General features: G+C 34.7%; 2 protein-coding genes and 1 non-coding gene across 3 annotated transcripts; 1 reads left to right on the top strand and 2 right to left on the bottom strand.

Annotated features, from left to right (window-relative positions):
- The first annotated feature begins 87,398 nt into the window (after window positions 1–87,398).
- LOC129228696 (solute carrier organic anion transporter family member 4A1-like) lies at window positions 87,399–122,547 on the top strand. The gene is given in 11 exon segments (XM_054863380.1): window positions 87,399–88,035; window positions 90,654–90,753; window positions 96,948–97,069; window positions 98,866–99,036; window positions 102,179–102,268; window positions 103,838–103,866; window positions 103,868–104,034; window positions 107,778–107,928; window positions 110,746–110,939; window positions 118,561–118,625; window positions 121,932–122,547. Coding segments are annotated over 11 exon segments (2,115 nt in total). The 3' UTR covers window positions 122,321–122,547.
- A 12,753-nt stretch (window positions 122,548–135,300) lies between these two features.
- LOC129227805 (uncharacterized) lies at window positions 135,301–171,985 on the bottom strand. The gene is made up of 5 exons (XM_054862416.1): window positions 171,832–171,985; window positions 146,812–146,968; window positions 144,701–144,843; window positions 141,694–141,808; window positions 135,301–135,688 (listed from the first exon to the last, which is right to left on the bottom strand). The coding sequence occupies exons 1-5, from the start codon at window positions 171,905–171,907 to the stop codon at window positions 135,385–135,387; spliced, it is 795 nt and encodes a 264-aa protein (XP_054718391.1). The 5' UTR covers window positions 171,908–171,985; the 3' UTR covers window positions 135,301–135,384.
- Window positions 171,986–240,280: 68,295 nt separating this feature from the next.
- LOC129228849 (U4atac minor spliceosomal RNA) lies at window positions 240,281–240,409 on the bottom strand. The gene has a single exon (XR_008581027.1). It is a non-coding gene; the product is annotated as a U4atac minor spliceosomal RNA (small nuclear RNA).
- Window positions 240,410–280,770: the final 40,361 nt, after the last annotated feature.

The following is a 280,770-nucleotide window of genomic DNA, read 5'->3' as shown; positions in this document are numbered from 1 at the left end:
TACGAAATTTCCTTCCCCCTGTTTTTCAGTTTTGATATATTTATGGAGGGAAGAAATTTAAAATGTCGGCGCAAAACTGGGGTTAAACCATTATAATATTTTACGTGACAAATTATGTGAAACTGTACGCATATGAATACGGCACATATAACTTTTTAATTGAAAGTGAAAACTAGCACTTTTTTATTGATTTGCTTATTTTCTAAATTAATGGATTTTTCACAAACAACGCATAATGAATTGAAAATATGTGAAATACGTGTGTGGATATCCGTGCTTTGCAGTAATTTGTTAGCTGAAAAAAATTTTGAAATTAATTTAAGCAAGACTTTTAATGAGCTTAGTCCGCGCGCAATATGCGCATTCGCTATGGCAAATTTTGGATATCCACGATTTGACATCGAGTAAAGTTGTATAGATCTTCTGACACATTCAAATTTAAAATATTTAATGGCTTAGTTTTTTTTTTTTGCTTGGTGATAACATGCGTTATTTCGTTTTTTAAATGAACTTTTAAAGAAAACTAGGTATTAAACAAGACAAAGACTTCTATCAAGAAAAAGATAAATCACCAAACAATTAAAATTATCCCATAAAACGTAAAGTAATCCACGATTTAAGAAAAATTGTAATTAAACAAAAAGTGAAAAGCTAGATTAAAATAGCCCTCAAGCTGTAAAACATTTTAAAAAACCTTCATGAAAATGTTGAATAATCTGTCAAATAAAGAAACTGTAATAGAATTTATTGCGAAGTTGTAAAATACTCGAAAACAATATAATTTGAAATATAGTATTTTATTATCCAAGAAGTTTTCTTTGCAACAGAGAGGATAAAAGAATTGCAATAAAATTTAAACCACCCAATTCTCGCAAAATGAACATAGAATCTTATTAGTCAGAAAATAACTTGACGTAAAATTAGGCTAGCCATTATTGTTCCTTAAAAACACAAAACAGCGTTGTTTCAATTGAAAATTTTCTGACTTGAAGTTCTCAATTCTAAAAATACTGACAAAGTAATAATATCAATGCAAAAAGATTTGATATCTCATCAGAAACAACCCTGTTGTAAAAATTTCCCCACCAAGAAAACCTTTAACTTTTCCGCACAAAAAAGAAAACCTGCACCCAAAAACCCTCAACCATAAAAAGTTATGATATCTAGTTTGCCCGCCAAGTATCTGCCAAACTATCATCCTCCCTCTTCTCCTTTTTCATCACAGCTACTTCCATTAGAACCTCCTCCCACCTTCAACTCCTCAGAAATATGGATAGATCTTTTAAATTGTTTATCTTGTTTGGCCGGAAGCTTTTTGCTCACCAAGCCACCACTTCACTTTGAAAAGCTTACCCCCAAACAAGATAAACAATTTAAAGGATCTATCCATATTTCTGAGGAGTTGAAGGTAGGAGGAGGTTCTAATGGAAGTAGCTGTGATGAAAAAGGAGAAGAGGGAGGATGATAGTTTAGCAGATACTTGGCGGGCAAACTAGATATCATAACTTTTTATGGCTGAGGGTTTTTGGGTTTAGGATGCAGGTTTTCTTTTTTGTGCGGAAAAGTTAAAGGTTTTCTTGGCGGGGAAATTTTTACAACAGGGTTGTTTTTGATGAGATTAATAAAAATATTTCCGGGAACATGAATTGTTTTGCTGATGATGTCAAAGTTATGGGGAGTGTAGAAAATGAAGAACAAGCAAATCAGCTGCAAGAGGATCTAGATCATATTACGGGGTATGGCTGTTAATGTTGGGAAATGTCAAGTGCTACATTTAGGGCATGGAAATAAGTGTACAAAGTATTATTTGCAAGGTTCAGTCATTAGTCAGGCAGGCAAAGTTACTGATCTGGGGGTCTTAATAAGTCAGGATTTAAAGTTCAGTCAACAAGGCAGCATAGCTAGTAACAAAGCCAATAAGATTCTTGGGTTTATCAATAGATCTATTTCAAACAAATCTAAAGAAGTTCTTCTGCCTTTATATAGAAGTTTCGTAAGACCTCATTTGGAGTGTGCTGTTCAGTTTTGGTCTCCTTATCTTAAGAAAAATATTAATGTATTGGAAAGGGTTCAAAGGTGGGCTACAAGGCTAATAAATGGACTTTCTCACTTAGACTATGATTCCAGGCTTAGAAGGCTTAAAATGTACAGTCTTGAGCAAAGAAGAGACCGAGGGGACATGATTCAGTTGTTTAAATTTATTAAAATGAAAGATGTTACGGGGCTGAAGTTTAGCACTGAAAGCAGGACAAGGGGTCATTCTTTTAAGCTATTTAAATCTCAGGCTAACATGGATATTAGGAAAAATTATTATTATAGCAGGGTAGTGGAACCTTGGAACAGCTTACCGGAGGAGGTGGTAAATGAGCAAGAAAGTAGATAGTTTTAAGAAAGCCATTGATCTTCACTGGGGATTGTAAATTGACTAGGACCAGTCTAGCTGGGCCCAGAGCCTGTTGCTGGTTGTCACTTTTGTATTTGTATATTAAAAGGGCACACATCCAAATTTGAATTTTCTACTTCTAGTTCAAAAGTAGTTTACAAATAAGAAAGCGGAGAGAGGCACTGCCTGAGCATTTCTAATCAAGCATGATACCCGTCCGTATTAAGAGATAGCAGCACCTTACGGATATCTGACACAAAACACATCATTACTTTCTACACAGTTAGGTTACTAGTCAACTCGAAAAAATGAAACGTAACTGTGAGAAGCTACAGTTTCATTTCTCGATAAGCAGGGGTGTTCCCATAGGGCATACTCCAAATACGCCTTATTACTCTCAAACATTCTTTAGACTTATACCGTATATCCTCAATCTTCAAAAAGTTTCATCTAATTCAGATTCTATCATCACATTTTTAAATTTAATTAAAGCAATGAAATGATTTAGCTACCGGTTACAATTTTTACCAAGGGACCCTTATAAATTAAAGTTAATTTTTGAAACATAAGGAGAATTATTGCATAATTATAGAATAATATTAATATAATATAATATTAATAGAATTATTTTAATAAGAAACTTTAATTTTATCAGATTTTTTCTTCTCCAAGGATAACCCGAAACTCTATCACCCATATGTTATACCCTCAAGAATTTCTGGACTTAGGTTCACATTCACATATTGTGTATAATGGATTACTGGGAGTAGACCCTCAGAAAAATTGATGGGAACATCACTTTCGATAAGTACCACTTAAGATAAAAATGAGCTGATTTACTAACTGAGTGACGAATTCGAAAATGTGCCGACAGCTCAAATTTACGATTTTAAGCAGAGATAAAAAGCTTTCGACATTTTAAATGTGGATAAGGTCAGGGTTTCGCAAACTTTTTCGAGTCATGGCACCCTTTGACCAATTAGAATTTTCTCGCGGCCCCCTAGTCCGTCTCTATACTATAAGGTAAGTGCGCGAAATAAGGCCACACTAAAGTTCATAACCAAATATCTTGCTCATTTATGACTGAATTGGCACCAGATTTTGCATGTGCATCAGAAAAAATAAGTAAAACCAAATAAAATTTTGAATTTCACTTATGATTTTCAGCAGTTTTTACAAAAAAAAAAAGGCAAATTGGTCTCTTCAAGCAGGAGCTGAAGCTAAAAAAACGCCAAAACCGGGGTACTGTCGCAGGGGTGCCCTTCTAAGACCAAGGGCGCACCCCCTCCAAATAACGCGAAGCCCCCCCCCCCCCCAAAAAAAACGCAAGAGCTAAAAAGAGAAAAATTTCCCTTCAAAACACCCTCCCCCCTAAAGATTTGAATGGCGCGGTCTGTGCCACCCCCCCCCCCCTTGGTGAGCACCCTTGACTATCAAACTGGAAATTATTAAAAAAATTCTTTATTATCAAAAAACATATTCAACCCACATATTATAACTTCAAATACATTACCAAAAATTCTATGTTTACTTTTATGGAAAGGTGAACCATGGCCTTATAGACTGGCCCGCTATTTAAGCGATCAGAGGGTGTCAATTGCTCTCCCCCCCCCCCCCCACCCGTAAAATGAAATTTGGCATTTTTATACGTGCTTTCTTGTTTTTCCCGTACAAATTGTACTGAACACAAACGATTGCCCCCCCCCCCCACGGAAAATTTTGAAAGGACGGATTGCTTATCGGGCTACCATCTACGCTTCTGGATTATAAAATCACGGAAAAAAAAATGGCGGTACACAACGGCATTCTTCGTTTTGAATTCGTCAGCTATAGGCTTTACGAGGTACTCCTATGCTTGTAAGCTACAGTGAGTGAACCACGTAGAAACAAAACTACCGTAAAATAAGATCAGATAGCTTTGACACCTCTCTTTTGCAATAAATTGCTACACAGTTGACTGGTAATTAAAATCTGCTTGTTCAAAAAGGCTTAATCATCATTTCAGGCGTTTTAATAACAATAAAGTCATGATATAGCGAATCTTTACTATGCTACATCAAGAAATAGAATTACTTCATTGGTCTACATGGTCTTATTTGGTACACCCACCAAACATATATATATGGATACCACGGACACTTCGCGCCCCCCTTGCATCTTCCTATGGCACCCAGGGTGCCGCGGCACCCAGTTTGAGACCCCCTGGGATAAACTAGATAGTCGTAGCGATCTTACTCTACTTTCTCAATAGCAAAATCAAACCTGCTTTTTAAAACAAGCTATTTTACAATTTTGTTTTGAGATTTGTATTAAATTTGATGGAGACACCAAACTATTTACTTTTACATCTACTAAAAAATCGATATTTTTTAATATTTCTACAGAATGAAGGCATGTACCCATGTACGCGGGTAGACGCAATACTTCTTACATGAATAGTTTTTTAGATATTTCCTTAAACATATAAAAGTACAGTACACACAGAGAATTGGGTACTTTTTTGCTATAGGTACGTCACTTGGCTAGTTTTGAATATTTTTCATTTCGTTTATTGCTGTCATGTTTGGTCAAAATTGTATTGAAGTTACTTGTTTGGGGATGTTATACGTAATTTTGCTTTTTTTTTTTTTTTTCTATTTTTTAAATGAACTTTCAGGCATAACAAGCCTTTAGAAAGGACTAAAAGTTCTCTTAAAATGAGGATGAAAAAATGCACCAAATAATGAAAGAAACCAATTAAAATGTAGAATAAGCCGCCAAGTAAAAAAAAGGGATTAAATAACGTGAAAAGTTCAATATAATTATACCACAAACTGAATATTAAAAAAAAAAGAAAGAAATAAAAGTAAAATAGAAAACCTACTGTAAATATATCGTCGCCGTAGTGCAACAGTAAGATATCTTAGTACTATTTCTGGGATCAGATATTTTACTGTTGCTTTGATTCGATAACGTACATGGAGACTTTAATTAACATTAAAAGACCTATTGAAATGTTAAATCCGGAAAAAGAGGAGCAAACAACGCGACGATGTAATCGTTATTTTTCCATTTTCGCTAAGGCATAGAAAGTTAAAAGAAAGTCCCATAGTGAAGTGACGACAGTGTAATAGTCCTGGATCTGACAGCACTTCTGTAGGAAAGTTTGAGTAGGGAGAATTTTTTTTCAAAAATTCTTTGTATGTGTCCTAGAAAGTATTTTGAACTCGGGTGGACATCCGCCACCTGGTCACTTCTCCTGCTATGACGTCATCAAAGATGGGCCGCTCGATCACACAAAAGCTCATATTTATTTTAATACTTCACTTTTTTGCATGATTCTTGCACATTTTTATACTAATTTATATTAACTAGTTTACTTTTAAGTTACAGTGTTAAAGTTTTCCCGAAAAAGTAGTTTGAAAACAATTTATTTTATTGTTTTTTATTTATTTTCCTTTTTTAAATTCATTCTTTAAAATTATTTTTTCAACTGTCAGTAGTTGAATAACCGCATAAAATTATACTCAAAAACTATTTACGTAAAAAAATGTTTATTTGCCATTTTTACCTGGTGTGACTAATCAATCAGAATGTTTATTAGTCGCTCCACTTAGGTTTGCCGCTATAGGCGGCGCAGACGTAACATTCGAGCGCGTTGTTATTCTTCGATGCAGTTAGTTGGCAGCCATTGAATTATATAATGTGTTATGAGTGCAACAGAAGGTGGTTTTTGAAATGATGAAACGCTGTTAATCTGAATGATTCTTTTGTTCGTGATTTATCAAAATAAAATTGAGATATGGATATTATTAAATTGTCGAGAGTGTCAAAAGACAGCATAAGAGACCTTAAACCAGTTGAAAAGACTTGCATTATAGGTAATAAAAACGACAATAGTGTGATAAATACAGAAAATGGTCTTAAAAAATACAGGGCCGCTGCAAAATTGCGAAATGACTTAGTTACTAAGCGTTTGAACGCGTTAAGTGAGGAAGAGTTGTTGTACTGCCATATGAATAATGCTTATAAGCAATAGTGTCATAAGAAACCTCTTTTACAGCTTCAAAATGAGAAGGAAATATCAAAAGATGAAGATGACGGCATCATTACTGTTCAGTCGAATGTGCAGGAAAGTTTAAAGAAAGCTGGAAGGAAGCGTGCACGTCATCACAGTCCTCAAGCAGGAGGTATTCCTCATCAATTACAATTGTGTATCATCTGTAACCATGTACCACATTATCGCATTTGCGAGAAGACCAGAATAAGTGAGTATCGAGAGCTTAGGAGTTTTTAAAAGCCACATTATACTTGCAAGATGATGTTTTCACCCGCACTTGTAATTTGGAGAATGTATCAAGTGTTTTTGGCGCCGATCTTTTGTGCCATGACAATTGTATTTCTAGATATTTATTAAAGTACAAACAAAAACTTGAAGCAGATGACAAGAGTACACCTCCAGTTTCAGAAAAGGTGGCAGCCTTTTCGCTTATAGCTCATGACATCGAATCTGGACTGCATGAAGACTACAGATACACACTCAGTTAAATTCGAGACAAGTTTAATATGCGAAATGAGGGCATCAAAATCAGCAACAAGGAGCTTAAACTAATGCTGTGTGATTACTTTCAAAATGACATTACTTTCGCCAAACCTAAAGAGGCAAACAAACCGATTATGTTTTTTTCTGCGAATCTTCACACAGAAGAAGTAGCAGATGTCCTTAGAAGCTGCAATCCTGTAACAGAATGTACCATTCTACTAAGAGACGCATTGCAGGGGCTAGATTTTCGAGCTCAACGATAAATTTGGTGATGCGCAAGACCGTAAAAGCTCTTGGACTAAAAGTAAAATACCTGATGTTTTAATAAACTTTTTCAGTACATTATTTGACATAGATCCAAACTCCATGAAATAACTAGACAATGAACAAGAAGAGGAAGAAAGGAGGAAGTATTCTCAGAAGTGATATCTGAAGGCAAAAGCGTTATTACAAATAATGTACTATAACATGCATCGTGGAACTAAAAAAACTCCTTTACATATGATGATGGGCGAAGCAATACATCAGAAATGCAAAAATAAAACATTGATAACAAGCTTGAATCATCTCGGCTTCAGTGTCAGCTACAGTGAGGTCATTCGTCACCACCATAATCTTGCACAATATGCTCTTAAATAGTCTCCTACTGCAGTGCCAATGCTCAGTCATTTTAAGACTGATTTATATACGGTTGGCGCTTTCGATAACTTTGACCACGAAGAAACTACTTTATCCGGTATAGGAGGCTCTCATGACACTGTGTGCGTATTATTCTAAGATAAACAGCACGACATCAGTTAAACCATGCTTATCGGAAACTGGTATCACACGAGGTTTGAAAGCAATTCAAGAACTACTTCCATGCCAGAAGATACAATTGTATTTCAAACCGGCAAAACGTCCTGATCTTCCAAGAGATTATGAAGTTTCCTCAGATTTGTTTTGAATGGGTGAGAATGAAAAGAAGAAATACGAAAATTCAGACAAGTTATGGCAGTTTTTAAGAATTACACAACCTCTTTTACACAGCTCTGATGTTATTGCTGATTACGAGCATTGTAATCAAGAAGAAAACCTTGAACAGCTTGTCCCATCCTGGAGCGCTTTTAATGCACTTTGTACATACGAAAATATGCAGCAACAACAAGTCGGATTTCTACCAGTGATTCCAAACCGAGTAAATCAGCATGCTACAGTTAACACTGCTCTTTTGAATTTCAATAGTGTTCTTGACCAGTTAGATCAAAATTATTTACCAGTAACCTGTGACGAAGGTGTATACGCTATTACACGCGAAGTGCAACTTAGCAATCCAGATAAATTTTCAGATATTGTACTGGTGATGGGTGCATTCCATATGGCTAAAATTGTGCTATGTTGTTTAGGTAAATATCTTCGAGGAAGTGGAATATCCGATGTGTTTATTGAATGTTCAGTGTTTGGAGTAAATGTGTTACAATTGGTTTTACATGGAAAGAATTATGTGAGAGGTGTCAAGGGGATGTTCATGTTGGGAAAAACCATGTTCAAATTGCAGGTGAAATTTTTTTTGGAAGAACGTTCCATTGAGTCCTACGCTACAGAGTTTGAAAACTTACAGAACATTCAGCAGAATATTTCTCTGGCATGGGAAAAAAATCAGATCATATAGATGTAGATGGTAATGTGGAAAAACTCTTCTTGGACTTGAGGGGTTGTCAGCCGAGGAAGGAAAATGTCAGAGTAATTTTCGTACTGGGACAATTTTTGAAACTCGTCCAACTTCTCAGAAATTTGAATCGTTCAGATAGACAAGGTTCAAGTCTGACGATAAAACCTGTTTTATAGTCGACGTCATGAACTCTGTACGAAAGGTTATGACAAATGAAAGTAAAACCTTTGGTGGAGCTGTTTCAGCTTTTTCGTCATACATCGGGAGCATCACGAAGAAATGTGGAAGAATAGATTACATTTTTGACAGTTATCGCAAATTTTCTCCTAAAAAGTCTGAAAGGGTGCAAAGACAAGGTAGCAGCATCGTTATAGATGTGGTCAAAATCTCAGAAGATATTCCATTGCCTGTCCAACTCAGCAGCTTTTGGGGATCTTCAAAGAAACAAACTGATGTTGCAAATACTGATACAGTGACAGCTTCTTTGACTCAAACACCACATAATACCAACCACACTTTTAGTGCCTTTCATGGTGATGAAGAGGATGATTTAATATTTACCTGTACATCTTTGCAATGTGGAAAACAGATAAATCACCCAGAATTAAACTGTCTGACAGTAGAGGAAGCTGACTTCAGAATGTTGATTCATTCAATACATGCATCCCTGTGTGGGTTCACTAAAATCGTTCTTGTTAGCGCCGACACTGATATAATGGTGTTAGCTTTGTTTCACTATCTTACTCTTCAACGATTTGGTGTTCGGGAACTTAGGGTGCGTACTGGAGTTGGTGATTCTAGGCGATTCTTATCTGTTAATGATATTCACCGAAAAATAGGTGAAATCTTATGTTCGTTGCTTCCTGCCACCCACGCACTATCTGGATCAGATTATACAAGTAAATTTGGTACCAAAAAATCTGCTCTTCATTGTGCATCTGTAGAGTATTTAGAGAGTTTTGGCGTATCATCTGACTGGATTTATGTAGAGCAAAGCCTTAAATCTGCAGAAGAATATTTAGTGCAAGTACTGCAAAAAGGGTCATTCTGTAAATCTTTAGATGAACTTAGGTTATGGCTGTATCATCATGCGAAAAATATTAACACTGATAACTTGCCGCCTACTAGCAGAAGTGCTAAGGGCCACTTATTAAGATCATATTTTTACACATACCTACAACGCCATTATATTGACGATGTTACAGTTGACTTCGATCCTTGTGAATTTGTTTTTGCATGATTGATGATTTGATGCCAGAAAAGAACTTACAGAGATTTCCAGCTGATTTTATTAGAGCATGTAATTGCTTGAAATGTGTCAAATCTTCCTGTACTTGTAGAGCAAATAAAATAACCTGTTGCTCTTTCTGTAAGTGTACGGGTTTGCAACCAAATTGTAACAACCCCTTTCAAGTATAATTTTATTAACTGCAACGAAAAAATAAAAAAAATAGTTATTAAGTTACAGCAGTAGTAAAAATACATTGCTATCTGCCTTAAAAACACTAATTGTAAATTACTGGCCAAATTTTAATTTTTGTTTGTTAAGTATTAACATAAATTTGGGTTTATATGGAGACGAAAGCGCGCGCCTGCCATCTTTGATGACATCATAGCTAAAAAATTCACGAAATGGCAGATGTCCACATAAGCTCTAAATACTTTTTAGAATACTTTTTAAACATTTCTGAAGAAAAATTCTCCGTACTCAATGTTCCTATCGCAGTACTAAGCATTTATGAGAACGAGGGGCCGCCATCTTTGATGACGTCATAGCAGGAGAAATGACCAGGTGCCGGATGTCCACCCGGGGGGGAGTCCAAAATACTTTCTAGGACACCTACTAAACATTTTTGAAAAGAAACTCTCCCTACTCGAACTTTCCTACAGAAGTGCTGTCAGATCCTGGACTATAATGGAAAAGTCAAGAGCTACTATCTGAAAGCTACGAATAAAAAATATCTAGAGCTACGAAATGATGAACTTGTTATTTTCAAAGGTTAAAAAGAGAGATATTTATATTAGCGTCTGTTACTTAAAATTGGACTTTTTGGAACTTGTATATAAAGAACGGAAATACGATATGATAGTTCTTTAGAAGGAGCACACACAAAAAAAAAGTGCTTTAACTAATTACACCCTAATTTGTCGTGAACCGATGCAAAAGGGTACAGAGAAAAAATATCCACACTTTAAACATGACTCAATGGATAGCTTGCTAAATATCGACCCTTTCAATTTTTATTTTATTTAATTAAACCGCACCAAACACCACGGTACCAACCCTGGTGCAGGGGTGCCCACCTAGGGGAGGGAGATCATAGTGCAGATTGCGTCATTAAAATTTTTAGGGGGGGGGGGGGGTCGTGGGGTATTTTTGTCTTTTTTAGGGGTGGGTCTTGCTTGGGGGAGTGCGCCCTTGCTCCAGCGGGGGGGGGGGGGGGGCACCCCGGCCCTGGTGAGAGTTTAACCGAATGTAGTGATTGGTTAGAACAGAACAAACAGTTCACTAACGACCAAGCACTCGCTGGAACACTTTTGATTTATATAGAAACACATACAAAAGCATAAAACATTAAAATATACGAACTATACAAGTGAAAAAGAAGTAAAATGAGACAGGGATGGCTGGTAAATACAATATAAACAGGAATAAAAGTTCCTTGAATATCGAACCTTTAAGAGATACTTTAGTACTTTTGTAGGATAAATATCTTGATACAGAAGACATCGCTTAATCCGATACCAAAACTCTGAAGAATAGCCCTGATCACAGGAAAAATTGTTTTGAAAATTCTTTTTACTTCCTTGTACGAAGTACAGGACGCAAGGTCCTCTAGAAATTTGTTTCACTAAGTGGGGCCGCATGGTGAACAATTGAAGACATTTTTTTAAACCACCGTGAAGTAAAAAGTTTATAATTAATTTGAATTCAGAAATTTTGAATTCAAATTATGTTTTTCGCAATCACGAGTTGCGACAGGACCCTACTTATTGGTTACTACCTCACTCGCTTGTTTCTAGAAACGGTTCCTGTCCCTCATCTTGGGCGGTTACGTGTGTACAATTGTGTAGTGGTGTTTCTATAGGGTATATATACTCCATATACGCCATATACTCTCAAACTTTTTTTAAACACATAGCGTATAACCCTCAAGCGCCAAAAATTTTCATATTATGACATTTCATGTATATGATCGCGTACACATATTGTACGTAATGGACTACTGGGAGTATACCCTCAGAAAAATTGATGGGAACATCACTGCAGTTGTGTATGTGTAGGCTTGTTTGTGTGCGTAGACCTGTGTGTATGCACGTTGGCGTGTGCGTGTATGTGTGTGAGTGTGTATGTGTATGAGCATGTATGGCTGTAGGACATGGACGCCACCGACCAGGAAAAGCGGCTACCGGGAGGAGCCGCGCCTGCAGAGGACGGTGGTGTTGAAAAAGGAACCAAACATCAAGGACGGTCAAGTGAAAACAATTAGCAATCGTGATTGCTCAAAAAAAAAAAAAAAAATGTATATATATATATATATATATATATATATATATATATATATATATATATATATATATAAACTAACTTGAATTCTGAAATTTTGAATTCAAATTATGTTTTTTGCAATCACGAGTTGCGACAGGACCCTGCTCATTGGGGGCTATTGTTCCTAGAAACTGCTCCTGTCCCCCCAAGTATGCCCCCCTCCTGGGCGGTCACGTGTGTGTGTGTGTGTGTGCAGGCGTTTGTGCAGGCGTTTGTGTAGGCGCACGTGCGTCCACGTGTAGGCTTGTGTGTATGTGCGTAGACCTGTGTGTAAGCACGTAGGCTTGTGTGTGTGTGTGTGCGTAAAGGCATGTGTATGAGCGTGTGTGTGTGTGTGTGTGTGTTTGTATGAGTGTGCGTTTGTGTAGGACATGGACGCCACCGACCAGGAGAAACTGATTCCAGGAGGCAGTGCTCGGAACCGCACCTGCAGAGGACGTGGGCGGTGGTGCTGCAGAGTCTCATAGTCCAAGCTGAAAAAGGCACGAACATCAAAAACGGTCAAATGAGAACAATAAGCAATCGTGATTGCTCAAAAAAAAAAATCTCCGAAATGTCCATAACACATAATTGAAAGAAGAAAAAAACTCAATCGTGTAAGCATTTTTTCTCGGAGAAATTCATATTTTTAAAAAAACTAAGAAATGAAAAAAAGAAAAAAAAATCGCATGGGACCCCTTGTCCATTACTAGCAGACTAAGTGACCATAAGGAAGTCTATCATACTATAAAAAGCATCAGTATTGATGCTTTAAATTCAACGTCTATTACTATTTTCAAATTCTCTGCACATACGAATACATAATTTAGGATCATTTCTTGACTCGAAACTACAAAAGGTATACTGTTTGTTCTTCTTACTCGTGATGAACTTGCCATAATTTCAAAGATAACCGAAATAAAAACTTTTGTACACTAGACTCTTGCAACCGTGCCAAAGGGAAAAAAAATGGAAATATTTACTTTTAAACAAACCATAAAGGCTTGGAGTCAAGCGCCAGAAACTTATAGTGATATTTCACAAAATTTCATGCCTCATTTTATTCCCTCTAAATATTCATTGCGTTAGGTCACTGCATAGCGAGAAAGTTTTAGCAAGGAGAGAGGTTCACTTGTACGTAACAAATACACAAATATGCTAAAACGCACGGTCCGATAAAAACTAAAATCTTAGTCACCAGGAGAAAAATTTAGGTGCCAGCCAAATTAAAAACTGAAGCATAAAAAAAGTAAAACCTATATTATTAATAGCAATAATAATAATAATAATAATAATAATAGCAATAATCCTCATATATATATATAATAGCGAATGATCGAGTAACGCTCCTAATGCCCTCAACAAGGAAACTTGCCCCACGGTATGATAATTTGATAACATTTGGGGGGGGGGGCAATGTTTGACGTACAGGGAAATGCATTATTTTGACAAGGCGGAACTGGATCCGGTAACTTAACTATTTTTCTGGTAAGTCTGTCATTTTAGGAGAGTGAAGAATCGAAAAAGTGGTCAACTATTAACGGTATGTACTGAAGTTTTGGGTTCATCCACTGGAGTTAGGGTTAAAATTTTAACTATCAAAATATCACCAAACAGGCAATTGCTTGGTTAAAATGTAAAAGAGTAGAAGCAATTCTCACCCGTCATTCCTTGACGGGCGACTTTCTAGTAATAATAATGATAATGATAATAATAATAAAATAATAATAATAAAAAAAATAATAATAAAATAATAATAATACTGATGATAATAATACAATAATAATAGTAATGAAAATAATGATAATTATAATTTAAAATTGCAATAATAATTGTTATGATAATCCGTTGTTCAGTTTAGAATTCTTTAAAAGAGGCGTACACCATACTACAACTGCAATACTGCATAAATGTAGGCCTAATGCTGTTTTTTTGTAAATCGAAAACTTTCTGAACTTAATATCTGAATTACTAAATTCTTCAATTTTGAAATAAAATTCACTTATAATTTATTTATTTTTAAGACGCTTTTATTAGCTTCACCTGTATGTATGTATATATGTATGTATCTTGTAACGGAATCTTGCAGCTCAAATTTCGCCCACTTCCTGCGATCGGATTATTTTGAAATTTGGCACGTGACCTCAGACCCGATGACAATGCAATATTCTACAATCAAATTAATTAATTAACTCTTTAAATTGTTAGTTTCCTCCAATTTTAATCAATATTTTGGCATAAATCCAACAATGTGAAAAAGGAAAAATTAAAAAAAAAAAATGCATTAAAAAATACTCACAAAAATTAGTTAAAAATATCTAGAAAAACCTTTAATTTTTCTGCATCAGACAAAATTTGTTCCAATGTTCCAAGGTAATTAGAACATGAAATATAATTGTTTTTAACTAATTTCATGCCAAAATTTAGGTGTGCCTTCAATTGGAAATTCATTGTTGATCAGACCGTTATTGAACAAAACTTTTATTCAAATGCATCTCAAATTTTCAAAGTAATATAAATATGATTTCCGCAAACATACGTCGATGACTCACAGTAACTTCCCATCGGGGTGCCCTTGTCTTAACTTTAAGATATTACCTAGCACTCGTTTTATAAATAATTTCGTCGCCTGATAATTCTCCAACATAAGACTAAAAAACAGAAAAATAAAACAATAGTTTAAAAAACTAAAAAAACACGCTTTCGTAGCAAAATAAGCTAAAAAGTGAAAAATAATCTTTGGATGATAATAGTTGACCAATCACTTAATTTTAATGTAATCCAAAAAATCGTGGGGGGTTTCTTTTCAGTTATCTTGAATTTCTTTCATTTGTTGTCCAAGCAAAAATGTAAATAGACAGCACCCCACGGTTTTTTGTATTACATTAAAATTAAGTGATTGGTCAATTACTATCATCCAAAGATTATTTTTCACTTTTTAGTTCATTTTGCTACGAAAGCGTGTTTTTTTAGTTTTTTAAACTATTATTTTATTTTACACCAATTCATATTTGTCGATAAAATAATACGCTCTTCAGAAAAAAAAAAAAAAAAAAATGGAAAATGTTGATAATGGAAAAATCAAATTTTTTGTAAGTGACAATACTACTTTACTTGTAAACTATAACTGAACTTGGAATTTTTAAGACATTAGAAAGAGTGATAATTCGCTAGATTAAAAATTGAATTTGTGTTGGATTTTTTTTCTTGGTCTGAACAAACTAGTCGGCAAAGCATTTTTTAGTCTCCCGGAAAGAGATGGCAAATGCCTCTTATTTTCTATTCCATACTGGTGAGTCCATCACAAGGAAGAAACTGCAGTCTCTGGATGGGATAACCAGGCTGTTGGTGTATTACATGTAGAGCTGTATTAGCCCTGGCTTAAGGGCTGTAACTAACAGTTTAATGCCCAAGCTTTGCCTTCAATTGACGAGTTGAACCGTACCATTCCTGCGAACTCTCGCTGGTATGCTAAATCATGGCCCACTAAATTTCCGCTTTTTCTTATAGGCCTCTACAATCGCTGAAACTAATGGCCACAAAGAGGGCGCTACAGGTAACCACTGTTTCCATACGTTGCCGTTGATTGGTGGATGCAGGGGTTCCGCTCAGCGTCTCTTGCGGTCAAAATGGGTGACGTCCAATCAAAAATAAACAAACTTTGAAATGTTGACATTGATTGGTGGGAGCATGAGCGGATCAGAGTTGCATCGGTTTAACACAGAAAAGTCATAAATTGCCAAGCCCCGTTAAGCGTCAGCGCCATCTAGTGGGGCCATGGCTAAATTAATTTCAACTACCGATTTGATAGCAGTCTTAGCTTCAGTGAGATACCTCGATTTTTGTCTATTCCAGACTGATGAGTCCACAAGGACGAAACTGCAGTCTCAGGATGGCACAACCGTGGTGTCGGTATATTGCAAGTCTCCTCTGTGAGACATTAGCAAAAAAAATTAAATCAGAAACTCTACCAAAGAATATAGATAAAGGAGAAGAACTTCCACTTCGAGACCAGTTTGTAAGCTCCGCAGAGAAAATAAAATACTAACGAAAACATGTTTTGGGACAAAAGCCGACATTTAGGAACAAATTCGTCGCCAACGGTGAACTGTCTTGGCGGAGGGTTGCCATTTCCTCGCATGGTCGGGGAGACACACCCCCCATGGAGATTCTAAAGCCTTTTGTATCTGAAGATTTGAAGAGTTCCAGATGTTCAATCGTTCTTCTCTTTTAACTAATGTACTCATTTGCTACTGTTGAAAAACCGCAACTGATACCGCGATTTTTCTCTTTGAGTGGGCCTGGAAGAAGTGTCATCGCGCCGTTCGACCCCTGAGCATTGTGCGAACTGATGCATCTACTAATCAAAATGAATTCGCCCTAAATTTCCCCGAAGAAACATTATTATTTATTTCCACTTTTAATGATTTATATCATTGAGGTTGTAAAAACAAAATAACCTTTTTGGTCTGCTACGGGAGTTGTTTTAGGGGAGTATTCTTCTTTTTTTTAATTTAAAGAAATGGTTTAAACGAAGAAATAAATTTAAAAGTAGTTAATATTTTTTTTGCTTAATTTTACACCTTTGACAGGAACACCAAGTGTCCCAACATCTACTTTACAGCACAAAAAAAAATGTTGTATTTTCAGTGCCCAGAGTTTGAGGACTGATTTTAGATAAATTTGGGGCTCTGAATCAAAATATGAAATTAGTTTTTCTCTAGCAGCTCTAGTTTTCAGATAATTTCAGCTGCTTTACCCAAATTATGCAATTTTAACTCCATTTCATGCATTTCTAAATCAAAGTGTAGGCTTCTGAAACAAGGACTGCCTCCAGCATATTTGCTCTGCTATAATCAGTTTGCAGTCTAGTTACATTCAGAAAAACTCACTACATGGAGTGAATATCTAGCAAGTTTAGTAACAAGGCTTCAACGAATTACGGTCAACTTGTAAGTTCTTGCAATGCATATATTCGCTTTGCGTGATGTGTGACGAATTGGATCTTTGTATGTAATATTTTCAGGGTCCGACTAATGTAGACCATAAACAAACTTATTTGGGGGTCTTCTACAGTCAAACCTTATAAACAAAAGCATTAATAAAGAATCAGGGGTGGTAGTTTCAGGGGTGTTCAGGTGTTAAATCACTTATTCAAAGCAACCCACATTTGTACACATGAAAAACTGTAGATAAATTCAGGAGAGTACTTTAATTTTCTTAAATAGAAACTACAGCAATTTTAGTATTTTTGGGGCTCTTAAAAATTGGGGACACATGGCCAACAGTCTAATTGGTCTGGTTGGTAATTGAGCTCTGATTCTTTTGTATAATACACTATGAATAAAACTTCGAATCAAGATATTTTAGTATTTTAACCATGGAATATTTTCTTGTTCATTTCTGCTGTTTTTTTTCATTTTGCAATTCCATTGTCGTAGAATGAAACAATATGGTTGACTGCCCCACGGACTATCTGTTTTAGGAATTGCGCAGAAAGTGTTAGATATCGTAAAAGTAGCCTAAACCATAAATTGAACAAACAATATGAATCAAATTTTATTTTGGCGTCTAGGTCCTTAGTATCTGCAAATATACCTTAACCGTGCAACCTCTAAGAGCAGCCACCCCTTCGTTCCGCAAAATTTCGGCCGTTCAAAATGGGTGGCCGCTTTAAAGGGTTTTTGTTACAGTTGCAATGTTATTCTATATTACGCAATATAAGTTAGTCTAATACATAGAATGAAATTTGAGACTGTTCTAAAATGGAAATAGTATATTATTTAATTATAGCTTACATTTTTTCGAAGAAAGGATACAATTTAGGACTTGAGTTTTCAATCTTCTCCTACAATTGTTCACAAAATCGAATTCAAAATGTTGCTTGTTGCAATTCAAATGTCTTTCAGTTCAAAATGACAAAAAAAAAAAATGCTCTAACCAATTTATTTGTCATTGCATCTGAGCAGATTTCTAGTGAAATATAGTGTGTAATTAATTTGTTGACCTGACAACAATAAGAAATGTAATGATATGGAAGCAAACTAATGAACTAATCATGTAAATATTCTTTTTTTTATGTAATCAAGTGTTTCAGTGTATTATGAATTTTATTGACTCAAATTTTTAATGCAATCTTTATTTTTGATGCAAACAATACAATTGGGAAAATGAGCATACATACCAAACTGATTGAAGTCAAGATAAATTTAATATAAAAGGAAATAACTAATGAAATTGCCTATTGATCATTAGAATATTAGCTCTATATAGGCTGTAGTACGTAGCATAAAAAACATTGTATTATGAAAAACATTCAATGATTTCAACAGAAATGAATTGAATTTGTGGGATCAAAGCTATTTTTTAAATTAGACATCTTTCATTACTTTTCATCATTGAAAGACTATCACTCATTATCATGTTACCAACCTTTGTTAATTTTTTTTTTTTTTTTTTTTTTTTTTTTTTTGCACAATCTAAAACATTTTCACTTTTATTAGAACCTGTTGAATTTGTCAAAGTGAAGTTTCAGTAAGAGTTCTCTCGAGTACATTTCTGGACGAAAATAGTTTTAAACATGAGTTCTTAATTGTTTCCATCCAGGTATAACTATTTTGAATAGTTTCATACGGCGAAATGGATCAAGCTTATTCTCTTCCTACTTAATCATGGAAAATTATCGAACTTTATCGAATATCGGAATAACTTGCACGCTTAATAATGGGACCCACTAATGATTTTTGGAAAAATGCTGAATTATCCTAGCCGCTGATACTTTTTAGGAAACTCTGTAAAGATACATTTACCGCTGGCTTCCCGCCTTCCCCATCTCTCTTCTTATTAGTTCTCTCTTCTCTTCCTTTCCTCCGAAAACACCAAGCACTACCCCATCACCCCCAGAGGCACGGAAGAAAAAGCTATGTCCGTAAGGTTAGTCCCCCCCCCCCCCCCGGAGATCATCAGTGAAATTGTTAATGAGGTCTAAGGATATCAATGGTGCAATACTATAATAAGGTTTAAGGCGAGCTGAACGATGGTTTTTCTTGATCGTTGGCGGTCTGTGATGAATTTCCCCTACTGAATGGAAAACTGGTACTCGGACCCGCTTAAACGAATACCGTGAGTTCCAAGAAATATTATTCGATTAAGCGGGGAAATTTTATTTATTTTTCCTGATTGACAACGTTTGTCTTAAAACGTTATCATAAATCAATTTCTAAGTAATAGAAGAAACATGTTTTTTATTAAAAAGCGTTTTAAATAAGCTAAGTAAATAAAAGTACGTATGAAAATTATATGTCACTTACAACTGTGGGTAGTGAATCTTTGTTTCGACACCTTTTTTCAGTTAATATTTTTTGGAGACACTCCATAATAGTGAATTCCTTGCTCAAGGTATTTTGAGAACACCTTTCTAACTTCAATTACCGTGTTTTACGCAATTAATATCTATCAATTTCTTATCTTCTGCTGCAATGTTTATATTTCGTTGTGTTTTTTAATTTAATTATCAACTGTCTGTTGGTAATGGCAACGATAAAAGAAAATAAATAGAATAGTGGATATGCTTTGATAGATTATGAATGTTTTTTCCCCGCCGGTTGTTTGCCGAAAAATACAATTTTTAATTTTTGCGTCAGTAATTGCTCTTAATTAATTTTTAATGTATTCAAAAATTTTCTCAGCTAAAACATATGCGAAAGCTGATCACTATTATTCGATTAACCGGGGAAATTGTTCGATTTAGCGGAATCCCTAACATTCCGAAATATCTAACATTGGGAAATATTCGGTTCCTGGAGATTTTATTCGTATAAGCGGGGTTTTCGTTACAAGATTGAGCGGGGCTGACAACATTGTGTTTCCATTGCAAACCAAGTGCGCAGAACAAAAATTGACTTATTTTGTAAACAAACATAACAGAATTTTTTTAAAAATACCAAGAACTTTTCATAATGAACTCAAAAGTACAAAATAATTTTTCTGAGTCACAAAGGACAATTTAAGAATTCCTGTAGTTTTCGAAAATGATATCACAAACGGAGAAAAGTGCGACTCACGTCATGAAGAGGATTTATTATTATCTAGCTTTCAATCATAACTTTGAGTTTTGAAACATGCATATTTTTCTTATTGGGAAAGTTTGGTTTGAAATGACTAGAACCGCACTTTTCTTCGTTTGTGGTGTCATTTTCTTAGAATTTTCGAAAAAATACAAGAATTCTTAAATTGCCCTTTCTGATCTAGAAAAGTTATTTTGTCCTTTTGAGTGCATTATGAAAAGTGCTTGGTATTTTTAAAAACATTCTGTTCTTTTATTCTTTTTAGTGTAAATATATTTCAGAAATAGAATAATTTTACCCTCACGTTTTTAATATAAATGCTCCCCACTAAAAGGGAAGAAAACCTATGTACGTGTATAAAACTTTAAGCAGTAGGCACTAAAATTTAATCCTTGTTCCTCTGTAGGATTTACGTTTGCTAATTTCATGCTTGCTTCAGAGGAGCCTTGATTAAAAATTTTCACTATGATTGCTTTAACATTAGTGTTGAAAGGCAACGAAATTTGTAACAATGGGTTTTATATTTAAACATTTAATGGGGAAATTACATGAAACTTTTTCATCTTAACTGAAATAATTATTTTATTTTAGAATTTTATTTTTTCAGTGCTAAGTTGTACCTTAAGATTAAGCAAATCATTTAGTGAAATCCTGAAGTCTCTAAGTGATCTAATAGAAGAGATATAAGCAAAACCAGGGCTCAGATTTCTCCGAGACAATCAGGCCAAGTATAATAAAAGCGCTTAAATAACATAATTTTGTTTTTTTAAATACTAAGCACTTTTCATAACGCACTCAAAAGGACAAAATAACCTTTCTGTTTCAGAAAGGACAATTTAAGCATTCCTATAGTTTTCGAAAATTCCAAGAAAATGACACCACAAACGAAGAAAAGTGCGGCTCAAATCATGAAGAGAATTTCTTATCATTATCTAGCTTTCAATCATAACTTTGAGTGTTCAAACATGCATATTTTTCTTATTGGGGAAACGCTTTTTGTGTTCTCAAGAAGCATTATAATATTGAATGCAAAATAAACCTAATATTTACTCTTTGTTAAGCTTTAGTAGTTCAAAAAAAAAACCTCTTAAATACAGAACGTCATGTAACACTTTTATCTCTGTACTTTTTTGAAAAACCTTCATATCATATAAAAACGCTGTCCAAAAAGGTGATTTTCAGGAAAAAGTTATAAAGGTCACTATATATGTGTAGTGAAAAGGTCTGCGGACTGATTTCTAGTTGATAAGGATACAATGCGAACATTTATCGCTTGAAATCTGAAGACTTTTATTGTCCTAAAAGTTAAAATTGCGGAATAAAACGCAAATGCGTAAGGAACGATAAAATTAAAAATTTTAAAAAACCCCGATTGAGTCAGAACTGCAGAATCAAGAGGGAAAATTGAAAATCCTTTTAAAAGTCTTATATTAATTAAAATCAAAGTCAAGTATTTTTTTTTACTATTAAATAGAAACTGGCAACAGATAAAAACTTTGAATCACTGCTTTTAATTTCCTTGTTGGCCAACAATGAATGGGGTCGTTTCCAAAATTTTAAAAGTATTTTTTTCTGAAAGAGCATGCTTAAAAACACAGGATCTGACCATTTTTTTTAAATAATTTGTTTAAGTTTAATATTTTTAAAAAAATGCTAAAATCTGCGCGCTTTCATTGTTTACATTTCTTGCCTATGACATCACAAATGATGAAATGCTATTCACAGAGCAAAATATTTAATTCGCATCTTTACTCACGTGTATTGGCAACGATATGGTTAATAGCAAGCGCAGAGCGCAATTTTAATTCGCTTCCTCGATTATCATAACGTGGAAACGCGGTACAAAGATGCGTCAAAGAGCATCATTTGTGACGTCACCAAGATCACGCCTTGTTTGAAAAATCGGACATATTAAAAAATTAATTAAAAAATAACTGTTGGGAAAATGAAAGAATTTTCTGGGTTATGTTATTTATTTATTTATTTTATTTTATTTTATTTTATTTTATTTTGCTTATTCTATCAATTTTATTGACTAAAAGTACTACTTTTGACTGAAGGAAACAACCCCATTCGGGTTTTCAATCGCGTGAATAAAGGCTTAGTCGTTATTAAAATCTGCTTTAAAAAACGTCATAATTCGAATTTTATGAAAGATAGAAGCTCCAAACACATTTTATCAGACGCGGAAAAAAATTCTTCAAATTTTGGTATTAAATTTTGAAATTTTTAACTTTCTCACTGCAAAAATCGTGAAAAACATTTTAGAGGTTTTTAATTAATATCTTCGTTAATTAATGTCATCCAAAGACGCAACCTAGCTAAAAACACTCTCGATCAACTCTCCTTTCGAAATTTTTTTTTAAAATAAAGCTGTCCATCCATTTTGGTGCTAGAGAGCGACAGACAGATACACACACATACACATAACGGGAGCTCAGATTTTAAGAAAATGCATATGTACTTGAATAATTGCAAATTGCCTATCTCTACTATATCAGTGATATAATTGATTCACGTGCTTTAAGAATTACTGCGGAACTTAGAATTGGATAGGGAGAATGTCCATCCGTCTCAATTTTTCAGGCTGGCCAAATTGATTTGGGAAGGTAATTCAATAAATGAATTTTTTTTTTCGAAGATCTTCTAACAATTGTTTTACAACAACATAAGGGGTATTTAGCACGTTTGGGAACAAATAACAGACGTGTTTAGCGTTTATCAAAAGTCTAGAACATTGTGACTGCAAAAATCTACAGTGAAAAAACACACGAACACAATGAAAAAGTATGCTTTGGTTTTTCCAGTAACTAAAATAAAATATTTAGATTTCGGATGTTTAATTCTGATGTAAATTAGTATGCTAATCAATTAATATGTTGAAGTTTGCTGATCGTTTATTTAGTACTTTTGATATAAAGTTATCTTACCAACCCACTAGTACTCTCTTTTTAGAATTAAGAGAGGGGGGGAGGGATATGTAAGAGGTAAAAATGTCGCGTAAAAATTAAGTGAAAGGGGGGGGGGGGTTCACAAGCGGTTTCTTTATAATATCTGGTACCAGGGTCCACCGACTGATGACAGGCCCTGGTGTTCAGCAAATTGTGATTTAAGAAAAGGACAAAAGAAAAAAAAAATTGGAAGTGAAAAACAACGCATGTTTTTGTCCTGCAAAATTAATTTATTTTAAGGATTCAAAATTTTTACTCGTTTCATACTTTTGCGCCATTCTAATTTCGCCCCATTTCTTTTAAATCACGTGTAGCTAACTTACGCTTGACGATTCTACAATGACTTTTTTACTACCCTTTAGCAATGAACCACCGTACAAATGAGGCTTAATTACCTCCCTTTCATTGCTTTCGAAGAGGGGAGAGAATAGAGAAAATATCTTCACCTCCGGATTCGCATTGCAAATGCAGCGACATCAGCATTGGCGATTTAGTGCCTTTTCGATCATTCAAGCACGCCTTTTCCCAAACTTGTCTCGCCAACCTGTTCCTGAATGTCGGCTTTTTGGTCGAACCACTTTTTCGTCAGGGGTCGAAAGGAAGGTTACATACGTTTCTACCGGAGTGGGACATCTTTGCGTGAAATATCTTTGCCTCTGCTCCCTAGGGTCTACCTATGGACCAATTTTTATTTGATTCGCCCCCCCCCCCGTTACTTTTTCGGATATAAGAACAGTCCAAACGTGACAAAGGAAACGTTCGATTCCTCCACCACCCTTGATGGAATTAAAGATAAAGACTAATGTACATATGGGTACTGAATTTCGCTGAATTTCATGCAGTATTTTTGAGTCAAAGCGACCACAAAGAACCAGTCACGCACATACAGACACACAGATAGACAAACATTTTCCAAAAATGGTCAAGATAGATTTAGTCATTCAGCACTCCCAAAAAAGTGCTAATACGTTGAAATCTGAAAATTTTCACGAATTCAATACTTTTTTTACATGTTAGTTACTGAAGAAAGTATCGAGCTGATGTGTGCATCACATGACTTCCTTTTACTCCAATTTAATGTCATTTCCTCATTATTGGCAATTTTAATGTGATTCAATTGTTTACTCTCTAAATATCACCAACAGTGGCCATATTGAAACCAAATTTTTAAAAAAACATCGCAAAATGTGTCGCCAAGTTGGCGACAAAACTTGGCGACCAAAAAATCTGGCGATGTATCGCCAAGTGTCCGACAAATTATAACACCACTTGAGTTTACATCGAAATTAATAATGATTTCCCCCAAAAAAGGGGCAAAAGATCCCCTTAGGTACATCTGAGTGCAACCAAAACTGAAGGTGCACAACTAGGCCCCACTAGGAGTCTACGTACCAAATTTCAACTTTCTAGGGCATACCGTTTTTGAGTTATGCGAGATACATACGCACATACACACATACGCACATACGCACGTACATACGTACATACAGACGTCACGAGAAAATTCGTTGTAATTAACTCGGGATTCGTCAAAATGGATATTTCGGATGTCTGTAGGTTCCTTGGCATATATCCACGTGTGGTTGGATCGAAAAAAAACCTCAACATTCATTCGGAGGTGAGAAAAATGGAAATTAAGGCCGATTTTTGAGTGAAATTTTTTTCGCGAATACAATACTTCCTTTTTTCTAAAAGGAAGTAAAAATAACGTCATTTCGTTTTCACATTGTTAATCAATTGAAGACACAAAACTACTCAACCTAACTGATGTGACATCCATTAAATTTTTGAAATAGAACCGAAAACGCTGCAACGAAAAGCACATTCCTTTAATAATTGGAATGCTTGATTTTATTAATGAACTTCAGTTTTACGCGGTAAATCCATCGGCCAAGAGGAAATGATTCGATTTATGTCAAACACAGCTGTCCTTAATCTTTCCTCCTTTGTTTATGAATCGGGAATGAGGCAAGGAATGAAGTTGTCAGTAGAACGTGCCGCTGCGAACCGGTTTCGCTTTTTAATCGCTCCAAAACCAGCTGATACTATAAACGAGCTTCGGGACACATTCTCCCCGATTCGTGAAATATATATTATCACAAAAACAAAACAATCGTCTGCGATTTCGCGGTTGAAATAACGAGAGGTACTAATACAGTGTCTGTTTGTAAAACGTAATGACTTCTTGCTTCTTGCTGCCAATATAAATGTAACAAATTATTCCGATAAAGAACAAAAAGTGTTCAAATTGTATTATACACTAGAGGTACTCGCACGGGCTTTGCCCGTAATAGAACAATTAAAACGGTTTTTGGTTCGCCTGTATATTTACAAATAATGTTGGTGAATTTTCTCGCCAATTTGCTTGTACCCATGTTACGGTTCCACGATATGATAATTTCGTAATTTACTCGTCCATCTTATGATATTTTTTTCTTGAAATTGGAATAGAAAAAGAACCACATCGAATTTTCGAAAAATCGCTTCGAGGTGCACACCCCCATGCTACAAACTAACTTTGTGCCAAATTTCATGAAAATCGGTCGAACGGTCTAGGCGCTATGCGCGTCACAGAGATCCAGACATCCTACAGACATCCAGACATCCTCCGGACAAAGAGACTTTCAGCTTTATTATTAGTAAAGAAGAATTAAAAGTAGGACTGCGGAGATGTGAAGTCGGATCTGGAACAATTTTGAGGTTAAGGAGTCGTAGAGGCCTTACCATCCGACTTTGAAAAATTTCCTAAGGGGAACCCGTAAACACGCTTTCTCCTTCTTGTATCTTCTAAGAGGGCCCAAACTTGTGTTATGAAGATTCCAACTTCAGATTTTTTTTTTTTTTTTTTTTTTTTTTTTTTCTAGAAAGCGAACCCACTTCTCTCTAACATCAGTAAAAATATGTTAAAATGTGTTTTTAAACCTCCAATTAAGAAACCAATTCGGAAGTTGTCCTCCGCATTTTCCTTGGAAGTCACCGAAGGAAGTCTAAAATTAATGTTTTAAGGCTTTATCAGTTCCAAAAGATTTACCGGGGAGCGTTTTTAAAACGAAACTCTGCGAAATTTTCGCGAGAGAACCCCTGAACACCGACCTTGCCCTAAGTTTGCTTCAGACACCAGTTGAGGGATTATTTTCGGGAAGTTACCTTTACATCACCATCGTTTCTTTTAATACTTCAGCATCGATATTTTTTTGGAGAAAAGCTTCCGAAGCCTCATCCCCTTAAATCACCCAAAGATAGCCAAAAGTAAAGTCTTCAGCTTCGAAAAATTTCTTACCCCCACACTTATAATAACCAATCGCCGCTTATGCTTGCGAGGCTTCGAAGTCAGAATCGGAGTTTTAGGCTGTCGCAGAATAATTCCATTCTAAGGATTACGCGGTCTTTCCAGTTATTTAGAGAAATGACTTTTTTTTTTTCGGCTGTTGTATTTTCTACAAAATTAAAGAAAAAAAAACCAGTTCTTCCCAAAAAAGTATGTAAGCATTTTAGTTTTCTCTCTCTCTCTATTTCGCATTTTTTTCCCCTATACTTAATATCTGTTTAAGCATAAAACATCTTGGGAGAAACTTAACCCCCTGGTTCTCTTTATTTCGAAACGCTTGAATGTACACATTACACTGTGTTAGCAATTTAGTAATTTGGTATTAGCCCGAGGAAGGGGGTTCACAAAAGATAGAAAAAATCAGTTAGGGGTCCACAGAATTAAAACGTTTGGGAACCTCAGCACTAAAACTTGCAAAACAGACTCCAAAAATCCACCCCCCACGCTAACCCCCCCCCACCAAAAAAAAACGCATTAAAACGCACTCTAAACATAAAGGAATAAAATTTTGAAAACCAAAAAAGCCCACAGAAAATTATGAAAGTACACTCACAAAATTAAAAATAGCGCATAGATTTTTTTTTTTTTTTTTTTTTTTTTGAATTTTGAATAAGAAAATTTTTTTGCTTGGACAGGTAAAAATTTGAGAACTGGTCAAATTGTTCCTCGGACCAGTGGTTGCGTGTCGTTACTCTGATCTATTCTATCAGTATGTTACATCATCACCAGCAATAAATCAAAAAAGAAAAAAAAAATATCCCCGAATTTGGCAATTTGTTTGGCGATTGTAGTGCTTCTTGGCGACGCATTGAATAGAGCAAACTGGAAACGATTCTTATTTTTATTCTTGTCACAGTCTCCCTTCCGTTAGCTTCAGGAAAAGCGTGAGCTGACTTTCCTTTTCCGAAGCTTGGAATAAAAATTACTTTCTCGCTTATAATTAATTCCGCTATTTCGAAAGTTGTTCTCTCTCGTGCTTGTGTCATCATTTCGCCGCAGCTGAAATGTGTCTGTTTTGAGGAAAATGTGTACTTAAGACAAGCTCTGTTTGAATAGAAAAAGTTCTTTCAGGTAAGTTTTTTTTTTTTTTTGTTAAATTTTAACTCCGAACTTAGTTCTCAAAGTACGGTTAGAAGATTTGAAAACATTTTCAAATTGGTGTTGCTGATAATGTCAAGGGCGCCCATTTAGGGGGGGGGGGGGCTAGAGCCCCCTCTTAGAAGTTAGAACTACCTTGCTTTTGGTACATTTTTCTTTGCAAAAGTGTAAAAAAACATTTCTTCACCAGCCATTAATGAATAAGTGATTAAAAATGTCAAATTTTAATGACTGTACTCTGTCCTGAAATCTGCTTCCATGAGGAAAATATCCTGCTAAACCATGGTTAAATATCTGAGCCTCCCCCCCCCCTTAGAATTTTGCACGAGGGCGCCCGTGGATAATGTAGATTTAATTAGAAGATGTTGTTATAACAACGGATGAGAAAATTGTAATATCAATGTTGTACACAATTTTTTACAGTTCAACAAATTTTTAAAATATGAATACTAAGCAACAGCCACGAAACATCTCGTGATAAATACTAGTGCTCACTGAATTTAGGAGGAAGCAAACCCATACATACGACAGCAAGCATGTATGTATGAATAGGGGGCTCCGCCCCCTGCTCGTTTCTGCTCAACAGCCTCTGAAGATTGCTTCGCAATATTATTTGGTTCCCGAAGATTTTTTTTTTGTTTTGTTTACTAGTAAAAACCAGAATAAAGTACGCGTTACGATAAGAGCAAAATACAAATTCCGCTCCCCCTCTTGTAGAAAAAAAAAGTTAAACAACTTTCTATACTTAAAACAGTATGCAAATCCCGCTCCCACCCAAAGAAAGAATTCAAGCAAAATGCTCATAACAAAATATTTAAAGAAAAGACAGAACCTTAACCCCTCCTCCGAGGCACAAACTAATTTTGTACCAAATTTTTAGGTGTAAGTGCTATGGAGTCTCCTAGTCGTGGGACACATACAGACACAATTTCTTTGACGTTGACCTTTTCTTTAATAGAGAAACCAAGAGCGGGGGGGGGGGGGGGCAATCAAAATCATATTTTTTTCGAAATTGTATTTTGTTTTGATGAGTGAGGAAGAGCCAAACAAAGTTAATACTATTTCAATGTTTAAAGATTTTTTATTTTTTTCTCCGATTGTTATTTTTAATTGGTTTTGATGCTGACTCAAGGCCCTGTTTTCCCGCACGGGCAAGCGCGGCACGTGCCCAGCCTCTCTCCAGTTGGGGGAAGGGGGGGGGGGCAAATCAAGGTATATAAATTATAATTTTTATGCAGTGTTAGTTCACTATTCTACAGTTCGGTTTAAATTTGTTTTCAAATATGAATATAAACTGCAACATCTCATGTTGCTACTTCTGGATGAAGTTCCAAGGAAAAAAATTATACATTAAAGGTTTACTCATATTAAAACGCTGTCACTCCTCCACCTCCTTAAGAGAATTGGTGCCAAATCCTTTTGGGCACAGTTTCACGTGGGGTTACATCCAGGGCTGTGGAGTCGGACTGATTTTGGGGTCAAGGAGTCGGAGTCGTTCGAAAACATGCCGACTCCAGGTTTCTTTTTTTTCCTTACATTTCACTGACTCTCCTTGCAATTTTTAAAAAACTGACTACTAATTAATTTGATTACATGTATAAAGGCCTACTAATAAGAAAATAACTCATTGTGGTAACCAGCTGGTTTGATTGTTTATCGAACTTTCTGTAACAGCTACTTACGCCAGTCTCCTAGTTTGCTTATTTTCTAACTTTATTCAATTAAGGCGATACAGGGGTTTCAATTTTTTTTAAAGTAATTTTCAATGAATTTCTTTGAAATTTTCAGCATATTTACATGATGCTAACACTAACTCAAATATAAAATCTCATTGAATTATTTTAAAATTTAATTTTTTTTAAATTTAAATTTAGATTTTCTAACGCTTTTGTTATATTACTCCTTGCAAACGAAAATTCATCAAATTTATAAAATACTAGCAAAAATACCCGGCGTTGCCTGGGTTAGCAATAATTATGAGAAACAATCGTTACTTGCCTTTGTTTTGTGTTTTAAGTGAAAGAACTTAAAACACACCTTTTTGACGTGATTTAAAATCTAGCTTCTTCCTTACTCATAAAACTAAAGTAGCAGTACGTAAAAAGAGCAAAATAGTATTCATTTAGAAACGAAAACACGAAATTTAAGCGTCTACAAATTTGAAGAATTTCCGAAATATGAAATTAAACTTCACATGTTTAAAAAGATTTATCAGTTAATACTTATTTTTTTTTTTTTTTTTTTACATTGAGTCTTACCTTCTCTGTATGTCCATTGAAGAACGAACTGTTTAAAAAAATGTAGCCGCGCGCCCGTGATCCCCTTAAACTTGCTTTAGTCATTTTGGAAAATTTCAATTATTGTGGGTTCTTGATGCGATTTAAAATATTTAAAAATTTGCGGAAATCGTTTTGGGATACCTTGGATAATGCTCCCCCTCCTTACTTTGTAAAACGGTATGTTATTAATTTTTGTTAAAGTGATATTGTCGCCATATGCTAAAATACTTTTGGTCACCATAAAATGGCGCTAAACAATTTCATCCGTAATGTTTCCAAAATAAGTAGTAAAATTCGGCGTTGGTTTGAATTTGTGCACAAAGTCACATTAATGGAAGTTTTTGTGCTGTTTATGGATTTGTCTAATTTAGTTGCTGGATTATTTTACAGTAAAAAAAGTTTTTAAAGATTCTTTGATTGGCGATATTTTGTTTACATTCTGAAAGCTGACAAACATTATTACATAGTCTTTGGCTTCAAAAACCGCGACAGTTGAAAAAACTGCCAAATGCATCCGCTATTGAAATCTTTCTACATAAATTTTGGCGAGGTTTCTGCTGTTAGATTGGATAATGATTAAGTGTCCAATCAGCACAAATAATTATAAAAAAACCCAGTAATTACAATTGAAGTTCCGTTTAAATGGAAAACAATCAGCCAAATCTAGTTATTACTAGCCAATCTTGGGGGAAAAAACGTTACTTTAAGATTTGACTTGAGAAAAGCCTCAAACAGTCAGACGAAACACAAAAATATTCAACAATTCTAGCTTTGAACTGAGAGTTGAGATGATACACTAAAAAATGAATTGTATTGAGGAAAGCCTTCGAACATGTAACAAAAAAAGCCCATAACTCGTTTTTCATACAACTTAGAACTTTCTAACAGATGCCATCTTCAGCAGAAAAATAAGCGCTTTCGATGGACACATAATTTTAATATGTGCACGTATTTTTTAATCGTCATATTGGGGCATTTATGCGAAAATTTGGACAAATTAGAATAAAAAAGGAAGTATCAATCGGATTTTTATCGAACTGGTCTACAAACCTCCCTAGTACCAAAAAGAACAAACGGTGAAAGTTTCAGCCAAATCTGCCGGGTAGTTTCTGAGATCTTAGGGAACAAATTTACCAAAGTCCATTTTTATATATATAGACTAGCAAAATATGATACGTAAAACAACCGAAATTAGGACGTTGGAATTACTTTTTCAAAATTTTGTGGTAAAGATAAATAATGAGAAAAAAAGCCGAAAACTAGACGTTTTCTAAAAAATATGTTCATATTTCAATAAAATATAGCAAATATACTCCACAAAACTAATCAAACAGAAAAATCTTTCACAACAAAATGTTAACAAACCACTTAAATACTTGGCATAAAATTTTCAGCAAATTTAAATAATAATTCGTTTGCAAGGAGCAGTTTGAATTTTGAAATTATGTCGAAAATAAGGTTTTGAGGAAATCAACATTTTCCGTTTTATTGCCAATTTCATTATTGAATAAACAAATTAGTTTTAAATACAAATTCACCACAAATAAGGTCTTATGATTCATTTGAAATGGTATTAGTATTAAAAATTTAAATATTATATCCTTTTTTTTTTACTCATGCATTTTATATGCATTTTTATATGCATTTTTTAGTAAAAAAAAGGGGACGTGGCTCCTACAAAAAGTGTCATAACTTCCCCAGTTTTCCACCGATTCAGTTCTTTTTATTTTTAAACGGTTCAGCTAAAGGTCTAGTTTTTAGAAATATAATGAATGAAAAAACGTTTGTTTGACCAAATTTTACTCATCTGAAAGCCTTTTATCGCCTTAATAGCAATTCTTAGCAAACAGTTTTGTTGCCTAACATTTTCCAAGTAATCACTTTTGTATAATAATAATATATTTTTTCCTCGATCTCACTTATAAAATAGTAAAAGGAATAATCGCTTGAGCAAGTCGGGAAACTTCCGACGGTGCTTGGTAAATTCAAATAAGTGTTGGCACGAAAGAAATGGCAACTCCAAAAGATACGATAAAATATAAATGTTTTTTTTTCATCTAAAGAACTTATCGAAAAAAGTTTGGTTGTCACTAAAAAGTACAAAATAAAATCAGTACATTATTTATTGGTTACAACATTCAATAATTGTAATAGTTAATCCTAAAATCTTCATATTAAGATTAATTCTAAATCTGCCAATAAAATTAAAATTGAGCCAAGAAATGTAGGTATAGTAAAAGCTATTCGTACAAAGCTGTATACCGCCGCATTTTGTGTACAATTTGCTCCAGACGTACATGTACCCGACCTCTTCCGGGTGCAATGTTTTCGTTGAAATTTTTAAGAGGAAATTAAGGATTTATTAATGGAGAATTTTTTTCAGAATTCAAGAATTTCAATTTTTATAGACTCTAAAATTAAGTTGAGGTGTTACCCACCAGATGGGCGTCACCCAAGAGGGGGGGGGGACCGCCCGCTCTCAAGAAAAGTTTTTGACTTCGCAAAAAAATTTTCCTCTGAAGTTACAGCTTTGAAGAATTGAAAGCACAGGTTTTTTATCAACATCTATTTGTTAAACATTAAAGGGGAGCAAATTAATCCTTTACCTTTTTTTAAAAATGGGATTTTTAAGTAATCTCACTTTAGAAATCGCAACTATTGGATAATTTGCGCTGCCAAAGCATGTTTGTCACTCGAGCAGTGAGGATGTTTTGTGCAGTAAACAGCGAGGGCTTAAAAAAACGTTTAACGGAACATACTGTTATGTCAATTTTAAACCAGCACAGCTTTACGAACATAACTGCGTTGAAACTCTTGAGTAAGTTTTTGAATACTTCAAAGAAACCTCGATGCTGTGGAGATATTTTTTCTTAATCACGTAATATTTTAGAAGCTAATAAATCCAAGGCTTTTTTTTTGCAAGGAGAGTGGCAGGGGGGAGTGTATTATAACACTCCTCCGTAAAAAATATAAATAAACTTAAAAAAGCTCAACATGTGACGATGGGCAGAGATTTATAAACCATAATAATTAAATAATAAAGGGAAGATATGCAAATAGAAGAAGCATTTGAAATATTACAAAAAACAATGAACGAAACAAAACAAACGTCGATTGAACAAATAACAGATTGTCTGATAATCTGGTTCTTACCTTGGACCAAGTTCCTAATTAATACCGCTCATTATTAGCATTTGAGTGAAATTATATAGCGTTTTTTGTTTAGTTGACTTAAAAATGCAAAAAAAAAGATGATTTGCTCCTACTTTCGAAAGTTAATTTTTGCTTTGCATAGTATTTCTGTGGTTTAACTTGATAAATAGACTTGAAGGAGCCGTAAAAACATTTAAAAACTACCTCATGAACAATTGTATAAGAGAGGGAAGTGTCCTCTTTTTACTCTCGAGTTCGCCCTACAAAACCATTGTACTTTCCCATTTTCGTATGTTTTGTACAGATCTTCGGAAAATTTAGTACATAACCATGACTTGTTATTTCTTACGTTAGCCTGTTTTGAAGTTATTCTTGTTTGTGTGAATGAGTAGGCTAGGTATTAACTTAGATGTCTTTGCATGTGTTGTGTTACTTTGCTGAAAGAATTAAAACTCTAAAGTTGTTTTGTGGAAATGTTTAAGGCTTATTTTCTAGAAATTTTTATGTTCATGAATGTTCAGTTTAACCATTCGATTTAAGCATGCATTCCCCCAAAACATCTATCCAGTTTGTTAATTTTTACAATTGCACATTGCTTGAATATGTGTTTGCATTATAAAGATGAAAAACTTCACCATAAATGTTTGATTTGGTTTTTAATTTAGTGCTTTTTGCATCTGATGAAGGGATTTTCTTTTACTTTTGAGATAAATCCCCCCCCCCCCTTATTTTAAAGAAGCCATGTATCTGATGCGTGAATGTTTTTTTAATGGCAACTTTTGTGGTTTTGTTTGATTACGTATATGTTTTGCACATTATTTGCTTTTTGCATTGGAATTTCGACAATAAGCAGTGATTACTAAATTTATAAATTCAGACCTGATGGTGGTGAAGATTTTGAAATGCTTTCTCTGCTCTGATACTGGTGATAATTTCCATTTACGTTCTTAAACTATAAAGCTTTGTGGGCAAAATGTATCGTTTATACTCCGAAAGATTTTGGAATTGGACTTTCCTGTAATTAGCTGCTACATTCACAATAGCAGCATGAAAAGGCACAATAAACGCAATTGCATCGGCGTATAAAGCACCATATGCATTCAATGTGAAAGCCAAAAATGCCTTTTTTAGGGCTTGATTAAAGTATGGTCCTGTGGGTTCCGGGAAAAAATAGGAGTAATTTTATATTGTGTGCCTCAAGGACTAATTTCTTTAGTGGTACCTCCCAAAAGGTTTCACACATTGCCTAATTGCGTAAAACATTATATTCCTTGAAGAAACACAACTTACCCTGAAGGGAGGGACAATTTTTTAAAAAATGAAGGGAAAAAAAAGTCACCGTTAAGGGGATTGACGCCAAGAGATCATATTGTTTAAACAGGAATGGGAAATCCGAATGAATTTAGGAAAATCCCGGTGACTGAACTGAAGGGAAAATTTCAATGACTGAACTGAAGGGAAAATTTCAATGACTGAACTGAAGGGAAAATTTCAATGACTGAACTGAAGGGAAAATTTCAATGACTGAACTGAAGTTAAAATTGGAATTGCTGTGGGAAAATCCCGATAACTGACCAGATGGAAAAAAATATGAATAAGTAAGAAAATAGGTGACATTTTTCGAAATAGGTGACTTTTTTTAATGCTGTGGCACTGTTGTCATGTCATGTGGATTGCATGCGTCTTCTTTTTTTGTAAGCTGAGGGTCCTCCAGAATTCTTTTGTGAAGCTAAAAGTAAAATAAAATGCAGCAATAAAGAAAAAAAAGTTCCCTAAAGACCTAAAAGTCACTGCTGATTGCTATAATAAAATGCGGCTACATTTTCTAAACGGTTCATTAACTAGAGAATGGAGTTCGCAGTTTGAAAAAACAAAATATTAATCACCAGCCCGCAAAAAAAAAAAAAAAAAAAAAAAAAAAAAAAAAATGCACTAATGCATTTGTAAAATAGAGGTTACATTAAGATAAAATTGCAGAAGAATAAAATTCTGTATTAATTTCAATAGAAATTAAAGCTTACACAGAAGCATGATATAATTTTAATAGGAATACAATGGATCTGGTCTAGATACTGTATCCGACCGAATTGTTGTCAGCATAAGGATGGCAGCTATCAAATACGGTTGAAGCTTTTAATTATATTCTGACTAGCCGCGTTGCCCGGCGTTGCGCGGTCTACCTCGAAATCCTGGAAGGTAAAAAATGTATTAGGATGAGCTGTTTTTTATTTGTTTTACAAAGAATGAGTAGTGTAAAATATAATAAAAGAATCGCACTATGTATGGCATGTTTTATTTTTAATTGGTATCGCATCATATGCAAAAACATGTCGAAAAAACATTCAGTTTAGATTCCAGTGTACGAAAATATCGTGCTGATATTTTCAATAAGCACAAACTAAGGTCTTCAAAATAGTAAATGCAACCTCAAATCACTTTATTTTTTACATCATTATTACAATATGTAGACTTTTCATTTTACATTTTTATCAATTTTAATGTAGTTAATTTAGCATTAGCTGTTTTACTCGTTTTTCTTCTGTTAGTTACTTGTACACAGTTGTATAATTCAGAAATATAAAATATGCATTAGTTGGTGCACAGTCATAAGGCATTTTTTTCCTGACCAATATCAGGAAAATTTAATATTCAATTAGGCACTTTTAATATGAATTCAAGTTATTACACCGTTAACAATTTTATGAACATAAAATAAAAATGAATATTATATTAGTTACATTAATGATGCATTAATACGTCATAAAAATATAATACATAACTCTGGTTGTTTTTAATAATAAATTAACAAAATTACTATGAGTAATTTTTAGTTTTATATTGATACTAGTGGTACCTGCACGGCTTTGCCCGTAATAGAAAATTAAAAGGTCTTTTGGTTCGCCTGTATATTTACAAATAATGTATGGTGAATTTTCTCGCCAATTGGCTTGTGCCCATGTTACGGTTCCACGTTATGATAATTTCGTAATTGACTCGTCCATCTTATGGTACTTTTGTTCTTAAAATTGGATTGGAAAAAGAACCGCATCGAATTTTCAAAAAATCGCTTCGAGGTGCACACACTGTTAAAACTACAGGTTGCATTCGGCACCTTTCAGGGGTGAAACGCTTGTTCACCAGCGGCACCTAATACGGAGCCGAAATTGCACCTCTAACTAGGGCGAAAAACAGGCACCTTTTAAAAAATAGGCAGCCGGGGTGAAAAGAATGAACCTTCGGAGAGAGAAATGGCACCCTTACTGTAGATCCTCCCCCCCCTCCCCCGTATTGTGTGCGTTTTTGAATACAGTTGTGTATTTTTCTTTTTTTAATAGTTTTGTTTTGATTCATGATAGTCTACGTTTTGCACACTTTTCACATTGCATGAATTCAGTACTGGAAATGATTAAAACTTGTAATTACAGCATTTGACCATATTTCAGAGTTTTCAACATAGTTAAGAAGTGCTCATTGCTTTAATTCATCTGATCGTTCTCTACATTAGTGTTTCTCAACCTCTTTTGACCCTCGGGTCGGTAAAAACAAATGAAAAACATCGCGGACCTGTGAAATTTTTATCCTTTTCTTAAAAATAAATAAAATAAATAGTAATAATTATAATAACTTTCGGGGTGGTAAAAAACTTGTGAAAAAATTCTGCGTACTGATGAGTTTTTTTTTTTACAAAGTAATATTAAAAATGAATAAAACAATAAATATCTACAGACTTTATTTGGTATCAAAGAGTTGTCACAAATATATTTAAAGTTAAAGACGAGTAATTTTTTGAATAATCATAGTTAAGTTAATGATCATTTGTGAGAAATAACCGCACCGAAAGTAAAGTGTAGATGTACTTGTAGATGTAAGTGTAGCCAAAAATATTCTGGGATATTAAAGTTACGGAAAAACAAAATCGTTTCTCAAACGTTCAAAATTTCAATCAAAATAACAATAAAATAAAATGCGCATAAAATTTTTCGACAGTTAAAAATTTAAAGAAATTCCTAACACTATCGAATAACCGCTAACAGGAAATGATTCAAACACTTGAACGAAAAAGCAAAAGAAAAAGATAGACGGAGAGATATTTCTTTTTTATTTTTTGCGCTCGCTACACGAAGCACAAGAATCATTTTTATTTAGGTTCTCACTTGTTGATTATTGAAAATATCATTGCGGTTACTATTTCGGTGATTAAATGTTGCTTATCGAGTACTCAAGAAAATAATGATAGATATATTTAGTAGCGTTTTGTGTGAATGATGGAATTTTCACGACAGTAACGGTAACCTGAAAATAAACAACTAACGGTACTACGGTATCGTAACGGACTAACGGTAACTGAAAAGCATTAAACGTACTTTTAACTATGTTTGAAAGCCCTAAAAGCTACAAAGTGATCAAAAGCTGTACTTACTTGTTATTTTAAAGAATTATCCTACAAAGTTGAGATTTAATCCAATAGTGTACTTCATTCAATGTGAAAGACGTAGAAGCCACGCGTAGTGCAACCTATCATTCGTCCGCCATATTGAAGTGGTTGAACGGTGAATGTATGCCGGAAGCGCATGCGCCAGCAAGTCATTTAGCGATTGCTTGCTGTTTTGGCACCCCTGTCTACGATTGTCTGCTACTTTCGCACCTCTGCTTTACTTCCTGGCCAGTATGGCACCCTTGGTCACCATGCTTTCACCTTAGGGGGAATATATTCACTCGTCTGGAACCTCTGGTTATAACAGTGCACCCCCATGCTACAAAATAACTTTGTGCCAAATTTCATGAAAATCGATCGAACGGTCTAGGCGCTATGCGCGTCACAGAGATCCTGACAGAGTTACATTCAGCTTTATTATTAGTAAAAATAAAGAGTATCTTAGTTGAAAAGATAAATATCGAAAATATCATGATATTTTCAAAATAAATATCGGATATGTATCGTGATATATATCATGATATATATCGACAGATATATATCGGCGAACCCTACTAGATTCTAAATTTTTAGTAAATATTTCTTTACACAAACTTTAATTTAATAAGGAATCTTACATAAAAAATAGAGGGAGAAGGGTTGAAAAATTGCTAAAATCATCCTTACATAATTAATGAATGGCCCCTTACAATGGGTAACACGTCTCAAAAATTTGAAGAAACATGTTAATTATTGATTAAACATCTAAATTTCATGTCCTTTCTTGCCACAACAGAATCAGCAGTGACAATTTAAATGTCATAATTTAGAACTGAAATATACGCTCATAATTTAGACTACAGAATAAATGTTTTGTACGCATTGTTACATTTGAGTGATGTACTCGGTATACGGACAACACAACTAATTTCGTCCTTTGTTAATCAGTTTCCCAGTGGCATTGAAAAAAATGTTTCGTTTTCATAAGAAATAAACTCATGGCCAGGTAATTCGTTTTTCATACAATTTAGCAGAAAAAATCTCTTATCGTTTTCCGCATCGCGTGCGCTTAAGTACAACTTTTTGCACGCAATGCGTGAATGAGCCCTATTTCCCATCTTCATAATTTTAAATTTGATGAACTGCCAAATGTCCTTCATTTTAGAACGATTTCATTTTTCCTCAATCTTTTCTCACCTTAAAAATAAAAAAAAAATTTAATAGAATAAATTCAGTGTAATTTTGTGATTGCTGCCAAGCCCCCTCTTTTGACAAAAATTGAAATGCAGCTCTAAAACTTTAAAATCATTAATTTTCATTGCAATTGCAAATATAAGCTGCCAGAAAACTATCATGTGGGTTATTAGCAGGTTTCGTGATTTTTTTTAAGAGTAAAAAAATTGGATTTTTAAAATTTTAATCAGATTTTTGATTTTTTTTATATTCTTCAAAAATTTGTAGTTATTAATTACTTTACATTTATAAACGTAATATATTCACACAGTAGATGAATTCATTCAACTTACTTTTAAAACTAAGATACATTGTCTAACTATTAAATACATTAAGATTTATAAATACGTTTTAATAAGTAATAAGAAGCGATTTTTTTTTTTTTGCTTAAAAATAAGGTTTCCATCGTGGTTTACGTTTCAGTGTTAAAGAATATGCTGAGCAGTTCCTTTCTTAACTATATTAGTGATGGTACAGAAGAAAAGATGCAAATTTTTGTTTGCTTCTGTACTGAATTGAACTGCAATTTTGGAGTAAAATCTATACTTCGAGGGTGAAAATCTGTTTCACACAACGAAAGAGGAATCAGTGTAGTTTTGTCTGTTCAAGTTGAGATTGCATAATGCAGTGTAGTTAAATTTAGAGCAACACTTACTAAAAATGCAAAATTAATTTTAAAAATAAAATAAATTGATTTTAATTACTGATTTTGTTAAAAAAAGCACTTGATTCAAATCAATTGATTTTTTTTTAATCACTTGATTTAAATCATGATTTTGATCAAGCTGATTTAAATCAACGAACCCTGGTTATTAAATTATCGTTTGAGCAGACGAATGAACAATAATTTTATTTTATTATTTATGTAAGTGCATTTATTCATTTTATGTATATACTATATAAGCACTTATTTTGTGAGCCGAAATTATTGCGTAATTGAAGATACCGGCGATTTCGCGAATTTCGTTTGAGCTGAACCGAAAATTGAAAAATGCACCACGAAAAAATATTTCGCAAGATTTGAATTTTCGCGATTACGACGGATTTGCACAAATTGCGAAAATAAGTACTTTTACAGCCATTATCGCCGAAAGCCAAGGCGAGCCCCTTTTGCTCAGTTTGGTCGTCCCACTATAAAGGTTATGAAATTTAAATTGCTCCAATTGAAAAGCGAGCCCGTTGTTTCTGTCTTGACATGTCCTCTCGTCGGTCCTATTTATGGTGTTTAATTTCTCGTGTGCTGCGTTTCAAAAATAGGATTATTGCTTGATTTACTGTTTAACAATATATCTGTTGGGTTTTAGTACGTTCATTGAACTGTTTTGCGAAAGTTGAATCAATTTAAGCACAATCTTATAAGTATTCTTTAAAAAAAAAAAAAAAGCGTCCAGATGTAGAATTCTTGAACTTCATCCTCAAATTCAGGAGATAATTTACAATAGGGGGAAGAAAAGGATATTAAAGTTTCTTTCAATTGTAACATAGTGGATTTGAGGAAGAGGTACTATTTTGTAGAAGAGGAAAAATGGTTTTCCATGTCAAACCAACAAGGCATTCATCCTGACTCTCAGATTTTCATGAATCTTTCAGAAATGTTATTCTTTGACATCTTAAAGTTATGTATAATTGAAAAAAAAAATCCATTCATACTTGATGAGTACAGTGGCGCAGCGAAGGAGGGGGGGGGGGGGGAGTAAAACCAGGACTGGTTGATTTAAATCAGCTTGATTTAAATCAATTGATTTTTTAAAAAAAAATCATTGAATTAAATCAATTAATTTGAATCGAGTGATTTTTTATTAAAATCCTTAATTAAAAATCAGTACATTTTATTTTTATAAATTAATTTTGCATCTTTAGACTGTGTTGCTCTAAAAATAACTACACTGCATTATATACTCTTAACTTCAACAGAAAAAACTACATAGATCCATCTTGATGTGTGTGAAACAGATTTTCCTTCTTGCAATATTGCTTTTACTCCAAAATTACAGTTCAATTCAGTATAGAACTATATAAAAATTTTCAGTTTTTCTCATACACCGTCACTGATATAATTAGGAAAAGTAATTGCTCAACATATTCTTTTACGAAGTAACTAAAACGTACATGATGGTGGAAACCATATTTTCAAACAAAGCATAAAACAAAATAGCTTCTTATCGAAGTATTATAACGTATTTATAAATCTTAAAAATGTATTGAATAGTTAGAGAACTTATCTTAGTTTGAAAAGTAAGCTGAATAAATTCATCTACTGTGTGAAATACATTAATATCTTTCTTAAGATAAGGAGACCAAAGCTGAACAGCATACTCCAAATGAGGTCTTACCGAACTTCTATGAAGGGCAGAACTTCTTTTTTGAAATAGATCTATTGATAAACCCAAGCATGGGCTAGAACTTTTCTCTTCAAAATGTGCAGAAGATCTTTATTTTTAGATTTAAAGCCTTATTAAATTCAAATGAACGTGAAGCACCATCTGACCTCGTGATGGCTGTTCATAACCTTCCACCACTGCCTTGTAAATACTTCCAACTGGCTCATAAAAAAAATCATTCTGATAACGATAGATGCCTGCACCGTATTCATGGGCTACAGCAACACCAGTTTTAAAAGGCTAAATCCAAACTTATGACTGTCTGTTACTGGTGACTAGGGATTGCAATACCGGACTAGTTTTAAAATGGTTGTCAGCGTTGTGCATAGGCGTCGGAGCCGGGGGAGCTGGGGAGCTTGAGCTCCCCCTGGAATATTTCAGACCGGCTCAGCTCCCCCGGAAAAATTTTCGCACAGCAGCTTTCTGTCGTACATTGTTTACCTCAAACCTGATTTCAAAAATGTGATCTGCCTTTTCTAAGAATTTCCACCTAATAAGCAACAAAAACAGGGGACAGAGGGAAAGGTCAGTGCACTTGAGTTCACCTTCACCCTTTTTCTCACTGTTTACACATTTCTTGATTCCTGGAAGAAGATTAAAAGAATTTTAGACAAGTTATCCTACCGGCTGCGGAAAAGTGGGCTTTGCCCCGCGGCCTGCAAAAATCAGTACCAGTACCGATAGGGGTTTGCTCCCCACCTTGAGCTCGTGTTTCGGGAGCGGCATCGCAGTTTAGTTCACATTTTTATTAGTTTTGCCTCGCATGCCGTTTTTATGTCACGTTATCACAAAAAGGATAGTGAGTCAGTTTGGCATTTAAATATGAATAATATAGAAGGTGCTACCGACATAACTATAAAAAAAGGTTACTAAGGTAAGCAACTTGTTCAAATCAAATGCTTTCAACTTTCCAGAAACTTACCTTATTTTAAGATATCTGACTTCTTAAGGCACAATGTAAAGAATTTCCAGCGGAGTCCTTTGAAACTGGTTGATTAAAATAAACTTGCAAAATATAACGTGAAAATTAAATTAAAGGACCAAGTGGTCGTGTTCTTTATTCATTGCAATTACCTACATAAAAAAAACTCGGGGAGGGGGGATCCCCATTTACAAACAAATTAATTTATTTATTTTTTTCAATTCCGTCGTTTATTTCATTCTTTTATCATTTTTTACTCCTTTATAAAAAGTTAAGCCCCAAACAAAGAAAAATCTTTAAAGACTTCCCAAAAGTCTATGTACTTACAAAACAAGAAACAGTCCTAAACTAATTCTCGAGGGATCATGAACGTACATATATTTCGGGTTTAAATTCTATGTTTCGATCAAAAGGTACCATCAGATCGCAAAAATGCCATTGTTCGATGATCTATCGAAACCGAAAGTAATTTGTTGCCAGATAGAGACCCTGTAGCGCCCGAAATAGATATTATTCAAACAATTTTTTTATTTATTTTTAATTGGAAATATTATCAAAAGAAACAACATAAATCGGTGGCGTACTCAAAAATTACTTTTGTAGGCGCAAATCATTGCTGTGATTTAAAAAAAAACGCAATTTTTAGAACTATCTCACTGTAAAATATTTAAAAAAAAAAAAAAAAAAATGTGCCCGTTATTTTGTTTCATTTTAAACCGTCAGGGATAGATTTTTTTCATAAAGTTATAAAACTGAAAAGATAAATATCATTCAAAGAATACTAAAGGTACAGGAACATTATAGGAACAAAAATTCACATAAATCAAAATCGGTGAAATCTTCACTATTATAATATTCCTAAAATCTTTCAATGATTATAACAACAGTTACTACGTAAAAATCAGTTTTTAAAAATGCGAGTTCATTGAAATGAAGAATTTTGAACATAAAAATACTTTACGAAGTTAGATTTATTCAAATTTTTTGCTATCCTAATTTACGATTTTTTTGTCACATACAGATATATTTTCATGCCAAAATTGTAACTTTTCGTTTATTAAAAAAACTCCTACTATGTTTTATAGTTTCTCTCAAAGACTTTTACTAAAATTTATCTGAACAATAAAATATATAACGAACACTTCATTTTAACACATTTCCAACGTTTTGTTTCTCCACCCTCCTGTTTCATCGTTTTCCCTTTTTCTAGTTCTCAGAAAATAAGAGAGTCTTCTAAATGCTACGCTGCCGAAGTCCTCCCTTTCCTTCAAAATTATTACAGACGATCGCCTAAAATTTTGTTTTCAGGACTAGGTTCCCTGAAAATTTCCGATAGAGAGTCCCCGAATACCTTGTTCTCCAACAACATGGGAAATTAAATAATATTCCCTTTTGGGGAATTCAATTTCAAAAAATTGCCCGGCGCCTAATCAGGGCCTGATTACGTCACAGGCCAATTAGACCTCGGCCTAATTGGCCTGGCCTAAGGGGCCCCAAATTACTGAAATAGTTATGCATAACATTACAACTATACGAAGAAATTCCATGTATTTTTAAAAGTAATAATAAAAAAAATGACATTTTATTTAGAAAAAAACTTCCTTAAAGGAGAATTTTTATTAATTCTGCCACTAGTGAATTTACCTTGCCACAATTTCGAGTGCTCCGAAGAGGATTCGTGAATGCACATGACAAATAATTTACATAATTCTGGACCCCGAAAATGCATTCCGACAGGGCTAATAGTCTTCAGGGAGCCCTGAAGTTATTGCAGGCCTAGGGCCTCACATTTTGTTATTCGGGACCTGCCTCTAACGCTGACAAATATCATTCGCAGTCGCTTTTTTAGAGATTATAATTTCGAAAAAAATAAGGAGAAGGAACCTCTGAACCTTTTCTGATAACATCAATAACATCATTGAAGAACGCTCCCTAGGGCAATTTTGAAAAATTGCCAGAGTAGAACCATAGTACAGCCTTTTCCCCTGACATAATTGAAGATTGTCTACAATAGCGATTTTGGATCTTCAAATTCGAAATATTGAGAGGGAAATGTAAATCGATTTGAAAATTCGATCGAGGACAATCCCTCGAGTCATATTACTAGTTTCACTAACGACAACAAATATGGTATATAATCCGTTTTTAAGACATTAATTTCGAAAAATTTTCAGGGAAGTTTATTCGAACCTTTTTTCCTCTTAACATTCCAAAAATCGCTTAAAAACTCGTTTTTAGAACAAGAATTTTGAAATTTTCCCTTATATGCGCTCATCTTCGAGTACTGATTCGAGTACTGATACTTCGAGCGCCTTTTTTATCTGTATGCAAATTATATTCCCTTTCAAAACCAGAGTTTTATCACCTCATTATCTCCATATACAATGTATTTATTAAATATGATTGAAAATTTTGCTGGGAAAGAGAGAGAGAGAGATGGAGAGAGAAAAGTTTTGAGAAGCTAATATTTTATGGGGGAAAAATTTAAGTGCCCCCCCTCCCTTAAATTACTTTCTGGTTATGGAATAATGTGTCTCAGCTCCCCCTACTTCCACCAAGTTCCTACGCCTCTGGCGTTGTGGCATCTTTTGTCTGACGAAGTGTGCTACTTGGAAAAACTTAATGAAAGTTTCATTCATTATCGAGAATCATCCATTTGTTAAACCGGAACTTGTTAACATTGGGAACAAATGAAATTTTTTAAAAAGCCACAAACAGTTCTCGTTTGAAAAAAAAAAAAAAAAACTTGGGAAAAAAAATTAATTTGAATTTTGACATCTTGAATTCAAATTGTTTTTCGCAATTACGTTTTTTTTTTTGTTTGCGTGTGTGCAGACTTGTGTGTGTAGGTTTGTGTTTGTGTGCAGGTGTGTGTGTGTGCAGACATGTGTCTGTGTGTGTGCAGGTTTGTGTTTGTGTGCAGGCATGTGTGTGTAGGCGTGTGTCTGTGGTCAGGCATGAGTGTGTAGGTTTGTGTGTGTGGGTATGTGTATGCAGGCATGCGTGTGTGTATGTATGCGTGTAGGATATGGACGCAACCTGAAGACGGTTTTCGCTAGAGGAGCAGCATCGTAAGGCCGGTCGACGGTGGTGCTGGTGGGAAAATAAAATCATAGCACGCCAAAAACAGTCAAGTGAGAATAATGAGCAATCGTGATTGCTCAAAAAAAAAAAAAAAAAAAAAAAAATGTTCGCAGAAAGATGTTATTACGGGAGAGTTGGGAGGAATGAGACAGCGCTGCATTTATGCCGATACAAAATATGAAAAATTATTCCTAAATTATGAAGCAACAAGAGTAAAACTGTTAAGTCTTTCAGACAAGCTAGAAAAAAATGTGCACATTTTAATTCGTCATAAGTGCAGCGTTTATTCCATTCCTCCCGACCTCTCCTCTATTTCTCTCAAATTTGGAAAATTATATTTGAAAATGTTAAAACCGGTTTCTACCGGTACAATTTCCACCCTACTCTCCCCTATGTTTCTAAATTTTCTAAAAAGACAGACTCGAGTAACTTTGAATATATGTTTTCTTAAATTTTTCATGAAACTAAAACATGTAAAAATACTTGAATTTCAAACCGGTTCCAACCGGTACCCAAATATCGCCAAGGGGAATCAAGATAACACTTCTGTTTCATCGATCAACACGTTTGGCTACCGCAAGAGCATTTTCGACGAGAAAGTAATAATTCTAATGGCAGCTGACATTTCTGCTTTTTAATCTGGGCTCGTACTTGCGATTTTCCCCAATCAATACCTCATTGTTGCCGATTATGTGTCATTGCCGAATTTCTTCCTGCTTTCAGGCTACGTTCTATTATCTAGTCGGCCGAAAATTTATCTTTTTATGTATTATGTAATTGCGAGAATTTTCTTGATTTGTTCCATTCCTTTATTCATCATTTCCCAATGGTTCGCGAGCTGTACAAAGGGGGGCTCGCGAAAATAAATTGTAATGGCGGAAATTCACGTGTTAGTTTGAGATCAAGTGCTTTTTGTTCATCATTTATTCAGTTGTCTCTTGCACATTTCGATACTTTTTGGATACAAATGTAAAACACTTGCTGACATTGTAAATATAAAGAATTAAGTCTGATATTATACAGTGCTAGCCAAATTATTAGACTAAGACTCTTTTAAAAGCAAATTCTTTATTGATTACATAACTATAGACACATTAAACGAACAGTGAAATAATTACCTAATAGTTAGTATGCCTTCCCTTGTTTTTGATGACAATTTTAAGTCTTTTTTGGCATACCTTCCATTCCACTTACCCCATTTTCTTAACTTTTTAAAAAAAGGAGGTACAAAATTGTTTATACTCACTATTATATATACTCACTAATTACCTAAAACTAACTTTAAAAATAACAGAACAACTAATAAAAAGAACTAGTGAACTATTTAAGCTGATTGAGGTTATGTTCCTGGTAAGTAGATAAGCAAATAAGATAAACAAAGCAGATAGTGCTGCCACCTGCAAATATTAAATTATGCTAAAATAACGTAATAATCAGTGTACAGTATGTACTGTACTTTAACAGTAAAATAAATAGTATTTTAATACAAATAGTGTACAAAAAACAAAAATAAACAAATAAATCAAAATTAATTTGAATTTTGACATCTGGGGAATTCCAATTATGTTTTTCGCAATCACGTGTGTGTGTAGGTGTGTGTATGTGTGCGTGTAGATGTGTGTATGTGTGCGTGTAGATGTTGTGTGTAGTTGTAGGGGTGTGTGTGTAGGATATAGACGCAACCTGGAGATTGTTTTCGCAAGAGGAGCAGCATCGTGAGGCGAGTCGACGGTGGTGCTACAGACAGGGTTGGCTTTCTGCCGGCAGAAACTAGTTTTTGCCGTGCCAGTGGCAGAAACTGGTTATAACCGGCAGAAACTGGCAAAAACTTAAAAACATCTTTAATAACTCAAGTAATTACTGAAAGATATTTGTTTAAGTAAACTAAAGAATTGAACTTCATTTCATCATTTAAACTAGTATATTGTGGCCATCACGAAACTTTCTTCTATATTTTTCCTTTTTCTGATCCCTCCCCATGCTTGACGAGGAAGCAATATTCCCAACAAAAACAAAATGACACATGCAAAAACTTGACGACTATCCCAATGTCTGAATTATTGCAAAAGCAAAGCAAAGAGCGAAAATTGAAAGTTATTTTAAAAGCCTTGCTTGAATGAATTACAAATATTTTATTTGTTAACAAACATAAGATGGCAACAGTTAAAAATTTTAAATCATTGAGATAATATTTCCTATCATTTCCATACAATTAAAATCACGAGAAATACGCAGACGACAATCTATTACGATTTATCTTTCTTATTGTTGCATTAATAAAAATATTTTTATTCGCAAAAAAAAAAAATCAACACCTCTTGGAGCGATCGGCGTCAAAATAGAACCAAAGCCTGTTTACATATGGATTCACATATATTCCAAATTTCAACCAGAACGTAGCATTACTTCTTGAGATAGGGCACTCAAAATGGAAAAAATCATATGGCTGCTTAGGAAAGAGGAGTGTAATACTGAATTAAACAGGCATTACTGATTGTAATTTGCTCGCTTATATATTTCATCTAAATTGCTTTGTGATTGAAATTATCATGAGCTTCAAGAAAAAAGTGCCAAAATTTTACTTGCTCATATTAACGTAGGTTTTGTACCTAGTGTCAAAACTTTGCAGAACAAATTGGCCCTATTTCTCCAAACTTATTTTTCCAGTACAATTAGATGAAAGTTTCACGAACATTGCTTGTTCCTTGATGCATTGCCTGCTTGCTCTTCTGTTACAAGAATATGCTAAAGTTTCTCATTTGCGCATATTAAATTGAGAAAGTGTTAAGATTTTAGAAACCATCTTTTCTAAGAGGCAAATGCAGGGGCCAAACAATGTAATATTTGATTTTGAATTGTGTTAATATTGTAATTAAATTGTGCTTTGATTACAAATTCATTATCTTTTCCATGCATTTTCTATTGAATGTCAATTACTAATTTTTTTTTTTTTTTTTTTTTTTTTTTTTTTTTTTTTTTTTTTTGCATTTTGTGAGTTTTTGCCAGTTTCTGCCGCAAATATGGCAGAAAGTGGTTTTTGCCATGCCGGATTTAACCGGTTTCTACCAGTGGTTTTAACCGCCTCGGCAGAAACTTGCCAACCCTGGCTGCAGAGGAAGGCGGGGGGAAAATAAAATCATAGGAATTCAAAACAGTCAAGTGAGAACAATAAGCAATGTGATTTCTCAAAAAAAAAAACTCTTAGTCTAATAATTTGGCCAGCACTGTAAGGCACGGGAAAGGTTTTTAGTCTTCCTTTGAGCATGATAGAATTAAGCCCGTGCCGAAACAGTTACTTTTGAACTCAATGTATTTAAAAGAAAGCATGTCAATGCTTCAGCTTTCTCCGTTTGATTGGAAAATTCGATTGAACTTGATTAGTGATGTAAAATACCCGGGTATTTATTTTTAGGGGTAAATACCCAGGGTATATACCCGGGTAAATACCCGGGTATTTATTTCAAAAATTTATATTCATCTAAAATACTTTTCTGCATGTATTCCATTATGTATATATACAACCAACCATACACAAAACAATAAATTTTTGCCCAAAAATTGTATTTTGATCACATATTTAAAGAATTATGTGAAACAGCTTAGCAATCTAATATGATATTCACATTAAATGTGTTGGATATGCTTAATCAATGTTGATAGCCAAATTTCAGATATAAAAAGCCATTCTACAAAAAGAAAAAAGCTTAACTGGTTATAAAAAAAAGCAAACATCAATTTTTTAAGGTCCTAGTCTTTTATAACCCAGTAATATGTAACTGCATGACATCAAAATGTAACGAAATGTCGCTCAATTTATTATTACAATTTATTTACCTATATCTTATGCAGAAATTTCCTCCAAACTTAGTTCAATTGTTCAGGTGTATTCTGTATCACACACATATATACACACACACACACACACATAATATACATAAACATTTAAAATTCATTTAAAATTTTTAATCTTTTATTTTAGGGTTTATGTTTAAAAAAGATAATAGTCACCTTTTAATACTACCTAAAAATTTTTTGCAAAATGCGCAATTACTAGGGGATTTACCCTGCCTTCGGATAAATACCCAAAAAATATTTACCTTCCCACCCTACAGGGGAGCAAATGCAAATGAGCAAGGCAACAGAAAAGAAAATTTTGCTTTTTTTTTTTTTTTTTTTGTTTATTAATGTGAAAACTGTTTCTATATTTTCCATGATATCACTTAAATATCAATAAAATAAATAACACAATAACACCATAGTTTCTTAATAACTTCTCAGTTTATTCTTCCAAACATCCCCCATGCTTCTTTTTTTTTTTCATTTTGGATATGACTAACCTAGATTGTGATTTTGAAATCCTGAAGTTCATAATGAATTGCTTATACTTCACCAATTATGACATTGGAAAGAAAGGCTCTTTGGTTCACGATATGTTTCTTTCATGATTTCATCAAGTCTTCCAATAAAAAATATTATAAACTGTGTAATACATATGTATATATCAGTTTTACCAATTATTTCATATTTAGATTTTTAAAAAAAATTATCATTCGCTTTTTTGCATTTTTTTATTAAATACCCAGTTTTTGGGTATTTACCCAGGCCTTGGGTAAATACCCGGGTAAATACCCAAAAAATATTTACCTACCCGCTGGGTATTTACCCGATCCACATCACTAAACTTGATGGAAACGTTATATGGAGCATTGATAGCGTTTGAAACATCTTTACTTCATTTTCTATATTTAGTTCCTTTTGTATTTGAGTGCGATGAAGAGCTATCGCACATCTCTTGCGCTTCCAAAATTTTAAGTTATTTTTTTTTTCTGAAAGAGCATGCTTAAAAACATAGGATCTGACCGTTTAAATTTGTTTAAGCTTAATATTAAAAAAAAAATTACTTAAATCGGAACGCTTTCATTGTTTATTCTTCTGCCGATGACATCACAAATGATGAAATGCCATTCAGTGCTGCCATTCACAGTGCAAAATATTTAATTCGCATCTTTACTCACGTGTGTTGGCAACGATATGGTTGATAGCAAGCGTAGAGCGCAATTTTAATTCGCTTCTTGATTATCATAACGTGGAAACTCTGTAGAAAGATGCGCCAAAGAGCATCATTTGTGACGTCATCGAGACAACGCGTTTGAAAAATCGGACATTTTAAAAAATTAATTAAAAAAAAAAACTGTTGGGAAAATGAAAGTATTTTCTGGATCCATGTTATTATTATTTTTTTTTGCTTATTCTATAAATTTCAGTGACAAAAAGTACTACTTTTGACTGAAGGAAACAACCCCATTAGAGTAAGTTGCAGACGCGTCTATTATTTTTAAAAAATAAAATAAAAAACAAAAAATAACTACGCATTTTTTATTCCGCATTTTAGCATAAGGAAGAGAAAATTCTTCAACACCTAAACAATCAATGTACACAGTGTATCCTTATCAAGCATCTAGATTTTACGGGAAGAAAAAAAGATCATATAGTTAATCTGAGACATTTTCTCTAAAAGATGTTTTTAAAGATTATTTCTTAATTGGTTGATTTAGCGTTACGAATACATATACTGTTAGGATAGGAAAAAAAAATTAAATTCTATTACCCCTTTTGGACAAAATTCCCGTGGAAAAATTAATTTCAGGACATAAATGCAGAAAGAAAGCAAATGCTGATCATAATGTAAGACTGAAAATGTCAGTCAAGACATTTGAGCCAAATTTTTAAATTCTTTGTTCCACAACCATTGCATTAAGAATTTGCAGGGTTCGTACGCTCCTTCAAAACTCCTCAAATACTCCTTCATTTATAAAAAAATTTTGAAGGGCCCTTCAAACTCCTTCATTTTGGTTTGAACTCCTTCAAAACTCCTTTTTTAGAGAGTTCAAGACTACATACTCTTCCTCTATAACAGAAACTTAAAGTACTTCGATTGACAACTAAGTTCGTCACAAAGGCAATTTTAATGTTGTAATTTCGTGCATTTATTCTTTTCGGTTTACAAATTGATCATAGTTAATTCATAAAAGTTGAAGGTGAAAATTTTATTAGAAGACTAAGACATTTCACAAGTGAAGTAAAACTTGCTTAAATGGTGCTTGGCTATTCTTTCAAGTTTTATGATTATTGTTTATTCCTTCACCACATTCTCAGTAGCAAAAGTCAAGTTGTCTAATTATTATTTAAATTTTTAAAACTACATAAGTAAATGTACTACATTAAGTGATTGCTTTAAAAAAAAACAATTGTTTAGTTAATTGCAGTTATTATATTGTAAAAAAGCTCATCCAAAAGTGATGTCATGCTTTGAGGAGGAGATAGGCTCATGAAATTGTGACAAGGGGAAGAGAGAGGGTGACAAAAAGTGACATCACACTGTTATTGTAACAATATGTTTGTAAAAAATATGACGTGGCAAGAGGAGAAGTTTGGGGTGAAGTGTGACACTTTGTGATAAAGGGTGCTGATGGTCAAATATATTGAAAAAAAGTGTGACATCATTTAATGACACTCCATTAGTACTCCTTCAAAATCTCATTTTACTCCTTCAAAACTCCTTCATTTTATTACTGAAATTGAGTACGAACCCTGATTTAAATATGTCAAATCAATGTGTTCAATGAGATTCATTTTCATCCTCAATTTCAATTATAAATTAATACAAATTTAAACAAGAATGTTTCAATCCTGTAGAACGTCGAATCTTTTGACTTTTAGATCTTGGTCTTATCGTCATGCAGTTGTCAGCCATTGTATGTAAATATGGCATTGCATGACAAATGAAAATCGTGTAACGCGAAAAAATGATTCAATAACTTCTGAGTATTAAAATGAGGAAAAGAGACCACCATTATTGTCTTTAAGTGCACGAAGGGAAATGAGACGTTTGCGTCGATTAAAGAAAGTTATCTTCTCGAATTAATATCAATTTGCAAAATAGACAAATCGTATTATTTCACGTTAGCATGAAAGCTTAGATTCTTACGTATGCATTAATAGACTAGGGGTTATGACGGAGATTCTACTTCTAATAAAATGAAAATGTATGCGAAATAAATCATTCATTGTGACTCTTGGTTTACGTTAAAATAACCAAAACCTTCACCATTATTTTGAACGTCCTTCCAAATATTCAGCAAACGTCAAATGGAATGGTAAGGGACAATGAAGCCAGAACATAAGGATAAAGTTGAATTATTAGTATAAAATTGAAGGAGACGTTTCGGTCAGCAGAAACAATAGTGGCACATCATCGCAAAAGGAAAAGGGAGTCAAAGGTTTGCGTAATACTGCTTTTTACTGACTTATTTTCAAATACGGAAAAAAAAGAGATTGGTTTTGAGGTGGTTGGGGCAAGCACGGACAATAGTCGGACATCTTTGATGGCGTTAGGGAAAGAAATAGGGTTCGGAACTCTCTCCTGAAAATTTTTCGAAATTGAAATTTCAAAAGGGCAACTGTCTTTGCTGACGTTCAAAGGCCTTCCCCCCCGTCATTTTTCAAAACTTAAATCGTAAAGACCCAATAGTAGACAAGATTAGTTGATGTTTAGTGAGAATGGTGGTTCAGGGATTTTTTTTCTGTGTTTTGCGAGACTGAAGTCCCAAAAGCACAATTGTAGATGACTTTCGATGATGTTTGGAAGAAAGAGAGATTTCGAAACATTCCCTCCTGAGTTTTTCACTTTTCAAACCCCCTTTCATGGAGTAGATGTCGTGGTAGACGGATTTTTGGTAGGCTAATGAAAGTTATTTAGCAGTAAGTTACCGCCCCTAAGCCAGAGCTAAAGCAGTACTAAATGCAATAACCCCAGGACGGTACTGTCCGACCATCACGAGAAAAGCCACCGCCAAAATGTCTGCGCCTGTCTACTGCTATAGCAACGAGGCACGGCTCATTTTTCCAAGGGAAGCTTAATGTTGGAAAAACCCGTACGACTGCTCAAAGGCGAGCAGACGAGTGGCGAAATGGCGCCAAAAAGCCTTCCTGCTAACCCTTGCAGAAAATGAACGAGGTCCGTTTCTATGCCAGTAGACGGGCTCAGACTTAACGGCGGGAGCTTTTCTCGTGAAAGTCAGACAGTAACTTGCTGCTAATTACCCAAGCTTTGCCTTCAATTCACGAGTCGAACCGCACCGTGCTGCGGACACTCGCTGTTGAGATAAATCCACTTTATCTGCCAATTCGTTAGCACTCTGAGCTTCAATGGGATGGCATCTGCTCCCAGTTCAGTTATTCACTATTCCTGACTGAGGAGCCCTAACAAGAATGAAACTGTAGTCTCAGGATGTGATTATTGGACTGCCTGGTATATTGCATTCAATAAAGGTGCTTTGGTCACTCGTCTGGTCTGCTAACTCTATATTAGCTACCAGTTTGTTTGGCACTTTTGGCTTCCTCAAGAGGTTTTCCACCTCCAGCTCAGTCATTTTCTAAGCCGGGCTGATGAGCGCTAATAAGCACGAAACTGCAATCCTCGGCTGGAATAACTGAGCTGGCGGTGTATTTCTTGTATTTCTGGCCTAAGCCCTGGATATAGGCGGTAGCTTACTGAAAATAAAAGTTAGTTTAGATTATTTGTCTACTTTTTAACTTAAAGCTAGCTTTTTTTTTTTTTTTTTCAAAGTGTGGTTTAAACCATTTTACAGTAAATTTAAACTTGCACCGTTTTTGCAATAACAAACCAGCTACTTCAGAGAACTGCTTAACTTGGCCGGTTTTTCAGAGGTTCATGCAATATTTCCATTGAAAACTTCTATATCTAATAAACAACTGTTGAACTAACGTTGCGTGTAACTTCATCTCTGTATTTGCATCACAAAGACGGAAGTCAAAATCTATGTTCTCGTATTTTATACCATGATCAGTAAAAACATAAATAATGCATTTTTTTCTTTTGCTCCGTGTTCATATGGATATATTTTCAAATTGATTGATAGTACGTTAAAGTTGAATAAATACTTGACCTTTTTCATGGGAAAATGAAAATTTTCTACTTTCTAAATGTGCTATGTCATATTAATTAAATATCTTTTCAATAGAGATATAACTACGTGAGCAATTACTAATGCATGTTTTAATATTCAAGTATCGTATGACTTTCGTCGCCTTCATTATTTTCACCATTATATTTTCACAAAATGAATTTTCATTTGTAAAGGTTTGCAAATTGGACAGTTTCTTGTTGCGGTAAACGCTTGACGGAAATTTGCTCCGAAACCATTATAGCAGGAATAAAATGTTTTAAAAGTTTTATTTGTTGGCAGAAAAATTGGGTAATTGTTACTATAGGATGATTTAAATTTCATGTTTTAAGAATGTGTAAAATTAAAATGTATATTTTGATGAAAAAATCCTTAGCGTTAATTCTTAGTTGAAGACCTTTATCAAGCATAAAACTGGAAGTCTGTTATGTCTCGATGTCTGTTACACGCATAGCGCCTGGACCGTTCGGCCGATTTACATGAAATTTGGCACAAAATTAGTTTGTAGGATAGGGGTGAGCACCTCGAAGCGATTTTTTGAAAATTCGATTTTGTTCTTTTTCTATCCCAATTTTAAGAAATTTCATCGATCAAATTAGTAATTTGATCGAGTAAATTATCATAACGTGGTCTAGTAAATTATCATAACGTGTGCGAGCAAATTACCATAACATGGGCAATGAAAATAGAAAATTTGGCGAGAAATTAATCATCCATTATTTGTAAATATACAGGCGAACCAAATGACCTTTTAATTTTCCTCGGGCAAAGCCGTGCTGATACCGCTAGTATTTAATATGTTAGATTTCGCTTCGTTAAAACCAATTCCAGTGATATTTTAATAAAATTTATTGCCACCTGTGTTCATTGTGCAATTAATTGTTATGTATTGTAGCTGTTCCGTTCTTTCTCTAAAAACATAAAATATTCGAAATAAATTATTTGCAGTAAGCGCGGTCATCAAAGCAAGACCTTTTCAATGTGCTCACTAACGGGAACTACAGGTGCTAGTTTTTAATTAAAATTTGTTTCGTATTGTAAACAGATTCTTCACGAGAGAACTCATTTCGCCAATGCTTTATAATAGCAACCCTATCCTCTCTTGTTTTCGACCAATTTTGAAGTAGACTCGTCCATGAACAGTACCCGCCACTAATAAAATCACTGGATTATAAAATCAGCCGCTTTTTAAAATCAAATCTGGAAGAACAGAATCATTGCAATAACAAAACATGTTAAAACCATCCTTTAATAAAATCACTATCGCCGTTTTATATAATCGAAATTTTGGACATTCGAAAAAAATTGCTAGAGAAGCACCAAGAAGTGAAGGAATTGGTCTCGGAAGATGAGAAAATCTCAGTGCGAAATTTGCCTCTTCAATGGATGTCAGAAAAGCGCTTGATGATACCGATGTACTTCAGAGCAAGGAAGAAAATATAATGTTGAACGATACAAAACATTTAGTAAACTCTTAAACGATATTGAATCTTTACTCTAAGATTCGGTTAACCAAAGTACAATACGCCAGTATTTTAAGACCCTTGTGTCAAAAAAAAAAATCTCATGTTTAGTTAAAATGAGAACTGTATTTTGAAATACTTAAAACAAAAATAAATGGCTTAATTCATTTCATTTTTTGAAGTACTTAAACTTCAAAAACTTTTCACTTTTTAAAGGTAGGTATGCCGGCTTATAAAATCAGCCGCTTTATAAAATCAAATGTCCTGAGAACGAATGTGATTTTAATAAGCGGCGGTCACTGTACTAATACCAACAACCCTGAGCCAGGGTTCGTACGTTCCTTCAAAACTCCTCCAATACTCCTTCAAATAGGAAAATTTTTTGAAGGGCCCTTCAAACTCCTTCATTTTTGTTTTAACTTCTTCAAAACTCCTTTTAGTTCAAGACTACATAATCTTCCTCTGTGAAAGTAATTTAAAATACTTCGATCGATAACTTAATTTCGTCACAAGGGCAATGTTATAAGGGAGATTTTAATGCAATAGTAATTTTGTACATTTATTTTTTCATAAAGATATGATTTACAAATTGATTATGAAAGTCATAAAAGTTGAAGGTGAAAATATTACGTGGCTGAGACATTTGAAGTGAAGTAAATGTAGTTTTATGATTATTGCTTTTCCTTCCACCACTCTCAGTAGCAAAAGTCAGTTTATCTAATAATTTTTTTAATATTTAAAAATACATAAATAGATGTGATAGTGTTAAAAGAATTGTTTAGTAAATTGCAGTTTTGACAATGTAAAAAGAGTCATCCACAAGTGATATCATGCCTTGAGGGGGAGACGGGTTTATGAAATTGTGACAAGGGGAAGTGAGAAGGTGATAAAAAGTGACATCATGCAGTTATTATGACAATATATTTATGAAAAATTTGACGTGTGACAAGGGGAGGACAAGGTGAAATATGACTCTTTGTGGCAAAGGACGAAGTCGATCGAATATGTTGAAAAAAAGTGTGACATTTAAGGACAGCCCAAAAGTACTCCTTCAAAATCTCATTTTACTCTTTCAAAACTCCTTAATTTTATTTCTGGAATCGAGGACGAACCCTGTGAGCATAGGCGTCACCGTGATGTAATTTTTGGAGGGGGAAACCTTCATTAATTTTTTGTACAGTATAAAATTCTACGGGCTAGAAAAATTTTATATCGATTTTTTTTAATATATAATTGTAATTAGATTTATTGAAGAAAACTTTTTCGGTTTCATCTCATTCCACCTACTTTTATCGTTGTGAAAATACTACTTCGATCGTTCTGAGGGGCATTATGTATTTTTAAGTTGATTATGCAATAAATACGCAAAGTCTGGATTACTGAGCGAAACTCAGATGCGATGCTATAGGTGACAGTTATGACACTTTAGGGGATTTTACAGTCTATATTTTACATTAAATAGATGAATTACTGTAAAAGCCCTTTGTGAGCCGTAATTTTCGCGAAAATGAACGATTTTCTGGGGATTTTTGAGGTTGAAAATGTCTGAAATATTCTGATAGCTGAAAATTTCGCGAATTTATATGAACAGTATAAAAGTTGATATAAATAAAGTTGAAATTTGGAACTCCAGAGCTCGAATGCGCTACCTTGCGGTGATTAACAATACTAAAGAAAAATTTAAAACATTCCATTGCACGTGTTTTCTTTGGGGTCAATTACAGGCTTCTGACAGGTTGTGGTGTAATGTAATTTCGTAAGAATAGAAAAGAAAGCTTCCCACAAACACGATGAAAAATAACTCATTCACTAAGCGTCAAAGCAAGTCATAAGTTACGGCATTTGTTTTACCTTTTTCATCCGCCATTAGACCGTGGCTGCAGAGACCCCTTTAGATTATTGGAGTTGCGAATATTTCACAAGGCTTAAATTTTCGTGATTACGATGAACTCGCAAAAATTAAAAGCCTTGCCAAACGAAGTACTTTAGCAATAATTCACAAAAATATAAATAGGATGCTTGGAATACTCTTAAGATTTTTTTCCAAAAAATAAAAAACCATGAAATAAAATGTGTGAAATAAACAGCGCATTTGTGTCAAAAAATGTATTTTGAGAATCGATTTCCAAAAGTCTTTCTCATTAAGAGCATGCACACGAAATTCAATGGCCGAACTGGCTTTTGAGCGATCACTTTTCATTGTTGCGTTTAAATCGCCTGAGACCAATTTCCGGAAAAGTTTCTGACAGGTTGTAGACCTCACTCTACCTATGCACCACCTACTATTGATTTGACCCAGCGTACAGTTATTGATAAATTGCCAAAAAACCGCTTTCTTTTTCCTAAGTGGGACGCAAATGACTTGGACAACGTGTTTCGCCGGTGGGCTAGTTTTATACCATAAAAATAGCGCTATTTAAAAACATTTTTAAAACCTTTTTCGCAAGAGCACTTGGAATATACCGGTTAACTTCGTTCCAACTGAATTTTTTTAGTATACTCTAAGAGAAAAAAAAAGGCACAGTGCTGCACTCTGCTGGCAAGATTATGAAATAAGTTTTCTACTCTTTGTTCTACAAAAAATTTTTCTAAATATATTGTACACAGCTTATTGCATCAGTCAATAATTCTGAAGTCGCTCTTTGGGAGGTGTTTTTGAAATTCTTGAAAGTGCTATTCCTACTTTTAATATTCTAAGCCATGGGGTTCCCAAAGTGGGCGTCGCGATACCCTGTGATGCGCAAAAGGATGTCAGGGGGGGGGGGGCGGAATGTACACAGTACCAATTATTTTATATACGTACGTAGACATAATTGAGATAGACCGGGATGCCGTGAGAAAATGATGTACCTTCAAAAAAGGGTACGTTTGGAACTGTTCCGCGGTATGCGGTACCGCGAATTGGAACGGTTCTAAGCAATACAGTGAACTCTATCTGAACAGAAGACTCCCCCAATGCAAGCACTTCGATAAACATAATTTGAAGGTCCAGGCAAATATATATGCATTACCCAGTCTCCTGAGCGAACACCCCCATAATCTGAACACTTTTATTCGGCCCCATCAGTGTTTAGAAAAGAGGGATTTACTGTATAATAAACCATAGAAATATTGTGAGGTTGTGAGGCACAAAATAATTGTTTTTAAACATTTAGAAATTTTATTTTACTGTATTAAAGTTGCACTACTTTCGTTAAATTTATTTTACATCCCGAAATCGAATAGTTAAAATCGTTAAATCTTTAAAAATCGAGTAGTTTTTTCTGCGTCTGATAGACTGTGTTTGGAACTTCCATGTTGTATAGAATTTGAATTACAACGTTTTTCAAAGCAGATTTTAAGTACGGCTAAGCCTTTATTCATGCGATCGGTAACCGAATTCATTGTTGGCGCCTAGAAAATTAAACGCAATGATTTGAAAATTTGCATCTTCTGCCAGTTTCTATTTGTCAACAGATAATACTTCAAATTGATTTTTAATGGTGCATGGCTTTTAAAAGGATTTAAAACTTTTCCCTCTTGATTCTACATTTTCGATCCAGTCGGGGTTATTTTTAACTTTAGTAAGTTTTATGGATATATCTCGTATTACCTATTTTAGAAAATCACCTGTCATATTATGACGGGTGCCATCTTCTTGGCCAATTCCATTCTATTAGTGAAACGAGAAACTAAACATTTGCATTCAAGACGTCAAAATTCTAATGAATGCTGGATGTTTTTCATTTTATTTTTATAGTAATTTATTTACTAAAAAGTCGCCCGCCAAGTTATGACGGGTGAAAATTGCTTCAACTCTTCTACATTTGAACGAAGCCATTGCTAGTTTGGTGATAGTTTGATAGTTGAAATTGATGACCCCTAAACTCAAGTAGGTAGCTTTCATTGTTGATCCCTTTTTTGTTGATTTTTTTTTCTGAAATGATTTTCTTACCAGTAAAACGGTTAAGATACCGGATCCAGTTCAGCCTCGTCACAATCAAGCCTTTCCCTGCATGTCAAACATTCCCCCAAAAATATTATCAAATTATGTCGTGGCGCGAGTGTCATTGTTGATGTCAGCGTTACTCGATCATTCGCTATTATATATATATCTATACATATAATAAAACAAGATGTTTGTGTGTGTGTGTGTGTGTGTGTTTGTGGCGCGCATCCCGGGAAAACGGTAAGGCCTAGAAAGATGAAATTTGGTACACAGGTGCAGTTTTTGCTGAAAATTTGCACCTCGGGCTTCGATTTTTGATATTTTAATTAGAAAAAAAGTTATTTAATGTTTTATGTGATTTTTAGCACTTTTTAGTACTTTTAACCTCACAGACCCCGAACCAATCGCGCCAGACAATTATTTTTTGCACTATAGTGTCCGAAATTTAATTTTAAATATGATGAACAAAAAAATTTTGAAGATAGTGCAATTTTTGTATTTTTTATGAATTTTTGAAAAAACCTTTATTTTGCATTTTTTTCTGGGTTTAATTTTTTTCTAAACGCATCCCGTGAAAAATATAATAACCGCTTTCCTACAATTTTACTATGTAGTAGCCAGAACATTTCGCCCTCTACAGAAAAAAAAAGTTTTCAAAAATATTCAAAAGTTTTTTTTTTACAATTTTTTAAAGGCAGAACGAAGATATGAGCTATCCTTCACCGAAATCTGCTGTCCGCTGACTGCTGCGAATATGACGTACCGCAACCACGTGATCTAACTGAAGTGCTTAACTTGCTTTTTTCTTTTCTTCCTTTCGAAGGATTCATTTGCTTTTTTTTTCTTTCCATGTATTTCATTTGTTTCTCTCTCCCCCCCCCCCCCCCCCCGATGTTTTGCTAAACATTCGATTTCGGTTAATCAGACGGACCACATCGGATCGTTTTGGTCCCAGTCACTTTTTTTTTTTTGAATTTCAATAAAAACAATGATTTTTATACTTTGGCAAACTCTGGGTACCACAAAGACATAAATTTTTTGTGCATTTTAATAAATAAGTAAGCGCGCTTTTTTTGCATGATTTTCTTTTTGTTAGGGAATAAGATTGGAGGTTAGATCAAAATAAATATAGATGAGAAAATTTAGAGATGGATCGAATAGGTAGATAGATATACATTGAGTGTACAAAAAATGTTTTTTTTTTTTTTTTAATTTTGTTCTCGAATTAATATTTTTTTTCTTTGAAAAAAGATTCAAAGATTGTTAATTACTATCAGAGGTAAATTTCCATGGATCTAGAGAAAGATAAATCTACAGGTCGATGTACAGTGAGAGATAGACAGACCCCGTTATTTAAAGAACAACAACGGGGGTTGGGGGGGGGCGCCGCTGCGATTTGAAAACATTGTTAATTACTGTCGGAGGTAGCTACGCATCGATCGTATAGATAGATAGATAGATAGACGAATGCAGAGGTCGATATAGTAGATGAAGAGCACGAAAGAGACATGCCCGTTATTTAAGGAACTTCAACGGGGTGTCAATGCCCCCCCCCCCACACACACACCATGATTTTGAAAAAACAATGCTTTCAAGTAAAAGTGGAAGTGTTTTTCTTTATTTTTTGACAGAATTTGCATGAAGTGCAAGTAGTTTGTGTCTCCCCTCCCCCTCCTTTAAAAATATTCCAAACGACGGAACTGGAGATAGATCTAGAAAATATTTTATTTAAATTAATAATGATATAGATATAGATCGATTGATGCCGCCACGAAACTTATTTAAGCAGCCGCCGAAGACGGCAACATTGGCGTAAAAAGGCAGATGATAATATTGATATATAGAGAAAAACATTGATTAATACTGTCGCTAAATTGTCTATGCAGCCGCCGAAGGCGGCAACCCTGGCGTAAAAAGGCGGACCAGCTGGTCGCCGAAGGCGGCTAGTATATATATATATATACATATAATAAAATAAGATGTTTGTGTGTGTGTGTGTGTGTGTGTGTGGCGCGCTTCCCGGGAAAACGGTAAGGACTAGGAAGATCAAATTTGGTATACAGGTGCTGCTTTTGCCGAAGATGTGCACCTCGGGCTTCGATTTTTGATATTTTAATTAGAAAAAAAGTTATTTAATGTTTTATGTGTTTTTGCACTTTTTACCTCAGACCCCGAACCAATTGCACCACACGAATATTTTTTGTATTATAGTGTAGGAAATTTAATTTCAAATATGATGAATGAAAAAATTTTGAAGATAGAGCAATTTTTGTATTTTTTATGAATTTTTGAAAAAACCTTCAATTTGCATTTTTTTCTGGGTTTTATATTTTTCTAATATCATCCTGCGAGAAGTATCAAAGCCTCATTTCTAAAATTTAAGTTGGTAATAGTAAGAACATTGCGCCCTCTTCAGAAGAAAAAAGTTCTTAAAAATACGCAATAGTTTTTTTTTTTACAATTTTTTTAATGCTGAACACATCATATATTTCTACGCATCGGTCGAAAAAAGCATTCTTCAATCTTCTATGCCTCTGACGTCACTACTTCGATTTCGATTCGATATTTACGATGGAATCTTAATCGCAAACAATGTTATTTTACTATATAGCTTACTTCTACATATTATGACGTGATGACCACGTTTTGTTTCCGGCAGCGCTTGCTTTTTTTCTTTCCTTTTTTTTTTTGTTTAATTTAGGGAATGCATTTATTTCATTTTCTATCTCCCCTCCCTCTCCCCCCCCCCCCCAAGCTGGACGTTTTGCTGTTTCGATATTACGTTACATTTCATAGTTGTGCGCATTTAATTCAATAAAAACAGCGAGATTTTTTTTTTCTTTGTCAAACGCCACTTATTGCACACTATGGGGAATTTGAGCTTTTTTTTTTGCTCTACTTAAATAAAAAAAAGTGGTTTTTTGAGTGATCTTCGTTTTCATTAGGAAATGGACGGGGAGGTTAAAATAAATAGAGATGCATAAGAAAAGTTAGAGATAGATCGTAAAGGTAGATGGCGTAAAAATGTGAATGGCACAAAAAAAGATAGAGATGGATTGATTAATACTGCAGCCAAATTTGTTTAAACAGCCGCCGAAGGCGGCAAACTTGAAGTAATAAAAAAATTTTGAAAAAAAAATAGAACCGACTTCAAAATTGCTCTAAAAAGTGAAAAATAATTTTATTCTTTAAACACCATCGATAATACTTTTAAACATAATTTTTGAAGTTGGCGCAAAAACGATCGATAAAATCATTCACAGCCATAACTCAACTACAAGTATAAATTTAACCACGTCCAGTTTCTTCACCACATGCATTACGCATTGATGACAGCATATTTGAGTAACGATATAAATGCTCCGTTCCTAAGTTTGGATGATTTTTTGATAAAAATATGAACGAAGCATGGTTACAATGGATTTTACTTTTTGTTTTTGCGCCAACTTCAAAAATTATGTTTAAAAGTATTATCGATGGTGTTTAAAGAATAAAATTATTTTTCACTTTTTAGAGCAATTTTGAAGTCGGTTCTATTTTTTTTTCAAAATTTTTATTTCATTCTTTTTAGTGTAAATGTAGATATTTCAGTAAAAGTAAGAAGTTACCTAGTAAGAAGTGCGACTCTGTATCACTGTATTGCTTTAGAAAAGCCTTTATTCAAAATTATCATTACAATTACTATTAATGTTACAGTTATATGGCACCAAACTTTTATAACAATGAGTTTCATATTGTCGCGTAGATGAAGATAGCGAAGACAATGTGAAAGCCAAATGAAGCGAATACTCGTTAGTCTCAACCCGAGATCTTTATTCAGAACCACGAATGAACGTTACAGCTCCTTATATACAACTTGAAAAAGTGCTAGAACTTTCCAGACTTGAAAAGATACAGAAATTAATAGAACATTCGAGAAAATACGGGAAACAAAAGAAACGAAATTTTTGTAAAATTCACTTTGTCCTTGTCGGGATTTGAACCCGGGTCGCTCGTGTGGGAGACGAGAATTCTACCACCGAGCCACCGTTGTCCACGGATGAAAAGTGCGAACTTCGCTACAATATCATTTTAATCATTTAATAGGGAAATTTACTGTTTTTTGCCCATAACTTTTTTCTAAAGAACAAATATGGTCAAACGAAGTAATGGGACCTAAGTTGAGCCATCCTCTATCCATTAAAAAAAGAATCATCAAAATCGGTTCACTAGGTGGGACGCTATGAGTGGACAAACAAAAAAAAAAAACATACATACGGTATGAACTGATAACCGCCTCCTTTTTGAAGTCGGTTAAAAAGGTAAATGACAAGTTAGCCAAACAGCCGCCGTAGGTGGCTGCTTGCACAGAAAGGCGACTGGCGTAAGAAGGCGAACCAGCTGGTCGCCGCAGGCGGCTAGTATATATATATATATAATATATGTGTGTGTGTGTGAGGATTATTAGCAATCAGATTTTATTACGTAAATATTTTCTGAAAACGTCTGCAATTGAAATGGTCTCCCTTCATATATTTTGGAAACACTTCATAATTAATTGACAGTTCGAACGTTTTTAATTGTTCTTTATCGTTATCAAAAGAAAAAGCAAAAATGGCACAAGTGAAGAAAATGTCGGTCGTCGCCGAATTAAACTGGGTCAAGCGTTCACATTTTTAAGAACATTTTATATTCGGCTTGTCATCGAATAGAATTCGAATTTGACAGAAAGAGCATTATCCCGAATTCAATTTTTGAACTAAATAAACGACAGCCGGGATTTAATCGACACTGAATGGTTTTCGCGTTTTTCGAGTTTGAAGCACTTCCAAGCTGTCCCAGTAGACACTTTAACAAACCTACATTTCAACGTTCCCTGTAACCTTCTTTTCGTTGGAATTGACAGAATCGCTCTAAAAAAGAACATCAAAGGTTACTTGGTTACCAGTTCGAAGAGCTGGGATGGTCTGTGAAATGTAGTCAGGCAGAAAAAATAATTGCTGAAAAAATCAGTCACCCCGCTAAAATGTCCTTGGCTTGCTTGAATCCAATATTGCGATGCCAGTCGCAAAAATGACTTCTCAGCTATCGTGTCGGCGCAAAACCACTCATGGAGATTGGCGCACATGGAGTGGAGGAAAATTTCACGTGAGTGACTAAGAATTCATTATTAGTTGTATTTTCAGCGTTTATAGATTTCAGAAAGTTTAAAAATGGGGTTGTTTCCTTCAGTCAAAAGAAGGACTTTCTGTCACTGAAATTGATAGAATAAGCAAAAAAAAATAACATGGACTCGGAAAATATTTTTATTTTCCCAACAGTTATTTTTTAATTAATTTTTTTAAATGTCCGATTCTTCAAACAAGGCGTGGTCTTAATGACGTCACAAATGATGCACTATGGTGCATCTTTCTACCGCATTTTTACGTTATTATAATCAAGAAGCGAATTAAAATTGCGCTCTACGCTTGCTATCAACCCTATCGTTGCCAATACACGTGAGTAAAGATGCGAATTAAATATTTTGGACCGTGAATGGCAACACTGAATGGCATTTCATCATTTATGATGTCATCAGTAGAAGAATTAAAGGATGAAAGAGCACCGATATAAGTAATTTTTTAAAAATATTAAACTTAAAGAAATTATTTTAAAAATGGTCAGATTATATGTTTTATAATATGCTCTTTCAGAAAAAAAATACTTTTAAAATTTTGGAAACGACCCCATTGATTATTGCACGATGCTCTGGAGGTAAAAGAAGTTTCAAAGCAAAATATAATTTTTATTTCGAAAAAATAAAATTCGTAGAACCTTTTGTGACTTTATGAACGAGAAATACATTCAAAAAAAAAAAATCCTATTTAGGTGAAGTTTGTCCCCGCGTGTGAAAATATATTTATACAATAGATACGCGTTTTGCGCGGGGGTTACGTTCCACGGAAATGCCGCGTAAGTCGAAACCGCGTAAATTAAGACCTAATACTAGTGTTAAAATAGGGATTTGGTTCCGTAGATATAAAAAAAAAACCTACTTCATTCTAGTGATGACTAATTGTATAAGTTTAATGTGTACTTATATCGATTTTTATGCATAAAGAAAATGTCAACTAATTTCGTGTTCTGTTTATAAAGAGGAGCTGGCTATGATAGACTTTTTCGCAGTCATCAAGAATTTTTCTCAGTAGTTATTTGCAGAGAAAATACGCGTCATCGTAGTTATTTGCAGAGCATTGACACATCCATGATCACTTGCGTCCTTTCCATGATAGAATCTTGCTTCACTAACAAATCAGAAAGCTCATTTCTTTTGTCTAGGAATGGCTCAAAATTTTCAATGTGAACGTTTTTGGTTGTGCGTCACCGACGTCCGTATCCTCGTTGGTTTTGGCCTCCTTTGTCACTCCTAAAAGCTCTTCTTCCACTGAGTTCTGAACTGTGTGAGTTTAATAACTTTACTTCTGGAAAGGGCTCTGGAACCAATCGCATAAAATGTCTCCAGTGGCCCAAGCTTGATTATTAGCAAGCCCAAATGCAGTTGATTAAGCGTAATCTACAATCTTTAGGAGTTTGGATTTTGAAAGAGAGGAAAATTTTATCGTGTTTTCATTGCCGCATCCGCGTAAAACCGAAACTCATCCAAATAAAATAAAGGTGTCAATTCTTAAACCGCGTATAATCGAAACCGCGTAAAACGAGGGTCTACTGTACTAGAAAATCGCTCGTCAAGGTATGACAGATAAAAAAAATTGCTTCTACATTTGAACGAAGCAATTGCCTGTTTGGTGATAATTTTGATTGTTGAAATTTTAACCTTAACTCCAGCGGATTGACCCTAAACTCCAGTTGATAGCGTTCATTGTTGACCGCTTTTTAGTTTCTTCATTCTCCTAAAATGAGTCTTACCAGTAAAACAGATAAGTTACCGGATACAGTTTTGCCTTGTCAAAATAAACCATTTCCCCGCATCTCAAACATTGGCAGGAAATACATATTATCAAATTATCATGCTATGGCGCGAGTTTCGTTGTTGGTAACGTCAGCGTTACTCGATCAGTGAATTGGCTATTTTATATGAAGAATCCTCATCATTGAGGATTGCTTTAAAAGATGGAGATAAAGATAATGCTAATCTCTAAACGTTAATACACATTTTAACAAAAAAAAAAAAAATTGTTTAATGACCCTGGTCAACAAATTTTCAATTGAAGACTTACTCACATTTTAGCATGAAATTAGTTTAAAACAATTATAATTCATGTTCTATTGACCTTGGAACATTGGAACCAATTTCATCTGACCCAGAAAATCGGCGCTTTCTATGGACATTAATTCTAATTTTTGCGAGCATTTTTTCGCCCTCACATTTGAGGATTTGTGCAGAAATGTTAATTAAAATTGGAATCAATTAATAATTAATCCGATTGTAGAATATTGCGTTGTCATCGGGTCTGAAGTCACATTCCGAATTTCAAAAGAATCCGATCTCTGGAAGTGGGGTGAAAATTGAGTTGAAAGATTTGAACAAGTTATAAATATACGGAATTGTGAGCTTATACAGTGGACGCCGGTTAATTGAATCAGTGGCTAATTGCATCAGCCGCTTTAATGAATCAACTCGTCAAAAACAGAACAAAATCTAGATTTATTGAATACTAGTGGTACCCGCACGGCTTTGCCCGTAATAAAAAAATTAAAAGGTCTTTTGGTTCGCCTGTATATTTACAAATAATGTATGGTGAATTTTCTCGCCAATTGGTTTGTACCTATGTTACGGTTCCACGTTATGATAATTTCGTATCTCGCCAATTGGCTTGTGCCCATGTTACGGTTCCACGTTGTGATAATTTCGTAATTTACTCGTCCATCTTATGATAGTTTTGTTCTTAGGAAAGAACAAAATCGAATTTTCAAAAAATCGCTTCGAGGTGCACACCGCCATGCTACAAACTTTGTGCTAAATTTCATGAAAATCGGCCGAACGGTCTAGGCGCTATGCGCGTAACAGAGATCCAGACATCCTCCTGATATCCAGACAGAGAGACTTTCAGCTTTATTATTAGTAACGAAGCCGATTTATGGAATCAAAAGTGCTTAAAACAAACGTAATTCATATAAGCGGCGGCTACTGTAGTTAGAATTGATAAAGGAAATGAAAATATGCGACTGAAAGAAGTAAGTTTTTCTTTTTAACAACGTTAATTTATCGTCAAATTGCCTAGCACAGTGGTGCTCGACCTACGGCTCACTTTCCAAACGTAGGCCCCCGAAGCTGATCCATATGACCCGTTTGTTCAATATTTCGAATCGAAAAGCATATTCTGGAAACTTTTAAAACAACTGAAAATATTCATTGGTGCCCCCCTCCCCTGAGCTTATTTCATATAGAGAAGCAATAAAATATCTTGATACTTGCGAATTAACATATCTATATATATAAAATGGAGTTTGGTAAATTTGTTCCCTAAGATCTCAGAAACTACCCGGCAGATTTGGCTGAAACTTTCACCGTTTGTTCAGTTTGGCACTGGGAAGGTTTATAGACCAGTTCTAAAAAAATCCGATTGATAGTTCCCATTTTATTCCAATTTTTGTCCCAATTTTCGCATAAATGCCCCCAATATGGGGGTGGAAAAAACGTGCACATACTAACATTATATGTCCATCGAAAGCGCCAATTTTTCTGCTGAAGATAGCATCTGTTCGAAGTTTCTAATTTGTATAAAAAACGAGTTATGAGCTTTTTTGTTCCCTGTTCGAAGGCTTTCATCAACCCAAGTCATTATTTAGTGTGTCATCTCCCAAGAATTGTTGTATTGTTGAATATTTTTGCGTTTCGTATGACTTTTTGAGACTTTTCTCAAGTCAAATCTTAAAGTAACGTTTTTCCACAAGATTGGCTAAAAATAAATGGATTTGGCTGATCATTTTACTTTTAAACGGAAATCATGTAATTAATGGTTTATTATTATTATTTATGCTGATTGGACACTTGCTCACTATATCCAACCAACCAGCAGAAATATCGCCAGAATTTTTTCAAAAAGATTTTAGTAGCTGATGCATTTGGCAGTTTTTTCCACTGTCGCTGTTTTTGAGCCCAAAGACTACGTAATAATGTTTCTCAGCTTTCACCATATAAACAAAATATCGCCAATCAAAGATACTTTAAAAAATATATACTGTGTAAAATAATTCAACAACTAAATTAGGCAAACCCATCAACCGCACAAAAACTTCCATTAATTTTTCTTTTTGCACGATTTCAAACAATCGCCAAATTTTACTATTTATTTTGGAAACATTTCGGATGAAACCGTTTAGCGCCATTTTATTTTGACCAAAAGTATCTCAGCATCTGGCAACAATATTTCTATAATAAAAATTAGTAAGGAGGGGGAGTATTATCGAAAGTGTCCCAAAATGATTCTCGCAAATTTGGTAATATTTTAAACCAAGTGCCCACAAAAATTGAAATTTCTCAAAATAACTAAAGCAAGTGTAAGGGGAACACGGGCAGCTACATTTTTTAAAACAGTTCGTACATCAAAGGCCATACAGAGAAGGTTTTAGATTTAAAAAAAAAGTACTAACAGATAAATCTTTGTTAAACATGTAAAGTTTAATTTCATATTTCGATATTCTTCAAATTTGTATATGCTTAAATGTCGTGCTTTCGTTTCTAATTGAATACTATTTTGTTCTTTATACTTATTGCTATTTTAGTTTAATGAGTAAGGAAGAAGCTCGATTTTTAATCACGTCAAAAAGGTTTGTTTTAAATTCTTTCGCTTAAAACAGAAAACAAGGGCAAGTAACGATTGTTTCTCATAATTATTACTGACCCAGGCAACGCCGGGTATTTTTGCTAGTCTGTACTAAATTTGGCGATACCTCATTTTTTAAACTAAATGCATGAAAAAATAAAATCACGAGAAATACGCAGACGATAATCTATTACGATTTATCTTTCTTATTCGCAACTCCAGCGCTCGAATATGCTACCTTGCGGAGATTTCCAAAATTGCCGGAAAAACTAAAACATTGCGTTCCATGTGTTCATTTTGGGCAAAACAAATAGTTTGTGTATTTTTTTTATTTGCGTAATTCATCATTTGGAGTCGTCATCCGCAACAGCGTAACATCAAAAATATCTGATATAAACTGTGAGTACACATTTTATTTATCTTGTTCTGAGTGAATTTGAATAAATATCAGTTTTTCAATTCGATGGAAAAAAAACGAACTTAACAACATTGACTGGACACTTTTCCTTAAACTAATTCCACATAAATGATTTAAATAACCTTTGTTACTACAGTATCCTACTGAAATAGACAGTATGCAAATAAATTTTCTTGAAAATATTTATCGCAGAACAGATTGAAAAATCCAGAAAGAACGTTAAGAATTTGAACAAAAAAAAAATAAAAGTTCGCCAAAAATCTGTTTATAGGGTTATGGTTTTAAAATTGTGCGAAAGAATAATGTATCTTGACAAGATTTCGCATATCAGTTAAATCATTTCCATGACGAATGAATTAAATGCATGATGATTTCTTTTGATATCCAATCATATAGTCATAGAAATAAATTATCTAGTGTTAAACGTTACTCTTGACAGTCTGTCACGTATGTGCACTGTGACAAAAATGTCAACAAATGCCGGAAATGTCACGAAACTGAACTTAATATGTACTAATGTATAGAAAACACGGTACAAAATGAAAATGCCGTTCGAAGCGAACCAAAAATTTATGAATTCCGAATTCAACATCGTGAAATGGCTGCTTCAGAACAACTTACTGTGTGTTCTGCATAATTTTTTACTTTCGTAATACTTTTTGATTTCTAATCTCTTTCTATATGGTTCAGAATAACCAAAAGACTTTGAAAAATCTTTTCAAATGAATAAAGAACAAAAATTCATACATGCGAGCAAAAATATCTATCATTTCCAAAGTTTAGAAGCAATTATTTATACGTTAAAGCGTGCGTTTGTTTTAGTTTTTTCATCGGCCATTAGACAGTGGCTGCAGCGCCCCCTATAGTTTGTTGGAGTTGCCAATTGTTGCATTAATAAAGCTATTTTTATTCGCAAAAAAAAAAAAAAAAAAAAAAAAAATCAACATCTCTTGGAGCGATTGGCGTCAAAATTGAACCAAAGCCTGTTTACATTTGGATTCACATATATTCCAAATTTCAACCAGAACGTAGCATTACTTCTTGAGATAGGGCACTCACAATGGAAAAAAAAACGGGCGGTTACGCTACCCCCTTTTTACTTTCTTCTATATCTAATATATAGAAGAAAGTATTGGATTCGTGCAAATTTTCGAATTTCGAATTTTGACGGATTCGAACGTTTTGAGGTGTGCTGAGTCCATTTCGACCATTTTTGGAAAATGTCTGTCTGTCTGTGTGTGTGTATGTATGTGTGTCACGTCTGTGTGTGACCAGTTTTTTGTGGCCGCTCTACAACAAAAACTACCGCATGAAATCGAACGAAATTTAGTACACATATGTGCCCCTATGTGAACTTGTGCCCATTAGTTTTTGGCGCGAATTCCTCCAAGGGGGGTGGAGCAATGGGACGTTTTTCGAGTTACGCGTGCTTGCTATTCCTCAGGAAGTTACTGGCGGAATCAAACAAAATTTGGTCCATATGTTGGTATTAACAGGAACAGGTGCTGATTCAATTTTGGTGTCAATAACTCAAACGGGGGTTGAGCTATAGAACGTTTTTTGTCGTCAATTGTGACTGCTGTATCTCAAGAAATAATGAACGGAATGAAAGAAAAATTTATCGGCAAGTAGCCCTTAGTGGGTATAAGAACTGATTTTATTTTTGTGTGAACAGCTAAAAAAGAGGTAGCGCAATCACCCGTTCTTTTTTTCCATTTTGAGTGCCCTATCTCAAGAAGTAATGCTACGTTCTGGTTGAAATTTGGAATATATGTGAATCCATATGTACACAGGCTTTGGTTCTATTTTGACGCCGATCGCTCCAAGAGGTGTTGATTTTTTTTTTTTTTTTTTGCGAATAAAAATATTTTTATTAATGCAACAATAAGAAAGATAAATCGTAATAGATTGTCGTCTGCGTATTTCTCGTGATTTTAATTGAATGGAAATGATCGGAAATATTATCTCAATGATTTAAAATTTTTAACTGTTGCCATCTTATGTTTGTTAACAAATAAAATATTTGTAATTCATTCAAGCAAGGCTTTTAAAATAACATTCAATTTTCGCTCTTTGCTTTGCTTTTGCAATAATTCAGACATTGGGATAGTCGTCAAGTTTTTGCATGTGTCATTTTGTTTTTGTTGGGAATATTGCTTCCTCGTCAAGCATGGGGAGGGATCAGAAAAAAAAAAAAGAAAAATATAGAAGAAAGTTTCGTGATGGCCACAACATACTAGTTAGCTGTTGACACCAAAATAAAATCAGCTCTTATACCTACTAAGGGCTACTTGCCGATAAATTTTTCTTTTATTCCGTTCATTATTTCTTGAGATACAGCAGTCACAATTGACGACAAAAAACGTTCTATAGCTCAACCCCCATTTGAGTTATTGACACCAAAATTGAATCAGCACCTGTTCCTGTTAATGGCAACATATGGACTAAATTTTGTTTGATTCCGCCAGTTACTTCCTAAAGAATAGCAAACACGCGTAACTCAAAAACCTTCCCATTGCTCAACCCCCCTTGTAGGAATTCGCGCCAAAAACCAATGGGCACAAGTTCACAGAGGGGCGCATATGTGTACCAAATTTCGTTCGATTTCATGCGGTAGTTTTTGCTGTAGAGCGGCCACAAAAAACTGGTCACACAGACGTGACACACACACACAGACAGAGAAACATTTTCCAAAAATAGTCGAAATGGACTCAGCACACCTCAAAACGTTCGAATCCGTCGAAATTCGAAAATGTGCACGAATCCAATACTTTCTTCTATATATTAGATATAGAAGAAAGTAAAAATTGAAGTGACATAATATTACGATAACTAAACATAATATAAGATGTCGTCAAACTTTGCCCGTTGCAGTAAGCCATAACCCATAAATATCAAAATTATCTATGGTATAACTTTTAATTGTGTTGTAAGAATGGAACGAAAGAACTTGGTGTGGTTTTTGGGATTTGCGAAGGAAATTAAATTTTTAGTGATTTTTTTTTTCTAAATTTAATATTAACATCTTGATACAGTGCGATATGGAATGAGTCCAAAATCAAAATTTTACCTACAGATTTGGTGCTCCCAAATGTTGGTGCCCTGGGCCCGTGACCCATGTGCGTATGCATTAATCTGGCCCTGTTGAAGAGTGCTGCAAATGCAGCAGGTTTAATCCCATCACGCTTATTGACCACGATTAAAGACAATGTGTGTAACCATATACCTAGGTGTTTCCTTCACAAAGAAAATAAACAGAGACGCCCTTGGGATCAAGTTCCGGTGTGATCCTGAGTACTTGTGAACCGAAGCATAAGCATTATGTATTCCACCTTCAACAGAAATCGAGAAATCACGAACCCGCAGAGCTAGTGTCTGAATAACTGGCTTATTACAGCATCATCGTCTGAAGAAGATTCTGTTGATGGCCTCTTTTCTTTTTCAGATAATTGCCCTGCAGGTAAAAGGAACTTCCTCCCACAGATTTTTAACTCCAAATGCAGCATTGTTTCCTTGAACGCAAACCTGTGGTTTTCCGGCATGTTGACACATTTATGGCGGCGCTGCGGGTTGTTTGTTCTGTTGTGGGATTTTAGCTTTATGAAAGAACCGTGCGCGTTTGTTGTTGTTTCGCTTGTAGTTGGTTTTGTTGTTATTATTAGTTCTGTTTTATGATCAGTTTCGCTTTATGTTTATGTTATGTTTGGGGTTCGAATGTGCGAAAACTTGCGCGTGAAGGAGAAAATCTTCCCAGCAATTCTCCTTTTGGAAGAGTAGAATTGTAAAATGAGCAAGTAGGATCTGCAAAATTGGAATGTGTTTCGTTTACTAAATTAAGAATAGGAAATAACCGCTATTGATTTTTCATGCAAGAAATTACTATTAATGTTTGATAAAGCATTTTTGAGAACTTGGTGAGTTTGTTATGATGAATAAGGAATTAAAGATCTGTCAAGAAGATTGGTGGATCTGAGGAATATAGTGTGGATTAATGACACTTGGCAACGGTAAGTTTGAAATTAGCCTATTAGAAAAGAAGATGACTGAATCTTTATTCACGAACAAACATGACATCATGCCCATATCTGTAAAGCTTTGGCCCACTATACAACGTCTTAGACCATAAAGATCTTAATAGTCGAAGCAAAAAATTAGTAATGGCCAGGGCAAGGACGGATCCAAAAATTTTTCAAGGGAGGGCCGAATGATTTTTATTACTAACTTTTTACTATGTATACTAATTAAAAATATTGATCACAAAGGTTTTAGACTTTAATTCCGAAGCAATTCCGAGATAGGGTCCCAAATTCAAACCTCCCTTCATCCAACATCAATGAAACTCATCTAAATTTGCCTTTTTTAAACTTCGTTTTCGAAAAATTACCGGTGGAGAGTCCCTCCACCGGTAATTGGGGCGATCATCCCTCCCTTGTATCCGTCCCTGGGCCGGTGCTGTGGAATCTGAATAATTTTTTGGGGTAAAAGAGTCGGAGTCAAAGGCTCTAAAATTCCCGGAGTCGGAATCGATGCCGGAGTCTTATTTTTTCTCAGACTACACAGCCCTGGTAATGGCCCCAAACTCCTGAGGGAAAGTCAAAAAAACAATTTTTTGAAACTAATATTTTATAGACTTATGCATTCATATTTATCAATCTACTAGAACAGCGTTTCTTTAATTGTGTTTCGCGGTACCCCAGGAGTCCACGAAGATCACCCGCGGGTTCCGCGTTCTTTTTTTCTAAATAAAAATGCTCACCTAAAAATTTGATTAAAATCAGTTCTGAGTGAAGCATTAAACCAGTATCTTTCAAATAAGCAGCAGAGAAAACATCACAATGAATTTTACATTGCAAACTCAATTGCACTGTCGATGCGATTGTCGTGTCCTGTGACTATGTTAGTACAAGTGCAAAAAAACTTTTTATCAAAATGACATTTAATAAAAAAGAATTTTAATGTATTAGGGGCATTCCAAGGTATTTTTGACATTTATGTAGAGTCCGTAACGTGACGTTTTTTGCCATAACTTTTTAATTTACTGTTTGATTAGCATATTATTTTCTTTTTATCTTTTCCTACCAACACACCAGCTCAAATTAAAATAATTTGCAAATCAAACAGTAAATTAAAAAGTTATGGCAAAAAAGGTCACGTTACGGACTCTACATAAATGTCAAAAACACCGTGGAATGCCCCATTATTAAAATGTTACAATAAGAATTATTTGTAATATTTTTCGTTCTTACTGCAAGTAAGCCGTTCTTTAATGTTGCATTCAAACTAGTGTGCTACTGAAGATATACTAGAGGGTTACACAAAAAAAAAAAAAAAAAAAAAAAATTAAAGGGTTCCACAGATCAATGAAATTGAGAAACGCTGTACCAGAAAATCACCCGTCAAGGAATGACGGATGAAAATTACTTCTACATTTGATCGACGCAATTGCCTGTTTGGGGATGTTTTGATCGTTGAAATTTTAACCCCTTAACTCCAGAGGATGAACCCTAAACTGCAGTAAATAACGTTCATTGTAGGGTCATCTTTTCTTTACTAATAATAAAGCTGAAAGTCTCTCTGTCCGGAGGATGTCTGGTAGGGTATCTGTGACGCGCATAGCGCCTAGACCGTTCGGCCGATTTTCATGAAATTTGGCACAAAGTTAGTTTGTAACATGGGGGTGTGCACCTCAAAGCGATTTTTCGAAAATTCGATGTGGTTCTTTTTCTATTCCAATTTTAGGAACAAAAATATCATAAGATGGACAAGTAAATTACGAAATTATCATAACGTGGAACCGTAACATGGACACAAGCAAATTGGCGAGATACGAAATTATCATAACGTGGAACCGTAACAAGGGTACAAGCCAATAGGGAAGTATCAACCTATCAAATATTCCAATTTTAACTATTGCACAATGTTGACAGGCTCACAAAACACAAAAATTCACCATGGCCGGATTTTTAAAACCAACGATTGATTTTTTATGATTTTTTTAAAGAGCGATGCGCAAAAAAGAGGTGTGGCCTGAAACGTCAGCAGCTGACGTCATTTCCCTGTTCCGATCAGAGCTCCATTTCCATGCCGTGTTGCGCCTACCAAGAGGTGAGCACTGTCTTTTTCAGCCTTTTTAAAGCCTTTAACCAGCATTTTTTCCATCATGGAGCTAGGATTCACGAAAGGTCAATCCAATAACCTTCCTCAAGTAAAGTCATTCATTGTGTTTGACTTTTTTCGAAAGGACGAGAGATTTAATGTCCTAGAAGTACGGGGAGTGAAACAACAAAGTTTCACCATTGTTATTCTTTAAAATTGTACGTACATATCCGTCCCGTCTATGTTTGCAGTTCATATTATTCGCATTAGTTTCCCTTATCAAGATTTATCATTTCTATTTGTGTGTCGATGGTTTTTTTATCTGAATATATAAATTACAATGTAAGAGCGCTATTCCAGTTCTTACTTGGCGGCTTTTAATGAGGCGCGCATTTTGTAACAACCCTACTGCAAGTGATTCCAGTACTAAGTTTTAGAGCAGTTTTTGCATGAAAATTTTTCGCTTTGTTGGCAATAAAAGTTGATCTGCTTTTTTTTGTGGAAAATTGTTTTAAATCCGTTAATACATGTTAATTATCCTTGAGTTTTTGTGCAACTTAGCAAAAAAAGGAAAAATATATTTTCTTGCTCTTTATTGATAAAAATAATAAATTTGAAAATGGTGTTCATTTCATAAAATAAGTACCTTTTTGCAGGTGAGAAAGGTCTTGTATATATAGAAACGCTTCTGGTGATAAACTGAAAATGTATTTTTAAATCATCAATTTGTAATAGTTAAAATTTGAAGATAGTTTGAATGTTAAAAAGAAAGTATTAATAGTTTTTGCATTGTTATTAAAATGGAAATAGTAATGCATCTATTACTTTCTATTTAAGTTCATTGTGCAGGGTTTAAATTCCTTTGTTTACTTGCATTTTTTCAAAAATATCTCATATGCTTATTAAACATTTATTTATGAACAGTTGTGAACATATATTTCAAACTGTATTTCTCACTTGACATAGTTTTTAATTAAAATAAAGTGCAAATTTTCATTTTCAAATTTTAATTAATAAACACACTTGAAAACACTTCTTTCGAAGATCCTGCTGGGACGGAACAATAACAAATCGCTTGTGAGGAGTTTTTTTAGATGTAGATACGCATCCAGGAACGAAGCAATACTTGTAATTGATTCTACTAGCCATGACAAAGAAAATCAAATTAAAAACAATCGCAGAATGCATTAAACCCTACAGACAGCAAAGGATTTTCACTAGCCTTTTATGCGCGTTGCTGTTAGAAGGCTCTTGTTTTCCCGCGCCTTCTCCCAAATATCGCCAGCACTTCTTTGTTCTAGCCAATATCGCCGCCTCGCAGCGCGGCAGTGACGCCAGTCAAAGGACTTACAAGCAAATGACGTCACTCGCGCGTGAACTTTAAAAAATTATTTAAAAAAAAGTATTAGTAGTATCGTAGAAATTTTTTCGCAGATGATGTTCATGTATGTTACTCTATCATATAAAAATAAAATTAGAAAATCGAATACTCCCCTATTGGCGAGAAAATTCATCATACATTATTTGTAAATATACAGGCGAACCAAAAGACCTTTTAATTGTTCTATTACGGGCAAAGCCGTGCGGGAACCACTAGTTCAATATAAAATCAAACAAATTTTCAGAAAATTTTTGCCGCACCATTTTCGATTTTGATGAAATTTGGTAAGTAATATGTATCAATATTCTGTATTCCCAAACTGTTTCATTTTTTTCTTGGAAAAATTTTATTCCTGAGATACAGCTGTTTTTTTGCTCCGCGGATGAGTAAAATTGGGCTTTTTTTATCCTTTTTAAAAAAGCTCTAGGATTTTATTTAAATTAGTAAGGAGATCAAACACGTCTTATGTTAAAGGTGAAAAAATGAACTTTTTATTTGTGCATAAAAAGAAAAGATTTAAGTTTAGCCTAATTAGAAATTTTTTGTTGTCAAATCATGGTTGAAAAAGTGCCGTTTTCGTCATTTTTTAGCCTAAAAAAGTCGAGGGACTTTTAGTAGGAAGCTAATTTTTTTTTCCTGTAGTAGTTAGTTGTGCATACTAGAAGCACAGGAAAAAAAAAAGGTCGATACTTGCAGTCCTTCATGACGAAAAGATTGCTTAAACTTACGAAAAAGTGGTTTTTTCACTCCCCAAAGCCCGGATGTTTGTTAGGTGATAAAAATTTGAAAATTCTCGAGTAAGAAGTCGTTACATTGTCCTTTAAAAGGAAAAAAACTGTCTTTTTTAAGTTTAGAAGAGATATAAACCTTTAAATAAAACATTTGTTTCTGTTAAAAAATTGTTTTGTAAATATAGTTAATAAAAATTGAAAGCTATTTGTTGTTTAGAATTATATTTTGCAAATATATTTCAATGAAACATGGTTATATGGTATTTTTTAAGTTATTAATCCAGTCTACTTGGCCTCTTAAGCAGGGTTGGGTTTTTGACTGTCCAAAACTGGTTTAAAACAGGACAGGTGGTTTTTACCGTCCAAAACTGTGCAAAAGTGTCCGAAACTGTCTTAAACTGTCCAAAACTAAGCTAAAGGGGTGTAATCTAATCAATTTGTATTTACTACAATATTTGTAATGCATAAATATTAATGAGGTTTAATTATATATATAATGAGTATCTGATAATACTTTTCTCCAAAAAGTTCATTTAAAAATACTTTAAAATAAAATGCCAATAACTATCTTATAAAAACTTCCTTTTGTAGCAGTTGGTAGAGTCATGAAAGGAAATTCACATTGCTACCAAGACAACTAATTTCAGTTACATTATAACTCAAAGGAATGCTATTAAATGTACAATATTTTTTAAAAAGCTTCATTTTTTTAAAATGGTTTTTGCAAATAAATTTTGCGTGATGTTTTAATGAAAATTATTTTTTAAATCATAGAATAAAGAACAAGATAATGATTAAACACAACTTATATTTTAAAACTTAATTAATTTTTTTAATATAATACATTCTGCATTTACAAAAAATTGTCATTTATTTCATTTAAGTCAATTATTGGACTATATTTTGAACACTTTCTTTCGACACATGCATTAATGTCGAAAAATTTGGGTTATGGAAGCAAAAAAGAGAAACTCGTGCATGCAAATTGAAACATTTAATGAAGAATTTAATTTCTACCTAACTAGATTAAAATCTGCTGTATATATAAACTATATATATATTATGCTTGAATGTTCACATTAAATAAATATATTAAATAGTCAAAAAGAAAGCATAATTTTGACACATTTTGTTCTGTTTTTGATGTTTTCTCACAGAATATGGTTTTTCAAAAAATAGTTTGGGACACTTTTGGACACAAGGGTTTTGAACCGGATGGTAAAAACCTTGCCAACCCTGCTTTCATTTGCACACATGCACAAGCATAAGTAAATTTGGTTACCATTATCAAATAATAATAATAATAATAATAAATAAAATAAACTCATGCCTACAAATTTTAATTTAAATCAAGAATTCCAACTTCTGTAACTAGACTAAAATCAGCGGCATATACAAGTTGTATGTTCACATTGAAGAAATGTTCAATATAAAACTTTACTTTGATGCATTTTATTCTGTTTTAGATTTTTCTCACAAAATACAATTTCTCTAAAAATATAGTTTTGGACACTTTCGGACAGTTTTGGACAGGACGGTAAAAACCAGGGTTTTTACCGTGGTTTTTACCATAGTGTCCAAAACCTCGCCAACCCTGCTCTTAAGTAATGTGCAAAATTTATTATTGTATTACTTAAGACTTCTATCTCTTCTACGCCCTAGAAAAAAAGTTTTTGTTTTGTTTTAAAGAGCAATGTAACGGCTTCTTACCTTAGCATTTTCAAATTTTTATCTTATCACTTACCATACAAGCCGCTTTTGGGGAGTGAAAAAACCCATTTTTTTTTCAGTTTTTCTTCAGTTAAAGCAATTTTTTGTAAGGACTGCCAGTATCGACTTATTTTTTTCTGTACTTCTAGTATGCATAGTACCTCTGTACTTCAAGTCATATCAACTGCAATTGGAAAAAAAAAAGTTTCCTACAGTAAGTCCATTATTTTTTTTTTTTTTGAATTTTTCAAACAATTTTTAAAAAAATATTTTTATAAAGAAACAGCCATAAATTGTCAGTATATAGCGTAATTTGAGTCGAAAAGCTTTTTTTGTTTATTGCTTTTGCGTATGATCTATCGTTTGCTCATCGCTTTAAATTGGGCTAAGATCACCTGAAATTTGAAACTCAATTTAAGGCCTATACACGAAAAAAATGTTATGTAAAAGCTATAAAATATTTTTTAGTTGCAAACTTCGCTATAGTAAGCTGACAATTTATGGCTGTTGCGTTGTGGAAAAACTTTTTACATAACTTTTTATATATTTTTTAAAACTTTCAGCCTCATGCGCGAATTGAAGATATCAACTAAGATTTCTTTTTTCTTCCGAATTGCGAGGATACCAACTACAACGTTTGAGTAACGCGATTTTGAATTTAAAAAATCGATTTTGTCGAACTACCCTATATAGTGAACAGTGCTGCTAGTGGAGAACTAGCACCAGCGGAGCAGCACCTGCACGGGCCGGTCTACAGTACACAGTAGTGCTCGCGGATGCCCAGTTCCAAAAATCAAAGGACTACATTCTCAACGGTCAAATTTTCGTAATTGCTATTTAAAAACTAGCTGTGTGCATCAGATGACTTTCTTTTGCACCAACTAAAAGTTATTTCCCCATTATTAGCAATTTTAATTTGATTCAACAGTTAATTCTCTAAATATCACCAACAGTGGCCAAATTGAAATCAGATTTTAAAAAAAAAATATTTTTTCTTTTTTAAATCGTCAAATGTGTCGCCAAGTTGGCAACAAAACTTAGCGATATATCGCCAGTCTTTTGGTCGCCAAGTATCCGCTAAATTATAACACCATTTCAGTTTGCATCGAAATTAACAATGATTTCCCCCCAAAAAGGGGCAAAACCTCCCTGTAGAAACACCCGATTGCAACCAAAAGGGGAGCTGCATAACTAGATCTCACTAGGAGTCGACGTACCAAATTTCAACTTTCTAAGACATACCGTTCTCGAGTTATGCTACATACGTACGTACGGACGTCATGATAAAACTCGTAATTAACTCGAGGATTGTCAAAATGGGTATTTCGGGGTTCTATACGTTCTTAGGCGCTTATCCACGCGTGGTCGGGTTGGAAAAAAAAAAAAAAAACCATTCATTCAGGGGAGAGCAAAATGGAAATTAACGGCTTTGAGTGAAATTTTTTCGCGAATGCAATACTTCCTTTTTTGTAAAAGGAAGTAAAAAACGAAGGAACATAGTTTCGAGGGCGCACAGGCGGGAAGGTCGATGGGCCGGCGGGCCAGTCCATCCCTGAATTAGGCCCTGGTAATAATAATAGTAAAATTTAAACTAAAAGGACAGAATCGAAACTTAAAAACTAAGTTCACTGTCCCTGCAGCCGCGTATGAAATAAAATTACGCAAGTATCATCTTAAAACAACGTCTAAAAAAACAGATATATGTTGCTATTCCCCCCCCCCCCCCCGCAATTGCTCCAAATTCGATTTCATTGCCTATGGGTGCGTTCGACGAACCTCACCGGTTAACCAGTAAGTAACCGGTTACTTACCGCAGCGTTCTATGATCAACCGGTTACCTCACTGGTTGCCATTCTAAGCAGTTGATTGGTTGATTGGAGCACGTGATCATTAGTTGTCACGTGATTAACTAACCGGTCGCTCTCGGTCGTGCTCATCGAACGCAACCTAAGCCATTGTACCACAACAATGCCAAATAAGATTTAGGAAACAACTCAACTCATGAGTGTTCGATTTGCAATTGTAATTTAATCGCCGGAGGCCAGACAGCAGATGTTAAAAGGTTGATGCGCGGGAATGTTGAAGATGTATATTATTGTTGGTGTGCGAACATCTCGCAATAAAGTAATTTTATGTCCTATGAATGCTAACTCAGGCAAGTCATATTGTATCAATTATTGTTATAGAAGTGTTTGCTTTTGTTGGTAGATATCTCTTTGTGTCTTTGTCTGCACGCAAGGGTAATTTAAATTATTTTTATTTTCACATTTAGCTCTTTCATTTATTGTTAAATAAGTAAAAGACTTTATTTCGAGGCATTTCGTCGTATTTGTTTTTGTTTAATTTTTATATTTCAACGAAAATTCTTAATGAAATTTACAGTATGGATAAAATTACATCATGGCTTTGAAAATGGACTGAGACCGATAAAAATAAGTTTAAGTGGTGTTTTTATTTACTTAGTTATTTTATCCATTTTTATTACGTGTGTTTCATATGAATATGCAATTGTTTTTTATCCTATCCTATCCTTATATTATTTTGAAGTGCAGCATTTTAACTAGAGATTGCAATACCGTATCAAAAACGCAATACCGGTATTCGGTATTTTTTGAAACACGATACCGGTATCCCGGTATTCAAAAATTATCAAAAACATTATTTTGTTGTCATTATTCATATTTTGTTAATAAAGTGCTTTAATTGTGAAAATGTATTGTGAACAAATGTTTGAATAGAAAAACAAGAACAGTAAGAAACATAAAGCATCTGTTGAATTGTCACTAAGACTGCAACTCATTTTAGCGCACAAACTTCCTAAAGTTAAAAATACTCTTTCTGAGTTCATGCTAGTCAGTGGTACTGTTAATAATGTGTGATACACCTCTAATTGCGTAGTAGTTCTTCATCTTCAAATATAATTTGATCTCTTTCATGCTGGTCTAGGATTCATCTTTTTTTACTTTCTTCTATATCTAATATATAGAAGAAAGTATTGGATTCGTGCAAATTTTCGAATTTCGAATTTTGACGGATTCGAAAGTTTTGAGGTGTGCCGAGTCCATTTCGACCATTTTTACTTTCTTCTATATCTAATATATAGAAGAAAGTATTGGATTCGTGCAAATTTTCGAATTTCGAATTTTGACGGATTCGAACGTTTTGAGGTGTGCTAAGTCCATTTTGACCATTTTTGGAAAATGTCCTTTTTAACTGTTGCCATCTTATGTTTGTTAACAAATAAAATATTTGTAATTCATTCAAGCAAGGCTTTTAAAATAACTTTCAATTTTCGCTCTTTGCTTTGCTTTCGCAATAATTCAGACATTGGGATAGTCGTCAAGTTTTTGCATGTGTCATTTTGTTTTTGTTGGGAATATTGCTTCCTCGTCAAGCATGGGGAGGGATCAGAAAAAAAAAAGAAAAATATAGAAGAAAGTTTCGTGATGGCCACAACATACTAGTTTCAACATAGGTCGAGTTAGATCTGGAGTTAAAAAGGTCGCTTTTTCCAATGCTGTCAAAAAGAAAACTGTGGGACAATTCCTTTACTTTTTACTTTCTTCTATATCTAACATATAGAAGAAAGTACTGGATTCGTGCAAATTTTCGAATTTCGAATTTTGACGGATTCGAACGTTTTGAGGTGTGCTGAGTCCATTTCGACCATTTTTGGAAAATGTCTGTCTGTCTCTGTGTGTGTGTGTGTATGTGTGTGTGTGTGTGTATGTGTGTGTGTGTGTGTGCGTATGTGTGTATGTATGTATGTGTGTGTGTATGTATTTGTGTCACGTCTGTGTGTGACCAGTTTTTTGTGGCCGCTCTACAACAAAAACTACCGCATGAAATCGAACGAAATTTAGTACACATATGTGCCCCTATGTGAACTTGTGCCCATTAGTTTTTGGCGCGAATTCCTCCAAGGGGGGTTGAGCAATCGGACGTTTTTCGAGTTACGCGTGCTTGCTATTCCTCAGGAAGTAACTGGCGGAATCAAACAAAATTTAATCCATATGTTGGTATTAACAGGAACAGGTGCTGATTCAATTTTGGTGTCAATAACTCAAACGGGGGTTGAGCTATAGAACGTTTTTTGTCGTCAATTGTGACTGCTGTATCTCAAGAAATAATGAACGGAATGAAAGAAAAATTTATCGGCAAGTAGCCTTTAGTGGGTATAAGAACTGATTTTATTTTTGTGTCAACAGCTAAAAAGGGGGTAGCGCAATCACCCGTTCTTTTTTTCCATTTTGAGTGCCTTATCTCAAGAAGTAATGCTACGTTCTGGTTGAAATTTGGAATATATGTGAATCCATATGTAAACAGGCTTTGGTTCAATTTTGACGCCGATCGCTCCAAGAGGTGTTGATTTTTTTTTTTTTTGCGAATAAAAATATTTTTATTAATGCAACAATAAGAAAGATAAATCGTAATAGATTGTCGTCTGCGTATTTCTCGTGATTTTAATTGTATGAAAATGATAGGAAATATTATCTCAATGATTTAAAATTTTTAACTGTTGCCATCTTATGTTTGTTAACAAATAAAATATTTGTAATTAATTCAAGCAAGGCTTTTAAAATAACTTTCAATTTTCGCTCTTTGCTTTGCTTTTGCAATAATTCAGACATTGGGATAGTCGTCAAGTTTTTGCATGTGTAATTTTGTTTTTGTTGGGAATATTGCTTCCTCATCAAGCATGGGGAGGGATCGGAAAAAAAAAAAGAAGAAAAATATAGAAGAAAGTTTCATGATGGCCACAACATACTAGTTTTTCTTTGTATATGTTTCTTTTGTATTGAGTACGGTATTTTTAAAAAAAAGTGTGGCTAATTGTAATTTCTCCTCGAGAGGCGACTCTTTTCCTATATTAACGGCTTCAACAATATCCTCCTGATTAAGACAGGTTTGTGTTTATTTTTGTATAAAGCCTTTAGCTTGAAATTTGCAATGAACTTAACTAAATTTAACCTTTTAAGTTTATTTCATTCGTATTTGATTTCTTTTGATAATTCCTTATAATTATGTAAAGATTTGAAAACATTTTCTAGTTCACTATGCTTTACCACTGCACAAATTTTTAAGGCGCTCTATGTAGATGCTATCTCACCAAACGTACACCTAAACAGCAAGACAGTACAGTACACCAATATCCTGGTGATTACAAATTACCATTTCGTACATTATAAAGATTGATTTAGATTTTTTTTTTGCTAGTATAACAAGTGGTAATTGACCCTTTAAAGTTGACTACACTTGACAAGTATTTTTTTAAAAATAGTTAAGTAACTGCTACAATTGAAGGTTGGAACAAGTTATTCATAGCGCTAACACATTTGCAAATACAAAAGTGATAACCAGCAACAGACTCTGGGCCCAGCTAGGCTGGTCCTAGTCAATTTACAATCTCCATTAAAGATCAATGGCCCTCTTAAAACTATCTACTCCCTTGCTCATTACCACCTCTTCCGGTGAGCTATTCCAAGTTTCCACTACCCTGCTAAACAAAATTTAGTCCATATGTTTTCCCTAACAAGTACAGGTGCCGATTCAGTTTTGGCATCAATAGCTCCAATGGGGGTTAAGCTATGAAAGGTTTTTTGTTGTGAATTGAGACTGCTATATCTCAAGAAATAATGAACAGAATCCAACCAAAATTTATCAACAAGCAGCCCTTAGAGGGTGTAAGAGCTCATTCTATTTTGGCGACAACAGCTGAAAAGGGGGTGGCGCAATTACACATCCTTCCCCCTCCCCCCATTGTGAGCTCCATATCTCTAGAAGTAATGCGACATTCTAAATGAAATTTGGAATAAACGAATCCATATGGTAAACAGGCGTTAGTTCAAATTTTTTGACGCCAATCGCTCCATGAGGGGCTGATTTTTTTTTTGAATAATAATAGCTTTATAATTGCAACGATAAAGATAAATCGTAATAGACTGTCGTCTGCGTATTTCTCGTGATTTTAATTGTTGGAAAGTGACCAGAAAATCGCGATGATTTAAACTTTTTAACTGTTGCTATTTTGTATTTGTTAACAAATAAATATTAGCAATATATTTTAAGCAAGGCTTTTAAAATTTTCATTCTTTGCTTTTGAGATAGACGGGAATTATGATGGTCGTTAAGTTTTGTTTTGGCGTGTGTAATTTTCTTTTTGTTGGGAATATTGCCAAGCATGGGGAAGGATCAGAATTATAAAGATACAGAAAGTTTCGTGATAGTCACAACACAATAGTTTATTTTCTTCTATATCTATTGCTTTCTTCTATATTTTGACATTTTTTTTCTACTACTACTATCTATATTTTGATATTTGAATTTCTTTTTAATTCTATTAATTTTGAATATTAAATTTGTAATTTGTTTCTTAGATTCTAAATATTTTCTCTCCGACTATATGATTCGTCAGACTCGCCAGAATCCTGCACATGAAACTAATTAACATACTTTTTGTTTTTACGTACCTTAGCAAAATGATTTCTTTTTCTATAATTTTAATTAATAACTTTATTGAATGCCGGACACTTATCTCTACTAAATTCATGTCTCTTTGCACAATATTTACATTTATTTTCCGATTTTGATCTATACTCATTTCTAGTAAATCCTGTCTTTTCTTTTTAAAATTTATTCCTTTCAATTTTGTTTGCATCTTCCATTTCTACAGCTTTACCACCTAAACTATCTACATGCTTATTTGCACTTTCGTTACTTTAGTAAACAACTGTCGCTTTTTGAGTTAATTGAGGATCACTATTGACTAATCTTGAAGTCCTGATTTATTAAGATACCCAGATCAATAACATTTTCTGCCTGACAAAGGACTGAACCCTGTAAGCTGTAACTCGTACGCTTATTTCCGTGACTTAAGTGTAGCACTTGACATTTCCCTACATTAACTGCCATACCCCACTTATCCGCCCACTCAGTAATATTACCTAAATCCTCTTGAAGCTGTTTTACTTGTTCTTCATTTTATACGATCCCCATAACTTTTACATAACCAGAACAATTCATGCTTCCAGAAATATTTTCATTGATGTCATTCATAAAAATAATAAACAAGAGGCCCTAAAACTGGTCCCTGAGGAACCCTGCTTAAAACATCGCTGTTTAGAATGATTTCCCCTCACAACTACTCTTTGTTTCCTTCCAGTCAGCCAATTTCTAACCCAAAGTAAAGTTTTCCTCCTATTCTTATATCGGCTAGTTTGAAAATGCAGTACCTTGTCAAAGACTTTTTGAAAATCAATCTAAATAACATCCGCGCACTTTTTGTTATCTAAAGCTGAGGTAACCTTGTTGTAGAAATGTAATAAATTAGTAGCACATAAGTCATTAGTACCTTTTCTGAACCATATACTGCAAGCTAGTCAACAGACTATTAGTCTTTTAATTCAATAATCTTTTGATCAAAGTTTCGAAAATCTTACAAACCACTGAAGTCGCATCTTACAGGTCTATAATTCCCAGCATTACCTTTAGACCTTTCAAACCATTAAAAAAATAAGAGATAAGTGGAAATTCGAGTTAAGTGATGTCAAGATATTGAGAATCTACTGTCTATAGAAAAAATGAGTGTTCTATTTTTTAAATTGTTTATATAACTTGATTGTAAAATATAATCTTGTTATCTTGAATCTTTTTCACTTCTTGTTTCTTAGCCTTTTCTTATAATTTGTACTTCTATTGTACCCTTTACATACATGAATGTATGTTTGGTGTTTAATGTTATGCATGCTTACATTTCTGTTCTTGATTTCAGGTTTTCATTACAAAAATGACCAAGATTGCAGTCTTTTGTAAAATTTAAGAAAATCTTGCAGAATGTCTGGGATTGATAATCTAGCAGTTCCAGTGGACAACCACGTTTCAAGTCATTTGTCAGTGTCATGCAGCAAAAGTCACTTGATACCAAGCAGAGGTGAAAGCCCCTGTATGGAGCAACCCATGTCCAAAGTTAAAGGATCCATCACATCCGTAAGCGAGATGTCAGACAGTTTTACTCAAAGTGACAAACTTTGTGGATGGGGCACTTTCCGTCCATTTTGCTTACAGAACTTTCGTACCCCACAGTGGGTTCTTTTCTGGTTGTGCTGGGCCGGAGCTTTACAAGGGCTCATCGTGAATGGGTTCATTAACGTGGTCATAACCACCATCGAGAGAAGGTATGAATTGAAAAGCACCGAAACTGGACTCGTTGCGGGAAGTTACGACATTGCGTCGTTTCTTTGTCTGATTCCTATAAGTTATCTTGGTGGCTCTCGTAGCAAGCCATTTTTTATAGGAAGTGGACTTGTAATTTTAGCCTTTGGATCTCTAGTATTTTCATTACCTTATTTCCTTGCTGGCCCATATACATTCAGCCAGGAACAAGACTTTCTGTGCCATCCAGGACTTTATACTTTGAACTATTCAGTCACATGTTCACCCAAAGACTCTGCGCTTTCAAATTATAAATATATATTTTTTCTTGGTCAGTTACTTCATGGAGCTGGGGCTGTGCCATTATATACTCTGGGATGTACCTTTATTGATGATAATGTTTCTACTAAAATGTCGTCGGTTTATTTAGGTGAGTAATACTAATATTAATCTTTTTATGGTTAATTTATTTTATTTTCCAATTTAGGAAACAAAACTTAAAATTATAAAAACAGCAGAAATGTCAAAATTTTCAAAGCATTTATTTGTTTTACTTTGTATATCTGTTTACGAAACATTATTTAGCACAAGCAGTAACTTTTAGTTTATGTATATTATAGTATTCATTGTTTAGATGTTTGTTAATTGTTTTACTTGAACAAGCAATAATTTTTTAACCCGGCAGAACTTGCAGTAGCTTTTTTTTCACACGAAAGCTTGTGGGGGAGGCTCCGTAGGCTCGGAGTGCTAATTTCATTAAATTGAGTTTGCAAAATAGAAAAAAAATGGTTTTCAACACTGAATTATAAATAGATAAACAGCCTCTAAAATATGTTTTTGAAAGTAAGGTTTAAGAAAGTTTTATGGTACATGAATCTAAATCTTCTAAGCATGACTGATGATCGTTGTACTGTTCTGTGTCAACTTCATCTTCATTAGGGAGTCCTCATCAGTTGAAACCTCCACTAACAAGGTCTGCAACCTCTTCATTTCATCTGTGTAGCTTAAATAGCGATGCATTTCACAACCTCTTGCTTTACATTCACAATCTGAAATGAAAAGTGCGAGCGCTCGCTCCGGGCCTTTAAGGCCCGAACCAGAATTTTCTGGGGAAAAGGGGGAATGTACATTCCTGAAAAGCATGTGGTCAGTATGTAGGTCACCTTGAACGCAGCTACTGTGGACCTCATTCATTTCCGTTGAAGGGGTGATTTTTGGCAGCTTAGTTTTGTAATGACCAGGCTTGAGAGACCCGATGCGAGTTCTCCCGGGTTAAAATGGAATTATTACCTAGTGTTTGGGGCATCTCAAAAATGTCAAAATACTTTGAGGTAAATAATGTAAGTCTAATTCATGTCTAAGTGTTTCTTCGGGGAAAGTTATTGTGTACATAACTTACGAAAAACGAGAGTTAAGTTGTTATATTTACATGAATTTTCACTTTTCTGCTCTCAAAACCAGCCTAAACAAAATTTATGTTTTTTTTCCTGCCACTAAAAGTCCCATGGCTTTTAGTTGTCATTCTTTATTTATTTATTTTTTTTTTGCTCCCCCATTTTAAAGCCTCAATCGCTTCCACTGCCTGTTAAATACACCCAAAATGTGATAAATCCCAAACGCTTGTGTCTTTTGTCTAAGATTTGCTGAAACGGGCAGAGGATTAATGTTAAGAGGAAAGGAAACTGAAGAAAAACTTTTTGCTAAGGTTGGACGGTATGCTGCTCTTGCTAAGTGCGTTAAATTAAGTGCTCCTGTTTCATCAAAGGCTTGATTTGGCATGACAGAGCAGGGGTGATTATGTTTTGGTTAAATTCCAGCATTCCAATATTTTTTGTGCTTTAATGCACCGCTAATTTGGTGTTGTCTTTTATGTCCCCAACCTGATTTTCTTTTCCCCGTTACTCTAAATTGACAGCAATATTGTTGTAATACTGCCGTATTACCCCACATTAGCCAGCTTGTCCCTAAAATTTAGGGGTCGCCAGTTTTCAATAACATGTAATGGCCTAGTCCTTTCCGGCAGGCTGGAAAAGGAGAGGTTTTGAAAATATTTTAATGTAATATAATAATTTAATATAGTCATCATATATCTAACTATATATGAAGTTATTGATATTAATGAAACTTTGACTTAATCTTGTTAAAATATTTATTAACAATACAATTTTTGTGATTCTCGTCCTGCAAAAGAAATCTAGTTGATTAGAAATGTTTTTTAAATATTGAATAAAAAAGAAGCAAACATTTATAATCCTAAAGTTAAAAAATTTTGTAATTACTTACAGAATTGAATATACCTACTCGATGCATGAAAAAAATTAATCTGTCTAAAATTAACTTAGCAAATTGTAAACAAATCACAATCATTATGAATGCTTCTGAGTCATTCATTTTATTGTCATATTGCTAAAGATATAGGAAATTACCTCATTAATAGCAAACACTTATTAATTTTATCTTGCTTCTTTTTTAAATATTTTGATTCTTGACTGAAAACTTTTTGTCTCAAAAAAAAAAAAATAAATAAATAAATAAATAAATTCTCTGGCTTAAGTTTATTTGTTTCAATTATGTCAATAGTAAGTTTTCAATAGGTTTATTATATTAGACCTTTAAAACATACTTCTAGCATAATTTTACTTCTAACCTATTTTATAGGTATGCTGTTTTTATGCTTTTATTTCCTGCATTTTGAAAATTGCGATCTGTTTGCATACTCTATGAGAATTTGATTTCTTTTGCAATTTTAATGTTTTTACTATGTTTTATTTAGAAGCAAACAAACAATTTATGGACCATAGATTTTGTATGTTGGTGTCTAGTTCAGTGAAATGTGAAATATCCTTTTACAACAAACTTAGAGAAACCAAAATTAGTTCATTATAACAGCAATTCGGTTGTGATAAAATTCAAGCAATGTAATGGCATTTATTTTGTTAAAATGAATATTTCATTGCATTAGTATGCATTGTATTGAGATTTTATTGGAAAAAAATATATATGCATGTATTTGTACACTGTTTTGATTTAACCTTTTATTCTTGAAAGGTATCTTTTATACTATGGCTATTATTGGACCTGCCCTTGGTTATCTTATGGGTGGACAGCTGTTAAAGCTTTATGTTGATTATGGAGTAGATGCCAATGAGTAAGTTTTTCTTCTCTCAATATTTTTGTTGCTCATGTAAAGAGTTTCAGGGTCGGGTTTTTGACATTAAAAAAAAAAACTTTTTACGTGACATGCCGAAAACCCAAAACTGTCGAATACCGACATTATTGTCAAATAGTTATTGATATTTTTTATTAACACAAAAGCTTTCCTCATGCTTAAAAAATATTTAACTGTAACTTACACATTTCAGTCGAGTTAATTAAAATTAAATTCGTAAATTTAATTAGAAAGTTCAGAAATTTTTGTTTTAATTAGGTAGTTTTGCTGTAAAAAATGATTTTGGATTTTGAAACTAAAATGCTTATAGATTTTAAATCTAGTTTTCAAAGTAGTTCTGTTTAAATTATTAAATAACTAAAACTATTAGTCACAAGTATTTTAATCTTTATATCAAGATTTTTTTGAGCTAAAGCAAAACTAAGTTGATCATCACTCAATGACTAATTGTAAATCTTCTACATACAGTCAATTCACGATAACTCAAATCTAAAGGGAACAACAAAAAAACTTCGAATTATCGGAAGTTTGACTTACCGCTAGTTTCGGTTTTAGACATTTTAATATTAAAAACCATCAAATATTTTAATATGTACATATAGCAGACAAAATTACAGAACTTAAGTTTTTTCGCACAATATGTAGTTTCTCCGTGAAGAGTTCTAAAGACAATATTGTGTCGGGTCTTGAACTTCTCCAGGCATCCAGCAGTGGCGTGGAAATTTTCTATGTTCAGTAATATAGCAAAATTCATTGCTTTCTCACGTAGCAAAGATCCACTTATAGGGATGGCATATGGTCTTCATTTCAATACTGCTGGAACCACTTGAATGGAGCTAATTCTACTTCAGGAAAGGTGCACATCTTCATTTGCTTCAAATTTGGATTCATCGATTCGTATCGCTTTTGAAGAATCTTTAATTTTGATTGTTGGATTCCTTTCAATGTCATAAATAAGATTTACTTTACTTTCTAAATCTAAGGTTTTTGGCTTTTGCTTAGACACCTTTAATAGCAAAGACAAATCTCTCTCTCTCCGGGGAACTTATCAGCAAATGATTTAACTAAAGAATAAAGGGGAAAGCGTCAACCTTTGAATCAAGGTACGATCAGTTGAGTTGACAACTTGACTGCTTAAAAGCAGATTCGTTATCCAGTAGCATGTCTAAGTATAAACAGTACGGTACAACAAAAAAAAAGCTATACTCATTTCCGCACATGCAACTCCTTTATCATACATTGGCTCAACAGATGTTCTCCTTGCTTTAGAGGTCTAATGTGCAGGAATTACAGATAAAGGTGAATAAATTTTTCTTTCATAGTCACTTTTTTCTTTCACTTTTATTCCATTCTTCCGAAATGAATTTAGAGTCATCTGTGAAAAAACTTCGAGTTAAAGGATGTTAACTTCAAGATATTGATAAAAAAAAAACATAAAATTAAAGACAAAGGGATCAGGACTTGATAAAAACTTCGAGTTATAGTATTACTCGAGTTATTGGACTTTGAGTTAACCCGAATTGATTATTTTTGACACTAATTTTTTATTGTTTTAAATTTTAACATCTGTTATTAACTTTTCTGTTGACTAATACAATTGTTCTCAGTTCCTAAATTAGCTAATATTTGCATGAAGCGGCCAAATTCATTTAAGTTTTCAATAGCTTTTGAAGTTGAATCTGGACCATGTCCTAGAAGTTACGTCTCGGTTCAAGGTGTCTCAGCAAATGTATGGTGGATAAACCAATCTTTCAGCGTCAATTGAGTAGATATTCTCCAGTTTGATTGATCCTTGCCGAACAATAAAATGAACTTGTTGTATAAAAAGTATCAAAACTGGTATTTAGTTACTGCCAGGGCTGTGGAGTCGGAGTCGAAGAGTCGGAGTCGGACTGATTTTGGCGTAAAGGAGTTGGAGTCGGAGTCGGTAGAAAATATGCCGACTCCGACTCCGGTCTACTTTTTTTTCTTTAATTTTCGCTGACTCTCCTGGCATTTTTTGAAAAACTGACTACCAGTTGATTCGATTACATGTATAAAAGCCTACTAATAAGAAAACAACTGTCATTAATAACCAGCTGGCTTGACTGTTTATCGAATTTTCTGTAATAGCCACCTACGCTGTTCCCTAGTTTGCTTGTTTTTCAACATTCTTGAAATAATAGCAACTGTGAGCACTGTTTTCTTACCTAACATTTTATATTTTTTTAATCACTTTAAAACAACAATAATAAAATTTTTTAAAATCACTTTAAAACAACAATAATAACATTTTTCTTACTTCGACCTCAGTTATAAAATTGTAAAAGGAATGTACCCCTTGAGCAAGTTGGAGCCCGTAATTCGAGAGGTATCTTACGGTGTTCTGTAATTAAACTTAGTGTTGGCGTGCAAAGGCGCAAATCTAAAAGACATGATAAAATATATCTGTCTTTTCAATCTAAGGACAACAACTACAAGTTTGATTCTCAACAAAAGTATGAAATAGAACAAATATCTTGGTTACAACACTCAAATAATTGCAGTTAATCTTAAAATCTTCATTTCAAGATTAATTCTAAAGCAGCCAGTAAAATTAAAATTAAAAATTGAGGGAATAATTATAGGAAAAAGAAAAGCTATTTGTACAAAACTGTATATTGCCGCATTTTCTGTAAAATTTTCTCCAAGCGTACATGTACCCCAATTTTCCCTCAATACAAGTATAGTGCCCTATTTTCGTTGAAATTTTATAGATGAAATATAATTTCAAATTTATTGGGGATTTTTTTTTTTCAGAATTAAAGTATGTGTATTGTTTTTATAAACTCTGAAATATACTTGAGGTGTCACCCACCAGATGGATCTCGGCCGGAGCGGACCGCCCTCGCTCAATAAAGGTTTTTTGACTTAGCAAAAAAAACGTTTTTTAAAATCACACGATTTGATCAACATCTATTCGTTAAACATTAATGAGGAGCAAGTTAAACCTTTTCAATTTTTTTTAACAATAGGATGATTATGTGATTTCAATTTTAAAATCGTAATTATTGGAACAATTTGATTTTCAAATTCAATTTCTGACGTTGTATGCTTCTTAATTTTACAAAAAAAAAATACAGCGCTGAAATTTCATAAGAAACAAATTAATATTTCAATCTCTGTATAGAGGTTTTCCTCCCTTCTCATGAGGGGATAGGGTTGAATTGAAAAATAAATAAATAAAAAAGCCGGAGTCGGAGTTGGAGTCGGGTGTTTCGAAACCAAGGAGTCGGGGTCGGAGTCGGCTATTTTCCTTCCGACTCCGCAGCCCTGGTTACTGCATGCCTTGGTGAATAAAGATTTAGAATGGAACTAAATATAATGTGTACAAGTTAACCAGGGTTTGTACGCTTTTTCAAAACTCCTCCAATACTCCTTCATTTTAGAATTTTTTTTGAAGGGCCCTTCAAACTCCTTCATTTTGGTTTTAACTCCTTCAAAACTCCTTGTTTAGTTCAAGACTATATAATCTTCCTCTGTGACAGTCATTTGAAATACTTCCATCTCTAACTGTAAACTTCGTCACAAGGGGGAAGGGAGGGAAGCAACTACTCACAGTCACAGTTGAGAAAGAAAAACACATTGAATGCTGAGAAACACACTATAATATTCAAATAAATTCATTCTTGAACTCATGTTGGCCGAAAGTGTACTTTGTCCCATTTTAATGCCCCCAAAAGTGTCCTCAGCTTGCCAGGCTGTTCTCTTCTCTGTTTTGTATGAAACTGTAATCTATAGGCTTATTTTTTCACGTTTTATTGCTTTTCCCCCACCACACTCTCAGCAGCAAAAATCAGTTTGTCTGGATATTATTTAAATATTTTAAAATACATAAAATAAATGTACTATATTAGGTGATAGTCAAAAAAAAAAAAAAAAAACTTATTTAGTAAATAGCAGTTTTGACTTGGTAAAAAGGATCATTCACAAGTGATGTCATGCCTTGAGAGGAAGACCGGCTCATGAAATTGTTACAATGAGAAGAGAGAGGGTATCAAAAGTGACATCACAGTTATTATAAAAATGTGTATGACATGCAACAAGGAGAGGTGTAAGGCGTAGGGTAACTGACAAAGGGGGAAGAGTTTCAGATATGTTGAAAAAAGTGATATTTATGGACAGCTCAAAGGTACTCCTTCAAAATCTTTTTACTCTTTCAAAACTCCTCCGAAACTCCTTCATTTCATTTCTGGAATTGAGTACAAACCCTGTTAACTGAAGTTGTTTATTTGTTTTTTTAGATATATTACAATTTAGAATACTTCTCATTCTGCAATAACAGCCTTTTTACTGTATAGACTTTATCTCTTTTACTCTATAGACAAGCAACTTGTTGAATTTTTTTTTTTTTAATTATAGATGTTTTAAATCTTAATGTCAAAAAATTTCTTTTTTGTGTATGAAATTTATAAAATTAAATATCACTTGTAAAGGTAATTTTGTTGCCAATGACACTTATCAGAAACCATGTCAAATAGGGGTATTTAACATGACAGTAAAAATCTTGGTTAAAACCGCCTACTGTGGATAATTTACCAATCATGATTATTTTTGTTCTTTAAATTTTAAGTCTGGTACGATTGTTTATTAGCATTCATTATATTTTGGCATTGATGGGTAGGTAAAGCTTTTTAATTGTTAACAAAAACAATAAAATGAATAGTAGTAATGAACTTTTTTTGAATAGAGTTAACAAGTTAATTTAAAGGCTGGTCCTAAGGGAACATAGATTTGTGGATTTTTTGCTTTTGAAACTTTTCAAATCATACAGGTTTTTGTGACTTTTTTTTCACTATATAGTTGTGTTTAATTATTTTAACATGTTTAAGATATCCCCCTCCCCATCTAGAGATTTTAACTAAGATTTATTGTATGCTTTCTATTTAAGTAGTTGTGAGCAGAAATGTTTCTACCATATGGCAGTTATGACTTTCATTTAAACTGTCTCCTTAGTTTTAAGATTGCGAAAAAAAAAAATAAAATAAAATAAAATAAAATAAAAAAAATAAAATAAAATAATGGCTTCTTGTGATTGGGAAATGATAAATGGGTATTCATTTTGTTCACATAATAGTTTCTTTAAGATTAAAGATTTTTGCGTTTTACAACTGGGAGAAATAAAGTTCAGTTATAAGTAGTGAAAAATGCATTTAGAACTTTCAATAAAGCTAGGTAGAGAACCTTAATTTTATATTAAGTGTTTGGTACTGCAGTATCAAGTGTCCCTGAAGTGATATCAAAATTTTTAGATATTTATGCTAATAAGCTTGAAAAGATTAATTTGTTTTTCATTTTGGAATTTAAAATGTTTTTCTCCCCATTTTTTATACAACATTATTTAATACATTTTTAATCTTGTTGAATAGTAGGTTTAAGCATGTACCGTATTACCCCGCTCTATCTGGCATGCCGGAAAAAAGAGAGGTTGAGCAGCATGCTGGGAAATTCGAATTTTCCGGCATGCCGGATAATTTGAAGTTTATTTTGCTGTAATACAAAAGCTACTTTCTTCATTCAGTTCCAACTGTGCATTGAATATAATGTGCGCTTGTTATTTATGGTAGGTCATTATTAATAGGTTTAACTATATGCCAATAAAGTAATCAATTCAGACTGTGACTCATTCATAATTTTTTTTAATAATTTTTTTTTACTTTCCTTTTAAAGAGGCGAGTTTAATTTTTATTTATTGACTAACTACAGTAAATTCTTTAGCATAGGCTCAGGGGCAGTAACTTACTGCTTAAATGTTTGTGTGGTTTTAATTTAATTTTTATAAATTATTCATTAATATTTTTCTTGTTAAAATAACAAATGACGTTGTTAGTTTATAGTTTTACAAATTTAAACTTTATTAATACTAACCGGATATGTATAGAACATATACATATCTGATAAGTATTATGTTTATTATATGTATATATTTTACAGTAATTTTTTTCCTAACCTCGATTCTCTCTCCCCCGGAAAGGACCAGGTAAGTGTTATTGAAAATCTGTTGATCCCCAAATTTTGTGGCATGCTAGATAATGCGGGGTAATATGGTAATTATTTAAATAAAATCTGTATATAAATAGATATAATTAAATAAAAAATCTGCTTATTTTTAAATAACTATTTCATGTACCTTCATTATTTACCAAACTTTTCAGGCTTGGCTTGTCTCCGTCCAGTACTGTTTGGGTTGGTGCTTGGTGGATTGGTTTTGTATTTGCTGCAATTCTTGGGTTGTTAATTGCTATACCTATGCTTGCATTTCCTAAGACCTTGCCTTGTAAGTGGTTTAGTTTTTTCTGATAATTTTCTTTTAAATACAGTAGGAGACCGTTATAATGCACATCTTGGGACCAGAGCTTTTGCGTTATACAGGTTTTTGTATTATATAGATCATTTCACAAATTTTGAAACTAATATTCAGAACATATCTATATGTTAGCACTTCAGAATGAGCTTTATCTGCAATAAGTATTAAAGCGACAATATTAGAATTAGATAAAAATGAAACAACGTTTAAAAGCACAGAAAAGATAAAAAGTTTATAAAAAAAAAACGCAGACAAGTTTAGGAGGCAATAGCCTCCTTCCTCGGTGCGAAATGTATAAAATATCTTTTCTGTGCTTTTAAACGTTGTTTCATTTTTATCCAATTTACCTGCACAGAGCTATCGCTTTTCAATATTAGAATTAGTTATTCACAAATAAATGTTTCACAATCAAAAGAAAGTGCATTATTCTGCACTTCTGCTAGCTTCATGGTTTGCATAACAGCTGCATTTTCAAGAGCCATCTGGTATTTTCTGTTTACAAGGTACTAATTTTCATTTAAAAGCTTTGAATTAAGATGGAAAGATGAAAAACTGTTTCTAAATTTAATTTGTCTAACCATTTTTATGTCTGCAAAGCAAAACAGAGCGATTTTTTAAACTTTAAACCTATTGTTTACTTCTGAAAAGTTGTGCGGTTTATTGAGAATTGCATTAAATGGGTCGGCATTATAACGGTCTTCTACTGTATATCTTTTAGCAACAATTCAGGACTTTTTTTTTTTGTAAATTAATGTACCTAAGAAGTAAATTAATGTGCCCCAGGATTGTTATTAATTTCTGTCATCCTAAGTGAGGTGTGTATTGAAACTATGGATTGAATGCTATACCTATTATTCAAGCTGTTTGAGTAAACCACATGAAAAAATTAACCTTATAAAGTGAACACCTTAAAATAATAAATTGTGACCAAAATAATAAATTGTGTACAAAAATTGCTCAACATATATTTTCTTGCAAAGTTGACTAAAACATTGCAAGTGAATTTGCAAACTCTTTCTCCAGAGTTTCAAATCATGGGGATGCTTAAATTTTTGATTGGGGGGAAACAAACTTGACACTAATGGTTCCATGAACTACTAAAATTGATATTCTGTTGCTGATGGATGCTTTTGTGGTCCTGAACTATCGGACCACTGATTTTGAATCTCTCTCAGACTGGATAATTACTGCATGGTTATTATACTTGCTCATTTAAGTAAAAATGTCAAACAATTTTTTTCTCCCAAAATATTTTGTCATCCAGTGAAATAAAATTTAAAGTTTATTTAGTCATTAAAAATGTTAGTGTACTAAAACTTTGTCTTTGAGAATACTACACAGTTTTTGAAAATAGTTCAGTTTTTCTACAGTTAAAATTTCAATTGGAATGCAAGCACTATTAACCTTTAGGAAGCTTATTTTTATTTAGTGTACTACAGCTTTGTATCTTTGACTATACTACACAGTTTTTGAAAAGAATTCAGTTTTTCTATAATTAAAATTTTAATTAGAATGCAAGCACTATTAACCTTCAGGAAGCTTGTTTTATTTTCTTTTATTAGTCATGGGTGCAAAAGTATTCTTCTTTCATGAAATTTCTTCACATCTACTTGAATTTTTGTCGGAAATGACTTTCACGTGATATATACTTAAGAGTTTATTAAGATGTGTGCTCAAACATTTATTTGTCAGAGTATAAAAGTATAAATCTAAGCTTTTCAAGTGTGCTCATAGATATTATTTTCATTGATTTGTGACTTTTTTAGGTACAGAAAAAGTGAAAGCTGGAAAAGTGAGTGAAATGCACCAAAAACTAGGTGAAAGCAAAGCAGCCAAAGTTGATTTTGGATCTAGTATTTCAGACTTACCTGCATCATTTAAACTTCTGATAACAAACCCAACATTCGTTTTTTTGAGCTTAGCTGGAGCTAGTGAAGGTATTTTTACTTATATCTATTGTCATATTTCTCTATAAAACAGTGACAGCTGTCTTTATGATCTTTTATATGGATTTCAGTACGGTTTCAGGAAAGGTAAATCTTGTGCAACTAATTTATTACATTTCTATGACAAAGTTACCATGGCTTTGGACAATAAGAAGCCTGTAGATGTTGTTTACATTGATTTTCAAAAAGCTTTCGATAAGGTACCGCATGTTGCTCTACTTAGCAAATTAGCTGATATAGGAATAGGAGGGAAAACTTTCATTTGGGTAAAAAATTGGCTGACTGGAAGGAAACAAAGAGTAGTTGTAAAGGGAAATTATTCTAATTGGAGTGAGGTCTTAAGCGGGGTTCCTCAAGGATCAGTGTTAGGGCCAGTTTTGTTCATTGTCTTTATGAACGATACTCACAAAAATATTTCTGGGAACATGAATTGTTTTGCTGATGATGTCAAAGTTATGGGGACTGTAGAAAATGAAGAACAAGCAAATCAGCTGCAAGAGGATCTAGATCATATTACGGAGTGGGCTGATAAATGGGGTATGGCTGTTAATGTTGGGAAATGTGAAGTGCTACATTTAGGGCATGGAAATAAGTGTACAAGTTATTTTTTGCAAGGTTCAGTCATTAGTCAGGCAGACAAAGTTACTGATCTGGGGGTCCTAATAAGTCAGGATTTAAAGTTTAGCCAACAGTGCAGCATTGCTAGCAACAAAGCCAATAAGATACTTGGGTTTATCAATAGATCTATTTCAAATAAATCTAAAGAAGTTCTTCTGCCCTTATATAGAAGTTTGGTGAGACCCCATTTGGAATATGCTGTTCAGTTTTGGTCTCCTTATCTTAAGAAAGACATTAATGTATTGGAAAGGGTTCAAAGGCAGGCTACAAGGCTAATAAGTAGACTTTCCCACTTAAACTATGATTCCAGGCTTAGAAGGCTAAAAATGTACAGTCTTGAGCAAAGAAGAGACCGAGGGGACATGATTCAGCTGTTTAAATTTATTAAAACGAAAGATGTTACGGGGCTAAAGTTTAGCACTGAAAACAGGACAAGGGGTCATTGTTTTAAGCTATTTAAATCTCAGGCTAACATGGATATTAGGAAAAATTATTATTTTAGCAGGGTAGTGGAACCTTGGAACAGCTTACCGGAAGAGGTGGTAATGAGCAAAGGAGTAGACAGTTTTAAGAGGGCCATTGATCTTCACTGGGGATTGTAAATTGACTAGGACCAGTCTAGCTGGGCCTAGAGCCTGTTACTGGTCGTCACTTTTGTATTTGTATGTTTGTATTTTTTTTTTTCTTCAAAGAGTAAGGAACATGTAAAAGACATTTAAGTTATCTTTTAAACATGAACTATTCAGAAAATTCTCCTGCCTGTATTCATTCAGAATGACCAAATAACTTGGAAATCAAGGCATAACCAGGGATTTCTAATATTATGACCTTGATATAAAAGGCCACCTGTGCCTAAGGTCATCCCCCTTATAATGTCACTTTTCTGAATTTTCGGCACAACGAATATGAATTCTATGTTATGGAGTATCAGTATGTGGGGTTTGGTCTTAAATGCATTAATCACATATAAGGTCACTGTTGCCCATCTTTTTCTTCTCGGGGAAATCAGGGCCACACAGATTTGATTTCAAGAATTTGTCTGTTGTACCTGAAAGTGAGTATCTAATCAAATGTTTGGGGAGAGGGGGGGAGCAAAAAAAATCTAACGGCACTAAAAATATTTTTTATACAAAAAATGGAGAGAATTGTGAAGATTCTAAATATATTAATTTTTGACTTCAAGAAATAGAAAAGAAAGGTTAAAATGAAAAAAAAAAAAAAAAAATCTCATAGACTTAACATTGCTTAAAATTTGAGATTTATTAACTGAATTGAAATGAATTCAAAGCATGAAAAATCTGCAAACAATTTCATTTTTGGAATAATGGATTCTATCAATTTGTGTAATCACATTACATTTAAAATTCTAGTTATTGTTATTTGTTTCTGCCAACAATGAATATTTCTAATATTCCGTAGGTCAACAATTAAAAGTGAAATAGGGAAAAATAGTTTGATTTTACTATTACCTTATTAAAATTAGGTTCCGGTTGCAAATATGGTAAAGATTAGTGTTTTTTGTTTTATTGTGTTATTACTTTTTTTTTTATATTACCGACTGAAATTTAATTTTGACAATTTTTTTTTTGTGATTATTCGAATATATCTAGTCTGTTTCTTCCAATTTCTGCCCATGGAAAATGAATGCTTTACTTTTAAACATTTTGTTTAAAAAAATTTTAGTTGAAGTTTATGAGTGACTGAAACATAACTATAAGTTTGAGGAAATTAATTTGAATGAAATTAAAATTCTACATAAAAATAGGTAACTGGGGCTGTCCATGAAGGATGTCGCTTTTTTTCTCCATTTTTTTTTTAAATCCTTTTGGTCTTGTTAAAAAGTATTTTTTTAGTGAATTATTTGTTTTGAAATATTTATGGGAAGGCTGTGGGAAAATAAGCCTTTTTTCTACCAATATGTAATATAATTATGAAATTATTTTCACCAGCTCGATTCATTTTGTTAAGTTTCATTATTTTTAGTGTATACTTGTCGAAAATCTGTACCTAAATAATTAGCATTTTCTTTGAATTAATTCTGTTACGAATAATATACAATAGTTATATTTCAACTAAATCCTCAAAGCATTTTATTAATAAGTATTGTAATTTGAAAAGTCATCTGGCCAAAAATTGAAAAATGCAGACTTTTAGAATTTATTATAGATTTTGTGTAAAATACAGACCATTATTTAGGGAGTATCAGGGGACAACCTGATTTTAAAAAATTAATGTTTTTTGCATATAAGAGCCATAGTAATTGTTTTCTGAAAGAATTTGCATTGAATTTACCCCTTTGAACCGTCCCCCCCCCACCCCCAAACAAAATATTCAAAATGATGAGCCTGGTAAAGAACATGAATTTTCATTTGTCTTTAAACTTTTGAAATCAAATTTTGCTTTAAGATGTAGTTCTATGTTCACTTTTATTGCATATTTGTTCTTACGATAAATTTTGTACTTTTCACACCTTGAGTATTTTAAAAGTTGGTATAACATGTGTTCTTTTTTCCAGGTATTTTAGTTGCTGGGTTAGCAACATTTCTTCCGAAGCTTATAGAATCTCAGTTTAGCTACCAAGCTAGCTTTGCTGCCTTCATTGTTGGTAAGAATTCTTTTTACAGTAAAACCCCTCCTAATGGACACCCCTCAAAGGCAGATACTCCTCTTATGCGGACAATTTTTAATTCCCCAGTCTCAATGCAAATAACATTATTAAACCCGTCCTGCGGACACCTCTATTGTGGACAAAAAAAAGTTGTCCCGTTAGTGTCCGCATTAGAGATTTTACTGTACATGCATAAATTTTTTGCGTAAATCAAGCATTTAACTAAGATTTGTATGCAGATATTATTTTTGTTCATACTTTAACATACACATCAAAAAACTTAACATGTAATCATAATCGGACCAACATAGACAAAGCACAAAATACACAACAGCACAGCTATAAACCATGGCTAGAAATGACCGGCTCCGACTCAAACTGCAGGAATTTTAGAGCCTTCTACTTGGAAAAAATCAGTTGGACTCACCAGCCCAGCTATAACTAGATCTTTTTAAAACTATGAAAAAAATCACTCATGATGATATTAAAATTTAAATGCAGCTTTGATATTTCTTACAATGACCCTAAGGCAAAATTTTTTGCAACACAATAATGACTGATTCTACAGCTGTTAGGCTACTCATAGTTGTACTATCATTAAAAAGACGCAATCTTGAAATGATCGATATGAATGCTACATTTTTCATATTTATTGTATAAAATAGAAGTTGCTTTAATTTTCAGTGTTTTGATGGATTGTTTTTTACCCGCGTGCGTGACGCAAAGGGGGGGTAATGTGTTTATCAGTCTATATATGTATGTCCGTTTCTATGTGTCGTTCTACAGGCGAAACGCCTTGGCCAATTTTGGTAATTCTTACGTCAATCGATTTGTCTTAACCTTGGGAGTGTCACTAAACATATGACAGAAAACAAAAGTACCATTTCAAAAACTGGTTGCCATTTTGTCAGTTCGTGATCGGCGCACGTTGGGTGTTGCACACTGTGTCTCACGCTACCTGCATGTGACAAATGCAGGTAGTTTTCGCTGCCTGAATTTTTTTTACAAATTATACAGCTTGAAAAATGTGGTGGTATACTAGGATTTTAAAACTTATTGATTGCATTCATAGATTTGTAAACTAGTGCAATTAACAATAATCCCGTTCTTTTTTGTTTATCCTTGCAATGCCAGCGTCTCACCTTCCCAAGAGTTGATCTCTGTTATGTGTTTTGGGGTTGCCATTTTGTGAAAAGGGGAGGTGGGACATTGTCTTGTATTTTCGTGAAACAAAATTTTCCTGAAAAATGCCATAATATCACATTATAAAGAGCCTTTTTAGCTATCACAATTCTATCTGAAACATTTCTATCTAACCCCTTCTTGTTTCTTATAAGTCCTAAAAGCTATGAATGCACCATTTTTACAACTGAAATTTTGTGAAGGGATGAAAGAATTGTGTGAACATCTTTAAATATAGCTTTGCTTTATTATTTTAATAATCTGAACTTTTTTCTAATATATTTAATTTCAGATGATTGATTTGTTTGTGATAAGCATTAATTCCAATCACTTGAATCAAATTTGGATGCTTTCCCCCCATTAAAATGTTATTTTCTTTTACAGGAACTGTCACTATACCTGGTGCTGGAGGCGGGTAATCTAATTGGTGGATATATTGTAAAGAGATTTAAAATGAAATGCGGCAATATTATTCGTATCTGCATAGTCTTTTCTGTGATATGTCTCGCATTTTCATTTATTTTTATTCTTCACTGTCCAGATGCTAAATTTGCTGGTGTCAATGAGCAATTCTTAAACAAGTATGTACTAACTTTTAACTTGTAAAAATGCACAAGAACTTAATTTATTAGGAGGTTTTCTCCTTTGTATTTTTCAATAGTAAATAACTTTTAATTGAAAAAGGGATAAAAAGCAGCTTTATAAAAAGTAAAATATCTCAAAACTTCAACTGCTTATAAATTTTATTAAATTTTATGCTTATGAATGTTATTATTTTTACTTCAAAACTAAAAATTAGCATGCACAAATTTGAAAGGGGGGGGGAGGGATTATCCATTCTTCATTAAAAAATATATATATAAAGTTCAAAGCATCATAACACTTTCTTAAATGTAGTAATAACTAGCTGTACCCGACGCGCGTTGCTACACCAACAAAAAAATACATCATTATACTGATTTTCATGACAATCGGTTGAACGGGGCAGAAGTTGCTACTCTGCAGTGCCACCTGGTGGCGAGTGGCTTCAATGAGCATATTATGCACCTTCTCCGTGGAAAAATACATATATATGTATATATATATATATAGCAATTTTCATAATCGGTCCAGGTATTAAGTGAAGCCGTGACTATACTCAAATTTTGTACTCGCGCAGTTTGCAAGATCAATCAATCACTAAAAATATCAAATAGAAAAAGTTTTGAATCCCCCCTGTTGCATGGAAAGCCATAAAACAATAAGGAAAGAATTTCTTTGTTCAAACTCAAGAAAAATGGCAACAGCTAACTTCTTATCAATAAGATCTTTCACGCGAAATAATTTCTGCGGCCGATAATTTTATTTGTATTTATCCAATGGATTGTGACTTAAATTGGAATAAAAAAGGAACTATCGATCTGATTTTTTTCGAACTGGTCTATAAACATTCCCAGTACCAAAAATAACAAACGGTGAAAGTTTCAGCGAAATCTGCCGGGTAGTTTTTGAGTTCATGGATACATACAGACAGACATTCATTTTTCAGTAGAGCGCCGATTATCCGAACACGTCGGGACCGACCCTAGTTCGGATAAGCAAAAGTTCGGATAATTGGACAGACAATTTAAAGGATATCCCTATCTATACAAAAAAAATCACACTTTATCCAGGCTTAGGACTGGCAACACTGTTAGTGCTGGCGTGTTTAAAAATGTTTTTTTTTTTGTCTTTTTTCATTTTTTAAACTTTTTTTTGTCTTTTTTTCATTTTTTAAACTTTTTTTTGTCTTTTTTTTAAAAAGATTATAATTTAAGTAAAAAAGCTTTTGATTTTTTCTTGCTTCAAAGAAGACATTCTTTTCAATGCTGCCATATCTCTAATGCTTCTTAAATGCATTGCTTGAATAGGATCAGCGTCTTTCTGCCTTTCGAGCCATTTCATAGCTTTTTCCAAGCATTCAAAGGCTTCGCTATGTGATGGACCTGGGTCATTTTCAGAGCATTCATTTTCAATTTCATTTTTATTTTCTTCATTTTCGCCTTCAATCTCAGCCACAATCTCATTGTCATTTAAAATCTGATATCCAGGGTCTTGCATGTCACAATTTAGCCACTCATTAATTTCTTTTTCCTCATAATTTAGGATTCTTCCCATCTCTTTTATAGTTTTACACTTCTCATTTTCCTTATCAGATGCTTCTGCTCCAGTATCAATTTTTTCCCTGTTTAAAATTTTATTCCAGGCATTTTTTAACGTTGATGATTTTACAAGCTTCCAGGAATCGGCAGCCATAATGCAACAATCTTTTAAATTAATGTTTTTGGCATTCTGGGAATCAGGCTCTTCAGTGTCTTCTGATAGAAGCATCTTTCTCAACATTTGCTTTCTATAAAAGCGCTTAAATGTCTCTATTACACTCTGATCCATGGGTTGCATCAGTGATGTAACATTAGGTGGCAAAAACTTTACTCGGAACTTCCCATTTTCCCGTTCAAGGGTATCTGCACACGGATGTGAAGGTGCATTATCAAGAAGTAGGAGTACTCTGCCCTTTTTCTTCATATCTTCTTGATGTGTCTTAACTTTAGGAATGAACGTGTGATCATACCAATCAATGAAACCTTCTGATGTCATCCAAGCCTTCCTTTGAGAAGTGTAAATTACTGGCAGATTTTTCCAATTATTAAAACATCGAGGCTTCTTTGAATGTCCTATCACGAACAATGGTATTCGATGGTTACCGGTTGCATTTGCGCAATTAAGAACTGTGATTCTTTCTTTGTTTAATTTAGTTCCAGAAGCACTTTTTTCGAACCAAGATGCTAATGTTTTTCGGGGTAAAGATCTCCAAAACAGGCCGGTCTCATCTGCATTGTAAATAAATTCTTCTTCGTATTTTTCTGATTTTACAAATTCAATAAATTCTTTTACGAATTTCGTAGCAGACTCTGTAGATGCAGATAATTTTTCACCATGCAATCCGATTTCGCGTATACCATGCCGTAGCTTAAAATTTCTAAGCCACCCAGAGCTTGCTTGAAATGCATTAGTATTTTCTCCATTCAACTTTTCGTTGAAAAATAGTGCCTTCTCACATAATAAGGGTCCAGAAATGGGACGACCAGATGAGCGTTTCTGCAAAAACCACATGTGCAAAGCTTTATCCACTTTATCATCAAAGGATTTTTTCATTGATTTTCTATCTAAGCTTCCTTGCTCACTTTCAAGTCCCGTTAAATACTTCATAATTGATTCTTCATTCTTTTTTATATCTGATATTGTAGACTTTCCTACACCAAACTCCGCTGCTAATTTTGAAGCGGCTTCATTATTTTTCAGCCTCTTCAATATCTTTCCTTTGTCTCCTAGCGAAAGAACAACTCTTTTTCGCTTTCCAGACATCTTTTCACCTTCGTTGCAGAAAAAGAAATGAGCTAGATCGCTGGTGCAATCAACAACCGCTATCAAGAAACCTTTAGTAACAACCACTAACAACTCTATTAACAACAAGAATTAACAGCGGCTAGCAACCGATATCGACGATAACAAACTCTAAAAAAAGCAGAGCACATGATTCTGAGCAACTCACTTTGTCAACGTAGATACGTCACACAAACCAGTTTTTCCCCACGTGTCCACAGCGAGGGTGGAGAAGAATGCAAACAGGAATTTTGTGCTTTGACCTTGGTTTCTCAACCCCTTTCTTCAAACCTTTTGTGTTCTCTCTTCCCACTAACAAAACTCCCCAAAAATACCTTGCAGTTTCCGGATTAAAATTTGTATGCCAAGAAAGAAAAGAAAAAAGATAGATAACAGGGTGAAAAAAAGAGTACGTACGTAATTGAAAGCTTGGTTGGAAGGGACAGAAAAAAAAATTAGGTTTTGGATGAAAAATATGCCGTTCGCATAAAGTTCGGAAAAAAATTTTAAAAGGCGAAAAACACGGTTGGGATAATTGGAAGTTCGGTTAAAAAATTTTAAAAGGCGAAAAACACGGTTCGGATAATTGGAAGTTCGGTTAATTGGAGTTCGGATAATCGGCGCTCTACTGTATATAGATTGGGGTGAAGTAATAAATAAAAAGAATTGAATATCTTCAGTTTCAAATAGAATTTTATGTTTTAGCAAATTTAGGAGATAAGTAGCTTGCAGTATTTCCCCCCCTCCCCTCCCTCATTTATAAACATGTGCCCTTGATAACTGCTCTTCTTATAACTTCTTGTTGTTTTTATATGTTGTAAAATTAATTACTCATGGTTTTTCGAGCACTTGAACTTTGAATTTTGTTGCATTTCACTTCTGAATTTTAATCTGGAGATAATGATTCTTTTGCTTGTTTCAGAACGGATGGTTCTAGGTTTGTTTCAAGTTGCAGTGCTGATTGTCTTTGTTCAGATCAAAACTATGATCCTATTTGTGGTGTGGACAATACCATATACTATTCTCCTTGTTTTGCTGGATGTCACCATATGTATCAAGATAATGAAAGAAAGGTGATTGCTAAATAGACTTATTTAGGATATTGTTTAATATTTATTCTTGTAATCAATATATTAAGATTTAGGTGCCAATCAAAATTAATGAAAGATTTAACTAGTAAATCCTTGAACTGTTCCTCAAAGTCATCAAGCTATGTTGTAAATGGTATGACACTAAATATGGACGACATGGTATTTTTTATTTTAAGATGCTGTTTGAGTAAGACAGCAAGCAGACTATTCCTGCAATTTGAAAATTCGACATACATCAATTTATACTCTCTGCAAATTGAGTCAATGGTATTTTTCTTGGAATTTTTAATTGATTTTCAGCTAGCTCTATTCATGGAGGTAGGGGTACTAAAAAGAACACTGCTTATCTCCCAGCAACATCACACTTGAAATAGGTATTAGGGGGTGACATCCATTTTGGTTACTTCTTGAAAGGAATTGAAGGGTGTGGGAAACATTTTTCTTTGCTTTACTCTTGTTGCTTGAATTGATTATATGACTGTTTATTTTCTTGCTAAGAAATTAAAAAATACAACTCAAAACAATTTTGTTGTATTTAAAGTTTTAGATTGCCTAAAGAATAACAAAAATTCCTTTGATTCAGCTTGTAATGGTAAATCATTATACCGCATGAATTTTTTTTAAATAGTTGCACTTAATTGAGGTATTCAAAATCATTTCACTGAGATCTCTTCTCAAAAATCTAAGGAAAATGATTTTGAGAAGAATTTAAAAAATAAGACTTTTCTGAAAATTTCTCAACTTACTTGATGAGTTATATTACTGAAAGAATCATTTAGGACCTTTAGAAACTGTATATTGTTAAAAATAGCAGTAAATTGTTGCAAGTTCCAGTCTGTAAAAAGATTTCAGTAGCAGGAATATTTTCAGAATTGAAAACTAAAAACTCATCGCAGTTAATCTCAGACATTAAAAAGGAAGGAAAGAAAAATTTCATATCTTCTGTTTTTTTTTTTTAATATTTTTTCCAAATTGCAGGGGCTTTCCAATTTTTTAGAAGTCATGTTTTTGATAAGGTAACAGGACAATGATTCATATTTTAAAAGTGACTTTAAAATTTAAAAAAAAAAAGGTCAGTTTTTTTCTCTCTTGAAATTTCTAAAGGTTTTTAGGTAGCTAAAAATTTAATTGTTGACTAAAATGTGTGGTGAAAATCGATTTTGAGAAAAATTCCACGCTTTTCCTCTAGTTACATTAAGACTTGGTTGCACTGTTGAAAAATGATTCTAATGTAGCAGTCACTATTGGGTCTTTCTCTGTTTTGCGGTTGAGATTTAAAAATTAAGTCTCTTTTCTTCGTTTAAAGGGCTATCTATAAGGGGCATTCAAATGAAACGTGGTCACCAGCCTAAGGTAACAGTTACGATTTTATTAATTCAAATAGTCACCATAACTGTTGGCACATTTATCCCATTGCAACACTAGGAGGTCAATTCCATCTTGCAAGAAGCTAATAGGTTGCTATTGGATCCAGGACTGAACCCAATAGCAACCTAATTAAGCTTCTTGCAAGATCCAGGACTGAACCCCCTCGCCTCCCGATCCCTCTTCAAAACGCCAAGTGACATCTTGGGAGCAAGATGGGAATTCAAGATTGAAATCAGTAAAGGCCGGCTAAGTGGGGACTCGGAGAAAAAGAGGTGTCTACTGGTTGACAAGATTTTCATCCTCCTAGTAATCTGAAACATAAAATTAAAGTTGATTCTTATTAAACCAAGATGTAGAATTATCTGTACGTAGCAGATTTGAAATAAATATTCATAAAATGGTGCCTTTTGGGAAAAAAGGTCATTTTTGGCTCCTTTTTTCAACTTTGATAATTTTTTAAAAATAGTAAAAAAAATTGCAGAAACCTCTAGGTGGAAATAATTTTGTTTTTAGAAAATCTGTACCAAATTTCAAATAAATTGGTGCATTAGAACTTGAGCTATCTTGTAAACCCTATTGAAAAAAGTAGTTTCGAGAAAAACGCGTTTAAAGTTTGCAGTAGCATTTCAGGTAGTCTGAGTGGTTTAATGGTATGCTATACTTAATTTTTTTTTTTGAACAGTTATCCCTGCCTTATACATTGTTCCTTCCCATACCTCAAAAGCTAAATTTTTGGCAGATCTTTCAGCCATAAGAGCAGTTCTGCCTTTTTTTGAAGCTTTGGAAGCTCGTACCTCGAAGCATTTGTTAAGCTGTTGATCTCATTTGCTGGCTTTTTCTTTGTCTATCTAGATACAAATTACTTCCTCTTTGACTTTCTTTTATCCGTTTTATATTTAAAATTTGAATTTAACACTGAAAAAATCACAGTACAAGGCACTGTACATGTACATGGCTTGATGGTTGTTTGTCAGGTATATATCGGGTAAAAAGAATTTATAAGTCTGAAAAAATTTCAAATTTCCATAAATCCTCTTAGAGGCTTATTCTTGGAGATCTAAACTTTGAAAATATGAAAAAAAAAATCTATTTTTTTAAATTTTAGTATTTAGACTAGAATACCCCCTTTCAGACGCAACTGCACCCTTGGAAAAGGTTTTTAAAACCTTACAATTAAATTTTTGCTTTAGTATCAATATCTTTTTTTTTCTTCAATATTTGTTACATTAACTGATTTCTCATAATGTTTTGCACCATAAGTCAGATATCTATAGCTAATTCAAAGAATTAAATTCAAACCTTAAAAGTTTTGGCCAGTTGGAATAGATAATTCTATAACTATGGATACAACTTTATATTTTTTCCCCCGTAACATATGCATAAGGTGTATCTATGAAAATATTGCTGAAATTGTTACTTGTATTTTTACAGGGTTATGGTTCATGCAAATGTATAGAAAGTGAAGGCATCAATATGACTTTTGGAGGTGAAAATTATACCATCCAAGCAACCCGTGAAAAATGTGATAACATGTGCTTACACGGTCCTCTATTTTTGGCTGTAATCTTCTTCTGCATGTTCTTCACATTTTTGGTTAGCATGCCATCCTTATCAGCTACTTTAAGGTAATCTAGCAGTTTTTACTTCCTTTTGAACTTGAAAAATATATATATATATATAATCAGGGTTCGTACACTCTGGGAAAACCTGGAGTTTTCAGGGAAAATGAATCAAAAGTATCGGGTCATTTTCCAATTTTGCTCCCAAAATTTTTTTCCCAATGGACCTTATTCATGGTTTTGCAACGGTCTCGTTAGCTGTCCGTCTGCGGGTATTTTGACCAGCTACGCAGTGTTAGTAGTGCTAAAGAAACTCGTTTTATTTAGGGTTTATACAGACTTGTGACTGCGTGAGAAATGCCGCGAAAAGAGAGAAGTAGAACGAGAATTCAAGTTTTCACCATGTTTCTGATGAGGAACCAAAGAGGCTTAAACCTATGAAAATACGATAATAAAGAGAGTATTTCATATTAAATGAATCATTCATCATTCTTTTACAACGTTTGTTAGTAAAAAAGTTACAAAACCTCTCATTTTTAAATATAAAGAGTTTATAAGCCGAATAATTACAAGTGTTATTATACGCTGTAGTACCGGATTTTCATCTGCTACTGTTCCCACAATGCACTGCAGTACCGGTTTTGACCCGCAGTGACGTCACATGAATACTGTCCATTATTTTCCAAGAAATTTTGCACTATGAGATCTAATTTTATTTATTTATTTATTGATTTTTTTTTGTTTCCTGGAAAAAATTAAATTTTTAGGCAAAACAGTGCTGGCAATAAACTTCAATCGAGGTTTCACATCGAAAAAAAGCACAAAAAGAGGGAAGATCTTCTAACACTACAAGTGGGAATCATAAGTATAAAATGGTAGACCTGCCAACTCTCCCGTTTTTCGAGTTTTTCACCCAGTTTTACGTTTTAGTTTCAATTTCTCCCGTTTTTCTTTAGATTTCTATTTTGTTGCATTTGTTTCAAAATCAATAGAGATTTTTGTGTGTAAAAAGAAAATAGTTCGGAGCCTCAATAGATGGAGATGGAGATGGCGTTTCCATAGCATGTGGACCTTTCCAATACCTAACGGCACAACCGATCTATTGCCTGCATATGGAAATTAGGCTTATGCAATTTTAGCACATGGCGTGCAATTGGGCAGCAATCTGTTAGCATCTACTTTGAATTTGATCTTTTTCCAATAACTTCCTGAATTGTTACACTGTGAAAAGCCGATAGATCTGAAATAAAACTGTATTTTTCGCATCCCTTGCTTCTTAACCCCACCCCCCTTTTCCCTTTCCGAAAAAATGTGTGTGAAATAGAAGCTTTATTGTTAATTTTCTGCTGTAGAATATTCCTGGATGTAATTGGCCCTTATTTTTAAAATTGCTTAATTTTTATCGCATTAACCTAATTAAAACTGTAGTTAAAATGACTATCTTTTCTTAGTGCTAATGACACTAATATAAATTGTATTGGTAGTTTTTTTTTAATGTTAAGCAGATAATATAATGCCACTTGCATGCTGTTTTAAAAGATTTTTGAGAAATCTGAGAAGATACTAAATTTATGTATTCAATTCGCGTATTTTAAGCTTGAAGTATTTCATGTTTTTCCAGAAATTAGGTCGTTTTAAATTGTCCTTTTTTATTCCCTTGAAAATTTGACTCAATCTCCAGTTTTTTTTTTTACTAAGGTTGGCAGGTCTGATATGGGTTGCCTAGTGATGTAAAATACCTGGGTATTTATTTTCAGGGGTAAATACCCAAAATGGGTATTTATTTCAAACATTTATATTCAACTTAAATACTTTTCTGTATGTATTCCACTATGTGTATATATATAACCAATCACATACAAAACAATAAATTTTTGCCCAAAAATTCTTTTTGATCACATATTTAAAGATTTATTGTGTGAAACAACTTAACAATCTAATATGATATTCACATTAAATGTGTTGGATATGCCTAATTGTTGAAAGGTTGTGTAAAGCAGAGATTCAGACAGCTGAACATAAACAAATACGTTTAATACAAAACATGGGGACACACATACAGCAAGACATGTAGAAAAGTAGTGAAGCCCTGATAAACAGACTGCGGCTCTTTAAATAGAATAGAGGGCAGATTTTCAGTATCCAATGATGTTTCTCAAATAGCAATAAGCTTTCTCCTAAGTCCGATGGTGGATTAAAGAAGAGATTTTGCGAACTCCGTGGAAAGCTGCAAATGTCTCTTCCAATAAGAACAGCTCTTTCTTTTAAACCAATGGAGAAAGCGATTACATTCAACACTAATCAATGTTGATAGCCAAATTTCAGATATCAAAAGCCATTCTACAAAAAGTAAAAAGCTTAACTGGTTATGAAAAAAAAGCAAACATCAATTTTTTAAGTCCTAGTATTTTATAACCCAGTAATATGTCTCTACATGACATCAAAATGTAAGGAAATATCGCTCAACGTATCAGTCCTTAGTTCGCTTATTTAATTTCAATATTTTGACTTTCTCTTTTTATTGTATTTCAAGCATTTGTATTGAGTGTGAGAAAAGAGAGGTTACAGCTGTTTTGCAACGTTTTAATTTAAAAAACAAAACAATTTAATACTAAAAATAAATGCAGTACCACATAAATGTTAGCATAAAAATACTTGACCAATCTTTTTCAGTAAAATGTGTTTGAAGATGTTTAAAAATTTTTTTAATTAATTCTAAAGGAAAGAAACTGCTGAGATTTGTTTCAAAATGATAAAGAACTGATAATGGGAAAGAAAAATTAAAGGTAGCTGCACTTGCAGCAGTAAGGAATTTTGATACTGTCTCAAAAATCCTGCGTTACTGATGGAATGATTCTTAAAATAAAATTCCAAAATGGTATTTTAAAAAGAAGAGAATTTGAGTCTAAAATAGTTCATTCTAAATTCTGACAGTTTTTTTGATAAGATTTCATTAAGCCTTTAATTAAAAAAATTATAATGTATAAATTTTTATATTTTTAATCTTTCATTTTACGGTTTATCTTTTAAAAAGAAAATCATCTTTTGATATCACCGATATTTTTTTTTTTGCAAATTGCGCAATCACTAGGGGATTTACCCTGTCTTCGGATAAATACCTAAAAATATATTTACCTTCCACCCTACATCACTAATTGCGTGTATTAAAAATAGTTTGAATAAATTTTCATCATGAAGTACGGTGAGCAAATGCAAATAAGCAAGACAACAGAAAACAATATTTTTTTCCTTTCTTTTTTTCTTTTGCTTATTAATGTGAAAACTGTTTCTATATTTGCCACGTTATCACTTAAACAGCAGTAAAATAAATAGCATCATAGTCTTAATAACTTCTCAGTTTATTCTTCCAAACATCCCTCGTGCTTCCATTTTTTTTTTCATTTTGGATATGACTAACCTAGACTGTGATTTTGAAATCCTGAAGTTCATTGAATTGCTTAAACTTCTCCAATTATGACATTGAAAAAAAAATTCACGATATGTTTCTTTCAAAATTTCATCAAGTCTTTCAGTAAAAAATATTACAAACTGTGTAATACATATGTATCAGTTTTACCAATTACAGTAGTACCTCCTGTAAGGGACACCTCTATTTAAGGGACATTTTTTCTGGTCCCAGTCCCTTTGAATTGGAACCTCCATGTGTTTACCTCTGAATAAGGGACACTCTATTTAAGGGACAGTTACAGAGAAAACTTACAACAATAAATGTACAAATGCATCATACAAAGTGTTGAATTTCCTGGAATTAAGTTAGAGATTAACGTTTACAAATATGATGCACTTGAACTTCTTGCTTAAATGTGCATGCATGTTTTCCCCTCTTAGTATTTTTTTCAAGTAAGCTAACAGCCGAAGGATAATAAACGACCCACGAATAGCTTCGTGTAAAAAAACTTGAATTGTCAACGCTAGTTGAAATTTATATCATATTAAATTTGAAATTGCATGAAATCAAACAAGTAATTCATGTATCAAAATAATTCATGTATGTAACAGAACTATACCATTGGCAATTTTTTTTTATTAAATTTTAATTATTTAAAGAATAACATTTGAAAATTAATTACTTTTGAATTGCATTCAGTATAAATCATTTTCAGCATTTTATCTTAAATAAAATGCTGAAAATGATTTATACTAATAGTTTGTTTGGTACGAAGTTATACTGAGTCAATATACTGCATGCATGATTTCATGTACCTCTGAAGAAGGGACACCTCTATTTAAGGGACAAAATTTTCGGTCCCCTTAGTGTCCCTTATTGAGAGGTTCTACTGTATTTCATATTTAGATTAAACAAAAAAAAAAAATTCACTTTTCCTTTTTTTTTTAAAAATACCCAGTTTTTGGGTATTTACCCAGGTTTTGGGTAAATACCCAAAAAATATTTACCTACCCGCTGGGTATTTACCTGATCCACTTCACTAGGGTTGGCACAACATTTTATACCTTGGTAAGCTTTCACCAAATAGCAAGTGTTTAAAGACGTTCTGTTGGCTTGAGTCTAAGCCTGAAGGGGCCCTGAGATTTTTAGAACGAGGAGTGAAATATATATAAGAGAAGTAGGAATAAACAATATGGAGGGGGCCTGTTAAAGTAATTTGTGACTGGCCCCAAAATTTCTGAATGTCCCTGGTTGACTTTTGTGAATATGCATATGGTATGCGGATCGATACAATAAACAAATCATAATTATACTAAAAAGCAGTTTTGTATTTTGCTTAACATGTTTTTTATATGTAAGAAGAAAATAAAGAGAAGTGTTGTAAACTAAAAGAGGATGCTAAAAGATTGCTGCTGGATTACAGCAAATGCCAATATTACGCATGACAGGTGGCATTGAAGAAACGGTTAAAATAATTTGAATTGTTTTCAACTAGTCATAAATGAATGTTAAAAATTGTAACATTCATTTAAAACATAGAAAAAACTTAACGTTTTGAGAAAGAGGGGAAAAAAAAAGCAAATTCCAAGATTTAAAAAAATAACAATTTAAAGGGAAAAGTTTCAGGTCTTCCCCTTTACTATTTTAGACAATTTTTCTGAAAAACGACCTGGAAAAGTTGGGAAATTTTTTTAACGACAAGTGTATGAACCCTGCATAAGAAATACAAAGCATTAATCATAGGTAGTGGTTAGAATGAGAGCAGATAAGTCATTCTAACATAGGTTTGCTTAATTGGAGTTTTTGCAAACATTTGAGAAATTCGGTGTTGCATAAATTTTAATTTCAAGAAAAGTATTTGTATCTAAAAAGGTAACTTTTTTTGGTCATGCATCACCTTTTATGAAAAGTTTGACTTGTTTAAAGTAATTTTATGACTTACACCCCTGTCATTTTAAAACTTACGATGGTTGTACTTGTACTGAGATGTAGTCATACATGTATTGTAAAGACCGTTATGAGCAGGGGCGGATACAGATTACCCTTTTTAGGGGAGGGGTCATGCTAAGGAATGACACCCCCCCTCCTCTGTAGCAAACAAACCAATGGTTTTGGGTGCGAAAAATGTGTGAAACTACTTGGAAGTCAATAAAAAGCTTCAAATTGACCAAGAATAATACACCTAATTGGACAAAAGCATTGCTAATTAAATTCATAAACAATAAAAAGAATTAATATTTCAAATGTTTACTTCAAATTTCTTTTGAGGAATTAAAAAGATTATTGCAATTGTTAAGATTTTATCAGCAAACAGGACCTGTGTAGCTTGATTGAACATGCTATACACAAAACATTTAAGTGCCGTTATGATTATTATGAGCCCCACATATATGGTGAGAATAAAGGTAAATTGCTATTTAGAAAATTTTTCACTTCAAATTAAATCTATGTAGCGAAAAATCTTTTTACACTCGTTCAACAAAGTGTTCAAATCAACACGGTATTAGTTACTTTTGTACTGTGTATGGCGAGCATGCAAAGGAGAAAAAATGTTGTTTACGAATATTTTTCAGTTAAACTATATTAAAATAAGGCGAAGAATCTTTTTACACTTTTTCAACAATGTGTTACATTCCTTTCAGTCAGTATGATTGAATTCAACAACCAAATGAAAGAATAAGTGCTAAAAAGTCATAACCAGCTATTAAAAATTTCATTGAAATGAAAATTACAAAAAAAAAAAAAAAAATTATATTTTTGAAAGTGTTAACTAACAGAAGAAATTTGGAATCCCATTGACTTTTTTTAGTCTGCTGGAGCAGTGCCGCCATGCAATGGGAGTTTCATTGTTCTTGTTGATATCGATGGGTGTTAATTGAAAGTTACAAGGAACCACTATTGATTTTTATTGCACTAACTATCAAATTGGTTGACCTACTTAAAACAAGCTTCAAGCGGGCAATTTCTGTATTTTTTCCAATTTGTTCTCGTGTTTTTGTTCCAGTTAAGCAAATTTTTGGTCCTTGTAAGTGAGGCTTGTGATATTAGGCTTGTGTAATGGGATCTATTTTGATTCTTTAAGGTTAGGACCGAATTAATGGCTGGTCTGATTAACTGGTGATCCAATTAAGAAAATTCCACTGTACATTCAAAATTCTTTAAGTCCCGGGTTCATGTGAGATGACTAATCAATTCCTTTACTTTTCCCAAAGTATGTTCCGTGGAACCCTTGGGCCAAAGGAAGGTAGGGGTTCTACCATGAATTGGATATTACATAAAATCAAATATTTGTTCATATGAACAGCGATTACTCTAAACCAGTGGAACTTTTTTTAACAATTGGCACTACATGATATTAATGTTGTTTAGAAACGCATGTCACCCAGAGATTGCAACATTTCTTAGTGATAGTCCTAACATTCGGATTCCTTTTAATGCTTTTAAAAGCTCTTGCTCGCAGCTTAAGCTGCCTTTCTAAAAATTCAGCAATGGTCATCAGTGCGGTTTTAGAGTATGGCACAAAAATAAGTTTTCTGTACTATTAATCCATCATTCAAGTTATATTAAAAACTAGGGCCAAAAAGGGTTTTTATATGCGTTATGCAAAATAGATCATCTAGTGAGCAAATACATTTATTTTTCCCCCGAACAGCTTCTTAGTAATTGAATTTATGAAAAAAAACCTTGCCAGACGTGCTGCTTTTGCACTGTAAGGCATACTAAGAGCAAGAAACATTTTTTTTTCTTGCAATTTAATTGAAATCTTGATAGGTTTTCTACAGAAGTTGTTAACCGCAGACACATACCTAAAAACACGTCAAATCGTAAAAATTCGAAAACATGAATCCAACACTTTTTTCAAATTATTTTTTATATTAAATATGTAAAAATTAAAAATGACAGCATACAATTACAATTTTTTGTCTTTATCAGCGACTTCCAGGTAGTTAACATTTTGTCTTGTTATGAACAATACTGGGGTTCCATGAAGTAAAGGTAAATCGCTAAAGGTTCTGCAGCCTAAAAAGTTTGAGAATCGCCGATCTAGAATCTTCGAAAATTTTGAAATAAATGCTAGCTTTTCATAAACTACAAGATTTTTGAAAAATTCTTTTGAAAAAAAATAAAATAAATATTCACTTAGTTTGTTATGCTTTTTGAACTGTTCAAAAAATACCCTAAAAATAATGATTGATGCGTGATAATGCTTCAAATTTGTGATAAGTCTTTATGTTTTGATTTTATTTGTAAGATCTAACCTTTCGATTACATTTGCAGATGTGTTGCTGAATCTCAGAAATCATTTGCCTTGGGAATTCAATGGATGACTGTCAGATTACTTGGTATGTAAAGTAGTTTTTGAAATTGTTTGTCAATTTAATTTCTTGGGTGAAGAATCATTTAGGTAAACAATGGGGATGCATACACCAGGCCAGCGGGCTTACAGTCCTACTGCATGCAAGCAGCTGGCTACAGTTTTTCGGGATATTCTCTTACCAGTAGCAGCAGGAAGCTGCTTTGCTGCCCCAGTTGCTGTGCTCCGGAGGTTCATTTTTGTCAATAGCGCTGTGTACCTATCTACTGCAGGCGTCATACTGCATACACAGAGACGGATATGAAAATAATTTTTGGATGGACCCAAAAGTTTGAAAAGCCCCCCTCCCCCTTTTCCCTCTTAATTTCAATTTTTCTTAGCAAAATTTTTCGTTACTTTTTTTTTACAAATGTGTTCGCCCCCCCCCCTTTTTCAGGACCCCTTAAGGTCAATGAATATAATTTTAAATGTATAAATACTATGAACTTTTCTACTTTGAATGTGGAAGTAAATTATCTTGAGCACTTCAAGCCAATCAAATACTAAATGCTATGTAATTTCACAGAGATGCTGTAAAATGAGGGGTTTTCATTAGGAACATTTTCATAATGGTTGTAACACAAGGACAAGGTTATTAAATGAACCCATACCTCATTCCAGTTTTTAAATAAATTTGTATTCTAACTACAAAATATTAAGTAAATTAGAAAATTATAGCTTTAATATATTCGTTTCGTTGAAGAATTCAGAAGCTACTTCTTTGCGAAGCTATATCAAAGCAGTTACTGAATTGTTCTTAAAAATGTAAACACTACATGCAGTTTCAATTAATATGATTTTGCCTAGAGATTCGTATGATTTACTTCATTTTGCATTTTTTATAAGCTACTTTTTTTAAAGTTATTTTGCAAATATCTTCTTGGATTGAAATGACTTCTTTAGGCACTTCTTTAGGCTTCTTAAAACATTTTGAAAAAAAAAAAAAAAAATCAATTACTGATTCCATCAAAGAAGAATTAAAAAACGAATGACGGTATTATGTGCCTTTGAATTCGAAATTTTAATTTTAAATCTTTAAAAACTTGTACATATTAATTGCTTTACATTTATAAACATAATATACTTGATACTTATGAGAATCCATTCACCTTTCTCTTAAAATTAAGATAAGTTCTCTAAATATGCAATAATGTTTACATAAGATGTGATTCTATTTTATGCTTTGCTTTAGGGTGAGGTTTCTTCCAACATTATGTACGTTTCTAGTGTAAAATAATATGTTGAACAATGTGTTTCCTTAACTATATTATTCATAGTGTATAAGTAAAACTGTAAATTTCTATTTTGTTCTGAAATGTAATTTTGAAATAAAAGCAATATTGCAAGAGTCTGAATCTGTTACACATACAGAATGTGGGATCTATGTAGGATCTTTGGTAAGTTGTAATTAAGATTGTATAATTCAGTGTTAAGTTTAGAGTAACACATTCTAAAAATGCAAAGTTCATTTTTAAAAATAAATCAACTGATTTGAATCAATGATTTTGTTAAAAAAAATCACTCTACTCATATCAATTGATTTAAATTTGATCAATTGATTTAAAAAAAATCACTTGATTTAAATCAACAAACCCTGATTATTTACTATCAAACTCTGCATTTGAACAACGGTGGTCTTTAAAAGTCGAATCCTTTTTCACTTATTAGCGTCAAACAACGTCTGCAATCCAAAAGTTTCACACTTATGCACATTTCTTTGCCTTCCATTTTGTGGTTGCTATCACTGTTATGGCCATTTGTCCTTAGTAATTGTCTACCGGTGTATAAGATGACAAATCAAAAACTATTTTGCTGATATTATAGTTGGCATGTTTTTGTCTAATGTGAGAAAATCCACAAAAGAAAAGTCCTGAAGAGATTTTTACTGTTGCAATTTAGAAAGAATTGGCAGTCTAAGAAAGAATTAGTAGTCTAATTTGGCAAGACTTACAGTTACAGAAAATAAAACTGAATGTTTTTATCAGCTGAATTTAATGCAAAATATATTTAGTTTTGGTAGAACTAGGTTGAAACATTTAGTCTTACTTTGACTGTTTCAATTTTTGATACAAAAAAAAATCATCCAAATTATGTTTGTCGCATGACATCAAAGAAATGTGTGATGAGGAGGTCAGGTGCCATGCAAATGCAAACAATTCCGCTTTAAAAACGTGCGGGAAAACACAAAAATGTATTTAATGTTGGGCTTTACACTAACAGAAAGTTGTTAATATTGTTCAATTTTTACCTAATGTTAATATTATACATTGGGTTTTAATGCTTTGGTTTTTCTTCAAAACTCGTGCTAATCTTTCGTCTTTTACATCATGTTTTGATTAATATGCTACATATTTAATTTTTTAATGTCAAATATTGGATATGTTCTTTTTCCTGAACAATTTGTTTTCTTAATTTATGGAGTAAACCCCCAAAAACATATAACAAAATAATATACAGCCTGGTAGATTCAATTTCAAATCTAATCTGTTGCAATAGCTGCAAATAACACTAGCTGGTGAGGTTAAATACTCTACAAAACATAGGCTTTTTTACTTGCAATGCAGAGTTGTTGCATAACTTAAAGTTTTGTAATACTGTCAAACCTTGATGTCTCGAACCTCCTTATCTCGCAACCCTTTATCTTTGGGGGGGGGGGGGGATTCCCCTGCATTTTGCTTAAAACTCTTATGTATTTTCTATAGTTATCTCGAAATTTATTTTTTGAAACCCTCGCTGTGTCAAAATTTTTGCCCCAGAAGCAAGGTTTAATTGATGCTTTTTCCCTTGGAAAATGTTTGTAGCAGAATCAGTTTTGGAGACATCTGCATGTAGCCCTTCACCTTTTTTTCCTGGAAGTATGAGGATAGAGGATTGGGGTAAGAGAATAGGGGAGCGTTATAAAAAATTTTGATTGTACTGCAGAGACTTGATCAGTGTTTAATTGAATCAGCTGCTTTAATGAATCGAATTTATAAAAACAGAACAAAATCTAGCTTTATTGAATGAGCCGTTTTATTGAATCAGCCGCTTTATCGAGTCAAAATTGTTAAGAAATGTGATTCATATAAGCTGTGGCCACTGTAGCAAATTTATACAATCTGGAGTCATTTGCATTTTATTTTTTACCTCATGGCAACAGTCGATTTTTAACACTTATTGCATTTGAATTATAAATTTTTCTTTGAATAATTTATTCGATTTAGCTAAATACTTTGTCATTATATTTGCATAGAATGGTAACTTGCTATTATTAAGAAAATGCTTCTGTTCTATAGTATTTCTTATTTTCATTTAGGAACAATTCCGGCTCCGGTCCTTTTCGGCTGGTTAATTGATCAAAGCTGTATGCTCTGGCAAGACTCTTGTGATTCTAAGCAAGGATCTTGCCTATTTTATAACAATGAAGTCATGAGTAAGAATATTCTGACAATAGTTGTCTTGGTAAAATTTTTGTCTTGTGTCTTTTTCTCCATCGCATATTGTTCTTACCGCCCACCTGACGATACTACGCCAACTTATGTCAGAAACCAATCTGTAACTGAACCTCCTACGGTAAATTCGTCAATATCAAAAAATGGCGGCAACTGTCCTGGAGATAATGTCCAGTGTCTAGGAATCAAATTCGTGTCCAGTCAAGGAGATTCCTGGGAAACATGTAATGCAAATACAAGTAGTGTCCTCTAAAGTTTGTCCAGAAGTAACATAAAACTACTGAGCATTGTAGGGATGCTTTTTAATGGCCAAAATTATTTACTTAATATGTTTGAAGAATATTTTATTTATTTGTACAGTTTTATGGTTATATGTAAAAAATTTATTGTGATATATAGTACAAGCCATGTCTAGAATGTTTGATTTAATGTTCGTGTTAAATTTTGTATTTATCATTGTTGCAGGAACTATAAAATGTATGTACGGAAGATTTAATAATGTTGGAGTTGAGTTTTTAAAATGCTATCTTCTAGTATCACATCCCTTGTCTAGTACTCCAACAAAAATTGAAATATATCACTTGCAGTTGGTATTTATAAAACTGTTAAAAAGTTGAAATTCAAAATTTTGCCTTTTCTTTTTAGCATATTGATTTCTGTCAACTTTTTTCCACCAGTGGAATCATTAAAATTCGAAATGACACCATTTAAATGTACCCATAGTATATAAAAATGAGCAGAAAAGTTAAAAAAAAAAAATTGTCCTAGACCTAACAGGTTTAACTTTTTTTATTTTGTAACACTTATTTTGCAATTATAAACCTTACTGTTTTGTCAGATGTAAATGTCTTTATTAATGTTGGCTTTATATGTATTGTCAGCCTCGCTTTAAGGAGTATTGTCCTTTCCAACAAATAATACGCAATTTGAGTGTGATATTTCCCTATGCGAGGAAATATTCTTTTGCTTAGCGAACTAATAAAAAGTGTCTAAATCTTAATAAAAGCAGTAGCTATTTAAAGGAGATAAGGATTTTCAGTTGTAAAAAGTTTTTGAAATGAACTCTATAAACAAAATATTATTGTAATTAATTATTCATATTATATTTATGCACAGAAATTTAACAAATGTAAATAGTTAAATTACAAAATCTGTTTTTAGCACCCCTTTTCCTGCCCTATTTGAAAATGTCCATAATAGGAGATTGTTTGCTGTAAGTACTTTGGGAACACTTTTGTGTCTCTTTACAAATTAAGAACAAAACAAGCCGCTATTGGATTTTCAAAATGCCTATTACTCTTTGAACAAGGGGCTATATTTTGACTTGTGCTTGCTGGGTAAAGTATCACCTTCAAATTTCAGGCTTCCTCTGCTTAGGGCTTCCAACATTGCCCACTAAAAAAACTTAGTTTTGTTTTTCATGTTATTAAACTTTTCCTTAATTTATTCAAAATTTTCCTTAGCAAAATATTTGCAAAAACAGGTTAGTTATATTGGATTGTACATGGAAATTATTCCAGGAATACTTAACATTAGGTTCATGGGAAAATATTCGGTTACGGTAGGTTTTAAGTAGGTTATTTGTTGTTACTGACTGTATGTATGTATGTGTACAGTAGTATACACAATTCTTTTTTTTTTTTTTTTGTATTTTCAGTAGTTTAAACTAACAACAGCTTTTATTAAAATGTGTACTTGACAACTATTCATCTAACTTTATTAGCTAGTCTCTTTTAAGCATCAATGCTATGAAACACTAATAAACAAAATATGACTAAAAACCATGTACCAAAGAATAGATCAAAATACTGATTATTGATGGTGCATCAATGTTTCGTTTCTAAATTAGTAAAAACAGAACAAAACATGTTACAATTCATAAAGTGAGCATTTTTATTCAAGGTATTGCAGTTTCAAAATGCAATTTTCTCTTTCAAAAATACATCTTAATGGAAACTAAACCTTCACTTGTATTTTCAATGGAACTGGTAAACGTTTCAGCGTACCAGGGAATGTAAAGAGCATCGTCATTGAGACTACATTTTATGTATGCTGAGTATAATTAGTTTAGTTTTGATAAATTTTGACATTCCAATATAGATTGTAGTGTTTTGTAGATGTAAAATTTAATTTTACATTTATCGCCAGAGAAATCTTTGTGATGTGATACTGTTTTTTTTTTTTTTTTTATAGAATTAGAATGTTAATGCTATTAAAATAAAATATATCTGAACTTTTGTGATGACTGTTTAAATTTGAAATATTTTGAGATTACCATTGGAAATATCTTGCCCGCAGAGTAATTATTTGTGAGAAAAATGAAACTGTTTCTGTTTAACTGTATATGTCATCAAACTATGCATATCAAAATGACGAACTTTGAAATTAAAATTGAATTTCAAATTTAGTCATATTGTTCACTTTATGCCATATATATTTAAAGTAGTTAATAACTGCATCAAAGTATATATAGAAATTTATCACTGTTACTGTAAATTATAAATATTTAGATTTGTAAGTTGTGTATGTGACTACCACTTATGTGCCTGAAGTACTGTTAGCATTTCTTGTGTGAAAGAATTTTTCTCTCATTTTTTGGGTGACCATATATCTATCTTGTAAGATAACCTTGATGTATAAAATCTGAGATGATAAACATTATTAGAAGCTTTATGCATTTTTGTATCCGTCCAAATTAACTTCTTTATGTGCTTTGCTTATTTAATTGCAACTTTCTCTGATATTTTATGGGGGGGGGGGGGGGGGGGGATCTAAATTCTACAACTTTTGTACAACACAACCTCATTTTGTACTGTAGTGTACTCCTTTTATGATTCTATTATTATGATAATGGTATAACCAAGAAATAATTTTAGTTCATACTAAATGTTGAACATTTTCTTTTTTCTAATTTTCTAAATTCTACAACTTTTGTACAACACAACCTCATTTTGTACTGTAGTGTACTCCTTTTATGATTCTATTATTATGATAATGGTATAACCAAGAAATAATTTTAGTTCATACTAAATGTTGAACATTTTCTTTTACTTCCTGAACAATATTTACATTAAAAAGCCATTATAAGTAATAAATTCAGCTCTTACTAAGGTATGTGCATCACAAGTTAAGCAAATAGAAGCATTTAGATTACACATTTATAGTTTTAGTGTATGAAAAAGTTGTCACCATACTTTAGGATCTAGTCTAGAACATTTTTACTCGGAAATCCTTTTAAAAAAGTTTTAAGAAGATAGTTTGAATTTCTAAACTGCACAGTTATGTTTCTCAAATTACATCAAATTTTATTACTAAATGTAGCTGGTCATCCTTTTCTTTGTTTAATCCTTTTCATCATTAGTTTAGTGTGTGTTTCAATTAAAAATTTATTTCATTTGTAAATAGTTTGCTTTTAGATGTGTAACTTTCTGTTTTTCAATTGTAAAGCATTTTTTGCACTTCATTTTGTTTCATTGTTGCCAAAGGTTGTGATATAATTTAATTATTGCATTTAATTTTATATATAGTTACTTTTCTGAACATGGAGATTTAATTGTTTTGTAGATGCAAAATGTTGCTTATTTTATCCCATGTTTTATTTATGTTCTGTGGTGCAGAAAGATTTTATAAATAAAATCTATTTATTTTTTAATAGTAGCTCGTTTCCTTTTCTTGTGTTTTCATTCTATTTTTAAAAATGTTTATTTCTAATTTTTCAGTTGACTCCAGGCTTGTGGAACATTTAGCCTTTAAAATTTTTAAACCTAAATGCACTGACATTTTTAAAAATATTTTATTAGAAAAGTTCCGTGCTACTCCAATGACATACACACTAGGGGTGCGACGTCGATGTTGATGTTTTGGGTTCGATGCTGATGATTTTTGTAAATTAATTGAAAATGACACTAAAATTTCTTAGAAGCGACATCAATTTTTAAAAATATCAATGTTTCAAAATATAGATTGAAAAAAATAAAATGATGGTATCTATATAAATTGACCCAAAAACATTGAACTCTCAGAAACATAGACATCACCTTTATTTGGAAAGTGCAGGAGCTGAGCTTCTGCTAACAACCATGCAAAATATGCTTAAACAGGCTTACTAGCTGCTCCACAAAAATTGCGAAACTCCTGAGCTGCACAAAAAAAGTTATTTTGCTCTACATTTCCCGGCCGAGCGTTTTCAGGCATGACATGGAGTTTAAAGCTGCCTTTTTATTTTCATGCCAGTGCTTAAAACGATTATCAGAGCTTAGAAAATTTTTTAGACAAATGGTTCTCATTTTTAATTGAATTTTATGCAAAATACTGAGCTGCTCCACAAAATTTCAAAATGCTTCTTAAAATTACCACAGATGCTCCTTAAATCGTTTCTCCAAGGTTGAAAGTTCAGAGATATACTGAATCTTCATTGCTTGGAAAATAATATAGAAATAACGGATGAATTTACCACTTCACTGGTGAAGTTGAAAATATTTAACGATAGACAGTAATTGTGACAAAAAAAAAAGATGACGTATATGCATGGGAATTATTCCTTCGCTTGGCCTCGGCTTATTTCTCCATTGTCGAGTATAACAGCTAAAAGACGAATTTATCTTGAAAGTAAAGACTCGTAAAAAGAAAATAAAGTTTATGCTAGTCCTGTAGAGAAAATTTGATTTGATCCGTCAAGAATAACGTATTAAGCTGATTTTTGGAAAAAGTGACGTAAAATCTTACAATATTTTATGTAGCAATTTCCATGGATGAACACTGAACAGAATGACTTCAGAAGGAAATGACGTGTAAAACGGGCAATTTAAAATCGGGGTTACTCTGCATTATTATTGTTGTCACTTTCTCTTGCTGGTAAATTAGTGCATAGTGTTTGAAAGGGTATATGTTTGAAATTTACTTTCTGAATGTTTGGTACCTTGTGTTTCTGTTTCGTGTTATCGATTAAGGCCATTTTGCATAGGCGTGCCAGATTACTCTAATGTTCAACTAAGACACCAGAATCCCCCCCCCCCCCGGCTTCGTAGGGCCTGATTAACCCACGGTCCGTCGTGTCCGCGGACCTGGGCACCAAAATAGGCTAGCATAAATTCACTTAAGCTTTTTTCGCTTTTTCTCAATTTTAAGGGAGAGGGGGCTCAGCTTTTTTTTTAAAAATCGGCTCAAAACCTTATAAAGTTAAAAACATTTCGCGTAAAGTAAAGAAGTTGTTGTCCCTTAACTCTGGAATTTCAAAAAAAAAAAAAAAAAACTCGGATGACATAGATGAACATTTTCCCGAAGAATTAACATACTTTAAAATTTTTGCAAAAGATAACCCCTTCTGTTGGAGAATGTTTTAAAAGTATAAGATCACTAAACATTACACGTACATTTCCGAATGTGGATTCACCCCTGCAGCTTCTTCTTACCTTGCCTATCAGCAACTGTTCCAGTGAACGTTCCTTTTCATTTTTGAAAAGAATCAAAAATCATTTGAGAAGCTGAGTTTCTCTGGATAATTTACAGGCGTTTTCCTTATTGACCATTGAAAATTCTGTGACATCAAACATAGATTTCGATTATTTGATCGACACATTTGCCTCTGTTAAAGACAGAAAGACGCCTTTTTAAAGCTTCTTTCATTTCACTTTTGATGTCAGAATTAGAAAGGTTTTTTTTTTTTTTTTAGTTTTAAATTGTTTTTTAACTTTTTTTCATCTTAAGGTAAGGCAATTTTAAACTGCGATTAGTATGGTGACTATCAAGTCTTTGTCATTCAAATCCCAGGTTTCCTTTCAAATGTAGTAATGTTCCTTCAAAATGTAGTTTATAGTATATTAGGTTTCTAATACTGAAACATTGACTTTAAAATTGTGCGGATTTTCTCATGGGATGAGGGGGGGGGGGGGCGGCACCAACATCTACTCAGGACCTGGGCACCAGTTTGGCTTGATCGGGCCCTGGTCGTGAGTATTCAAAAGGGTACACACCCCTGGCTGGCTTTTTAAGTATTTTACAGGGTGGTTCATTCTCAATGCTATGAGTAAATGGTCATTAATGGGGTTGTTTTCCTTTAGTCAAGAGTACTACTATTAGTCACTGAAATTTATAGAATAAGTAAAAAAAAAAAATAACATGGATCGACTCGAATATTCCTTTACTTCGAAGTTTTCATTCAGTTCCAAAATAATTTGCTGTTTACAATACAAAGTTGTCTCTGTTTCGATTGTACTCAGGGGCGTGCACAGAAATTTTGTGGCCCGTCACAAATGACTTCCACCACCCCTCCATATTGTTTATCTCCACGTCCCTACACATATTTCACCCCCATTTTTAAATCGGGCTTGGGCCCGGGTCAACAGGTCCCCCTGCCCCCCGTGCAAACCCCTGAATACTCCTTTTAAGTCGAAGTTTTTTTCGTTTCCATTTTATGAAATTGAAAATTATCTATAAAGATATTTTTACGTGGTATTAATAATTCATTTTATCCAAACTAAGTGTTATAGTCTATCCATTATGCAGTAAAAAAAATATTCCTGAGAAAATTTGGAAAGGAACTTCCGATAACTCAAACCTATTACTCGAAGGTTTTAGCCGCTTCCTTGGGACTTTGAGTTATTGAAAGTTGACTGTATAGTAGAGGAATTCATAAATGAAAAACTGAATATCACCGAGGAATTCATAAGTGAAAAACTGAATGAAGTGGAGGAATTCATAAGCAAAAGCTGAATATCGCGGAGGAATTGTTTAGTGAAACGCGAAGTGTAGTAGACTAATTTCAAGTGAAAAACTCAGTATAGTAGAAGTATTCCTGCGTAAAAAGCTGAATATCACGGAGGAATTTATTAATGAAAAGTTGAACTTAGTTGAGGAATTCATACATAAAAAGTTAATATCGCGGAGGAACCCAAGAGTGAAAAGTTGAATAAACCCTGATTCTAAGTTTACTCAAGGAAGTTAGGAAGTTAAACTAAAGGAAAGAAAATAGTTTGAAGATGTATGGCCAGGGAAGTATCGATCCTCTTACATCCGGGGGGAGGGGGGTGCAGAATTCTCAAATTGCCGACTTTAATGATAAAACTTGCCAAATTCACCCACGCACATACATAATTATATATATACATACATACAGTGGCGGATTTAGTCAACAGGCCCTTAAGCTATTTTAGGTATGGGCGGGCCCCTTTTTGTAGTCCAGACAACTTGTTATGTCGGTGGACAGGCTACTTTTTAAATTTCATCTCTCACTATGTGTGTCTTTTCCCTGTGATACATCAAGATATGTGGATTAATTTTATTATTTTCTTTCTTTTTAGTTCTCCCGCTGTCTTTTTTTTTTTTTTTTTCGATTGATTTTGAAAGAGTAAGAGCAACAGGAGAGTGATGCAGAGACCTTCTTTAAGGGGGCTACAGAATATCCGGAATTTTAGGGGGTTCGGGGGTTTCTCCCCCGGAGAAAAATATATATGTATAATTCTGCATTTTAAGGACATATAAGGGGTGTTTGGAATTATAAAAATATCAAGGGAAAAATGGGAAAGTTAATTTTTTTTAATGTCATACACTATTTAACAACTTAAGATGGTTCAAAAAAATTTGTTTTTGGTTCGACAAATCGTTGACACTAACTGACGGAGAGGAAGACCAAGAGAAAAGAAAAGATCACGCATTGTCACTTGCTCACATCTGCTTTCGGTATAGTTTAATTTTTGATCCATCCCTTCGAACCACCGATAAGCACAGCACCGAATTAAACATAAAACGATTAATAGTACAATATGCTTTAAAAGGAATGATATACACATTTAGAAAACATGTTTTTATAAAGTAGAATCTTGCCAATTCGGACAACTCATATTTTATGCGCTTGATAAGAAATGAAATTGAAGCACTTTCAAGAAATTTCAAAGAAAGAGAAGAAAGATTTTAATTATTTTCAAGGAGTAGAGAACAATTAAAATTATTCAAAACACTTCATTTGCTCTTTCCAGTCTCTGACAGTTTAATACTCGATTGTATAGTTTTAAGGAATTATTCGAACTTCGTTAGAAACAACTATTTTAAGTTTTATATGTACCACATATTTCTCTTAGCATTTTTTTTCCCAAGTAGAAGTAGAGCAGAGAATGAAAAAGAATAGAGCTAAAGTAAATTTTTTTTACTCGTACTAAACAGATCGACAGCATGCATCAGAAGTAAGATAAAAGCAAGCAACAGAAGAATTTCCTAAATAGTGAATTCTGGTTTAAATCAATAGCTAGATATGGAAACATGTGAGTCACAAATATGAGACAGAAAAATGAGAACCATGATTTTTACATTTTTGCTGAATGCAGCAGAGCTGAATATGGCATATTTTGGCATCCCCCCTCCCATTTGTTAGAAATTTTAAAATAAAGGGTCTTTCAATTAGGGCGGGTAGATGTTGGAGGCATACGTGGCGGCTACGTTGTGTTGGTGACGTCTGTCTTATCTGCTGTTTATTATTCAGTCACTGATTCCAAATCACCAACTCTGTTCTTAGCCCGGATGTTTCCCGTGGGCCGTAGGTAAGAGATTTCATTCGTTTTAGACAATGATTGAACGGCTCCTCCCCCCCCCCCCCCCCAAGGCACTTTTTTGTTTCTCAGTAAGAGTAGATAAGACAGTAGTTGGTCCAGTGTTGCCCCATTTTTACTGTCTCTTTAAATTCTGTTGCTCTGCCTACTTTACACAAATGCCGACCTTGAGCAAAATCGTACTTTATGCCGAGTGATATATTTCAGGACTGCAGTCAGTTTGATTTTGCTGTAAAGGTATTGGGAGCCGAAGGACTTTCAAGAATCGGATTCGGTCATTTTCCCTCTAAGTCTGCCAGTGCCTGCGAAGTCGAAGTCGGACTGATTTTGGCATAAAGGCAGGGTTCGTACGCTCCTTCAAAACTCCTCCAGCCAGGGTTTCCGCTACGGTCGCATTTTTCGCATAATGCGAAAACACTATCTGAATTGCGAAAATAAAGCAATGCATTTTTGCTTTTTTGCTCAAATAAAAAATAAATTAATTAAAAAAAAAAAAAAGAAGAAATCTATGATCCTAGAAAGGAAGCATGTATGGCGATAATCAACTTAATCTTTTTTAAATCTTAGCTAAGATGTTTAAACTACAATTAAGTTCAATAACTATTAGTCTTATCCGGCATTATGTCCGCCCCAAAAACTGCTTTATTAGGAGGAGGAGACTGCAACGTTCTAAACACCAATCGTGTTTTCTTTCTTTATTTTATGTTTTAAAAAAATAGCTGTTGTACTTATTTCTTCAAAGATGTCACAGATGAAATATGAATTTTATTTTCAACTGGAGATGAAACACACTGAGGCATATATAAATATATGAGAATGTGTAACATTTTAGCATTTTGCTAACATTTTCCCCTCAATTTTAGCTTTTATGCTAAAGAACTTTTGAACGCAACTTAAACCCTGCCTCCAGTACTCCTTCATTTTGGAATTTTTTTTTTTTGAAAGGCCCTTCAAGCTCCTTCATTTTGGTTTTAACTCCTTCAAAACTCCTTCTTTTTTAGTTCAAGACTACATAATCTTCCTCTGTAACAGTAACTTAAAATACTTTTGTTGACAACTTTACTTGGTCACTAGGACGATTGTATGAGTGTGATTTTAATGTAGTAATTTCGTATATTTATTTTTTTTTTCATAAAGATGTAATTTACAAATTGATAATAGAAGCATTAAAGTTGAAGGTAAAAATATTATTAGATGACCAAGACATTTATCAAGTGAAGTAAAACGTGTTTAAATGATGCTCGGCTATTTGTTTCAAGTTTTATGATTATTGTTCTCTCCTCCACCACACTCTCAGCAGCAAAAGTCAGATTGTCTGATTATTATTTAAATATTTAAAAATACATAAGTAGATGTACTACTTTATGTGATTGTGTTAAAAAAACAATTTTTTAGTAAAATGCAGTTATGATATTGTAAAAAGGGTCATTCACAAGTGATGGAGTAGGAGACGAGTTCATGAAATTGGGACAAGGGGAAGAGAGAGGGTGACCAAATGTGACGTTACACAGTTATTGTGACAATATGTTTATAAAAAATATGACATGTGACAAGAGGAGGAGTTAGGTGAAGTGTGACAAAGATGGAAGGATGTCGAATTTGTTGAAAAAAGGTGTGACATCATTTAATGACAGCCCATTAGTACTCCTTCAAAATTTCATTTTACTCCTTCAAAACTCCTCCAAAAGTCCTTCATTTTATTTCTGAAATTCAGTACGAACCTTGAAAGGAGTCGGAGTCGAAGACTCTAAAACTCCTAGAGTCGGTCATTTTTCCTCCGACTCCTCAGCCCTGGTATATTTTATGTTCATTTTATGACTCTGCATTTTTTTTCTCCAAAAGTCGATTACAGAATAAAATATACCATTCATATACTTTTGCCGACTGATCTGTTGAAAATGCCGACTGACGAAAAAATCTGGGGGGGGGTCACACCTCATACACCCCCCTCTTGCCATGTCCCTGGGCGCTTCGCAAAAACGTTCAATTACCACTAAATTTAATACGTTGAAAATTCCAACAAAGTTAGTGAGAAAAGCTAATGAAAGCTATCAAAATGTTAGAAAAGTCGAGATTGTCAGAGCAGTTCCTCGGGCTATTGCAAGGGAACTTTTTTTATTGGTGGATTTTTCCAATGAAATGTAATCGATATTTTACCAGTGGAAAACAAGTTGAGATGTCGATTGAGAGATGTATCAACAAAATGTTTTACGTGCATCATAGTTTCAATATATATGACAGACTTCATTGCCGGTACGAGATATTTGATAAATTCGATGGGTGATGACCTTAAAGGGATTGTGCTATTTTGATTTTTGTGCTCGTTGGCTATCACCTTGAGAGTCATAATGCATTTGAAAGCGAAAGTCATTGCGAATTTAATTATAAAGTTACCGTTGCTAATTCAATGGAACTTTAAAAAAGACGCTATCAAATCATTTGCTATATTTTTGTGGATTTATTCAATTCAGGTTTGCAACTTAGGAGCTGCAGTCGGATTTTGCATTGAACAGCATTCATCTGGATTTGAAGAACAAGATGGCAATGGATTCATAATGACTTTTATACTCAAAGTTTACGTTCCTCTTGTTTTGAGAAAATTTGAGGATCTTTTTATTTCTGTAAATAGTATTCTGCTACTTAATTCGTCTTTGTCTTGTACTGCTCAATATATGTTCTGTTTCAAAAGCTGTTCCAACAGCATCTGTTGCATTTATCCCGAAAATGTAAATTCCAAAGAAAGATGTTTCTAATTCAACAGTACGAAAAGCTAACGCGGTTATTCCAAGAAGCTGAAGATATATTGTGCTTGACGATATTTGTCGCAATACATCGATTTGAGCAATGTTCCTTTCATCATACCGCTTGCTTTTTTACGATCCATTAAAGTCAGGTGTCATCACTTATGCGCTCAATTCAGTTTTGCTTGTTAGCCACAGTTCTCTCATTCTCATGCCTACTTGATCGACTACCAACGCCACCGAAACAGCGCAAAGATGCAAATAAAACATTCTTAACTTACCTAAAGAACTACTTGATCATTTTATTGAGTTAAATGTAATGTTGGGTAATGTGAAAGAGGTAAATTAAACTTTTTGGAAGATGTACATCATTGATAGAACTCTTATTTTTAGAATTTATGGAACACTTTTAACTTATGGTATGTAAGTAGCAACTTATGAGAAAGCATAAACTTATAGCCTTTTCTTAGGGTACGAAGCGGACATTTTAGAATGAACTTGCTATCAAATTCTTATTAATATCAGTAAAAATATTTGCTACAGTATAAACGGGAAAAAAGTGCATACATGTGTTTCGAGTTTGCAAGATATTCCCTTATAAAGATGAAATAGTGAGTGTTTTGTTGAGCAATCACGATTGCTTATTGTTCTCATTTGACCATTTTTGGTGTCCGTGCCTTTTTCAACTTGGACCACAAGCCTATGAAGCACCACCGCCCACCGTCCTCTGCTGGTGGCGCGGCGCGGCTGCTCCGGTTTTGAGCTGCCCGCTTCTCCTGGTCGGAGGCGTCCATGTCCTACACGCACGCACGTTCACACACACGACTTCACACATACACTCCCACACGCCTACGTGCATACACACAGGTCTACGCACACACACAAATATGCACACGTAACCGCCCAGGAGGAGAGGCAGACTTGGTGGGGGACAGGAGCCGTTTCTAGAAACAATAACTCCAATGAGTAGGGTCCTGTGTCAGTTCGTGATTGCCAAAAACATAATTTGAATTCAAAATTTCAGAATTCAAATTATTTATTTATTTATTTATTTATTTTTTTTTTTTTTGAGCAATTACGATTGCTTATTGTTCTCATTTGACCGTCTTTGATGTCTGTGCCTTTTTCAATCCCCACGGTCACCTGCACGCGCGACTCCGTCATCCGGTAGCCGCTCCTGCTCGGTGGCGTTCATGTCCTACACATATGCATGCTCATACACATACACACTCACACACATACACACACGCGCCAACGTGCATACAGGCAGGTCTACGCACACACAAAATCCTACACATACACAACTAATACACACGTCTCCGTTCAAGAGGAGAGGTAGGCTTGGAGGGAAAGGAGCCGTGTCTAGAAAGAAGTGAGTAGAGTAGTAACCAATGAGTAGGGACCTGTCGCAACTCGTGATTGCGAAAAACATAATTTGAATTCAAAATTTCAGAATTAAAATTAATTTTTCCTTTTTTTTGCAAGTTATCTGAGCGAACACGTTGAACAGCCTGCAGGTGCAAACGAATGACAGTAGCAGACAGATGTGTTAGCCTCCGAATACCGCACTAAAAAGAGTCGCACTAAAATGAACGAAACACTAGCATCACACTTTCCCTTTTCCCCTCATTCAGATACAATCATCTGAACTGGCTGCTTGCCAGTTCCATGGCAAACGTGGTCAAAGCAAGCATTGAGAAGGCATAAAAGAAGGAGAGAGTGAAGCCTTCAATTCCTGAAGAAGGAATCCCAAGTCATGCGACATATTTGAAAGTAAAGCATTGGAAGAAATTAGGTTTCTTCCACCCGTTTCACGTAAAACGTGTCTCCTATTCGTCGAAGTTGAACCACGTGACTTGAGATCTTTGCCTCAGCATTTCTTAAGCCAATGTTTGGACTTGCTCCTGCCAGTTACTTATTCCTGCTCTAAAGGTCAAAGTATTGAAAAGGAGCACATTTTAAACATTTTATTAAAACCAACAACTTTTTACACATTGAAAACACTTTTTGGCTCATGCACATGGATTTCAAACGAATCAAAATCCGAAAAAGGATCTAATGGCGCTCCAGGCGTATCTAAAGGGTTCCAAGACATAGTCATACCAAGCCCATGGCTGCGGCTGTTCCTGTTGTTTGGGCGGATCGGTCACTAAGACATCTTCCCATCTTATCTCTGGTGGATCCGTGCTCTCGGTTGGCTCGCTATCCCAGAAATCTTCTCCATTCTCAGGGGCGTCCACGCCCATTAATATTCTTACGATGGCGTTCAAATCAGTTCTAGCCAAATCGCTGCAACCATTGTTTTTCTGGTTGGTACATCGAATGGAGTTTTCAATCTCTCTGCAAGAGAAGCAAGCATTGAAACTAGTCATTTCTTCAAACATTTTCAAATTTATAAGCCTGGTTAATAAAAGCCTTTTAATGTCCATTACAAGTAACTAAAATTAAAAATTTAAAAAAAAACCCGACTGGGTCGCAAATTTAGAATCAAGAGGGAAAATAGAAAATCCTTTTAAAAGACTTACATTATTAAAATTGCAAGTATTATATTTGTTAACAAATAAAAACTGGCAACAGATAAAAATTTTAAATCATTGCTTTTAATTTCCTTGTCGGCCAACAATGAATTCGGTTACTAATCGCTGAATAAAAGCTAAGCCGTATTTAAAATCTGCTAAGGGGACGTGGTACCAAACATCAAAAAAATTTTTATATTCATTTTAACTCAAAACTTTTTATGATTTTATGTTTATGATTTAATACAATAAAAATATTTAGCAAAAAAAAGTCGTGTTAATTTATTATTTAATATAAAATTTAAATTTTTGAAATTTTTTTTAAAAAGCTATTTTTTTTCTACAATTTTTGTCGTATCGAATCCAACCTTTTTTTAAAACACTATTCAAACACTTTTACATAAAACTAGGTATTTTTTAAGATAGCAGAGCTATAGAAAAATATTTATGATTTTTTTATACAGTATGTCTAAAAAAATTGTAAAAATCTCTTATTTTAATGTTTGATTTAAAAAAAAAAAAAAAAACTGTTTCACTTAAAGTTTCAAAAATACGCAATTATGTGGGGCGATTACTTATAAACATGTGCAAAAAATTTCAAATTGCTATCTTAAATACAAAAAAAAAAAAGCCTTTGCACTTTAAATACACCAAAACATGTAAAAATTAGAAAGTGAGAAAAACGCATTTAAAGTTTTCAATGGATGTGAACTACCCGAGGAAATTTAAAGGGATCCCAGCAGACATGACGTTACGAAATCGGTTATAACTTTTTTCCCATTTAATATTTCAGAATAAGATTTAGAACATACAAAGAAAACAGTTGAAGGATCATTTTAAGACTAAAATTTAAAAATCGACAATTTAAAGAAAATTTCACATTTTTTCGGTACTGCATCCCCTTAGAAAGCGTTATAATTCGAATTCTATACAACATTGAAGTTCCAAACACATTCTATCAGACCCAGAAAAAAACCCTCTTAACCAAAGAGTATTTTTGGTACTAAATTTTAAAATTTGTACACATATTTTCACTGCAAAAACCACGAAAAACCTTTTAGAGGTTTTAAATTAATATCTTCGTTTATTAATGTCATCTGAAGACGCAACCTAGATAAGAACAATCTCGATCAACTCTCCTTTCGAACTTTTTTTTTTTTTTTCGAAATCCGTCCATCCGTTTAGGCGCTAGAGTGACACGACAGATACGCAGACACGTCACCTTCCTTTGTGTGTCGGAGGTTCAAAATAAAACTTATTATTTTTAATTTGAATTCCCTATTTTTAAATTAATATCTTCGTTAATTAATGTCATCCGAAGACGCAGCCTAGATAAGAACACTCTCGATCAACTCTCCTTTCGTACGATTTTTTTTTTCGAAATCCGTCCATTTGCAACTCCAGAGCTCGAATACGCTACCTTGCGGTGATTAACAATACTAAAGAAGAAGGTAAAACATTCCATGCCGCGTGTTTTCTTTGGGGTAAATTACAGGCTTCAGACAGTTTGTGGTGTAATGTTATTTAAGAAGAATAGAAAAGAAAGTTTCCCACAAACACGATGAAAAATTACTGTCGTTCACTGAGCGTCAAAGCAAGTTATAAGTTACGGCATGCGTTTGTTTTACCTTTTTCGTCCGCCATTAGACAGTGGCTGTAGCTCCCCCTATAGTTTACTGGAGTTGCGAATTCGTCCAAAGTGACACAGACAGATACGCAGACACGTCAAACTTATTACCCCCTTCCTTTGTGTATCGAGGGTTAAAAATAAAACTTCTTATTTTTAATTTAAATTACCTATTTTTAATGAAAATTTTACAGATGAATTTTAATTAATATAGCATATTCTAATTCATCTTAAGTGTTTCTGTGCGTGTAGTTAGTGACATACAAAAAGGGTAGGGTCTGGTGGGGGAAAGTGGTCTATGGGGTAAAGTGGTCATTCGTCAAATAAATGGCTATAGCTTGGAAATGAATGTTGGAATGAATGTGAAAATTTTATTATATAGTAGGGCAGTTAGAAACTACATTTTGAGTACAAAATTTTACGATTGGTAAAATTTTATTTGGTAAAAAAAAATATTTTGTGTGAATGTGAAAAGTTTTTAAATCTAAACAACTCTTTTAACTTCCTTGGGAAATTTTGTTTGTCAGAATTATGAACAGATTGACTGCATAGGAAGCTTCCTACATGTCTCAAGAACTCTTACTCATTATCAGTTAGCTGAATCTATTTTAGATAATTTTTTAGAACAATTTAAGTAAGATGGGGTAAAGTGGTCATAGTATTAGGCTTAATGAATACCGTTCTTCTAATGTCACTTAATCGTTAAGTATAAGGCAGATATAAATTAAATATTAATTTCACTTAATATGTATTGTTTTTACAGTAAATGGGGTTAAATATACGAGTATATGCGTATGCATACGCAAATACTCATGTAGGCACGTATATAGACGTTGTGGAAAACGCCCAAGAACTGAACTGAACTGAGTAGTTAAGTTTCGATAAATTAGCCGGACTCGCGCACCTCGTTGTAGTTCTTATCGCAGTTGTTATCAGTTCTTCACATTTCGCGCGAGTTCGTCACAGATGTCTTCATTATGTTGTGTTTATTAATTAACAAGTTTTTATTTGCAACTAACATTGTAGTTTATTGTGCTATAATTAAATTTTTCTAAGTTAAAAAGTCCAAGTTGCTTGTGTCACAATTTCTACACGAAGGAATATCTGAAGACTACAGTACAAATGATTTCATTGCCCCGCGACTTTTGGAAGCGTTGAAGAGGTTAAAAATATGGTAAGAGTTTTTGAATTTAGAAACTTACTTTGACGCGCAACAGACGTATTCACATAAATGCACCAATAAATACATATATGGGTATCTGCAAATATTTTTAATCTATACAGATATACATTCCGACTATACACGTATATACTCGCTTGTACTCGTATATATATATATATAAACACTTATATGCTCAGGTGGACACGTATATACGCGTACGTACTCGAGTAAACGCTTACATACAAATATACATGGATGATATGATATACAAGTATACAGGGTGAGTTTAAATTTTTGGGCAAATTATTATAAGGTGTAAGAGGGGAGGATAAGAAGTAAGAATCAGAAAAGGAACATATGGTCACAAACACAATACTGACGCGCTACATGCACGCAAAGTCGGAAACTGAGGGATGCAAAACAGGTCACAAATTTATTATACATAGACAATTTTACACAACATTTTAGGTCTCAAGAAAATTTTAAAGCGATTGATGAAATTTGTGGCTTGCAGCTGTGACACAAGTGCATCGCAATCACAAAGCACGCTCTGTTGCAATAACGAGACATTTGAAAAACTTTCATCAGCCGCTGCGCCTTTGTTGCGATGCTTGCATTAGAGCTACTACAAGCCGTAACTTTTAACAACTGCTCTAAATATTTCTTAAAAACTAAAATGTTGGGTAAAAACATGTTTGTGTAACAAATTTATGATTTGTTTTGCATCCATCAGTTTCTGGCTTTGTGTGCATGTAACGCGTCAGCGAACGTAAGTTCCTTATAATTCTTTGCTTCTTATCCTCCCCTCTCACACCCCTTAGATTTTTGCCCAAGTGCTTAGATTCACTCTGTAGGCACACATGTATATAAGCTTATATACTCGTGTATACATACATGTACTGGTGTATACACGTAAATGTACGTATATACGTCTGTACAGGTATATAATCGTGTTTGCACGTATACATACGTATACTCGTGCATCACAATGTGAGTAGACACGTACAAACACGCACTGGATGTATCCACGAATTAACTCATGTATATCCGTATATGTGTGTATGTACACTTTTATATGCGTGTGTACGTCTAATGTACACGTATATACTCATTTATGCACGGATATACTCGAAATACAAGTGCATACACTCAAATGATGTTCGTTTACACGCGTATATACCCGTACATACACGTGACACTTATATACTCGTATAGACAGGTATACATTCCTGTAGGTAATCACGTATACATGCTTATATACTCGTGTATACACGTATATACTTGAGTAGGTACGTGCATGCATGTATCTGATGCATACATGTATCTACTCATATATGAACGTGTTTACTAATGTTTACACGACACGTATGTACTCGTGTATATACGCATATGCTTGTGCATATACTTGTAACTATAAAAATAACCGAAATAAACAAATATTAGAGTTGTTTAAAATGGTTTTGCAACTATTTTTAACTATGACCACTTTACCCCATGCTATAACCACTTTCCCCTACCCCATGGGGTAAAGTGGTCATAAATACAAAGAGAAAATAAAGTGTTATAAAACTAATTAAATCAATATTTATTTTCCTAAAACTCAGTGTACCGTGTTCTTTAATAATGCAATGTAAAATAAAAACAGAAACAGTTTAAGTTTTTAAAGGATTTATTGTATTTATTATTCACTTAAGTTGAAAACCTACGATTTTATGACCACTTTACCCCACCAAACCCTACTTTGTTTGGACTCGGTTGAGAACTCGTGCTCTGAACGAATGGTTAAGTATTTCAATTTGGGCTGCGGACTAGAAATTTAATTTGAACATCGGATGCATGCTGATTTCATCTGATGGCGGCTAAATGTTTGCCTTAAAGTTTCAGAGTCCTCTTTATTGGTTCAAACGTTTTCAAACAGTTTCACCTCTAAGCAATTTCAAATCGTAAAAACTTTAAATTAAAATATTTTTTTTAGCTCTAAATATTATTTCTATAAGCTTGGTTCACGTTGAAAAGAATGATACAAAATAAGTAGATATGATTTCTTAATTAAACGCTGAAAAAAAGGGTAGTTGATTTTAATACCTTTAGTTTAATTCTAAAGCAGTCCATAAAATTTAAATTGAATATTCAGAGAGAAAGAAATATAGGCGGGATATTAGAAGCTATGCATACAAAACTGAAAAGTACACCGCCTATTTCTTCTCTTATATTTTTAAGAAATTTTATTGGCTGCTTTAGAATTAATTTAAATATAAATATATTAAGATCACCTGCCTATTTTTGAATGTTGTTACGAAGAAATCCTATACTTATTTTATTTAATTCTTTTTAGTGCGAACCAAGCTTATAGAAATAGCCTTTGGAATTAAAATATATATTTTATATTTTATTTTTAAAAATAAAATCGCACATCAGTTAGGTAACGTAAAACTAAACACTTCGTAGAGTCTTTGGAGGTTTTCTTTTCTTTTTCTTTCTTTTTTTTTTTTTGCTGCCCTACCTTCGGCATTCCGACTCTGATGAATCAATTATGTTTGAATGTGTCTTTGAACTAAAGCACTCTGAACAAGTTCCGAAGGACAAAGCAGGGGCCGACTAACTAAATTTGAGGCCCAAGGCCCACAATGCTTTGGAGCCCCCCCCCTATTCTATTACTTTAAGTCAATGCAAAATAATGTTTAACATTATTTAAAAGATGTAAGTTTGAATTAATAAATCATTAATTTTCATTATTTTCACAAAAATGTATGTTTTTTTAATGCTATGCATAAGTTTTTAAAAAATCAGGGCCCCTGAAGAAGAAGGGGCCCCAGACCCAGGCGGCCTGTGTGGTAATCAGGCCCTGGGACAAGGCATTTTCAATACAGTCCTTAGATATAATAAAAAATATTTTTGGTGTCTTTACTTTGGCACATCGACTCTGAGGAATTAATTGTATTTGAACGTGTCAGCTGTCATACACTCCAAATAGGTTTGAAAGGACAAAACATTTTCTTAACAGTTCTAAGATATTGGAAAAATATTTCTTGTAACTTACTTTCCGAATTCCAACTCTGAGGAATTATATTTGAATGCACCTTTAAAACACTCCGAATAAGTTTCAATGGACAAGACATTTTCAACACAATTCAGATCTCTGATTCTACTTCTACCTGCAAATTATTATAAGTGGAATCAGATTTTAAATGGAAATAGCTGATTTTAATAAATTCTCTGTATTAAAAATGTTAAAAGTAATATTTGGTTTTGAATTTCATTCGGCAAAATGAAATTTCTTGTGCGATTTCGCAACAAAGAGAGCTCAGGTGCCTCCATTTGGTGAAAACTGGGTCACGTTGGGACGACCTGGACCCCACGACCTGGGAAATTGAGTCATGTGTAGAGATGAAAACAGTTAGAAAAAAACCGGAAAATTTCCGAAAATAACGAAAAAAAAAAAAAACTTTTTTCCCGAAAGGATTAATTTCCACTCCGGAAAAATTGAAAAAATGGATTTTTTCAACTTTTCAGGAAGTTTTAATTGAAATTTTCAGCAAAAAGTGATTAGAATTTTCTCACACTCAAATTCTGATGCAATTTCTTTCTCATCCCCTCCCCCCGTTGTATGTGAAAATACTCTCTAACTTAAATGCAAGTTGTTGTATGATAATATAATTTGCATATGGATCAAAAAACGTTTAATAATAATTTTTGAAAAAAAAAAGCTTAAACCAATATCCTTAGTGAAGAATGCATTTTCCTTCTTTATAAAACAAACAAGCATAACTTTAGTCACAAAACTATGTCTCTGTTGACTGTGCGAACCAAATGTACAGAATGCGGGTGCGGCAAAAAAAAAAAAAAAAAACCGGGCAAGCAATTTTCCATGAAACTTTATTAAAAATAAATAAACTAACACAAAAATGAAAAATATGAGAAGATCTTTAGGAATCAATAAATTTAATTGGTTTCAAACTGGCAGCCTTTTGCAGTAATACAGAGATGTAACTGCTTATCTAAATTTTCATTCAAGGGCCGCAAGTTCTTTAATCAATTATATTCCCTATATAAAGCAATAGGTTTAGAGAGTTCAAACTTAATGTGTAGCTTAGGGTAGACCTTTGACTCTAAAATAGGCCATACCATTGAGAAGGAATAGATGGAGAGAGTGCAACCCTACTATCCCGATACGGCAACAGTACCATGTGACTTGGGGAGCAATTTCGAGTTGGCCACACCAGGAGGTCCAGTAACTTTTCTCTAGCATGTACGAATGTTTTTTACTTACTTTTACTGCTGCTTATGACTACTTTTACTGCTGTGCTTAGCACGGCCGTTATGAATAAACTGAAACTTCAGTTTAAGTTTTGGTTCAGCTTAAGAAAAACCGGTTTAGTTTTGATTTGGACTTAGACTAGATTGGAAAAAACCAAAACTCAGCTTCCATTTTCAGGCAGTAAAGTTACACTGTATTATTTTTCTTTCAAAAAAAAAAAAAAAAAAATCAATCATGTTTGAAAGTCGAAAATTTCAATTAATATTTCAAGTTTCGAAGGCATTCTGAAATAGAAAATGTAATTGTTATGATTAGACACACATTACCCAATATTATTGGTTGAATGAACGACTTGACTTATTTCTGGTGTTTGACCATGAACGCTCTCAGTGAAAAACAAAAAGGTTTTTTTTTTTTTTTGTTTCTAATTAATCTTATCGTTATGTGTATTTCTGACAAGCAGAAAAAGTTGTGTGGATAGCATACCTTTTTTAATGCTTAACCTTTTATATATTCCAAGAAACACAGAACTATTAAGAAACTCTAATTTTATTCATAAAGAAATCAAATTTTCCATTTTTTCCAATTTTTCCCGAAAACCCCCCATAAAAAACCGGTTTTTTTTCCACCACTTCAAAATTTCCGGAAATTTTACATCTCTAGTCATGTGACTTGGGGTCTTTGGATCAGTTTATGCTAAGCCAATGATTGGACTTGCTCCCTCCATTTTAATTCCTGCTCTAAGGTGCTCTAAAGAGACAGTGCGCACGTGCGTGAAAACATAAATTTCGCTTTCCTGAAAAATCAACTCAATAATAGCGCACCTTGATTAGACTATTTGTTTTCAAATAAAAGCACAAATAATGAAATGCTGTATGAGTGAATACGCACATTTAATTGATGAATATCATGATGCTACCGTTGCGTCAAAAAATGTTTAAATCTCCGGTTTCAAAAGAAAATACTCCGAACGTTGCACAACAATAGCCTGTTGCGTCAAATTTGAATGCATTTTGTTCAAATTCACGTAATTACTGTTGGAATGCCTTTGGCTATGCTGATGAAGAAATAAAATGGTCGAAAGATTTCATAATATGGTGTTATCGGATAATTAATTTTGCCTACAAAAAATAAATGACAGTTAATGCGATATAATATACAGTTGCGCGTTTCTGGTTCGATTTCGGAATTTTTTTAAAAAAAGACAATGGCTTTTGAGAGATTAATTTTTATTCTAGGAAAAGATCGGCTACTTGCTACAATTGAAAATAAATGTATTTGTTATACTACATTTGCGTTGAGTAACTTTATTTTGAATTAAGAAATGTTTCTGTGTATATATTCAAAAAATCTAAGCGGTGTACGTATGCCAATAAATATGACAAAAGCTGCTAATATTAGGGAATAGACATATCAGTTAGGGTTAAATTTCAGCTCAGTGTTCTGTGTTTTAATTTTCATTTTATGACACTAAAACCATGCGATGAAAAGTTACTGATGAGCGTTGGGGTCCTATTCTAGAAAAAATTGGTAGCATTCCATTTCGGATTGACGTCATTAACTTCCCCTTAAACCGTCTAAGTTTACGGGACTTCTGTTCGGCGACGGTTTAAATGAGGAGTAATGACGTCAATCCGAAGAGGAATGATTTCATGCGATATTGGAATAAGGGTCCTGGGTGTCTTTAGGAATACATTGACGAATTATATTGCGTAAGTTGGTACAAGATTTACGTCACAAGTTATATAAGCAAGTAAATTACTTAACAGTTATGAACTCATGATCTTACCGTTATGAATGTATTCCAGATACATATCTGCATAATCTTTTATTTGCTGGATGACTTTTTCCATAATAATGATGAAGCCATCATAGTATGGTCTGCACTTTTTGTCGGATTTTCGAATACAATCTTTGGAGTGATCCAAAATCCTTCAAAAGAAATACATAAATAAAACTCAGATTGTTAAATTTACAAGACGTACTCATTTGAAAGAACTATTTTAGGGAGAGTTTTGGAAAACAGAAAGTGGTGTTTGCAGCACAAGTACTGTGTTTCACATTCGAATTTTACAATGTGTTGAAAGTAAACTTTTAATTGCGGAAGCTCAAGAGCATGACCTTTCTAAAATGACCGAATTTGTTTTGTAGAAGTTTTAAAGAAATCCGTGTTTAATGTTAAAAGAACTCGAAATAACGGATTTTAACCTTACGAAAATTTCAAAATCACAGGAAATTTTCAGAAATTGAAGTCTTAAAAACGCGATTGTTGGCCATCTTTGATTACATTAGCCAAAGAAATGGAGTACAAGAAATCGCTAGAATTGTAATCTCAAAATCCTACTCTCAGACGATCTTAGGTAATGTCAGGAGCAAGAGAAGTTCAGGGTCTGTTCCCCTGAAACTATTCGAAATTGAATGCTAAACATGCGATTGTATAGGCCATCTTGCTGACGAAAAGAAAGGGATGGGGTACAAGGAATTTTCTTCGGCTATTTTTCGAAATTGCAGCTTTAAAACACAGTTTTAGACAACCTGTCTACGTTGGTTTTCTCCAGTTTATCTTTGGTAATGTTAGGACAAGCGAAGATTCAGAATTCTTCCGGATTTTTTTTAATGAATAAACTTCTGCCTTCTCGTCAGCTCTGATTGTTGAAACAATTATACTTTTGCCTTCTGAAAAGCATCCCTATAACTCTACACGTTTAGGTATTTTAGGTCAAAAACACCGAACATCGTAAATGGGAATGGGGTAGGAAACAAATCTGAAGCCTTAGAAGTCATCAATTTTCAAAAAAAAAAAAGAGGCAATGAATTTTCGCTGAGTACTTGCGCAGTCTGGTAAGTAACTTGTCATAACTTAAAAATTACGACCTACTTTGGCCTGGCGTAAAAACTTGGAAAAAATCCGTGAAAGATATTTGAAAAAGAAAAGCCAAAATTATAACTCTAAATAAGAAAAACCCAAGAAAAAAGTTGGGAGCTCTCATCATCGGATAAAGAGAGTGATTACAGCCTCAATTCGTCAGGCCACACTGACATGGTTTTTACTACGGAAGATAAAGAGGAACTGAAAGTTGTAATAGGACGTCCAGAAGAAGTCGAAAAGATTGAAACATATTTCTTACTAATTCTGTTAAATTGGCTTGAAAGTTTTGGGAATTTATTGTAGAACGGAATGGGTTCAGGTTTTCAGGGATTGCTGTTGATGTAAGAGAAGAAGGAGCTGTTGTTGAGTGCATCGAACACAGCAGCACGTTTTGGAAGTGGCCGACAATTAAGCATCCTTTGTTATACAAATGATGTTCTGCAAATAAAATTAGTCAACTTTAAAAACTAATGAAAAGATGAGAGCTCTCCGTCGAAAGTTTGGAAGACAATAACTTGGCCTACCCACACATTTGTAAATTTTTAAAAAATTTCTTTAAAACAAATATGTCTGTATGTCTGACTCAAATTTCATGCAAAATATATTTTTCTTTCAAATAAATAGATTTTCGTAGGAACAGAAGTCTTTATTTGGTTCTAGCTAGTGATATATTGATTTTAAATAGGGAAAACCACCTTGGGCCAAAGTAACCCAAACACGTGGGTGACATTGCCCCCCCCCCCAAAAAAAAAAAAAATAATAATAATAATAAAATTGAAAATTGTTATTCAACTTTTTTTTCAAAGTGAAATTAAAATTTCACTTTGAAAAAAAAAAAAGATAACTATTCAAATATTAAATTAAGAGCATTCTAAATGCGTAGAAAAGGTATGTATTTGTTATCTATTATTCACTCAATAATAACAGCTTAGTTTCAAAAATCACTACAAGTATGGTAATGGAATTTTTTTTTCCATTTACCCCAAAAGACTCTACATCCGGAATGAGTTTTTTTTAAACATTTTTTTTACCTGTCGACAATACTTTCGAGGTCGCGTCCTCCATCATTAGCTTTTCTATCGATGAAGCATTCGTGGAAATCATATGACCATTGTTTGGACTCCTGATTGCTGCAAGCAAAAATCTCTTCTACGAACAAGGACGAAAGTGCAACTTTTTGGGCCCAATCTAAAGAAAAAAAAGCAGAAAAGAGCATAGTAAAGAATCCACAATGTTTAGCATTTTAAGGGGTTACAGTATCTCAAAAATGATGAAACGATCAAAAAAAAAAATTTTTTTTATTGCTTATTTCAAAACTAAAAACTGAACACAGAGAAAAAGTTTCATTGCTGTAGTTCAAATATTTAAAAAGTTATGAGTGGTTTTAGGCCATGCTCCCTATGTGTTCCTATGCAAAAGAAAAACTTTAAACTGCTTTTTCTCGATGATGGTATTTTTGTGTTTTCATGTCATTAGAATCCCTAAGGATTTTTTTTTTATTAAAGATACAGCTTTAAAGTAATGCTTTTTGCAATTGGGATAACATATTTGACAATACTGTGCATTCGATAAGCATCTTATAAATTACTCAAATGTTTAGAGCATGATAAACCTTTAAAAACCATTTAAAAAAAAAAAAAAACTTTGACTTTTTACATAATTAATCACAGAAAATTTTCTAATAAACTCATAAGCAAATGAATGCACAAATTTTTAGAGATGATTATAGTGATCGTTTAGCACAAAAAAAAAATAATAATAATTAGTGCAAAAGTAAAAAAGCCTTAGGGATTTCAAAAAATTGAATTTTCCTTAATTTTTTTGAATTTTTAAAGAAAGTAGGCAATATTTTTAAATTTTGAAAATAAATTGTTGATTAAGAAATAAGTATACATTTTATGGTTTCAAAAAAATATAAAATTTACTTAAATTTAAAAAAATTGCTTAAAAGGTATTTTGACCCCTTAAGCTATATATCAGAGATTTTCAACCTATCACGCTCTGCTCCCCTCCCCTTTGAACATTGATGTAAAGTCACGCCCCTCCTGAAAGTCACGCCTGATGTAAAGCTCCAACACTAAAACAATTTTAGAACATATACAGTAACAAGTCCTACGCCAACTGTGATTAGCATCGCCTCAGAGCAACGGTCAGACGTCTAATCCAAGGAATAACAGTCAGATACAGCTAGTTATCAAAATATTGGAAACACCTGTGAATAAAAGTGACATTTTTGAATGTACTTATCTTTACTAATAATAAAGCTGAAAGTCTCTCTGTCCGGAGGATGTCTGGATGTCTGAATCTCTGTGACGCGCATAGTGCCTAGACCGTTCGGCCGATTTTCATGAAATTTGGCATAAAGTTAGTTTGTAGCATGGAAGTGTGCACCTAGACGCGAATTTTCGAAAATTCAATGTGGTTCTTTTTCTATTCCAATTTCAAGAACAAAAACATCATAAGATGGACGAGTAAGTTGTGAAATTATCATAACGTGGAATCGTAGCATGGGCACAAGCCAATTGGCGAGATACGAAATTATCATAACGTGGAACCGTATTATGGGTACAAGCCAATTGGCGAGAAGATTCATCATACATTATTTGTAAATATACAGGCGAACCAAAAGACCTTTTAATTTTCCTATTACGGGCAAAGCCGTGCGGGAACCTCTAGTGAAGTAATAAAGATTAAAACTATATATCTGTTTTTTTTTTTTTTAATATAGATAGCAACGTACATATTCCGGTAGTATAGGGTGGCTTAATTGAAGTTCTGGTAGTCTGGGATTTTTTTCAAGCGCGTGAAATGTTGGACCTCTCAAATTTTAAAAGAGGACAAATTGCTGGAGCGCGTCTAGATGGAGCAAGTGTAACTGAAACATTTCAACTTTTTTAGCGTTTCTAGAGGTACAGTATCAAAAGTCATGACAGCACACACACCGCGCGGTAAGACAAGCTCGCCAAAGAAAAATAGTGGAATGAAAGCGAAACTTGGTGAAAGAAACCGATGGGTATTGAAGCGGATTGTAATGTCTAAAAATCGAACAATAGCAGCAAAAGTGACCACAGAATTCAATCACCATCTGGATTCACCAGTGTGAGTGATTCCAGTCAGAAGGCACCTTTATTAACAGAACATTTACGGCAGAGTGGAGATTCTCAACACACTTTGTCACAAAATGTTTCCATTATTTTGATAACTATCTGTACAAGCAATATACAAGACAGTCCGGTTATCCCATCCTGAGACTTCAGCTTCGTTCTTATTAGAAGTCCTCAGTCAGGAATAATGAATAACCGAGCTGGAGCCAGATGTCGTCTGATTGAAGCTGAGAGTTCCAACAAACTGGTAGATAAAGTGAAGTTATCTCATCAGCGAGTGTCCGCAGCGTGGTGCGGTTCGACTCCTGACAGTGCTTCTGACACTTGCTGGTGAGATAAATTCACTTTATCTACCAGTTTGTTGTCACTCTCAGCTTCAATAGGGCCGTTTCCATGGACTTTTTCGACCCCGGAAAAAACCTGCTTTTCACCGCATTCCAGTTATTAGCGGGTTTTATGTGGAATCTTTCTCCTCCTGCTAGCTTCTGGAGTGAAAGCGGTGTTTTTACCCGGAATGCCTTACGCGAAACAAGTTCGTCTACTAGCCGCTAAGAATGCTGGGTAAAAACCGCTTTCTCTGGTACAATGGGAGAACCTCCTTAAAGATGGAAACGGGGAATTTTTCAATCGGTTTTTTTGCGGAGCCAAATCGTGGATTTTATGGGTCGAAAAGTAAGTTGTGAACGCGGCTAATGAGATGACATCTGCCTCAAGTTCGGTTATTCACACTTCCTGACTGAGGAGTTCTAACGAAACTGCAGCCTCAGGATTCGATAACCGAGCTGTCTCGTATATTGCATGTATACTCGTAGTAATGCCTTTGCCCAGGCTTAGCGGCGGTAACTTACTACAGATATTCTGCTGTTGATTTGAGGCGACGATATGTGATCAATATAAGTAGTATACAATCGGAGTTTGAAACTGATGCTGATTAGGATATAAAAGCTGGTGATTTGATTAAAATATGAATAGTTTCGTACATAAAATTTAATATTACTACTCGACTTTATTTTGTTCATACCATTATTAGAGCACATCAAAGAACTAGGAACGAAGCACAAATTTGATTCAGTTAAGTATTGTTCGTTTTTCACCAGAAGGCACTTGACTCCTCTCTCGTCACGTGGTATCCGATGATTCTATTTTGCTGTTTTCGGCAGAAGGTATATTCGGACCATAGCATTTTGTTGCAAAAGCAGCGGTTTTAAAAATGTAAGAATAACTAAAATGACCACAGACAAGTGAAGCAAGCGATGTAAAGGACACTAAGACATTTTTTGCACGTAAAAATGCACGCCCAAGTTAAGGCTGTCTGGTTGTCTCCTTTAGAAGCGCGTGGATTGCGTAAAGATCACCCCCGCGTAAAATAGAACTCTGCGTTCAAGGGGGCGTGGCGAAGTGCCTTCTCGTGAAAAACGGACAATAATGGGTGAAGTTGGCATGTAATACCAGCTACTTTCACAAAATGAGTGCGAGGGCTGCCAATGTTTACTTCCCAAGTTTTTGAGGAAAAAAGAAGTGATTATGACAAAGCACAACTCAAGACACTAAGTATATCTTGCTCTATGTTTTAACTTTAGTATGCTTTTCTGGAAAATTCAGATTTAGAGATATGTAGATGAGAAACACTCTACCCCCCCCCCAAATGGCAATAATATGGGAAACATTTGCATATTATTAAACATTGAGTAAATCAGTAAATTACAGTGTTATGGCTTCACTTTATTTTATAGGTTCACGCCCCTTCCCCTTAAAATTCTCCAACACACCCTTAAGGAGGCACGCCCCTGAGGTTGAGAACCACTACTATTTTCCAGACATTTGACATTTTAAAACCCTTTTAGACGAAATTTTGAAATAGTTAACCAAACGTGTTTTTATTTGTTAGATAGTGTACTATGCTAAAGAGTATCTTACAGACAAAATTTCAAGTTTAAAGGTGAGAAATTAAAAGAGTTATGACACGTCCAATAATCCGGAAATATACTATTGAAATACATATTTCAGATAATAAAACGATGAAACATCAAACAAACTTCTTTGTAAAATATTCTCTAAACAATAATAAAACATAATATAAGCATTTGAATTGATTAATATAAGATTATGTATTAAAAAAAAAAAAAACACAGAAAAAAAAAACTTGCTTTTGCGACGAGAATCCGTGGTTGGGAAAATGAGCCAGTCGCATTCTCCCAACCCCTATTTCTTTATGTTGTCAATCCCAAAATGAAAAATTGCTGTACAGATATCAATAAGCAGACTGTAAAGAGTCAACTACAAAAAACGAGCTGATGTGTGCATCACATGACTTCCTTTTACTCCAATTTAATGTCATTTCCCCATTATTGGCAATTTTAATGTCATTCAATTGTTTACTCTCTAAATATCACTAACAGAGTGGCCAAACTAAAACCAAATTTAAAAAAAAACAAAAAAAAAAAAAAAAACCGCCAAATTTGTCGCCAAGTTGGCGACAAAACTTGGCGACCAAAAGACTGGCGATATATTGCCAAGCGTCCGACAAATTATAATACCACTTGAGTTTACATCGAAATTAACGATGATTTCCTCCAAAAAGGGGCATAAGACCACTTAGAAACATCCGAATGCAACCAAAAGGGGGAGGTGCACAACTAGACCCCCACTAGGAGTCTACGTACCAAATTTCAACTTTCTAAGACATACCGTTTTTGAGTTATGCAAGATACATACACACATACGTACATACATACGTACATACGGACGTCACAAGAAAATTCGTTGTAATCAACTCGGAGGGCGTCAAAATGGATATTTCGGGTGTCTGTAGGTTCCTAGGCGTAGGTCCCTCCACGTGTGGTCGGGTCGAAAAAAAACTCAACATTCATTCGGGGGTGAGAAAAATGGAAATTAAGGCTGATTTTTGAGTGAAATTTTTTTGCGAATACAATACTTCCTTTTTTGTAAAAGGAAGTAAAAAACGAGTAATGTATTCAATTAATAAATGATTAGCAGCTGTTTAAAGTTTATGTCCGGTATACAGGACGCCACGTCTGAAAGGATTAAGATAGGCGTTGTGGTCGCCCTAGAAAACTTTTTTGATCATAAATTTACAATGAAACTTACTCGTTGCTTAGTCTTTAGTAGTGATGGTACTGGTGGTGTCCTGGATATCTGAGGAATATCCAAAAGAACCTTTTCCATTTTGTTGAACTTTATTGCGTATTTGAAATTCTAAATGTAAGTAGTAATGAATTGCTATTAATTTCTATTCAAATTAGTTTTTATTTCTTACAGAAACTATAAGGTGTTTATTAAACTAGCTTTATAATGACATCAAAACTTAAAAATTTCGTGATATTCTAAATAAAATAATCATTCCAATTAAAGTAAAACTGTTAAATGTTGACATTATATAAAACAATTTTTCCCAAGAACTAAAAACAAGAATTGTGCTCCGAAATTAAAATTAGTGTTAAATGTTCAAAAAGAGCTGAGAAATTGTTTGTTGACTTGGAATGCTTGTTGCAGGTGACGATAAATGGGACCCTCAGTCAGAGCTAAAGTGTTTTTTTTTTTTTTTTTTCATTTTGAAAGCGGCTAAAGTTTTTTTTATATGGAAAAAAGTCTATTAGCTGCTTTGTTTAGAAGGTACTGCAATTTTATTTGTTCGTTTTTTTTTATTTCTTTCATTTTTTTTACGCATCTAATTCTTTAGATAAGTAAAGCATTTTTATTCCTGGAAATCAGCTAAAAATAGTAAAACATTATTTTTGAAATAATTATCGATTCTATCTATTTTTGAGAATATTGATCAGATACTAGAAAGAAGATATTGGTGCACGGGAAAGTAAGCTCGTTTAGTTTTGGACGGAACTTCTTGTTACTTATTTTCCGATGTCAAGTACGTTAACTATATCGAATGTTTATGGTTTATTTTCAATAAAATCGTACATGAGGCACATATTCCCGTGACTTAGTTACTTAGCTCAACAAAGTAAACTAATGCCTAAGCATAAATAATTAACAATATTTCTAAAGTATTGAGAACGAAAGAAAATTGTTTAGTTATTTTGAGCGTTTACATTGAAAACTAGTTAAATATCCGATGCATTCTTCAAAAAGGGGCAGACTAACATTATTTATTTCCCATACATAGACAACCATTTTAGGGAAAGGGGTCATTCTTCGGCGTGAGCCCCCCCCCCCCCCCTCCCTCCATGACAATTCTGGGTAAGACAAATTTCTGACGAGGTTCGTGTGTCAATAAAAAGCACCAAATCGGCCAGGAGTAAGGCAGCTTAGAGAGCATATACATTACTTAATTTCATAAGCAATGAAAAAGAGTAGTACTTGAAATATTTGCTTTCAAAAAAAAAATTAATGAATTGAAAATACTAGGGAAATTGCTTATATTTTATTCACAAAGTGTTTGAACACAATGTGGACGTATACTATTGTGAACAGTTTAGTGGGAGGGGCGGGGGTCATGACCACCATGCCCCTCCCCCCTGTATCCGCCCCTGTCTTCATCATTAGTTTTTATCCTATAGTTATTATTGGCATTAAAAAGGTAAAGCTTGGGAACTGATTTGATTTAATAGGGTCGTTTCCAATATTTTAAAAGTATTTTTTCTGTAAGAACATGCTTAAAAACATAGGATCTAACCATTTTTTAAATAATTTGTTTAAGTTTAATATTTTTAAAAAATTACTTAAATCTGTGATCTTTCATTGTTTACATTTCTTACCGATGACATCACAAATAATGAAATGCCATTCTGTGTTGCCATTCACAGAGCAAAATATTTAATTCGCCTCTTTACTCACTTGTATTGGCAACGATATGGTTGATAGTAAGCGTAGAATGCAATTTTAATTCGCTTCTTGATTATCATGGCGTGGAAACACGGTAAAAAGATTCGCCAAAAAGCATCATTTGTGACGTCATCTAGACCACGCCTTGTTTGAAAGATCGGACATTTTAAAAAATTAATTTAAAAATAACTTGATAAAATGAAAGAATTTTCTGGGTCCATGTTATTTTTATTATTATTATTTTTTGCTTATTCTATCAATTTCAGTGACTAAAAGTGCTACTTTTGACTGAAGGAAACAACCCCATTATGATCAGTGAGAACAGGAAAGGAATACAAAAAGTCAAATGCGCTGCTTCAGTTAATAAAAGGGAAGATGGCAACCCTATATATTCAAGGATACAACCTAAAAGGTAGGTGCAGGTGTGGCATACAATGATTTTAATTAAAAGGTACTCCTTTTCGTATTGCGCGCGTGGTCAACTAATCATTTTACAAAAATGCGTTTTCTTTCACCATTTTTTCCATCATTTTAGCATTAATGTCTGCTTTTAGTTTCAGACCTTGATGGTTTCAGTTGCGGGAATTTTTTTTTTCCGAAAGAAAACCGCTTTTTTTAAAATAAAAATTATAATTTTTTTATTAAACATAATTCGGAAATTAATTTTTGGAAAATAAGCAGCATACAGAGTTTATGTTATCTCATGAAAGTAAATTACGTGCGTTATTAAAACTAAAAGGAAATGATCTTTTGTCTATTCGCAACTCCAGAGCTCGAATACGCTACCTTGCGGTGATTAACAGTACTAAAGAAAAGGGTAAAACATTCCATTCCACGTGTTTTCTTTCAGGTAAATTACAGGCTTCAAACAGTTTGTGGTGTTATGTAATTTCAGAAGACTAGAAAAGAAAGCTTCCCACAAACACGATGAAAAATGACTGTCATTCAGTAAGCGTCAAAACAATTTATAATTTACGGCATTTGTTTGCTTTATCTTTTTCATCCGCCATTAGACAGTGGCTGCAGCGCCCCCTATAGTTTATTGGAGTTGCGAATTGGATTATAGAGCAATCACGATTGCTTATTGTTTTCAGTTGACTGTAGTTCATGTTCATTTGATTTTATTTTTCTTTGGCTTTTAACAGAAATTCCTCTAGTCCATGGGCCTCCACTAGTATGCTAGTATGTCCCTCTTTTTGGGCGGAAATATCAATGTCCTCTTGCCCACGGGACTCTGCGAGCATGTCCCTCCTCCTGGTCGGCGGCGTCCATATCCATTGGAATGGACTTTATTTATAACCAATCCTCTCGACTTTGCTTAATCTTCCAAGAGAAACAGCATCCTAGGGTCGCGGTAGCCCGATCGGTAGTGTGTCGGATTCGGGGCTGGAGGGTCCTGAGTTCGAACCTCGATGGTCGAAGATCCACCGTCGTCATTAAAGGGGACTGGGCGACGTTAAATATGCTCGTGGTCTCAATGTCCTCCAAGTGAAACGATACCTCTGGGGGTGCTAGCACCAGGTAGCTATCAGCTCCTGGACTAGTTCTAAATGCTCATTAACTGTTCGATCCGGTGATGGTGCTGCCATCTATCGGTATATAAAATTATGGAGGCAAGGCACTTAGTATGCAGTCCTCGACATAAATACAGTTGTAGTCAGTTGTGACTCGGAATCAGAAAATCGAACACAGCATCCAGCACACAACATCCAGTTCCCCCCAGGCTCTGGCATCCATTTGAATTTTGATGATTTGAACTCAAATGTTTTTCGCACTCACGAGCTGCGATAGGAGCCATTTCATTTGTACCAACACTAACCCGCAACGAGTAGGTTAATGTCACAATTCATGATGGCGAAAAACGTAGTTTGGTTTCAAAACTTGAAAATTCAAATAATTTTTTATTTTCTCAAATTGTTGCATATCTTTCCTAGACTGATTTCACGTGTCAAACTGAAACATTTCTTTTGCTCTTTCAATAGCAATGACACAGATAAACATATAGGGGAAAAGAGGGCACATGTGAACATGGTATGTTTCACTAGGATAACGTCAAGCAAGAAATCTCAAAAAATTCTCAAGCAATAGCAGTACCAGCTCTACTTTTTAAACAAACTTTTAGAGCAAGGAGCCAGCTTATGTTCCATGTGGTGAAAGCTTCTTTGTTTTAGCGGATGCTTATGTACTTTTATCATTGTCTTCTTCGTGTAAAAATATATTTTAAACTTACTAATAAGCTGAATTTAATTATTGCAAACCATTGTATGACTTGACTTGATTCTCTTAACGCCTAGTGGCGCATGAGACCGCTAGCGTTTCATTCCATCCGATTTTCATGAAATTTGGCACGAAGTTAGTATGTAGCATGGGGGTGTGCACCTCGAAGCGATTTTTCGAAAATTCGATGTGGTTCCTTTTTTATTCCAATTTTAAGAAAAAAACTATCATAAATTACGAAGTTACCATAACGTGGAACCGTAACATGGGCACAAGTCAATTGGCGAGATACGAAATTATCATAACGTGGAACTGTAACGTCGGTACAAGCCAATTGGCGAGAAAATTCACCATACATTATTTGTAAATATACAGGCAAAACAAAAGACCTTTAATTTTTCTATTACGGGCGAAGCCGTACGGGTGCCACTAGTAGATAAATAAAATTGTCGACTTCATCTATTTCCTTTCCATTTATGCAAATTTTTTCATTAAAAGAGGAGGGTTGAGCGATGGGCTAAACACACATCCACGTAAAAAAACCCGTGTTTACAGAAACCGCTAGCATTGTATGAACATTCACGTAAATTTATGCCAATGTTTAAATTTTGTAATTAAATTAAAAATTCTTTGTTTTTGAAAATTAATTGTAAGGTAGATGCTGGGGCACTTGTGAGCGCAACATGTAGGGGCACATGTGAACAACTCTCATATACTCTCCGCAAATATAAATATTAGTGTAGGCCAGTGGCGCACACAAGGGAGGGGTCCAGGGGGTCCGGACCCCCTCCTATAGGTATTGCTTTTTTTCCCGATTGATTACAATTCTATGTATTTAGTACGTAGATTAATTTCAAACAAAGGTAACAATGATTTCAGTTCTAATAAGTGAAAAAGTAAAATCCTCATGTTAAAAGATATTTAAAAGAGTTGTGCACTTTTCCTATAAGAAGCAGGATTATAAATGAATACACTGTAATAATCATGTTTTTGGTTTTGTAATTACAGATTAAAATGAGATTTTCTGAACTTGAATCCATTTTTTAATTATGAGAAAAGTAAAACCTTAAATTATTTTGCTTTCTGGTTTTTTTATTTGAGTATAATACATTAAATAATGCTAATTTTTTTAATCAATAGTTTATTTTCTACTGTTTTTCGTTCTCGAGAATCGATATAATCAAGTCAGTATGTTTGAAATTGACGGAGTATTGGGGTATGATATGAAAATGAGGCTTTCGACCTTGGACCCTCCCCTTGAAAAATTCCTGTGTGCGCCACTGGTGTAGGCTTATTATAACTGTTAAAAGAGATGCAGAGATTTATAATTATTATTTTTCTGCACTCAGTTTGCAAATTTATTGTTAATTATTATTACATAATTGCTAATTATTTTATTACTGAGCAATCACGATTGCTTATTGTTTTCATTTGACTGTTTTGATGTGCTATCATTTTATTTTCCCGCCAGCACCCTCTGCAGCATCACCGTCGACCGGCTGCTCACGATGCTGCTGCTATAGCGAAAACCGTCTCCAGGTTGCATCCATATGCTACACACACGCGCATACATACACAATTATACACACACACACACGCGCGCGCACACACAAATACATGCACCTACACACACATACACAAACACATGCACACACTCAAACACATACATACACACACACGCATTTATACAGACACCTACACATACATACAGACACCTACACATACACACACACACACCTACACACAACTACCCACCCACTCATCACACTCATGCCTGCACACAGACACAAACACATATGCCTACACACCCATACACATTTTTCACTACACACAAACACTCATACACACAACTACCCACACACTCATGCCTGCACACACACAAACACACATGCCTACACACACATACACATAGCCCCTACACACAAACACACATACCCCCCCCCCACACACATAAACACACATGTCTACATACATACACACACTCGTGATTGCGAAAAACATAATTTGAATTCAAGAGGTCAAAATTCAAACTAGTTTTTTTAACTTTTTAAAATTTTTTTTTAATTCGTTGGTTTCTAAATAGTTGTCTAAAAACTTTGGGGTACATAATACTGTATTTAATTATTTTATAGACGGAAAGCTCCGTGATGTACATGAACGGGAGAGAGTACATTCAATGATCTTCAAAATATGGCTGGAATTTTCGTAACAGACAAAGGAACAATTTCACTTCTTTTGCCGTATGCAATTAAGTGAAGATAACTTAACGCCAATTCGAGTCTTATTATTCACCTTGAAAGCATTTGTGCGAAGAACTGTCCAGAAAGCAATTATATGAGTAACAGTCGTTCTAATTAGCTGGTTTATGATCTACCATCGTTGAATATATGAGAACGGTAACAAAATCAAACTACGATAATATCGAAACAATCTTCATCGTTTTCGACGTTTTATTCCGTTTGCTCAACGCGCACCTGGATAATAAAGCTCTAGAGGAAGAGCGAAAATATTTGCAGTTTGCCATATATATTCGTAATGACTGCAACTACTTGATCGACAAGTAATTAAAAGGATCAATTTATTTTTCTCTTATGAAGCATTGCTGCTGTTACTATGATTTTTAAACTTATGTTACAATTTTAAAAATAAAAATTGTACTATCGGTACAAAAAGTATTGTAAGCTGAGCCACATATATACTCAGGGGTGCCCATAGGGGGAGGGGGAAGAATTATGGCGCAGTTGCGACATCAAAATGGGGGGGGGGGTAAATGTTTACTATTTATTTATAGATTTATTTTTAATTTAAATTATTTATTTATATTATTTTATTCTGTTTATACTTTATTTATTTATTTAGTTTGTGTGGGTGGGTGTGTGTGTAGATCACTGGCGTAGCGAAGAGCTTGTCTAATAAAATGACAACAATCATTAAAGCTAAATAAATAAATAAAAACTATTTTATAAAAATAAATAAAACACAAAAAAAGAGAGCTGTAATAATAAATAAAAAAGGGGGAAAGGGTAGAGAAAAATTTTGGGGGGAATTTTCGCCATTGAATTTGGGGAGTGATTCTATACAGGGGTGCCCCCACCCCTGTATAGAATTTTTTTCTGTGAAAAGCAAGTAAGTTCAAAACAGAAAGACATTTTTGATGTGGGAATGGTTTCGGTCATACAGTCCTTACATGACCGATATACAGGGGGTTTATGAAGACTTGTACTGAAATACATTTTTTTTAAAGAAATAGTATTTGAGATTTATATGTAATTCTCTTTTTATTTTATTACAGTATGAGCTAAAACTATGTAGGTGGCACTAAAAATCGAATGTCGAAAACGGCTCCTTGAAATAAAAATACTAACTTGGGAAAGGGTGGGCGAGGAAGATTTGAGGGTCACCCCCCAGAACCTTTGATTTTATCGCACATTGCTAATACTATAATACTATTTGACAGTCAACATCAACATAAGGAATGTTATGAGCAACCCCCCCCCCCCCCCTGGAAGGTAAACTACAACTGCGCTTGTACAGTCATAGAAAAAAAAACGAAACACTCGATCGTATTCAAAGACTATTGATACTAGAGACACGTGTAAGGTGTCATTGTTTCAGAAATAAAAAGTTCTACATAATTATGGTAAAAAATTGTTGTTAAGGGGTCGTCTTCATATTAAAACGAGCATCAACTTCAAATTTTTCAATGAGAACCCCCTTTTTTTATCACATATTTGTAATCAGCATCTTTTTTTAACTTTGTATACAAAGTTTTGTTTAATTCGATCCAGCCGTTACTTCAGAATCGAGTTTTGAAAAATTCCTCTCGTAATGTTAAAACGTATTTTGATATTTTTACTCATAACACAAAAACTAGATTAGGCACGGCAAAGATTGTTTTTTTGTATCAAAATATAAATCGACCCAATAATAAAAACATCATTTATAACGCCCAAAATGTAATTTTAGTTTTTTTATGAATTATTTTAATATTTTTTGAAAAAAATATGATCTGAAACCATATTAAATTTTAACGGAAAAACAATCTAGAAGAGCTTTTATGAGGGAATCCAAAATTTGAGCTCAAAATATTCAGTAGTTTTTGCGCTATGCTTAAAAATTCCTTTTTTCCTACTTTAGGGGACCGTATACTTTTTTAAAACAGAAATTATGAAAGTTGGTTTCTTCGTAAAAAAAGAAAAAAATTGTTCAACAAACTAAGTAAACCAATTATAACGTGGTTTTTCTACATTAGAGTTACGCCTATGAATTTTTTAAATGCATAAATTTATTCGCTGTCTCTGCAGAAGAACAACACAATATTGCAACCGTCAGTTTTTTGTAGATATCGTTCAGACGTCAAAGTAAATAATGCGAAACACTACTTCATTGTCTAATAAAAGAATATTTTATGGAACTTTTTAAATCAAAAGCTATACTTTAAATACTTCTGTTTTTTTATTTTATTTTTTTTTATTTAATTTATTTTTTATTTATTTTTTTTTCTGAGTTTAGCCATTGCCTTTTGTAAAACAATAACTCAAATAATATATATATATATATATATATATATACATATATATTTGAATTTTTGGCATATTGAATTCAAATAATGTTTTTCGCACTCACGAGCCGTGTATGTGTATGTATGCGCGTGTGTGTGTATGTATGCATGTGCGTGCGTGTAGGCGTTCGTGTGTGTGTATGTATGCATGTGCGTGCGTGTAGGCGTTCGTGTGTGTGTGTACGCGCATGTGCGTGTAGGCGTTCGTGTGTGTGTGTACGCGCATGTGCGTGTAGGCGTTCGTATGTGTGAGTACGCGCGTGTGTGTAGGCGTTCGTGTGTGTGTGTATGTAGGCATGAGTGTTTGTGTCTGTGCAGGCATGAGTGTGTATGTGTGTGTGTAGGAGTGCGTGTATGTGTGTGTGTAGGAGTGCGTGTATGTGTGTGTAGGAGCGAGTGTATGTGTGTGTGTAGGATATTGACGCGACCTGGAGACAGTTTTCCCCAGAGGAGCAGCATCGTGAGGCGGCCGGCCGACGATGGTGCTGCGGAGGGTGCTGGTGGGAAAATAAAATGATATCACATTAAAACAGTCAAATGAAAGCAATAAGCAATCGTGATTGCTCAAAAAAATTAACGTGCACAACTTTTTCACAGAAACATAAAACAAAACCCCAGTGTCTTGCCAGTCATGTTGTAATAGAGTAGAATTAGTGGCTCTTCCCGGTGATAATTTGCTAAAAGGAAAAATTATTGCCTTGTCTAATTCGGGAAAAAGTACTCGAAAAATAGCCGACAGTGTAAAGTTTCTCCTTTAACAGTATCCAAATGGGTCAAAAAATAATAATTGCTCTTAGATAAGTTTACTGGTTTTTAGGAATTAATTCTTTTTGTATAGAGTTTGAATAATTTTCAATGTGTTAGGATCTAAGAGAGGAAATCTCAATCGCATTAGTGGGCCGCGTGCTTTGAGCTGTATTCAGCACAAAAGTAGTAGTTGTGGCTAATTGTGAACTTTTTTTTTTTTTGACTTCGTCAAAGATTTAACAAAACATTAATTTGCGTGTTAGATTAAGTTGAGTTTTTGTCTATTCTTAATTATAATTTAAATACTATTTTTCTATTTACTTTCTCGGTCATTGGCGTGCATTTCACATTAAAATAATTCTCGCAAGACAATGATAAAATTTCAAAAAATTTTCTTCTCTTTTGAACAACATGGAAAAATATCGTCAAAGAAAGAAAGTGAAAAAAAATATTGTTATCAACTAATGGGTGCCTATTTTATTAAATGTATATTTTTCAGAATCCAATATCTGGATATTCGGCTCCAACTTTGTGACACTGGAACTAATTCCACTTCCTGTTCTTATTCTTCGAACACACAACGGGCCACATGGACCAACGTCGCGGGCAGAATGCGGCCCGCGTCTTCACTGCGAATTGGTTTTCCCATTCCATGGTTGCTGTGAGTCCTAATATTGAACACAACAGCACTGAACTAGATTTAACCGAACAATGTAGCAGGTGTCATGTCATTGAAGCCGAGAGTGCCTAAAAACTGGTGGATGAAGAAAATTTATCTCACCAGTGAGATGCCGTAAACATACAGCAGATAAATTTACTTTGCCTACCAGTTTATTCGCACTCTCAGCTTCAATAAGATGACTTCCGCATCCCACACGCTCAGTTCCGATTCCAGTCTGCGAAATATGCAGCGAGGACGAAATCGTAGCTTCTGGGTAGTTCAACCCGCCTGTCGGGTATGCTGCCTAGAGTATTGCTATAGGTGCGCCAGCCTGATGCTGTAGACAATGCTAGTGTGCAAGTATATAGTGCGCGAAACAATATCAAATAAAGTTAAGTTTTGTTTGTAATGTTACAAAATCGGAGAAATGACAAGAAGTCAGATTTCCGTTCACCTTGGTTAAAATTAAAATGACTTTTTTTTTTTTTTTTTTTTAATTACGGGTTGAACCATCTCGAATCTCGTTGCTAGAAACAGCATTGGGAAATTACTTTCCTAAATTGGTTTTAAGAGATGTTACATGTTTAACTAAAGCCGCCGATTGTGTTATGTCTTTTTAATAATACCACGCATTATGATCTTTCGCATAAATTAGGATTTGAAACAAATTCTCTTTTGATTGATTACAAAAAAGCCTCTAGAACAATTACTGTGTTTGTCCACTGGGTTAATTCAAATAACCAAATTTTTCCCAAATAAAGTTCGAGTATAAAGGGTTTGCTCATTAACGGGTATTTATATTCTCCTGTTTCTGCTTTATTTTTTAGATTGATACTTCGTTCATTTTATGTATTTAGAGCAAGTTTTCACGGAATAAATGGACCTTGCTTCGCTCGAGTCTCCAATCTATTTAATGCTGCGTCTTCCCACGTTGTGCGGTATATTTTTTATATTTTTGTGTGCGATGGCTCAAACTTCTGCCGATGTTCTGCGAAATTAAAAACGCGCAATTCCATTTTACAATCAAAGACTTTTTATTCATTCCAAAATAAACCTGTAACATAGGTGCAACATTTATCAAACATATTCACATCATGTTTCTAGGTATAAGGTTGAATATTTACATTTCTTTGAGGCTCGAATGATTATATGAGCAATCCAATAGGTTTATATTAGAAAAAGTCAAAAAGTTCCATTACTTTTAATTTGTCATACTACTACTCAACTTGTTACTAAAGAACAATCTATACGATGGACCAGCCAAACCTCATCCGTCTTTCTTAGGTTAATGCAGATAGACAAAAATCAGTAAATATTTTTACTTTTTTTTTTCAAAAAAAAAAAAAAAAACGACCGTAAATAGCTTTTTGCCACAACATAATCGGCTAAAAAGTATCGGATTACGGAAGAAAAGAGAACTTCAAAAAAGCATGAGTTGAGCTGGATAATCTCGATCTTTTCATTGTTCACCTTCCGTTACTTGATAAACCGTGACGTTGAAAGATGCGTTTTCAATGTGGTGATGGTCCCTAAAACGTTTTTCGTTAATAACTCCTGTTGTACTGCACGGAATGCAGTGAAATTTCGTATCCTGGCTGTATTTTGCGGTCTAAACATAATTATGTAGCAAAAATTAGGGGTTCCCATTTGAAAATCAAGAGTTGGTGCTCATTTTGCTTTGTATATGGTCCCTTATCAAAATTTTACCTACGTAGTTTTAAAGAAGACTTTAAACTAAGTCGGATGACATCTTTCTTTCCTTTCTAGCATGAAAAATGGCCGAATAATTAAAAGTGTTTCGTTTTTTTTTTCTATGACTGTACCTGGTGAGAAGTTGAAAACCGTCTAAATCTTCTCAAAGTTACAAAAGATGCACAAGGAGTAGTGAATTGGCTCTTTTAAAAAACTTTTTGCAAGAGGATCAAAATTATAAAAAAATTATGTTAAAATCTGAAGCAGTTTTTTTTTCATGAATTTTCTTCGTCAGTGCATAACCAGGTGTTTATAAACGCCTTAATATTAGCATACTAGGATTGGTAATATGACTAAAAACCGAGGGTGCCCGAATCCGGGTGGAAGTTCAGTCTGAAACAACCCTCTTCGCTGTCCCCCTGCTAAACTATGGTCTTTAAAACCAGCAGCATAACAAAGAGTTTTTTCAATTAAGTTCGCTTCTTTTTTCGGATACACATTACGATCTACCTTAAAATCTAGTTCCTTATGAAAAATTATTACTTTCTTCTTTGCTGCCATTTAGCGTCTGAATAGAAAGAGAAGGAGTGAAATTGTTTTTCTCATGGTGACTATATCTATTGTGACAAAGCCAGACTTCCGCCTTAAATAGAAAGTTGGCCATCTCATTTCGCGGTTGATGCAAATATTTCATGGCAGGTTTATGGTTTTTGCATATACTTCCCTCTGTTGGACATACGCTATCCACTCGACCATTTCTTAGGAATTCGGAAGTATCTCTATCAGTGGCGAATATATCGCGCTTCGTCAAAGCAAGTGACATCTCAAAATTTGGGAAACACATACTAGCTATTGGTTTGAAATCTGAATTTAATGCTCTTTCCTGCCACAAAATTCGCACAAAGTTAGCTTACATAATGGTGCGTGGTGGCATAAAAACGATGTAATCAATAGACCACATCATTGGAATTTCATAATTCAGAAGAAAAGTTTTAGAACTTTTAGTACGCATTCTTACTATAGACGACAAAAACTAAGCAGTAAGCATCCCATTATAAATTGTGTGCGCATATTGCAATATTTGAGACTTATCGCTTTCAACAGCAACTAGTGCTTAAAACCTTGATTTTCTACACACATTGCCGGTTTTTTCTTTGAGTTGAGTTACTTTTCTTGGCGGCGTAAGATATGTTTTAATTTCGGTGGGAGCCAATACGGCCAAGCTTAGAATAGCTTCAGTTCTTTTTATTTCAACTAAAGTTATTGGACGGGGAAGCCTCAATGCCAGGTTTTCAATTTTTCCGAGGTGGGACTTGAAACTTTCGCCCTATTCATCTTCCCTCAAGTGTTACATACGTTTTATGTAGCCCCTTTTGTCATACTTCATTTTATCACCTCCTATTTCCTTTTCACACTACTATTAATAAGTTGCACACTTCTTTTTACCCCCCTCCCTCCCTCCCCCTTGTCACAAATTCACACTTTCACGAACCCCTTCCTCTTTCAAAGAGTGACGTCCAGTCGTCTTCAAAGAAAGATTGTTTTTGAAGGGATAACTTCTTATGGGAGGGTAAACTGATTTGTGACATAACGCGTAACGGCGCAATAGGGAAGTTGCAACCTATTAAATGTTCATATTTTGGCTATTGGATATTGTTAATTGACCCTCAAAACTAAAAAATTCACCATCGCCGAATTTTAAAACACCGTGGTTGGTTTTTAATGAATTTGTAAAAATCCACGCGCAAAAGTGCGCGCTTCTGAAACGTCACGAGTCTACGTCACAGGGCGCGAATGGGCGCCGAAGATCCCTTGTTTTCGCTAGGGACATTTTGAGCGCGCTGATATTTTTATTTTTTAGAAATTCAATAATCCTTTTGAACACACTATGGAGGCCAGATTCGTTAAAGCACAATCTAAATAATCTTCCTCAAGTAACACCAGTGAGATATTCGAATATTTTCGAGAGGATGAGAGGTTTAATGTTCCAGAAACGCGAGGAGTAAAATGCGAGGAGAAAGCCTTTTACGTTTCGTCTTCGAAGTCGAATGCGTGACCTTCGCTTCTCCCCTATCGTAAGGGGGGATGACGTCACTTCCTATGCCATTTGACGTCACAAGAGCTTGAACTTTAAAAAATAATTTAAAAAAAACTACTTATCGTATCGCAAAATTTTTTTCACCTATGATGTTCATACATGTTACTCTATCATATAAAAATAAAATTGAAAAATCGAAAACTTCCCTATTCTCGTCTGGCATTACTACTTTGGAACTACAAGTCACGGAACTGTACTTGATGCAGTCTTTGCAAGATTTTTAGATGCCTACAATGCAAAAATTTCGTTGCTTAATATAGCCAGCATAAGCCGAGCGTTACTTTCATAATATTAAATAATGATAATAATTTAATCCTATGAAAATTATCACTTCTGCCGAGTGTCCCGTGACGCACATTTTTTTAAAAATAATTTTATGTGGTTTTCCTCAATGGTTTATCTAACTTCGTAAATAATGATAATTATTTACATTTACATTTCAGTTTTATCGTGAGTAAATCGTAGTTAAAAAGTTTTTACAATTCAGTTATATAAAAGATGTAATAGTTACAAAAAAAAAGGAAGAAATAACAATTTTGTCAGTCTGCAAAATGTTCGGAAAACGGTTACCAGTCGGCGGTACAATCAAGGTTGAGTGTGGAATTGGGTCGGTTATGAGCGTAAATGCACCGGTCATAAAACATAAATGCAGACGCAACTTGTCCACAAATCCTAATTTCCACAAGACCTAAATTTCCAATTCCAAGTAATAAAGACTATGAAAATATTTTCGTTTCCTGAAATCATGATTTTTCATCCCCAACACTGACGCATTAAGAGCTGTCGAGAAACAGTGTGCTGTCAGTCACAAAGCAAACAGGGAAAGCTGATTGTTGTATCAGCGGGCAGCAGCTGGATAATAAGAAGCTAGTAACGACGAACAGGGTAATTTCCATCGCTGAAGACTGGTGGCAGTCCAGGCATTTTCAGCAGACACACATGTAAATTTCGAGAATGACAAGAGCTAACTTTTGGTTCTATCCAACTGTCAAAGCAGGTGTCATTATCCTTTTTTAGGACATTTTATTAAATCATTTTCCATACACATTTTTTACTTCCTTTTAAAAAAATTTCACCAAAAACTCGACCTTAATTTCCATTTTACTCATCCCCGAATAAATATTGAGGGTTTTTTTTCGACTCGACCACACGTGGAAAAGTGCCTAAGAACGTATAGACACGCGAAATATCCATTTTGACGATTCCCGAGTTAGTTACAACGAGTTTTCTCGTGACGTCTGTATGTGCGTATGTATGTCGCATAACTCAAGAACGGTAAGTTCTATAAAGTTGAAATTTGGTCCGTAGGCTCCTAGTGGGGTCTAGTTGTGCACCTCCCCTTTTCGTTGCATTTGGGTGTTTCTAAAGGGGTCTTTTGCCCCTTTTTGGGGGGAAATCACTGTTAATTTCGATGTAAACTCAAGTGGTGTTATAATTTGGCGGACACTTGGCGATATATCACCAGTATTTTGGTCGCCAAGTTTTGTCGCCAACTTTGCGACTCATTTGGCGTTTTTGTTTTAAAATCTGGTTTCAATTTGGCCACTGTTGGTGATATTTAGAGAGTAAACTATTGAATCACATCAAAATTGCCAATAATGGGGAAATGACATTAAATTGGAGTAAAAGGAAGCCATGTGATGCACACATCAGCTCGTTTCATTTAGTATTTTTCCTTTTTGTACCTGCTTCTACATCTAATACAGTCGGACCCCGATTTAACGTATTCATCGGGAGAAAAACTTTTATTCGTTAAATCGGGGTTATTCGTAATATCGGGGGGGGGGGAATGCACTTACTTTATCTATAAGCCCTAATAAGCAATTGCGCATAAATCCCCCCCCCCCAAAAAAAAAGTTTACACTTTTTGTTCAGCTTTAAACTAATTATTACACACTAGTTAATTCGAAATTTTAAAGTACTGAGTAATAGATTTTGACAATTTTTTTGATACTTCATGGAAATAATTCTCTTTCGACTTTATGGAGAGAAAGAAATACTGTGTTATTTACAGCTTGCTCCGTGAGATATGTTTTTACAGTTTGTTTCCAGATCATGTAAAGCATTTGAAAAAGTAAGTTTTGATGGGAGTTTCATTATCGCTTTCTGCATCAGAATCACTATTCATTGGCTGCCCGCCCGTCAAAAATTGCAAAATCCAACAAAAGTATTTTTCTGCTTCGGACAATATGGATATGTCATTTGGAAAACAATGTAATATTTTCTAACTGAACTTGACAAAAAAAAAAAAACTTTGGCTGTTGAAATGATTTGTTAATTCGGGGTATATTATTCGTTAAATAGTGTCTTTGCTTTCATATAAGGAAAAAATAAAAATTCGCTAAATCGCGAAATTTGTTAAATAAAGGTTCGTCCGACTATATAGAAAAAAAAAATACTGGATTCGTGAAAATTTTCGAATTTCGACGAATTTAAAAGTTTTGAAGTGAGCTAAAAAAAAATTTTAGATGTCTGTCGTGGACGTGTCTGTATGTCTGATTAATTTTTTGTAGCTGTTCTAGCACAAAAACTATAGCATGAAATCAAACGAAATTCGATACATTAATGTAATGATCTCGGGATAGAAACATTCATTTCAATATCCGTAGATTTGCTTTTATTGGGTTAAATTACTATATTTTCAACAACCCTTATTTGATTTTCAGTTACTTTCGGTCCTACATCAATTTTAGAGATCATGAACGCAAATATTACAAAAAGAAAGACGATTTTTCTTCATTATTATCTTCAAACCTTAATTCATAAAACACAAAACCTTCTTTATTAAATTTAACTTCGACTTGAGATAAAACATTCATTGCATGGAAATAGGCGTTGATTCAATTTTGGAGGCAATGGGTCGACGCATCAGCTTTAGTTAGGCCATTTTGGATCGGATTTTTCATTGATGCGCTGCCTGGGTTACCACAGCAAAGTTTCGAATTTCGCCAAATTTGTCGAAAATAATATTTTATTTAATAAACAATTTACGTGCCGCTAATAATTGCTCACAGTGGACAATCACCAAACGCGATAACTCGACAGAAAAGGCAACCACTTAAACACTGCGATCCAAAATGGCTAATCTTACGCTGATGCGTCGACTCGTATATATAGGGGCCTTAGCTCTGAGGGAAGGGGGTGGGGTGCTTTTGTCATCATTTGCGCATTATAATCAGCTCAGTTAAATCAATGAGTTATTCATAATGCAGTTAACTTCATCTTCTGTCTTTAATTTCAAACATAAATATGGAGTTAATGCAGCGACATTGAAGTAACATTGTTTACTTAAACGAGGTTCCGGTTAAAAGGGCTTCGGATAATCGATATGACTATATCTCAGTGGCGGATTTACAGGTTTTGGATGCCCGTCGTATTGTATTTTTAGGGGGGGGGGGGTGCCATAGTCCATCTCTTTTGAAATAAAATGTTTCGTGAAACAGGTTTCATATTTCATGATCCTCTTAGGGACCACTATGCTGTTGGGAACCCTCGCAATTGCGACATGGTAAATCTGCCACTGCTGCATTTCAATTAAAATCAAACCTCTAAACAAAATAAAAGTAAAGGGTGTCCCAAAATTAACGCAAGATTTGAATTTGCCACCATTTTTTCCATAAATTGTTGGCAGCCATGAAAAAAGAACAATTTGACAGTTGAGAGTTTAGGGTTAGTAAAAATGGGATGTTATTGTACCATACAGCTAGAGAGAGTGAAACATTTCAATTACTGCATCAGGCATTTCCTAGTCGCGTACTCTCTCATTTCGGTCATCAGAATTGGCACCCTAGATCGTGTGATTTAACATTTTTAAATTTCTTCTTATGGGGTTATCTGAATTCAAAGGTCTATGTCAACAAGCCCACAACCACCCGTGCATTACCGTGCTGCGATACGGAGCGCCAATAACAGTAACTGCTTGACCAGCCTCAACTTTCATTATTTTTGAAACAATTGTTCAATAATGAAAGAGCGTTATTGTATCGTATAACACTCCATTTCTGATTACCCTAAACTCTCAGCTGTCAAATTGTTCTTTTTTCAGGGTTGGCAACCATTTATTGCAAAATTGGCGGCAAATTCAAATCTTGCGTTAATTTTGGGACACCCTTTAATAAATAAATACCTTTGTGCCGAGGAATAACAGGAAATATCCAACGTTGTTTAGCACAAATAAACAGATTTGAAAAATCTGTTTATCTGTGCTAAACAACGTTGAATATTTCCTGTTAAAATAAAAGTGCTCTTGGAAAACCATAATGCTGAAGAATCAAGGGCGGATTTAGAAGGGGAGCATGAGGGCCATGGTCCCTCCCAACAGCTACTGAGTGTAGAAAAGAAAATATCGTATAAAAAAAGCATTATGAGAAAATAACAAAATTCAACACCTGAGTGTTACTTTAAACAGGGGTACCCCTAAGGGCAAAGGCGCCACCTAAATAGCGCATAAAACCCCCTAAAAGCAAGAGCCCCCTAAAAAGTTAAAAATACCCCTCAAAAGAACCCTTCTCCCCCCCCCCCAAAAATTTCAATGGTGCAGTCTGCGCCATGACACCCCCCCCCCCATGGTGGGCACCCCTACTTTAAAAAAAAATTAGGCTTTGAATGGGAAAGAAATTACATTCCCCTTCTCGAAACAAAACTATTTTATTTATAAAACTTTGCTGCATCGTTTACAATACAGTGGTGGTAAAAAAAATTGCATTAACCGCGCCGCATCCGTGCCATAGGGCAACACTGGTAAGTAACAATTTAAAAACCTTTATCCTGCCATTAGATTAAATTGACATGGGCTTAACTAAATATTTTTCTCTAAACTCAGACGCAGGTTCGGAAATGGAAAAATGAACATGGGGTCAGCAGCTTGCCTCGGCCCGGAAACAGCCCCGATCTACGTAAGCAATTATCGGATTCCTGCTGTTAAATGTTTATTTCATAAGTTTTGCAGAATTTCATATACATTCATCGTTAATCGATCGACCAAAACTTCTCACATAGTCGCATTGTTGTCGAGGGTGATGCAATTTTTTTTTACCAGCAGTGTATTTCTAGATGCCAACTTATGACACTTAGACGAGGACGTTCTATCAATGCGACTGTCCTCTGAGTACATCTATTACTCACGAGACCAACGGGGGCCTTAATTTGTGTTTTCTGGCTTCAATTTCGAAACTTTTCTTTAGGAGTGTCCCTTATTCCCATGCTCCTCCAAACATGACACGAAACATAACTAAAAATTGATATCCATTTCTTCAAAGTAATAAATTACACGCAAAGATTTTTTCGGTATTAACTATGTTTTAAATCTTAAATTTTATAAATTCACTCAATTTCTGTTGTTATATTAAAATTTAAACTTAGTATAATGATATGAAGATGGGTCGGGGCGGTGGGTTTCGGAAAAATCAATGATCCAGCACTGTTTGAGAGGTGATCATTAGAAAATTATCCAAATAGAGTTTGTTAAAAAAATTCGAATGAACCCCTTCAGTGGCGCACACAGGAATTTTGCAAGCGGAGGGACCGAGATCAAAAGCCTCATTTTCATATTATACCCCAATACGTCGTCGAACATATTGACTTGATTTTGTCGATTCGCGTGAACGGAAAACAGTAAAAAATAAACTATTGAATAAATAATTAGTATTTTGTAATGACATATACTTAAACAAATTACCAGAAAGTAAAATAATTTTACGCTTTTACTTTTCTTATAATTAAGAAATGGATGCAGCAAAGCTAATTCATCGTTGTAGAAGCACCAGAAGTTCATAGAATCTCATTTTAATCCGTAAATACAAAACTAAAAACATCGGTATTATAGTGTGTTCATTTATAATCACCATTCTGCTTCTTTTAGGTCATTTGTTATACAAAAAGTGCATAATATTTTTAAAAATCTTTTAGCGTAAGGATTTTATTTTTTTCATTTATTAAAACTGAAATTATTGTTCGCTTTGTTTGGAAATATTTTACGTACAAAATACATAGAATCGTAACCAATCGGGGAAAAACAACAAGACTTATGGGAGGGGTCCGGACCCCCTGGACCCCTCCCTTGTGTGCGCCACTGGCCCCCCTTCCAAAACAATCGGCTAGATCCGCCACTGGGAACAATGAACATGAACTGAATACCAGTAATCACAGCAATAACAAAAATAATGTACTTACTTAGAGTAATCGGCTTTCCGAAAAAGCACGGTAAGTTAATCACAACGAAAACACCGATGATGTCGATGAACAACATCTTCACTTGATTCTGGCTGAAATGCCAATCGTCAGCACAATAATCGTGACGTTCCTTTTGAAGGTTTTCCCTACTTTTTCCCTATTTTTTCCCCTAAAAATGATGAAGTAAAACCCACACGCGTCTGATGCACGGATTCCAAAGCTTCGTCGAGGTAATTAAATTTTTACGTAAGACCGGAGGTGTGTGCATTTTATGTTATTGTGCGTTTGGTTAGCTGTATTTGTTTCAATAAATTGCAGATAGTTGAGCAATAGGTTAGAAGTTTCTTTGATGAAATAGTGCTAATGTTCCAATGATTTAAATATTTTTTTTTCCTTGAATGAAACACAATTTTACACTTTCTTTCTTTTTTTTTTCTTTTTCGACGCATAGATTTGCTTTTTTTAAAAAAATTATTATAATTATTTTTAAAATAAAAACTTTCAGGTGTTTTTGTTGCAAGCAAAGTTTCAAAAACTATTGTGATAAATTACGCCACAATCATACAAACTAGAATTCAGATGATAACATTACATCTAGTGTTCTACGCAATTATAGAAATTTAACTTTGACACACTGATAATCGAACCATTTTAAAACTCATCAATGGGGTCCTCATGGCTTTAGTCAAGTCTGTCATTTCAAGTTTTTCCAGAGGGACAGGGGGGTGGGGTAATACTCGATGCACATTTTATCCGAAAATAACAAAAACTATACCCACTTTTATGCAAAGGCATTAATTTTTAAAAACCAAAGTGGCGCGCCATGGCCCATCGAATGACTGTCCTGCTTGTAGTAGAAGCGTCGCTACGTATGCCGAAGGTCGTGGTTTCGATTCCCACCGGTACCCTGGGTGTTATTTCTTTCTATTTGTGATGTAAATCTTTCCTGTGTTTATGCGAGCGTTTAGTTCACGGTCTTTTGTGTATGTGAAGCTGGTTAGCATCTGCTTAAGGGGCTATCCACAAATTATGTCACACTTTGTAGACGGGGTTCGTAAACTTGTGACAAGAGCGGGGGGGGGGGGGGAGGAAGAAGTGTGACGTTCCACATTTTTTTTCTAAGGGTGTATATGAAAAGTAGCTTGACACGTGACAGAGGAGAGGGTGTTAGGTGAAGTGTGACACTTTGCGAAAAAATGGGGAAGGGGTCAAAAATGCTTGAAAAGGTGTGGCAGCATGTATGGATAGCCTCCCAAAAGGAAAATAAATTAATAAACCATAGACTAATAATAAGAGTAGACAGAGCTTTCTCATTCTTGCTGATGAAGAAAATTGGTTCAAACATGTATCATGTGATTGGTGTGGGGGTTTGGCGAAAACTTTGGCAGCATGGTTGCTAGATGGCGGCATTATCTATATATAGTTTGGCACTCGAGATTTATTTTAATAAGGGATCGACTTTCATTAGTTTCTTCTTTCTTTCCCCTGGCGCAGGGATTGAACTGTTTTTCTTTTAGTTAAGAATTAATTTGACATTAGTAATTAGTTTTCGATAACAGTTTTCAGTAATTTTTATTTCATTTGGAACTGGTCATTTTAAGTGTAATGTTATATGTTGACTAAAAGTATTCACTGCAAACAAGTTGAAACAAATTGCCTTGTATATTATGTTGAAACTTTCTGCCTCTACTACATTTTTTTTTTTTTTTTTTTTTTTTTTTTTTGCGCCCTCGAAAATGTTCATTTTTAGTAATTTAAAAATGATTAGGCGGTTGCCTAGACCGGCAAATTCTTGGCGGCGGCAAAAAGACAAAAGACAAATTTACAATGAAATCTCCAATCATAAAATTATTGCATACTCTTTAAAACTTCAATAAAACGTAAATGAAAATGTTTTGAAAAAATTGACTTAAAATCTTTTTCCGAAAATAAAATTAATTACAAAAATCTCCCAAAGTATTTCATATTTTCTTCCTGTTCAAATATTTATAGAACTGAAAAATACTATTTCTATTTAAATATCCATGCTTGTTTTTTTTTTTTTTTCTTTTGAACAATTGTAAGAAATTATATGCTCCACGTGGTTACATTCCGTAAAACTTGGCAGGGATCCCATGATTAATAACTCGGGATCTCCATAATTGCGTAATGGGGCTTTACGCGAATGCCTACTGCGCAGATGCATGAGAGCGACTGGGTCATATGGCTATAGGCAGTTATGAAGGTATGACTGCAAAAAAAATCTCCTGACCGAATAGCGGGATAAATTTATGGCATATTTCTTGACCGCTATTCGGGAAAAAGGGCAAATTGGCTGCCCATCATGTATACTGTTTCCGTGAGTAGAAAATAAATAAGTTTGTGTGTGTTGTGAATGAACATAGCCTCTTCAATTCTCTCCCTCTCCAAAAGTTGATACATGGAAAATGTGACAAAGAAGAAGGGGCGAGAATCCTCTTCAGCAATCAAATTGCTTATTGTTCTCATTTCACGGTTTTTTGTGGTCTTTTGATTTTATTCCCCCCCCCCCCCCGCTTTAATCTGCAGCAAGACCGTTGACCGGCCCCTCCCGATGCTCCTCATCTAGCGAACACCGTCTCCAGTTTGTGTACACAGTGTACACGCACACACATACACACACCTACACGCACGCACACATACACACAACTACACACACACATACCCACACACTCATGCCTGCACCCAGACACAAACACACACGCCTACATAAACACACACTCGTGATTGCGAAAAACATAATTTGAATTCCAGATGTCAAAATTCAAGTTATTATTATTATCATTATTATTATTATTATTATATTGTTATTTTTTATTTATTTATTTATTTATTTGTTTTTTTTTTCCGAGCAATCACGATTGCTTACTGTTTTCATTTGACGGTCCGTGGCGTTGTGGTTCCTTTTTCGACTTGTCCCGGCTCCTCTGGTCCTGAGCACTGTCCCCTGGAATCCGTTGCTCCTGGTCGGGGGCGTCCATGTCCTACACACAAGCACGCTCACACAGATACACGCTCACACACACGCGCCGTTACACACATACACACACCTCTAAGTACATTCACACAGGTCTACGCACCTACACAGGCCTACGCTGCATGCATGCGCGCCTACACACACACAACTATACACACGTAACCGCCCAGGAGGAGGGGCAGGCTTGGGGAGACAGGAGCCGTTTCTGGAAACAATAACTCCAATGAGTAGGGTCCTGTCGCAACTCTTGATTGAGAAAAACATAATTTGAATTCAAAATTTAAAAATATTTTTTTGAGCAATCACATTGCTTATTGTTCTCATTTGACTGTCCTTGACGTTACGCAGATTTTATCCCCCCCCCCGCCTTCCTCTGCAGCACCACCGTCGACTGGCCCCTCCCGATGCTGCTCCTATCGTGAGAACCGTCTCCAGATTGCGTCCATATCCTACACACACGCGCATGCATACACAACATCTACACATACGCATACACACACACCTACACACGCACACATACACTCATGCACGCACACAGAAGCAAACACACACACACACATACCCACTTACTCATGCATGCCCACAGAGACAAACACACTCGCGTACACACACACACACACACACACACACACACACACAAACTCGTGATTGCGAAAAACATAATTTGAATTCAAGATGTAAAAATTCAAATTATTATTATTATTTTGAGCAATCCCGATTGCTTATTCTTTTCATTTGACCGTCCTTGATGTCCGGTTCCTTTTTCAGAATAGACCAAGAGCCTCTGCAGCACCGCCGTCCACTCCACCGGCTCATGCAAGAGCCGTTCCTCTGGTCCTGGGCCACCACTAAGCAGCATTGTCCACCGGAATACCCTCCTCCTGGGCGGTGGCGTCCATGTCCTACATACACACACTCATACATACACACACGTCTACACGCATACACGTCCTTACACACAAACACATGCGTATTCTCCCATGAGGAGGGGCAGTCTTGGGAGGACAGGAGCCGTTTCTAGAAACAATAGCCTTCAATGAGTAGAGTCCTGTCGCAACTCGTAATTGCGAAAAACATAATTCGAACTCAAAATGTCAGAATTCAAATCTTATATATACAGAGGTTGGAAAAACTACATTTTTTTACATTCTTCCATAGGAAAAATCGAAATGATCCAATTGCAGTCCTTTCAACCTAACAGTTACCGGATTCGCCAGTAGATGGCGGTGCAACGCAACGACCGCTATAGATCCCAAATGCGTATTTAGGATCTCTAACGATCGCTAATTCCAACTGTTCAATTACAGAGCAAGAATATTAGCTTCCACCACTCAGTGTCCTCAATCTACCACAGCAGTAGAGGACACATTCGATATTCGGTATTTTCCCTGATTCGGATGGTGAACACACGAAATATTGAAGCAGTATCATTAAATACGCCATTGATTTGGCTAGAACGCTGGTGGATACAATGTGTTCGCCAGCTTATTTAGACAAAACTTACATTCGTCTCAACCAGCTTTTCTTACGTTTTTTTTTAGCAGTGGAACTCCTGCTTTTTTTTTTCTTAAGTAGTATAGTTTGTAGCAACATTCTTGAAACATTTTATATATCGTCAAAGTAAAAATTATTCCAAATAAAATGCTTTAGTAACAAAACGTAGTTTAAAAAATTAACAAAAAGTAAAATCTGAAAACAACTTTGGAAAAAAAAAAACAATTACTGACCCAAACGCAATGTTAGAGTTCAAAATTTAAGCTTCGGTTTTGAAAATATATTATTTAAATATTTTTTAAGTTTATTTTTTAAAAAAAACGGAAAATAAAGATTAATAGTTTCACGGAACCCTTGATTGATCTCCATGATCCCCTGGTTCCACGGAACACAATTTAAGAAACGCTGGTCTAAACTATAAAGTAAGCAGAAAAGTCTTCAATCTATATATGTATAAATGAATGTTTGTCTGTATGTCATCCATGAACTCAAAAACTACCCGGCAGATTTGGCTGAAACTTTCACCGTTTGTTATTTTTGGTACTGGGAATGTTTATAGACCAGTTCGAAAAAAATCCGATCGATAGTTCCTTTTTTATTCCAATTTAAGTCACAATCCATTGGATAAATACGAATAAAATTATCGGCTGCAGAAATTTATTCGCGTGAAAGATCTCATTGATAAGAAGTTAGCTCTTGCCATTTTTCTTGAGTTTGAACAAATAAATTCTTTCTCTATTGTTTTATGGCTTTTCATGCAACGGGGGGATTTAAAACTTTTTCTATTTGATATTTTTTGCGATTGATTGATCTTGCAAACTGCGTGAGTACAAAATTTGAGTATAGTCACGGCTTCACTTGATACGTGGACCGATTATTATGCAAATTGCTATATATATGTATTTTTCCACGGAGAAGGTGCACAATATGCTCATTGAAGCCACTCGCCACCAGGTGGCACTACAGAGTAGCAACTTCTGCCCCGTTCAACCGATTGTCATGAAAATCAGTATAATGATGTATTTTTTTTGTTGGCGTAGCAACGCGCGCCGGGTACAGCTCGTACTGTATAAATTTAAGCGTAACTCAAAATTTCATGGAAAAACTAGCTGCATCACCCGGCTTTGCTCGGTCCGCCTCGAAAATAAAAGTTATGTCAAGTGACACGTGTTCAACACTCAGGCTTGAACAAAAAAAAGAAAAAAAAATCAGTAAAATCGTGCGACAGATAGCGGGAAAATAACCTAAACTTAAACATTTTAAGACCATCGATTACAGAGGAAGCCTTTAAAGCAAAACCCAGAATTTTACTTGCTCATATTTGAGAAAAAAATAGTAACAGATCTTTCCTCTCAATATGATTTTCTTCACGCTATAAATTTTAATAAAAGCATTGTTGCGGAAAGTTGAGAATGAGCACTGAATATTAAATGGAATGGAGGAAAGCCTTAAAAAAATAGAGATTTATCTCCGCTAATTATTATCGGTGTTAAATCGCCAAACGTGAAGGCGGGAAGATTACGAACCCATTGATACCTGGTTCGATGGTCAGTTCAGTGTCGTTCGGGAGAAGAAGCTTGGACATAGATACATAGGTACAGTCATAGAAAAAAAAAACGAAACACTTTTAATTATTCGGCCATTTTTCATGCTAGAAAGGAAAGAAAGATGTCATCCGACTTAGTTTAAAGTCTTCTTTAAAACTACGTAGGTAAAATTTCGATAAGGGACCATATACAAAGCAAAATGAGCACCAACTCTTGATTTTCAAATGGGAACCTCTAATTTTTGCTACATAATTATGTTTAGACCGCAAAATACAGCCAGGATACGAAATTTCCCTGCATTCCGTGCAGTAGAACAGGAGTTATTAACGAAAAACGTTTTAGGGACCATTACCACATTGAAAACGCTTCTTTCAAGGTCACGATTTATCAAGTAACGGAAGGTGAACAATGAAAAGATCGAGATTATCCAGCTCAACTCATGCTTTTTTGAAGTTCTCTTTTCTTCCGTAATCCGATACTTTTTAGCCGATTATGTTGCGGCAAAAAGCGATTTATGGTCGTTTTTTTTTTTTTTTTTTTGAAAAAAAAAAAGTAAATATATTTACTGATTTTTGTCTATCTGCATTAACCTAAGAAAGACGGATGAAGTTTGGCTGGTCCATCGTATAGATCGTTCTTTAGTAAACCGAATAATGACAAATTAAAAGTAATGGAACTTTTTGACTTTTTCTAATATAAACCTATTGGATTGCTCATATAAGCATTCAAGCCTCATAGAAATGTAAATATTCAACCTTATACCTAGAAACATGATGTGAATATGTTTGATAAATGTTGCACCTATGTTACAGGTTTATTTTGGAATGAATTAAAAGTCTTTGATTGTAAAATGGAATTGCGCGTTTTTAATTTCGCAGAACATCGGCAGAAGTTTGAGCCATCGCACACAAAAATATAAAAAATATACCGCACAACGTGGGAAGACGCAGCATTAAATAGATTGGAGACTCGAGCGAAGCAAGGTCCATTTATTCCGTGAAAACTTGCTCTAAATACATAAAATGAACGAAGTATCAATCTAAAAAATAAAGCAGAAACAGGAGAATATAAATACCCGTTAATGAGCAAACCCTTTATACTCGAACTTTATTTGGGAAAAATTTGGTTATTTGAATTAACCCAGTGGACAAACACAGTAATTGTTCTAGAGGCTTTTTTGTAATCAAAAAAAGAGAATTTGTTTCAAATCCTAATTTATGCGAAAGATCATAATGCGTGGTATTATTAAAAAGACATAACACAATCGGCGGTTTTAGTTAAACATGTAACATGTCTTAAAACCAATTTAGGAAAGTAATTTCCCAATGCTGTTTCTAGCAACGAGATTCGAGATGGTTCAACACGTAATAAAAAAAAAAAGTCATTTTAATTTTAACCAAGGTGAACCGAAATCTGACTTCCTGTCATTTCTCCGATTTTGTAACATTACAAACAAAACTTAGCTTTATTTGATATTGTTTCGCGCACTATATACTTGCACACTAGCATTGTCTACAGCATCAGGCTGGCGCACCTATAGCAATACTATAGGCAGCATACCCGACAGGCGGGTTGAACTATCCAGAGGCTACGATTTCGTCCTCGCTGCATATTTCGCAGTCTGGAATCGGAACTAAGCGTGTGGGATGCGGAAGTCATCTTATTGAAGCTGAGAGTGCGAATAAACTGGTAGGCAAAGTAAATTTATCTGCTGTATGTTTACGGTATCTCACTGGTGAGATAAATTTTCTTCATCCACCAGTTTTTAGACACTCTCGGCTTCAATGACATGACACCTGCTTCTGTTCGATTAAATCTAGTTCATGGCTGTTGTGTTCAATATTAGGACTCACAGCAGCCATGGAATGGGAAAACCAATTCGCAGTGAAGACGCGGACCGCATTCAGCCCGCGACGTTGGTCCATGTGGCCCGTTGTGTGTTCAAAGAATAAGAACAGGAAGTAGAATTAGTTCCAGTGTCACAAAGTTGGAGCCGAATATCCAGATATTGGATTCTGAAAAAGACGCATTTAATAAAATAGGCACCCATTAGTTGATAACAATATTTTTTTTCACTTTCTTTCTTTGACGATATTTTTCCATGTTGTTCAAAAGAGAAGAAAATAGTTTGAAATTTTATCATTGTCTTGCGAGAATTATTTTAATGTGAAATGCACGCCAATGACCGAGAAAGTAAATAGAAAAATATTATTTAAATTATAATTAAGAATAGACAAAAACTCAATCTAACACGCAAATTAATGTTTTATTAAATCTTTGACGAAGTCAAAAAAAAAAAAGTTCACAATTAGCCACAACTACTACTTTTGTGCTGAATACAGCTCAAAGCACGCGGCCTACTAATGCGATTGAGATTTCCTCTCCTAGATCCTAACACATTGAAAATTATTCAAACTCTATACAAAAAAAATTAATTCCTAAAAACCAGTAAACTTATCTAAGAGCAATTATTACTTTTTGACCCATTTGGATACTGTTAAAAGAGAAATTTCACACTGTCGGCTATTTTTCGAGTACTTTTTCCCGAATTAGACAAGGCAATAATTTTTCCTTTTAGCAAATTATCACCGGGAAGAGCCACTAATTCTACACTCTATTGCAACATGACTAGCAAGACACTGGGGTTTTGTTGTATGTTTCTGTGAAAAAGTTGTGCATGTTAATTTTTTTGAGCAATCACGATTGCTTATTGCTTTCATTTGACTGTTTTAATATGATATCATTTTCTTTTCCCACCAGCACCCTCCGCAGCACCATCGTCGGCCGGCCGCCTCACGATGCTGCTCCTCTGGCGAAAACCGTCTCCAGGTCGCGTCAATATCCTACACACACACATATACGCACTCCAACACACACACATACACGCACTCCTACACACACATACACGCACTCATGACTGCACAGACACAAGCACTCATGCCTACATACACACACACACGAACGCCTACACACACGCGCGTACTCACACATACGAACGCCTACACGCACACGCGCGTACACACACACACGAACGCCTACACGCACGCACATGCATACATACACACACACGCACCCACACACATGCGCTGACACAAACACACACACGAAAGCCTACAATTACGCGCGTACACACACATACGAACGCCTACACGCACACGCGTGTACACACACATACACGAATATCTACACGCACCCGCGCGTACACACACATACACGAACGCCTACACGCACACGCGCGTACACACACAGCACTGCATACACAACCGGTACACACATGCGCTTACACAAACACACACGCGCATACATGCACATACACGGCTCGTGATTGCGAAAAACATTATTTGAATTCAAGATGCCAAAAATTCAAATTAATATATATATATATATATATATATATATATATATATATATATATATATATATATATATATATATATATATATATATATATATATATATATATAAATAAATAAATAAATAAATAAATAAATAAATAAATATATATATATATATATATATATATATATATATATATATATATATATATATATATATATGTATGTATGTATATATATATATATATTATTTGAGTTATTGTTTAACAAAAGGCAATGGCTAAACGCAGAAAAAAAAAAAAAAATAAAAATAAAAATAAAAAAAAAAAAAAAAAAAACAGAAGTATTTAAAGTATAGCTTTTGATTTAAAAAGTTCTATAAAATATTCTTTTATTAGACAATGAAGTAGTGTTTCGCTTTATTTACACATTGACGTCTGAACGATATCCACAAAAAACTGACGGTTGCAATATTGTGTTGTTCTTCTGCAGAGACAGCGAATAAATTTATGCATTTAAAAATTTCATAGACATAACTCTAATGTAGAAAAATCACGTTATAATTTGTTTGCTTATTTTATCGAACAATTTTTTTCTTTTTTTTACGAAGAAACTAACTTTCATAATTCTGTTTTAAAAAAGTATACGGTCCCCTAAAGTAGGAAAAAAGGAATTTTTAAGCACAGCGCAAAAACTTTTGAATATTTTGAGCTCAAATTTTGGATTCCCTCATAAAAGCTCTTCTAGATTGTTTTTCTGTTAAAATTTAATATGGTTTCAGATCATATTTTTTTCAAAAAATATTAAAATAATTCATAAAAAAACTAAAATTACATTTTGGGCGTTATAAATGATGTTTTTATTATTGGGTCGATTCATATTTTGATACAAAAAAACAATCTTTGCCATGCCTAATCTAGTTTTTGTGTTATGAGTAAAAATATCAAAATACGTTTTAACATTACGAGAGGAATTTTTCAAAACTCGATTCTGAAGTAACGGCTGGATCGAATTAAACAAAACTTTGTATACAAAGTTCAAAAAAGATGCTGATTACAAATATGTGATAAAAAAAAGGGGGTTCTTATTGAAAAATTTGAAGTTGATGCTCGTTTTAATATGAAGACGACCCCTTAACAACAATTTTTTACCATAATTATGTAGAACTTTTTATTCCTGAAACAATGACACCTTACACGTGTCTCTAGTATCAATAGTCTTTGAATACGATCGAGTGTTTCGTTTTTTTTTTCTATGACTGTACATACGCTCAGTTATTAATTATATAAGATGCTTTATCTACAGGTTCGTATAAGTGCGTTTGTTTTAGATGAGCATCGTTTATTCTCAACGTGTATGTTTTGGATGAGCATGGAATGCACGTGGTAAGGTGCAAGATTTGAAATCGGCAAGTGATTTTAGCTCAGCAATATTATCATGGGCTCTATCGACCATATTATCAGGGGCGTGCACAGGGGCGGTGGGAGAAGGATACCTGTTGGCCCGGGTCCGAGCCTAAAGGGAACCCTGAAATGAGGGGCGAAATATGCGTTGGGACGCAGGGGTAAACAATATGGAGGGGGGGGGGGACCCGTAAAAGTCATTTGTGACGGGCGATGGGCCCCACAATTTCTGTGCACGCTCCTGATGAATAGGATATGACCTACTCTGATCTGTCCTAAAGATCGCGATATTTTGCAGAAATTCTGCTCAGATGCATCTTCTAAGCATCAATTGATATCTTTCCTGTTTTAAATTCAAAATTGACTTTAGTCAATTATTTTGTCTCAGTTGCATAAGAAAACAGAGGTGCCGCATCACAACCGCATTTTCCTAAATTTTCAAGGTTTTCAAGCACTTGGAAACGTTTTTCAAGAACCTTCCACCCTTTCAAGGAGAGAATCATGCACTTTTTCGGAATTTGGGGCCCCTCAACAAAGCGGGGGCCCTAAGCTCTAGCTTGTTTAGCTTATAGGTAAATCCGGCCCTGCTCATGTCCATTGCTCAGGGCCTGCTTACCCAAAAAGTTCGGGAAGCTTGAGCTTCCCCTCAGAAATTTAAGGGGGTCCAAACATCACTGTAAAAGTGCTTAACAATTCCAGTTTCTGCTTTTAACTGCGTTTCTTATAGAGGTTGCAAATATTTGAACTAGATAAACAAAAATGTTTGAAAGAATTAAATTATTGAAAGTGAGGGCACATTTGATAAAATGTAGCTACAAGCTAGTACTTCAAATGTGGGATTTGATTTAACTCTGTTACAATGTACTTGTACTTTTATGGCATTTAATTTCCCTTTTGAAGTGTCAAATATGATTCAAAATGTTACTACCCAAATTTGCTGAGAATTCAACTGCAACATATGTATGAAACAAAATTTCTGTTAGTCGGTTAAGTGGAATAAAAGTAACTCTGAATTCTGCTGGGCCACTTAGCATTAGTCAGTGTTGTATCAATATGCATAGAATGTTTAGGAAAATTTCCCCAAACACAAAAAGTGGGTGGCCCGAAATGAGGCCGAGCTTCCCCTACTTTCAAAGGTCATTTGGGCCCTGCCACTGCCTTCATGTTGAGACAGTTTCTAACGGAGCACTCCGAACGATTCACCTGGGCAGCAAAACTGTTCGTCGACCAGCATGCAATTACCATACCGATGATCAAACCTCTCTCAACCAGTGTAGACCTAACAAGGCCTATTTGTGAGAATCGTTTTCTAACTTGTCTACCTGGCATCCTTCACTTACTTTAAGGTTCTCCAAAAATCGGGATGTAATCGTACCATTTATAAATTTTAACTAATGCACTGGTTAATATAGCACCTTTTTCCCGATTGCACCGATACTGTAAGGTAAACGATCAGGCGCATTGACACCAAACGCAGACATCAGATGTCACTCTTCATCTATACAACATTTCACGGTTTTATCTTTCTTCGGGCGCTATTTTTAATGTTTCTGAGTGTATATTCATATGCATTGCTCAGAAATATTAATATCAATAGTTAAACCGAAAAAAAAGGGTTTGTAAACCGTGAATCTATATGTGCACAGTGACAGGCATTGAAATTACTTTGAAAACGATTAAAGAGAAAGCATGAGGTGACCCATTTCGTTTGGAAGTGAAGTCTATATCTCCCCCCCCCCCCAATAGAGGAAAAAAAGAAACTTTTTGAGTAAATACGCGGCAATTCAATCAGCCGATATTCCCGGAGACCAGCGAATGGCAAAATGTATCCGCCGCGACCTTTAAAACCTGATAAATCTTTCCTTTTTAGAAGTGGCAACGATTGTTCACTTTTTTAGAGGGCGCTGTCGGCGAACCGCTCCCGTCAAATGCAGCAGATCAATGTAAATGATGCTAAGTTTCTCATTTTTTTAGAAGCAGCCATTAAAGCAAAAAAAGAAAAATACTGCTGGAAATTGGTTGTAATAAGGGGCTAATATAGTGGACGATGTACGGGTTTCGTCCACAGGAAGTTTGCACAGTATTTTGATGGAAAAATTAATTTTATTTTTCATCACCAACTTGCCGAATTCGTCTTCTATTAATATTGCGCTGTGCGATGTTCTTTTTTTTACGAGTTGGAATGTTAATTAAATTAAAAAAATTATACCTTAGAACGATTTTTCGAGATATTTGTGGGATTTTCTGCTGAAATTAATCAAGTTTTCAAAAATTAAAATTTACTCTTTTTGTACATGTATTTTTTTAATGAATGAGGTTTCTCGACTTTTTTTCCCATTTGGTTGTCGAAATAAATGCAGTAATAAAAAATAATTTAAATTCTGAAATTTTGAATTCAAATTATGTTTTTCGCAATCACGAACTGGGCAGGACTCTACTCATTGGAATTATTGTTACTAGAAACAGCTCCTGTCGCCCCCCCCCCCTTCCCAAACCTGCTTCTCCTTCTGGGCGGTTACGTGTGCATAGTTGTAAGTGTTTAGTCTTGTGTGTGTGCGTAGACCTGTGTGTATGGGTTACCATGTTTTTCAATCAAACAGCAATAAATAGTTCATTTGAACTAGTTCTCAACGCCTAAGATGAACTTAATAAAACTTTCATCCTTTCTCTCCTAACCGGTAATTAGTTACTGTCAACCAACCGGTTTTTGAATAGACGATATAATAGCACTGATAATAGGGAAGTATCAACCTATCAAATATTCCAATTTTAACTATTGCACAATGTTGACACGCTTACAAAACACAAAAATTCACCATGGCCGGATTTTTAAAACTAACGATTGATTTTTTATGAATTTTTTAAAGAGCGATGCGCAAAAAAGAGGTGTGGCCTAAAACGTCAGCAGCTGACGTCATTTCCCTGTTCCGATCAGAGCTCCATTTCCATGCCGTGTTGCGCCTACCAGGAGGTGAATAGCACTGTCTTTTTCAGCCTTTTAAAATCATTTAACCAGCATTTTTTCCATCATGGGGCTAGGATTCACGAAAGGTCAATCCAATAACCTTCCTCAAGTAAAGTCATTCATGGTGTTTGACTTTTTTCGAAAGGACGAGAGATTTAATGTCCTAGAAGTACGGGGAGTGAGACAACAAAGTTTCACCATTGTTATTCTTTAAAATTGTATGTACATATCCGTCTATGTTTGCAGTTCATATTATTCGCATTAGTTTCCCTTATCAAGATTGATCATTTCCATTTGTGTGTCGATGGTTTTTTTTATCTGAATATATAAATTACAATGTAAGAGCGCTATTCCAGTTCTTACTTGGCGGCTTTTAATGAGGCGCGCATTTTGTAACAACCCTACTGCAAGTGATTCCAGTACTAAGTTTTAGAGCAGTTTTTGCATGAAAATTTTTCGCTTTGTTGGCAATAAAAGTTGATCTGCTTTTTTTTTTGTGGAAAATTGTTTTAAATCCACTAATACATGTTAATTATCCTTGAGTTTTTGTGCAACTTAGCAAAAAAAGGAAAAATATATTTTTTTGCTCTTTTGATAAAAATAATAAATTTGAAAATGGTGTTCATTTCATAAAATAAGTACCTTTTTGCAGGTGAGAAAGGTCTTGTATATATAGAAACGCTTCTGGTGATAAACTGAAAATGTATTTTTAAATTATCAATTTGTAATAGTTAAAATTTGAAGATAGTTTGAATGTTAAAAAGAAAGTATTAATTGTTTTTGCATTGTTATTAAAATGGAAATAGTAATGCATCTATTACTTTCTATTTAAGTTTATTGTGCGGGGTTTAAATTCCTTTGTTTACTTGCATTTTTTTTAAAAATATCTTATATGCTTATTAAACATTTATTTATGAACAGTTGTGAACATATATTTCAAACTGTATTTCTCACTTGACATAGTTTTTAATTAAAATGAAGTGCAAATTTTCATTTTCAAATTTTAATTAATAAACACACTTGAAAACACTTCTTTCGAAGATCCTGCTGGGACGGAACAATAACAAATCGCTTGTGAGGAGTTTTTTTAGATGTAGATACGCATCCAGGAACGAAGCAATACTTGTAATTGATTCTACTAGCCATGACAAAGAAAATCAAATTAAAAACAATCGCAGAATGCATTAAACCCTGCAGACAGCAAAGGATTTTCACTAGCCTTTTATGCGCGCTGCTGTTAGAAGGCTCTTGTTTTCCCGCGCCTTCCCCTAAAGATCGCCAAGCACTTCTTTGTCCTAGCCAACCCCGCCGCCTCGCAGCGCGGCAGTGACGTCAGTCAAAGGACTTACAAGCAAATGACGTCACTCGCGCGTGAACTTTAAAAAATTATTTTAAAAAAAAGTATTAGTCGTATCGTAAAAATTTTTTCGCAGATGATGTTCATGTATGTTACTCTATCAAATAAAAATAAAATTAGAAAATCGAATACTTCCCTATTTCCTCATCCCCTTCCGGGAAGTTCCAGGGATGAAGTTGACTGGAGACATTTTGCTTGTGTTTTTCAGTGTAAAAAGAAATGCCTCTTTAGAACTTATAAATCTGTTATGATGTTTAATAGTGGTGGTTAGACTTGCACATGTAGCGTAATATTGGCAAAACTCAAAACGCTCGTATTCTTAGTTCTGCTGAAGGGATTCGAACGACATTTCAAATCTATGCTACGATGATCTGTGATTCTCAACCTGTGTTTCACGAATAGTTTTCATGCAGTCCGCGATCAGCTATTTAAAATTAATGTACCATTTTTAAAGTTATAACTGTGTGAAGCTTTTGGATTTTTCTCATTTCACCTCATGTAGCCGTTGTGAAAATATTTTATCTATCGAATGTGATTAACTTATGATGCGGAAGCGTACCAAGTGATCATCCAAATTAAAAAGGTTGAGAACTACACGTAACCACTGTTGCAAATCATGCGGATGAAATTATAGAAAAATTTACAGTCTGAAATTTCGGCAATAGATGGCGTTGTATTGCATCATACTTGCCAACCATGCTGGTTCGGAATCTTTTGAAATTTGGCACGCGACCTAAGATCCGATGACAATGCAATATTCTATAATCAAAATAATTAATTAACTCTTTTAATTGTAAGTTTCTTCAAATTTTAATCAATATTTTGGTATAAATCCAACAATATGAAAAAGGAAATTTTTTTAAAAATACATTATAAAATGCTCGCAAAAATTATTTAAAAATATCTACAAAAACCTTTAATTTTCTGCATCAGACAAAATTTGTTCCAATGTTCCAAGGTAATTAGAACAGGAAATACAATTGTTTTTAACTAATTTCATGCTAAAATTTAGGTGAGCCTTCAATTGGAAATTCATTGCTGATCAGACCATTGTTGAACAAAACTTTTATTCAAATGCATCTTAAATTTTCAAAGTAATCTTATACATATAAAATCTGAGTATCTATCTATCTATCTATCTATCTATCTATGTCCAAGCTTCTTCTCCCGAACGACAGTGAACTGACCATCGAACCAGGTATCGATGGATTCGTAATCCTCCCGTCTTCATGTTTAGCTATTTAACATAATCCTCCGATAATAATTAGCGGAGATATCAATTAAAAACTATTAATTATGACTCTTAGATTTCAAAATAAAATCCCTATTTTTCGAAGGCTTTCCTCCATTCAAATTATTATTCAGTGCTTCATCTCAACTTTCCATAAAAATGCTTTTATTAAAATGTATAGCGGGCGAAGAAAATCATTGAGATGAAAGATCTGTTGCCATTTTTTTTCTCGAATATGAACAGGTAAAATTCTTGTTTTTATTTTGAGGCTTTTCCTGTAATCAGGGGATTTAAAATGTTTACTTTTTGGGGTTTTCCGCAATCTGCCGCAAAATTTCACTGACTTTTTTTTTTTTTTTTTTTGGTTCAAGCCTGATTGTTAAATACGCGTCACATGACATAACTTTCATTTTCGAGGAGGACCGTGCACGTTGTAAAGTAAATGAGTGATTTGCAAGTTATTTGAGTTCTTTGAGGGTTTGTACCTGGAAAAAGGATTGATGTAATTCTTGTACGACCATGTGGATAGAATCCATCCAAATATTTATCTGAGTGGTATGTTGCATTAATAAACACCCGGGCAACGCCGGGTAGTAGACTATTTTATGTAAAAAGCGGATTGTTATTGTGCATAAATATTTCCGATATAGTCTATCAGATGTAATTCAGTTTAACGTGAGTAAAGATTATAGTTGATAATGCATATGTTTTCCCCTTTTGTGCTGACTGAAAATGTACTCATAACTTGTATCATTGATAACGATTATTAACGTTGATGAGGTGTTTTGGCAAAAATATGTTTTACTGGTGTTTTGCAAACCTTGCTTTACGCGCATTTATTTATTCCTTAACGCGTTAGAAACTAGTGTCAGTGTACTACAAAAGCATCAACTGGACTGCTCTTACATTTTTTAGGTAGCCCGTGCAACGCCGGGCACGCAGCTAGTATAAATATGATTTCCGCAAACATACATCGATGACTCACAGTAGCTTCCCATCGGGGTGCCCTTGTCTTAACTTTAAGATATTACCTCGCACTCATTTTATAAATAATTTCGTCAATTCTGGATAAATATTTCAACTGTATATAAAAATGCATATAAACTGCACATGGGCTTGGTATAAATTTCTGTTTATAGATCAACTTTTTGAAATAGAATTCGAAATGTTTGACTCATCCACATTGCCAGTCATATTCTGTATATAAAACTTTGTCAAACTTAATGAAAGTAAAAAATATTGCAGTACTAAGACTTTTACGAAAAGAAGTTATTGCAATTTTGCCTGATCATTCTCCAACATAAGACTAAAAAACAGAAAAATAAAATAATAGTTTAAAAAACTAAAAAAACACGCTTTCGTAGCGAAATGAACTAAAAAATGAAAAATAATCTTTGAATGACAATAGTTGACCAATCACTTAATTTTAATGTAATACAAAAAAGCGTGGGGGGGGGGGGGGTTGTTATCAGTTGTCTTGAATTTCTTCCATTTGTTGTCCAAGCAAAAGTGTAAATAGACAACACCCCACGCTTTTTTGTATTACATTAAAATTAAGTGATTGGTCAACTGCTATTATCCAAATATTATTTTTCACTTTTTAGTTCATTTTGCCACGAAAGCGTGTTTTTTAAAATTCTTGTTTCAGTGGGCAGTTCGAAAAAGGTGTCATTCCTGGAGCAAAGCGCACACAAAAAATTTGATTTTTTTTTATTTAGGACAATTTCTTCATTTGCCGCAATCGGGTTGAAGTTTCAATCAAATGCTGTGTTTTGATGTTTTTAGCAAAATTGGTTAAAAAAAAAAAAAAAAAAAAACATGTTGAAACAGAATAGGGAAATAATTTTTCCTCTTAGATGGGCAGCGAGGAGGATTGCTTGTTTTAATGAGCAGTATAATTCCACCGCCACTATCCTTATATATTACTTCTGTAGCCTGTTTTTTGTTCCTATGCGAGAACTTCCTCAATTCTTGGTCGATTTCTTTGATTTACGCCTCATTTTAAAGCTTATCGTGCAGGCTAATGACGAAAAAATAGACCTAACGTCTAAAAATTGTTTTTTTTTTTTCTTCTGTCAAAGAAACCTGTTTTAAAGCACCGGATTGAGGTTTTCGGTTACATTTAGAGGTTTTCTTGCGCTGTGACCAACAGAGCTGAATAGCTCGAGCGGCAGAGCTTTCGACCAGAAGAACGAGTGTTCGGGCCCGGTCCGGACGATCTGCATCAAAAAATTAGACAAATATCGCGCAATAGATGAACACATGAAATTAATAAATAACAAAAGTAAAATCTGTGACCTACTTCCCCCAATTAATTCAAATTTGAATTCCGAAACTTTGAATTCAAATTATGTTTTTCGCAATCACGAGTTGCGACAAGACCCTACTGATTAGAGTTATTGTTTCTAGAAACGGCTCCCCCCCCCAAGCATGTCCCTCCTCCTGGGTGGTTACGTGTGTATAGTTGTGTGTGTAGGCTTACGTGTGTGCACGTATACGTGAGTATGTGTGTAAAGGCGTGCGCGCGTAGGCAACTGTGCATGAGCATGCGTGTGTAGGACATGGACGCCACCGCCCAGCAAAAGTGGATTCCGGGGGACAGTGCTCAGGACCAGCCGCGCCGCCGCCGGTGGACGGTGGTGCTGCAGCCCTGGTCCAAGCTGAAAAAGAAACCGTAACGTCAAGGACAGTCAAATGAAAGCAATAAGCAATCGTGATTGCTCAAAAAACTAAAAAATATTTTTATGTATTCGATGTTCTGTAGCGCAGAAAAGCTGCCATTAGTGGCACTAAACTCCCGTGAAACATTTGAGGTATACATTATAATTCCTTCCTCTGCTAGAAATGAGTAGAAATTTTCGCTATTTCTTTCCTTCTTTCTTTTTCTTTTTTTTTTCAAACTTTTTAATGAATTTTATTAAAATGTTGTTATACTGTTTTTGTTACAACGATGCATTTTTAGATACTTGGAGTATTATAAATTAGCTACTTATTGCTTGTCAACTATTCTTTGAAATATTCTATTATTTTGAAATATTTTATCAGAAAACTTTGTGCAACTGCGTTTGAAATTAAGGTTGAACAGTACGGTATTCAACAAAGAACAGAAGAAGTGAATGTACAGAAAATTTAGATTTACCCTACTTTCGCCGACATTTAAAAATTCCTCACCCGTTAAATATTTCAAACGGTAAGGTTGAAACTGAAAAACAGGGGGGAAGGAAATTCCGTGCCGGCGAAATCCACGCTCTTTAAAGCAATAAAAGCTCAAGTTCGATTTCTGCATTTTTTTTTTCGCTTTTATTTCTAGTACCTGGACGACCGAGCCTCGCTCGGCTTTAAAAGAATTATTTTTTTGTAAAATTGTGTTTTTTTAAGGTTCAATGCTTTTCCAAATATACTTGAAAAGCTACACGTTAACGAAATATTATGTACTCGACCTTCTTGTAACACTAAAGTACCAAACAAAGAAGATTCTGAATGTAATTAAATCAACATTTTGCGTTAAACTATCTGTTACGTTTGTTTCCACTGTACAATTTTCTTGCCAGTAATTAAAATATTTTGACCTTAGTTTTGCTATGGTGAAATCGGTTTTTAACCGAATACTTCCTTTCATACTATGATGCGTTTCACGATTTTATCCCAATCGAGATTTTCTTTTTAAATAAGTTCTTTTAGTTTTTACACCAGAAAATGCTACATACAGCATGATACCCATCAAAACTGATGATCCACAAACCATTCCAACAACTGTCTTAACAAAACATAAAGAATCTCAAGACATACACTTCTTCGAAATAAAATTTAGATGCGTGATTTTAAAAACATGTTGAACTATTTGAAGTGCAAAAAGAAAATAAATAAATAAAATAAAATAAAATAGGATGATCAAGCAATAGTTTCACTTAAAAAAGAAAAAAAGCCTTACATCGACTTACATAATGCTTTTGAATTTGTTTTCAGCCAAGTGTGTTTAAAATTAGCCAAAGTGGCCAATCTCAGCCAAGCCTGGCAACCCTAAGCAAGTATAAAATTTTAAAACGAGAAGAGATAAATTTTCATTGTTATGGTTGCAAATCGTCTGCCTGATGCGTCTACTCACAGTTTACTGCAAGGCTTAACTCAATTTGACTTTATATTAAAAAACTGTTTTTTGTAAAAAATCGCGTTTTTACAGAAAAAACACTGATGTAGATAAACTTAGAAAACTACAATTAAATCCAAAATTTCATCCAAATCGTTAGAGCCGTTTCCGAAATAAGAAATATATATATACCTACAAGAATTGCTCATTTAAAGATATAAGATTAATTTTGCTAAAATGAAAGCATCTCTTCCTACAAAGCCATTTGCAACTTTCGTGCAATTTTAGTAGTTATATTTCTATTACTTCACATCTGTCAACGCGGACTTAAGATTCTAAATGTATTTCGGATACTATGTTCATTTTTGTTTCTTGTTACGAAAGACATTTCGAACAAGAACCAAACGAAACCAAATCAAACAGATTGTAGAATTCCGTAAGTCTGAATTTTAATTTTGGATCCTTGTGTCTAAAACACTCGAATTTATTGATCCTTATTTCCTCTTTCAATAGGGAATTTTCGATTTTTCAATTTTATTTTTATATGATAGAGTAACAAGTATGAACATCATAGATGAAATTTTTTTCTTTTTGCGATACGATAAGTAGTTTTTTTTTAAATTAATTTTTAAAGTTCAAGCGCTTGTGACGTCAAATGGCATAGGCCGAAGGTAAGGCCCCTATAGTAGAGTTATAGGGTCTCTAGCCGAGGGGCATGCAGTTGGCTTCGAAGACGAAACGTAAAAGGCTTATCTCCTCGCATTTAAGTCCCCGCGTTTCTGGAACATTAAACCTCTCATTCTCTCAGAAATATACGAATATCATCATTGATGTTACTTGAGGAAGATTATTTAGATTGTGCTTTAACGAATCTGGCCTCCATAGTGTGTTCAAAAGGATTTTTGAATTTCTAAAAAATAAAAATATCAGCGCGCTCAAAATGTACGTACGAAAACAAGGGATCTTCGGCGGAAGGCTGCCCACTAGTGCCCTGTGACGTAAGCTCGTGACGTTTCAGAAGAGCGCACTTTTGCGGGGTGAATTTTTAAAAATTCATTAAAAATCAATCACGGTGTTTTAAAATTCGGCGATGGTGAATTTTTTAGTTCTGAGGGTCAATTAAGAGTATTCAATAGTCAAAATATGAACATTTAATAGGTTGCAACATCCCTAATGCGACATATTTTCTTGGTTTTGTCAGCAGCCAATGCTGTTTTCACATTGTTGTGATTTCTCAGAATGGCCATGTTATTTACTTTTCTAGATCCCCTCGCGTACCCTGGTCGTTTCATTAGATGAATCATGCGAAGAAATTAATTCATATTAAAGTGATGTTCTCGTCAATTTTTCTGAGGGTATACTTCCAGTAATCAGTTATGCACACTATGTGTATGCGATCGTATACATCATGTGTCACAATATGAAAATTTTTGAAGCTTGAGGGTATACGCTACATGTCCAAAAAAAGTTTGAGAGTATACGGCGCATATGGAGTATACCTTGAGGGAACACCACTGCATATTACGAACAGTGCGAAACATCGTAAGGCGCCTTGGGTTTCGACGTACTAAAGTGCAAGTAAAGAGTTCTGTAGGCAGCTGTGAGCCATCTAGACTATGTAATAGGCTGTATGGTTGGCTGTCTTGAATCTCTGGAGGGTACAATCCAGCTGAAACAGTTGCACAACCATCCAGTACTTGTTATAATAAAATGTTTACTCTCTTTTGCCCATGTAGAGCGACAGAGGTAGCCTAGAATGGTAGCACAAGTAGGTTTTCACATTCCGTCAGCTTGGCTTTGATTAGGCCAGAAAGACCTTAGATCCAGTAGTTAATCTATCTTATTTAACAGGCCTTGGAACTCGTTTATATGAAAAATGCAGCCCAGATGATTCAATTCTTTATTTATTTCCTTTTCTTTCAGCATCGGCACCCACACCCTTGTTTTTGTTTTTGTTTTCCTGTTCTTACGGGAGTGCCGTTTCACCAGACTGCTTTCAGTTAAGAGATAGTAACTTTTTTCAAATTCAAAAAGATTAACCAGTGATTAAGAATGAATTCTGAGTTACTTCCGTTAGTATTGAAGTTAAAGCAAACAAAGAGCTGTGCAAAGATTTCCAATAGCATATTTCAAATTACAAAATTTATACGCAATAATTAGTTAATTTATAACCCACCACGCATCTAAAATTCATCACATGTGATGAAGGATATACTTTCTTCAGATAAATATGGCGAAACCAAACATTTATCATTTGACGAAATTTATTGAAAATTTAAAAAAAAACTGGAAACTGACAAAATTTCTACGCATTTGTGGCAAAGGAAAGAAATATACGAAGTACCTCATATTTTTATATGGGAATTTAGCGCTACCAATGGCATCTTTTCCGCGCTACACATCAGCGAAAATAGACAATTTTTTTCCCCCGTAATTTTTAACTAAAAGTTTAATGCTCTAAGCGGAACCGGCCGCAACGGTTTGCCAAAGAGACCGGAAAACTGTAACCAAGGGAATATTTTCAATGTATTTTTGTTACTTAAATTGCTTGAAATGAATCTTTTGAACTGCTTTCTTAAAACATAATCCTTTACATTTAGTCGAATTTTAAGTTTGCGGTAGATTTTTTTTGACAGATTTTATTTCCTTAACTCCACAAAACACTTAGGAGAAATCCTAAATGTTTTTCCAACCGCCCGAAGACACAGCGCTTTCACGACGCTACCCGTCCTTGAAAACACGCGGATCTGTTTTTTGTATCGGTGCAGGCAGTTCAAATCTCCGATTTGCGCATGCACCAAAAAGAAGCTTAACAAATATACTCGCTATAGCAGTTCTCTCTCTAGCCAGTCTGACCATAGACTAATAATAAGAGTAGACCGAGCTATGGCAACTCTTTAGTTGCTCATAAACCAAACCATGTGACTGCTGGATATCCTAGCAACAGCGGGCGTTGATCGTAGCAGACAATCAATGCCCGCGAGAAATAAAATAAATAGAATTGATGGAACTCGGAAGAATGATCTTTTATGGAGTCCGATTTGTAAATTTGTTGTTCTAAGTTGTAAATATTTTGTTAATATAGTGAGTTTTTCGTTTAGATCGTATTGTGCATTTTCTTTAGTCAATCTCAATAACTTTATTAGCTTAATTGCTAATAAAGTTATGTGTAATAAAGGTGCAAGCGCCAAAAAAGAATCGACAAACGGTAAGATTTTTACCTAAAATTTCAATTTAAGATACCGATTAGTACATTTTTGCGTTAACGCAAAACGCCATTACGTTCACGCCAACGCTGACGTAGCAGTTCTAAATGAAATAAAAGTTACTGAAAACTGTGATCAAAAACTAATGCCAAAATAATGCATAACTAAAAGAAAAACAGTTCAATCTCTGCACCTGGAAAAAAAAATTATAATGAAAATACATTACGTCTTAAAATACATGTCGAGTGCCAAACTATAGATAATGTTGTCATCTAGCAACCATACCGCCAAAGTTTTCGCCAAGCCTTCCACCAGTCACATGATGTATCCATGAACCAATTTTTTCATCAGCAAATCTGGGAAAACTCGGTCTACTCTTAATATTAGTCTATGAGTCTGACATAGTCGACACCTTGCTGCAGCGAGATGAAAAGAAAAGGTATCAAAGCACGGTACCTCATGTTGCGAGTAAAACAGATTCCCTGCTGCAGTATTTTTGTGAATTTCCGATCCCGAAGACGCACCTCTTTCAGGACGCTACCCGTTAGGGTGGAACGAAAAAAACGAAGTTTTTATTTTCGAATCGTAATAGTGCGGAAAAGTTGCGATTGGTGAAGTCTTACAAAACAAAACAAAAATTTTTAAAATTGGATAATATCTTCCGATCCCACAACAAGCCTAAAAATTTGAAAAAATGGAAAATTTCATGTGTTCTTAGAGATTTTTTAAAAAATTTTGCTCCAACGTTTCTTTTTAATACTCTAATATGGAAAAGTTACGATTGGTGAAACCTTCAGAAATAAAAAAAAAATTTTAAATCGAATAATACCTTCAGATCCAGAACCAAGCCTAAAAAATCGAAAAAGTTGAGAATTTCAGGATTTTTAAGAATTTTTAACATTTTTGGATCAATGAACTTTTTCAGGCTACAGAACGGAGAAGTTACGTTTAGTGAAGACTTCAAAGTGGAAAAAAAAATCTTTTTGAAATAAAACAATATCTTCCGATCGCGCAACGAACCTACACGTTTGAAAAAATGTAAACTTTAAGCCCTTTTTTCAGCTTTTTTTTTCTTTTAGTTTAACGATCCTCATAAGTTCGGTATAAAGTACTAATAGAAGAACGTTTGTTTATAAAACAAATGTGATATTTTAGTACTAGAGCCTGCCTGTAAATTGTCCACATGGCCCTTTAATTCCGCGATACTCATATTTGTTTATGCCGCTTAGTACAGTGTATGCATCTAATACGCCCCATTAGCGAAATAAAGAACCACAAAAATTTCACAGACGGTGCCATTCATGTTTACAGAACAATTCAAACCTGTCGATATTTACCTGAGAATCTAAAACAAGTTGTTTACTAGGGTGGAACGAAAAAAACAAAGTTTTTGTTTTCGAGTTGTAATAGTGCAGAAAAGTTGCGATTGGTGAAGACTTACAAACAAAACAAAAATTTTTAAAATTGGATAATATCTTCCGATCCCACAACAAGCCTAAAAATTTGAAAAAATGGAAAATTTCATGTGTTCTTAGAGATTTTTTAAAAAATTTTGCTCCAACGTTTCTTTTTAATACTCTAAGACGGAAAAGTTACGATGGTGAAGCCTTCAGAAATTTTAAAAAACATATTGAAATCAAATAATACCTTCTGATCCAGGAACAAGCATGAAAAGTAAAAAAATTGAGAATTTTATCTTTTCTTAGTGATTAAAAATAAAATTGTTCTTGTTGTTTTTTTCCCCAGTGTTATAGGGAAAAGCCTTTAAAAAACCCCTATATTACACATAAACATTAATTTATTTCTTGACTTTTAAGGTATCTTCGAAACATGCAAAACAACCAGTCTTTACAACAATGAAACATTTTCAAATAATAAAAAGTTATAAAATATTTACCAAATATAAAATCCAGTATACAATTCTTATTGTTTTAAGTGTTAGTTGTTGAAGTTAATTTATAATCAGACTTTTTGGAAAATTCGGGCATAATTGATCTGGATTTCAATGTTGCTCTTATGTAGCCATCTTTTGATTTAAATCCACACACTTTGAGTGAAGCCTCCGTCATAAGCTTCACATATCTTTCGACAGCTTGCGTGTGGCAGAGGAATAGCTTTATATCCCAGTCGGGTATAGTGCCTGTTACAATAAAATTTTCAATGTCTTTGTTAGGAACTTTACGAAGAAAAGGTGGAGAAGATAGCTTTGTCGTGTTCCAATTAATAATCTCTGTGTAACCTTCTGCTTCGAAATTTAGAGATGGAATGACAAAGTTTCTAATGCTTTTGCCTTTAGAAACAGATTCTCTGGCTTTTAAGACGTTTTTAAATGCTAGTTCTCTTATGTGCCCCCTTTCATTAAACACCATTGCCATTAATAAGTTTTCGGGATGCGCAAAGAAAGAGTTTCTTACAATGACAGGGTAATCAACTTGTTTTAGATTGTCAGGTAAGTATCGACAGATTTGAATTGTTCAGTAACTATGAATGGCATCGTCTGTGAAATTTTTGCGGTTCTTTATTTCGCTAATGGGTCTTATTAGATGCATACACTGTACTGAGCGGCATAAACAAATATAAGTATCGCGGGATTAAAGGGACATGTGGACAATTTACAGGCAGGCTCTAGTACTGAAATATCACATTTGTTTTATAAACAAACGTTCTTCCATTAGTATTTCATACCGAACTTATGAGGATCGTTAAACTAAAAGAAAAAAAAAAGCTGAAAAAAGGGCTTAAAGTTTACATTTTTTCAAACATGTAGGTTCGTTGCGCGATCGGAAGATATTGTTTTATTTCAAAAAGATATTTTTTTTTTCACTTTGAAGTCTTCACTAAACGTAACTTCTCCGTTCTGTAGCCTGAAAAAGTACATTGATCCAAAAATGTTAAAAATTCGGAAAAATCCTGAAATTCTCAACTTTTTCGATTTTTTAGGCTTGGTTCTAGATCAGAAGGTATTATTCGATTTCAAATTTTTTTTTTAATTTCTGAAGGTTTCACCAATCGTAACTTTTCCATCTTAGAGCTTTAAAAAGAAACATAAAACAAAATTTTTGAAAAATCACTAAGAAAACAGGAAATTTTCCATTTTTTCAAATATTCAGGCTCGTTGCGGGATCGGAAGATATTATCCGATTTTAAAAATATTTGTTTTGTTTTTGTTGTTAGTCTTCACCAATCGCAACTTTTCCGCACTATTACGATTCGAAAATAAAAACTTTGTTTTTTTCGTTCCACCCTACTACCCGTCCTTGAAAACATTGCGGATCTGTTTTTTGTATCGTGCAGGCAGTTCAAATCTCCGATTTGCGCATGCGCCAAAAAGAAGCTTAACAAAATTATACTCGCTATAGCAGTTCTCTCTCTAGCCAGTCTAACATCGTCGGCACGTTGCTGCAGCGAGATGAAAAGAAAAGGTATCAAAGCACGGCATCTCATGTTGTGAGTAGAACAGATTCCTTGCTGCAGTATTTTTTTGAATTTCCGATATTCATTGCTAGAACTTCATTTTATATTTTCCGCCAGCATAATCGGATACGATTTCTTGCCGTCTGTGAATTTGCGGCCGCAGATTGCCATTAGTTTTAATGGGCGAAACCTTACAACGTAGGGACACCGACGGCTTTGACACCCGTTATCAAAGGCCGCTAACAGCATATATACCCAATCAATAGTTTCAGGATAAAAGAAACTGGTAGTTACCAGAAGTCAACTGTAGTTATTTTATGAGGCGATGCAATAAAAGTGAAAATTCCTTGAAGTACTTACTGTTCTTCAAAGGTCTTACATTTAAATTTTTGCCAAAGCAACGGAGTCGTAAAAATCTTTAAAACGGATTAATTATACATGAAGTTATGGCGCTATAAAAAAGACCAAAAAAAAAAAACATATAAAAGGGAACAGATACGATTAATTATGCCTCTAAAAATAAAATGGAAATCGATTAATACCTTCTAATCCAGGAACAAGCCTGAAAAATCGAAGAAAGGGAGATTTTCATCTTTTCTTTGCGATTTATTTTTACATATTTTTCCCAGTATTATAATCAGGAAAACGTCTTTAAATAAACACTATATTACGCAAAAACATTAATTTATTTCTCGATTTTGAAGGTATCTTCTAACCATGCAGAACCCCCATTCTTTACAACAATGAGCCATTTTTAGAAAAAAAAAATAGACAAATAAAATATTTAGCAAAATTTCTACAATGTAGTACACAAGTCTTATTATTGTTAAATCTAATTTATTATCAGAGTTTTAGGAAAACTCTGCCATAATTGATCTGGATTTCTCTTAATCCACGAAGCCTCCGTCACTAGCTTCACGCATCTTTCGACAGTTTCGTGCGGCAGGGGAGTAATTTTATATCTAAGTCTGGTATAGTCAGGGCCCGTACTGAATAGGCCAACTAGACCATGGCCTAGTGCCCTTGATATTTAGGGACCCCCAAATGGCTGAAATTATTTTAGTCTATGGCTAAAACTGTTTCAGACAACGGCTAAAATTAAAGTTTGAATACAGGGGTCCCCAAAAAAGTATCTTGACCTAGGACCCCTCAATATCTTAATCGGGCCCTGGGTATAGTTCTTGTTTCAATGAAGGATTTAATGACTTTGTTAGTAATTAAAAAAAAGTGTGGAGAAGGTAACTTTGTTGTGCTTCAATCCATAATCTCTGCAGGTGGCTTCAAAATTTAGGGATGGAATGACAAAGTTTCCAATGTTTTTACCTTTATAAACAGGTTGTCTGACTTTTAGAATCTTTTCAATCCCTAGTTCTCTTATGTGCCTCCTTTCATAAAAAACCATGGCCATAAACAAGTTTTCAGGATGCGCAAAGAATGATTTCTTTCGTTGATGGGGTTAACAACTTGGTTCGAGGTATCAGGCAAATATCCACAGGCTTGAATTATTCTGTTAACATGAATGTGACCGTCCTTGAAGTTTTTCCAGTTCTTTATTTCAAACAGGCTGGCATGTAACAATTCAGGATACAGTAAAACCTGTAAAGTTGAACTCCTGTCTAAATTGACCTCTATTTTCAGGCCCAGCATTAGATCTATATCATGTATTTCTACCTGTGTCAGTTGACCACCTGTTTAAGTTGATCACTAAAGTAGGACACCGCAAGTAACCAACTTACACAGGTTTTACCGTAAAAGTAAGTGTCTTCTAGCACACCAGCTGGGATCATTACACTTACGTACAGTCTAAAGACTCTATTTGCATACGTAAACCATCTGGAACGTAAGAGTGGGCCGGAGTGGTGATTTCAGAAATCATTTGGGCAATTGCCACTCTTTATTGCTTGAGGTATGTGCATATAAAAGCTGCCCCTGTTCCTTGCTCAAGCCCTCTCAGTTTACTTTTGGAATTGTAAAGTGTTGTTTTTACCATACTGCCAATCCGAATAATAAGTTGTTTTTAGCGCAATAATAATTCGACTTTCCCCCCCTAGATAGGGCAACAATGGCAAGTTCCTAAACAGTTCATTCGGAATTACCGACTTGACTGAATAATATAAAGGAATTTAGTTCCTAAGCTCTCTTAGCTCCTCATTCTAAGTTGAATCCCGCGGGTCAGAACCAGAACACATAATATTAAAATAAAAATAAATATTTTCCGTAGGGAGGAGGGGGGATAACATGGGAAAAAGCGGAACAGGAAAGAAAATTACAAACAAGAACTTTCTATCATTATTTTTTGATTTGAAGTTTCTTCTGTGTCTTAGATAGGGGTGCCCACCTAGGAGGGGTCATGGCGCAGACTGCGTTATTAAAATGTTTAGGGGGGTTGCGGGGTATTTTTCTCTCTTTTAGGGGAGCTCTTGGTTTGGAGGGGGGGGGGGGGTCTCCGCGCGATATTAAGGAGGGATGGGCACCCCTGACTTAGAAACCAATTTCCCCAATATTTGATTTAAACTTGCAACAATTTATACGTACCGAATAAAGTTTTGAAAGATTGCAATCTGTTTTGACATTCGAAACATTGAAATTAACAACGGGTTGATGGTCACATGAATCCGCTGAGCAGGACACTTGTGACCCACGCGCCTTGGGGTGTTAGTGTTTGATCTATTGCATCTTTACCCCTGCCTCGAACATGCGAGGGAAAAAGGACTACAGCTGTTACTTGCAACATTTCATCCCTACCTTGAGTTTTCAATTAAAGAGTGGTTTGACTTTTTAAGCGATTCAAGACCGTTGACAGCAACTAAACAAATTGACTGTTATTCATCTACGATGATATATAGCACTGGTGGTTATTTTTATAAAGTGCTTAAAATTAAATTGCTAGAAGCTCAACGCTTTTATCGAAAACTTCCCTAGTTCTGGGTCTGCTAAATGCATTCGAATGAAACTTCAAATCTATGAAAAGGAATTCAGCGTTTTACAACCGGTGATCTGCGAGTATTTTCATGCAGTCCGCGCACATTCATTCAACATTAATCTATCCTTTTTACAGTTGTAATTTAATTAATTATATAAACTTTTGGATTTATCACATTTTTACAAAGAAAAAAAGCGTTGTGCCAATCATTTTATAGTTTGTGATCTGCTTCGGATTCGGAAGGATACCAAGTGGTCCTCAGTAGAGAAAAAGTTGTGAACCACTCATATCATACAGCAAGAGTTAGCTAAAAAAATTAGTCTGAAATTTTCTCAACAGGTGACGCTGTACTAAACTATAAATTCCTTAGATCAACTGAAAATGAGCAACTAATTAAATTTCATTGCTGATGTGATGCGCGTAGTTCAAAGGAATTGTTTGTCTTTAATTAACACGCCTCTAAATGAAGTAAAAAAAACAATAGTAAAGTGACTTCGCTGTTGTCCGCAGGTGATAGTACTTCATTAATATGTGCGGAAACGTACAAAATTAAATATGTTTAGCACTTTTAAGACATCGTGTCGAAGGGAAACTACAAAATTTTTCGTCATGAATGACTACTAGTATCAACCATTTTTTTTTTCAGTGCTTCTAGTATACATAATAACTACAACATGTAAACTATTTAGCTTCATACTGAAAGTCACTCATAAAATTTATTATAGGCTCAAAAAGTCCAAAACGGCCCTTTTTCAACCGTGATGTGACAACCGAAAATTTCTAATTAGGCTTAATTTAAATCTTTTCTTTTTATGCACAAATAAAAGTTCATTTTTTCGCCTTCAAAATAAGATGTGTTTGATTTTTATACTAATTTAAATTAATTTACTGGAGCTTTTGAAAAAGAATCAGAAATGCCATATTTTATTCATCCGCGGAACAAAAAAATAAACTATATCTCAGAAATGAATTTTTTTCCAAGAAAAAAAAAAAAAAAAGAAACAGTTTGGGAGTACAGAATATTGGTACGGTAATACCTACGAAATTTCATCAAATCCAAATACATTTGAGTCCCGACTTACGCGAGGGATGCGTTCGAAGACCACTCGCGTAAGTCGAAATTTCGCGTTGTGGAAAAAAGTATGTGTAAAAACTTTTATAAACATATCCACCACCTCAAATTGTTAAAAACTATTTCTAAACTATACAGTACTGTTTCTTACAAAAAAAACTGAATTTTTATTTAAATTTTAAATTAAAAAAAAAGACAAAAAGTTTTATTCAACATAACATACTGTTACGATTCACTAAATCAATAATCGATGGGAAAGAAAGACATAAAATAAACCAGTACACTACGTACATAGATCGTAGTAAGAAAAACAAATGCACCATAGTTTTACTGTACAGTGGATCAAGTAATGATATTTGTAACTTAGAAAAGTGAAGATGATGATGATTTATGCTGCGTGATTTCAAACCGTTATTCTTTTATGTTTTTAAATACACAATACAGTTGCTTCACTAGTTCTTTTATAACGTTTCCATCTATGGCAATTGCCAATGCAACACCCCTCTTCAAGGTTTCTTAAATTCACAATCTAAGAGCAGTTTTCATTTTCGTAATTTTGGAATTTTGCTTAGATACTACTTGGTGAGCTTTGACGGACTTCCTTTTCTTGACTTTTAACTGTACATGGAAGATTCACCCATGCCTAATTGTCGTGCTACCTTCGACGCATTTGTTCAAGCACATAATCGTTAGTTTTTCTTCAATTGTCAGAAATTTTCTCTTTTTCTTTCTATCTTCACAAGATGAAACAGCGTTCTTAGATGTCATTATATTTCAACAACTCTCACATTTAGAATGAAAAAAAAATGGAAAAATGCGGAGTAGTTATATGTATAAGCGATGTATCAGACTAGTACGGTGTGGGAACTTTCGCTCTCAGAGATGCTAAAGGGATGAAAGTCCATTCACAAAAAAAACATTCTTTAGTAGCCTATACCGTCACCATGATTACCTTTTGAAAATTTTCGTGTTGCGGGCGAAGAATTCGCATTATGTCTAAAACTCTTGACTAGTGAAAAAATCGCGTTATAGCCATTTCGCGTAAGTCGGATCGCGTTGTAGCGGGAGTCGACTGTACGGCGTGGCCCACATGTTTCTCCGCGGCGAACAATTTTCTACTCCCACCTCGAACGTGCGAGGGGAGATTGTTTCAAAAAGCAGTTAATTTTTTTTTCTCATTAAAATCGGCTGTTCGGTCTCTTTAAAATTTATACATCGGTAATGATTTTTAATACTGGTGGCTCTACTTATAAGGCAGGAACTTTTAGAAACAATTTGAGGAGCAACAGTTACGAGTTTGAGGAGCAATTTAAAATTTTGAGGAGCAGTGCGATATTTTTTTTATAAAATCAGGGAAACTAATTAAAAACACTTATCAAAACTTGTTTGTTAGCTTTAATAATCATTTTAAGTACTAGTAGAAAAATAATCATTTTTAAATTAATAAAACAGTTTTAAACACTAATTCAATCTTTAGGTATAAGCATCTTTATTTTCCCGTATAATTAAAATAAATCTGTTTTGTTAAAATCTCCAGCAGTCTAGCTTTGGTAAGCCTGGTAAGCATTAAGACTAAATTTGACAAATTGTGTTGCCTTAAATTCACTCGGATGGAACTGGATAATATTTTTGAATGGGCGTGGCAGTCTTCAGCAAAAAAATATAATATAGTAAGGGTTGAAAATAAGTCAGCAAAACGGTATTAATATCTGAGCGGCAACATGGCATAGTAGACAAAAATGAGAGATTGTTATAGAAGCAGATGCAATGGGATTTCAAAATGCGAGAACCGCCCCCGCCCCCCCTCCCCGCACTCACATTTTAACCTCACCACCAACAGTGTTCATTTATTCTTTATAACCAATAAGGAAAACGTGCGTCAACAAAAACACGGACGGAAGATCGTAGTGGAAAATGGGTGAAGGATATGTGTACGATCGCATAAAAACGCTCGACCGGGAAATGCAGAGCAAAATAACTTCTGTGTGGAGCCGCGGAGTTTCGCCAATTTTGTGGATCAACTACACAAAATGCGGAGCAGTTGGCAACCCTATATAAGATGTTTTAACCATAGACTAATAATAAGAGTCGACTCAGTTTCTCAGACTTTCTGATGAAAAAATTGGTTCATGGATACATCATGTGACTAGTGGAAGGCTTGGCGAAAACTTTGGCAGCATGGTTGCTAGATGGGAACATTATCTATAGTTTGGCTCTCGACATGTATTTTAAGATGCAATCTGTTTTCATTATAATTTTTTCCAGGTGCAGAGATTGAACTGTTTTTCTTTTAGTTATGCATTATTTTTATATTAGTAATTAGTTTTTGATCACAGTTTTCAGTAACTTTTATTTCATTTGGAACTGCTACGTCAGCGTTGGCGTGAACGTAATGGCGTTTTGCGTTAACGCAAAAATGTACTAATAGTTATCTTAAATCGAATATATAGGTAAAAATCTTACCGTTTGCCGATTCTTTTTGGGCGCTTGCATCTTTCCTATCGTTGCCTATAGAGTTATTAAAATTGACTAAAAAAAATGCACAATACTATCTAAAGAAAAAACTCACTATGTTAACAAAATATTTACACTTTAGAATAGCAAATTTACAAATCGGACTCCATAAAAGATCATTCTTCCGTGTTCCGTCAATTCTATTTATTTTATTTCTCGCGGACGTTGATCGTCTGCTACGATCAACGCCCGCTGTTGCTAGGATATCCACCAGTCACATGGTTTGGTTTATGAGCAGCAAAGGGTCGAATACAATGCTTCTTTTTTTTTGCAAAAGGAAGTAAAAAACAACGCTACAAATTATAATTATTCTGAAATTTTATGCATATACATTGCAATAAAATAATGATTTATAAAAAAACAGCTGGGAAAGTTAAATGTTTCTAAATTTGTAACATTTTCTAAGGTACGGCTAATGTTAAATTGAGGGGTCTTTGAGCACCGTCTTAAAACTTGAGTAAGAAGCTAAAACTTTTACATCATAATGCTATTAGTAAGTCTAAAAAAAAAAAAAAAAAAAAAAAAAAAAAAAAAAAAATAGGGGGTGTTCTGGACTCTAGCTGAAAAAAAGTTTTTTTTGAACCACAATAAGAACCACGGTTAATCGAAGTGATCAGGACTAGGAGACTGTCGGTAAATCGAAAATTCCGGATGGAAGAGTAATTAAAAATTTATGTCCGAAAACCCAGAGAAGTTAACTCTATTTAAAGCATCTACACATTTACAAAACAACTTTTTAATTGTGTTAATGTGATTTCCAATAATAAACTCATTCAATAAATGTAACATAAGGCAGATAATATGTAAATTTAACAAGACATAATGTAACAAACTTGAGTTTTGATTGAGTTATTCATAATGCAGTTAACTTCATCTTTTGTCTTTAATTTCAAACATAAATATGGAGCTAATGTGGCGTCACTGAAGTAACATTGTTAACTTAAACGAGGTTTCGGATAACCTAGAGCCCCTTGAAAAAGACAGGCTGACTTATCCGACATTTTGGTTCCAAGACAGAATTGGATCCAACCTCGTTTCTAGTATTTATAAATACGTCATAATATTCGCTGGTTGCTAAGTCGTAAAATAATTGATGATAAGTTGAGTAAAATGTCACTTTAGGTAAATTTTGAAAGATAACTTCGTTTACAAATTCAGCTAAAATGTATCGGGAAATGTTTACGGTAATAAACCTCATTTTCATACCTTATTTGTTTTTAATTCGTATTAATTAAATTGTATTCATCCACAGAATAAAATAATCAAACATCAATCGGGCAACACTCCTAAAGTTTGGGCACCAGTTTTCTGCAATGAGGCTTTTGTACAAATGTTTATTTTTTTCGCCCGATAATTTTGGAACCAAAATGTCGGATAAGTCAGCTCCCCTTATATAGGAGCCTTAGGATAACCGATGTGACTATATCTCAGTGCCGGATTTACAGGTTTTGGATGCCCGTCGTATTGTTTTTTTTTTTTTTTTTTTTTTTGGGGGGGGGGGGGGGGGGGGTTCTATAGTCCATTACTTTTGAAATTAAGTGTTTCGAGAAATAGGTTTTATGATCCTCTTCGGGACCTCTATGCGGGCTCCTAGCAATTGCGACATGGTAAATCTGCCACTGCTGTATTTCAATTAAAATCAAACCTCAAAAGAAAATAAAAGTGCTCTTGGAAAAGCATAACGCCGAAGAATCAAGGGCGGATTTAGAAGGGGAGCATGAGGGCCATGGTCCCTCCCAACAGCTAGTGAGTGTAGGAAAAAAAATATCGTGAAGAAAAAACATCATGAGAAAATAACAAAATTCAACACCTGATTGTTACTTTAAACAGGGGTACCCCCCTGTGCCCTCCTAAATATCGCATAGAACCCCCAAAAGCAAGAACCCCCCTAAAAAAGTTAACAATACCCCTCAAAACACCCCCCCCCCAAAAAAAAAACTTCAATGGCATAGTCTGCGCCATGACAACCCTCCCCCCTAGGATGGCATTCCTGCTTTAAAAAAATTTTAGGCTTTGAATGGGAAAGAAATTACACTGCCCTTCTCGAAACAAAACTATTTTATTTATAAAACGTTGCTCCATCTATACAATATGTCTAGATGCCAACTTATGACACTTGGAGGAGAACGATCTATCAATGCGACTATCCTCTGAGTAGTACATCTATTACTCACGAGACCAAAGAGAGCCTTAATTTGTGTTTTCTGGCTTCAATTCCGAAACTTTTCTTTAGGAGTGTCCCTTATTCCCATGCTCCTCCAAACATGACACGAAACATAACTAAAAATTGATATCTATTTCTTCAAAGTAATAAATTACACGCAAAGATTTTTTCGGTATTAACTATGTTTTAAATCTTAAATTTTATAAATTCACTCAATTTATGTTGTTATATTAAAATTTAAACTTAGTATAATGATATGAAGATGGGTCGGGGCGGTGGGTTTCGGAAAAATCAATGATCCAGTACTGTTTGAGGGGTGATCATTAGGAAATTATCCAAATTGAGCTTGTTAAAAAAATTCGAATGGCCCCTTCCAAAACGACTGGGTACAATGATCATGAACTGAACATGTCCGGATTTATGGGAGGGCAGAGGGGGGCAATGCCCCCCCCCAGTTTTGGGAGGACTTTATTTAGTAACAACACATCTTCCAAAAATTAAAAAAAAAAATTTTTTTTTTATTTTTTGAATATTTCCGAAGGGTATGGGTGGATTTATAAGGGGGGCATAGAGGCAATGCGCCCTGGTTTTGGGAGGACTTTATACAGTAACAACATATCTTCCAAAATCTTAAAACAAAAAATCATGCGTTTTTTTTAATAGTTTAATGAAAATGAAGAGAAAAGCGAATGTCCTTTTCTGACGGGAGAAAAGAAAAGGAAAAAAAAAAACGAACATTAAATACAAATAAAACAGCTGTCCCTGGGGTGCTAAAAACGTGTCTAAATTCACTATTTTGGACTGAAAACCATTTGGGCAAGTATGTGAATGAAAATATAGGCTAAACGAGCTTTACATTAAGCTGCAACACTTATAATAATTGACGATTATTTTGACAAATTAGAACCTAAAGCAAAGGGGGGAGAAAACTCCACTCGCCTCCATTCTCGCTAACAGAACGATCTACTTGATTTGTGTCCACATTTCAAGTATATTTGTGCATAATATTTAAGTTCTTAGTAGATTAATTGGCCCTTTAAGAAATTCTAAAATGCATAGTTTTTTTTCCTTCTCTTTCTTTTTTAAGAGAGAGAGAGAGAATAAATACTATCGCAAACTGAATAAATTTCAGTTATCTGAGTATTCTGATTAAATGAATCTTTTTACTTGGAAAGAGAGTACAATTTTACTTACTTTATAAATACTGTTTAAAAAGTAAGGTTAGTCATAATCATCTAAGTCTAAGTGAGTCAGTTCTTGCCATTATGAAATCTAAATAATTGAGTCATCAAAAGTTTTGAAAAATTTTACTGAAATTTTATAAATGTCTGTAAAAATCTAACAAAGATTTTGGTAAACTCTTAAGAATCCTTTAACCGTAAAAATTGACGAATTTTCGTAAAAATTACAAAAAATCAAGCAAAAATTTGCAGGTAAGAGTGAATTACAAACAGGGCCAAAATTTGCCTATGAGATAAACAAGCTATTGCTTAGGGCCCCTGCTTTGAAGTGGGTCCCTAACTCCCCAAAAAAAATTCATGATTCGTTCCTTAAAAAATAGATATTGCTTGAAAAAATTAATTTCATTTTTTAGTGCTTGAAAACCTTGAATATTTCAAAACGTGTGACTACAAATCTTAAATTTTAAAATGTCTAAGAAATGGTAGAGGGGGAGGAATGCCAAAATATGTCAAATTCAGTTCCTTGCCACATCCTGTATTAAAAATGTAAAAATCATGGTTCTCACGTTTGTAACATTATTTGAAATAAATTTTTGTGACTCATGTGTTTCATATCTTGCTAGTTATTCAATCCCGAATGCAGTAATTTGGAAATTCTTTTGTATTGATTGCTTTTATCTTACTTCTTCTGCATATTGTCTATCTGTTTAACACGGGTAAAAATACGCAATACACTACTTCTATTTCTTTTCGTTTTCTGCCCCACTTGCAACTGAAGAAAAGTTGCTGTTATGAGAAATCTATGGTTACTTTTCTTTTTTAAATTTAAAATAGCTATTTCTCAAAGTTGGAACAGGACTGTAAAAATTTACAATCAAGTAATAAAATATCAGAGACTGGAAAGTACAAATGAAGTGCGTTAAGTAATTTTATTTATTTTATTTATTCTAGAGACCTTGAAAATAATTAGATAAAACTTTGAAAATCCTAAGCAAAATGGGCTCCAATTACTTCTAATGCATATTGTTGACCTTTTTAAGTCAGGAAAAAAATGATACACTACCTCTATTCCTTTTCGTTTTCTGCACTCTACTTATAATTAAAAAAAGGTTGTTATAATGAGAAATCTATAGTTTATTTTTTCTTTCAAAATGGCTGTTTCTTACAAAGTTTGAACTAAACTGTACAACTGTATAATCTAGTTATCAATATCTATGTCTATCCAATTAACCTCTATAAGGCTTCAAAATGCAGAATTTTATATCCATTTTACAAAAGTTCCTGCGGAGGAGAAACCCCCCGGCCCCCTAAAATTGGAGATATTCTATTTCCCACTTAAAAGGGAGCCCTACATCACTCTTTATACCGGCTCCCTCTCTTAAGGTCAATTCAAAAAGGACAGCATGAAAACACACATTAATCAAAACGACACACAAAAAAGTAAAGCATGGACTTATGCATCACAGGAAAAAGACAAAAACATGGGAGTGGGGGGGGAGGGGGAGCAATGAAAATGTTGCTAAAAAAAATCCTGCCCCCCCCCCACCCCCAGGAACTCAGTCCTAAATCCGCCCATGGAACTGAATACCAGTAATCACAGCAATAACAAAAAATAATGTACTTACTTAGAGCAATCGGTATTCCGAAAAAGCACGGTAAGTTAATCACAACAAAAACACCGATGATGTCGGCGAACAACATCTTCACTTGATTCTGGCTGAAATGCCAATCGTCAGCACAATAATCGTGACGCTCCTTTTGAAGGTTTCCCTACTTTTTCCCTATTTTTTCCCTATTTTCCCCCCTAAAAATGATGAACTAAAAGCCACACGCGCCTGATGCACGGATTCCAAAGCTTTGTCGAGGTAATTTAATTTTTACGTAAGACCGGAGGTGTGTGCATTTTATGTTATTGTGCGTTTGGTTAGCTGTATTTGTTCCAATAAATTGCAGATGATTGAGCAATAGTTTAGAAGTTTCTTTGATGAAATAGTGCTAATGTTCCAAAGATTTAAATAATTTCTTTTTTCCTTGAATAAAACACAATTTTACACTTTCTTTTTTTTTTCTTTTTCGACGCATAGATTTGCTTTTTTAAAAAAAATTATTATAATTATTTTTAAAATAAAAACTTTCAGGTGTTTTTGTTGCAAGCAAAGTTTCTAAAACTATTGTGATAAATTACGCCACAATCCTACAAACTAGAATTCAGACGATAACATTACATCTAGTGTTCTACGCAATTATAGAAATTTAACTTTGACACACTGATAATCGAACCATTTTAAAACTCATCAATGGGGTCCCCATGACTTTAGTCATGTCTGTCATTTCAAGTTTTTCCAGAGGGACGGGAGGGGGGGGGGGGGTAATACTCGATGCACATTTTATCCGAAAATAACAAAAACTATACCCACTTTTATGCAAAGGCATTAATTTTTACAAACCAAAGAGGCGCGCCATGGCCCATCGAATGACTGTCCTGCTTGTAGTAGAAGCGTCGCTACGTATGCCGAAGGTCGTGGTTTCGATTCCCACCGGTACCCTGGGTGTTATTTCTTTCTACTTGTGATGTAAATCTTTCCTGTGTTTATCCGAGCGTTTAGTTCACTGGTTAGCATCTGCTTAAGGGGCTGTCCACAAATTATGTCACACTTTGTAGACGGGGTTCGTAAACTTGTGACAAGAGCGGGGGGGGGGGGGGGAAGAAGTGTGACATTCCACATTTTTTTTCTAAGGGTGTATATGAAAAGTAGCTTGACACGTGACAGAGGAGAGGGTGTTAGGTGAAGTGTGACACTTTGCGAAAAAATGGGGAAGGGGTCAAAAATGCTTGAAAAGGTGTGGCAGCATGTATGGATAGCCTCCCAAAAGGAAAATAAATTAATAAACCATAGACTAATAATAAGAGTAGACAGAGCTTTCTCATTCTTGCTGATGAAGAAAATTGGTTCAAACATGTATCATGTGATTGGTGTGCGGGTTTGGCGAAAACTTTGGCAGCATGGTTGCTAGATGGCGGCATTATCTATATATAGTTTGGCACTCGAGATTTATTTTAATAAGGGATCGACTTTCATTAGTTTCTTCTTTCTTTCCCCTGGCGCAGGGATTGAACTGTTTTTCTTTTAGTTAAGAATTAATTTGACATTAGTAATTAGTTTTCGATAACAGTTTTCAGTAATTTTTATTTCATTTGGAGGGGTCAAAAATGCTTGAAAAGGTGTGGCAGCATGTATGGATAGCTTCCCAAAAGGAAAATGAATTAATAAACCATAGACTAATAATAAGAGTAGACAGAGCTTTCTCATTCTTGCTGATGAAGAAAATTGGTTCAAACATGTATCATGTGATTGGTGTGGGGGTTTGGCGAAAACTTTGGCAGCATGGTTGCTAGATGGCGGCATTATCTATATATAGTTTGGCACTCGAGATTTATTTTAATAAGGAATCGACTTTCATTAGTTTCTTCTTTCTTTCCCCTGGCGCAGGGATTGAACTGTTTTTCTTTTAGTTATGAATTATTTTGACATTAGTAATTAGTTTTCGATAACAGTTTTCAGTAATTTTTATTTCATTTGGAACTGGTCATTTTAAGTGTAATGTTATATGTTGACTAAAAGAATTCACTGCAAACAAGTTGAAACAAATTGCCTTGTATATTATGCTGAAACTTACTGCGTCTACTACATTACTTTCTTTTCTTTTTCTTTCTTTCTTTTTTTTTTTTTTTTTTTTTTTTGCGCCCTCGAAAATGTTCATTTTTAGTAATTTAAAAATGACTAGGCGGTTGCCTAGACCGGCAAATTCTTGGCGGCGGCAAAAAGACAAAACACAAATTTACAATGAAATCCCCAATCATAAAATTATTGCATACTCTTTAAAACTTCAATAAAACGTAAATGAAAATGTTTTGAAAAAATTGACTTAAAATCTTTTTCCGAAAATAAAATTAATTACAAAAATCTCCCAAAGTATTTCATATTTTCTTCCTGTTCAAATATTTATAGAACTGAAAAATACTATTTCTATTTAAATATCCATGCTTGTTTTTTTTTTTTTTTTTTTTTTTTTTTCTTTTGAACAATTGTAAGAAATTATATGCTCCACGTGGTTACATTCCGTAAAACTTGGCAGGGATCCCATGATTAATAACTCGGGATCTCCATAATTGCGTAATGGGGCTTTACGCGAATGCCTACTGCGCAGATGCATGAGAGCGACTGGGTCATATGGCTATAGGCAGTTATGAAGGTATGACTGCAAAAAAAATCTCCTGACCGAATAGCGGGATAAATTTATGGCATATCTCTTGACCGCTATTCGGGAAAAAGGGCAAATTGGCTGCCCATCATGTATACTGTTTCCGTGAGTAGAAAATAAATAAGTTTGTGTGTGTTGTGAATGAACATAGCCTCTTCAATTCTCTCCCTCTCCAAAAGTTGATACATGGAAAATGTGACAAAGAAGAAGGGGCGAGAATCCTCTTCAGCAATCAAATTGCTTATTGTTCTCATTTCACGGTTTTTTGTGGTCTTTTGATTTTATTCCCCCCCCCCCCGCTTTAATCTGCAGCAAGACCGTTGACCGGCCCCTCCCGATGCTCCTCATCTAGCGAACACCGTCTCCAGTTTGTGTACACAGTGTACACGCACACACATACACACACCTACACGCACGCACACATACACACAACTACACACACACATACCCACACACTCATGCCTGCACCCAGACACAAACACACACGCCTACATAAACACACACTCGTGATTGCGAAAAACATAATTTGAATTCCAGATGTCAAAATTCAAGTTATTATTATTATCATTATTATTATTATTATTATATTGTTATTTTTTATTTATTTATTTATTTATTTGTTTTTTTTTTCCGAGCAATCACGATTGCTTACTGTTTTCATTTGACGGTCCGTGGCGTTGTGGTTCCTTTTTCGACTTGTCCCGGCTCCTCTGGTCCTGAGCACTGTCCCCTGGAATCCGTTGCTCCTGGTCGGGGGCGTCCATGTCCTACACACAAGCACGCTCACACAGATACACGCTCACACACACGCGCCGTTACACACATACACACACCTCTAAGTACATTCACACAGGTCTACGCACCTACACAGGCCTACGCTGCATGCATGCGCGCCTACACACACACAACTATACACACGTAACCGCCCAGGAGGAGGGGCAGGCTTGGGGAGACAGGAGCCGTTTCTGGAAACAATAACTCCAATGAGTAGGGTCCTGTCGCAACTCTTGATTGAGAAAAACATAATTTGAATTCAAAATTTAAAAATATTTTTTTGAGCAATCACATTGCTTATTGTTCTCATTTGACTGTCCTTGACGTTACGCAGATTTTATCCCCCCCCCCGCCTTCCTCTGCAGCACCACCGTCGACTGGCCCCTCCCGATGCTGCTCCTATCGTGAGAACCGTCTCCAGATTGCGTCCATATCCTACACACACGCGCATGCATACACAACATCTACACATACGCATACACACACACCTACACACGCACACATACACTCATGCACGCACACAGAAGCAAACACACACACACACATACCCACTTACTCATGCATGCCCACAGAGACAAACACACTCGCGTACACACACACACACACACACACACACACACACACACACAAACTCGTGATTGCGAAAAACATAATTTGAATTCAAGATGTAAAAATTCAAATTATTATTATTATTTTGAGCAATCCCGATTGCTTATTCTTTTCATTTGACCGTCCTTGATGTCCGGTTCCTTTTTCAGAATAGACCAAGAGCCTCTGCAGCACCGCCGTCCACTCCACCGGCTCATGCAAGAGCCGTTCCTCTGGTCCTGGGCCACCACTAAGCAGCATTGTCCACCGGAATACCCTCCTCCTGGGCGGTGGCGTCCATGTCCTACATACACACACTCATACATACACACACGTCTACACGCATACACGTCCTTACACACAAACACATGCGTATTCTCCCATGAGGAGGGGCAGTCTTGGGAGGACAGGAGCCGTTTCTAGAAACAATAGCCTTCAATGAGTAGAGTCCTGTCGCAACTCGTAATTGCGAAAAACATAATTCGAACTCAAAATGTCAGAATTCAAATCTTATATATACAGAGGTTGGAAAAACTACATTTTTTTACATTCTTCCATAGGAAAAATCGAAATGATCCAATTGCAGTCCTTTCAACCTAACAGTTACCGGATTCACCAGTAGATGGCGGTGCAACAGCAGTTATAGGACACCTTCGATCCGTTCTTTGATTCGGATAGTGGACGCGCGAAGTACAGATCCGATACAGATACAGATCATAAATATTTTGAGTTAAGCAGTATCTTTAAATACGCCATTGATTTGGCTAGAACGCTGGTGGATACAATGTGTTCGCCAGCTTATTTTGACAAAACTTGCATTCGTCTCAACCAGCTTTTCCTCCTTTTTTTAAGCAGTGGAACCCCTGCTTTTTTTTCTTAAGTAGTATAGTTTGTAGCAAAATTCTTGAAACATTTTATCTATCGTAAAAGTAAAAATTATTCCAAATGAAATTTTTTAATAACAAAACGTAGTTTAAAAAATTAACAAAAAGTAAAACCTGAAAACAACTTAAAAAAAAAAAAACAATTACTGACCCAAACGCAATGTTAGAGTTCAAAATTCGAGCTTCAGTTTTGAAAATATATTATTTAAATAGACTTTTTAAGTTAATTTAAAAAAAAAAAAAAAATTTGAATTTTGACATCTGATATTCAAATTATGTTTTTCGCAATCACGAGTGTGTGTGTGTGTGTGTGTGTGTATGTAGGCGTGCGTGTTTGTGTCTGTGTGCAGGTATGAGTGTGTGGGCAGTTGTGTGTATGAGTGTTTGTGGTGGGGGGGGGGGGGGGGGGGGGGAATGCGTATGTGTGTGTAGGCATGAGTGTGTGGGTAGTTGTGTGTGTATGTGTAGGTGTCTGTATGTATGCGTGTGTGTGTATGTGTGCAGGTGCATGTCTGTGTTTATGTATGTGTGTAGGTGTAGTATGTGTTTGTGTATGTGTGTAGGTGTATGTATGTGTGTGTATGTGTTTGTTTGTACGTGCGTGTATGTATGCGTGTAAGTGTAGGATATTGACGCAACCTGGAGACGACTTTCACTATAGGAGCAGCATCGTGAGGCGGCCGGTCCACGGTGATGGTGCGGAGGGTGGCGGTGGGAAAATAAAATGATAGGACATAAAAACAATCAAATGAATGCAATAAGCAATCGTGATTGCTCAAAAAAAAAAAAAAAAAAAAAAAGGGAAAATAAAGATTAAAAGTTTCATGGAACCTTTGATTGATCTCCATGATCCCCTGGTTCCACGGAACACAATTTAAGAAACGCTGGTCTAAACTATAAAGTAAGCAGAAAAGTCTTCAATCCTGTATAAATTTAAGCGTAAGTCAAAATTTCATGGAAAAACTAGCTGCATCACCCGGCTTTGCTCGGTCTACCTCGACAATAAAAGTTATTTCAAGTGACACGTGTTCAACACTCAGGCTTGAACAAAAAAAAAGAAAAAAAAAATCAGTAAAATCGTGCGACAGATAGCGGGAAAATAATCTGAACTTAAACATTTTAAGTCCACCGATTACAGAATAAGCCTTTAAAGCAAAACCCAGAATTTTACTTGCTCATATTTGAGAAAAAAATAGTAACAGATCTTTCCTCTCAATATGATTTTCTTCACGCTATAAATTTTAATAAAAGCATTTTTACGGAACGTTGAGATTAAGCACTGAATAATAATTGGAACGGAGGAAAGCGGAAGATTACGAACCCATTGATACCTGGTTCGATAGTCAGTTCAGTGCCGTTCGGTAGAAGAAACTTGGACATAGATATTTAGGTACCTGCGCTCAGTAGTTAATTATATACGATGCTTTATCTACAGGTTCGTATAAGTGCGTTTGTTTTAGATGAGCATCGTTTATTCTCAACGTGTATGTTTTGGATGAGCATGGAATGCACGTGGTAAGGTGCAAGATTTGAAATCGGCAACTGATTTTAGCTCAGCAATATTATCATGGGCTCTATCGACCATATTATCAGGGGCGTGCACAGGGGCGGTGGGAGAAGGGATACCTGTTGGCCCGGGTCCGAGCCTAAAGGGAACCCTGAAATGAGGGGCGAAATATGCGTTGGGACGCAGGGGTAAACAATATGAAAGGGGGGGGGGACTTGTAAAAGTCATTTGTGACGGGCGATGGGCCCCACAATTTCTGTGCATGCTCCTGATGAATAGGATATGACCTATTCTGATCTGTCCTGAAGATCGCGATATTTTGCAGAAATTCTGCTCAGATGCATCTTCTTAGCATCATTTGATAACTTTCCTGTTTTAAATTCAAAATTGATTTAAGTCAATTATTTTGTCTCAGTTGCATAAGAAAACAGAGGTGCCGCATCACAACCGCATTTTCCTAAATTTTCAAGGTTTTCAAGCACTTGGAAACGTTTTTCAAGAACCTTCCACCCTTTCAAGGAGTGAATCATGCACTTTTTCGGAATTTGGGGCCCCTCAACAAAGCGGGGGCCCTAAGCTCTAGCTTGTTTAGCTTATAGGTAAATCCGGCCCTGCTCATGTCCATTGCTCAGGGCCTGCTTACCCAAAAAGTTCGGGAAGCTTGAGCTTCCCCTCAGAAATTTTAGGGGGTCCAAACATCACTGTAAAAGTGCTTAACAATTCCAGTTTCTGCTTTTAACTGCGTTTCTTATAGAGGTTGCAAATATTTGAACTAGATAAACAAAAATGTTTGAAAGAATTAAATTATTGAAAGTGAGGGCACATTTGATAAAATGTAGCTACAAGCTAGTACTTCAAATGTGGGATTTGATTTAACTCTGTTACAATGTACTTGTACTTTTATGGCATTTAATTTCCCTTTTGAAGTGTCAAATATGATTCAAAATGTTACTACCCAAATTTGCTGAGAATTCAACTGTAACATATGTATGAAACAAAATTTCTGTTAGTCGGTTAAGTGGAATAAATTTAGCTCTGAATTCTGCTGGACCACTCAGCACTAGTCAGTGTTGTATCAATGTGCATAGAATGTTTAGGAAAATTTCCCCAAACACAAAAAGTGGGGGGCCCGAAATGAGGCCGAGCTTCCCCTACTTTCAAAGGTCAATTGGGCACTGCCACTGCCTTCAACATTTTTAACGGAGCACTCCGAACGATTCACCTGGGCAGCAAAACTGTTCGTCGACCAGCCTGCAATTATCATACCGATGATCAAACCTCTCTCAACCAGTGTAGACCTAACAAGGCCTATTTGTGAGAATCGTTTTCTAACTTGTCTACCTGGCATCCTTCACTCATTAAGGTTCTCCAAAAATCGGGATGCAATCGTACCATTTATAAATTTTAATTTATGCAGTGGTTTATATAGCACCTTTTTCCCGATACTGTAGGGTGAACGATCAGGCGCATTGACACCTAACGTGGATATCAGATGTCACTCTTCATATATACAACATTTCACGGTTGTATCTTTCTTCGGGCGCTATTTTTAATGTTTCTGAGTGTATATTCATATGCATTGCTCAGAAATATTAATATCAATAGTTAAACCGAAAAAAAAGTGATTTTGTCTACATAAGGGTTTGTAAACCGTGAATCTATATGTGCACAGTGACAGGCATTGAAATTACTTTGAAAACGATTAAAGAGAAAGCATGAGGTGACCCATTTCGTTTGGAAGTGAAGTCTATATGTCCCCCCCCCCCCCATAGAGGAAAAAAAGAAACTTTTTGAGTAAATACGCGGCAATTCAATCAGCCGATATTTCCGGAGACCAGCAAATGGCAAAATTTATCTGCCGCGACCTTTAAAACCTGATAAATCTTTCCTTTTTAGAAGTGGCAACGATTGTTCACTTTTTTAGAGGGCGCTGTCGGCGAACCGCTGCCGTCAATCGCAGCAGATCAATATAAATGACGCTAAGTTTCTAATTTTTTTAGAGGCAGCTATCAAAGCAAAAGAAGAAAAATACTACTGGAAATTGGTTGTAATAAGGGGCTAATATAGTGGACGATGTACGGGTTTCGTCCACAGGAAGTTTGCACAGTATTGTGATGGAAAAATTAATTTTTTTTTCATCACCAACTTGCCGAATTCGTCTTCTATTAATATTGCGCTGTGCGATGTTCTTTTTTTTTACGAGTTGGAATGTTAATTAAATTAAAAAAATTATACCTTAGAACGATTTTTCGAGATATTTGTGGGATTTTCTGCTGAAATTAATCAAGTTTTCAAAAATTAAAATTTACTCTTTTTGTACATGTATTTTTTTAATGAATGAGGTTTCTCGACTTTTTTTCCCATTTGGTTGTCAAAATAAATGCAATAATAAAAAATTAATTTAAATTCTGAAATTTTGAATTCAAATTATGTTTTTCGCAATCACGAACTGGGCAGGACTCTACTCATTGGAATTATTGTTTCTAGAAACAGCTCCTGTCGCTCCCCCCCTTCCCAAGCCTGCTTCTCCTCTTGGGCGGTCACGTGTGCATAGTTGTAAGTGTGTATTCTTGTGTGTGTGCGTAGACCTGTGTGTATGGGTTACCATGTTTTTCAATCAAAAAGCAATAAATAGTTCAGTTGAACTAGTTCGCAACGCCTAAGATGAACTTAATAAAACATTCATCCTTTCTCTCCTAACCGGTAATTAGTTACTGTCATCCAACCGGTTTTTGAATAGCCGAGATAAGAGCACTGATAATTTCCTCATCCCCTTCCTGGAAGGTCCAGGGATGAAGTTGACTGGAGGTATGCTTCTTTTGTTTTAGAATACAGGAATGAAATGCCTCTTTGAAACTAATACATCTGTTATGATGTTTAATAGTGGTGGTTAGACTTGCACACGTAGCGTAATATTGGCAAAACTCAAAATGCTCGTATTTTCAGTTCTGCTGAAGGGATTCGAACGACATTTCAAATCTATGCTACGATGATCTGTGGTTCTCAACCTGTGTTTCACGAATAGTTTTCATGCAGTCCGCGAATAGCTATTTAAAATTAATGTACCATTTTTAAAGTTATAACTGTGTGAAGCTTTTGGATTTTTCTCATTTCACCTCATGTTACCGTTGTGAAAATGTTTTATCTATCGAATGTGATTAACTTATGATGCGGAAGCGTACCAAGTGATCATCCAAATTAAAAAGGTTGAGAACTACAGGTAACAACTGTTGCAGATCATGCGGATGAGGTTTATAGAAAAATTTACAGTCTGAAATTTCGGCAATAGATGGCGATGTATTACATCACACTTGACAACAATGCTGGGTCGGAATCTTTTGAAATTTGGCACGCAACCTCAGATCCGATGACAATGCAATATTCTATAATCAAATTAATTAATTAACTCTTTTAATTGTAAGTTTCTTCAGATTTTAATCAATATTTTGGTATAAATCCAACAATATGAAAAAGGAAATTTTTTTAAAAATACATTAAAAAATGCTCGCAAAAATTATTTAAAAATATCTACAAAAACCTTTGATTTTCTGCATCAGACAAAATTTGTTCCAATGTTCCAAGGTAATTAGAACAGGAAATACAATTGTTTTTAACTAATTTCATGCCAAAATCTAGGTGAGCCTTCAATTGGAAATTCATTGCTGATCAGACCATTGCTGAACAAAACTTTTATTCAAATGCATCTCAAATTTTCAAAGTAATATAAATATGATTTCCGCAAACATACATCGATGACTCACAGTAGCTTCCCATCGGGGTGCCCTTGTCTTAACTTTAAGATATTACTTCGCACTCGTTTTATAAATAATTTCGTCAATTCTGGATAAATATTTCAACTGTATATAAAAATGCATATAAACTGCACATGGACTTGGTATAAATTTCTGTTTATAGATCAACTTTTTGAAATAGAATTCGAAATGTTTGGCTCATCAGAATATGACTGGCAATGGCCAGTCATATTCTGTATATAAAACTTTGTCAAACTTAATGGAAGTAAAAGATATTGCAGTACTAAGACTTTTACGAAAAGAAGTTATTGCAATTTTGCCTGATCATTCTCCAACATAAGACTAAAAAACAGAAAAATAAAATAATAGTTTAAAAAACTAAAAAAACACGCTTTCGTAGCGAAATGAACTAAAAAATGAAAAATAATCTTTGAATGACAATAGTTGACCAATCACTTAATTTTAATGTAATACAAAAAAGCGTGGGGGGGGGGGGTTTCTTATCAGTTGTCTTGAATTTCTTCCATTTGTTGTCCAAGCAAAAATGTAAATAGACAGCACCCCACGCTTTTTTGCATTACATTAAAATTAAGTGATTGGTCAATTGCTATTATCCAAAGATTATTTTTCATTTTTTAGTTCATTTTGCCACGAAAGCGTGTTTTTTAAAATTCTTGTTTCAGTGGGCAGTGCGAAAAAGGTGTCATTCCTGGAGCAAAGCGCACACAAAAAATTTGATTTTTTTTATTTAGGACGATTTCTTCATTTGCCGCAATCGGGTTGAAGTTTCAATCAAATGCTGTGTTTTGATGTTTTTAGCAAAATTGGTTTAAAAAAAAATAACATGTTGAGACAGAATAGGGAAATAATTTTTCCTTTTAGATGGGCAGCAAGGAGGATTGCTTGTTTTAATGAGCAGTATAATTCCACCGCCACTATTCTTATATATTACTTCTGTAGCCTGTTTTTTGTTCCTATGCGAGAACTTCCTCAATTCTCGATCGATTTCTTTGATTTACACCTCATTTTAAAGCTTATCGTGCAGGCTAATGACGAAAAAATAGACCTACGGTCTAATTTTTTTTTTTTCTTCTGTCAAAGAAACCTGTTTTAAAGCACCAGATTGAGGTTTTCGGTTACATTTAGAGGTTTAACTTGTGCTGTGACCAACAGAGCTGAATAGCTCGAGCGACAGAGCGTTCGACCAGAAGAACGAGTGTTCGGGCCCGGTCCGGACGATCTGCATCAAAAAATTAGACAAATATCGCGCAATAGATGAACACATGAAAACAATAAATATCAAAAGTAAAATCTGTGCCCTACTTCCCCCAATTAATTCTAATTTGAATTCCGAAACTTTGAATTCAAATTATGTTTTTCGCAATCACGAGTTGCGACAGGACCCTACTGATTAGAGTTATTGTTTCTAGAAACGGCTCCCCCCCCCCCAAGCATGTCCCTCCTCCTGGGTGGTTACGTGTGTATAGTTGTGTGTGTAGGCTTACGTGTGTGCACGTATACGTGAGTATGTGTGCAAAGGCGTGCGCGCGTAGGCAACTGTGCATGAACATGCGTGTGTAGGACATGGACGCCACCGCCCAGCAAAAGTGGATTCCGGGGGACAGTGCTCAGGACCAGCCGCGCCGCCGCCGGTGGACGGTGGTGCTGCAGCCCTGGTCCAAGCTGAAAAAGAAACCGTAACGTCAAGGACAGTCAAATGAAAGCAATAAGCAATCGTGATTGCTCAAAAAACTAAAAAATATTTTTATGTATTCGATGTTCTGTAGCGCAGAAAAGCTGCCATTAGTGGCACTAAACTCCCGTAAAACATTTGAGGTATACATTATAATTCCTTCCTCTGCTAGAAATGAGTAGAAATTTTCGCTATTTCTTTAATTCTTTCTTTTTTTTTTTCAAACTTTTTAATGAATTTTATTAAAATGTTGTTATACTGTTTTTGTTACATACGATGCATTTTTAGATAATTGGAGTATTATAAATTAGCTACTTATTGCTTGTCAACTATTCTTTGAAATATTCTATTACTTTGAAATATTTTATCAGAAAACTTTGTGCAACTGAGTTTGAAATTAAGGTTGAACAGTACGGTATTCAACAAAGAACAGAAGAAGTGAATGTACAGAAAATTTAGATTTACCCTACTTTCGCCGATATTTAAAAATTCCTCACCCGTTAAATATTTCAAACGGTAAGGTTGAAACTGAAAAACAGGGGGGAAGGAAATTCCGTGCCGGCGAAATCCACGCTCTTTAAAGCAATAAAAGCTCAAGTTCGATTTCTGCATTTTTTTTTTTTTCGCTTTTATTTCTAGTACCTGGACGACCGAGCCTCGCTCGGCTTTAAAAGAATTATTTTTTTGTAAAATTGTGTTTTTTTAAGGTTCAATACTTTTCCAAATATACTTGAAAAGCTACACGTTAACGAAATATTATGTACTCGACCTTCTTGTAACACTAAAGTACCAAAAAAAGAAGATTCTGAATGTAATTAAATCAACATTTTGCGTTAAACTATCTGTTACGTTTGTTTCCACTGTACAATTTTCTTGCCAGTAATTAAAATATTTTGACCTTAGTTTTGCTATGGTGAAATCGGTTTTTAACCGAATACTTCCTTTCATACTATGATGCGTTTCACGATTTTATCCCAATCGAGATTTTCTTTTTAAATAAGTTCTTTTAGTTTTTACACCAGAAAATGCTACATACAGCATGATACCCATCAAAACTGATGATCCACAAACCATTCCAACAACTGTCTTAACAAAACGAAGAAATAAGAAATATACATATATACCTACAAGAATTCCTCATTTAAAGATATAAGATTAATTTTGCTAAAATAAAAGCATCTCTTCCTACAAAGCCATTTGCAACTTTCGTGCAATTTTAGTAGTTATATTTCTATTACTTCACATCTGTCAAAGCGGACTTAAGATTCTAAATGTATTTCGGATACTATGTTCATTTTTGTTTCTTGTTACGAAAGACATTTCGAACAAGAACCAAACGAAACCAAATCAAACAGATTGTAGAATTCCGTAAGTCTGAATTTTAATTTCGGATCCTTGTGTCTAAAACACTCGAATTTATTGATCCTTATTTCCTCTTTCAATAGAGAATTTTCGATTTTTCAATTTTATTTTTATATGATAGAGTAACAAGTATGAACATCATAGATGAAAATTTTTTTTTTTTGCGATACGATAAGTAGTTTTTTTTTTAAATTAATTTTTAAAGTTCAAGCGCTTGTGACGTCAAATGGCATAGGAAGTGACGTCATGCGCTCTTCCGATACGGGAGAAGCCGAAGGTAAGGCCCCTATAGTAGAGTTATAGGGTCTCTAGCCGAGGGGCATGCAGTTGGCTTCGAAGACGAAACGTAAAAGGCTTATCTCCTCGCATTTAAGTCCCCGCGTTTCTGGAACATTAAACCTCTCATTCTCTCAGAAATATACGAATATCATCATTGATGTTACTTGAGGAAGATTATTTAGATTGTGCTTTAACGAATCTGGCCTCCATAGTGTATTCAAAAGGATTTTTGAATTTCTAAAAAATAAAAATATCAGCGCGCTCAAAATGTACGTACGAAAACAAGGGATCTTCGGCGGAAGGCTGCCCACTAGTGCTCTGTGACGTAAGCTCGTGACGTTTCAGAAGAGCGCACTTTTGCGGGTGAATTTTTAAAAATTCATTAAAAATCAATCACGGTGTTTTAAAATTCGGCGATGGTGAATTTTTTAGTTCTGAGGGTCAATTAAGAGTATTCAATAGTCAAAATATGAACATTTAATAGGTTGCAACATCCCTAATGCGACATATTTTCTTGGTTTTGTCAGTAGCCAATGCTGTTTTCACATTGTTGTGATTTCTCAGAATGGCCATGTTATTTACTTTTCTAGATCCACTCGCGTACCCTGGTCGTTTCATTAGATGAATCATGCGAAGAAATTAATTCATATTAAAGTGATGTTCTCGTCAATTTTTCTGAGGGTATACTTCCAGTAATCAGTTATGCACACTATGTGTATGCGATCATATACATCATGTGTCACAATATGAAAATTTTTGAAGCTTGAGGGTATACGCTACATGTCCAAAAAAAGTTTGAGAGTATACGGCGCATATGGAGTATACCTTGAGGGAACACCACTGCATATTACGAACAGTGCGAAACATCGTAAGGCGTCTTGGGTTTCGACGTACTAAAGTGCAAGTAAAGAGTTCTGTAGGCAGCTGTGAGCCATCTAGACTATGTAATAGGCTGTATGGTTGGCTGTCTTGAATCTCTGGAGGGTACAATCCAGCTGAAACAGTTGCACAACCATCCAGTACTTGTTATAATAAAATGTTCACTCTCTTTTGCCCATGTAGAGCGACAGAGGTAGCCTAGAATGGTAGCACAAGTAGGTTTTCACATTCCGTCAGCTTGGCTTTGATTAGGCCAGAAAGACCTTAGATCCAGTAGTTAATCTATCTTATTTAACAGGCCTTGGAACTCGTTTATATGAAAAATGCAGCCCAGATGATTCAATTCTTTATTTATTTCCTTTTCTTTCAGCATCTGCACCCACACCCTTGTTTTTGTTTTCCTGTTCTTACGGGAGTGCCGTTTCACCAGACTGCTTTCAGTTAAGAGATAGCAACTTTTTTCAAATTCAAAAAGATTAACCAGTGATTAAGAATGAATTCTGAGTTACTTCCGTTAGTATTGAAGTTAAAGCAAACAAAGAGCTGTGCAAAGATTTCCAATAGCATATTTCAAATTACAAAATTTATACGCAATAATTAGTTAATTTATAACCCACCACGCATCTAAAATTCATCACATGTGATGAAGGATATACTTTCTTCAGATAAATATGGCGAAACCAAACATTTATCATTTGACGAAATTTATTGAAAATTAAAAAAAAAAAAAAAAAACTGGAAACTGACAAAATTTCTACGCATTTGTGGCAAAGGAAAGAAATATACCAAGTACCTCAATTTTTTATATGGGAATTTAGCGCTACCAATGGCATCTTTTCCGCGCTACACATCAGCGAAAATAGACAATTTTTTTCCCCCGTAATTTTTAACTAAAAGTTTAATGCTCTAAGCGGAACCGGCCGCAACGGTTTGCCAAAGAGACCGGAAAACTGTAACCAAGGGAATATTTTCAATGTATTTTTGTTACTTAAATTGCTTGAAATGAATCTTTTGAACTGCTTTCTTAAAACATAATCCTTTACATTTAGTCGAATTTTAAGTTTGCGGTAGATTTTTTTTGACAGATTTTATTTCCTTAACTCCACAAAACACTTAGGAGAAATCCTAAATGTTTTTCCAACCGCCCGAAGACACACCTCTTTCACGACGCTACCCGTCCTTGAAAACACGCGGATCTGTTTTTTGTATCGATGCAGGCAGTTCAAATCTCCGATTTGCGCATGCACCAAAAAGAAGCTTAACAAATATACTCGCTATAGCAGTTCTCTCTCTAGCCAGTCTGACCATAGACTAATAATAAGAGTAGACCGAGCTATGGCAACTCTTTAGTTGCTCATAAACCAAACCATGTGACTGCTGGATATCCTAGCAACAGCGGGCGTTGATCGTAGCAGACGATCAATGCCCGCGAGAAATAAAATAAATAGAATTGATGGAACACGGAAGAATGATCTTTTATGGAGTCCGATTTGTAAATTTGTTGTTCTAAGTTGTAAATATTTTGTTAATATAGTGAGTTTTTCGTTTAGATCGTATTGTGCATTTTCTTTAGTCAATTTCAATAACTTTATTAGCAATTAAAGGTGCAAGCGCCAAAAAAGAATCGACAAACGGTAAGATTTTTACCTAAAATTTCAATTTAAGATACCGATTAGTACATTTTTGCGTTAACGCAAAACGCCATTACGTTCACGCCAACGCTGACGTAGCAGTTCTAAATGAAATAAAAGTTACTGAAAACTGTGATCAAAAACTAATGCCAAAATAATGCATAACTAAAAGAAAAACAGTTCAATCTCTGCACCTGGAAAAAAAATTTTAATGAAAATACATTACGTCTTAAAATACATGTCGAGTGCCAAACTATAGATAATGTTGTCATCTAGCAACCATACCGCCAAAGTTTTCGCCAAGCCTTCCACCAGTCACATGATGTATCCATGAACCAATTTTTTCATCAGCAAGTCTGGGAAAACTCGGTCTACTCTTAATATTAGTCTATGAGTCTGACATAGTCGACACCTTGCTGCAGCGAGATGAAAAGAAAAGGTATCAAAGCACGGTACCTCACGTTGCGAGTAAAACAGATTCCCTGCTGCAGTATTTTTGTGAATTTCCGATCCCGAAGACGCACCTCTTTCATGACGCTACCCGTCCTTGAAAACATTGCGGATCTGTTTTTTGTATCGTGCAGGCAGTTCAAATCTCCGATTTGCGCATGCGCCAAAAAGAAGCTTAACAAAATTATACTCGCTATAGCAGTTCTCTCTCTAGCCAGTCTAACATCGTCGGCACGTTGCTGCAGCGAGATGAAAAGAAAAGGTATCAAAGCACGGTATCTCATGTTGTGAGTAGAACAGATTCCTTGCTGCAGTATTTTTTTGAATTTCCGATATTCATTGCTAGAACTTCATTTTATATTTTCCGCCAGCATAATCGGATACGATTTCTTGCCGTCTGTGAATTTGCGGCCGCAGATTGCCATTAGTTTTAATGGGCGAAACCTTACAACGTAGGGACACCGACGGCTTTGACACCCGTTATTAAAGGCCGCTAACAGCATATATATCCAATAAATAGTTTCAGGATAAAAGAAACTGGTAGTTACCAGAAGTCAACTGTAGTTATTTTATGAGGTGATGCAATAAAAGTGAAAATTCCTTGAGGTACTTACTGTTCTTCAAAGGTCTTACATTTAAATTTTTGCCAAAGCAACGGAGTCGTAAAAATCTTTAAAACGGATTAATTATACATGAAGTTATGGCGCTATAAAAAAGACAAAAAAAAAAAAAAACATATAAAAGGGAAGAGATACGATTAATTATGCCTCTAAAAATAAAATGGAAATCGATTAATACCTTCTAATCCAGGAGCAAGCCTGAAAAATCGAAGAAAGGGAGATTTTCATCTTTTCTTTGCGATTTATTTTTACATATTTTTCCCAGTATTATAATCAGGAAAACGTCTTTAAATAAACACTATATTACGCAAAAACATTAATTTTTTTCTCGATTTTGAAGGTATCTTCTAACCATGCAGAACCCCCATTCTTTACAACAATGAGCCATTTTTAGAAAAAAAATAGACAAATAAAATATTTAGCAAAATTTCTACAATGTAGTACACAAGTCTTATTATTGTTAATACTAATTTATTATCAGAGTTTTTGGAAAACTCTGCCATAATTGATCTGGATTTCTCTTCATCCACGAAGCCTCCGTCACTAGCTTCACGCATCTTTCGACGGTTTCGTGCGGCAGGGGAGTAATTTTATATCCAAGTCTGGTATAGTCAGGGCCTGTACTGAATAGGCCAACTAGACCATGGCCTAGGGCCCTTGATGTTTAGGGACCCCCAAATGGCTGAAATTATTTTAGTCTATGGCTAAAACTGTTTCAGACAACGGCTAAAATTAAAGTTTGAATACAGGGGCCCCCAAAAAACTATCTTGACCTAGGACCCCTCAATATCTTACTCGGGCCCTGGGTATAGTTCTTGTTCCAATGAAGGATTTAATGACTTTGTTAGTAATTAAAAAAAAGTGTGGAGAAGGTAACTTTGTTGTGCTTCTATCCATAATCTCTGCAGGTGGCTTCAAAATTTAGGGATGGAATGACAAAGTTTCCAATGTTTTTACCTTTATAAACAGGTTGTCTGACTTTTAGAATCTTTTCAATCCCTAGTTCTCTTATGTGCCTCCTTTCATAAAAAACCATGGCCATAAACAAGTTTTCAGGATGCGCAAAGAATGATTTCTTTCGTTGATGGGGTTAACAACTTGGTTCGAGGTATCAGGCAAATATCCACAGGCTTGAATTATTCTGTTAACATGAATGTGACCGTCCTTGAAGTTTTTGCAGTTCTTTATTTCAAACAGGCTGGCATGAAACAATTCAGGATACAGTAAAACCTGTAAAATTGACCTCCTGTCTAAATTGGCCTCTATTTTCAGGCACAGCATTAGATCTATATCATGTACAGTAACCCCTCGTTATATCGCGCACATCGGGAGACAACAAAAAAGCGCGATAGATCCGAAAACGCGATGAAACCGAGGTTATAAAAAGTAACGCAATTTTAACGTATTAACATAAAATTTAATGACATGTGCCCCAACAAAAACTTTAGTTCAGTATCGAACTAGGACGATTCGTTTTTGTAAAATCAAAAAGAAATTAGTCTACCAATTTTTCTTTTCAAAAAAAAAAATCCAAAAATATTTTTATTGATTTATGGTGGAATATGAATCGAAAGGTTGTAGCTGAAGCTGTTTTGAACTAAGTACATGGAAATCATACAAGGTTTTTTTTTATTATTATTATTTAAATAATATATATATTTGATGAGAAATATTTTCAAAAAAAAAAAAAAAAATGCGATGAGTTTAAAGAAAAAGAAACATTTCTTAATTAAATATTTTTGGGGGACAAAGGAAAAGCGCGATATATCCGAATCAGCGATATAACGAGGCGCGATGTAACGAGGGGTTACTGTATTTCAACCTGTGTAAGTTAACCACCGCAATATACCAACTTACACAGGTTTTACCGTAAAAGTAACAATGTCTTCTAGCACACCAGCTGGGATCGTTACACTTACGTACAGTCTAAAGACTCTATTTGCACACGTAAACCATTTGGAACGTAAGAGTGGGCCGGAGTGGTGATTTCAGAAATCATTTGGGTAATTAAAACTCTTTATTGCTTGAGATATGTGCACATAAAAGATGCCCCTGCACCTTGTTCAAGCCCTCTCAGTTTACTTTTGGAATTGTAAAGTGTTGTTTTACCATACTGCCAATCCGAATAATAAGTGTGTTTTTAGCGCAATCATAGTTCCATTTTCCCTCCCTATATAGGACAGCAATGGCAAGTTCCTAAACATTTCATTCGGAATTACCGACTGGACTGAATAATATAAAGGAATTTAGCTCCTAAGCTCCCTTAGCTCCTCATTCTAAGTTGAATCCCGCGGGTCAGAACCAGAACACATAATATTAAAATAAAAAAAAATATTTTCCGTAGGGAGGAGGGGGGATAACATGGGAAAAAGCGGAAAAGGAAAGAAAATTACAAACAAGAACTTTCTATCATTATTTTTTGATTTGAAGTTTCTTCTGTGTCTTAGATAGGGGTGCCCACCTAGGAGGGATCATGGCGCAGACTGCGTTATTAAAATGTTTAGGGGGGGGGTTGAGGGGTATTTTTCTCTCTTTTAGGGGAGCTCTTGGTTTGGGGGGGGGGTCTCCGCGCGATATTAAGGAGGGATGGGCACCCCTGACTTAGAAACCAATTTCCCAAATATTTGATTTAAACTTGCAACAATTTATACGTACCGAATAAAGTTTTGAAAGATTGCAATCTGTTTTGACATTCGAAACATTGAAATTAACAACGGGTTGATGGTCACAGGAATCCGCTGAGCAGGACACTTGTGACCCACGCGCCTTGGGGTGTTCGAGTTTGATCTATTGCATCTTTACCCCTGTCTCGAACATGCGAGGGAAAAAGGACTGGAGTTGTTACTTGTAATATTTCATCCCGACCTTGAGTTTTCAAAGAAAGAGTGGTTTGATTTTTTAGGCGATTCAGGACCGTTGACAGCAACTAAACAAATTGACTGTTATTCATCTACGATGATATATAGCACTGGTGGTTATTTTTATACAGTGCTTAAAATTAAATTTCTAGAAGCTCAAGGCTTTTATCGAAAACTTCCCTAGTTCTGGGTCTGCTAAATGCATTCGAATGAAACTTCAAATCTATGAAAAGGAATTCAGCGATTTACAATCGGCGATCTGCGAGTAATTTTCATGCAGTCCGCGCACATCCATTCAACATTAATCTATCATTTTTACAGTTGTAATTTAATTAATTATATAAAACTTTTGAATATATCACATTTTTACAAAAAAAAAAGTGTTGTCTCAAATATTTCTATTTGTGATCCGCTTCGGATTCGGAAGGATACCAAGTGGTCCTCAGTAGAGAAAAATTTGTGAACCACTGATGTATATCATACAGCTAAAGTTAGCTGAAAAAATTAGTCTGAAATTTTGTCAATAGGTGACGCTGTACTAAACTATAACCCTAAGATCAATTTAAAATGAGCAGCTAATTAAATTTTATTGCTGATGTGATGCGCGTAGTTGAAAAGAATTGTTTGCCTTTAATTAACATGCCTCTTAATGAAATAGTAAAAACAATAGTAAAGTGCTTCAAAGTAAAGTGACTTCCCTGCTGCCGGCAGGTGATAGCACTTCATTAAAATGTGCGGAAACACATACAAAATTTGAATATGTTAAGCACTTTTAAGACATCGTGTCGAAGGGAAACTACAAAAATTTTCGTCATGAATGACTACTAGTATCAACCAGTATTTTTCTGTGCTTCTCGTATACATAACTAACTACAACATGTACTAGAAATAAGTTACCTTAACAAATAGCATATTGTCATAAATGCCAGTAAAACTCAAGCAATTTGCTTTTACAATAACGACATCAAAAAATATCCTAAGCCCATCATCGTTGGTGATGATATAATCCCATACTCCAATACTGTCAAATACCTTGGTGTCCACCTCGATAGAAGCCTCACATTCAAACCTCACATTGATAATGTTATAAAAAAAGCTAACATTAAGATTGGCTATCTCTATGGTTTACTTAACAAAACAAATTCCCTTAGCACAAAAAACCGTCTCTTACTGTATACTACCATCATCAGACCAGCCCTTATCTTCAGTATACCCGCATGGGGGTATGCTGCCAAATCTAACATTGCAAAAATCCAAACAATACAAAATAAGATCCTTAGAAAAATATTTAAAGCCCCGTGTTACGTTTCCAACGCTACCCTACACAATGACTCTGGAGTCAATCACATTACTGATTTCATCATTGACACCTCAACTCACTTCTTCACAAATCTAGAAAATCACATCAACCCCCTTATTCATGATCAGGTATTATATACCTTTAACTCCGGCGGGAAAAATCTCCCGTCGGACTCTATGTTTATTCATTACACTCTCCACTAGTCTCCTATACTAGGGCCAGCAACACTAGTATAGTTAGTGACATTGCTCACTTGCTCCCCCTCGTGGGAGTTTGCTGCAAACTGCCAGGTTTGGTCTGGCAGGTTGTTTTTCTCCTTCTCATGACTTCGCTCATGGAAATTTTTGTATTATAATTCATACTTATTCTCAACTTCAATTTATTATTTATCCTAGTATTTCCTATTTATCCGGATTTTCCATTATTTTTCTATTACACTGTCTTATCTCATGATGTAAATATGTAAATATGTATATAGTGTGGCCCTGAAACGATTCCTTTTTTTTTTCTTTTGTTTTTCCGCCCCCCTCTCCTCCCCTCATGATCTAACTAATGTCAACTCCATCTCATCTTATCATTCATACAGAGTAAAAGAGCTTCGCTCTGACTCAAAATATTTATGATCTGTATCTGTATACTAGAAATTAGCTTCATACTGAAAGTCCCTCATCAAATTTATTAGGCTCAAAGTGCCCAAAACGGCACTTTTTGTCCACCTTGATTTGACAACCGAAAATTTCTAATTAGGCTTAACATAAATCATTACTTTTTATGCACAAATAAAAGTTCATTTTTCAATTTATAAATAAGACGTATTTGATCTTGATACTAATTTAAATAAATTTACTAGAGCTTTTGAAAAATGATCAAAAATGCCATATTTTACTCATTCGCGGAGCAAAAAAATAAGCTATTTGCAACTCCAGCGCTCGAATACGCTACCTTGCGGTGATTTACAATACTGCCGGAAAAACTAAAACTTTGCCACGTTGCGTTCCACATGTGTCTGTTGACGTAAACACAGGCAGTTTGTTCTGAGTATTTATTAACGCAATCGATGTGTCTTAGTTCGATTTCTGTAGCTTTCAGATACAGAAATTGTATCGTCCCTTAGTAGTATTCTCGAACTTCTCAGTTTTCCCTATTTCCTTTTAAAATGTGAGTTGATTGAGAAATGGTTATAGCGAAAACTCTGGATTAACAAACTTGGATAACGTTATACAAGGTAAAAAATTTTATTGTTTTGTATGAATTTGTAAGAATATGGGTTTTTTTAAATCTTAAATGAATTTAACTAACCATATTTTACAGCAGCATTCAGTTGGAATGGATAAATATTGAATGGGCAAAATATTTTCTTGAGTATATTATCGTAGAACAAAATGAAAAATGTCCGAGAAAGAATTTACTTTATTCCTTTTATTCTCAGCTGAAAGGTTTCGCCAAATTTGTTTAGGGTTATAGTTTTAGTATTGTGCGAGCAAAGTAACCTTGGCGAGATTTCGCGTTTTTAGTTAAACCATTTTTAATTTTTATCATGAGTGGAATAAAATGGTAGTAAGATTACAGAATTCGATAAGTTAAAAGAAATAATGGTCATTCAACTGAAAAGAAAACTACTACCATATTTCCGTGAGAATTTTGTTGATGATTTGCATAACATGACATAATTAAATCGTAACTCAGAAATTAGAAATATCGAAACAGAAAAATTTCAAATTAACCGATTCGGGAATTTGAGAGAAATAACTCAGCTAAAAATGCAAAAAGCGCTAGCCAAGCAAGGCAAAGAAGTATCATCTTCTTTTGATAATAATTTGTAATGGCATATTAAATTTTCTAGCATTAATTGTTATTCTTGTCAGGCCACAATTATTATTTAGTTTTATCAAGAATTGATAAATATCGAATTCAACATCGTGGAAATGCTGCCTAGAACTACGAACTACGTAGTTTGCAATAATGTTTGACGTTTAGTAATGCTTCTTGAATTCTCATTTCTTTCTACGTGGGCCAGAATATCCACAAGACTTTGAAAATTAATTTAAAAAGAATAAAGAGAAAAAAATCATGCATACGAATACAATTTACTAGACTTATTAGCATTTTCTTCGTTACCACGTGCGTTTGTTTTAGTTTTTTCGTCCGCCATTAGACAGTGACTGCAGTGCCCCCTCTAGTTCGTTGGAATTGCGAATATCTCAGAAATGAAGTTTTTTCAAGAAAAAAAAAACAGTTTGGGAGTACAGAATATTGGTGTGGTAATACCTACGAAATTTCATCAAATCCAAATACAGTCGAGTCCCGACTTACGCGAGGGATGCGTTCGAAGACCCCTCTCGTAAGTCGAAATTTCGCATTGTGGAAAAAAGTATGTGTAAAACTTTTATAAACATATCCACCACCTCAAATTGTTAAAAACTATTTCTTAACTATGCAGTACTGTTTCTTACAATAAAAAAAACTGAATTTTTATTTAAATTTTAAATTCAAAAAAAAAAAAAAAAAAAACAATATAACATACTGTTACGATTTACTAAATCAATGATCGATGGGAAAGAAAGACAGAAAATAAACCAGTTAGTCCGGTCAATTTAGACAATTGAAATAACAAAAATTCCGGGAAAGCTAAATTTTTGTAGGGACCTTTGGCTTACTATTACAAAGAAGGTGCCAAAAGTCCCCATCGATCCCATGTGCGCTAAAAAAGTTATTCGGGGTCAAAGGTCAAAATTTTTGGTTTTTGGGATTTTTCTCAAAAACGGTAAGTTAAGCTGCGAAATGTACCGCAGACCAAAGTTGTATATCTCAAAATTCTCTATAAAAATGGTCCTTATCATTTTTTTCTCCAAGACCAAACCTTCCCAGATATTGCGTACTCTCAAAAGACAGCCAGCCATTTACAGAATCCCCTCTACTCGCGTGGCCTTGAATAACATCTGGCTATTCTAGTCCGTGTGGCATCGTTCACGTACCCAGAGGTGCCCAACTCACTAAGAGCAAAGGCGCACCCCCCTCATTTTCGCGAAAATCCCCCCAAAAGCATGCCTTCCCCCAAATAAAAAATATTCCTCAAAACAATCCCCCTAAAAATTTCTATGGCGCAGTCTGGGCCATGACCCCTCCAAGGGGGGGGGGGGCGCTCCTGACGTACCTGCTTCTTTTAGAGTTAAACGTGCAGTTCGAGTGAATAAACGTATTTATCACAAGCGTCTACTGTTGTTTGTGCTGATCAATATTTAAGAAAAATGTAACAATTTCGCTTTATTTGCAATAAACTTTTGACTGAAGGTGAAACTGTTGTGCTGGGCAGTTATGGAATGCCAACTTTAATCGAAGCAAGTCTCGGGAGAAGTTATAAGAATGCTGATTATTTAAGAAGTCAAAAGTCCGTTACAATTCGCGTGGATTGTAGAAAATCATACACCCGGAAAAATTCAATCTCTGCAGCAACGTGAGGATAAAGAGGCCAGTACTTCAAAAGTAAGTCCTCCTCGTACTGTAGCGCGATGAAGTGAATTTGAATCCAGCTTTTGTTTTTAAAAACACTGCTTATTTTGTGGCTGTAAAGCGGATGAGGAGGCTGAGAAGAAGAAAACGCAGAATAATGAAAGAAAAATTGATAAAGCAGCGACTAAATCATACTCAAAATTAAAACGTGCAAGAGCAGCTTTTGACACATCTCAGAACGATCTTTAGCTAATTTTAAAAGTGATTCTTTGAATGTAAGTGTGGAAACTTTAAATTTTTCAGCGATAATTCTGCGTTTTGTTCTTCTCAGCCTCTTCATCCGCTTCCTCGCCACTAAATAAGCAGTGTTTTTTACAACAAAAGCTGGATTCAGATTCACTTAATCCCGCTCTTGTTCGAGGTGGACTTACTTTTGAAGTACTGACCATGCTCATTAGGGTGGATTGAAAAAAATCAAAATCTGATAAACGCTAAGTAATAGCCCGGAAAAGTTGCCTTTTGTAGAGATATTTGGTTCAACAAAAGGATTTCGACCGCAAAAAATATCTTGAGGTGTCGCTCGTGCCTCGAAGTTGACCATAAATGCATAAAAACTGGAAAAAGTTATAGTAATTTCATCAAATATCAAAATTTGAGAAATTTAATGTTATCGCTTTTAAGAGCAGGCTTTTTGTGTAGATTACACATTGCATAAGATCATTTTAATAATAAACTGTATTTTAAAGTTCCACACATGCGTTGAGTCTTGAATTTAACCAATATAGTGTCAGAATTGAATAACATCGTGTTGCTCCGTACTTAGAGAAAAAAAATTAGAAGTTATGATTTGTAAAAGTTTGTTTTCATATCAATTAATTCTTACATAGATACGAAAAAAAATAAGTAATAAAAGCATTTCTTATCTAGTAAAAAAATGTTTAATTCTCCACTTAGCAGATAACTTTGGCTCAAAATGTCATATTTACCTATGATAGAGAACAAAATTGAAGTATAAAAATTTTAAAATAATGTGGCTTGCAACAGCATAGATCAGTCACCCTTTGAAACAAAAGACGTTGCTAAAGAAATTTTAATGGGTTTTGAGTCCTCAAACTGTAACCACATTGATTACAATAAAACATAAGTTTGGCATGCGAGTTGAACTATTTTACTTCTCATAATTTTCAGTCTTCATTGAAATTGTGGCTTGATGGTATTGTGGCTTAATATTTCTATATTCTAATCTGACTAGAATAAATCCATCCCTTTTGGTTAGGCAGCAAACTGTACCTGACATTTATTTTTCTTATATTACCTATCGTCTCACTGCATTAGTATGACACGTGAGGTTTTGAGTACCTGACACTTCTTTTTCTTATTTCACATATCGTCTCGCTGCTTTAGTATGACGTGAAGTTTTGAAAACCATACTACTCAGTAGGTACGCCACCAAGCAATTTCTTTTAAAGTTTTATCGGAAGTCCACTTTTTGAAAGAGGGAGCTGCCGAGTTTTACCAGTTCTGCTTATCGATGAGCTCATAGCAGTCTCTCTGCTTGAAAATTGAAATCTGGAATTGTACATGTTCATTGTCCATCTTCAAACTGATCGTCGTAATCCGTCTTGAAACAAGTTTTCTGATGATGGTCATCCGCGATGCCTAGTGTTATATTTTTTAGATTCTCAAAGTAACCAGTTTGCAGAACAAGAGCTGATGTTCTAAACATAGTACGATGGCAAATTTAAAAAATTCGATTGTATTGCGAAAATTTACAATTTCAGATTTCAACTTGAGTTCTTTGATAAGCAGAAGTGGGAAAACTCGGATCATCTTCTTAAAAAAGGAATATCAGATAAAACTTTAAAAGAAATGGTGCTTGAGGGCGTAACTACTGAATTATATGATTTCCAATACATCACGTTATACTAAAGCAGTGAGACGATGCGTAAAATTAGACAAAGAAGCGTCAAACACAGTTTGTTGTCTAACCAAGAGAGATGGATTTCTTAATCAGATTAGAATCCACAATGTATCACTAAGGCCAAACATTGTTAGAAGTCAAGATAATAATGCGACTCGCCAGCCAAACTATGTTTTTTTGTATGAAATGTGGTTACAGTTTGAGAGCTCAAAACACATTTAAAGGAGGGCTGTTTTGAGGGGTATTTTTCTCAGTTTTTGGAGGGGGACTCTTGCTTCTTAGGGGGGGGGCTCCGCGATATTGAGGGGTGCGCCCATGCCCTTAGTAGGTCCGGCCCCTTTGGGTACGTGAACGATGCCACACGGACTAAAATAGCCAGATGTTATTCAATGCAATGCAAGTAGAGGGGATTCTGTAAATGACTGGCTGTCTTTTGAGAGTACGCAATATCTGGGAAGCTTGGAGAAAAAAATCATAAGGACCATTTTTATAGAGAATTTTGAGATCTAAAACTTTGGTCTGCGGTACTTTTCGATAAGCTTATCATTTTTGAGAAAAATCCCAAAAACCAAAAATTTTGACCTTTGACCCCGAATAACTTTTTTAGCGCACATGGGATCGATGGGGACTTTTGGCACCTTCTTTGTAATAGTAAGCCCAAGTTCCCTACAAAAATTTAGCTTTCCCGGAATTTTTGTTATTTGATCAGTATTTTTATGTCTAAATTGACCGGGCTAAGTACAATACGTACAGTATGTAATAAGAAAAACAAATGCACTATAGTTTTACTGTACAGTGGATCCAGTAATGATACTTGCAACTTAAAAAAGTGAAAATGATGATGATTTATGCTACGTGATCTCAAACCGTTATTCATTCTTTAAGTTTTGAAATACACAATACAGTTGCTTCACTAGTTCTTTTATAACGTTTCCATCTATGGCAATTGGCAATGCAACACCCCTCTTCAAGGTTTCTTAAATTCACAATCTAAGAGCAGTTTTCATTTTTGTAATTTTGGAATTTTGCTTAGATACTACTTGGTGAACTTTGACGGACTTCCTTTTCTTGACTTTTAATTGTACATGGAAGATTCCCCATGCCTAATTGTCGTGCTACCTTCGACGCATTTGTTCAAGCACATAATCGCTAGTTTTTCTTCAATTGTAAGAAATTTTCTCTTTTTCTTTCTATCTTCACAAGATGAAACAGCGCTCTTAGATGTCATTATATTTCAACAACTCTCACATTTAGAATGAAAAAAAAAAAAAAAAAAAAAGGAAAATGAGGAGTAGTTGTTTGTATAAGCGATGTATCAGACTAGTATGGTGTGGGAACTTTCGCTCTCAGAGATGCTAAAGGGATGAAAGTCCATTCACAAAAAAAACATTTTTTAGTAGCCTATACCGCCACAATGATTACCTTTTGAAAATTTTCGTGTTGCGGGCGAAGAATTCGCATTATGTCTGAAACTCTTGATTAGTGAAAAAATCGCGTTATAGCCATTTCGCGTAAGTCGGATCGCGTTGTAGCGGGAGTCGACTGTACGGCGTGCCCATATGTTTCTCCACGGCGAACAATTTTCAACTCCCACCTCGAGCGTGCGAGGGGAGATTGTTTCAAAAAGCAATTAAGTTCCTTTTTTCATTTAAATCGGCAGTCCCGTCTCTTTAAAATTTATACATCGGTAATGATTTTCAATACTGGTGGCTTTACTTATAAGGCAGGAACTTTTAGAAACAATTTGAGGAGCAACAGTTACGATTTTGAGGAGCAATTTAAAATTTTGCGGAGCAGTGCGATATTTTTTTTAAATAAAATCAGGGAAACAAATTAAAACCACTTATCAAAACTTGTTTGTTAGCTTTAATAATCATTTTAAGTACTAGTATAAAAATAATCATTTTTAAATTAATAAAACAGTTTTAAACACTAATTCAATCTTTAGGTACAAGCATCTTTATTTTCCCGTATAATTAAAATAAATCTGTTTTGTTAAAATCTCCATCAGTCTAGCTTTGGTAAGCCTGGTAAGCATTAAGACTAAATTTGACAAATTGTGTTGCCTTAAATCCACTCGGATGGAACTGGATAATATTTTTTAATGGGCGTGGCAGTCTTCAGCAAAAAAATATAATATAAGAAGGGTTGAAAATATATCAGCAAAAAGGTATTAATATCTGAGCGGCAACATGGCATAGTAGACAAAAATGAGAGAGTGTTATAGAAGCAGATGCAATGGGATTTCAAAATGCGAGAACCGCCCCCCCCCTGCACTCACATTTTAACCTCACCACCAACAGAATTCATTTATTCAGTAAGTTACCGCCCTATAGCCAGGGCTAAGGCAGAAATACATGAAATACACCGCCAGCTCAGTCAATTCCAGCCGTTTATAACCAAGAAGGAAATTTATTACGACAGTTACATTTGTTATGAAACGCGTCATTTTACCCCTCCCCCCTCCCCACGCAAATCTCTGCTACGAATTTAAATTTTCAAAAAAAGGCAGCTCTGTCTTTAAATGACGATTGACGAGATCTTGATTAAGCAAAAAAAAAAAAAAAAAAAAAAAAACACTTTAGAAAATAGAATCACTAGTCAACATTTGATATTGCCATGCAATATTGGGAATAGCTAAATTGCGAACTTACCTAATTTTTGACATCTGTAAAAGAACTCCGTTTCGAACTGCCGAGTAAAAATTTAATAATACCAACTTAGGAGTAAAATTTGTCAAATCTGATCAGCTCGAATTGATATCTAACGGATGAAACTCTTACAATAACACAGATCTGATTTCAAAAAAATCAATTCTTATCGTTAACGTATTTCCAGAAACCACTAGCGCATCCAGAATTTGCCTTCGTGTTGGTCATTAGAACAGTTTTTTGATGTACATAAACTACTGTATTAGGATTGTAAATACACTTTAAAACAAAGGGGGAGGCGGGGTGTTTAATTTTGCGTTGTGTTCCATTTTCTTGTACTCCAGTTGTATCACAACCGCTTTCCAAACAATTTCAATAATCATTTTACAATAATAGATAACAGAAAATTGTCTTTTGAATAAAAAAAAGATTGCTTTTAAATGAAACTCAAGTGCATTAAATAACATCTTTTAATAAAAAAACTTGGTTTGTTATAATTATATGATAAAGAAAAGGAATCATTATTTTTTTAAAAAACTAATTATGAAGGGTTGGCATTTGTCAAATTAGTACAACATTCGCACAATCAAATACACCTCAAACGCTAAATAATTAGTAATACAGTAGAGTTTTTTTAATTAGCATGCTTTAGTTAGACTTATCATTGAGTTATATCATTTTATCGTACAACCCTTCACGGGTTCCAAAAATTGCACCCAAACCTAACTAGTTAAGTCAAGCGGTGCGGATCTTTATGTGTCAATGGGTGTCAGCACGCTGTTCTCACATGACGTTCATCGAACAGCATCAGCCCCAGACAAGGACGGGTACAGTATGAAATTTCAATAACGGGGCCATGCACCGTGTCCTTGTAAAAAAACTGGGAGATACGTAAATTTTAATTTTGACTTAAAGAGCTTTAAAATAACCTTTTCTGAATATAAAATACATACATTCAGATCATATTCCCTCGTGTTTTCAAAAACATCTCATATTTAGGAGCTAAAAATCAGCAAAACATTCATTTATTCATATAAGACATAGCGAGAAAATAAGCGTGGCTAGTCGTGTTTAAAGCAATTCATCAATTTTAGCTTTAGCTTTAGAAATCTTGCGAAATTGTGAAAGAAACTTAAATTTCAAATGAATACTAAATTAATTTCCAACTTCACTCATTATACTAGCAACTTTTTGAAACAATTATCTATTTGCTATTTTAATGAGATTCTAGCGGAATCGCTGTAAAGAAATATTTGCTTTTCCTATCAAGAGATGGCAGCAGAATGCTGATGCATCCTTTAATGAACTCTTCTAAGCAGAATTATTCCTTCACTGAATTGAGCGCACGGCTTCATAGAATCTTGTTGTCGGTAACAGCATAGAGTTTCTTTCCTCTACTGAGCCGGCGGAACGTAATGTAATTGGTGTGTTGGATGAATGACTCTCCTTGATTCCTATTGGCTCAGCTCAGTTGATGATTATTTTATGATCGAAGGGCGGTGTTTTGAGCGCTGTAAAAGCACCTATTCTCGCGAGCGGTAATTTTCGCGAAGAAGATATCGGTCTTCGCCAGCTGAAAATTTCGCTAATTTTAGATGAATAGGAGTAGATATATGTAATCAAGTTGAAATATTTTGGGAGTCTAATTTTTCGCAATAACGACAGGCTAATAAAAGTTAAAGCCTCACGAAAACACGTGTTTAGCAGTTCTTTCTTTCCATGAATTGTTTCGATTCATAAACAGCTTACACACTTCGATTAAAAAGTTTAAAAAAAAAAATAGAAAAAGAAACACAAATCAATGACTTTCATTAGTGATTGAATAGAATTTTTATCGTCTGGCGGGAATTGAGAAATGATTTGGTTGTTAATCTGCGGACTGCAGCACGGATGTCTTGTATATTGCCATAAAAGTTATTACTCTAAATATTTTGACTTTGTTTTGGTCATTACTTTCATCAGTTCACTCAGAAAAAATAAAGAGTGAAACAATGAATCAAAAATACTATGATAGAGGAGTTCAAAAAGAACCTCGCGCTCTGAGAATAAGTCATGGGAACGTAACATTTCATCAGTTACAAAATGGCCCAAATATAAAATGGTGGCAGAGTTTAGGCCATGAGACTGCCTCCCAAAACACCTACATCGTTTTCGAATCATTTCAAGTCTTTTCTGCAATCTTAGTCACCTGGGAGATGCTGACCATCTCGTTATTGCTATGCTCTTTTCAAACGCTCTCTTGTGGACCGATACAGGGAGGCCAGGGGCCTTTTAGTTTCATAGACTTTTGCTAGTTTCTTTATTATTATTATTATTATTTGTTTTTGTCTGCTTGTTAATATCCTTAATCTAGTTGTTCTTTTGAATCTGTAGTAGTCTTAAAATCTTATCATCAGAAAAAAATTAAACAATTTAAAGATTGATTTTTCAAGCGTAGTTACTGTTTAAATTATTTAATTAATATTTAATAGCATATTTCGTCCAGAGATTACAAATTGTATTTATTTACAAATATGGAATTGATAAATTCATAAAAGATAATTAGTTCCGCATCTAACTCTCCCGCTGTTTGCGCTTTTGTATGATTTCGTATTTTAGTGGAGATTGTTTTAGACAAAAAAATGTCGTAGGAGTTTATTTTATTTCTTTGCACATAAAATGGAAAGAAAAGCTAACATCTGCAACTGCTTTGAAGTTCGATTATTTCGTACATATCCGATTTCCGATGCATTTATTCAATCCCACTAGGATGACAGGGTTTACTGGAATCCAAATAAAACGCATGAAAAGTAAATTATCGATCAGCAGTTGCGCCAAGAAAGCGGTCAGTGACAAAATCATACGACCCGACCACTCTGGGTTACCTCCCGACATGCACTGATCAAATGCTGCACGGTGTGGAGTCTTGCATTACACTAGAGAGAGACTTATTGCAGACCCTCCATTGGCTAAGCCTTTATGGAGCGCATGCGCTAATAGAGGATTTGAAGCTTTTCTACGAATACGAAAATCTTTGCTCTGCCTGAATTTTATGTTAAAAACAGCTTATTCTGCGTCATTCGCTCATGGTATCTGTTGATGTATCTTTTTTCGTCTAACAGGAAGAGTTTGCATAGTCGGTAACATCACCCGAAATCTTTGTGGCACATTTCTCCAACACGATAAATGAATGTGATTAGTTTCGCCATCTAGTGCCAGAAATGCAGACGAAAAAGTTCTAATTTTTATAAATCATGTTTTAATTTTTCCTACCCGCTAAATTTCCCTTTCCCGTAACGTAAAAAAAGAAGGGAAAAAAAGGATAAAACTTGACGATAAAATAATGGATTGAAACCTTCAAATGGGTTCAAAGTCCGTTAAAAAATTGATCCTTAAAAAAAAAAAAGCAACTTCTTATATGGGTTTCTGGGTAAACTCCGAAACTACCGAAGCAGCTTGCGATCGGGAAGTAAAAAGACTTATAGACTCCTTGCTGTCAAAGTACTTCCAGTCTATATTCCAGGTACTCAATAGATGACCTTCCTAAACTCAACGAACTCAGAGTCAGGGGCGCAACCAGAAAATGTTTTTTTTTTTTTTTTTTTTTTTTTTTTTTGGGGGGGGGGGCACCATTTTTTTTAAAACACTCGATCAGCGTTCTCTGTATCTCTCTCTCTCTCTCTCTTTACAACAATATATATTTATTATTATTATTAATATTATTTAGTAAAATTTCTTAAAATTGTATAAGTTTTGCAATTTATTCAGAAACTGTTGCAAAAACATTAATAGTTCTTATGCCAGAATTGAAATTACGTTTAGAATAAACTTTAAAGTACTTGAAACAACAGCATGGCGGTAAGATGTTCAAATTAATAAACGGAAATCAATACTTTTTATTACTTCGTTTACTATATTAATGAAATAAATCAAAATGCACACACATTTTTATCACCAGAAGCTGTAAACTATTCATATTTTTAAGATCATTCAAGGAAAGGGAAAAAAAAGAAAAGGAACACATTAAAATGGCATAAAATCACTTAAAAATGCAACAAAATAATCAATAAAATCACTTACACTTGATGAGTCCTAAATAGCCACAATTCATCAATCTTTCTTAAAGCAATTTTAGCTAATTCATGCCTATCTATATAATAAAGTTTGGTACTATTAGGCAATATAAGTTCATTTTTATCCTGCAGCAAACATTCGTAAATGAAATCATTAGTAAAATAGAAATAATTAGTAAAACGGTTAGAAATTTAACCCATTCTATGACCAACCCGAAAACCCTTAACGCGCATGCCGCAGATAACGAACGGAGTTCCTTTTTGCTACGTTGTAGTAGCACTTTTCACCCCATTTTGCTATCGGGATTTTAATGTTGTTTTTGCTGTTCAGCTTGCATTCGAAAATCGCTTCGCTTTATTAGTTTTTAGGCACTGATTTAAATAGTGCAATAAAATACAAGGTTGCTAATATGTTTTGAAATATTCATACATTTACACAGTGCATAACAGGAAAATAATAAACAATAGAGGATAGGACGAAAAGCAATTATTTTCATAATACTAATTATTTTATTGATTTATTTTTCCTTTTGCTTTTATCTCAGTATATCATTTTTTTTTCTTTTACTATTAAATGTAAAATGACCTATCTTTCAAAAGGCCTCAACAAAACATTCTTCAAACAATTGACTGATCGATCCAACCTGTGAGCAAGGGACAAAAACGCTTGGGAAACTATGTGGGAATGATTTTCTAAGAGGATAAAAAGTATTCTTCGGTGCCTTTTGATACATTGTAACACTTCAAAACGACCAATAAACACAGAGACAGCCGCTTCTTTTATTGTAACATCGATGACTTTTAAATCCCCTCTGAGTGCCCAGATATCAGTTGCTCAAGCGTGGGAAGTATTTTAAAGATAAATGATTACAAAAGATCAAAACTTGCGGCTAATCCTCTATTTCCCTAAAGGATACTTTTGTGCATACAACTAAAAGCCCCCAGCTGAGAGAGGAATAACAGAGCGGGCCAGGGAGCATTGTGAGAGAGGTCGATTCCCTAAGGAGGTGGTGTCCCTTGGTGTCTTGTGGTCAACCCTTCCTCATTATTTTCTTACAACAAAACAGTTTAGATCAGAAAGAAATTTCAAAGCAAGAAAAAAAGAAAAAAGAAGAAAAAAAATAAAATCTTGCTTGAAATCGAGTCGGATTTTTTTTTTTATCTTTTTTTAAAACATATTTGAACAAATTTTAGTTAGTTTCATAATTTTATTTACTAATTATGGTAATTTGATAATTGAAAAGAAACTAAATATTTAATTTTTATTTTTAAAATCTCATAAAAAGAAGGTGCAATTAAAACATTGGAGCTATTTTAAGACAATAAATAAAATCTGAAAAAGAATAGGAGAAAAGGAATGTTTCATTTCGTATGAGTAAAGCGTACAACAAAAGAACTCAAGATATTATCATTTCATTTGTACTGTCGTATCTATTTTATGTTTTGCATGGTCAACTTTTACGTATAGTCAATGCGGTCGTCATAATTTTTGTTTGTGAAGTTAAAAATATTCAAACCGTATCTTTAAAAATCCATCAAAGGGTGCCGCGAATATAAAATGTTATAATTTAAGTTTGAAAACATCGTGATTTAAAAATAAATTAATAATAAATAATAATAGTATACAAATAAATAAAAAGCGTAGTAAATACATTATAATTTTTAAAAAAAAATTAAAAAAAATACTCGTACAAAATTAAGATATGTATTAGAAAATTTGAGGATTATGAACAATTTAGTGAAGGATGCTTGTGTAAGAAGGTGGATTTTTGATAACAAATATATATATATATATATATATATATATATATATATATATATATATATATATATATATATATATATATATATATAGGGGCAGGCTTTATTCAGGCATAGAAATATTCGTAAATGTGGAAGGAAATATTTTCACACTTGTTCATCAGGAGGTCAAATGCCAGAATGCTAAGAAACAAAGCTTCCACGAAAAGATAAAAGTATAATACCTGATTATTTGAAGCGTACTTGAAAGGTTAATACCTTAGTAAAATAAAATAAATTATAACAAGTTTCGTTAAATACTATAAGTTACATCCCTTTTGTCAACGGAAAAGAGCTTGATTACCGCTCCCCTAAAAGCACCAGAACCCAACAGAGAAGCGCAATAACAGGGTTCTGCCCCTGGAAGGATCGCCGACACATATTCGGCCCAGGCATAAACTGCTAGAAACGCCGTGACGACACAGGATGGTCGAAGGCAGTTAGGAACCATTTTCTTGCGACGAGCCTGAATCGGTCGGGGCAGTTTTAACACAAACTGCGCGGCCGGTCCTGTATCGGCCCGGGGCAAGGAATGGGTTAAGCGTCAATCGCGACTTGCGCTTGCGGCTCGAGCGTTTCTCCTCGCCATCGATCGTAGCGCCATCTGTGCGACCTGCGAACGCGCACTTATTATTCATCCCCTGCCTATTGATTTCAAGGAGGAAAGAGCACTGAAAGACTGCCTTCAGTTATCCGTGCAACAACGTACAGATCAGATACAGATCATAAATATATTGAGTCAGAGCGAAGCTCTTTTACTCTGTATGAAGGATAAGATGTGATGGAGTTGACATTATAAGTTAGGTCATGAGGGGAGGGGGGGAGGAGGAAAAATAAGAAAAAAGGAATCGTTTCAGGGCCACGCTATATACATATTTACATATTTACAACATGAGATGAGACAGTGTAATAGAAAAATAATGAAAATGCAGATAAATAGGAAATACTAGGATAAATAATAACATGAAGTTGGGAATAAGTATGAAGTATATACAAATTTACATGAACGAAGTCATGAGATGGAGAAAAGCAAACTGCCAGACCAACCTGGCAGTTTGCAGCAACTCCCACGAGGGGGAGCAAGTGAACAATGTCACTAGCTATACTAGGGTTGCTAGCCCTGGTATAGGAGACTAATAGTGTAATGAATAAACATTGAGTCAGACGGGAGATTTTTCCCGCCAGAGTTAAAGGTATATAATACCTGTTCATGAATAAGGGGGTTGGTGTGATTTTCAAGATTAGTGAAGAAGTGAGTAGAGGTGTCAATGATGAAGTCAGTAATGTGATTGACTCCAGAGTCATTGTGTAGGGTAGCGTTGGAAACGTACCAAGGGGCTTTAAATATTTTCCTAAGAATCTTATTTTGAATTGTTTGGATTTTTGCAATGTTAGATTTGGCAGCATACCCCCATGCGGGTATACTGTAGACAAGGGCTGGTCTGATGATGGTAGTATACAGTAAGAGACGGTTTTTTGTGCTAAGGGAATTTGTTTTGTTAAGTAAACCATAGAGATAGTCAATCTTAGTGTTAGCTTTTTTTATAACGTTATCAATGTGAGGTTTGAATGTGAGGCTTTTATCGAGGTGGACTCCGAGGTATTTGACAGTATTGGAGTATGGGATAATATCATCGCCAACTTGGATGGGCTTAGGATATTTTTTGATGTCGTTATTGTAAAAGCAAATAGCTTGCGTTTTTACTGGCATTTATGGCGATCCGCCATTTGTTAAGGTATTCTAGAATGACAATAACATACTTTTGTAGTCGATGTCTGGCAAAGCCACTGCAATGGTCGCTGGTGAGAATGCTGGTATCATCAGCAAAGAGACAAGTTAGATGAGAGTTGTGAGTGGGGAAGTCATAAGTGTATATGTTGTAGAGGGTCGGTCCTATCGCCGATCCCTGGGGCACTCCAGCCATAATATTATGTTTACTTGATAAGTAGTTCTGAATTTTAACTTGAAAGGTACGTTTGTGGAGGTAGCTATGTATGAGGTGAATGATGTAGTTGGGGAACTTAAGTAGAATGAGCTTGTGTATTAGTCCGGCATGCCAGACTCTATCAAATGCTTTAGCAATATCGAAGAAGACACCAATAGTGTATTTTTCTTTGTTGCAGTTATCTTGAATAAAATTTATCATTCGAACAAATTGATGGGTGGTAGAGTGATTCTCTTTAAAGCCAAATTGGAAGTCAGGAATTAGGTTATGTGTGTGAATATGTTCTTTAATTCTGGTGAGGAGGATTTTCTCGATTAGCTTGGATAGAGAAGAGAGGAGGCTAATGGGTCTGTAATTTTGTGGGAAGGAATGATCGGAGTTGGGCTTAGGGATGGGAATGACAACAGCATTCTTCCAAGAGCTGGGGAAGTAGCAAAGTGTGAAAATTTTGTTGATAACTTTGGCAAGGAAAGTGATAGCTTTGAGGGGGAGGTGCTTTAGATGAACGTTCTTAATACCATCTTCACCACCTGCTTTTCTAACGGGGAGGTGCTTGATAGTAATCATGATCTCAAGAGGGGTGATGATAGGGGAAGGAACAGAGGCGGGAGGAGCTTGGAAGAAACGATTTATGCTCCGATTAACATCTGAGATTGTATCCTCGTCATATTCATGAGCATTAAGCTGAAAGTTGTCTTCAAGAGTGCTAGCGATAGCGCTAGCTTTATCTTGGGTGGTATAAACCAGTTTGCCATGATCGGCATGTATAGTGGGCAAATATGTGTCTTATTAGAGAATTTTCTGACAAGTGTATAAAATGCTTTTGAGTTATTGTCAAGTGAGCCCAGATAGTTGTTAAAAGTAGTCGACTTATGCTCTCCAGTCAGTTTTTTAATTTCATTTTGTACAGCATTAAGTCTAGTTTTAACAGCGGGATCTTTGGAGAGTTGCCAGTGTTTTTTAATTCTGTTTTTATATTTGATGAGATTAATGATATTGGGAGGAAATCGGAGAGGGAGGCGTTTAGAGAATTTCTTAATACTGGCTCTTTCAAGAGCAAATTTCATGTTGTCAGTAAGTGTGGAGATGCAGTTATCAATATCAGATATAGAGGTGATGGTGGGATTTCCCTGGATTCGGTCATGAATGATTTTGGTGTAGTAGCTCCAGTTGGTAATCGTTGAGGTGAAAGGAGCTTCGGGGAAGCTCATAGAAATACCAATGTCAAGGAAGACAGGGCAGTGGTCGGAACTAAGTTCCGTGACAGCTGATATCCTAGTATGATAGTTAAGGCATTTTAACAGGGCGAGATCAAGGGTGGAATTTGATGATGTACCGTAATAGGTGGGGGGTGTCAGGTGCGATGAGCTGGACATCATTATCAATGATATAATTTAGCAGTTTCTCTCCATTTGTATTTGGGAGACCATCAGTCCATATCTCATGCTTGCAATTTAGATCGCCAATTAAAATGGAGCAAGGATTGAGGAAAAGTAATTTGTCAAAATCACGTTCATAAAAGGTATTCCCAGGGGGAAAATAAATGGAGGAAATAGTAACCAGCTTGTTGTCAATATTGCAGACAATAGTGGTATTTTCAAAACCAGTAGTGGAGCAGGGTCTAGAGTAGTGGGGGATATTAAACTTAAGGAAGATCGTAGGGATGGAACGTTTAGTTCGGACCCGGTCACAGTGAACGGGTCTTTCAAACGAACTAGTTCAGCTTTTAGTTCAGTAGAAAACAATCTAGTTCACTAGTTCGTTTAGTTCTTAGTTCGATTTCGTTTAGTTCTCTTTCTCTCGTTCGATTTGGCAACTAGTTCGTTCGTTTAGTTCTTAGTTCGATTTCTTTAGTTCGATTTGGCATCTAGTTCATCAGTAGTTCTTTTCCTCATCTAGTTCACTGAACTAGAAATCTAGTTCCCTGAACTAAAAGCTGACTGTTTAGTTCAGTATTGCATCTAGTTCGATTTCAACTAGTTCGACCAGTTTTCCTGCGTGTCTCTCGCAGTGCATCTGCTTTTCGTTCAGTCATTCAAGATTCAATGGAGCTATTGTTTAGCAGAGGCGGGTGGGGGAAAGTTCGGGAATATTCTTGACTTTCCTTTCAATTCAATCGCGATGCACGATGGATGTGGTGTGATTAGTGAAATAGGCGGAGTATGTGCGCCTCGTCACATGCATTGGGTGCGCTTATTTCAGAATTAAATTGACAGATTATTATTTTGTTTTTTTAATTTAAACTTCAAATTATTTCCATTGCACAAATAGACTTTAAAATGAAAAGAAAAAGGCTTTGTAAAGAATTTTTTTTCTACTTTCGACAGTGCAAATGAAATTAGGAACGACTTTTTTGTGCTTTCTAATAAAAATGTTCTGCCTTTCTTAAAACTCATATTTTTCTCAATCCATTTTCACGGGTGTGAGATTTTTGCGCATAAATTTGCAGTTTTCCCCTGGAATTTTTAGGCATTTTATTGTGGTATATTCCAATAAAAGGAACCCTTATATGTATCATAAACGAAGCATCAACTTTTTAAAAACAATTTGTGTAGTATACAAATATTGACTTGTACGTGTTACGCCCGCAACAACGTAAAAATCATTGTTTTCAAATACAATAAAAATACAATATTTCATAAAATGAGTACAATATCATTCGCTCAATGTGTTTTGAAAATTTCGCAACTAGTCAAGTTTGTTGACCCCTTAAGTATTTTTTTTTATAGTTTTTAAATTAATCTCCATAAGTTTTTTTTTTTTTTTTTTTTTAAACATGTCGTAGATCGTTTTGGTTGTGTTAAGTAAATTATCACTTTTCAGTGCTGGCTCTACAATCTTTCCTAGTCGTTGTATATCTTTTGAAACTGGTGCCTTGTCTAAATTTTTTTTTTTTTTAGTTTTTATAAGGAGTTTCAACGAGAAAAACACAAATGAGGGCGCCCTTAAAAAGTTGCTGCCTGAGGCAAGAGGGCGTCAGTTTGTTCCCCCGAATTCCTACAGTCGCTTTCAAGGCAAAATATTTCAACAAAATATTTGAGAGTTTAAAATATTCAAAAGAAAATGAAAAAGGAACACAATCATATCTTAAAATACATTGAATTAAAAACCAATACATTAAAACATTTCAGTTAATACAGCTCTGTCGCCATGAATTGTTTGCAGAGCAGAACCAGAAAATATTCTTTGCGGCGAAATGAAGGGAGGGGGGGGGGGAGAATAACTTGAGTAGTTAATGAAAATCCTGGGCGCGAGGGGGGGAGGGCAAGAGGTAGGAGGCCGCACGTTCTGAAATAATACTATGTTAAAATTTATTATTATTATTATTTAATTTTAACTTTTGCACACTTTCTATTCTATAAGCGGGGGGGGGGGGCGCACTAAGTCTGTGTACGCTATCGATTGAGAATTAAAAAATGCTCTTGACAGTAAATGTGAGGATGAAAACAAAAATGAATAACCCAGAAACATTAATTTTGGTAACAAGACCAACGAATCTCTAAAATGACGAAACTTTAACACAGAACATGAAGTGTGACGCAAAAAATTAAAAATCAACATAAATACTTAATGGTAAAAGAAAATGAGTTGAAAATAATTGTAAAGATGCATATATGCACTAATGTATTGCTCAAGGGTCCCCCCCCCCTGAGCAAAGGCGCAACCCTCTAAAAATCACGAATCCCCCCAAAGCAGGAGCCTCCCCCGAAAAAAAGAAAAAATACCCCTACTACCCCTCCCCCTAAAAATTTCAATGGCGCAGCCTGTGCCATGACCCCCCCCCCCCCCCCACAGGTTGGAACCCCTGATTGTTAAAAAATATTAGTTTTGATAATTAAACCGAAAAATATAAATAAATACGCGGAAATTCTCCAAAAATTATACATAAATACGCGAAAATTCAATCAGCCCAAATTTCCACGGCAAATTGCAAAATTTATCCCCCCCCCCCCGGCCTTTAAAAAGGGAGAACTACCTATCTGGCAACATGTGACTATATTTTCCCGCCAAAAGGCTCTGAATAGTTCATTGAACTAGTTCACAAGGTTGAGATGAACTAAACGAACCTTGAAAAAAAGAAAGGAACTAAAACTTCCATCCCTAGAAGATCGCAGTGCCGCCACCACGAGAATGTGTACGGTCATTACGATAACATTTGTAATTAGGAAAGTACACCTTATTGTTATTGGTAAGGTGCTTCTCTTGAACGCAGAAAATGTCAGGAGTGTGCTCTGTGAGGAATTAATCCTTTGAACTCTTATATGTTTGAAAAAATATTTAACACTGGTAGCTGAACTTGACAGTGTGATTTAACGTGAAGTTGGCAGAACTGAAAGATTCATAATTCTGAATCTGCTGAATGGATACGAACGAAATTGAAAATGTATTTTATTTAGATCGCGAATTATCAATCTGTTATTCGCGACTGCTTTCAATGCAATCCGCGCATTGATATACGAGGGTTATTTTTTTTTTCAAGGTCCGATCGATCACGGAGTGAAAACCAGAAACTCAAGCTGATGACGCTGTGCATAGATTTGTTGCGCAGTCTCTGAAATAAGATTGTGCAGTGCATCAGGTCGCTGTGGTTATTTCGGAGCAAGCAGTAAACGAGGAAACAAACCTTTAACAATTGCGTCTCCCGCTAAATGTGGCGTGCTTAAATTCGATTTCTGAATGCTGAAGAATGCAATGCAACCGGAATTCATCGGCGAATAAGTAATGTGTACGTTCCCACTCCATTGTCCATCTGCACGACAATGAGCGCCCACACACTGCTCTTTGAACCAAAAATCTCCTGCAGCAGTTTCGCTGAACAGTGTTTGACCGTCTTCCATACAGTCCGAACTTGGCGCCTACCGATTACCATCTCTTTGGTCACATGAAACGCTGGCTAAGAGGACAGAAATCCAGGTCTGCTTCTGCAGCACTTCGTGCTTATCGCTAGTGGCCTTACTTCAAGTCTCCTTCATCGATGAACTGCTTTCGCAGTACATAGGGTAAAGGGTCTCCTATATCTTGTACGCCCTCTTCAAATTTTGCATCGGTATCGGTGTCTTGTTTCGCCCATTAATAATAATACTGGCAATGGTTGGCCACAAATTCACCGACGGCCAGAATTCATATCCGATTGTAACGCTAAATTTTAATCGAAATTCTACTAACGGATATAGAAAATTCACAATATTATTGTAGCAGGGACTCTTTTCATTTTGTTGTGCAGAACTTTCCCCGCTGCACTAATGCGGGGAACCCGCCTTCCGTCCTCTTGGTCTCCCTGCCCCCTGCATATGTGAGGCGAGAATGACAGACCCTCCCCTCGGCAAGTTCTAAATTTTTATCTTTGCCCTGGAAGTGAAAGGCAAGTACTTGATTTTTAAAAGGCAAAATCTACCTAGACGGACATTGAACGGAAGTGACTGTTTGTACTAATATATTTGTAAGAAATATTTAACACTGGTAGCTAAACGTAACAGTGTTTAACGTGAAATTGGCAGAACTGAAAGCAGATTCAGAAATATTATCCTGAATTTGCTGAACGGATACGAACGAAATTTCAAATATATTTTATTTAGATCGCGAGTTATCAACCTGTTATTCGCGAGTACTTTCCATGCAATCCACGCATTGATATACAAAAAAATTTGTCATTTTTAAAGTTGTATTTAAGTAGATGTGTAACAAAAAGCTTTTGGATTTATCTCATTTCATCTAGTGCACAACTATTGTGAAAATTATTTTTATCGTATGTCGTCCGCTTAGGATTCGGAAGGGTACCAACTGTTTTTCCGTAGTGAAAAGGTTGCATGCTACTGATGTAGATCATACGGCCAAAGTTTATTAAAAAAAAAAAAAAAAACAATGCAGTCTGAAACTTCGTCCATAGATGGCGCTGTACCGCTCTTTTACCTATAAAATCATATATGCAAAGGAAGTCATTTGTCTTCAATGAACGTTTCTCTGAAAAGAACGAACCTATTGTCCAACCACGGATTGCATGGAATTTTCAAACATCCAGATAAGACGAATCTACGTGAATTAGGGGGAAAAGTAAAAATTTCATGCGAGTGTTCCGCTCATTTGAAGCATCTTCATCCGGAACTTCCCGATGCTGCTCCTCCAGCGAAAACCGTCTACAGGTCGCGTCAATATATACGCATACATACGCACACGCATACATTTACACACACACCTACACACATCTACACATACACACATCTACACATACCCACACCTACACACACATACATACACTTACCCCCACACACACAAACACACCTACATACACACCTACTCACACACACTCACACACACATATATACACACATGCCAGCACATAGACACAAACACACACGCCTACATTCACACACACACTCGTGATTGCGAAAAACATAATTTGAATTCCAGATGTCAAAATTCAAATTGATTTTTATTTTTAGTTTTACTTGAACTCGAATAGTTGTCTAATTCAGCTAATCCATTACAGACATATAGATGTATGTGTGTGGAAATCACACTTATATTACTTTTAAAATCTGAGACGCATTTTAATAAAATCATTGGTCAGCAATAACCATGATCAACAATGAATTTTCATTTGAAGGCTCACCTACATTTTGGCAAGAAATTAGTTAAAAACAATTAAAAGTCACGTTAGAACTACCTTGGAACATCGGAACAAATTTAATCTGATGCTGAAAAATCAGGGGCTTCTATCGACATGTAATTCTATTATTCGCAAGCATTTTTCGCTCTCATATGAGTGGATTTATGAAAAAGTATTGATTAAAATTATAATAAATAAATAATTTACAGTTAATTTATTATTTTGATTATAGAATATTGCATTGTCATCGGGTCCGTGCCAAATATCAGAAGAATCCGATCACAGAGATTGAGTTGCAAGATTCCGTTACAAGATACATCCATGCAGGTGAAGCTAATAAAAGCGTGTTAAAAAAATAAAAAATAAAAAAAGGGGGGAGGGGTGGAAGGAAAGAAAAGGAAGAAATGAAGAAAATTTTAGCAAATCATATTCCCTATGTGCCGAAACACTTATATTTACTTCGATACAAATACTTATTTAATGACAGAGAAAAAAATTAAAAAAAAAAAAGTCATTACAAAATAAAATTTGCATCAAAAATTCGTGCCAAACATAAACAAATAAATAAAATCAATAAGGAGTTCATGAAGCGGTATCTACTAGTCTTTGTACCCACTTAATATTTAACTTATATAATATGTGTTTTATTCCGAAGGGATGCGAGTGACGTGAAAGAATGATTGCATGGAATCGTAACAAAAAAAAAAAAAAATAAAATAATAGGCTAAAAAAATAACTGTCCGCAATATGGATCAATAATTTTCCGATCTTTCTTAAAAAGAACGAAGTCAAATTTTACATTCCTACCAGTATTTGGTACTCTTGTATTAGCCTAGTATTATATATGCTTTCTACACCGCTTGCTTACAGGTGTCGAAGAAACATCACTGGCTGCGAGGTTTCGTCCATCTGTTTCGATGGCTATTTGTGGCCGCATAGTACCCAGACTGCAATTAGTACCCGCTTTACGCAAGGGGATAAACTAACATTAAGGCGTTCTATCAATGAATACCGAAATTTCTCTAAAAAGCTAAACCTATCTGATCTACTCGTAGCAAGTGTCACTCTTTGATACCTTTTGTTTTCTTCAGTCGTATTTCTCGCTGATCTACTCGTAGCAAGTGCCACATTTGATACCTTTTGTTTTCTTCAATGGTATTTCTCGCTGATCTTCTCGTAGCAAGTGTCACTTTTGAGACCTTTTGTTTTCTTCAATTGAATTTATCGCTGCTCTACTCGTAACAAGTGTCACTTGTGATACCTTTTGTTTTCTTCAATCGTATTTCTCGCTGATCTACTCGTAGCAAGTGTCATTTTTGATACCTTTTGTTTTCTTCAATGGTATTTCTCGCTGATCTTCTCGTAGCAAGTGTCACTCTTTGAGACCTTTTGTTTTCTTCAATTGTATTTATCGCGGATCTACTCGTAGCAAGTGTCACTTCTGATACAGTCATAGAAAAAAAAAAACGAAACACTCGATCGTATTCAAAGACTATTGACACTAGAGACACGTGTGAGGTGTCAATTGTTTCAGGAATAAAAAGTTCTACATAATTATGTTAAAAATTGTCGTTAAGGGGTCGTTTTCATATTAAAACGAGCATCAACTTCAAATTTTTCAATGAGAACCCCCTTTTTTTATCACATATTTGTGATCAGCACCCTTTTTTTACTTTGTACGCAAAGTTTTGTTTAATTCGATTCAGCCGTTACTTCAGAATAGAGTTTTGAAAAATTCCTCTCGTAATGTTAAAACGTATTTTGATATTTTTACTCATAACACAAAAACTAGATTGGGCACGGCAAAGTTTGTTTTTTTATATCAAAATATGAATCGACCCAATAATAAAAAAAGCCCTTTACAACACCTAGAATGTAATTTTAGTTTTTTTATGAATTATTTTAATATTTTTTGAAAAAAATATGATCTGAAACCATATTAAATTTTAACAGAAAAACAATCTAGACTAGCTTTTATGCGGGAATCCAAAATTTTAGCTCAAAATATTCAATAGTTTTTGCACTATGCTTAAAACTTCATTTTTTCTCACTTTAGGGGACCGTATACTATTTTAAAACAGAAATTATAAAAGTTGGTTTCCTGGTAAAAAAATGAAAAAAAAAAAAAATGTTCAACAAAATATGCAAACCAATTATAACGTGGATTTTCTACATAAGAGTTACGTCTATGAATTTTTTAAATGCATAAATTTATTCGTTGTCTCTGCAGAAGAACAACACAATATTGCAATCGTCAGTTTTTTGTGGATATCATTCAAACGTCAATGTGTAAATAATGCGAAACACTACTTCATTGTTGAATAAAGAATATTTCATAGAACTTTTTTATTTAAAAGCTACACTAAAATACTTCTGTATTTTTTTTTTTTTTTTTTTGAGCAATCACGATTGCTTATTGCTTTCATTTGACTGTATTTTTCGTTCCTTTGATTTTTCCCACCAGCAACCTCCACAGCATCACCGTCGACCGGGTCCTCACGATACTGCACCTCTAGCGAAAACCGTCTCCAGGTTTCGTCAATATCCTACACTTACACGCATACATACACGCACCTACACATATATACATATATACACCTACACACATACACAAACACATACACACAACTACCCTAATAACTGCACACAGACCACAAACACATATGCCTATACACGCATGCACATACCCCCCCCCCCCCCACACACACAACTACCCCACACACTCATGCCTGCACACAGACACAAACACACGTGCTAATACACACACACATACCCCCCACACACAAACACACACGCCTACATACACACTCTCGTGATTGCAAAAAACATAATTTGAATTCAAGATGACAAAATTCAAATTATTATTATTATTTATTTATTTATTTTTTTGCAATAGACAGTGTGGAATTAATGGCTCTTCCCGGTAATAATTTGCTAAAAGAAAAAATTATTGCCTTGTCTAAATCGGGAAAAAGCACTCGAAAATAGCCGACAGTGTTAAGTTTTGCCTTTAACGGTATCCAGATGAGTCAATAGGTAATATTTGCTCTTAGATAAGTTTATTGGTTTTAGGAATTATTATTATTATTATTTGTAAAGTGTTTGAATAATTTTCAGTGTGGTAGGAGAGGAAATTTTAGTAGCAGTAGAGGGCCGCGTGCTTTGAGCCTCATTCTGCACGAAAGTAGTAGTTGTAGCTAATTGTGAACTTTTTTTTTTTTTTTTTGACTTCGTCAAAAATTTAACAAAACATTAATTTGCGTGTTAGATTAAGTTGAGTTTTTGTCTATTCTTAATTATAATTTAAATATCTTTTTTTTTTCTCTTTATTTTCTCGGTCATTGTCTGTGCATTTCACATTAACACTATTCTTGCAAGACAAAGATAAAATTTCATTTTTTTTAATAACGTGGAAAAATATCGACAAAAAATAGAGTTGTAAAAAATTATTGTTATCAACTACTAGATGCCTATCTTATTAAATGCATGTTTTTCAGAATTTAATATCTGAATATTCGTCTCCAACTTTATGACACTGGCACTCTAATTCAACTTTCTGGTCTTACTCTTTAAGCAAACAACGAGCCACACGGACCAGCTGCGAGGGCTAAATGTGGCTCGCGTCTCCACTAAGGTTTGGGTATCCCATTCGATGGCTGCAGTGGGTCCTAATAATGAGCACAACAGCTCTTCACCGAACAACTGGTTTAACCGAGCAATGAAGCAGGTGTCATGTCATTGAAGTCGAGAGTGCCTAAAAACTGGTGGATGAAGAAAATTTATCTCACCAGTGAGATGCCGTAAACATACAACAAATAAATTTACTTTACCTACCAGTTTATTCGCACTCTTAGCTTCAATGAGGTGACTTCTGCACCCCCCCCCCCCCCAATTAGTTTCGATTCCAGTCTGCGAAATCCGTAGCAAGGATGAAATTGTAGGCTCTGGATAGATTAAACTCACCTGTCGGGTATGCTTCGTGTAATATTGCTATAGGTGCGATAGCCTCAGGCTATAGGAAATGTTCATTTGCAAGTATATAGTACGCGAAGCAATACCAAATAATAATAAGCTTTACATGAAATACACCAATATGTATTTTTGCTTTAGCCCTGGCTAGCCCTGGCTAATGGGCGGTAATTTAATGAAAATACTAAGCTTTGTTTTCATGTGTTAAGTTACAAAATCGGAGAAATGACAAGAAGTCTGATTTCGGTTCATCTTTGTTTAAGCTAAAATAACTTTTGTCTTTTTAAATTACGGGTTGGACCATCTCGAATCCCGTTGCTAGAAACAGCATTGGGACATTACTTTCCTAAATTGCTTTTAAGAGCCATTACATGTTTAACTAAAACCGTCAATTGTGTTATGTTTTTTTTAATATTACCACGCATTATGATCTTCCGCATCAAATTTGGATTTGAAGCAAATTCTCTTTTTTTTTAATTACAAAAAAGCCGCTAGAACAATTACCGTGTTTGTTCACAGTGTTAATTCATATAACCAAATTTTTACCAAATAAAGTTCGAGTATGAACAGTTTGCTCATTAACGGGTATTTATATTCTCCTGTTTCTGTTTCATTTTTCAGATTGATACTTCGTTCATTTTATGTATAAAGAGCAAATTTTCACGGAATAAATAAACCTTGCTTCGCTCGTGTCTCCAATCTATTTAATGCTGCGTCTTCCCACGTTGTGCGGTATATTTTTTATATTTTTGTGTGCGATGGCCCAAACTTCTGTCGATGTTCTGCGAAATTAAAAACGCGCAATTCCATTTGACATCAAAAGACTTTCTATTCATTCCAAAATAAACCTGTAACATAGGTGCAATACATTTATCAAACATATTCACATCATATTTCTAGTTATAAGGTTTGATATTTACATTTCTTTGAGGCTAATTTGCTGAAAGATTATATAAGAAATCCAATAGGTTCATATTAGAAAAGGCAAAAAGTTCCATTAATTTTAATTTGTCCTTATTCGATTTACTAAACAACGATCTATACGATGGACCAGTCAAACCCGGTCCGTCATTCTTAGGTTAATCCTGATAGACAAAAATCTGTAAATATTTTAACTTTTTTTTCAAAAAAAAAAGTTTTTGACCGTAAATCGCTTTTTGGCGCAACATTATCGTCCCAAAAAGTATCGAATTACGGAAAAAAGAGAGAATTTCAAAAAATCATGAATTGAGCTGGATAATCTCGTTCTTTTCTTTGTTTACATTCCGTTACTTGATAAGCCGTGACCTTGAAAGAAACGTTTTCAATGTGGTGACGGTCCCTAAAACGTTTTTCGTTAATAACTCCTGTTCTACTGCACGGAATGCAGTGAAATTTCGTACACTGGCTGTTTTTTGCGGTCTAAACATAATTATGTAGCAAAAAATAGGGGTTCCCATTTAAAAATCAAGAGTTGGTGCTCGTTTTGCTTTGCATATGGTCCCTTATCAAAATTTTACCTACATAGTTTTAAAGAAGACTTTAAACCAAGTCGGATGACACCTTTGTTTCCTTTCTAGCATGTATAATGGCCGAATAATTAAAAGTGTTTCGTTTTTTTTTTCTATGACTGTACATACGCTCAGTTATTAATTATATAAAATGCTTTATCTATAGGATCGGATAAGTGCGTTTGTTTTAGATGAGCATCGTTTATTCTCAACGTGTATGTTTTAGATGAGCATGGAATGCAGGTGGTAAGGTGCAAGATTTGAAATTGGCAAGTGATTTTAGCTCAGCAATATTATCAGGGGCGTGCACAGGGGGGTTGGGAGAAGGGATACCTGTTGGCCCGGGTCCGAGCCAACATGTGAAGGGAACCCCAAAATGAGGAGTGAAATATGCGTAGAGACGCAGGGGTAAACGATATGGAGAGGGGACCCGTAAAAGTCATTTGTGACTGGCGATGGGCCCCACAATTTCTGTGCACGCTCCTGATGGAATAGGATATGACCTATTCTGATCTGTCCTAAAGATCGCGATATTTTGCAGAAATTCTGCTCAGATGCATCTTCTTAGCATCATTTGATAACTTTCCTGTTTTAAATTCAAAATTGACTTTAGTCAATTATTTTGTCTCAGTTGCATAAGAAAACAGAGTTGCCGCATCACAACCGCATTTTCCTAAATTTTCAAGGTTTTCAAGCACTTGGAAACGTTTTTCAAGAACCTTCCACCCTTTCAAGGAGTGAATCATGCACTTTTTCGGGATTTGGGGCTCTTCAACAAAGCGGGGGCCCTAAGCTCTAGCTTGTTTAGCTTATAGGTAAATCCGGCCCTACTCGTGTCCATTGCTCAGGGACTGCTTACCCAAAAAGTTCGGGAAGCTTGAGCTTCCCCTCAGAAATTTTAGGGGGTCCAAACATCACTGTAAAAGTGCTTAACAATTCCAGTTTCTGCTTTTAACTGCGTTTCTTATAGAGGTTGCAAATATTTGAACTAGATAAACAAAACTGTTTGAAAGAATTAAATTATTGAAAGTGAGGTCACATTTGATAAAATGTAGCTACAAGCTAGTACTTCAAATGTGGGATTTGATTTACCTCTGTTACAATGTACTTGTACTTTTATGGCATTTAATTTCCCTTTTGAAGAGTCAAATATGATTCAAAATGACACTACCCAAATTTGCTGAGAATTCAACTGCAACATATGTATGAAACAAAATTTCTGTTAGTCGGTTAAGTGGAATAAATGTAACTCTGAATTCTGCTGGGTCACTTAGCATTAGTCAGTGTTGTATCAATGGGCATAGAATGTTTAGGGAAATTTCCCCAAACACAAAAAGTGGGGGGCCCGGAATGGAGGCCGAGCTTCCCCTACTTTCAAAGGTCAATTGGGCCCTGCCACTGCCTTCAACAGTTTCTAACGGATCACTCCGAACGATTCACCTCGGCAGCAAAACTGTTCGTCGACCAGCCTGCAATTATCATACCGATGAACAAACCTCTCTCAACCAGTATAGACCTAACAAGGCCTATTTGTGAGAATCGTTTTCTAACTTGTCTACCTGGCATCCTTCACTCATTAAGGTTCTCCAAAAATCGGGATGCAATCGTACCATTTATAAATTTTAATTTATGCAGTGGTTTATATAGCACCTTTTTTCCGATACTGTAGGGTAAACGATCAGGCGCATTGACACCAAACGTGGATATCAGATGTCACTCTTCATATATACAACATTTCACGGTTTTATCTTTCTTCGGGTGCTATTTTTAATGTTTCTGAGTGTATTTTCATATGCATTGCTCAGAAATATTAATATCAATAGTTAAACCGAAAAAAAAAAGTGATTTTGCCTACATAAGGGTTTGTAAACCGTGAATCTATATGTGCACAGTGACAGGCATTGAAATTACTTTATAAACGATTAAAGAGAAAGCACGAGGTGACCCATTTCGTTTGGAAGTGAAGTCACTATCTCTCCCCCCCCCCCATAGAGGAAAAAAAGAAACTTTTTGAGTAAATACGCGGAAATTCAATCAGCCAATATTTCCGGAGACCAGCGAATGGCAAAATTTATCTGCCGCGACCTTTAAAACCTGAAAAATCTTTCCTTTTTAGAAGTGGCAACGATTGTTCACTTTTTTAGAGGGCGCTGTCGGCGAACCGCTCCCGTCAATCGCAGCAGATCAATATAAATGATGCTAAGTTTCTCATTTTTTTAGAGGCAGCTATTAAAGCAAAAAAAGAAAAATACTACTGGAAATTGGTTGTAATAAGGGGCTAATATAGTGGACGATGTACGGGTTTTGTCCACAGGAAGTTTGCAGAGTATTTTGATGGAAAAATTAATTTTATTTTTCATCACCAACTTGCCGAATTCGTCTTCTATTAATATTGCGCTGAGTGATGTTCTTTTTTTTACGAGTTGGAATGTTAATTAAATTAAAAAAATTATACCTTAGAACGATTTTTCGAGATATTTGTGGGATTTTCTGCTGAAATTAATCAAGTTTTCAAAAATTAAAATTTACTCTTTTTGTACATGTATTTTTTAAATGAATGAGGTTTCTCGACTTTTTTTCCCATTTGGTTGTCGAAACAAATGCAATAATAAAAAATTAATTTAAATTCTGAAAATTTGAATTCAAATTATGTTTTTCGCAATCACGAACTGGGCAGGACTCAACTCATTAGAATTATTGTTTCTAGAAACAGCTCCTGTCGCCCCCCCCCCCCTTCCCAACCCTGCTTCTACTCCTGGGCGGTTACGTGTGCATAGTTGTAAGTGTGTAGTCTTGTGTGTGTGCGTAGACCTGTGTGTATGGGTTACCATGTTTTTCAATCAAACAGCAATAAATAGTTCATTTGAACTAGTTCTCAACGCCTAAGATGAACTAGAGATGTGTCGTCGGACTCGGATACGGATCCGCGGATACGTATCCGAGAAAAGATTGATCGATCCACAGGTCCGAAAAAAAGATCGGCAGATCCGGACAGATTTTTTGGATGGCAACGGGTCCGCGGATCGATCCACAGGTCCGAGCAGATTTTTTGGGTGGCAACGGGTCCGAGGATCGATCCGGATCGAAGATCGGCGAAACAGATTTTTTGGATGGCAACAGGTCCGGATCGATCCGCAAGGACCAATCAGAGAGGATGTAATAAGTTTGTAGTTCTTACAGATCCGGAAGAGCCAATTGCTGGGATCGTTGTATCGTAGTAGTGAAAAACCGATCCGGACGGACCAATGATAGTGCTGCGCGCTTGGTAGAAACTTTAATTTTGTTGGCAACGGATCCGGATACGTATCCGCGCCGGATCGATCCGGAGGGGCCAATCAAAGTAGATTTAACAAGTTCTAGGTGTCTACAGATCCGGAAGAGCCAATTGCTGGAGTCGTTGCATTGTAGTAGTGGACATTGGACATGGATAACGGGTTGGAGCGGGCATGGAGGGAAGGGAACACGATGGGAGGGAGGGGAGGAAGAGGGGAGTGCGAGATAACCGCTACTAGTGTTTGCTTTCAGAAGATTCGTTTCTCTCGTTTGGCAAAAAGAGTATTGCCTGCGGTGCATAGCACAGAACTAAGAACTCTTTTATTATGTGGCAAACGGATGGCTTTTATTATTGTTTCTTCAAAACTCTCCGCCTCCAGCGAAGGGCGGAAGGAGAGAAGGAAATTTTTTTGCAGGAATAATTTAAATATATTTTTATTTTTACTTGAAGTATCTGCACAGATACAGGAAATTTAATTCTAAAAATTTAAGATTTGCACGTATCTCTCTTTTTGTTTTTATCCTTTTCTCACAAAGTTATTACCAGAGCCTACATTTTAGAACATCAGGGTCAATGCGAGAGAAGGTAGGCAGTAGGGAAGGGGGGGGGGACTGCGTACTCCTGAGTGTGCGACTGCCTAACCACTCCTGGAGTATAATTGTTTAGAGTTAACAATTTTGGACTTTTTTTCTTTGGCATCACTATTTTTTAACGAAAGAGAAATAATTTATCAATCGTTCTATTAATTTACTTAAATTTATGTTATATTAATGCATATTTAAAAATTTAATGATGTTTATTCATTAATTAAATTTAGCATACTGCAAATTTGTTGTTTAAATGCCTTACAGAAAGCCCAAACCGGTCAGGAAAGGGTATCAATTCCCCTCCCCCTATCCCTATAACACCCCGTTTCTGAAAACTTTGCGTGTTTACAGTTGGGAGAATGCTCTCATTGTCCCCTGTCCCTCCCGTGAAAAATTCGAAATGACTGATCTGGGAGATCCCACATATATTCACTTATGAATTACAGCCGAACAGTCAGCTTGGCTCCTGTAAACGGGAAAATTTAGGCAGGGGGGCCATAATCTCCCCAATCGGGATGGTGCTCAACAGTGGCGTAGCGTGGGGGGGGGGGGGCAAAGGGAGCACTCGTCCAGGGCGGCACTTTGCTAGGGGCGGTAAATTCTGTAACACTACATTTCTATTTTTGTTTTAAGACGGCGCTTTGCTTTGCAAGGGATGGCGAATTTTTTTGAATTGCTTCAAAATTATATTCTTCCTATGCTAGTTTATGTTACCGTGTTGCTTTTATTTATAGGTGAAGTGTGTTTTTTATTCAGGAATCTAAAGTTTTACTGAATAATAATTATATTATTTACTGAATTACATAACACCTTTGCTGTGTTGATATTGTTTCTATTCTAATTTCTCTTTGTGATTGAGTTTCAGTTTCAGGGTTAAGTACCTGTACGTAAACAAATTTGACAATAAATTAAAATTTAAATAATTTAAAATATTAGCTTCCCTATGAATTTAAATATCCTGTTCCAAAGCAATGATCTATTCATTTTGGTTTAGTCACATACACACACACATTCAAAATCATTAAACAAATCTTTTCACATTTAAAATTATTATAAGAGCGAAAGAATATATTCAGTAAGCTTCTGTTATTAGATGTTTCAGATTTGTTTTTGATATTTTATCCTAACAACTAAGGCTGTTGTAAATTAAACCCACTTACCAACCAAAACATTTACTGTCTCCGTTGAGTGGAGGGGACGGGAGGAGAATTGAAGTTAATGTGTGGTGTTGATATCAAATTAGTTTCTTTTATTGGTTGGAAGGGGGGGGGGGGCGTGATCCTGGACGTCTCTGACACTGCAGTATATCCTAGACGTCAAGAGTGCAGTATTGGGACTTCATTTTTTTTTTTTTTTTGAAATTTTAGGTAGATAATATTACGAATAATGTGGTGCAAAATTAGTTTACCTACATGGTTTCTCTAAACGACTATAAAAATTATGTACGAGTCATTCCACGTCAACTAAACCATTTTTACAAATCGTCCCCACTCGACCATCTCCGAATTGGATGCAATTTTATAGAGCTTTGAACTAACATATGCAAATTTTCAGCAGCGGTTGTGGAACTAGAAATGCGGCATGTGAGTTGTTTTAAACCTTAAACATTCTCAACATTTAGCCGTAATGGATGTTACATCGTTGCCCAGTGGATTCCAGCTGAGTACAGGGAAGGACATTGTTTCATACTTCAAGCAAAGTAGCTACGTAACAAATAAATACCTTTGCACTTGAAAATTAAATAAATAAATTAAAAAAACTTTTAATGTACAAAAATAGCAAATTACTGAAAAATTGCAAATTATTTACAGTTTTCGTGTATTGAAACGTTGGTAATTTATTAATTTAACATTCATTTAAAGTAGCTAAGCCCTCACAAAACTCAGCAAAATGCAATCACCGCTAAACCAACCTCAATTGAACTTGAAACGAGACATTCCCACGAGGTGGAATTCCATCTACGACATGCTTGTTTTTGTTCAAATTTTATGACAACTTAAAATCGAAAAATAAATTCTACCACCGCACTTTTTTAACAAGTTCACATGCGTGCTAAACAAAATCTAATGAGCTCAAAGTTCAAAAATGCTAGAATGTATTAACAAAACGTACTTCGAGCTCTTAAAACTTTCGGTTTTCTGTGCGATAAAATTTTCTGCAAATTCGTTTGGCGCAAAAAGCTTATCCGCCATTTTATATCACTTTTTGGTAGATCCTAGATCTTCAGGATTTGGATTTCAGAAGCTGAAAATTTGCATAAGTGTGTTTCAAATTCAAAGGCGTATACCTCTATAGAATTTCATTAAATTGGAGATGATCGAGTGGAGTGGAGAACACTAGGTCACTTGAAATAGAATGACTCTTAATGGACTGTGATAGAAGGTGTGAATTTCTGAAGTAATTATTGTTTTTTTTTTTTTTAAACAAGGTTGGGGGAAAAAAAACATGTTTTGAAAGTACAGCTCCTTTTATGACAAAAGAAATTATTCAGGACTACTATTATTATTATTTTTTTTTACAGTAGACTTGTATGGAAAAAAAAAAAAAAAGCTAAGCTGAACTTTCATAATACACCTTATTTCTTTTTTCTTTGAAAAGATGCACAGCTTATGGATTCAGAAAAATACTGCAAATTTACTAAAATGCAAAGTTACTGAATCTTGTGATTGTAATACTTGTACAAATGCAATTAAAAAATTTTTAAAGATGAGATATTTGTTTTAATAAAATGGTTATTTATTTTGCCTTAACGTTTTTCTATTGTGTGAACTAAAATGTATTTGCCTCTTTCTAAAAAAACATTATTTCTCTTGGGCATCTAGTACTTTTCTTTCTTTAGAAATAGCTTTTTCATCCATAATGAGTAATAACAACTCTAGATTTTCATGCAATAAAGACGATTAGGATGAGTCTTATAATTTATTCACGTTTTTGGTAATTGCTAGTGTTGTAGCTAGTTGGTCGATTATTGATCTTAAAAATGACAAAGTTTGCGTTCGACGAACCCGACCGGTAAGCTACCGGTCGATCAACGAACTCAACCAAAGGAGAAAAATATGATAATGGAAACTAAAATTGATATCATAAAGGTTATTTCATCAGAAAATTTCTTTAAAAAAATGGTGCTACAAGAAAAAAAAAGTTCTATCAGTGTCTTGACACAGATAGTGCAGTAAGTCATAAATTACTTTCAGTGCTAAGAAGATTTATTTATTTGGTCGCCATTCCATTCCAGATTGCTAAGCCAAAAAATTATCTTTCGGGAAAAAAATTACGTTTGATAGGTTTGATACATTTCAAAATCTGGGATCAACGCCCAAGATTTTTAAGCGAAAGCAGAGCCAAAGATCTCTATTAAAAATCCAAGCTATGGCAGCCTTAGTTGTAACTATTAGTTGAAAAATTAAATAAAATTAAAAATTAATATGAGCAAGGAAAGTAAACGTTCCTACTTCTTATAGAATAAAAACAAGCCAAGATAAATACTCCAATTGCAAAATTCCAAACATGAATTGTGCTTGCCTCACGAAAATTTGAATACCCTAATGCGAAGCAAACCGCAAATTTCAAAAGATTCCGAATTTTCTCCTGCGATCTCTCTCTAAGAATTGCGTCACGCAGGAAAAACTTCTCAAGACAACACCATTCAACAATTACGCAGTCTGCGGTTTGCGACTTCTCCCCTTTCCTCGCCCCTCCTGCAGCACCGCTGATTCTGCTTCTTTGATTTCGAATGCGCGCGGTGTCATTTTCCCCTTTCACCCAGCCTCCATAGTTTCATTTTTCAAACTTCGAAACAATCGGGGAAACTAGTCCCTCCAAGTTTGGTTCTCCTGGATACGTATCCGGATCGGTTCCCCTCTGCGCATGCTCTGTGGATCGGATCCGTCTTGGATACGTATCCGGATCGGTACCCTCTGCGCATGCTCCATGGATTCGGACTCGGAAGCGTCTGATCCAAGGTGTCTGATCCAGAGGTGTCTGATCCGGATCCGCGCGTACTGCGCATGCGCTATGGACCCGGATCCGGACCTGTTTCTCGGATACGTATCCGAGAAGTGATCGATCCGGATCCCCTTTCGGATCCATTTTGCCCATCTCTAAGATGAACATAATAAAACTTTCATCCTTTCTCTCCTAACCGGTAATTAGTTACTGTCAACCAACCAGTTTTTGAATAGACGATATAATAGCACTGATAATTTCCTCATCCCCTTCCTGTAAGTTCCAGGGATGAAGTTGACTGGAAACATTCTGCTTGTGTTTTTCAGTGTAACAATGAAATGCCTCTTTAGAACTTATACATCTGTTATGATGTTTAATAGTGGTGGTTAGACTTGCACATGTAGCGTAATATTGGCAAAACTCAAAACGCTCGTATTCTCAGTTCTGCTGAAGGGATTCGAACGACATTTCAAATCTATGCTACGATGATCTGTGATTCTCAACCTGTGTTTCACGAATAGTTTTCATGCAGTCCGCGAACAGCTATTTAAAATTAATGTACCATTTTTAAAGTTATAACTGTGTGAAGCTTTTGGATTTTTCTCATTTCACCTCATGTAACCGTTGTGAAAATATTTTATCTATCGAATGTGATTAACTTATGATGCGGAAGCGTACCAAGTGATCATCCAAATTAAAAAGGTTGAGAACTACAGGTAACCACTGTTGCAGATCATGCGGATGAGGTTATAGAAAAATTTGCAGTCTGAAATTTCGGCAATAGATGGCGTTGTATTGCATCATACTTGCCAACAATGCTGGTTCGGAATCTTTTGAAATTTGGCACGCGACCTCAGATCCGATGACAATGCAATATTCTATAATCAAATTACCTAATTAACTCTTTTAATTGTAAGTTTCTTCAAATTTTAATCAATATTTTGGTAAAAATGCAACAATATGAAAAAGGAAATTTTTTAAAAAATACATTAAAAATGCTTGCAAAAATTATTTAAGAATATCTACAAAAACCTTTAATTTTCTGCATCAGACAAAATTTGTTCCAATGTTCCAAGGTAATTAGAACAGGAAATACAATTGTTTTTAACTAATTTCATGCCAAAATTTAGGTGAGCCTTCAATTGGAAATTCATTGCTGATCAGACCATTGTTGAACAAAACTTTTATTCAAATGCATCTCAAATTTTCAAAGTAATATATAAATATGATTTCCGCAAACATACATCGATGACTCACAGTAGCTTCCCATCGGGGTGCCCTTGTCTTAACTTTAAGATATTACCTCGCACTCGTTTTATAAATAATTTCGTCAATTCTGGATAAATATTTCAACTGTATATAAAAATGCATATAAACTGCACATGGACTTGGTATAAATTTCTGTTTATAGATCAACTTTTTGAAATAGAATTCGAAATGTTTGGCTCATCCACATTGCCAGTCATATTCTGTATATAAAACTTTGTCAAACTTAATGAAAGTAAAAGATATTGCAGTACTAAGACTTTTACGAAAAGAAGTAATTGCAATTTTGCCTGATCATTCTCCAACATAAGACTAAAAAACAGAAAAATAAAATAATAGTTTAAAAAACTAAAAAAACACGCTTTCGTAGCGAAATGAACTAAAAAGTGAAAAATAATCTTTGAATGACAATAGTTGACCAATCACTTAATTTTAATGTAATACAAAAAAGCGCGGGGGGTTTCTTATCAGTTGTCTTGAATTTCTTCCATTTGTTGTCCAAGCAAAAATGTAAATAGACAATACCCCACGCTTTTTTGTATTACATTAAAATTAAGTGATTGGTCAACTGCTATTATCCAAAGATTATTTTTCACTTTTTAGTTCATTTTGCTACGAAAGCGTGTTTTTTAAAATTCTTGTCTCCGTGGGCAGTGCGAAAAAGGTGCCATTCGTGGAGCAAAGCGCACACAAAAAATTTGATTTTTTTTATTTAGGACAATTTCTTCATTTGCCGCAATCGGGTTGAAGTTTCAATCAAATGTTGTGTTTTGATGTTTTTAGCAAAATTGGTAAAAAAAAATAAAAAGAAAAAAAAAACATGTTGAGACAGAATAGGGAAATAATTTTTCCTTTTAGATGGGCAGCGAGGAGGATTGCTTGTTTTAATGAGCAGTATAATTCCACCGCCACTATCCTTATATATTACTTCTGTAGCCTGTTTTTTGTTCCTATGCGAGAATTTCCTCAATTCTTGATCGATTTCTTTGATTTACACCTCATTTTAAAGCTTATTGTGCAGGCTAATGACGAAAAAATAGACCAACGGTCTAAAAATTGTTTTTTTTTTTCCTTCTGTCAAAGAAACCTGTTTTAAAGCACCGGATTGAGGTTTTCGGTTACATTTAGAGGTTTAACTTGCGCTGTGACCAACAGAGCTGAATAGCTCGAACGGCAGAGCGTTCGACCAGAAGAACGAGTGTTCGGGCCCGGTCCGGACGATCTGCATCAAAAAATTAGACAAATATCGCGCAATAGATGAACACATGAAAACAATAAATAACAAAAGTAAAATCTGTGACCTACTTCCCCCAATTAATTCTAATTTGAATTCCGAAACTTTGAATTCAGATTATGTTTTTCGCAATCACGAGTTGCGACAAGACCCTACTGATTAGAGTTTTTGTTTCTAGAAACGGCTCCCCCCCCCCCAAGCATGTCCCTCCTCCTGGGTGGTTACGTGTGTATAGTTGTGTGTGTAGGCTTACACGTGTACACGTATAGGTGAGTATGTGTGTAAAGCCGTGCGCTGGTAGGCAACTGTGCATGAGCATGCGTGTGTAGGACATGGACGCCACCGCCCAGCAAAAGTGGATTCCGGGGGACAGTGCTTAGGACCAGCCGCGCCGCCCGCCGGTGGACGGTGGTGCTGCAGCCCTGGTCCAAGCTGAAAAAGGAACCGTAACGTCAAGGACAGTCAAATGAAAGCAATAAGCAATCGTGATTGCTCAAAAAACTAAAAAATATTTTTATGTATTCGATGTTCTGTAGCGCAGAAAAGCTGCCATTAGTGGCACTAAACTCCCGTAAAACATTTGAGGTATACATTATAATTCCTTCCTCTGCTAGAAATGAGTAGAAATTTTCGCTATTTCTTTCTTTCTTCCTTTTTTTCTTCCAACTTTTTAATGAATTTTATTAAAATGTTGATATACTGTTTTTGTTACATACGATGCATTTTTAGATACTTGGAGTATTATAAATTAGCTACTTATTGCTTGTGAACTATTCTTTGAAATATTCTATTACTTTGAAATATTTTATCAGAAAACTTTGTGCAGCTGCGTTTGAAATTAAGGTTGAACAGCACGGAATTCAACAAAGAACAGAAGAAGGGAATGTACAGAAAATTTAGATTTACCCTACTTTCGCCGACATTTAAAAATTCCTCACCCGTTAAATATTTCAAACGGTAAGGTTGAAACTGAAAAACAGGGGGGAAGGAAATTCCGTGCCGGCGAAAAAGTAATAGACACCAAAACTTCTGCCCGCACTCCCAACAGAAAGTTTTATCCACACTCTTTAAAGCAATAAAAGCTCCAGTTCGATTTCTGCGTTTTTTTCGCTTTTACTTCTATTAATTTTGCTAAAATGAATGCATTTCTTCCTACAAGGCCATTTGCAACATTCGTGCAATTTTAGTAGTTATATTTTTATTACTTCACATCTGGCAAAGCGGACTTAAGATTCTAAATATTTCGGATACTATGTTCATTTCTGTTTCTTGTTACGAAAGACATTTCGTGATTCAAGGTTGGATGATATTGGTTGAGAACCAAATCAAGTCAAACAGATGGTAGAATTCCGTAAGCCTGAATTTTAATTTTGGAGCCTTACGTCTAAAATACTCGAATTTATTGATCCTTATTTCCTCTTTCAATTGCGACATATTTTCTTGGTTTGTTAGTAGCCAATGCTGTTTTCACATTTTTTTTTGTTGTGATTTCTCAAGATGGCCTTATTATTTACTTGTCTAGATCCCCTTGCGTACCCTGGTCGTTTCATTAGATGAATCATGCGAAGAAATTAATTCATATTACAGTGATGTTCTCGTCAATTTTTCTGAGGGTATACTCCCAGTAATCAGTTATGCACACTATGTGTATGCGATCATATACATAATGTGTCATAATATGAAAATTTTTGAAGCTTGAGGGTATACGCTACATGTCCAAAAAAAGTTTGAGAGTATACGGCGCATATGGAGTATACCTTGAGGGAACACCACTGCATATTACGAACAGTGCGAAACATCGTAAGGCGTCTTGGGTTTCGAGGTACTAAAGTGCAAGTAAGGAGTTCTGTAGGCAGCTGTGCACCATCTAGACTATGTAATAGGCTGTTTGGTTGGCCGTCTTGAATCTCTGGAGGGTACAATCCAGCTGAAACAGTTGCACAACCATCCAGTACTTGTTATAATAAAATTTTCACTCTTTTGCCCATGTAAAGCGACAGAGGTAGCCTAGAATGGTAGCACAAGTAGGTTTTCACATTCCGTCAGCTTGGCTTTGATCAGGCTAGAAAGACCTTAGGTCCAGTAGTTAATCTATGTTATTTAACAAGCGTCAGACTTGGAGTTCGTTTATATGAAAAATGCAGACCAGATGTTGCAATTCTTTATTTGTATCCTTTTCGTTCAGCCCCGGCACTCACAGTGTTGTTTTTGTTTTCCTGTTCTTAAGGGAGTTTCTTATTCAAAAAGATTAACCAGTGATTAAGAACGAATTCTGAGTTACTTCTGTTAGTATTGAACGTAAAGCAAACAAAGAGCTTTGCAAAGATTTCCAATAGCATATTTCAAATTACAAAATTTATACGCAATAATTAGTCAATTTATAACACACCCCGCATGTAAAAATTCATCACATGTGATAAACTATATACTTGCTTCAGAAAACATGGCGAAAACAAACATTTACCATTTGACGAAATTTATTGAAAATTAAAAAAAAAAAAAAACTGACAAAACTTCTACGCATTTGTGGAAAAGGAAAGAAATATACCAAGTACCTCAATTTTTATGGGAATTTAGCGCTATCAATGGCATCTTTTCCGAGCTACACATCATCGAAAATAGAAAAATATATCCCCCCCCCTAGCTTTTGCTAAAAGTTTAGTGCTCTAAGCGGAACCGGCCGCAACGGTTTGCAAAAGCGACCGGAAAACTGTAACCAAGGGAATATTTTCAGTGTATTTTTGTTACTTAAATTACTTGAAATGAATCTTTTTAACTGCTTTCTAAAAATATAATCCTTTTCATTTAACCGAATTTTATGTGCGGTAGATTTTTGTTGACATATCTTATTTCCTCAACTCTAAAGCTTAGGAGAAATCCTTGATGTTTTTCCAACCGTCCGAAGACGAACCTCTTTCTTTCATGACGCTACTCGTCCTTGAAAGCACGCGGATCTGTTTTATGCATCGCTGCAGGCAGTTCAAATCTCCGATTTGCGCATGCGCCAGAAAGAAGCTTAACAAATATACTCGCTATAGCAGTTCTCTTTCTAGCCAGTCTGACCATAGACTAATAATAAGAGTAGACCGAGCTATGGCAACCTTTTTGTTGCTCATAAACCAAACCATGTGACTGCTGGATATCCTAGCAACAGCGGGCGTTGATCGTAGCAGACGACCAATGCTCGCGAGAAATAAAATAAATAGAACTGGTGGAACACGGAAGAATGATCTTTAATGGAGTCCGATTTGTAAATTTGTTGTTCTAAGTTGTAAATATTTTGTTAATTAGTGAGTTTTTCGTTTAGATCGTATTGTGCATTTTCTTTAGTCAATTTCAATGACTCTATTAGAAATTAAAGGTGCAAGCGCCTAAAAAGAATCGACAAACAGTAAGCTTTTTACCTAAAATTTCAATTTAAGATACCGATTAGTACGTTTTTGCGTTAACGCAAAACGTTTACGCCATTACGTTCACGCCAACGCTGACGTAGCAGTTCTAAATGAAATAAAAGTTACTGAAAACTGTGATCAAAAACTAATGCCAAAATAATACAAACTAAAAAAAAAAACAGTTCAATCTCTGCACCTGGAAAAAAAATTATATTGAAAATACATTACGTCTTAAAATACATGTCGAGTGCCAAACTATAGATAATGTTGTCATCTAGCAACCATGCCGCCAAAGTTTTCGCCAAGCCTTCCACCAGTCACATGATGTATCCATGAACCAAATTTTTCATCAGCAAGTCTGGGAAAGCTCGGTCTACTCTTATTATTAGTCTATGAGTCTGACATCATCGACACCTTGCTGCAGCGAGATGAAAAGAAAAGGTATCAAAGCACGGCAGCTCATGTTGCGAGTAAAACAGATTCCCTGCTGCAGTATTTTTGTGAATTTCCGATATCGAAGGCGCACCTCTTTCATGAGGCTATCCGTCCTTGAAAACATTGCGGATCTGTTTTTTGTATCGTGCAGGCAGTTCAAATCTCCAATTTGCGCATGCGCCAAAAAGAAGCTTAACAAAAATATACTCGCTATAGCAGTTCTCCCTCTAGCCATTCTGACCATAGACTAATAATAAGAGTAGACCGAGCTATGGCAACCCTTTTGTTGCTCATAAACCAAACCATGTGACTGCTGGATATCCTAGCAACAGCGGGCGTTGATTGTTGCAGACGATCAATGCCCGCGAGAAATAAAATAAATAGAATTAATGGAACGCGGAAGAGTGATCTTTTATGGAGTTCGATTTGTAAATTTGTTGTTGGGGCATTCCAAGGTATTTTTGACATTTATAGAGAGTCCGTAACGTGACCTTTTTTGCCATAACTTTTAATTTATTGTTTGATTAGCATATTATTTTATTTTGATCTTTACCAACCAACACACCAGCTCAAATTAAAATAATTTGCAAATCAAGCGGTAAATTAAAAAGTTATGGCAAAAAAAGTTAACGTTACGGACTCTACATAATGTCAAAAATACCTTGGAATGCCCCTGTTCTAAGTTGTAAATATTTTGTTAATATAGTGAGTTTTTCGTTTAGATCGTATTGTGCATTTTCTTTAGTCAATTTCAATAACTCTATTAGCAATTAAAGGTGCAAGCACCAAAAAAGAATCGACAAACGGTAAGATTTTACCTACATATTCAATTTAAGATACCGATTAGTACATTTTTGCGTTAACGCAAAACGTTTACGCCATTACGTTCACGCCAACGCTGACGTAGCAGTTCTAAATGAAATAAAAGTTACTGAAAACTGTGATCAAAAACTAGTGCCGAAATAATGCATAACTAAAAAAAAAACAGTTCAATCTCTGCACCTGGAAAAAAAATTATAATGAAAATACATTACGTCTTAAAATCGGTCTAGGAAGATTGGGCACCGGGAACTTTGGGCGCCGAGCATTTTGGGCGCCGGGAACTTTGAGCGCCGAGCATTTTGGGCTCCGGGAACTTCGGGCGCCGAGCATTTTGGGCGCCGGGAACTTTGGGCGCCGAGCACTTTGGGCGCGGGAACTTTGGGCGCCGAGCAATTTGGGCGCCGGGAACTTTGGGCGCCGAGCACTTTGGGCGCCGGGAACTTTGGGGACCGAGCATATTGTGCCCAGTATTCCCGGGGCCTAAAATGCTCGGCGCCCAATGTTTCCGGCGTCCAAAATGCTCGGCGCCCACTGTTCCCAGCGGCGAATTTTGAAACGCTCTCAATGCTTACGTTACGGTAGCTACCGGTTAGTTAACTACGTGACAGTTAATGATCACGTGCTCCAATCAACTGCTTAGAATGGTAACCGGTTGATCATAGAACGCTGGGGTTAGTAACCGGTCGACCGGTGAGGTTCGTCGAACGCAAGGAATGCTTGCGTTAGCCGAGCTCAACTGGTAGCTACCGGTTAATCGATCACGTGACATCTAATGATCACTTTTTTTTTTTTTTTTTTTTAACTTCAACTAATTAATAGCTTTTTATCATTAATTCTTGGAAAGAAATGTTTGAACAAAATTTATAGATAATAAATTAAATTAAATTAAATTAATATTTTCACATACATAACAGTAAGCAAAATTAAAAAAAGGAAAGTACAAATTATAAAACATAAATTACAAACTTCATAACAAAACATTAAGAAAATCTTGACTATAGTTCAACACGAGTTAGTACTTGCTTCATATTAATACGGTAACCGGTTGATGATAGAACGCAGCGGTTAGTAACCGGTTACTCAGTGGTCGACCGGTTAGGATCGCCGAACAAAACCAATTACAGTACATTGGCTAAATGAGAAATAAAAACAAGCGCGTTCTATTAAACAGCATGGTAACCTGGATACATTAAAGCAACCCCGAGTAAAATGTAAACAGAGTCGCCCCTTTAAATTGTGAGGTAGAAATTGCAATGCGAAATATTGCTGTTTAAAGTTTTAGTTCGTTTTAATTTCACGATTTACTGTTTTTTGTGTTGTGAAATATTTCCGTTTTCGTAGGGTTTCTTCTGAATCTTAATTTACGTCTGTATTGTTGTTATGTTTGGAAAATTCTGCTTGCTGTAAACATTCGCAATAAACTCACATTGAAAGAGACGCAGATACATGCTGTTTCAAAATGAGTTTCTTTGACTGTTGATTTTTTTTATATACTTGAGAATAGTAACTGAAATACAATCTGAGTGCGCTTCTCTTATGTTGTTGATGTTTTAATTTATTGGTTTTCTCTGAGCAATATGTTGAAGATTATAAAAAAAAATAAAAAGGGGAAAGGATGGGTGGGAAGATGTTGAGTCACTACTCCTATGCTCTGTGGGGCTCGTGAGAATTTGAGCGACCAGTGTCAGCCTTTGCACACTCCCTTCCCCCCCCCCCATTTCCTTGAAAAAATTAAAATGACACGTTTGGCTACCACCAACTACTCGCAATCAGTAGTCATTGGCCCCAGTAACTGTAAACTTTTCCATTTCGATTGTTTTATGCTCCGAGCTTGTGTCACTCCTTAACTGTACTAAATCATTATAGTCTAATAGGTGTCAGTTCATTTGTATGCTAATGATAATAATATATTCAGAGCTCTTTTTTTTTTTTTTTTGAACTTGTTAATTTTGCCTGAATGAACTGATAATTGATAACAATTTGCAGATTGCACCAAAATCTTAATTATATTAAAATGTTCCCTATCAAAGAAGTTTACAGCAAATATTGTATAATTGACTTTGAATTCATAGCACCTGTGAAAGTTAAGTTAGAGGGGGAGGGGAGCCAAAGTGAGTGCCCTTGGCTAGTGCATTCTTATTCTTGCACCCTTTGAACTTGTTCGTTTCCGTTTTTTTCCCTTACATTCATGGCATGCAAAAAATCCGGAAAACTTGCAGAAGGGGTTGCTATTCATATTGTATTGTAATTAACTCTGAATTTTTAGCACTTCAGAAGTGATTGGTAGTTGGGGGAAAGGGTTCCAAACATAACAACAATACAGACGTAAATTAAGATTCAGAAGAAAACATACGAAAACAGAAATATTTCACAACACAAAAAACAGTAAATCGTGAAATTAAAACGAACTAAAACTTTAAACAGCAATATTTCGCATTGCAATTTATACCTCACAATTTAAAGGGCCGGCTCTGTTTATATTTTACTCGGGGTTGCTTTAATGTATCCAGGTCACCATGCTGTTTAATAGAACGCGCTCGTTTTTATTTCTCATTTCGCCAATGTACTGCAATCGGTTTTGTTCGGCGATCCTAACCGGTCGACCACTGAGTAACCGGTGCTAACCGCTGCGTGATCATTAGATGTCACGTGATCGATTAACCGGTAGCTACCAGTTGAGCTCGGCGAACGCAAGCATTCCTTGCGTTCGACGAACCGCACCGGTCGACCGGTTACTAACCGCAGCGTTCTATGATCAACCGGTTACCGTTCTAAGCAGTTGATTGGAGCACGTGATCATTAGCTGTCACTCGGTTAATTAACCGGTAGCTACCGTAACGTAAGCATTGAGAGCGTTTCAAAATTCGCCGCCGGGAACATTGGGCGCCGAGCATTTTAGGCCCTGGGAATACTGGGCACAATATGCTCGGCCCCCAAAATTCCCGGCGCCCAAAGTGCTCGGCGCCCAAAATGCTCGGCGCCCAAAGTGCTCGGCGCCCAAAGTTCCCGCCGCCCAAAATGCTCGGCACCCAAAGTTCCCGGCGCCCAATAGTCGGCGCTCAATCTTCCCCGGACGCTACCCGTCCTTGGAAACATTGCGGATCTGTTTTTTGTATCGTGCAGGCAGTTCAAATCTCCGATTTGCGCATGCGCGAAAAGGAAGCTTAACAAAAATATACTCGCTATAGCAGTTCTCTCTCTAGCCAGTCTAACATCGTCGGCACTTTGCTGCAGCGAGATGAAAAGAAAAGGTATCAAAGCACGGCATCTCATGTTGCGAGTAGAACAGATTCCCTTCTGCAGTATTTTTCTGAATTTCCGATATTCATTGCTAGAACTTTCATTTTATATTTTCCGCCAGCATAATCGGATGTGATTACTTGCCGTCTGTGATTTTGCGGCCGCAGATTGCCATTATTTTTAATGGGCGAAACCTTACAACGTAAGGACACCGACGGCTTTGACACCCGTTATCAGGGCCGCTAACAGCGTATATATCCAATCAATAGTTGCAGGATAAAAGAGACTGGTAGTTACCATAGGTCAACTGTAGTTATTTTATGAGGCGATGCAACAAAAGTGAAAATTCTTTGAGGTACTTACTGTTCTTCAAAGGTCTTACATTTAAATTTTTGCCAAAGCAACGGAATCGTAAAAATTTTTAAAACGGATTAATTATACATGAAGTTATGGCGCTATAAAAAAAACAAAACAAAAAAAAAACATATAAAAGGGAAGAGTTACTATTAATTATGCCTCTAAAAATAAAATGGAAATCGATTAATACCTTCTAATCCAGGAGCAAGCCTGAAAAATCGAAAAAAGGGAGATTTTCATCTTTTCTTTGCGATTCATTTTTACATATTTTTTCCCAGTAAACGTTCCCAGGAAAACGTCTTTAAATAAACACTATATTACGCAAAAACATTAATTTATTTCTCGATTTTGAAGGTATCTTTTAACCATGCAGAACCCCCATTCTTTACAACAATGAGCCATTTTTAGGGAAAAAAAATAGACAAATAAAATATTTAGCAAAATTTCTACAATGAAGTACACAAGTCTTATTATTGTTAAATCTAATTTATTATCAGAGTTTTTGGAAAACTCTGCCATAATTGATCTGGATTTCTCTTGATCCACGAAGCCTCCGTCACTAGCTTCACGCATCTTTCGACGGTTTCGTGCGGCAGGGGAGTAATTTTATATCCAAGTCTGGTATAGTCAGGGCCTGTACTGATTAGACCAACTAGACCATGGCCTAGGGCCCTTGATATTTAGGGACCCCCCAAATGGTTGAAATTATTTTAGTCTATGGCTAAAACTGTTTCAGAGAACGGCTAAAATTAAAGTTTGAATACAGGCGCCCCCAAAAAAGTATCTTGACCTAGGACCCCTCAATATCTTAATCGGGCCCTGGGTATAGTTCTTGTTTCAATGAAGGATTTAATGACTTTGTTAGTAATTAAAAAAAAGGGTGGAGAAGGTAACTTTGTTGTGCTTCAATCCATAATCTCTGCAGGTGGCTTCAAAATTTAGGGATGGAATGACAAAGTTTCCAATGTTTTTACCTTTATAAACAGGTTGTTTCCAATGTTTTTACCTTTATAAACAGGTTGTCTGACTTTTAGAATTTTTTCAATCCCTAGTTCTCTTATGTGCCTCCTTTCATAAAAAAAACCATGGCCATAAACAAGTTTTCAGGATACGCAAAGAATGATTTCTTTCGTTGATAGGGTAAACAACTTGGTTCGAGGTATCAGGCAAATATCCACAGGCTTGAATTATTCTGTTAACATGAATGTGACCGTCCTTGAAGTTTTTGCAGTTCTTTATTTTAAACAGGCTGGCATGTAACAATTCAAGATACAGTAAAACCTGTAAAGTTGACTTCCTGTCTAAATTGACCTCTATTTTCAGGCACAGCATTAGATCTATATCATGTAGAGTAACCCCTCGTTATATCGCGCTTATCGGGAGACAACAAAAAAGCGCGATATATCCGAAAACGCGATGTATCCGAGGTTATAAAAAGTAACGCAATTTTAGCGTATTAACATAAAATTTAATGACATGTGCCCCAACAAAAACTTTAGTTCAGTAACGAACTAGGACGATTCGTTTTTGTAAAATCAAAAAAAAATTAGTCTACCAATTTTTCTTTTCAAAAAAAAAAAAAAAAAAAATCCAAAAATATTTTTATTGATTTATGGTGGAATATATATCGAAAGGTTGTAGCTGAAGCTGTTTTGAACTAAGTACATGGAAATCATACAAGGTTTTATTATTATTATTATTTAAAAAAAATATATATTTGATGAGAAATATTTTCCAAAAAAAAAAAAAAAATGCGATGAGTTTAAAGAAAAAGAAACATTTCTTAATTAAATATTTTTTGGGGGACAAAGGAAAAGCGCGATACATCCGAATCAGCGATATAACGAGGCGCGATGTAACGAGGGATTACTGTATTTCAACCTGTGTAAGTTGACCACCGCAATATACCAACTTACACAGGTTTTACCGTAAAAGTAACAATGTCTTCTAGCACACCAGCTGGGATCGTTGACTCTATTTGCACACGTAACCCATCTGGAACGTAAGAGTGGGCCGGAGTGGTGATTTCAGAAATCATTTGGGCAATTGCCACTCTTTATTGCTTGAGGTATGTGCATATAAAAGATTCCCCTGTACCTTGCTCAAGCCCTCTCAGTTTACTTTTGGAATTGTAAAGTGTTGTTTTACCATACTGCCAATCCGAATAATAAGTGTGTTTTTAGCGCAATAATAGTTCCATTTTCCCTCCCTAGATAGGGCAGCAATGGCAAATTCCTAAACATTTCATTCGGAATTACCGACTGGACTGAATAATATAAAGGAATTTAGCTCCTAAGCTCCCTTAGCTCCTCATTCTAAGATGAATCCCGCGGGTCAGAACCAGGGTTGCCAGACATCCCGGATTTCAAGGGACAGTCCCGTATTTTGAATAATTGTCCCGCGTCTCGGGGAACTTCCATACGGGACGCCCAAAGTCCCGTATTCTAGCTGATAAAAATGTTTTACAGAACGATACATTATTTTAAGGGGAAAAAATAAAGTAAAACAAAAAATGTGAAATAATGAGCTATAAGAAAATTATGTGGCAGCAAACGCAAAAATCATCTTCCTTTTGATTTGGTTTATATGTTTTTGTTTTGGCAGTAGACTATGAGGAACCAAATGGTTGCTTCTTCTTTGCTCATTTCAATATATCTCTGCTCATGCGTCGTCAATTGCAATGAAAACGATGTCTATACTTTGATAGGCGACATTTTGTGAGGTTTAGAGGGAGGGGGGAGAGAGAGAGAAAGGCTTTCAGCGTCAAAAAATT

Source organism: Uloborus diversus, chromosome 8 (genome assembly GCF_026930045.1).
Source record: "Uloborus diversus isolate 005 chromosome 8, Udiv.v.3.1, whole genome shotgun sequence".
NCBI lineage: Eukaryota > Metazoa > Arthropoda > Arachnida > Araneae > Uloboridae > Uloborus > Uloborus diversus.
Note: the sequence above shows the minus strand (reverse complement) of the source record. Positions and strands in the feature narration are given on the sequence as shown.

What these genes read in the sequence shown, in the direction of transcription:
- LOC129227805 (XM_054862416.1), bottom strand. Translation starts at nt 171,907, where the DNA reads ATGTTGTTCATCGACATCATCGGTGTTTTCGTTGTGATTAACTTACCG. An exon ending in CGGAAAGCCGATTACTCTAA is followed by an intron (nt 146,969 to 171,831) that starts GTAAGTACATTA and finishes TTTTTTCTTTAG; the next exon opens with ATTGGGCCCAAAAAGTTGCA. An exon ending in TCAGAGTTGGAATTCGGAAA is followed by an intron (nt 135,689 to 141,693) that starts GTAAGTTACAAG and finishes CTTCTCTTGCAG; the next exon opens with AGAGATTGAAAACTCCATTC.